Source organism: Capricornis sumatraensis, chromosome 7, assembly GCF_032405125.1.
Source record: "Capricornis sumatraensis isolate serow.1 chromosome 7, serow.2, whole genome shotgun sequence".
NCBI classification, from domain to species: domain Eukaryota; kingdom Metazoa; phylum Chordata; class Mammalia; order Artiodactyla; family Bovidae; genus Capricornis; species Capricornis sumatraensis.
In genome coordinates this window covers 13,954,938-14,243,295 of record NC_091075.1, presented here as the reverse complement: position 1 = coordinate 14,243,295, position 288,358 = coordinate 13,954,938, and the positions used below count along the sequence as shown (strand labels likewise).

Sequence of the window (288,358 nt, the reverse complement as noted above, 5' to 3'; positions counted from 1 at the left end):
TCTCTGTAAATGATGTGGTTTCCCCCTGCCCCCCAGCTGCTTTTAAGATTTATTTTTACATATATTTTTAAGCAATTTAATTTTGATATGCCTTGGTATAATTTTCTTCACTTTTGGTACTTGAGATTTATTGGGCTTCTTAAGAGCTGTGGTTTATGCTTTCATTTAATTTCAAAAAGTAATTTGGCCATTACTTTTTGTCCTATTTCCACCCTACCCCTTTCTTTTGGGTACTTGAATTACATGTATGTTAGGTCACTTTGGCCACCTGGTATGAAGAACTGACTCACTGGAAAAAGACCCTGATGCTGGGAAAGATTGAAGGCGGGAGGAGAAGGGGATAGCAGAGGATGAGATGGTTGGATGGCATCACTGACTCGATGGAGATGAGTTTGAGCAAGCTCTGGGAGTTGGTGAAGGACAAGGAGGCCTGGCGTGCTGCAGTCCATGGGGTTGCAAAGAGTCAGACACGACTGAGCGAATGAACTGATACTGATAGGTCACTTGAAGTTGGCCAGCAGGTCACTATTCTTTTCTTTTTTTTTCCAGTCTTTTTCTCTCTCAATTTCATCTTGGATAGTTTCTATTGCTATGTCTTAAAGTTTACTAGTCATTTCTTCTTTAGTGTCTCATCTGACATTAATCTCATGCAGGGTGCCTTGGGGTGCTAGGTGGGAGTGGATAGCAGAGAGGGGACCCAGAAGCTGGTGTAATCAAACATGGCTACCTGTGGGGTGAAAGCTAGTGAATCTGCAGAAGGTCCCTGGCAGCTTTGCTAGCCTTTTGTTGCTTCTTCAGTGGTGAAAACTGCTGGGTTTATCCATTCAAGCAGTTCACTGTCACTGGGTAGTGTGGCTGTTCTGCTGTGTGACTTTTACAGGTAGTCTCTGCTTTTCTTCCTTGTTTCTGTGAGTCCTGTATGTCTTGGCTTTGCTGGTCTGGATGAGGAAATAACCAAGTGGGAGCTTCCTGCCCTGGAAGACTGGGGAAGCTGATTAATTACCTGACTGATTCTCCCTTTTCAAGGAAGAATAACTCTTTCTAGCTGGGGATATCCCACTTGGCTCTGAGCAGTTTGGAAGATGGGATGATGCAGCTAGAAATGAAGCTGTCTTCTCTTTCTGTGGGTTTTTCTCAGGTTTTTGTTGTACTGTGTTGGTGAAGTTTTTGTTGATCTTCATGTGAAGATGGTGGGGGGATGTTTTGGTATCTTGGTTTCTTGGCCATCTTGGTCTAAAGTCTTCTAGAAAATAGGTGTTTATGAGAGGAAACTTATTGGATTAGATTGTTAATCAATTTAAATTATTTAACCATTTATTTTTAAATACTTCATCTGAGGAAACTACTAAACCATTTCTGGTTATTACTATTGACTGTAGTTCAAAGTTAGCATTAAAGACCAGTATGTAGCAATGTAAAACTCAGATTGTATGTTATTTTTAACTACACAGTCACATAAATTAGAATCATTAATTCCTAAATTTGAAACATATTCTTTTCTACCATATTCAGCATGAATATGTCTTTAATATAGCACTGAGATAACTTATTTATTGTTTATTGAATTTTTACCCTTTTTATTATCTTTAATTTAAAACCTCTTCCTATAATCTCCATGGCTGATAAAGAATATTTAGGAAGAATGCATTCTTTACTCAGAATAAGGCAGGAGACAAAATCTTACTGAATCTTAATGTATGTGAAGCATTTTACACAGGCTCCCACACTTAGTTCTCATGAACAAGTAAAATAGATATGACCACTTCCTGTTTACAGATAAGAAATTGGATTAAATGAGTCATACAGTATCATGCACTGGTTATAGCAAACACCTCTTCCAACAACATAAGATGACTCTACACATGGACATCACTAGATGGTGAATACCGAAATCAGATTGATTATATTCTTTGCAGCCAAAGACAGAGAAGCTCTATACAGTCAACAAAAACAAGACCAGGAGCTGACTGTGGCTCAGACCAGGAAGAACTCCTTATTGCAAAGTTCAGACTTAAATTGAAGAAAGCAGGGAGAACTACTAGACTATTCAGGTATGACCTAAATCAAATCCCTTATGATTGTACAGTGGAAGTGAGAGATAGATTCAAGGCATTAAATCTGATAGAGTGCCTGAAGAACTATGGATGGAGGTTCATGACATTGTACAGGAGCCTATGATCAAAACCATCTGCAAGAAAAGAAATGCAAAAAGGCAAAATGATTGTCCAAGGAGATCTTACAAATAGCTGAGAAAAGAAGAGAAGCAGAAGGCAAAGGAGAAAAGGAAAGATATATCCATCTGAATGCAGAATTCCAAAAAATAATAAGAAGAGATAAGAAAGCCTTCCTAAATGATCAGTGAAAATAAATAGAGGAAAATAATAGAATGGGAAAGACTAGAGTGCTCTTCAAGAAAATTAGAGATACCAAGAGAATATTTCATGCAAAGATGGGCACAATAAAAGAAACAGTATTGACCTAACAGAAACAGAAGATAATAAGAAGAGGTAGCAAGAATACACAGAAGAACTATACAAGAAAGATCTTCATGACCCAGATAACTACAATGGTGTGATCATTCTCCTAGAGCCAGACATTCTGAAGTGTGAGGTTAAGTGGGCCTTAGGAAGAATCACTATGAACAAAGCTAGTGGAGGTGATGGGATTCCAGATGTGCTATTTAAAATCCTAAAAGATGATGCTGTGAAAATGTTGTACTCAATATGCCAGCAAATTTAGAAAACTCAGCACTGGCCACAGGACTGGAAAAGGTCAGTTTTCATTCCAATCCCAAAGAAAGGCAATGTCAAAGAATGTTCATACTACTGCACAAATGCACTCATCTCACACATTAGCAAAGTAATGCTCAAAATTCTCCAAGTTAGGCTTCAATAGTATGTGAACCAAGAACTTCAGATGTTCAAGCTGGATTAAGAAAAGGCAGAAGAACCAGAGATCAAATTGCCAACATCTGTTGGATCATAGAATAGCAAGAGAATTCCAGAAAAACATCTACTTCTGCTTCATTGGCTACACTAAAGTCTTTGACTGTGTAGATCACAACAAACTATGGAAAATTCTTCAAGAGAATTCCAGACCACCTTACCTGCCTTCTGAGAAATCTGCATGCAGGTCAAGAAACAACAGTTAAAATCAGACATGAAACAATGAACTTGTTCCAAATTGGGAGAAGAATACGTCAAGGCTGTATATTGTCACCCTGCTTATTTAACTTCTATGCAGAGTACATCATGAGAAATGCTGGGCTCAATGAAGCACAAGCTGGAATCAAGATTGCCAGGAGAAATATCAATAACCTCAGATATGCAGATGACACCACCCTTATGGCAGAAAGTGAAGAATAACTAAAAAGCCTCTTGATGAAAGAGGAGAGTGAAAAAGTTGATTTAAAGCTCAACATTCAAAAAACTAAGATCATGGCATCTGATTCCATCACTTCATGGCAAATAGATGGGGAAACAATGGAAACAGTGTCAGACTTTATTTTTCTGGGCTCCAAAATAACTGAAGATGGTGACTGCAGCCATGAAATTAAAAGACACTTGCTCCTTGGAGGAAAAGCTGTGACCAACTCTAGACAGCATTTTTTTTCCCCCAACATTTTTTGAGGTTATTTTTTAAAATTAATTTATTTTTTATTGAAGGATAATTGAAAGCAGAGACATTATTTTGCTGACAAACGTCCGTCTAGTCAAAGCTGTGGTTTTTCCAGTAGTCATGTATGGATGTGACAGTTGAACCATGAAGAAAGCTGAGCACTGAAGAATTGATGCTTTTGAATTGTGGTATTGGAGAAGAGTATTGAGAGTCCCTTGGACTGCAAGGAACTCTAACCAGTCTATCCTAAAGGAGATCAGTTCTGAATATTCATTGGAGGGACCGTTGAAGGAGAAGCTCCAATACTTGGCCACCTGATATGAAGAACTGACTCATTGGAAAAGACCCCAATGCTGGGAAAGATTGAAGACAGGAGGAGAAGGGGACGACAGAAGATGAGATGGTTGGATGGCATCACCAACTCAATGGACATGAGTTTGAGCAAGCTCCAGGAGTTGGTGATGGACAGCGAAGCCTGGTATGCTGCAGTCCATGGGGTTGCAGAGTCAGACGCAACTGAGCCCTTAACTGAAAAAACTGTCAGTGTCATATAGGTAGAAAATACAAACTCTGTTTTTTTATACTTGACTCAATAAATATTTATTTCTTTTATTTAGAGAGGGTGTTATAAATTTTTTAAAATTGGTTCTCAAAAGACAGTCTTTACTCATGATGATGTACACTACTACAGTTTTTCAGAAATACTGCAAAAACCAATCTTTGTATAAAAATTGTTTTAAACTAGATGTGATATTTTTCATTAATATATTGCTACTGAATTTTTTTCCAAGAGTCTGAAAAGAATGGTAATTGTTAGGGTTCTCCTGTAAAGCATACTGAACAAAAAGCATAATCATTTAAATAATGGAAGAGGGAATTTTTCAGTGTATGATAGCATTTTAGAGTTGATATCATAAAATAGTTTTTTAGACCAAATGTAGACACTGACAGCTTCCTTATTAAATAATTTCTTTAAACTTAAAGGTTTTGGAGAAATGTTCTGAAAAGTCCCTCAGAAGTCATCTAATTTTTCCATACTTGACTTTGGGGAGTTGTAATTTGTTGTAAATTGCCACGTTGTCTTTGAGCCATTTTCATACATCTTATTTGCTGTCTTTCGCTGTAACTCTCTCAGTGGCTCTTCGTTAACAATTGTCTGTTGTCCCAGATCTCACACAAGCTCAACAGCTCCCCAGGTCATCTTGAATCACTATGCAATGCTTATGATGATTTCTTTTTGTTGCTTTATAAATGAAGGAACAATGAAAGTGTAAAAAAAAATCCTTTGTAACAAATACATTTCTTTGTTTGTGGCGGTCCAAATTCCACTGGATATTACTCAGTTTTGTCATAAACTTGTTTCATATTGTACTATGTAATATTTTATTCATATAATTCTCAGGAGTGCACTTACTTTCATATTTTCTCTATTCCTTTAGGCAAATCCTCCCAGTTTTTATTTTTCTTCTGTTTCCAAGGCTCTGCATTCATTTTCACATTTCATTAGTAGTTAATTTAAAAATGCAATTAGAAAGAATTCCTTTGAGGATAGCAGGCAAAAATTGGCTTCTTTCTGCTCAATTCTTGTTAAAGAGCATGGGAAGATTCTTTTCAACTAAGAACGTTTAGAACAGAGGCCAAAAAAAAAAAAATCTCTAGCAAATTATTGCTATTTTGGCATTAGTATAGTATGTGTATGGACCATTAAATAAATTTTGCCCCCTGCATTTGTCTTTTAGGAGGATTTAGCAGTAATTAACCCAGTTGAATGGTAAGCTTTTGATCCCAGGATTCTTTAAAAGTAAAAACAGCACAGTATGTTTCAGGTTCTCTTTAACAAAATATCAGGTTATTTTACCCTGTGTTTAATCCTCAGCTTTGAATACTGTACATGAAACATGACTCTTGAGTTAAGAGAGTCCAACGTATCCAGGAATGTTTTGTAAAATTATCCAGGAGACTTTCTTAAAATACTCCAAAATGCACCAGGGTCATTTGCACAACTTCAGAATGTCTGTAGGATATACCAATGTATCAGGGTATGGCAGCTTCTGATTACTGACTTTTTGCTTTAATAAGAGCAAATTATTCTGGGGAAAATGAAGTAGAAAGTTGTAAAAGCATGGAGGTCTTTATAAGCATGTAAAACAATATCCCAGGGAAGCTTAAAATCAGAAGGATCTTGACTGCTAGCAGCTGATTAGTTGTTTTGTCAAGATGGTAGATAGTCATTGTTAGCCAAAATTCTCTGGTCGATGATTCTGTGTTAAAAAGTTCTCCATATTTTTTAAGAGCTTTGTTTTATTTTCTTTATTTATTTTTGCTGGGCGGGTCTTCTCTGCTGTGTCAGCTACTCCCTAGTTGCGGTGCGCGGCTTCTCTTGCGGTGCGCGGGCTTCTCTTGCTGTGGAGCCCAGGAGCTAGGGCACACAGGCTTCCGTAGTCGCTGCTCGCGGGCTCCGTACTTGTGGCTCACGGGCTCTAGGGCACAGTTGCAATTGTTGTGGTGCACAGACTTAGTTGCTCCATGGCGTGTGGGATCCTCCCTGATCAGGGATCGAACACCTGTCTCCTGCGTTGGCAGGCAGACTCTCCAACACTGAGCCACGGGGAAGTAAATGTTCTCCATGCTAATGGCCTGGGATTGTGTAAGGAAAATTGAGAAGTCCAAGAAAGTCTTAGCCATTAACAGGGGCCAGAGAGCATAATTGTACCCCAGAGGGAAAGAAAGATTCAGAGATTATTTCGTATGAGGATGCTCCCAACTCCAACATTGATTTGATACATTGCTTCACCATTATGGACTACATATTAAAGAGTTGTGAGAGTGACTGAGTGTGTACTCTGGTGTAGACTTGCTTGCATTCAAACACTAGCTCTGCTACTTAGTGCATCATCTTTGTTCCAGTTTTCATATCTGTAAAATGGGGTCCTAAGAGTATCTGTTTTATAGTTAGCTATGAGCAGTAATGGATATGAACTTGGGCAGACTTTGAGAGATGGTGAGGGACAGGGAGGCTTGGCATGCTGCAGTCCGTGGGGTCACAGATTTGGACATGACTGGGCAAATGAACAAGAACAACATGAACAGTAAAGCATGCACTGATGCAAAGCACTTAAAGCAGTCTGGTGCGAAGGTACTTAATAATTTTTAGTGTAACTATTACACTTAAAGTTCTAAAATTCGATTCATTACTGCAGTTTCAATATATTTCTTCTTGAACATTTTTCTGTGTTGGTTGGGAACAATTAGTGTTCTTTGACTTGAAACCTTATATGCTTGACTTTCAACATTAGAAGAGTGAGGGTAGAACATGCCCTAGAATTATGCAGGAAGCTTAATATCCCCTGGAGACACTGATAAGATCTTTTGTTGGTAGGATCTGACAGGGTCATCGCTGAGGGCTTTGGATCAGTAGAGAAAAAACCTGAGTTCTAGTTCTAACTCTGTCAATGAGTATTTGACTTAGGATAAATAATAAAATTTAATGTGACAATCATTATGGCCATGACAAGCTATATAGCCTCTCATTCTAAAACTTCTGTGCAAACACATAGAAGTATTTATATACCTCAGTCCAGTAGTAAATGTATTAGACTATCATAAATATAATTTTCTTTTTTTTTTCTTTTATGGGTATGTATGCATCGTCTCCAAAAAGTATATTTAATTATTACATTTTTTCAAATTTTTTTAAGTATAGTTGATTTACAATATTATAGTTTCAGTTATATAACAGAACTTAAATATTTTTCCAGATTATACTCCATTTAAAATTATTGTAGAATATTGGCTATATTTCCTGTGCTGTAGCATATCCATTAAAAATTTTTTTTTATTAGAGCATAATTGCTTTACAATGCTGTGGTGGTTTCTGCTATACATCAGTGAAAATCAGTCATAATTATCTGTATGTCTCCTCCCTCTTGAGCCTCCCTCACCTCCCTGCCTATCCATTTTATACAGAGTAGTTTGTAGCTCTCAACTCCCTACCCCTGTTCAGCCTTTCTCTACCCCTTCTACAGATAGTAATTACCGGTCTGTTCTCTATACCTGTAAGGTTGTTTCTGTTTGGCCATATTCATGCATTTGTTTTATTTAAAAAATCTAAGCTCCATTTTTATTTTTCTTTCGTTGGAGTATAGTTACTGAACAATATTATATAAGTTGGTGTTTAGTTACTAAGTAGTGTCTAATTCTTTTGCCATCCCATGGATGGCAGCCCACCAGGCTTGTCTGTCCGTGGGATTTCCCAGGCAAGAATTCTGGAGTGGGTAGCCATTTCCTTCTTCAGGGGATCTTCCTGACCCAGGGATTGAACCCAGGTCTCCTGCATTACAGGCAGATTCTTTACCATTGAGCCACCTGGGAAATCCATGATATAAGTTACAGGTACAAAATGCTGCTGCTGGTGGTGAGAGTGGACTATAAAGAAAGCTGAGCACCGAAGAATTGATGCTTTTGCACTGTGGTGTTGGAGAAGACTCTTGAGAGTCCCTTGGACTGCAAGGAGATCCAACCAGTCCATCCTAAAGGAAATCAGTCCTGGGTGTTCACTGGAAGGACTGATGTTGAAGCTGAAACTCCAATACTTTGGCCACCTGATGTGAAGAGCTGAATCATTTGAAAAGACCTTGATGCTGGGAAAGATTTAGGGCAGGAGGAGAAGGGGATGACAGAGGATGAGATGGTTGGATGGCATCACTGACTCAATGGACAAGAGTTTGAGCAAACTCTGGGAGTTGGTAATGGACAGGGAGGCCTGGTGTGCTGCAGTCCATGGGGTCACAAAGAATCGGACATGACTGAGTGACTGAACTGAACTGAACTGATACTCCATGTATAGTTATAAAATATTGGTTATATTCCTCATGTTATACAGTATATCCTTGTCATTAGCTTTTCTTTTTTTGGTTCCACATATGAATGATAACAAACAGTATTTATCTTTCTCTAACTCATTTGTCTAAGCATAATACCCTCTAGGTACATCCATGTAGTTGCGAATGATAGAATTTTATTCTTTTTTTTTTTAATGACTAACAGTCCATACTATGTATATATGACATCTTTAACCACTAATCTTTTGATAGACATGTTGCTTTCACATTTTGACTGTTGTAAATAATGCTGCTATGAACACTGGGGTGCATGTGTCTTTTTGAATTTGTGTTATTTTGTTTGGATTTACATCCAGGAGTGGAATTTCTGGATCATATGGTAGTTCTAGTTTTAGTTTTGACGAATCTCAAATACTCTCTTTCACAGTGGCTACACCAGTTTATATTTCTACTAACAGTGTACCAGGATTCCCTTTTCCTACATCTTTGCCAGCATTTGTTATTTGTGGACTTTGTTTTGACAGCCATTCTGACAGGTATAAGGTGACATCTCATTGCGGTTTTGATTTGCATTTCCCTGATGATTAGTGATGTAGAGCATTCTTTCATGTGCTTATTGACCATCTGTATGTCTTCTCTAGAAAAAAATCTACTCCAATCCTCTGCCCATTTTCTCATCAAGCTGTTGTTTTCTTGATATTGGGTTGTATGAGCTGTTTATATATTTTGGATATTGGGCATATTATTTGCAAATAATCTCTCATTCAGTAGGTTTCAGGAAACCAGCCAGAAGCCTGGGCAGTTTCAATCTGTTTTCTCTGTCATGTTTTGGGAATAAACAAGTATGTGCATGCTCTTCACACACAGAGTCTAGGTTTTTTTTTTTCTTTATTATTATTATTATTTTTTAAAATTTATAATATAATATCGGTTTTGCCACACATCAACATGAATCCACCACGGGTGTATACATGTTCCCAATCCCGAACCCCCCTCCCACCTCCCCCTCAACACCATCCCTCTGGGTCATCCCAGTGCACCAGCCCCAAGCATCCTGCACCCTGCATCGAACCTAGACTGGCGATTCATTTCTTATATGATAGTATACGTGTTTCAATGCCATTCTCCGAAATCATCCCACCCTCTCCCTCTTCCACAGAGTCCAAAAGATGGTTCTATACATTTTTCTTACAGCCCTTCTATAGGCCCCATTGGTTTTCAAACCAGCTAAGGGGACATGTCCTTCTGGTGTTGGACCCCAGAGCTGGGGCACCCAACATGTGGATGGAACCATTCACTCCCTAGGGAGAATGTGTGGGTCCTGTAATCCCTCTCCTCTTCTGCGTCCTCTCCCAGAGGTACAGGTCCTGACCTGTTTGTTTCCCTTCCCTTCCTACCCAATTCAGCTTGGATTTTTCATACAGTCTCTGCTGTAGAAGGTTCTTTCATCCAGTCTCCAGTCAGTTTTCAGTGAGAACCGCTCCACATGTAGATGTGTTTTTGATATGTTCATGGAAGCAGATGAGCTCTGTGTCCTGCTCTGCCATCTTGACCACCTTCATCCATAAATAAAATTTTTAATGCTGATAGTGTTTAAGTTTTCAAAGTTCTTTTAAAAACATTTTAATAGTAACCACCTTAAACAATTACATTACATTAGTTTATGTATGGCAACTCTACTGTTAAAAATCTTTACACCTAAAAATTCCCTATTGTTTTTCGCTGCTGCGGCAGTGGTCACAAGTATACTCAGGCTTCAGAAGAGGCTTGTCCTCCAGGGTCCTTTGCTGAGGCAAAAAGAAGGTCTGGTTGGACCCCAATGAGACTAATGAAATCGCCAATGCCAACTCCCGCCAGCAGATCCGGAAGCTGATCAAAGATGGGCTGATCATCTGGAAGCCTGTGGCTGTCCATTCCTGGGCTCGATGCTGAGAAGGTAACCTGGATGAGGAGGATGAGAGTTCTGCGCCAGCTGCTCAGGCGATACTGTACATCTAAGAAGATTAACCTCCACATGTATCACAGCCTGTACCTGAAGGTGAAGGGTAACGTGTTCAAAAACAAGCGAAATCTCATGGAACATATCTACAGCTGAAGGCAGACCAGGCTCTCAAGAAGCTTCTGGTGGACCAGGCTGAGGCCTGCAGGTCTAAGACCAAGGAAGCCCGCAAGCCCCAGGAAGAGTGGCTCCAGGCCAAGAAGGAGGGAATCATCAAGACTGTCCAAGGAAAAAGAGACCAAGAAATAAAGTTCTCCCCCTCTTCTCTGTACATAGTGGCCTCAACAATTGCATAGGTCACTCATTCAATAAAAAACAAGCCTTTATCTGCCTAAAAAAAAAAAATCGCCATCATCATTTAGTTTTTAAGTAGAAGTAATCATTTTGCATCAGTTCATTCATTCAGTGCCATAGTTTTATATACCTTCCCTCTGTCCCCTCTTTTTCACATTTATTCAATGTTGAATGTATACTATGAGTTGAAAATTATGTTACACAAATTATTTTATTAAATTCTTTGAATTTTCACAATGATGTCTAATCTCCACAAGAATGTAAGAAGGAAACAAATTATCAAAGGCAACTTTAAAACAAAAAAGATGAGGACATCATATGCATTTTAAATAAGCTAAGTTTGACTGTGAACATGAAATAAACTTTGAATTTATGCAAGGAAAGAAGAAGATAATATTTTTACAGAAAGAAAAGTGGGGGCTAAGAATTCCTTGCACTCATAAATTCTAGACACATTGCTCTCGCCACAATTTTTAAGTTTAGTGCAAGAGTCCGTTAAATGTTGCCGACGAGACCTGATTAAAAATTGACACAGGCCATAGATGTTTAATGTCTGGCACTTACACTACTCTTAATTTTGTTTCTCTGTAAAGAATGTATGAGGAGGAAAGCCTTTTTGAGTGAAATCTAGGCCAAGCAAACATATGGTGGCGGGATTTCTTTTAGATGAAGTAATTTAAAACTGAGATTCTCAGAGAAGAATTTTTTTCCCTGAAGACTTTTATAACAGTATCCTTAAAATCTGGTCATGACAAACTGGAGAAAATGATCCTTTAAAACCTGAAAATATGCTCAGTTCACTTCTCTGAAATCAGTCCTGGGAAAATATCCATATCATTTTGGAATAGCAAACAGATTTGTCCAGTGGAATTTTGCCAGAGAAGAAGTAATGTAGACATTTTAGGCTTTACTGTGGAGACATGAAGCGTCCCTCTCTGCTAATGATTCACAAACAGGAAGATGAGGCATCCTTACAGCTATTACCTCCTCTCTTAAGCTGAAATACCATGCTGTTCACGTCATTGTATATATGTTCACATTGGTTTAAATGTGTTGTCACTGTATATTATTATACACAATCATTACACTCCTATTTGAAACAAGCAAAACAAAACAAAATACCATTACATCACAAAGCACTAAGTCTTTTAACTATTACTTTAACCTAGCTGAACTTCTACATTAATATCACCTTGGTTACTAAGATAAATTTTATTTTAAAAAAGCAAGCATTTGTAAGACTTGCTTAATTCTCTGCCACTTAATAGCTAGACATTATTATTACAATGGATAGCATTAGAATAACGATTATCATACAATTGCCCCTTATAGGAAGATAATCACTGTGTTCATCATATTAACACATAAATAAGGCACTTTGCTTCTATTATCTCATTTAATCTTTCAAACATTTCCAAAATGCTATTTTATGTATGAGGAAGTTGCACACAGAGAGGTTAAGCATGTGGCCAAAGTCGCATAACTAACAACATAGCTGTGATTCAAACACGGGTAAGCTTTAATACAGGTTAAAGCAATAGGAGAAAGCTTATCGGAGGAAGCATCTTTTAAACTGTTTTAAAAACTAGTCATGATTCGATGAGGAGAATACATTTCTGATGTGTGGAATAATGTGGCCATCAAAGGGGGCCACTAAGGCAGAAAATGTGTGGGAAATACGTGTGTATGAGCAAACGAGAGATGGATGGTAAAGAATACAGAGAAAAATCCTACATCACTCAAACAATACAGTGATTGTCTCTGAAAGAAAGAAAGTTAATTAGTATCAGGCTAATATAATTACTTGGAAAAAATCTCAAGTTTTGAGGGGAAAAATCTTTGAAAATTACCTATATTTCATGTATGAGGACAACTGAAAGATATTTGCAGAAATTTGTGAAATGAGAAAGAATACCACTCCCATAGTCACCCTGGAGAAAACAAAAAGAAAAGAGAATCCCTGAAAAAATTTGCTAACTGAGGAAACAACACTCTCAAGATTGGGTTGGGTGTGCTTAGTAGAAAGAAATCAGGGATGGGAGCAGTGAAACTTAAAGTTGTTGTGTAAAAGTTTTTAATATTATTTAAAATAATGCAGATGTCAAATAGTTCATAAAAGTAAAGACAAACAGTGTAAAGTAGTAATAAAATCCAAGCTAAGTTCTTGAATCATTCCAAGAAAACAACAACAAAAAGGAAATATTAAGGAGGTGATTAGGGATAAAGTAAAATTTTATTTCAAAATGAGGGAGTGTGTAGTTATTGCTTCTTTTTTGATAATATTAGAAAAATACATGTTCACATTTAAAAATATGAATATTATTATTAATAGAATTAAAAAGAAGATATACAACACCTAACTCATTAAAAAACAGCATGAGTTCAACAACCATGTATAATACATGAAAATAAAAATAAAAAAGAAGCATAAAAATTGCTGAGGAAGTATAAAATAAAATCACAAGTAAGTTAACTTATACAGTTTTACAATAAATATGATTGAGTATAGATTCTTATTAAGATAAATGTTATACAATAATTTAATGATAAGCTATCATGAAACAAAAATGAAATGTTACCCTAAAAGAAAATTAAAATGAATGTTGAAAGTATTACCCATTCATTGAAAGCAGAAAGAAATTAAGGGCAGCAATAATAATAACAGAACATATAATAATTCAAGGGAAATGGATTAAAAACATCAAGAGAATTATATATATTTGAAAATGTCCAATCTACAATAAAGATATAGTGATCACAGACATTCACGTTTCAGATAACATAGTTCCAAAATGTGTGAAGCAAAAACAATTAAAATACAAAAAAGTAAAAGGGAAGAAGTTACAGGCAAATAAAGTAGGAGGTTTTTTTCTCTGAGTCTTTTTCGGGTGAAGTAGATAAAAAAATATGTATGTATTTACACATATGTGGTACAGCCCTCGTGGCTCAGCAGTAAAGAATCTGCCTGCCAGTGTAGGGGAAAAAGGAGAGGTGGTTTTGATCCCTGGTCCAGGAAGATTCCCCAGGAGAAGAAAATAGCAACCCACTCTAATTTTCTTGCCTGGGAAATCCCTTGAACAGAGGAGCCTGGCGGGCTACAGTCCATGGCATTGCAAAGAGTCAGACGCCACTTAGTGACTCAACAACACAGCAACAATACACATGCATATTCACCCAGAGCCAGGCGTCCTGGAGTGTGAAGCCAAGTGGGCCTTAGGAAACATTACTATGAACAAAGGTAGTGGAGGTGATGGAATTCCAGCTAAGCTATTTCAAATCCTAAAACATGATGCTGTTACAGTACTGCACTCAATATATCAGCAAATTTGGAAAACTCAGCAGTGGCCACAGGACTGGGAAAGGTCAGTTTTCATAGAAGAAGGGCAAGACAAAGAAAGTTCAAACTATCATACAATTGTGGTCATTTCCCTCAAGCTAGGCTTCAGCAGTACGTGAAACAATAAAGTCCAGATATACAAGCTGGATTTAGAAAAGACAGAGGAACCAGAGATCATATTGCCAACATTTGTTGGATCACAGAGAAAGCTAGGGAGTTCCAGACAAACATCTACTTCTGCTTCATTGACTACACTTAAGCCTTTTGACTGTGTGGATCACAGCAAACTGGAAAATTCTTCAAGAGATGGGAATACCAGATCACATTAACCTGTCTCCTGAGAAACCTGTATGCAGGTCAGGAGGCAACAGTTAGAACTGAACATGGAATGATGGGCTAGTTTCAAATTGGAAAAGGAGTACATCAAGGCTGTATATTGTTACCCTGCTTATTTAGCTTCTATGCAGAGTACATCAAGTAAAGTGCTAGGCTGGATGACTCACAAGCTGGAATCAAGATTTCAGGGAGAAATATCAACTACCTCAGATATGCAGATGATGTGTCTAATGGCAGAAAGTGAAGAAAAACTAAAGAGCCTCTTAATGAGAGTAAAAGAGGAGAGTAAAAAAGCTGGCTTAAAACTCAGCATTCAAAAAACTAAGATCATGGCATCTGGTCCCATCACTTCATGGCAAATAAATGGGGGAAAAGTGGAAACACTGCCAGATTTTATTTTCTTGGGCTCCAAAATCACTGTGAACAGTGACTGCAGCCATGAAATTAAAAGACATTTTCTCCTTGGAAGGAAAACTATGACAATCCCAGACAGCATATTAAAAAGCAAAGACATAATTTTTCTAACAAAGATTTGTATGGTCAAAGCTATGGTTTTTCCAGTAGTCATGTACGGATATGAGAATTGGACCATAAAGAAGGCTAAGCACTGAAGAACTGATGCTTTCAAATTGTGGTATGGGAGGAGACTATTGAGAGTCCCTTGGACTTCAAGGAGATCAAACCATTAGATCCTAAAGGGTATCAACCCTGAATATTCATAGGAAGGACTGATGGTGAAGTTGAAGCTTCAATACTTTGGTCACCTGATGTGAAGCAGTAACTCGTTGGATAAGACCCTGTCTGGGAAAGACTGAGGGCAGGAGGAGAAGGGGTGACAGAGGATGAGATTGTTGGATAGCATCACTGACTCAATGAACATGAATTTGAGCAAACTCTGGGAGACAGTGAAGGACAGGGAAGCCTGATGTGCTGCAATTCATGGGGTCTGAAAGAATTGGACACGACTTAGAGACTAAACTACAGAGACAATGTAATATATACTTTATAATTCTGTTTTATATGGGCTTTTGTCCTTGTCCAGTATTTTTACATGCATTACATAAAACTATCTTTAAATATGTGAAAGACCAGTAAACAGAGATCCACTGGTTTATTACTAAGATCCTTGCTCCTGAAAGAGTGGAAGAGATAAGGTGGACTGGAGACAAATATAGGAAGTGTACCTATTTTCTAGTTTCAAAGGCTTTCAGTTGTAATTTCTAGCGAGTCTAAGGGCAGGATAAACCAATTGCAACTGGACATGAAGTAATTCACTTCTGTAATCTAAAACTTTTAGATGCTATCCTGGGTGTTGGTTAAGGACTATTATTGATATTTACTATAGCAAAAGAAATATACTTGTGTTCATGTTTAATCTAATATTTCATCTATTTTCAGTTTCCATTCCTACTGGGGGTAAATTCTCTTTTACAGTATTTAAACACCTGTTTCCCAAGATGTTTGGCTGTTGAATGCTGAACCAGTGTATTAATAAAAATATTGAGCACAGTCAGACCATAGACACAGAGGGCTCAGATTAAATTGTCTGACTAAGGAATCTAGAATAAGAAACATACTTGTCAGTACCAGCTGCATGGGATAGCCATATTATGAGATAAGCAGAAAAGGAACTAGAGCAGAATGGTCAAAGCTTAAAAATGCTGTGGGTCCTATGTGAGAAGAGGCTAAAGCCTAATATCAGAATTATATTTTGTTCATTCTTTATAGTCACTTTATATATAACCATAGAGTGTAGGTTCAGTGAAAATTAAAGCATTTTTGTTTTTAGGTGGCGAAATGAACAGGGAGGATCCTTCCTGACTAATAGGGAAGCAATTCTGCTGCCAAGAGTAAGGAAAATCTAGGTTAATGGCATTCCTTAAAGAACAATCTTAATGAGGCCATTTTGTTAAAAAGAGGCTTCCATTTTCTGCCTCATTTCATAAACAAAGACAATAAAGAAGTTTCCAAGATCAGTTATTTCATATTCAAGAAAAACTAAGCAGATAGCACTGTCTGTGGAGGAGCACAATCTCTCCTTATATGTAGAACCTGGTTGCTTTTGGGCTTGGCGCTGAAGTGAGTGGAATCTGTGTCTGAAAGCTTAGAGCTGCCACAGTGAGAATGTTCTAGAAAGGTATATTTTCTAAGGTCTTGACTGGAAACTCAGAGCAAAAGAAATCACAATAAAGTCTCAATGTCCAAGTTTAGTATTTCTCACTCTGTAGAAAAAGAACTGGTTTCAGAAAAAATTTAGGAAATGTTAAAGCAAATGGTTCATTTGCTGTATACTGGGATAGGCAGTGTATGCTTCTCCATAGCTCAAGACTCTCATTACACAGTCATACTCTTGGAGAATTTCAAGTTTATAGCATTTAAGTGGGGTAATTTCTATATTTTTAAAAGGTTGTTAGTTATTGTCAAATGAAGGAAAGTATGGGAATTGGAATAAAACAATTGTTTTTCATTCTGAAAAAAACATGATTTTCCTGATAGACCAGGTAAAATCCGTATACTTATCTGATGCCATTTGGTTTAAATATGGTCTGCCTATACTGTATGTTAGTAAAAGAATGACAAGGAAGGTGTGCTTATACAAAATATAAATTGCAACTTAATGTAAAATATTTGATTTTGTAAGAAAAGTGTGAAATGGATCTTATCAGTGCAATAAACTTTTATTGTAAAATCATTAGCTCCAATTTGTCTCCACAAGTGAAAGGAGAAAGCGATAAGTGAATTTGTAATTAAGAAGGTACATATTCAGAGATACTTTTTTCTTGAGTATGAATGTTTCACTACTCACAGAAAATGAAAAGTAATTGGCCGTATTTGGTTTTAGCTATTATACTGATGTTCTCTAGTTACTCTTTTCCAATTCCAAAATCAATTAAAAGAAAGCTTTGCATATATATATTTTTGTGATTCTTTCAAAGTTATCAGTTATTTTTCATGTTAATTTCTCTGTTATGTTAAAAGCATCTCAAATATAACTAGCTAAATCATACTTCCCTTACAGTTTAGTAAGCTGCATTTACACTGGCAAATCTCTCAGCTACCATTTATTAAGTTTAATGTGGCCACTAGTAACTGTTCAATAGTGTAACCATTTTCTAATGTGTTCTTTACAGCATACCATAATGTATAAAACCCAGAGGACTAAAAGGAATTTATAGTGGAATAGCATGACATTAACTTGATAAGGCTTGCCATTCATCTTCGAAAAATTTTTTTTTTAAATTTTAAACACTAGTGACTCTGTTTCAACAGTGTGGAATACGAGAAGTAGTTTTTCACTCTAGTTAAATAATGTCTTGATATTGTAGATTCTTCTAAGAAAGTGTACACATCTGTACCTGACTGTGTTTAATGTGTTCAGGAAATGTTGTGGGAAAAATGCCTTCCTTGTATTACTGGTTACAAGTTACATATTTCAAGTTAACTGTTACATAGGACTTTCAAATATTTATTATTTTTTTCCTTTAAAGAAGAATGCTGAGACAGAAATGTTTTTAAGAATTTTCTTCATTTGGTTTCAAAAAAAGCCTGAGAAATTTAATTCTAATGTTTTAAAAACTCTATCTTAAAGAAAATGATAAAGGAATAATTCCATTCTCAAAAAAACCCTCAAAAAATATTTGGGGAAAAGTTAATAGGATATATATAGCTTTATATAAAGGGCAGACAGTATGACACTACTTCTCCAAATAACGCACATTATTTCCTTCTATTTCCTTGATCATTTTAATAAAAAAAGAAAGAACTAGAGCTCAGAATCAGGATTTAATTCAGAGAGAAATAAAAAACTTATCAGGAGTAAGGTAATTTGTAGACACTCCCTAAATGCTGCATAATAAAAATGAAACTTAAAAATATAGAATTTAATTTTGTGAAATATTTTAATTGATAGCTTTCTTTATTCCCCTCCCTAACTCTGCAAAAACCTGAAAAGCAAATTATTAACAACTGCAAAAAGTATTGCAGTCTAAGAATGAACTGAGCAAACTGAGGGACATAGTAATTTTAATACCACATTTTAACAGGTTTTGGAAGGCAAGGAGAATGAAAAAAAAAATCCGCCAAAAATGTAATCTTGAAAGAAATAGAAAAGCACAAATTTTCTTTCATTTTAAAAATATGTTATTAATAATACTTTATTAATGCTATTCTTTTAGTTTTGCTGTATTTACTATGGTTATATCAGATGTCAGCATTAAGGGAAGCTTCCTGAAGGGTGTATGTAAACTGTTCATTCTATCTTAGCAAATTTTTTTTTTCTCTGTTACCAATAACCATCATTTCAACATTGGCCATAATGAAAAACAGTGCATGAGAGTCACATTAAATGTGTGGAAAGCATACATTTTCAAAGGCACAAGTTTTCCACAAAATATGGATTTTTTTCTAACATCAACAAATATTTTGATATTCTGTTTGTTTGTAATATTATAACAACATAATCCTTTAGTGCAAATATTTGAGTTGTTTTAGAATTGTAAACAGCTCCAACATAGATTTTGCCCGTTTTTCTGATCATTTCTGTTGGATTAAATTTCTGTAGGAATAAAATTAGTAAGTTAAAAGGTATAAATACTTTGGAATTAAAAAAAATTGTATCTATGTCATGTTGTTTAATGAAAATATGTAAACAATATCCTGTCCCACAATCCACCATAGTGCGTAAGGTACCATTTCCCTAAACTATTTGTTAGTTTGAAACATGAAAATTGTTATTGCATTTAATACATGTTTTTTCTTCTATTAGTGCATTTATCATTTTATATTGACTTATGATTGCTCATTTATAAAATATACTAAGGTTTATATCATTAATATTTTCAGTTTGTCTTTTACTTTTTATTTGTGGTCATTTTTAAGGTACTGATGTTTCCAATTTTAATGTTAAACCTGTAAAATTTGATTTTAATGATCTCTGACATATTTCATCTCAAAAAATCTTTCCCATTACCAATAATATATATGTTCCACTACATTTCTTTCAGTTCTATGATTTCTTTGTAATCCTTTTTACTGTACATATGTTTTAGGAAATAACTGATGGACCAATGTATAAATCTCTGTCCTTTAGGTTCTGAATCAGCCATACTCTTTAATTATATCTCATGATGACTAATTTGAGTTATCAAATTAGTGAAGGCTAACTTTATGTGGTTTTAATTCAGTTCAGTTCAGTCCCTCAGTCGTGTCCGACTCTTTGCGACCCCGTGAATTGCAGCATGCCAGGCCTCACTCTCTATCACCAACTCCCAGAGTCCGCACAAACCCATGTCCATCGAGTTGGTGATGCCATCCAACCATCTCATCCTCTGTCATCCCCTTCTCCTCCTGCTCTCAATCTTTCCCAGCATCAGGGTCTTTTCCAATGAGTCAGCTCTTCGCATTAGGTGGCCAAAGTACTGGAGTTTCAGCTTCAACATCAGTCCCTCCAATGAACACCCAGGACTGATCTCATTTAGAATGGACTGGTTGGATCTCCTTCCAGTCCAAGGGACTCTCGAGTCTTCTCCAACACCACAGTTCAAAAGCATCAATTCTTCGGCGCTCAGCTTTCTTCACAGTCCAACTCTCACATCCATACATGACCACAGGAAAAACCATAGCCTTGACTAGATGCACCTTTGTTGACAAAGTTATGTCTCTGCTTTTCAACATGCTATCTAGGTTGGTCATAACTTTCCTTCCAAGGAGTAAGCACCTTTTAACTTCATGGCTGCAGTCACCATCTGCAGTGATTTTGGTGCCCAGAAAAATAAAGTCTGACACTGTTTCCACTGTTTCCCCATCTATTTCCCATGAAGTGATGGGACCGGATGCCATGATCTTCGTTTTCTGAATGTTGAGCCTTAAGCCAACATTTTCACTCTCCTCTTTCACTTTCATCAAGAGGCTCTTTAGTTCTTCTTCACTTTCTGCCATAAGGGTGGTGTCATCTGCATACCTGAGGTTATTGATATTTCTCCCAGCAATCTTGATTCCAGCTTGTGCTTCCTCCAGCCCAGCATTTCTCATGATGTACTCTGCATGTAAGTTAAATAAGCAGAGTGACAATATACAGCCTTGACGTACTCCTTTTCCTATTTGAAACCAGTCTGTTGTTCTATGTCCAGTTCTAACTGTTTCTTCCTGACCTGCATACAGGTTTCTCAAGAGGTAGGTAAGGTGGTCTGATATTCCCATCTCTTTCAGAATTTTCCACAGTTGATTGTGATCCACACAGTCAAGGCTTTGGCATAGTCAATAAAGCAGAAATAGATGTTTTTTCTGGAACTCTCTTGCTTTTTCGATGATCCAGCAGATGTTGGCAATTTGATTTCTGGTTCCTCTGCCTTTTCTAAAACCAGCTTGGAAATCTGGAAGTTCACGGTTCACGTATTGCTGAAGCCTGACTTGGAGAATTTTGAGCATTACTTTACTAGCGTGTGAGATAACGTGCAATTATGCAGTAGTTTGAGCATTCTTTTGCATTGTCTTTCTTTGGGATTGAAATGAAAACTGACCTTTTCCAGTCCTGTGGCCACTGCTGAGTTTTCCAAATTTGCTTACACTCCCAGAATTTGTATTAATATTAGCATATTAATGGTAAGGCAATTAAGCCACCTTTCAGAAAAAGAATGGTAGCTGATTTAAAGAAATAAACTTAATAAAGAGATATATAACAAATATTCACTTTACTATGCCACATCATTAATGCTAAATAGCTCATGGAGTCTTTGTACTCTTGGTTTTTGCAGATCTTTCTGAAGGTCATAGTAGGGTTGGAACATAGGTGAGAGAGGAGGTTGGGTGAGCTCTGATGCACTAAAAGCCATAATTTTTGCTATCAACTCTCCTCAAGCTCAAGCTCATTTTAATTCTTGGTCCTTCACTGACTTATTATTTTTTTTAAGATTGTTCTGGCTTTTTATGGCAACACTTATCTTCCATGTGTTTTTACTGCCACTGTCTTGGGTCTTTTTTTCACCTTTTCATATTGGTAGGGTGAGTTTTACAATGGTCTAAGAACAATTCAATATCTAGGATCAGCCATGGTCCAGTGGGAAAACAAAAATAGCACTATGTATTTGAACAGAGAGAATTCTGTACCTATTGTTAAGGGAGTATAAAATTGTTAGTTAAATAATTGAGTGGATTAAAAGGAGCTAAAACCTCTAATGGAGGAAGCAGACCCAAGAAACACCTATCACCCTTCTGGAAGAGGCTGGAATTACTGAAACTTAATAACTTGGGAACCAGACTTTGTCAGCTAGCTGTCACTACTGTCTCTGAGGAGCAGAAGGTGCTGAAGCTTGTTCTGCAAGTTTTGGATATATGCATATATATAAGAATTGCTAGGATGATAGTCACAAAGCAAGAGGAAGGCAGGATATTCACAGAAAGCAATCAGGAAGATGTGAGTGCCTTCTCCCTCCTGCAGGCCCCCAATTTCCCTTAGTGCCCCCTATCAGTGAGGTCTAACATGGATATAACTAACCGTGTATATGTATGTCAAGACCAGGAGCTGACTGTGGCTCAGATCATGAACTCATTATTGCCAAATTCAGACTTAAATTGAAGAAAGTAGGGAAAACCTCTAGACCATTCAGGTATGACCTCAATCAAATTCCTTATGATTATAGTGTGGAAATGAGAGATAGATGTAAGGAACTAGATCTGATAGACAGAGTGCCTGATGAACTATGGACAGAGGTTTGTGACATTGTACAGGAGACAGGGATCAAGACCATCCCCATGGAAAAGAAATGCAAAAAAGCAAAATGGGTGTCTGGGGAGGCCTTACAAATAGCTGTGAAAAGAAGAGAAGTGAAAAACAAAGGAGAAAAGGAAAGATATTCCCATTTGAATGCAGAGTTCCAAAGAATAGCAAGGAGAGATTAAAAAAAGCCTTCCTCAGTGATCAATGCAAAGAAATAGAGGAAAGCAACAGAATAAGAAAGACTAGAGTCTCATCAAGAAAATTAGAGATACCAAGGGAACATGTCATGCAAAGATGGGCTCGATAAAGGACAGAAATGGTTGGTACCTAACAGAAGCAGAAGATATTAAGAAGAGGTGGCAAGAATACACAGAAGGCTGTACAAAAAAGATCTTCATGACCCAGATAATCATGATGGTATAATCACTCACCTAGAGCCAGACATCCTGGAATGTGAAGTCAAGTGGGTTTTAAAAAGCATCACTACAAACAAAGCTAGTGAAGGTGATGGAATTCCAGCTGAGCTATTTCAAATCCTGAAAGATGATGCTGTGAAAGTGCTGCACTTGATATGTTAGCAAACTTAGAAAATTCAGAAGTGGCCACAGGACTGGAAAAGGTCAGTTTTCATTCCAATCCCAAAGAAAGGCAATGCCAAAGAATGCTCAAACTACTGCACAATTACACTCATCTCACATGCTAGTAAAGTAATGCTCAAAATTCTCCAAGCCAGGCTTCAGCAATACATGAACCGTGAACTTCCTGATGTCCAAGCTGGTTTTAGAAAAGGCAGTGGAACCAGAGATCAAATTGCCAACATCCGCTGGATCATGGAAAAAGAAAGACAGTTCCAGAAAAACATCTATTTTTGCTTTATTGACTATGCCAAAGCCTTTGACTGTGTGAATCACAATAACCTGTGGGAAATTCTGAAAGAGATGGGACTACCAAACCACCTGACCTGCCTCTTGAGAAACCTGTATGCAGGTCAGGAAGCAACAGTTAGAACTGGACATGGAACAACAGACTGGTTCCAAATAAGAAAAGGAGTATATCAAGGCTGTATATTGTCACCCTGCTTATTTAACTTTAGTTTCTTTTTAAATGTAAATTTATTTATTTTAATTGCCCATTAATTACTTTACAATAGTATATTGGTTTTGCCATACACCAACATGAATCCGCCACACGTATACACGTGTCCCCATCCTGAACCCCCCTTCCTTCTCCCTTCCCGTACCATCCCTCTGGGTCATCTCAGTGCACCATCCCCAAGCATCCAGTATCATGCATCGAACCTGGACTGGCAATTCATTTCATATATGATATTACACATGTTTCAATGCCATTCTCCCAAATCATCCCACCCTCGCCCTCTCCCACAGAGTCCAAAGACTGTTCTATACATCTGTGTCTCTTTTGCTGTCTCGCATACAGGGTTATCGTTACCATCTTTCTAAATTCCATATGTATGCGTTAGAATACTGTATTGATGGAGAAGGCAATAGCACCCCACTCCAGTACTCTTGCCTGGAAAATCCCATGGATGGAGGAGCCTGGTAGGCTGCAGTCCATGGGGTCGCCAAGAGTCGGACACGACTGAGCGACTTCACTTTCACTTTTCACTTTCATACATTGGAGAAGAAATGGCAGCCCACTCCAGTGTTCTTGCTTGGAGAATCTCAGGGACAAGGGAGCCTGGTGGGCTGCCATCTATGGGGTCGCACAGAGCCAGACACGACTGAAATGACTTAGCAATAGCATACTGTATTGGTGTTTTGCTTTCTGGCTTACTTCACTTTGTATAAAAGGCTCCAGTTTCATCTACGTGATTAGAACTGATTCAAATGTATTCTTTTTAATGGCTGAGTAACACTCCATTGTGTATATGTACCACAGCTTTCTGATCCATTCATCTGCTGATGGACATCTAGGTTGCTTCCGTGTCCTGGCTATTATAAACATTGCTGTAATGAACATTGGGGTACACGTGTCTCTTTCAGTTCTGGTTTCCTCGGTGTGTATGTCCAGCAGTGGGATTGCTGGGTCATAAGACAGTTCTGTTTCCAGTTTTTTCAGGAATCTCCACACTGTTCTCCCTAGTGGCTGTACTAGTTTACATTCCCACCAACAGTGTTAGAGGGTTCCCTTTTCTCCACACCCTCTCCAGCATTTATTGCTTGTAGACTTTTGGATCACAGCCATTCTGACTGGTGTGAAGTGGTACCTCATTGTGGTTTTGATTTGCATTTCCCTGATAATGAGTGATGTTGAGCATCTTTTCATGTGTTTGTTAGCCATCTGTATGTCTTCTTTGGATAAATGTCTATTTAATTCTTTGACCCATTTTTTGATTGGGTTGTTTATTTTTCTGGAATTGAGCTGCAGGAGTTGCTTGTATATTTTTGAGATTAGTTGTTTGTCAGTTGCTTCATTTGCTATTATTTTCTCCCATTCAGAAGGCTGTCTTTTCACCTTGCTTATAGTTTCCCTTGTTGTGCAGAAGCTTTTAATTTTAATTAGGTCCCATTTGTTTATTTTTGCTTTTATTTCCAATATTCTGGGAGGTGGGTCATAGAGGATCCTGCTGTGATGTATGTCGGAGAGTGTTTTGCCTATGTTCTCCTCTAGGAGTTCTATAGTTTCTGGTCTTACATTTGGATCTTTAATCCATTTTGAGTTTATTTTTGTGTATGGTGTTAGAAAGTGATCTAGTTTCATTCTTTTACAAGTGGTTGACCAGTTTTCCCAGCACCACTTGTTAAAGAGATTGTCTTTACTCCATTGTATATCTTGCCTCCTTTGTCAAAGATAAGGTGTCCATAGGTTCATGGATTTATCTCTGAGTTTTCTATTTTGTTCCATTGATCTATATTTCTGTCTTTGTGCCAGTACCATACTGTCTTGATGACTGTGGCTTTGTAGTAGAGCCTGAAGTTAGGCAGGTTGATTCCTCCAGTTCCATTCTTCTTTCTCAAGATTGCTTTGGCTATTTGACGTTTTTTGTATTTCCATACAAATTGTGAAGTAAATGGACAAATTCTTAGAAAAGTACAACTTTCTTAAACTGAACCAGGAAGAAATAGAAAATCTTAACAGACCCATCACAAGCATGGAAATTGAAACTGTAATCAGAAGTCTTCCAGCAAACAAAAGCCCAGGTCCAGATGGCTTCACAGCTGAATTCCACCAAAAATTTAGAGAAGAGCTAACACCTATCCTACTCAAACTCTTCCAGAAAATTGCCGAGGAAGGTAAACTTCCAAACTCATTCTATGAGGCCACCATCACCCTAATACCAAAACCAGACAAAGATGCCACAAAAAAAGAAAACTACAGGCCAATATCACTGATGAACATAGATGCAAAAATCCTTAACAAAATTCTAGCAATCAGAATCCAACAACACATTAAAAAGACCATATACCATGACCAAGTGGACTTTATCCCAGGGATGCAAGGATTCTTCAATATCCACAAATCAGTCAATGGAATACACCACATTAACAAATTGAAAAATAAAAGCCATATGGTCATCTCAGTATATGCAGAGAAAGTCTTTGACAAAATTCAACATCCATTTATGATAAAAAACTCTCCAGAAAGCAGGAATAGAAGGAACATACCTCAACATAATAAAAGCCATGTATGATAAACCCACAGCAAATATTATCCTCAATGGTGAAAAATTGAAGGCATTTCCCCTAAAGTCAGGAACAAGACAAGGGTGCCCACTTTCACCATTACTATTCAACATAGTTTGGAAGTTTTGGCCACAGCAATCAGAGAAGTAAAAGAAATAAAAGGAATCCAAATCAGAAAAGAAGAAGTAAAACTCACCCTGTTTGCAGATGACATGATCCTCTACATAGAAAACCCTAAAGACACCACCAGAAAATTACTAGAGCTAATCAACCAATATAGTAAAGTTTCAGGATATAAAATCAACACACAGAAATCCCTTGCATTCCTATACACTAATAATGAGAAAAAGGAAAAATTAAGGAAACAATTCCATTCACCATTGCAACAAAAAGAATAAAATACTTAGCAATATATCTACCTACAGAAACTAAAGACCTATATATTGAAAACTATAAAACACTAGTGAAAAAAATCAAAGAGGACACTAATAAATGGAGAAATACACCATGTACAAAAAGAATAAAATACTTAGGAATATATCTACCTATAGAAACTAAAGACCTATATATTGAAAACTATAAAACACTGGTGAAAGAAATCAAAGAGGACACTAATAGATGGAGAAATGTACCATGTTCATGGATATGAAGAATCAATATAGTGAAAATTAGTATACTACCCAAGCAATTTATAGATTTGATGCTTATTTAACTTATATGCAGACTACATCATGAGAAACGCTGGGCTGGAGGAAGCCCAAGCTGGAATCAAGATTGCTGGGAGAAATATCAATAACCTCAGATATGCAGATGACACCACCCTTATGGCAGAAAGTGAAGACGAACTAAAAAGCCTCTTGATGAAAGTGAAAGGGGAGAGTGAAAAATTTGGCTTAAAGCTCAACATTCAGAAAACGAAGATCATGGCATCCGGTCCCATCACTTCATGGGAAATAGATGGGGAAACAGTGGAAACAGTGTCAGACTTTATTTTTCTGGGCACCAAAATAACTGCAGATGGTGACTGCAGCCATGAAGTTAAATGATGCTTCCTCCTTGGAAGGAAAGTTATGACCAATGTAGATAGCCTATTAAAAAGCAGAGACATTACTTTGCCAACAAAGGTGCATCTATCAAGGCTATGGTTTTTCCAGTGGTCATGTATGGATGTGAGAGTTGGACTGTGAAGAAAGCTGAGCGCCGAAGAATTGATGCTTTTGAACTGTGGTGTTGGAGAAGACTCTTGAGAGTCCCTTGAACTGCAAGGAGTTTCCAACCAGTTCATCCTAAAAGAGATCAGTTCTGGGTGTTCATTGGTAGGACTGATGCTGAAGCTGAAACTCTAATACTTTGGCCACCTCATGTGAAGATTTGACTCATTGGAAAAAGCCCTGATTCTGGGAGGGATTGGGGGCAGGTGGAGAAGGGGTGACAGAGGATGAGATGGTGAAAGAAAGCGGACTCATGTCTGACTCGATGGACGTGAGTCTGAGTGAACTCCAGGAGTTGGTGATGGACAGGGAGGTCTGGTGTGCTGCGATTAGTGGGGTCGCAAAGAGTTGGACATGACTGAGCAACTGAACTGAACTGATTGTCAGTGACCCAGTTTGTCAGTCACAGTCCGACTCTTTGAGACCCCATGGACTGTAGCCTACCAGGCTTTTTTCTCCATGAGATTTCCCAGGCAAGAATACTGGAGTGGGTTGTCATTTCCTTCTCCAGGGGATCTTCTTGACTGAGGGATCAAACCTGGTCTCCTTCATTGGAGGCAGTTTCTTTATTGTCTGAGCCACCAAGGAAGCCAAACTAGCAAAGCAGAAATGTGGGTTACCCTCTCAGATTCAGTATCAGAACACAGAGATGAAAAAGGTGGTTTGCAGTAAAAGGTAATTAGTTAGTAATTAGCACAGGGGGTTTCCCCTCTACCATGGACTGTGTCCTCATTCATTCTTTCCTACTTTTAGAGCTCTTAACACTGACCAGTCACACCTCCATCCATACAACTTCTATCCCTGCTTTGCGTAAACCATCCTCACAGAGGTTTGCTCATTATTTCGAGTTACTTCTTGGTGATTTTTGTGTTAAAATACTTCTCAATGACCTGTTTTACTATATAGAAAAGCAAATTTTACCCCGGCATGGGAATAAAATGTGGTAACCTAGGTTGGCTGCTTTCTTGAGAGTTCTATAGTGGATTACCAGGGGTATACAATTCATACAGAATAGCGTATTGAGTAACCCAGTAGAGCAGTGAGCAAAATAATTGCTGGAAATCTCCTGGTGTTAATTATCTAGACAAAGTTTATGCTTCTGCACAAGTGAAAAGTGGATCAAGCAAGGTATATACATTATTTTACTGTGTAATGGTGTTGATTCATTGTGTCTACAGAGTTCTAGCTAGAGAAAAAGACACAGGGCATGAAGAGGTTGATACCCCTGGAGGAGCATGATGTGTAGGTAAGCAGAGTGGAAAAACTTTAAGTCCTGTTCAAAGAAAATCTTCAAAGCCATTAGTAGCTGAACTCATAAACAGCAATAAAATGATAAACTGTAACAAAGCTGTAGCAATTATCATATCAATTTACCCATATATTTCTCTAATCCTTTCTGCATACATCATTATAGCAAAATATCCAGATGTAATAATAACAGGAAATTTCCAAGTCCTTTGGCGGAAACTCCAGAAGACTTTGGCCCATTCAGTGTCTTACTGCATTAGCAGAAGGCAAGACCTATTGGCTTTGATTCAGTTTTTAAGTGACTCTAAGGGAAATTTCTTACTGGTCTTAATTGCTATGAATTGCTATTTCTGTTTAACCAGAGCACATGATTTTGGTGATATACAGTGCTTAAAGTATATAACTAATCATTATCCAACTGTGAAGTGGAAACTGATACCCTTGCTTAATATGGCAATAAACTCTGTCACTTTTTCAATTGTGAATATTTCAGTTTTATGAAAAAATGAAATTTTTGCAGATTATATGAAAATATTTTAATGCTCAGAAAGTAACACCATATCACTTAATATTTTAAAATTATTTCAAATATAAGAATTCAACTGTTAGTTAATTGGCATGTCATTATCACATAAGAGTCTATAAATAACTAACTCAGGTCTGGATGCTTAGTTTCTTAGGTTTTGACACACAGATAAATAAAAGGAAATAGAAAGAAAACTGTGTACATGCGTGCTCAGTCATGTCTGACTCTTTGTGATCCCATGGACTATAGCCTGCCAGGCTCCTCCATCCATGGAATTTTCCAGGCAAAAATACTGGAATGGGTTGCCGTTCCCTTTTCCAGAGGATCTTCTTTACCCAGGGACTGAACCCATATCTTCTGTGTTGGCAGGTGGATTCTTTATCACTAAGCCACCAGGGAAGCCCAAACTAAAGTCAAGAAGTATTTTTTGACCTTGTATTGGTATTGTATTGATCTTTGAAATTCAAACTCGTATGTAGGTAAAACAACTTTTTTTTGGCTTTGAGGAATAATCTAGGAAAGGGAGTTAAAATATGTATTTTTTCAAACTATGATCAACACGGTCAATAGCATTAATGAACCACTGAAAACATAACACTAAAGCTAATCAACTTATAGTGGGTAAAAATTTGAGGTATTAATAGTTATATATATTAATGTAATGGCATGGGTATCAAGATATTAATTGGGAAACACTAAGTGAAGCAGAAGGGATTTAGTGAAGGTAATTGGTTACATATGTGACAAAAGAATTAAGAAGCCATCAGGTTGGCAAGGCAACTCAAATTTAACAGCTACAAGATGCCACCATTCCTAGGTTGGAGGGATACAGAACAGAGGTAGTTTTATCAAAGCTCAGGGCACAGGGTTACCTGTGATAAAATGCAATCACAATAGACCTATCAGAGTTGAAGAGACAGGAAAAAATTAATTGGAAATGCCACCTGTGGCGCAGAGGAAGGAATATGGCTGGCTGCCTCTCTGTTTCTTCCCTCTTTCAAGTGACCTGCTAGTGCTTTCCTGAATCACAATGAGCCAGGGCCAAGAGACATGGACGTCTGGAAATGAAGCTGGCAGGACTCAGTTCCCCGTACTCCTATATCCACCTCACCCCATGATACAGAGGCAGGCAAGGAAAGCAGCAGGAAAGGGTCTCAGTGCAAACAAAACCAGGAAGGACCAAGATGATAAGTAAAGTGTAGAACTTATGAGCCAAAGGCAAATGTTTCATGCATCCCTTATATATTCACTCTTTATTGGTACTTGGGGCTTCCTTGGTGGCTCAGACAGTAAAAAATCTGTCTGCAATGCCGGAGAGCCAGGTTGACCCCTGGGTTGGGAAGATCCCCTGAAGGAAATGGCAACCCATTTCAGTGTTCTTGCCTGGAGAATACCATGGACACAGGAGCTTGGTGGGCTACAGTTCATGGGGTCACAAAGAGTCAGACATGACTGCGTGATGGACATACACACTTCATTGGTACTTGAATATTTAGAATACTGTAATAAAATTTCTAGGCTATTTTTTTTTCCTACAGACTACTTAATTTTGGAAGGGGGTAAACATAAATTTAACAAAATATGTAGGGAAAAAATAAATTGTATCTTCTGTAAAATTTGATAATACTCTGTGAACTTTTTAATGGAAATGTGATTTATTTTTTCTTGTTTGAAAGAGAGAAAAATCTCTTAAAATAAAAGCACAAGGGAGGTCAAAGGATTGAGGATAGAACTATGTTTTTGGCACTTCATGAAAAAGAAGAGGTCAAAGGTCCACCACAGAGTCCAGCGGGGTGATGCAGCTCCATTTTGATCTGACTAATGTCATAACCAGAAAGGGGAACCTGTAGAGTCACACCTCAGAATTGACAGTAAATGCTGGACAGCAAAGAAGTTGGAAACCAAAGAAGTTGGAAACCAAAGTTAGAAAGTAGAGCTGCAGTTTCACTGAAGAGAGAGACAGGCTTGTAGAGACTAAGTTGCCCTTCAAAGGCTCTGATTTCTTTCTGAAGCTCCCAGTCTTGCTGACCTGAGGAAGTGAAATTTTATCAACCAGTCTCCAACTGAAACTTTATATCTGGAAATAGGGTTCTAATAGCAACCAGGTGGTCACTGTATGGTTCTACGAGCCCTCTGTCCTGTTTATGGCTGACATCTGGCCTGGATAAATCACTCTATATTCTAGGATGAGTCAACAGAGGAAAAAAACACCTCAACAAACTGAGGGTATGGAAATACTTTTCAACATTAAAAGGGAATATAATTTAGAAGAAGTGGAAAAAACATATACTTGGAAAAGATTTATTATAGGAAAAATTGAAATACATTTAAAAACTCTCTGCATTGAGTTAGTAAAAACTTTTTAAAGAATCAGACTTTATGAAAAGAGTGAGGAAGTATCCATTTAATATAAAAGGTGGAAGTTAAAAAGCAAGCTGGGGAGATGAGAAAACTTTGCAGTTTTTAGTAGGAAATTAAAAATAGAATTAAAATATGCATTAAACACTAAAGAAGAGAATAAATATTATGCAAAATTAAATCAGTTGTTAATAAACTTGGTAGATGTCCTGAAAATAGCATATGATAGAAGAAGAATAATGATAGGGAGATTATTCTGGATAGATAAGACTTAATTTAGTATTGTATTTCTGAATGAGAAAACAAAACAAGTGCACAAAATAAAAATGCACAATATGATAAGAGGAATACATTCTGAAATAAGGAATACCTGAATGTGATTTAAAATTTTTCCTGATTTACCAGGATAACTTAATGAAAAAATACCTTAGGCGTATTATGGTTAAATTTTTATTTCAAAAATATTTAATAATTAGTCATGCACCCAAAAAATTTAGATGGAAGAATTTAGCTTTGTGTGTCTTTGTATCTCCAGTTCCTCTTATTGAACCTGCCCTGTTATCCCCATTTATAGATGGAGACACCACCACCATTAGAAAGATTATTTTCTTAAAGTCTTGCAACATCTGCTCCACAAATATTACCTTGGTAAAGCCAGAAGGATTTATAATGTTAAACAAATTATAGGCAAGGTTCTTGAAGATTCTGAGCATATTAATTCCTCTAACATTAGAGCTAGATTCCCAAAATACATGAAGGAAAGTCATCATAAAGACAAATAAATGGGTCTCTGAGTTCAATTGAAGTGCCAGCCTGCTCCACCAAAGAGAGTGACTTTAAGAATCAATGGCAAGAAGGCTGAACTGCTGGAAACTATTCCTGATGAATTCATGGCATAATTGGGGTAAAGACATAAGAATGTGGATTGTGAAATGGTGCATTGAGTAGTACTCAAGGATTCACAATAAAAAGCCCTTCCCTTCTCACCTATAATTCTCTTACCCAGAGCAATGTTTTTAAGCATTTTGTTTCAGTTCTTTTGGCCCATGCTCTTTTCCTTCTCAAAAATAGGTACATTTAACAATCTTTTTATTATCTCTATTGGTTAAATTTATGTATATAATTATTTTGAAACCATTAAAATAATATCTTTTTATTCCCTTTTCCCCTCCTATAACAGTTCCATCATCATCAGTCAAGGGGTGAAAGCCAAATGGAATATGGAGAATATGTTGTAGACGAGAACATGCTAGACAAGAAGGGGAGTAAATGAAAGCCCTTTGTAGTCAGTGGACTGTGGGAAAGAGAAGAGGGAGAGAGGCAGTAGAAACACCTGTTTACATGAGTTCCCCTAGCTTCTGGCCCTGGGGATGGGGGGTGGAGACCTGTGTGGTTGAGGGAAAGCCAGAGAATGAGGTCTGCAGAAACGTATTGTGCACAAACCCTGAAGGATACATGTGGAGGCTTCGTGTGGTTACAGAGAGAAAGAATGTAATTTATGGCTTTGTGATATTGAATCGATTCATAAGTTCCTCTAATCTCCTGGGGACAGGGAAGTAGCTGAGATGGAAACCAGCTGGCCTGTTTTTGGGGCCACAGCAGGAAGATTTGAGTGTGAACTAAGGAAGGTGCTGAAGGGGGTCTTTGCTAAGACATGAAGGAGGGGGCATCCAGCGAGAGCCAAGGCCCAGTTAGGTCAAAAAGGCAAGCTCATCAGGCCTGACAGAGCCAAGAGAACAAAACACAGTTCTTCACTGCAGATGTTAACAGGGGAAGTCAATGAGTGTCCAGATGAGTAGGGGACAGCACTGGGGAGGCCCGGTGACCTAGGAGCTGACACCACCTTCTCCTACGAGATTCCATATCAAGTTAGGCTTGGAGGGAAGGAAAGTAAATGAGAGGGAAGAAATAAACTGAATTATTTAAAAGAAAGAAGTTTAAATTAGCACTGAGTTTAACAGGAGCTTTGTTAGAAATATTAGATCAATTTTAGAAAAAACTAAAATTTTTGTTTTTGATTTTGTACTTTGCACAAAATTTTTTTTGATTTTGTACTGCTGAGCAGTAGTGAGTCTATATTTCTACACAAATTATGTATTCTAACTTCTATTCATTATTCAGTGTCTTTTATTTTCTCAATTTTGACCATCATTTATCTTTTTGTCTTTCACTTTCCCTTTCCTCCACTTTCCATCTCTTAGCAGCTGTCCCTGTTTCTTTATGTACATATTGCCAATTAGGTAAAAATTGCAGTATATTTTGTAACCATAATTGAGTCTTTTTAGCTTTTAACTAAACATTGATTCCCAAGGTACAAAATGTGGGCATCATCTTCTTGCTTTGATGTATGTACTGCTTGGACTATGTTGTTATTTTTCTTCAGACGCCAAGTCATGTCTGACTCTTTGCAACCCCATGGACTGCAACACGCCAGGTATCCTAGTCCTTCACGATCTCCTGGAGTTCGTGTTTCATGCCCTTAATTGAAGGTCATTGTATTCCTTTATTGGTTTGAGTAGTTTCTTTTTTTTTAAATATAAATTTATTTATTTTAATTGGAGGCTAATTACTTTACACTATTGTATTGGTTTTGCCATACATCAACATGTATCCGCCAGGGGGTGTACATGTGTTCCCCATCCTGAACACCCCTCCCACCTCCTTCCCTGTACCATCACTCTGGGTCATCCCAGTGCACCAGACCCAAGCATCCTGTATCCTGCATCGAACCTGGACTGGTGATTCATTTCTTACATGATATTATACATGTTTCAATGCCACTCTCCCAAATCATCCCACCCTCTCCCTCTCCCACAGAGTCCAAAAGACTGTTCTATACATCTGTGTCTCTTTTGCTGTCTTGCATACAGGGTTATCATTACCATCTTTCTAAATTCCATATATATGCATTACTATACTGTATTGGTGCTTTTCTTTCTGGCTTACTTCACTCTGTATAATAGGCTACAGTTTCATTCACTTCATTAGAACTGATTCAAATGTATGCTTTTTAATGGCTGAGTAATACTCCATTGTGTATATGTACCCCAGCTTTCTTATCCATTCATCTGCTGATGGACATCTAGGTTGCTTCCATGTCCTGGCTATTATAAACAGTGCTGTGATGAACATTGGGGTACACGTGTCTCTTTCAGTTCTGGTTTCCTTGGTGTGTATGCCCAGCAGTGGGATTGCTGGGTCATAAGGCAGTTCTATTTCCAGTTTTTTAAGGAATCTCCACACTGTTCTCCATAGTGGCTGTACTAGTTTACATTCCCACCAACAGTGTAAGAGGGTTCCCTTTTCTCCACACCCTCTCCGGCATTTATTGCTTGTAGACTTTTGGATCACAGCCATTCTGACTGGCGTGAAATGGTACCTCATTGTGGTTTTGATTTGCATTTCTCTGATAATGAGTGATGTTGAGCATCTTTTCATGTGTTTGTTAGCCATCTGTATGTCTTCTTTGGATAAATGTCTATTTAGTTCTCTGGCCCATTTTTTGATTGGGTTGTTTATTTTTCTGGAGTTGAGCTGAAGGAGTTGCTTGTATATTTTTGAGATTAGTTGTTTTTCAGTTGCTTCATTTGCTATTATTTTCTCCCATTCTGAAGGCTGTCTTTTCACCTTGCTTATAGTTTCCTTTGTTGTGCAGAAGCTTTTAATTTTAATTAGGTCCCATTTGTTTATTTTTGCTTTTATTTCTAATATTCTGGGAGGTGGGTCAAAGAAGATCCTGATGTGATTTGTGTCAGAGAGTATTTTGCCTATGTTCTCCTCTAGGAGTTTTATAGTTTCTGTTCTGACGTTTAGATCTTTAATCCATTTTGAGTTTATTTTTGTGTATGGTGTTAGAAAGTGTTCTAGTTTCATTCTTTTACAAGTGGCTGACCAGTTTTTCCAGCACCACTTGTTAAAGAGATTGTCTTTTCTCCTTGTATATTCTTGCCTCCTTTGTCAAAGATAAGGTGTTCATAGGTGCATGGATTTATCTCTGGGCTTTCTATTTTGTTCCATTGATCTATATTTCTGTCTTTGTGCCAGTACCATACTGTCTTGATGACTGTGGCTTTGTAGTAGAGCCTGAAGTCAGGCAGGTTGGTTCCTCCAGTTCCATTCTTCTTTCTCAAGATTGCTTTGGTTATTCGAGGTTTTTTGTATTTCCATACAAATTGTGAAATTATTTGTTCTAGCTCTGTGAAAAATACCATTGATTGCTTGATAGGGATTGCATTGAATCTGTAGATTGCTTTGCGTAGTATACTCATTTTCACTATATTGATTCATCTGATCCATGAACATGGTATATTTCTCCATCTATTAATGTCCTCTTTGATTACTTTCACCGGTGTTTTATAGTTTTCTATATACAGGTCTTTAGTTTCTTTAGGTAGATATATTCCTAAATATTTTATTCTTTTCGTTGCAATGGTGAATGGAATTGTTTCCTTAATTTCTCTTTCCATTTTCTCATTATTAGTGTATAGGAATGCAAGGGATTTCTGTGTGTTGATTTTATATCCTGCAACTTTACTATATTCATTGATTAGCTCTAGTAATTTTCTGGTGGAGTCTTTAGGGTTTTCTATGTAGAGGATCATGCCATCTGCAAACAGTGAGAGTTTTACTTCTTCTTTTCCAATTTGGATTCCTTTTATTTCTTTTTCTGTTCTGATTGCTGTGGCCAAAACTCCCAGAACTATGTTGAATAGTAGTGGTGAAAGTGGGCACCCTTGTCTTGTTCCTGACTTTAGGGGAAATGCTTTCAATTTTTCACCATTGAGGATAATGTTTGCTGTGGGTTTGTCATATATAGCTTTTATTATGTTGAGGTATGTTCCTTCTTGGTGGCTCAGAGATGAAAGCATCTGCCTCCAATGCGGGAGACCTGGGTTCAATCCCTGGGTTGGGAAGATCCCCTGGAGAAGGAAATGGCAACCCACTCCAGTATTCTTGCCTGGAGAATCCCATTGACGGAGGAGCCTGGTAGGCTACAGTCCACAGAGTCACAAAGAGTTGGACACGACTCAGCAACCTCACCTTACCTTACCTTACCTTATGTTCCTTCTATTCCTGCTTTTTGGAGGGGTTTTTTTTTTTTTTATCATAATTGGATATTGGATTTTGTCAAAGGCTTTGTCTGCATCTATTGAGATGATCATATGGCTTTTATTTTTCAGTTTGTTAATGTGGTGTATTACATTGATTGATTTGTGGATATTGAAGAATCCTTGTATCCCTGGGATAAAGCCCACTTGGTCATTTTGTATGATCTTTTTAATGTGTTGTTGGATTCTGATTGCTAGAATTTTGTTAAGGATTTTTCATCTATGTTCATCCGTGATATTGGCCTGTAGTTTTCTTTTTTTGTGGCATCTTTGTCTGGTTTTGGTATTAGGGTGATGGTGGTCTCATAGAATGAGTTTGGAAGTTTACCTTCCTCTACAATTTTCTGGAAGAGTTTGAGTAGAATAGGTGTTAGCTCTTCTCTAAATTTTTGGTAGAATTCAGCTGTGAAGCCATCTGGTCCTTTTATTTGCTTTTGTTTGCTGAAAGATTTCTGATTACAGTTTCAATTTCTGTGCTTGTGATGGGTGTGTTAAGATTTTCTATTTCTTCCTGGTTCAGTTTTGGAAAGTTGTACTTTTCTAATTTGTCCATTTCTTCCAAGTTGTCCATTTTGTTGGCATATAATTGCTGATAGCAGTCTCTTATGATCCTTTGTATTTCTGCGTTGTCCATTGTGATCTCTCCAATTTCATTTCTAATTTTATTGATTTGATTTTTCTCCCGTTGTTTCTTGATGAGTCTGGCTAATGGTTTGTCAATTTTATTTATCCTATTAAAGAACCAGCTTTTGGCTTTGTTGATTTTTGCTATGGCCTCTTTTGTTTCTTTTCCATTTGTTTCTGCCCTAATTTTTAAGATTTCTTTCCTTCTACTAACCCTGGTGTTCTTCATTTCTTCCTTTTCTAGTTGCTTTAGGTGTAGAGTTAGGTTATTTATTTGACTTTTTTCTTGTTTTTGAGGTAAGCCTGTATTGCTATGAACCTTCCCCTTGGCACTGCTTTTACAGTGTCCCACAGGTTTTGGGTTGTTGTGTTTTCATTTTCATTTGTTTCTATGCATATTTTGATTTCTTCTGTGATTTGTTGCCTATTCAGCAGCGTGTTGTTCAGCCTCCATATGTTGGAATTTTTAATAGTTTTTCTTCTGTAATTCAGATCTAATCTTACTGCATTGTGGTCAGAAAAGATGCCGGAATGATTTCAATTTTTTTGAATTTACCAAGGCTAGATTTATGGCCCAGGATGTAATCTGTCCTGGAGAAGGTTCCGTGTGTGCTTGAGAAAAAGCTGAAATTCATTGTTTTGGGGTGAAATGTCCTATAGATATCAATTAGGTCTAACTGGTCTATTGTACCATTTAAAGTTTGTGTTCCCTTGTTAATTTTCTGTTTAGTTGATCTATCCTTAGGTGTGAGTGGGGTATTAAAGTCTCCCACAATTATTGTGTTATTGTTAATTTCCCCTTTCATACTAGTTAGCATTTGTCTTACGTATTGCAGTGCTCCTATGTTGGGTGCATATATATTTATAATAGTTATATCTTCTTGGATTGATCCCTTGATCATTGTGTGGTGTCCTTCTTTGTCTCTTTTCACAGCCTTTGTTTTAAAGTCTATTTTATCTGATATGAGTATTGCTGCTCCTGCTTTCTTTTGGTCTCTATTTACCTGGAATATCTTTTTCCAGCCCTTCACTTTCAGTCTGTATGTGTCCCCTGTTTTGAGGTGGGTCTCTTGTAGACAACATATATAGGGATCTTGTTTTTGTATCCATTTAGCCAGTCTTTGTCTTTTGGTTGGGGGCATTCAACCCATTTACATTTAAGGTAATTATTGATAAGTATGATCCTGTTTCCATTTACTTTATTATTTTGGGTTCGAATTTATACAGCCTTTCTGTGTTTCCTGTCTAGAGAAGATCCTTTAGCATTTGTTGGGAGAGCTGGTTTGGTGGTGCTGAATTCTCTCAGCTTTTGCTTGTCTGTAAAGCTTTTGATTTCTCCTTCATATTTGAATGAGATCCTTGCTGGGTACAGTAATCTGGGCTGTAGGTTATTTTCTTTCATCACTTTAAGTATGTCTTGCCATTCCCTCCTGGCCTGAAGAGTTTCTATTGAAAGATCAGCTGTTATCCTTATGGGAATCCCCTTGTGTGCTATTTGTTGTTTTTCCCTTGCTGCTTTTAATATTTGTTCTTTGTGTTTGATCTTTGTTAATTTGATTAGTATGTGTCTGGGGTGTTTCACCTTGGGATTATCCTATTTGGGACTCTCTGGGTTTCTTGGATTTGGGTGATTATTTCCTTCCCCATTTTAGGGAAGTTTTCAACTATTATCTCCTCAAGTATTTCCTCATGGTCTTTCTTTTTGTCTTCTTCTTCTGGGACTCCTATGATTCGAATGTTGGGGCATTTAACATTGTCCCAGAGGTCTCTGAGATTGTCCTCATTTGTTTTAATTCATTTTTCTTTTTTTCCTCTCTGATTCATTTATGTCTACCATTCTATATTCTAATTCACTAATCCTATCTTCTGCCTCCATTATTCTACTATTTGTTCCCTCCAGAGTGTTTTTGATCTCATTTATTGCATTATTCATTATATTAACTCTTTTTTATTTCTTCTAGGTCCTTGTTAAACCTTTCTTGCATCTTCTCAATCCTTGTCTCCAGGCTATTTATCTGTGATTCCATTTTGTTTTCAAGATTTTGGGTCATTTTCACTATCATTATTCGGAATTTTTTATCAGTTAGAGTCCCTGTCTTGCCAGGGTCCAGCCCCTGCAGGATCCAGGGGAACCCTCAGGAGAAATGGCATTGGCGAGGAAAATGATTTAGAGAGAGAGATAAAGAAAAAATGTTGCAGATAAGAAAATAGAGGAGAAAAAGAAAGAAAGAAAGAAAGACACTGGGAGACCAAGCTTCTTCGGTGAGCGAGGCTCGTAACTTTATTTTCAAAAGGAACTTTTATACCTTGACTTTTACATAGAGGGAAATGAAGGATGCAAGGTCATGTAGAATCAGCCCAAACACAGCAGTTTTGCCCTTATCGAAACCAGGATTTTTTCTGCATATCCTTCCCACAAATGATGTTGTGTACATTATCTTCTGGCCTTGGAGGCCTGTGGACATTTTATGAGCCTCTTTTGATAAAGGCTGCTCAACCAGAAAACTTATTTTCCCTTGAAGTGTTTTTTCTTTATATTTCTAATCTATGTCAGCCTCAGAAAATGCTAAGCAGTTATATTTCTCATGGAGCAAAGGTGCAGTGAGTTACAAGAAAGAACCAATTAGCTCAAAGTTCTGATGAGGTTAATTTCAAGGCTACACTTGTTTTTCTTACATTCCAACTATGTTAACTAATGCACTGCCAGGTGTACAGTGGATAAGATATATGGGAACTTAGCAGTAAGCATTGGCCCAATAATGAAATCCTACACCAGCACTAGTCTAATAACTTTTAACTCTTTGAAAGGCTCTATGTTTTAGGCTTCCCATGCCTCTAACAGTTGGGAGGCTGTGAACAGTCATATGCATAGCTGCAAGAGTCTGGATAAACCTGCCAAGCAAGCTAGAATGCCAACAGAGGGGGTTTGAATTGAAATATTCCTTTCATGTCCAAGAGACTTATTAGCTAGAGCCATAAGTTTGATTTTCTCCAGAGAAAGGTGGTCGGGGATAGCCCCCTTTTAATGTCAGAAGAGTTGGTGAAAGGCATAAAATAGTAAGACAGACAGATTCTGGTTTTGGGGTAGATGCTTGATCTGGTCCAGGGAGTCCCTCGAATTCTGATCCACCTTTGCCTGTCAGATCTTCTCCACATGACCTTTGTCATGGGTGGGAACTCCCATGGTGGCTCCCGGCACTATCTCTTCCTCTTTTGTTTGGTTCAATGGGCATTTATCCTGTTCCTTTACCTGCTAGGTATTCCTCTGTCTCTTCATCTTGTTTATATTGCTGTGTTTGGGGTGGCCTTTCTATATTCTGGCAGTTTGTGGAGTTCTCCTTATTGTGGAGTTTCCTCACTGTGGGTGGGGTAGTACGGGTGGCTTGTGAAGGTTTCCTGGTTAGGGAAGCTTGTGTCAATATTCTGGTCAGTGGAGCTGGATTTCTTCTCTCTGGAGTGAAATGAAGTGTCCAGTAGTGAGTTATGAGATGTCAGTGGGTTTGGAGTGACTTTGGCCTGTATATTGAAGCTCAGGGCTGTGTTCCTGTGTTGCTGGAGAATTTGTGTAGTATGTCTTGCTCTGGAACTTGTTGGCCCTGTGTTGGTGCTTGGTTTCAGTGTAGGTATGGAGGCATTTGATGAGCTCCTGTTGATTAATGTTCCCTGGAGTCAGGAGTTCTCTGGTGTTCTCAGGATTTGGATTTAAGCCTCCTGTTTTTGGTTTTCAGTCTTATTTTTACAGTAGCCTCAAGACTTCTCCATCTATACAGCATCATTGATAAAACATCTAGGTTAAAGGTGAAAAGTTTCTCCACAGTGAGGGACACCCAGAGAGGTTCACAGAGTTACATGGAGAAGAGAAGAGGGAGGAGGAGGGAGTTAGAGGTGACCCGAATGAGATGAAGTGGAATCAAAAGAGGAGAGAGCATGCTAGCCAGTAATCACTTCTTTATGTGTGCTCCACAGCCTGGACCACTCAGAGATGTTCACGGAGTTACACAGAGAAGAGAAGAGAGAGGAAGGAAACAGAGGTGGCCAGGAGGATAAAGGGGGGAATCAAAAGGAGAGAGACAGATCCAGCCCGTAATCAGTTCCCTAAGTGTTCTCCACTGTCTGGAACAAACACAGAGATTCACAGAGTTGGGTTGAGAAGAAAAGGGGGAGGGAGGAGACAGAGGCCACCTGACGGAGAAAAAGGAGAGTCCAAAGGGGGAGAGAGCAGTCAAGCCAGTAATCTCGCTCCCAAGTAAAAATGGGTACTGAGGATTGGGTTCTTAAAGGTACAAAATTGATAACAAATACCAAAAAGCAAAGATTAAAAATCTAGAGTAGAGGTTGGATTTTCAAAAATACAATATTAAAGAAAAGAAAGGAAAAAAATGTCACAAAATAGTCACAAAATAATAATAAAATATATATATATATATATGATGTTTGCTTTAAAAATAGGGTCTTTTTTTGCAAAGTAATAGTAGGTTATAAAAATGAAAATTAAAGGAGTAATAGAGGACTTAAAATTTTTTAAAAAATTAAAAAAAAAGAGTGATAGTAAAAATAGTAAAAACATATCTAGGACTTTCTCTGGTGTTGTGGGCAATGTGGCGTCAGTTCAGTTTTGGATAGTTCCTTGGTTCGGCTTATATTTCTCAAGATCTGTAGCCTGCTTCCTATGTAGTTGGTACTAACTACAGGGTTTTAATCTTTTGCACCTGTCACTTCCAAGGTGGTTCCCTCTGTTTTAGCTTCTTCTGTTTGCTGGTCTCTTCAGTGTCTGATTTCCGCCCTGACACACAGGGGCAGTGGTGGACACTTTTTTAGGCTCACTTGTTCAGTTGCACTGTGGGGAGGGAGGGATGCTCCTTTTGAAGACAATGGGCTGCTTTTCTGGGTGCCTGATGTCCTCTGCCGGCATTCAGAAGTTGTTTTGTGGAATTTACTCAGCGTTTAAATGTTCTTTTGATGAATTTGTGGGGGAGTAAGTGGTCTCCTCCTCCAATTCCTCGGCCATCTTAGGACCACCTCCTGAGTAGTTTCTTTATCTCTGGACTCTGATTATCTTGTATTGCTTTTTACTTTCCTGAAGTCTTACCTAGTTGCTCTTTAGACCTACTGAACACTTGAATGCTGAGACTTCCCTTTATTGAGTTCTTTGATTAGATACTTTGTATCTTATTATATGTTTATACTTCCACTTTTTTCCCCTAGAGTAAATCCTTCAGTAAATTATGGAAAGAATATATGTTGGGGATAAATATTCTAATGCTTTGAATGTCTAACAATATCTCTATTTTACCAACAGATTTAATAATGATGTAGATAGATAAAATTGTGGACTAATGTGGTTTTTTTCTACATTTTTGAAGGCGTTGGTTCATTATACTCTACCTATAGTATGTCAGTTGTAAACAGAGATACCAATAGGATTCTAATTAATTTGAACATAAAGCTTTTTACCCTCTCTTTCTGGATGATTTTATTCTTTTTAAAGGTTGAGATGTAATTTATGTACAACATTATATTATTTTCAGGTTATAACATGATTTGATATATTTACTGTAAAATGATCACCATGATAAATTTAGTTAACATCTATCACTACACATAGTTAAAATTTTTTTCTTGTGATAAGGACTTTCAAGATCTACTCTCAGAAATTTTCAAATATACAATACAATATTATTAATTATAGTCACTATGCTATATGCTTTGAGGAGGGCATGGCAGCCCACTCCAGTATTCTTGCCTGGAGAATCCCCATGGACAGAAGAGCCTGGAGGGATATAGTCCATGCCGTTGTAAAGAGTCAGACATGACTGAGTGATTAAGCACAGCATACACACAGCACATACAATGTGTTATATCCCCATAATTATTTATTTTATAATTGGAAGTTTGTACATTCTGATCCCCTCACGCATTTCTTCTATCCACCTACTCTGAGGGATAATATTATTCTTGATGTACTTAAGTTTCATGTTTCTCTGTCTACCTTTGGGTCGTCTTTCATTTGTCTTTCTTTTGAGAGCTAATCCCTTTTGATCTGAAAGCTTATTTCTTCTTGAACTCGGAAAGTTTTGCTTATTTTATTTTAAAAATAGCTTAATCTATTTTAATTTTCTGTTTTCTGTTTGTTGTATTTCCTAGATTTACCTTCCAAATTTCTTATTTTTGTCACATTTTTCATCACTTGATTTTGTTTTCACTTTCCTGAAGCTTTCCTAAAGTTTATATTTCAACTATTTATTTTTCATTGGCCATGATTTATTTAACATATAATGCTAGAAGTATTCTCAAATTGAAAACGACTCACATGCTATCACCAATGGGGTTAGTGCAATATAGTGGAATTCAAGACTTCCGGGAAAGACATCAGTAACCTCAGATACGCAGATGACACCACTCTTATGGCAGAGAGAAGAATGAAAGAGCCTCCTGATGAATGTGAAGGAGGAGAATGAAAAAGCTGTTTTGAGACTCAACATTCAAAAAATGAAAATCATGGCATCCGGTCCCATCACTTCATGGCAAATAGATGGGGAAACAAAGTAAACAGTGACAGACTTTATATTCTTGGTCTCCAAAATCACTGCAGATGGTGACTGCAGCCATGAAATTAAAAGATGTTTGCTCCTTGGAAGAAAAGCTATGACCAACCTAGACAGCATATTAAAAAGCAGAGACATTACTTTGCTGACAAATGTCCATCTAGTCAAAGCTATGGCTTTTCCAGTAGTCATGTATGGATGTGAGAGTTGGACTGTAAAGAAAGCTGAGAGCCAAAGAATTGATGCTTTTGAACTGTAGTGTTGAAGAAAACTCTCGAGAGTCCCTTGCACTGCAAGGAGATCCAACCAGTCCATTCTAAAGGAAATCAGTCCTAAATATTCATTGGAAGGACTGATGCTGAAGCTGAAACTCCAATACTTTGGCCACCTGGTTCGAAGAACTGACTCATTGGAAAAGACCCTGATGCTGGGAAAGATTGAAGGCAGGAGGAGAAGGGGAGGACAGAGGACGAGATTGTTGGGTGGCATCACTGACTTGATGGACCAAGTTTGAGCAAGCTCCAGGAGTTGGTTATGGACAGGGAAGCCTAGTGTGCTACAGTCCATGGGGTCACAAAGAGTCAGACATGACTGAGCCACTAACACAGCTTGCCATCTGCCTCTCTAAGGATTAAGTTATTTGCTGCAGATACTGATTTTCAGCATCACCTAAGAAGAGTTCAGGGCAGAGAGCAGAGATGAAGCACTGTGCTCAGGGAAAACTGGCAAGACAATAATAATTCAGATAATTAGATATTAATATTTTCAGGAGTTGATTTTATGAGCCATATTCTTGTGTGTGGTGTGCTAAGCTGCTTCAGTCTTGTCCAACTCTTTGCGACCCTATGGACTATAGCCCACCAGGCTCCTCTGTCCACAGGATTCTCTTGGCAAGAATACTGGAATGGGTTGCCATGCCCTTCTCCAATTCTTGTACCTCCCCATATCTAGAAATGCACTAATATCCTTCATGGCAATGACTGTTCCTTGCGACAAGCAAAAGCTTCATGAGACTAGTAGATCCTTTTGGAAAAATATGTGCTTGATTGCATGTATTCCCCCTCCACCAAAATCTCATATGTATTGACCTTCTCCACCTACCTCTGGAGCAGTTTCTCAGAGCTACCTGAAGTGTTGTTTCCCAGGCTGTGGTCTTCATTTCCCCCCAAATAACACTTAACTCTCAACTCTGACGTTGTTCCCTTTTTTTTAAGTCAACAGGAGGAAGAGGACTAGGGGCAGCAAAAAGGTCTCTCGGTGCCCCAGTGCTTTCTTTCCATATGTGGCTGCTAATTACACAGATGTGTACAGTTTGTAAAAATTCATCAAGCTGCGTGCACTTTTCTTCACCTATGCTATACTTGAATGGAAAGTTTAAAAGAATAGTGATAAATTGGGAAAAATAATATTGGCAGTGTATTTTACACAAAATGTTAATTCTTTACTATTTAAAAGAAGCTGTTCAAAATGAAAAAGAAGTGCCTATTTAAAATATAAAAAGAGCAAGAATTTTTAAAAAAAATCACAAATGAATATATGCAAGCAACTAATAAATATGTTGAAAAGGTTAAAATTCATTGGTAAATAAATGCAAAGTAAGATGGCTATGACATGTACCTTAAATTGGTAAGAATAAACTGAGAAAAATGCTCCATGTTGGTGAAGGTTTGGGGACACGATCCTTCTGAAGTATTGCAGAGGGTATGAATACTGGTAGAGAACTGTCATGAGCTGGCCATGACAACAAAAAGTCGATTAAAGAGAATACTCCATAGCCTGATATTAAGGTCTAGGAGTTTATCCTTAAGAATTAATTATGAATGTTTATAAATATTCCATATATCGGTTATTTATCAGAGCTTGATTTATCAGAGTTAAATTTTTTTTAACAACTAAGCCTATTAGAAAGGGGCTAGTCAATTTGTGTTAAAGTTTTTACAATAGAATTTTGTGCAGCCTTTAAAAATGATGCTGTGGATGATATAATTGCATTCAAAGATGTTAAGGATACGTTATTAAGAAAAAAGTTCAAAAACTATATAAATTTGTTCTTGTATACTTTTTCTTCTCTAAAAGGGAATGGAATGAAACTCATCAAAATATTGGGTTGTGTCTCTTATAGGTGAACTTCAAATCATTTTAGTTTTCTTAATTTGTTATATTTTCCTGATATTCAAATGTTTCTATAATCAACCAAAAAGCACTTGTCATTTTTATAAGATAAAAGATCTTCTAAAACTTCTTTGCATGATAAATTATTTACATTTATAGAACTCTCATATTTGCTTTTCTATGACAGAGTGCCTTGATTATTTTCATTCATATAGTTTCTGGTGCTACTAAGCACATCATTTAAATTTTCATGTGCCACAGGGTTATTTTATTTGATTCAAATTAAAATAATTATAATTTTAGAAGGAATAAAAAATCAAGAAAAATCTGTCTCATGTGCAGGGAGGAAGCCAAATTATATAGTTCTAGCACAGTAGCAATGAGCAGACATTAATTTTGGGTGTCTGTGCCATTTAAGCAGGAACTATAAATACTCCTTTCAGTTCCTGCGTTAGGTACAGAGGCCAGATATAACACCACAGGCTACAGAAAGACTTGACGAGGCTTTGGGCTCTGCATCTTTCTTTGGATAATTTAGGACTTAATCAATGGCATACATCAGGGCCTAAGAGGAATGGTATTCCTAACTAAAAGCTGAAGATTTAGTTATACAATCTTGGTAACAGTAGAAAGTGTGATTTTGAAAGTTAAATTTATAATTGCAAGTATGAGTTTCTTTAGACTTTATACAGCATCTACATTTCACCTAATTTTTTATTCATATGCAGTAAAACCAATGATGTAAAAAGTAGTGCTATTGCATGAATGATGTTAAAAGTGTATTCTACAGGCATAAAAAACAGGATAGTCTCTTGTAAGGGTAAGAGAGAAAGTGCAAGAAGTAACACCGATAAGAGCATTTCTTATAAGTGACCATATATTCCAAAATAGCAATTGATAATGCTAAATTAAGTCAGAAAACTATGATATTTCCTCTAAGTTGTCATTTTTTCCTTCTAAATCTGATAAATACAGTAATTATATAAATATAGTCTACCCTAAAGTTAACCTGACTTTAAATTCAATCTACATTTTGTTGCCGGTGTGAATTTTAGGCTGTGTAATGTTTTCTTTATTTGTATTACTTAAATAAGTTTTAATTTTCATTTCCCATTTTACCAGTTGATAGGAATTTAATTTTAGTTCAGTGTTCGCACACTCCCTGGCCTGGCTTCCAATTAAATTCCAGAGAACTCACAGAGTGCCAGGTCACAGGAGGGGAAGGACATCTGTTACTCAGTGTTCCCTGTACCTGACGGCAGCTGCTGGAGCATTGTCATTGCCATTTGGTCTTTAGTCACTGGTCTCTATAGCTAGCTGTGAAGTCATCCTTTGTCCTATGCACTGTGCCTTGCCAGTTTTCCAGTTACTTCCCAAACCTTTCTAAATTCCATTGCACTTTAGGAAACTGGGTCTCTCTAAGTTTCATCACTACTCTAGGGTGTGTAGAATCATTCTGCTCCTGAGGTTTGGAAAACCTGTCTCCCATATCTCCACATGTTTGTTTGTAGTTACCACTAATAGGTTTCATAAGTACTCATGAAGATTTTAAATAATCTTCTAAATTTCTCTAATTAACCTTCTAAAAAAACCTAGTACAGTATTTCTAAAAACAGATTGTTTTTCCTTTTTGCCTTCTCTGAAAGTAAACATTTTATAGATCCTTTGATGTGTGAGGTATTATGGTAGGTATTATATGATATAAAATCAGTATGGCATTTCTGAGAACGTAGAGTATTGAATATAAAGTTAGGGAAAGAATAACTGAATGTCTGTAGTATTTTAGACATAGTTCATTATATGTATTTTTCCCACCAAACTCATATAATAGATGTTATTATTTTTATTCTAAAGAAAATTCATGCCCTGAGAGGAGTCTTACAGCTGAAAGACACTGAGCCATAATTTCACACAAATGTATCTGATTCCAAAGTCAATGCTATTTCAAGTCAACAGCTCATACATTAGTGTATATGATACCATTAAGAAGCAGATTCTTCCATCCTATCCCTAGAGATAGAGACGTAGACAGTCAAAGGGGGCCCTAGAGTAACAAACAATCAACTAATTTGATGACCCAGTCTGTAGATCACAGTCTGAGCAATTGTATTAAAAGATATGTCCTCAGAAAGTAACAGTCTCACATGGGATCATCAGCCCGTGCACAATTCTAATAAAGGTCAACTAAGCTAACTGTATAGTGCAATTACAAAGGAAAAGTTACTTTGACAAAGGAAAAGTTTGGTTGAAGTGTAAATCTGGAAGGTGTGTAAACTGGGTATTAAAAGTTGGCTTCGAGTTGACAGGAGGATGTGATTATTAAAGGATCATGAACATATGTACAGAGACAGTAGCACATAAATGAAGTTCAGCATGGCTAGAGATTATAGTGCAGGGTAAGAAGCATAGGAGATGGTAACTTTTGCAGTTAGGCTCTGATTAGGTCACTCACCCAAGATAGATCTGCGAAAAACTTGCACTGTTTTCAGTAATGTGAAACTTTTTTTAAAGGACAGTAGTGATGTCAATCAGATCTTGTTTTGCTGCTGCTGCAGCTGCTGCTGCTAAGTCGCTTCAGTCGTGTCTGACTCTGTGCGACCCCATAGATGGCAGCCCTATCCCTGGGATTCTCTAGGCTAGAATACTGGAGTGGGTTGCCATTTTCTTCTCCAATGCATGAAAGTGAAAAGTCAAAGTGAAGTCGCTCAGTCATGTCCGACTCTTCCCAACCCCATGGATTGCAGCCCACCAGGCTCCTCCGTCCATGGGATTTTCCAGGCAACAGTGCTGGAGTGGGGTGCCATTGCCTTCTCCAGATCTTGTTTTAGATGATGATAATTAAGGAGCGAGAATAAATGAGGCTGGGGTTATAATTCACCTTAGGAAAAACTTGGTTTCAGACCAGTAAATATAGAAAAAGTATCTGGGAGAATGAATAATAGTGAGAGAAATGAAAGGAACAAATCTCAGAATGTTTTATGTTAAAATTGGCTGGATGTGTTAAATAACTGTAGTAGCTAAAGGAAACATTAAGTATTTCTTTAACACTAAATCAAGGTGTCTGGAAGTGTGGCAGTGCCATGAACTCTGAAACATACCTGAAAGAAGGAACAGTTTTGAATGGAGCATGTGAGTCTGGGCTTTGATTTAATGTGTTAGAGGTTCTAACAGAGTATCACTGTGGGGCTAGCATTGAAAGTTAGAAATAGAGACTTGGAACACAGTGAGGAGATCAAAACTGACACTTGGAAGTATACTTCATGGTGAGTTTGTAAAACTGTGACTGTGGTTAATATTAAATTTGGTATATCAACTAATTTTTTTGTCTCCTGAATTTGGGGAAATATGCTTTAAAGAGATAACTAAAGAAAAATTAGTGTAGAATTAGAGTCCCTCAGAAAGGCATGAGAAAAAATATGAAAAGAATACAGGATCACAAAATTACAAGAGAGGAGATATTAAAATGAGCAGAATGTTGCAGCATGGTCAGGATTTATGGGGTCATCTGATTTGACAATTAAATAATCAGTAAGCAGCTTTATGAAGGTTTAAAACTCAACATTCAAACAACTAAGATCATGGCAGCTGGTCCCATCACTTCATGGCAAATAGATGGGAAAAGAGGAAACAGTAACAGACTTAATTCTGGGGGGCTCCAAAATCACTGCAGATGGTGACTGCAGCCATGAAATTAAAAGACGCTTGCTCCTTGGAAGAAAAGCTATGACAAACCCAGGGAGCATATTAAAAAGCAGAGACCTTGCTATATGGACAAAGGTCCATATAGTCAAAGTGATGGTTCTTTCAGTAGTCACATATGGATGTGAGAGTTAGACCATAAAGGATGCTGAATGCTGAAGAATTGATGCTTTCAAACTATGGTGTTGGAGAAGACTTTTGAGAGTTCCTTGGACTGCAAGGAGATCCAACCAGTCAATCCTAAAGGAAATCAGTCCAGAATATTCATTGGAATCACTGATGATAAAGCTGAAGCTCCAATACTTTGGCCACCTGATGCGAAGAGCCAACTCATTGGAAAAGACCCTGATGCTGGAAAAGATTGAAGACAGGAGGATAAGGGGAAGACAGAGGATGAGATGGTTGGATGGCATCACCGACTCAATAGACATGAGTTTGAGCAGGCTCCAGGAGATGGTGAAGGGCAGGGAGGCCTGGCATGCTGCAGTCCATAGAGTTGCAAAAAGTCAGACACCACAGAGTGACTGAATGACTATGAAGCAGCTTTAATAATGAAAAATTTTAGCAAAGTGGACAAAAAATCCTGGTGTCAATGGGTTGGTGAGTCTAGGTTAAGAAAGGAAATGTAGTCTGCAAATCTAGAAGACATCTTAAGGAAAGCAGGGCTATGAGTTAGAGATAAGGAATAATGGTTTGAGGAAAACACAGGGTAAGGACAGGACGTGATTTATTTTAAGAACTGAATAAATTTATTATGTTTATAAACTGAGATGAAGATAATTAGTCAAGAAACATTGAATTAAAGGGATAGGAGAGGAAGCAGATGACTGGACGAATGAAGAAAGAATGAAATTAAGAGATTAAGTGAAGGGGAAAGGATAGAAGTTTTTGAGTACAGATAATCACCTATGGGGTTTCCCTAGTGACTCAGATGGTAAAGAATCCTCCTGCAATGCGGGAGACTGAGGCTTGATTCCTGGGTTGGGAAGATCACCGGAGCAGAGAATGGCTACCCACTCCAGTATTCTTGGCCTGGAGAATTCCACAGACAGAGGAACCTGGCGGGCTACAGTTCATGGGTTGCAGAGTCTGACAGGACTGAGTGATTAACACTATACTATACCAATTAGCTGTAGAGTGCTCTGTATCAGGTCTTTTAATATCTCTTTAAAATTTTTGCAATAACTTTAAGATGTATATTTAAGATGTATAAAACCTATTTCACAGATGAAGAAACTGAGGTGACAGACAATTGGCTTAAGGATACCCAGTAAGCAAATAGCAAATCATTATTATTATTTTGCTTTTTTTGTTGTCTCCTTTTGTGTCAGAAGGTAAATAGCAAAGAATGGGGAATTAAACATTTGAGAAAAAAAGAAAAAAATTTAAAGGAATTAGTTGCATACTTTTTAAATAAACAAGAAGGTGAAGTTATTTGATAATAGATTTGGCTGTATCTAAAGATGGGCAAAGGTTGAAGCTAGTGGAAGGGGTTATTGAAGAGATAATATATTTGAGACAAGTAAAATAATAATTAACAATATTTATTATTCAGTGCAACTAGATTTCATGGTTTATAGTGCCTTCAGCTGGCACAATAATGTGAATTTCCTCCTGTTCTGCTTAGTTATTTGAAATAGATATGGAGAAATAGCAGTACTAACACAGATTTGGGAACTGCTGAGGTATGTAAAGCAGAGATCAATTCTTGATGGCAAGGTTGACCATGGTCAGGAAGAAATGGTAAGAAATCGAGTGAGGTCAGGAGAGGAACTGGGAGATAGGACTAGACGAGAGGGACTGGACACACAGGAAAAGTCAAGCTTTGAAAGATACACACGTTGGAAGGTTTAATGCGGGCAGCTGAAATGGAGATCATGGTCCTTAGGGTCAAGATGTTTTGAAACTTAGCGGCTCTGGTGTCACAAATGTTATCAATGTGAGCATTCATATAAATTGTAGTAGAGTGAAGAGTGGACATTAATTATGAAATCCAGTTGCCAAAACTGAAGATTGTAGAGTACTGGATTGGTAAATAGATCTGTAGATGATGGTCAGAGAAAGTATTGTGACCATATCTTGTAGATTATGAAACAGAGGAAATGGAAAGAGAATAGAGAATAAAAGGATGTCAGCTTGCTATTCTTATGAGAAGAAAATTTATATGACATATTAAGCAATTTAAGCAACTGGTAAATTAATTTATTCTTAAAATAATTGTGAAGGCAGCAATTTCTGATGAATTAAAGAAGAACAGTTTATTTATAGAGTTACTTATGGCTAGATCCTAATATGTGAATCCAGGAGAATTAGATTAGTATTGAGGCATTTAAATTACTTCCATTAATATAGATCATTGCAAAAGTAACCTAGTGGAAATTTTGTGGCCTTCAACTTATAAGTAAATTTAGTAAGAGTGGTGAAACTGAATAGACAGTAATGGTAAACAGTGTGAGTTAAATATTGGCTCTGTTACCTTGGATCCTACTGAATGACTTAAATTATCTAAGAGCTTTGATACTGAGTATGTTTAGGGTAAAAAGTGTGACAAAGAACTAAGGTTTTTCTACTATAAAAAAGGAAAGCAAATTTCAGTTTATTTGGAGTTCAGATCACTTCTCAAGTCTATAAGGTTACTCATTGAAGTCTTATAGTTCAGTTCTGCCCACCTCCCCCAAATAATATTTAAAGTCTGGAGTTATTTGAGTTAAAATGTTTTTCAGTTTCAAATTTTCAGTTGCAAGAGTTTCTGTGGTATCTATTTTTTTTTTTCTTTAAGGAGGAAATCTCCACTTTTGATTTGTATAAAATAGGTTCCATTAAAGTTTGAACAAGAAGTTTTAGAGAGAACTTATTGACAGTGTGCCTGCAATAAAAATAATTGCAAGTTTTAGGTATTGTATCTTCTATCAAAATGAGATCTATCTGGAAAGAGCTTAATGAACACCTCATCATGTAAGCTTCTTGCTTGAGCTGTGTAGCTTGCTTTGATGATACAGACTGATTACAATAAGAAAAACCATACCTTATTTAAGTGTCTTTTCCATCACACTGCAGTATTTTGGGTTTGTAGTTCAGTCATAACAAATATGTGGCTGAATAAGAATTGAGATATAGCAGGCCTCAATCTAGGAGAACCAGGAGAGAAAGTTTCACTTGTTTGTTCCTTGTTACTCTAGAAGGAATAATAGCACAAGATATATTGTTGTTGAATTAGCAATTTGCTTTGGATTAAATACTCTACAATATAATACAGTATCCTTTTTTTTCCTTTTTCTTTTGAAACAATTTCAGACTTATAGAAAGCCATGAATATTTTATAGAGTTTATATATGCCCTTCCCCCTGAGCTTCCTCTGTTGTTGTTTGATCATTAAGTTGTGTCTGACTCTTTTGTGACACTATGGACCCAACCAGGCTTCTCTGTCCGTGGGACTTCCCAGGCAAGAAGAGTGGAGTGAGTTGCCATTTCCTTCTCCAGGAGATCTTCCCTCCCCAGGGAACAAACCTGGTTCTGCATTGGCAGGCAGATTCTTTACCACTGAGCCAGCAGGGAAGCCTGAGCTTCCTCTAGTGTTAACCGTTTATATAACCGTAGAACAGTTATTATTAAAATTAACATAATGCTATTATCTAAATTATAGACTTTATTCAAATTTAGTCTAAACTATAGATCTTATTCCAATTCACTATTTTTTTCTGCTAATATATTTGCTTCTGTACCAGAATCTGACCTAGAGTTTTACATTGCATTTAGTTTTTGTTTCCATATTCTTCTTCAATATGTGACAGTTCCTCAATTTTTTCTTGTGTTTCACTCTTTGACTATTTTGATGAGTACCTATCAGTTGTTTTGTAGAATGTCTCTGCATTTGACTTTTCTGATGTTTTCTTGTGTTAGGTTGTTAGCATAGGAAAAAGGAGTCCAGAATGGCTGGCTAAAAGACGAGGAAGGAAAAAGCCCATGAAAACAGAACAAAAGAAGTTCCAAGGACCGGAGTGAGGACCTCAGGTACTCTTGCCTAGCCCGATTTACATAGGGCAGGCCCAGGGGGAGGAAAAAAACATATAAAAAGAGGAGCCAAAGAGTCGAGGGTCTCTCTCCTGATCTCTCTCTCTTGTGCACATGCACTTTCTCTCACTCTTTCCCGCCCTCTTCTCTTTGTGTCTTTTGGGTCGGCATGCCCTCATGCCTTGAGGATATATTTTCCTTTATTTTCTAAATAAAACTGAGCTGTAACACGGAGTTGTAACACTGGTCCATCCGAGAGCTATGACACTGGCCTGTCCGAGGGCTGTTACGCTGGTCCGTTGCTTCAACTTTTTGTTGTGATGAAACAGAACCGAAGACACTACACAACCCCCTACATCTACGGTGCCGTGACTCTGATTTAACCCGGCTGAAACAACCTCAGCGTGGCCCCAGCAAGGAGGAGGACAAGCACAGCTGGAGCCCAACTCAGTGAAAGCCCCCATGGTGGAAGGTGAACGCGAAGAAAACCCAGCACAGGGTAAGTGACAGGAAGCCAGGTGTACTGGAAACCTGGACAGTGAAAAACGAACTGAGCAGAAAGCTCATGAAGCTCAGTCTCAGATTCCAGAAGACTTCTGGTTAAGGTAGGAGGTACTCGCTCCTATGGCTGGAAGGACATATGCCTAGGAAAATCTTAATTCCTTTACAGTCTCTCATTTCTTGTTTCCTTGAACTCCCCTGCAAACAGGCAAGTGGCAGTGGGTGCAGTTGAGGGACTCTGGAGAGGCTACTCCTCAGTGTGTCCTGAAGACCGCACTATCTGCTAAGCCCCAGTAGCTGTTACCAAGGCTGGTGAGGGTTCTTCTGTCCTTAATCTTCTTTGTGCCAAGGATCAGGCCAATGAAAACTGTAAGCACAGATCAGGTATTTAGCAGATTTTCCAGCAGGTTATGAAAGGGATTCCTTGGCATGTTTTTCCCACTGCATTTCCCCCCTCCCCGTCCTTCAGCTCATCTCTCCCGGGACTTGAGCGTGGCCAAAACCCATGATGCCTGGCTTCAGGACCTAATGAAGCTCAGGTTCTTGATGTCTCATTGCAAAAATTCAGTTGGAGACACAGTGATAGGTAAGAGGTGGATTTGTTCAGATTCGGAGAGAAGCACACTCTGCAGGGTGTGGGTCATTGCAGAGGCCAAGTGCTTTGGCCATGGAATATGGTGTGGCTAGTTTTTGTGATCTGGGTGAATTCATATGCTAATGAGTGGGAGGATCATTTCAACCATTGGGAAACCTCCCACTCCTCTGTCTCTTGACAGTGACTTGGAACTGTCCTGCCACCTCTGGGTGTGTCATTTAGCTTACAGATGGGGGAGTCAAGGTTTAGTTGAATCTGACTTGTCACCTTGGACTCATTTGATTTTAATCAGTTTATGTTATGCCCTTGGGCTCTGTCATTATTTCAAAAGTTGTGCCATGCCCCCTTCCCTCCTCCTTCATGCTCTTTTCCTGAGCCACATCTGGGCTACAATGTTGCCTCTACAATCCTGGATGGTCAACCAGAAAATAGCTGGCCCTTGGGAGGGAAATACTGTATAATATCCAATCCTTCCAGATATTCTAGCCTTCATCTTCCATATTTCCTACAACATGTGCAACAACAGCATCTCTCAGTGAACCCGCTAGAGTGGGCAACAGGCTCACAATGTCTGCTAGAAGTCCATCTATTGGTGGCATCATTTCAAGGGCAGTTGGGTTTCCAGGGATAATGCTTGCCATTTTGGGAGTTAGCCCTGCAGGGTGTTTGGGCCCAAACCCTTAACACCCTTCTCCTAAAGTTACAAACATCAGTTCAGTTCAATTGTGTCCAACTCTTTGTGACCCCATGAATTGCAGCACGCCAGGCCTCCCTGTTCATCACCAACTCCCAGAGTTCACTCACACTCATGTCCATCGAGTCAGTGATGCCATCCAGCCATCTCATCCTCTGTCGTCCCCTTCTCCTCCTGCCCCCAATCCCTCCCAGCATCAGAGTCTTTTCCAATGAGTCAACTCTTCTCATGAGGTGGCCAAAGTACTGGAGTTTCAGCGTTAGCATCATTCCTTCCAAAGAAATCCCAGGGCTGATCTCCTTCAGAATGGACTGGTTGGATCTCCTTGCAGTCCAAGGGACTCTCAAGAGTCTTCTCCAACACCGCACTTCAAAAGCATCAATTCTTTGGCACTCAGCCTTCTTCACAGTCCAACTCTCACATCCATACCTAACTACTGGAAAAACCATAGCCTTGACTAGACGGACCTTAGTTGGCAAAGTAATGTCTCTGCTTTTGAATATGCTGTCTAAGTTGGTCATAACTTTTCTTCCAAGTAGTAAGCGTCTTTTAATTTCATAGCTGCAGTCATACCCCCAGACCAAATCTCCGCTCCACTTTTAGGGGACGTCTGGTCTGTTGCCTCTTGTCAATACTCTTAATGCCCCAACAGGACCAGATCACCCACTCCTTTGTCACTACTTCTGCTATTACCTAAATATGACAATGAAATGTTTACTATTGGAAATATCCTAAACTGCTCTTATGAAGGACTAAGAGAGGAAATTACTGATTTACATTCCCTCAGAGCAATAAGAGGATAAGGCTTATGGCTGTTTCACCAGCTTCCCAATCTCAGAGCACAGGCTTGGATTGCTTTACATCATGATATCTATTCCCATCCACAGTAAACGAACCAGCAATGAGTTAAGATGACAACCACTTAATCCTACCCAGCACTGGTCATTCTGGAGAACTTGGGGTTGCCCAACTCCAGTCTGGGGGTCCCAGGAGGTCGACCTGCCTTGACCTGCCTAGGGATCTGTTCCTCAGAAAGGTGTCACACCTCAACCTGCTCAGGGATCAGCCAATCCAGGAGTCCAAGGAGGTCAACATGCCTCGATCTGCCCAGGGACCCAATTTTGGGGAGGCTGACCTGCCTCAGCCTGCCCAGGGATTTAATCTCCAGGAAGCTGTCATGCCTCAGCCTGCCTGAGGATCTGCACCCTGACTCGGGAATGCCTGGCCCTCAGGTTGCAACATTACTGGCTAGGATAAGCTTCACAAAGACTCACCCCTAAGGAAGTCCACCCATAAAATAGAAGGAGGCCTATTAGTGTGTGTGTGTGTGTGTCTGTGTGTGTGTGTGTGTGTCTGTGTGTGTGTGTGTGTGTGTTTCTTTTCCTCCCTGTCATCACTGTCTTTCAGATGGGAAATAACCAATCCACTTCCTGACTGATGCCTTTGAGATGCATCCTTGATAACTGGAAGATGTCTGATCCTCTAAGGAGAAGTCACTTGAAATTCTTTTGTGCCACTGCGTGGCCACAATATCCTCTGGGGGATGAGGAACACTGGCCTGAGGATGGGCGCTTAAATTACAATACCCTCCTGCAGCTAGAATTATTCTGCAAAAAACAAGGGAAATGGACAGAGATCCCCTATGTCCAAATTTTATTCTGACTAAGAGATAAGAAGGAACTCTGTCTTAAGTATGGGATTGTTGTATGCCTTAAAAGTGAGCCTACTAGGCAAATGGTGTTAGGCACAGATAACCAAGAGAAGAAAGGCCCCCATGAAGGCCCACCTCCTGTAACTCCCGAGTTGCCTGGTGCCCCTTCCTTGTATCCAAACATGCCCCCATATCTGGCAGCACCCCCTCCACAAAAGCCAACTCGAGTATGTGCCTTAGTTGAAACTGGAGAAAAATTCAGACAAACCTGGGTCCATAAGCCCTTCTCCCGCTTAGAACCAAGACAGATCAAACAAGACCTGGGAAGCTATATAGATAACCCAGGCAAATATATAGATACCGTCCGACACATTACATTGGTCTTTGACTTGATATGGAAGGACGTCACGGTCATATTTAGTCAAACTTTACCTGACCCTGAGCATGCTACGGTCTTAAAGGAAGCCTGAAGGTATGCTATGGGGCTTACCATATCAAATGATAAAATACCCAGTAGGGGAACCTGCTATCCCCTCTTCAGATCCTAATTGGAATTATAATGACCCTGAGCACATCTGGGAAATGGATCATTTTCTGATCTGTGTAAAGGCAGAACTAAAAGCAGCCCAGCAAAAAGTAACCAGGTCCCAGCAATAACTCAGGAACCCAGCGAAAACCCCATTACCTTTCTGGAAAGGCTAAAAGAGGCCCTCCAAAAGTTTACCAGTCTGGACTTAGACTATGATGAGGAAAAGGTGGTTTTAAAGGACAAATTCCTATCCCAGTGTGCATCAGACATCAGGATAAAGTTACGACATCTACAGCAGCAAGACCCTTCTGCCTCTTTAGATGAGATAGTCCAGACAGCCATGAATACCTTTTATAACAGAGAACAGGAGAAGGAGGCCAAGGGCCAAGAAAGGGAGAAAGGGAAAGAGACAAGGGATCCCAGATGCTGGCCGCCCTCCAGGGAAGCCCTATGGCAAACCCTGAGTCCTTGAAGGATTAGGCAGAAGGCAAATGCCTAACCTGTGGACAGGCAAGGCATTGGGCCAAAGAGTCTCCAAACCATGACAAGTCTCCTGAAATGGCTTGCTACAAATGCCATCAGCGGGGACAATGGGTGGCACTCTACCCTTGGGACTCAAGAACCTCAAGGTCAAGTGTCAAGCCTTCCCTCATGATGGTTCAGCAGGACTGAAGTGGCCTGCTCCAGCCAGCCTGCCTGTCACAGATAACCATCATGGGGCTGGAGCCAAGGGAGTAACTGGATGTGGCAGGTAAGTCCTAGAATTTCTTGGTTAACACAGGGGCTACCTACTCTGTCCTGACCTCCTACCCTGTAGCCTTCTCCTCCCAAACCTGTACCATTTTGGCTGCTACAGGAAAAAATTACTAAAAGATTCACCTGAGCACTTCTTGTTGCTGGGGTGGACAAATACTTTCCCGCCAGTTTCTTCTTGTCTCTGAGTGTCCTACTCCCTTATTGGGAAGAGATATACTCACTAAACTGGGGATCACCCTTGTGACGGAAAGCTTTTCAGCCCCTAGAGCCCTACAGCTTCTGGTTACTACTGAGGAACCCATTACATCCTCTCCAATAGGGAGGGATCAGAAACTATGGGAAGAGAAATTTACCCCCAGTGAAGAGGAACTAAAAAGCTTCATGATGAAAGTGAAAGAGGAGAGTGAAAAAGTTGGCTTAAAGCTCAACATTCAGAAAACAAAGATCATGGCATCCGGTCCCATCACTTTATGGGAAATAGATGGGGAAACAGTGGAAACAGTGTCAGACTTTATTTTGGGGGGGCTCCAAAATCACTGTAGATGGTGACTGCAGCCATGAAATTAAAAGATGCTTACTCCCTGGAAGAAAAGTTATGACCAACCTAGACAGCATATTCAAAAGCAGAGACATTACTTTGCCAACTAAGGTCCGTCTAATCAAGGCTATGGTTTTTCCAGTAGTCATGTATGGATGTGGGAGTTGGACTGTGAAGAAGGCTGAGCGCTGAAGAATTGATGCTTTTGAACTGTGGTGTTGGAGAAGACTCTTGAGAGTCCCTTGGACTGCAAGGAGATCCAACCAGTCCATTCTGAAGGAGATCAGCCCTGGGATTTCTTTGGAAGGAATGATGCTAAAGCTGAAACTCCAGTACTTTGGCCACCTCATGAGAAGGGTTGACTCATTGGAAAAGACTCTGACGCTGGGAGGGATTGGGGGCAGGAGGAGAAGGGGACAACCAAGGATGAGATGGCTGGATGGCATCACGGACTCGATGGACGTGGTCTGAGTGAACTCCGGGAGTTGGTGATGGACAGGGAGGCCTGGCGTGCTGTGATTCATGGGGTCTCAAAGAGTCAGACATAACTGAGTGACCGAACAGAACTGAACTGATGGGACCAGGGGACTCCTGGATGAGCCCACCAAGGTGAACTGGTTGTCACTGTTCTCTGAGATCCCACTCAAGTTTCCAAACCAGAAACAACACCCGCTCAGGAAGGACTGCAGCCTCTAATAAATAAAACCTTTCCTGTGGGCTATAGGTCCCCACCAATTCACTGTGGAACACCCCAATTCTCCTTGTAAAGGAAAAGGATGAACCTGGTGAATGGTTCAAGATCTCTGGATCATAAATGAAGCTGTAGTCCCCCTCCATGCCACAGTACCCAATCCCTATGTAATCTTGGGAGAAATCCTGCCCAGTGCCAAGTGGTTTACAGTCATGGATCTCAAAGATACATTCCTTTGCATACCACTGGCTAAAGAATCCCAATATCTTTTTGCCTTTGAGTGGGAGGCTCCAGGAGAAAAACACCAATAGATGATTTGGACAGTATTACCTCAGGGGTTCAGAGATAGCCCCCACCTGTTTGGACAGGCTCTCAGCTGTGATCTTCTAGGTCTGGACCTGGGACCTAATGGGAAAATATTACAATACATAGATGACCTACTATTCTGCTCTCCAGATGAGGAAAATGCCAAACAACATGAAATTCAGGTTCTAAACTTTTTGGCAGAAAGGGGATATAAAGTCTCTCATGCTAATGCACAGATGGTTGAGACAAAGGTCACTTACCTGGGAGTTCAGGTTACACAATGGATCCAGGAGGCTGTGCTTTGATCAAGTACAAGGAACCCTCCAGTTGCCCTCCCCCACAACTCGAAAACATTTGCTAGTTTTCCTGGTGCTAACTGGGTATTGCAGAATCTGAATACCCAACTATGGTCTAATTGCTGAGCCCTTATATGAAAGCTTGAAGGGATGGGATGATTCAGTCCCACTGATGTGGGGAACTCCTCAAACGAAGGCAGAGGCTATACTAAAACAAGCCTTAACTCAAGCACCTGCCTTGATACCAGACCCAGAAAAAACGTCCCAACTTTTGCCATGAAAAGGAAGGAATAGCCTTGGGAGTGCTCACTCAAAGGTTGGGATCTGAGATCCAACCTGTAGCTTACTTATCCAAGAGACTCAACCCAGCTGCCCAAGGCTGGCCTCCTTGCCTTTGATATCTTGAAATCCTAATAGAAGATGCTTATATCTCTCTCTTGGAAGCATACTATTTTTAGCAGCCACCAAGTGAAACAACTCCTGAATTGGAGAGGCCATTTATGGATATCTGACCAAAGGATCAGATATCAGATGTCTGATCCTCAGATATGAAGTTAGTGCAAATGGAAAATCCAGGCCTCACTACATCCCCTTGTGAGGTTCTTAACCCAGCCACCCTCCTGCCTATCCCCCAGGGCTCTCTCCCCTTTTGCTCTTGCCTAGAAACCTTGGACCACTGGACAAAACACCAAGAGGTACTGTCAGAAGATCCTCTGACCAATCCTGAGGAAATCTAGTATACTGATTGAAGCATCTTTACCTTGGATGGAAAAAGAAGAGCCAGATATGGATTAGTCTCCAATTTTGAGACCATAGGGGCTAAACCTTTGCCACCAGATACATCAGCCCAATTAGCTGAGCTCATAGCCCTGACTCAAGCTTTAGACCTGGGAAAAGGAAAAAGAGTAGCCATTGACACTGATTCCAAGTATGCCCTTCTGGTGTTACATGCACATGCTGCTATTTGGAAAGAAAGAGGCTACCTGAAGGTCCCCTATCAAATATGGTGATCAAATCCTTAGACTCCCGGAGGCAGTTCATCTGTCCGCTGATTCAGTCTCCCACTGTAAAGGGCACCAAAAAGGGAGGGTTCCATGGCAAATTGGTGGGGACCAATAGCCCACAGGCAAGGAATTTATTTATTAGAGGCTGTAGTCCCTCTATAGCCTCTTTTCTGAGGGGATATTGTTTCCAATTAGGAAACAGAGTTGAATCTTGGAGGACAATGATGACTGCTTCAGCTTAGTGGGCTTGTCCAGGAGTCCCCCGGTCACACACCTGGCGGTTAACTTTGTCCTCCCATAGTTTTTGGTCCTTCTCTATTGACGAGGGTGTAGTGGGTTCCTTAGTAGTAACCAGAAGCTGTAGGGCTCTAGGGGTTGAAAAGCTTCCCATCACAAGAGTGGACCCCAGTTTAGTGGGTATATCTCTTCCCCAAAAGGGAGTAAGACACTCAGGGTCCACAAGAAACTGGTGGGAAAATATTTGTCCATCCCAACGACAAAAAAGTGCCTGGGTGAATCTTTTAGTAATTGTTTTTCCTGTAGCAGCCAAAATGGTACAGGTTTGGGAGGAGAAGGCTACAGGGTAGGAGGTCAGGACAGAGTAGGTAGTCCCTGTGTCAACCAAGAAATTCTCAGACCTACCTGCCACATCCAGTTACTCCCTTGGCTCCAGCCCCGTGATGGTTATCTGTGACAGGTGGGCTGGCTGGAGCGGGCCGCTTCAGTCCTGTTGAACTATCATGAAATAAGTCTTGGCGCTTGACTCTGAGGCTCTTGGGTCCCCAGGGCAGAGTGCCGCCCAATGTCTCCGTTGATGGCATTTGTAGCAAGCTGTTTCAGGAGACTTGTCATGGTTTGGACACTCTTTGGCCCAACGCTCTGCCTGTCCACAGATTAGGCATCTGGCTCGTGCTTTGCCATTTAAGGACTCAGGGTTTGCCATTGGGTTTCCCTGGAGGGCAGCCAGCATCTGGGATGCCTTGTCTCTTTCCTTTTCTTCCTTTCCTGTTGCAACCTGAGAGCCAGGCATCCCTGACTCAGGGTGCAGATCCCCAGGAAAGCTGAAGTGTGACATCCTCCTGGAGATTGAATCCCTGGGCAGGTTGAGACAGGTCAGCCTTCTGAGAATTGGGTCCCTGGGCAGGTCGAGGCATGACGACCTCCTCAGACCCCTGGACTGGTGGATCCCTGAGCAGGTTGAGGCATGACAGCTTTTCAAGGACCAGATCCCTAGGTAGGTTGACCTCCTGGGACCCCTGGACAGGAGTTGGGCAACCCCAAGGTCTCTAGTGTTACCAGAGCTGGGTAGGATTAAGGGGTTGTAATTTTAACTCATTGCCAGTTTGTTCACTGCAGATGGGAATAGATATCATGATGTAAAGCAATCCAAGCCTATGCCCTGAGACTGGGAACCTGGTGAAATAGCCATAAGCCTTATCCTCTTACTGCTCTAAGGGAATGTAAGTCACTGATTTCCTCCCCTAGTCCTCCATAAGAACAGCTTAGGGTTTTCCAATGGTAAACATTTCATCATCATAGACCCACTTTAGGTAATAACATAAGTAATGACAAACGAATGGGTTATCTGGCCCTGTCAGGGACATTAAGAGTATTTTAATAGTAAGTGGGGTGGAGCAATGTTGTCTACAAGGGGGCAGGGTCCTGGTTGTAGGAGTTATAAGTGGCTTAAGAACAAATTGATAAGAGGCAACAGACCAGATGTCCCATGGGGATATGTTTGTAACTTTAGGAGAAGGGTGTTAAGGGTTTGGGCCCAAACAGCCTGCAGAGCTAACTCCCAAATTGGCAAACATTATCCTTGGAAGCCCAGGTGCCTTTGAAGGGATGTCAACTGATGGAATTGGAAGGGACGTCACACTAGCAGGCATTGTGAGCTTGTTGCCTGCCCTAGCAGGTTCACTGAGAGATGCTGTTGTTGCACATGTTGTAGGAAACATGGAAGATGAAAGCCTGAATCTCTAGAGGGATTGAATATTATACAGAATATCCCTCCCAAAGGCTAGCTATTTTCTGGTTGACCATCCAGAAGATTGTAGAGGCAACATTGTGGGCCCGGATGTGGCTCAGGAAAAAAGCGTGAAGGAGGAGGGAAGGGGGCATAGCACAACTTTTGAAATAATGACAGAGCCCAAGGGCATAACATAAACCAATTAAAATCAAATGGATCCAAGTTCAGTTCAGTTCAGTTGCTCAGTTGTGTCCGACTCTTTGCGACCCCGTGAATCGCAGCACGCCAGGCCTCCCTGTCCATCACCATCTCCTGGAGTTCAGTCAGACTCACGTCCATTGAGTCCGTAATGCCATCCAGCCATCTCATCCTCTGTCGTCCTTCTCCTCCTGCCCCCAATTCTTCCCAGCATCAGAGTCTTTTCCAATGAGTCAACTCTTCGCATGAGGTGGCCAAAGTACTGGAGTTTCAGCTTTAGCATCATTCCCTCCAAAGAAATCCCAGGGCTAATCTCCTTTAGAATGGACTGGTTGGATCTCCTTGCAGTCCAAGGGACTCTCAAGAGTCTTCTCCAACACCACAGTTCAAAAGCATCAATTCTTCGGTGCTCAGCCTTCTTGATAGTCCAACTCTCACATCCATACATGACCACAGGAAAAACCATAGCCTTGACTAGACGGACCTTAGTTGGCAAAGTAATGTCTCTGCTTTTGAATATGCTATCTAGGTTGGTCATAACTTTTCTTCCAAGGAGTAAGCATCTTTTAATTTCATGGCTGCAGTCACAATCTGCAGTGATTTTGGAGCCCCCCCAAAAAAAGTCTGACACTGTTTCTACTGTTTCTCCATCTATTTCCCATGAAGTGATGGGACCAGATGCCATGATCTTCGTTTTCTGAATGTTGAGCTTTAAGCCAACTTTTTCGCTCTCCTCTTTCACTTTCATCAAGAGGCTTTTTAGCTCCTCTTCACTTTCTGCCATAAGGGTGGTGTCATCTGCATATCTGAGGTTATTGATATTTCTCCCAGCAATCTTGATTCCAGCTTGTGTTTCTTCCAGTCCAGCGTTTCTCATGATGTACACTGCATATAAGTTAAATAAGCAGGATGACAATATACAGCCTTGACATACTCCTTTTCCTATTTGGATCCAGTCTGTTATTCCATGTCCAGTTCTAACTGCTGCTTCCTGACCTGCGTATAGGTTTCTCAAGAGGCTGGTCAGGTGGTCTGGTATTCCCATCTCTTTCGGAATTTTCCACAGTTGATTGTGATCCACACAGTCAAAGGCTTTGGCATAGTCAATAAAGCAGAAATAGATGTTTTTCTGGAACTCTCTTGCTTTTCCCATGATCCAGTGGATGTTGGCCATTTGTTCTCTGGTTCCTCTGCCTTTTCTAAAACCAGCTTGAACATCAGGGAGTTCATGGTTCACATATTGCTGAAGCCTGGCTTGGAGAATTTTGAGCATTACTTTACTAGCATGTGAGATGAGTGCAATTGTGCAGATCCAAGAGGACAACTCAAATTCAAGTAAACCTTGATCCTCAATCTTCAAGCTAAATGACAAACCCAGAGGTGACAGGACAGGTCCAAAAGACAGAAGAGTGGATGGTTCCCTGATTTTTGGAATGATCCTCGCACTGATTAGCATATGAAATCACCCAACTCGCAAAAACTAACCACACCACATCCTATGGCTGTTGCACTCCCTTCTGTTGAGTGTGCCTTTCTTCGAATCTGAACAAATCCACCTCTTACCTATCTCTGTGTCTCTCAGTGAAGTTTTGCAATGAGACATCAAGAGCCTGAGCTTCATTAGTTCCTGAAGCCAGGCAGCATGGGTTTTGGCCAGGCTCAAGCCTCAGGAGAGAAGATGAAGGCTGGGAGGAAAAAGCAGTGGGAAAAACATGTTGAGGAATCCCCTTCATAACCTGCTGGAAAATCTGCTAAATACCTGACCTGTGCTTACAGTTTTCATTGGCCTGATCCTTGGCACAAAGAAAATTAAGGACAGAAGAACCCCCACCCACTTGGGCAACAGCTACTAAGCAGCCCCTGCCACTTAGTGAGAAGTTCCTCAGTTGCACCCGCTGCTACTAGCCTGTTTGTCGTGGGTTGGAGGAAACAAGAAACAAGAGATTGTAAAGAAATTAAGATTTTTTTAGCCATATGTCCCTCCAGCCATAGGAGTGAGGACCTCCTTCCTTAACCAAAGGTCTTCTGGAATCTGAGACTGAGCCATGTGAGCTTTCTGCTAAGTCTGTTTTTGCTATCCCAGTTCCCACCATGCTGGGCTTCTTGTCTCTTCCACTGCACTGGGTTTTCTTTGTGTTTATCTTCCACTGTGGGAGCTTTCACCGAGTGGGCTTCTGCTGTGCTTGGCCTCCTGCTGTGCTTGGCCTCGGCCTTGCAAGGGCCTAGCCAAAGTTGTTTCAGCTAGGTTAAATCTGAGAAACAGCACCATATACACCAGGGAAGTTTGTAATTTCCTCGGTTCTGTCTCGCTGCAGCAAAAATTTGAAGCGATGGGTGGACCATTGTTACAGCTCAGTTTTATTTGGCAAGCAAAGGAAAATACATCCTCTAGGGTTGAGGGCAGGCTGAAACAAAAGATGTGAATAGAAGAGAGAGAAAGCTCAGTTTTGGCTCCTCTTTTTGTATGTTTTTTCCTCCTCTTCCTGAGCCTGCTCTGTGTAAATTGGGCTAGCCGGGAGGGCTGTTCACTTCACCTGAGGTTCTCACTCTGGTACTCTGACCTTCCTTTGTTCTGTTTTCATGGGCTTTCCCCTTCTTTGTCTTTTAGCCACTACCATTCTGGACTCCTTTTTCCTATTCTAACCACTTAACAACAGGAATTTAGGCCAATGCCTCATTAATGGAACCTCTAAAACTACTTAATACTATTTCAGCATGGATTACAAGAGTTGAAATAATAATTTAGTCTAGCCCTTTTATGATAAGTCTTGGCTCATTTCCTAGAACTCTAACTGAATGATTATTAGAAACTAAAAAGACTCAGATTGGCTATTTGAAAATTATAAATTTATATATATAAATATATATTTCATTAAATCTCTTGCCCACATGCCTATTTGCTTCATAAGTGCAAAATGCCAATATAAAGTGTCTGGTAATGTTATTGTTCAAAGATGGTCTCTTCAAAACAACCTTTCAAAAAATAAATTTAATAAAATAGTATTGAATGAGTTTGAATAATAGTATTAATAAAATCTAAAGATTTTTTTTTCTTTTCCACATTAACTCCAAACATTAGATGGTTTTAATTGACAAGCAGCTGTACACACATCAAATGTAATTCTCAATGCATGAAAATAAATATTATTTAATCCTATGCCAGTATCTCCACATAATGATACCTAGTTTGAGATTCTAAAAATTTTAAAGTGGATATTTAAATACTTCCTGGGCATGGAGCTTTGTCATTCTGGATAGCTTTATATCTCTTTTCCTGGCATTAATATCTTCAAATTCAGTGTCCCTAAATAAAAAATTTTAACAATACCTCAGTACTTGCTTAATTATAAAACACATACTCTTTAAATTTATCTTAAAATATAGATTTTTATATTATGGTTATGTTTCATAGTTGTGTAACATGGAGGCAATCTTCTGTTTATTTTATTTTGGATGAAAATATCAAATATTAGCAAATATAAATAGACATTTGCACCTATTTACATGCTTTTTTTTCCTTTCACTTTTTTGATGCCTCTGTAAACACTACATAGTACAAAAGAAATCACAAAATAGAGATATACCAGAAAGTTACCAGATTTAATGTTGTTGTTCTAATAACCAAAGCAATCTATTTAAAGATATTACAATTGATATGTATAGTTGCTAAGCAACAGAATAGAAAAACCTAGAGCAAGTTTAACTCGGAATGTGTGGCTTGGTCTTCATTAGCCTCTGGCGAGGTTATACTTTGGATGGCAATATCAAATTTTCAGGAATATATTTTGCATCATTAAAATATTGACATCCAGTTCTGGAATAAGATGCCATAGATTCATTCCCCACTGTTTCTCCCCTCTAAATATGGCTAAATACCCAGAAGATCATTCAATAGACAGTAATAAAATGATTCTGGAAACTTGAAAGAAGAACACGAACTGCTTAGGAAACTTAGGACTTGAAAATAGGAAAATGATAGAGGAATTCAATAAAATTAAAGGCCAATTCTTTAAAATAAAGGTCAATACAATTGACAAAACTCTACTAAGATTGGCAGAGATAAATGTTGAATTTTTAATATTCATCTTCATTCATTTTATCCTATGCACATTAGGAGTTTTGGATTATAAACAGATTTCTCATTAAATACCTTATAGCAAATAAATGCATCCTATTTACCCCCTTCCAACATTTCCCCTCATCCATATCCTTAGGGGAATGTGATAAATCAGGTAAATTGTCTTACATGAATAGATAGATACCCTGCAGGTGGGAGAAAAGGCAGAATTATTTTTCAGTGCTTAATAAAAGGAAAGGAGGCAGGTGCTCCCCTTAGTTTAGAGAATATCTTCTTACTGCGACTGTTTGGTATGTAAATGTCTTTCTAGAAGCCAGATAGCCCTATTTGCCTCATACCTATAGATGTCTCCAAGTTTCTAGCCTCATTTCTTATTGAAATATAAATATCTAAGGAAATAATGTTATAGAATTCCTGGACTTTTGGAGCTTAACCTCAGAACCTAGTTCAGGGCAATAGCCACCAGCTCTATCTAGAAAATAAAAGAAGTTTTTATCATTCTCCCTGATCACTATAATTAGCAAGGGCCAAAGGATATAGATATCATTGTTGTGATAGGCAAAATATTTCAGGAGGCTCAGGTTTTATGCAGGAAGTCTTATTTCACTATGTAAGATAAGAGGAGACACAAATAACCAATGTGAGGAATGAAACAGGGACTAACAGAAGAACCCTGCAGCCATTAAAAGGACTGTTACAAATACCGTTATGCTCATGAATTTGACAATTTAGAAGGAATAGACAAATTCCTCAAAACAGACAAACTACCACAACTCAGCCAAAATTGAACTGATATCTTGAATAGTTCTGTATTTATTAAGGACATTGAATTTTAAATCTACTGTAAAGACATATCTGGGCACAGGTGGTTTTAATGAAGAATTTTACCAAACATTTGATGAAAATTAAAAATATTATGCAATGTCTTCCAGTAAATATACATGTAGGGGATACTTCCTAACTTATTATAAGGCAGCATACACAAACAGAAAAAGAAAACCACAAAGCAATATCTCTCATGAAAATAGATGCAAAAATTCTTAATAAAATCTAACAAGCAGAGGTGATAAAAATAAAAATCTAGCAACCTCTCCCTGGTAAAAAAATCTCTCCCTGCAAAAAGTAGTGGAGTATAAAAATTATCTCCCCAATAAAAGTGGTAAGGACATTGGCAAAGCCCATCAAAACCAACTTTTCAGAAATTTAAAAATTAACTGGAGTTACCTGGTGGCTCAGTGTTAAAGAATCTGCCTGACTATGCAGGAGACATGAGTTCGATCCCTGGGTAAAGAAGTTCCCCTGGAGAAAGAAATGGCAACCCACTCTAGAATTCTTGCTTGGGAAATACCCATGGATGGAGGAGCCAGGTAGGCTACAGTCTGTAGGGTCACATAAGAGTCAGGCAAGACTTAACAACTGAACAAGAAAAATTAACTAGGCTTGCAACTATCTGTGGGCAATCTGTTCAAGAAAAAATATAACCAAATCTTGTGAAATTTATGGCATTTTATTTTCCCGTATTTTGATCCTTCCTTCTCCTCTCCAGTTCTGTGATAGCCTTGAAAGCTAATAGCCCAGAATCACAGTGAAAACTGTTAGCCTGATACACAATGGAGCACTCAAAAGAGCAGTTTCACCTCTTTCAAGAATAATTTTCAAGAAATTGTCTTTTTTTTTTTTAACCTGTCTGGCAGTATTCAAGAATCTCCACTTCTAAGGATTTTATTTATTTTACTTGACTCAGAAATCACTCCAGCACTCTTGCCTGGAAAATCCCATGGATGGAAGACCCTGGTGGGCTGCAGTCCATGGGGTTGCTAAGAGTCAGACACAACTGAGCGACTTCACTTTCACTTTTCACTTTAATGCATTGGAGAAGGAAATGGCAACCCACTCCCGTGTTCTTGCCTGGAGGATCCCAGGGATGGGGGAGCCTGGTGGGCTGCCGTCTATGGGGTCGCACAGAGTTGGACTCGACTGAGGCGACTTAGCAGCAGCAGCAGCAGAAATCACTTAGTGTGAACAGCCTTTTCCCCCAGGGGCGTTTGTTGAAAACAATCAGTGGCAATTATTTAACTTCACACCTTACTGCAGTGGTATTAAAAGTTGGGGCAAACAATTAGCTAAAAAACAAAAGGAAAAACTGAGTAGTGAAATTTCCAGAGGAGGCTTTGAAAAGTGTTGACATATTCTTGGATATCTAAAAGGCCACACATAAATTGGATTCTGCACATGCTCAGAGAAGACCCAATGAGACCCTATGCTCTCTCAACTTTGACTGATCTTGAAACACCATAGAAAATGAAGATTAAGTCAGAGGAGTGACCTGCCTAGCAAAAGTGTTGAGGGTTTGCTCTATCACATGAACAGAACCCCTTAATAAAGACTGGGAGACTTTTTAGCCCTTTACATTTAAGGAAATCTTTGTCAAATATAAGTAGCTGGCCACTTAGCTAACTAAACACTGACTTCAATGACTTTACACAACAGAGACTGGACTTTACAAAGTTAGTTCAGAAAGTGATTAAACAAACAGATGACAACAACAAGTCTTGGGGAGAGGAAAGAAAAAATTCCAGATTTGTCTCATATTTAAAATGTCTAGCTCTCCACAACAACAAAAAATACAAGACAGGCAAAGAAACAAGCATGTATGACCTAACAGAGGAAAAAAAAAGGGAACTATCCCTGGGGAAGTCTAAATATTCAACTTACTTTAACTATCAAAAAACTAAAGAAAAGTATGAGAACACATTTCCTTAAAAAGAGAATGTCAATTAAGAGGTAGAGCCATATTTAAAAACAATAGATTTTGTGGAGTCGAAAAGTATGTTAACTGGAATGAAAAATTCAGCAGGGGTCACAACAGCAGATATAAGCAGCCAGAAGGAGGAATTTGCAAACTGGAAGATAAGGCAAGGCATCTGAGATTATCTTCTGGGAACAGAAAGATAAAGAATAAGGAAAAAAAATAGACAGAGACTTAGAGACCTGCGGAATCCCATCAGACACACCAACATAAATACAACAGGAGCCCCAAAAGGAGAGGAAAAACAGAGGCAAAAGTAATATTTCAATATTATTTGAAAACTTCTCAAATTTGGTAAGCAAAATTAATCTGCACCTATAAGAAGCCCCATGATCTCCAAGTAGAATAACCTCAAAATGACCACCACCTACATATCATAATTAAAATGTTGAAAGCCAAAAACAAAAACAATCTTGAAAGAAGCCAGAGAAGTGACTCATCACATACAAACAACTCGATAAGATCAATAGCTGTTTTACAGTTAGAAACGATGGAGGCCACAAGGCAGTGGAATGACATAATAAAAGTGCTAAAATTTGTGATGGTTATATGAAGCTATATAACTGATAGAATTCCAGGGTGCTACCTACATAAATATACACACACGTAAGTGCACGTACAGCTGGTGAAATATGAAAAAGCTTCATGGTTTATACAAATGTCAAATTCCTGTTTTGGTACTGTGCTGTAGTTATACAAGATGTTGACACTGGGAAAGTCTAATGAAAAATGTAAGGACCTATTTATAAGTTTCTTTGTAATGTTCTATGAATCTATGCTTATTCCAAAGTGTATTTAAAATATGTACCAAACTTTAATTTTATGAGTACTCCATAAAATATTACTGTTAGAGAATTCTCAAAGTTCCTGAAATAATACTCAAATACAAAGCTGAGGCCAGTTGCTTTAATTTTACTTTTGTTTCTGTTCTCTGAAACTTTTAGAATGAGACAGTAAGTATACCGTCAACCCAATACCAAGATGCTACTGTTACATTCCTGAAGCTGTCCTTGAATTGTAGTGTGACCTTAAGCTAATCATTGAATTTATGTATCCCTAAGAATATTCAGCTGCTTCCTAACAAATGATTCTACGCATGATATTAGGCAACATGTATTTTAGTTTTTTGAAAAGAAATGGCATTTTATAAGAAGATTGATAATCAAAAAGATTTTTTGAATAAAATTGTTTGTACTTACAGTAGAAAATTATCCAATGATATGCATAGAAAGTAAAGGCTTTCATGAACAAATGTTGTGTCTCAGTGATACTGACCTATTTCATTTTATAAATTGCATGATATTCAAATCTGTGACTCACAGTAATCTTAATTATCTCTCTTTTGTTAATATTTTTCATAAGATCATGGAATCCACAGGCTTCTCTTTATCTTTAAAAATTATTTTCTGCTTAAAAAAATTCTATGGTATTTAATTTTGGACTATTCTGATGCAGCCTTCTCACTTTAGTACAAGTTAAGTATTACATTAAATTAAAATGCTTTTGATTTCATGAACTGAGCTCTTACCCATCAACAGCAAGGCCAGTCATAACAAAAACCACAGTTTTTGCCTTAAATCTTAGCAGTTCACTTACAGTGTTTTGGGAAAAGTTTTATTTATATAGTGACATGAAAAAATTTTGATTTCTTTTGGAGATTTTGAGAATTCTTTGATTGACTGTCATGATCGAACTAAGAATATCATGGAATGTTCTTGCTTACATGATTTTCTCTTTACCCAATAAAATAAAATATTCTCCAAGTTCTAGACTAAAAAACTGCACCTATGACACTACTCAAATCGTATTGAATGTGAAATGAAACAGGTTATCTTCAATAATGTTCAATTCATGAAACATTAAAAAAAATCTTTATAGTGCCTTCTCCCTTGTGATGTCAGAAATTCTTTTCCTTCCTTATGTAAATCTGAGCTTTATACTTTAAAAGTTTCAGGGTCAGAAAAAGAAAGTATAAAAATCTAGTGCGGTCACCTTTGGAATTTGAAGAAAATCCAAAGTATGCTAATATATTGGTCTTTATAGAAGAAATGTTTCTTTAGAACAAATGTTTTATTTCACATTTTAGAATTTTTCTCTGCTTCTAATTTAATTTGTCCTTCTGACCACTTCAGGATAATTAGCACAATAATATAGTCATTTTTGGTGAATATGTAACTCAGAATTAGTACAAGATCCGGGAACGTTAATAGATGGTTCTTACAGGAAGTCAATTCTGGAGAAATTTATGGTTGGAATCTAGTTTCAGTGAACACAAGAGTTTGTTTCAGGCTTAAAACAAAGATGTGCTTTTATGCACAGGAAAATCTTGAGAACTAAGGAGACTGAATTTTCTAAAAGATGTATGTAAAATATGACCTATAGGAAAGAAAAGAAAAAGACTGGTAATGTACTTTTCTCAACCAGGGTGACATTGTGTTACTGCTTGAGAATGTATGAGTTGCATTTACTGAAATTGCAAACACCAAAATATGTTTTAAGTGCCACTATGAGTGCTAAGTGCTAGGTTTTTTACAAAGTTTTAAACAGTGCAGAGGTTGTTTTTCATGAGAAGGTATCCAGTCACATCCAGTAGTGTAATCAACCCATTTTTTTCCTTTGTGGTTGACTGAATTCAGTAAAGACCTGACCTAGTAGAAAATTTAGATGTATTATTATTTATATTATATCTAGTGTTCATCCTGCTATATTAAAGGTATGGTATGAATAGACTTTGCAATTATAATCCAGTTTTCATGATTAAGAAGTTCCTTGTATTTACTTTTGTTTCTATTATCTGTTTTGTTCATTCCCTTTGAAAAAGTGGAGTGAAAAGTGCATTTGACCCATTCTCCCTCTCTTAAAAAAAATGCATACATCAGGTATTCAGAATTAGTTTAATAATAAGCCTTAATTCATGACACACTGTCAGTGAGCCCTGCATGGCCACATGAAAAATTTTATTTTTGTAGGACACAAATGAACCTATCTATGCAACGGAAATAGACTCACAGACATAGAGAAGTGACTTGTGGTTGCCAAGGGGGAGAGGGTGGTTGAAGGAAGAATTAGGAGTGTGGTATTAGCAGATGCAAAATAATATATATAGTATGGATAAGCAACCAGGTCCTACTGTACAGGACAGGGAACTATGTTCAATATCCTATGATAAACTGTATAAAAAAGAATATATATATGTATAACTGAGTCATTTTGCTCTATAGCAGAAATTAAACACATTGTAAATCAACTTTAATAAAATTTAAAATTTTAATAATATAATTATAATAATATTAGTGAATATACTACCAAATTGAAGATCTATAGGACTGACAATAACTTACACTTATTGAGATGTTCCTTCTGCTGAGTAAAGTTTACTTAAGAAGTTTTTTGTTGTTGTTGTTGTTACTGGTTGGTTCAACTTTTTATTGAAGTATAATTTATTTACAATATTACATTAATTTCAGATAACACAATAATGATTTGATATTTTTATACATTACAAGATGATCACCGCAGAAGTCCACATAGTTATTACAATGCCTCTGACCATATTTCCTGTTCTGTGCATTACATACCTGTGACTTACCTAACTGGAAGCTGGTACCTCTTAATTTCCCTCAGATATTTCACTCATCTTCCACCCCATTCCCCTCAAGAAACATCAGTTTATTCTCTGTATCTGTAGTCTGTTTCCATTTTCTTATGTTTGTCAATTTGTTTTGTTTTCAGATTTTGTGTATAAATGAAATTATACAGTATAGTCTTTAACTGTCTGATTTATTTCACTTAGCGTAATATGTTCTAGGTCCATTCCATGTTGTTGTAAATGGTAAGATTTCATTAAAAGTTTTTAAATTCCATATGTATACATGGAATCTTACTCAGCCATAGGAAGTATATATATTTATATATATGTGTGTGTATATTTGTGTGTGTATACACCACGTCTTCTTTTCATTCATCTATCAATGGACACATAGGTTGTTGCCATACAATGACTATTGTAAATAGTGCTGGCATTGGACACTGGGGTACACGGATCTTTCTAATTTATTTTTAGTTGAGGTATAATTGATTTAGAATGTTGTGTTATTTTCTGGTGTATAGCAAACTGATTCAGTTATACATATATATACATATACTTTTCCACTATGGTTTTTATAGAATATTGAATACAGGGCCTTATACTCTGAAGTAGGGCCTTATTGTTTATCTATTTTACACATGTATCTTTTTATTTGTATTTATTTTAAAATGTTGATTATTTATTTATTTTTGGGTGCTCTGGGACTTTGTTGCTGTGTGTAGCTTTCTCTGTTTGCAGCTAGTAGAACTGGGCTCTAGTTGCTGAGCTTGGGCTTCACACTGTGTTGGCTTCCGCTGTTGCAGAGCATGTGCTCTGTGACACGTGGGATTCAGTGGTTGTGGCTCATGGGCTCAGTCACTCTGTGGCATGTGAAATCTTCCCGGACCTGGGATCAAAACTGTGTCCTCTGCATTGGCAGGTGGATTCTTAACCACTGGACCACCAGGGAAGTCCCACATGGGTCTTTTTAAACTAGTTTTTTTTGTTTGTTTGTTTTCTTTGGCAAATACCCAGAAGTGGAGTTGCTAGATCATATATGGTAGTTCTGTTTTTAATTTTTTGAGGAACTTCCATTCTATTTTATCACGGTGGCTGCACCAATTTACATTCCCACAGTGCACGAGGGTTCTATTTTCTCCATATCCTCAAAAACACGTATTGTCTTTCTGATAATAGCCATTCTGACAAGTGTGAGGTGATAGGTCATTATGATTTTGATTTGCGTTTCACTGACGATTAACCATGCCAAATATCTTTTTACATGTCCGTTGGCCATCTGCATTTCTATTTAGGTTCTCTGCCCATTTTCAGATTGGGTTGTTTGTATTTTTGATGTGGATTTGTATGAGTTCTCTACATATTTGGGATATTAATCCTGTATCAGATAGAGCACTTGTATATGTTCTCTCATTCAGTAGGCTGTCTTTTCATTTGGTAATAACTTCTTTCACTGTCCTGTTTTGTATCTTTATGATCGTTACCTTGAACTTTTTAAAAAAAATAATTTGCATGCAACTTGTAATGGTTGCTTTCTGTATCCTTCATCTGTAATATATTCCTCATTCTTCCTAGTTCTCTGTGTTTATTTCTGTGTGTTAGGTATGTTGTTTGCCTTTCCTGATTTTGCTGTGGTGCCTTTATATAGGAGAAATCTTTATGGGGACTGACAGCACCTTTCCCTGTGGCCACCAGAGTTATGTACTCCAGGGGTGCCCCCTGTGTGGGCTGGGTGAGCCCTTTTGTTCATGATGAGGCCAGATTCTGTGGGCATGCCAGTAGGTGGAGCTGGTCTCTGGACCAGTTTGCTGCTAGGCCTTCCTCATGCAGTGGATGCTGGCAGCGGGGCTGGGTCTCCAAATGGCTGTCTGCTTGCCTTGGGGGGTCTTAGGACTGGTGCTGACCTGCTGTTGAGCTGGTAAGCCCTTGGCACTAATAGGCCAGAGAGAAGACTCCAAAATGGCCCTTGCCAAACGGTGTCCTCATGTTAGAATGAGCTCCTAAAAATGGCTGCTGCCAATGTCTGTTTTATCGGGGAAAGTCCTCAGCTCCCTCTCTGGAGGGGGCCCTCCAGGACTAGCAGTGGGTCTGACTGAGGCTCCTTTCAAATTGTTGCCTCTGTGCTGGGACTAAGAGCATGTGAGATTTTTGCATGCACCTCTTAAGAGATCTTGCATTATACAGTCTCATTGTCCTGGTTTCCAAACACAATTTTTGTTATAAAGAAGAGAGATTCCTTTAGAATCCTCTTTTTTTTTTTTTTTAAAATATCTGAGCGCTACAGAACACCACTTTGTTTCCAAGACAGTTTACTTTGTGTTAATACATGTTTCTCTTGTACAAGTACACATAAAGGAGCGCACGTGAATGTATAAATCCACATCTGTATATATCTGACTTAAAAACAGACTTTCATAATGCTATTTGCCCACAAGTTAAAAGCAAGGTGTGTTTCTCCTTACGTGTTTGTTGTTGCTTTTGCATCATCACCATTTCTTATTGATTGCCAATTTGTTTTCCTCTGCTTTTTCAGGCCTAAAGATTGATGCTGTTTTGGGGTCTAATTATCCAAGCTGTTCCCAATTACCTTTTCAGTGTATTTTTTCTAAAATGCCTGCAGCTTATGGCACTGCCCCAAATTGCCTGTTTAGCTGAGGTGCTTGCTCAGCATGTCTTCCTTCCACAAGCGTGTCACCTTCAATGAAGTCTCACTTCCCTACAGAACACTTTTTATTTGCATTTACATATGTCAGCCAAATCCTGTCCTTCTTTTGCACTTTGCATTTTAATTAGGCTTTTTCACCATGAAATAACCATAATTTACAGGGAATTGGTCAGAAAATGCAAAGAAGCAATTAATGGGAAGAAATATTTTAATGAACCAATATTTTTCCCTTTTTTTATTAAAACGTATAAGTAATGTTTTTCAATCTAAAAGTGTTATGTTATTTCATAGTAATTGCATTTTCCTAGAGAGTGTTTCTTAAGTAAATGATACATTTAAAAATTATTTTCTTAAGGAATGTCTGTAGCAATAGAATAGCTGAATTTGCATCTCCTCAAAGGGACAGTCGTGTCCGACTCTTTGTGACCCCATGGACGATACAGTTCATGGAATTCTCCAGGCCAGAATACTGGAGTGTTATCTGTTTCCTTCTCCAGGGATCTTCCCAAACCAGGGATCAAGTCTCCCGCATTGCAGGTGAATTCTTTACTAGTTGAGCCACCAGAAGTCCAAGAATATTGGAGTGGGTAGTCTATCTTTCTCTAGCGAATCTTCTTGACCCAGTCATTGAACCAGGGTCCCCTGCATTGAAGGCGGATTCTTTACCAGCTGAGCTATCAGAGAAGCCCTTTTCATTTAGGTATATATCATAAACTATATTTAAGAGTATTGAGGAAAAATTACAGACACAGGAAACACAACTTTGAGTATCAGTTTAGCTTCTAGATCCTGGAAAGTGATATTTATTCCCTTTGAGTGGTGGTGGGTGGGGATATGTTATGAAAAAGAACTGGAAATTTTAGAGGATTTGCTCAAAAATTGTTGTGTCCAACACATAAAATATATGTAAAAGTATAGAAAAATTCAATAGCAATGTTAAGTATATATATATAGTATACATATATATATATAACAATAGCAATTAAGTATATATATATAGTTTGTATATATATACACACATATATATGTGTATATATTGGTGTATATAATATATAGAATTTTTGTTCATTTCATGCACACATAAAATATTTACAATCATTGATAATATGCTTGTCCCTCATAAAAACCCCAACAATTTTGAAATGATTAATCATACAGGCTAGATTCCCTAATCAGAATCCACTAAGATTAAAAATCAGTAATAAATGGCCAGCTGTAAAATATACTATGTGACTAGAAACATTTTAAAAATACTAAATAACTAGTTGAAGAGGATGGCAATTGTTAGGTTACTAAAATTTTAGAACCAAATGGCAAGGAAAGCATTTCATGTCAAAATATATGAAATATATTTAATTTAGTACTTAGGAAAAGTGATACATTTCTATATATTTTTAGGTACAAAAATAACTGAAAAAAAATGAGATAAGTGCTCATTTCAAGAAGACTGAAAAGGAGTGACCAGAGTAAACTGAAAGAAGAATTTTAAAAAAAGTTGCAGATATAAATTTCTATTGACTAGGTTGACCAAAAAGTTATAAAATTAGTTAATATAAAGTACTGGCAAAAATGTTGGGAAGAGGGACCTTCATTCACCTGACAACAGGTGATAAGATTCTGTAAAACAGTTTGGTGGCTACTTAGTGAAGAGATGTCTATATATGTATATATATAAATATTTGGTTGTTATTTAGTTGCTAAGTTGCATCCAACTCTTCTGCAGCCTCATGGACTGTAGCCTGCCAGGCTCCTCTTTCCATGGGATTTCCCAGACAAGAATACTTGAGTGTATTGTCATTTTCTTCTCTAGGGTATCATCCCAGGGATTGAACCCATGTCTTCTGCTTGGCAGGCACATTCTTTAGCATTGAGAAACCTGGGAAGCTCATATATGTATAGATGCACACACACACACACACACACACACACACACACACACACACATATATCTTACATCTTTAGTGTAAACTGAGAAACTCAAAACTCTTGTAAAGGTACACACTGAAAATGTGCAGGGATGTTGATTGCAGTGCTGTTTAGGGTAAACAGATGGAAATTAAATGGCATTTAAGATATAATCATCTTTATGTATTTTTTTAAAAAACATGTAAGACTGTTATTTCTTTTTCAGAATACACACATTTCTTTTTATTTTTTGAATATAAATGTATTTATTTTAATTGGAGGTTAATTACTTTACAATATTGTATTGGTTTTGCCATACATCAACATGAATCCACCACAGGTATACACGTGTACACCCCTCCCTCCTCCCTCCACGTATCATCCCTCTGGGTCATCCCAGTGCACCAGCCCCAAGCATCCAGTATCATGCATCGAACCTGGACTGGCAATTCATTTCATATATGATATTATACATGTTTCAATGCCATTCTCCCAAATCATCCCACCCTCGCCCTCTCCCACAGAGTCCACAAGAGTGTTCTATACATTTGTGTCTCTTTTGCTGTCTCGCATACAGGGTTATCGTTACCATCTTTCTAAATTCCATATATATGCATTAGTATACTGTATTGATGTTTTTCTTTCTGGCTTACTTCACTCCGTATAATAGGCTCCAGTTTCATCCACCTCATTAGAACTGATTCAAATGTATTCTTTTTCATGGCTGAGTAATACTCCATTGTGTATATGTACCCCAGCTTTCTTATCCATTCATCTGCTGATGGACATCTAGGTTGCTTCCATGTCCTGGCTATTCTAAACAGTAATGTGATGAACATTGGGGTACACGTGTCTCTTTCAATTCTGGTTTCCTCCCTGTGTATGCGCAGCAGTGGGATTACTGGGTCATAAGGCAGTTCTATTTCCAGTTTTTTAAGGAATCTCCACACTGTTCTGCATAGTAGCTGTACTAGTTTGCATTCCCACCAAGAGTGTAAGAGGGCTCCCTTTACTCCACACCCTCTCCAGCATTTATTGCTTGTAGACGTTTGGATTGCAGCCATTCTGACTGGCAAGAAATGGTACCTCATTGTGGTTTTGATTTGCATTTCTCTGATAATGAGTGATGCTGAGCATCTTTTCATGTGTTTGTTAGCCATCTGTATGTCTTCTTTGGAGAAATGTCTATTTAGTTCTTCAGCCCGTTTTTTGATTGGGTTGTTTATTTTTCTGGAGTTGACCTGCAGGAGTTGCTTGTATGTTTTTGAGATTAGTTGTTTGTCAGTTTTGCTTCATTTGCTATTATTTTCTCTCATTCTGAAGGCTGTCTTTTCACCTTGCTTATAATTTCTTTTGTTGTGCAGAAGCTTTTAGTTTAATTATGTCCCATTTGTTTATTTTTGCTTTTATTTTCAATATTCTGGGGGGTAGGTCATAGAGGATCCTGCTGTGATGTATGTCAGAGAGTGTTTTGCCTATGTTCTCCTCTAGGAGTTTCATAGTTTCTGGTCTTACATTTGGATCTTTAATCCATTTTGAGTTTATTTTTGTGTATGGTGTTAGAAAGTGTTCTAGTTTCATTTTTTTATAAGTGGCTGACCAGTTTTTCCAGCACCACTTGTTAAAGAGATTGTCTTTTCTCCTTGTATATTCTTGCCTCCTTTGTCAAAGATAAGGTGTTCATAGGTGTGTGGATTTATCTCTGGGCTTTCTATTTTGTTCCATTGATCTATATTTCTGTCTTTGTGCCAGTACCATACTGTCTTGATGACTGTGGCTTTGTAGTAGAGCCTGAAGTCAGGCATGTTGGTTCCTCCAATTCTATTCTTCTTTCTCAAGATTGCTTTGGTTATTCGAGGTTTTTTGTATTTCCATACAAATTGTGAAATTATTTGTTCTAGCTCTGTGAAAAATGCCGTTGGTAGCTTGATAGGGATTGCATTGAATCTATAAATTGCTTTGGGTAGTATACTCATTTTCACTATATTGATTCTTCTAATCCATGAACATGGTATATTTCTCCATCTATTAATGTCCTCTTTGATTTCTTTCACCAGTGTTTTATAGTTTTATATACATAGGTCTTTATTTTCTTTAAGTAGATATATTCCTAAGTATTTTATTCTTTTCGTTGCAATGGTGAATGGAATTGTTTCCTTAATTTCTCTTTCTATTTTCTCATTATTAGTGTATAGGAATGCAAGGGATTTCTGAGTGTTGATTTTATATCCTGCAACTTTACTATATTCATTGATTAGCTCTAGTAATTTTCTGGTGGAGTCTTTAGGGTTTTCTATGTAGAGGATCGTGTCATCTGCAAACAGTGAGAGTTTTACTTCTTCTTTTCCAATTTGGATTCCTTTTATTTCTTTTTCTGCTCTGATTGCTGTTGCCAAAACATCCAAAACTATGTTGAATAGTAGTGGTGAAAGTGGGCACCCTTGTCTTGTTCCTGACTTTAGGGGAAATGCTTTCAATTTTTCACCATTGAGGATAATGTTTGCTGTGGGTTTGTCATATATAGCTTTTATTATGTTGAGCTATGTTCCTTCTATTCCTGCTTTCTGGAGAGTTTTTATCATAAATGGATGTTGAATTTTGTCAAAGGCTTTCTCTAAATATAGACAGTGTTTAGAAATTGTATTAGTGAAGGGACAGGATAGACCGCTACTAAAAAGGGACTGGAATGTACAGAGACACAAATTAAATCAAAGTTTATTTTTGTCCTCAGTAGAAATCCAGAGGTAAGTTGTCACATGCTGGTGGGGTGGCTCTGCTATTGATACCTGGCTCTCAAGGTTCCACTAGCACCACCATCCTCCCAGAGGTAAGAATGTATACTTTTGCAAATGGAAGACAACTAACTAAGCTTCTTCCTCTTCCAGCAGACCCTTAAGCATGTTTATTTTTATTAAACTGCTATAAGTCTGAGTGCCTATAATATGTTCTAATAATTGAATGACTATCAATAACAACCAATCAACTATAACTCAGTTCTTCTAAATTTTCTTTCCTTTGAAAACCAACATTGATAAAACACAAACATGTTTAATCTGCAAAGCTTTGGCATTTATGATATATTTGTGTACATTAACTTATTTCACTTATTTGAGAACATGAATAAAAAGCATTCATAATGCAGACATTTGCAGAAATCTGCTTTGAATGTCTACAGTTTAGTATATTTCTTATTTGAAGAGCATCTTGGAATGCTACTTATGCTTGGTCAATCAGTATGCCTCACCCTCCAGCTAAGATGGGTCCCCTTGCTGACTCTGACGTTTTGTTTTTATAGGGCAGAACACAATTTACATAAAATTAAAAATCTACCTGGCTATCATAGACATGTCAGAGAGAAGTAAGCATGGAAATCTTCCTTCTAATAGTGTCAAACTTCTGTCTAGCTGGTAACAAGTCCCTATTGTGTCACGGCATAAGCAGTTCACTGGTTGGTATCAAGTCCATACTGACTGCCAAGTCATTAGTAAATCAGTCAGTTGAGTGATAACTGTCACCCAGTAAAGGACAAATTAGTTTGGTGTTTTATGTTCTGCCTCTGTCTCATGTTTAAGCATCCTGTTACTATGTCGTAGGACATAAGGAAGCAGGTTAGAAAAAAAAAATACAGAAAATTAATACACTTGAGAAGCAGCTCAAGGAGAAGTGCTTACAAATATTTAAAATTTACTTATAAGACATGTAAAATATTTGCCTACATCACTTATGTTTAATATGATCAGTTTAGTCTGTTTATTTTACTTGACTTTTCCCTCTGAGGACAATATAAGAATAACAGGTGTTCACCCTGATTTTATTTATATTTGTGCCATGATTAATAGCACAAATAGTTCAGTTTATTTTCTTTGTCAGAGTAGCTTTGATAAATGGGTTGCCCCGATTGTATGATACGGCCCTTGCTTCTACTTTTCTCAGTCACAAGGCTACCTCTGAACAAAACAGATTTATTGGTGACTCTTCAATTAGGTGAATAGATCAATAAAATAAAGATGACTGATAGAGACCGAAAACCGTATAAGCTTTCCTTTGGTGCACTTCTTTCCAAATATGGGGGACATTTTCTGATATTCTGTTTATTCCTGGCTTTATCGTGAATTTTACTCTTAATATAAGACTTTATCATGAAACATGTTTGAATTATTATCCTTACGTAAGGACTGAAGTGTGCTATTTTGCACATTAGAATAGAGAGCAATGCAAAAGAACAGAACCACTGGCTTTTACCTCCTGTAGCTTTCTTGACACGGCAAATTTCTCTAATAGAAAGGTGCTTGGAATCTGAAGAAGCCTGTTATTTATGCAGGGCATGGACCCCTATGGGCAGCCACAGGGATAAAGTTAAGGGGTACAGAGGGGTTTTGTTAAATCCTTTAAAGCTGGGCACATCCTGAGCATATGACTGTTAGCAGCAAGACAACCTTATTTGTGAGGCTTCTGGAAAGGCTGTCTTTGCATCCACACCGAAAAGAGAACGTGCTTAATGTGGGAAAGGGTCTAGATTAGTATTTAGCTGTATAATATCTTTCTTTCAGAGAAATGTTGGATTAGGTGAAAAGACAATATGGACACTGAGACTTTTTGCTTCTGGCAGTATTACTTCTATTTCCGAAAGCAGAAACAACTCTGCCCTGTACTTCTCAGGCAAGAGTAGCATCTCTTGAGCAGCAGATGGGGCTTCAGTGTCTCCACACATTGCACTGCACTTATCTTTAAGGGGCATTTTAAATGCTTATCTTAAAATATATTTGTGTCAAATGGAATAATGAGAAAATGTGTACATTTACTTATACTTGCTGTTGTTGTAAAATGAAGCTTTCTACATGAGTGGTTTTTCCAGATCCCTCGTAATATACTCACTGAAGATTCCCATGTTTCCTCTAGCTTTTACTAATGACAGTTTATGACAATGCTTTCTATCATCCTTCTTTCTAAAACTGTGATGTGAACAGATCTTGAGCTCTTCCCAGTGTCTCAGTGTGTTATAATCCTGGCTTGGGTGGTGGCAGAAAGGGACCACCAGGGTTGTGGTCAGACAGAGTCCTGGCAGTAGAATGAGGGTTGCTGTCAGCAAGCAGTGTGGGAAGGTTGGGCAAGAGGAAAGTGGGGATCATTGATGAGCCTCCAAAAGTAGCTTTCTCACACTAGACCTGCCTGACAGGTGGCTGTAGTTTGAAATCCAGGTAGATGTGACTGCGGCCACAGGGAGTTCTGACCAGGAAGAATAGGGATTGGGCCACAGAGGAGCATCAAGCATCCAGGGAAACAGAAGAATGAGGTAAGGTCTCAGAGATTCTAGAGCCCTGAACACAGGCCAGGCCAGCCACTAACGTGGAGAATAAGAGCAAATCCTCAGTGAAAGGTGAGAAAGGAACTAGAACGTTAGTTTGGCTCCTTGAATCCCTATTACACTGGTGGTGGTGGTGGAGGTCACTATGTCATGTCCAGCTCTTTGCAACCCCCTGGTCTGTAGCCTGCCGGGCTCCTCTGGCCATGGGACTTCCCAGGCAAGAATACTGGAGTGGGTTGCCATGCCTTCCTCCAGGGGATCTTCCTGACCCAGGGATGGAACCCACATCTCCTGCACTGGCAGCCAGATTTTTACCTGAGCCAGCAGGGAAGCCCAAGATTAGGAATCACAAAAACCAAATTTTTCAGTTTAGAATTTGGAAAGTCTTGAAGCTACAGGCAGTAGTTTAAGGGGTTGAAGTAACAGAGGGTTGGCATTGATAAGCCGGTCACTCCATGGATGCTTTATGAACATCAGCTTCCTCATTCTACTGGGACAGAGCTATTTCCAGGGGTTCTAGCTACCTACCCACAGTCTATCAAGTATCACCTCTATCATCTAGCTATCTGTAAAGTACTGTTTCACTTCTCTCAAGGTTCTATACCCCACCTCTATTTTTTTTTTTAATTGAGCCCATTTTTTAGGTTCAGGTAGAGTCTCTCTTACTGTTGATATTGGAATAGTGGAGTAGGTAGCCATGTAGCCATTTTCTTCTCCAGGGGATCTTCCTGACCCAAGGATCAAACCCACATCTCCTGCATTGCAGGCCCTGACGTAATCCAGAACTGGCACAAGGAAAAAGAGGCAGTTACTCTAATCTAAATATTTTTTCAACAAAATTTCTTCTAGGCTAGTACTATTAGCCTATTCATTCATTATATCATTTATTTATCTTCAAAGTTTTGTTTGACAAATAATAGTGAATCTGCAATGGATGCTATTTTGAATTTTGGAACGATAACACAAACTTATCTAAGAGGTATACTTGATTATTTACATCCTGCAAGTCTTTATATTTCAGCCTAAAAGAAACAGACAAAAATAACACCAAAAATGATGATTAGCAGGAGTAGAAATGTCAGCACAGGGAAGTATGGAATCAAGCAGTTAAAACTGTATAATTAACAAGTTTAGATCTTTCCCTTCATTTTATTTACTTTCCCATACTTTCTAGTTTTTCTCCTGTATTCACTCTGCTCTTCATTTTTTGTTCCTCATTATATTATCTTCTTTATTTTCAAATTTCTCTTTCTTCTTTCTTTTAAGAAATGCATTTCCTTTAAACATGCTTTTTCATTATTTTCTCTTATCCTATTCTACTTCTTTTATATTAACTTTTAGTTGCTTTTTGATTCTATCTTTTCAAAAGCTGCATCAAGGATCAAATGAAACAAAACTCAGCAGTAGTTCAAAGCTGAAGACATTATTAAAACTGCTAGCCTCAAGGAGATATTTTACATAAACATGTCTTGCAACCTGACCTCAAAGTCGGCCAACTGGGCATTTTGCCTGGCTGAGGGAGGCAGAAACTTGAAGGATGGGAAAATTTTGTGGGTTTTTTTTCATCTGCAGGCATATGCTTCTTTTAGCCCCGAGGTAGCAATGGGAAAGGGTAGATATGAGACTATTAAGAGTGGATTGGTGAAATCGTTGGAAGTTTAAATATATATTTATCTGCAGCCATCAGTTCGGTTATCAGTGTGCTTAAATCCCCAGCATATCAGTCTTGGTTGCAGTTATATAAGTACCTTTAAGTCAAACCCAGGACTTCTTCAGTGGGTCAGAAATGATCTTTAGTACAAAATATTTTGAAACCACTAAGGAAATTTGGATTGGAAAAAAGTCGTGGGAGAGTATTTCAGATGACTAAAATTTGTGGCTAAGATCATTTCCTTCATGTCCTCAGTTGGTGGGGTTACTGCCTTGTCTGTCCGAAATAACCCTTTAAAAAACAGAAGACATGCTGCTGAGGAAGCTGTAGCAACAGTGGCCTCAACTCTCTCCTCTCATTCGCATTCTCATTCTGGACGTTACCTTGTTTTCCTATTTTCTTAGCAACTAGCACCTCATGCAAGTGAAGCAAAAGGTGTTGCACGTGATGAAGGTATGATACACACGTGAAGAAGGCAGTGATAATGGTGTTTCCCTCATCCCTGAGTTTAGAACACTGGCATAAAGTTTTCTTTCCCACGTTGGCATTAAAGCGTGAATGGCAATGGATTGTGTACTGGCTCTAGCACTGAGTAGCTGTGTGAACCTCAGCAAAAATCTTTATGTTATTAAAGGAGTAGTTTCCTCATGTATAAAATGAGATGATTGTCGCAGATGATTGCAAAAGTTCCTTCTAAATGTAACATAATGTGGTTCAGATGCAATACAGGTAGAATGGACAAATTAAAACTAAATTATTTTTAAATTATTAAAAAATTTTTAAATCCTTTTGAAGAGTAAATTAGTACAGTGTCACTTCCTGAATGGTGGCATTAAGAACCTTATGGATCTGTCCGCAGGAAGGCAACAATAATTGGTAGAAAATCTTAAAAACAGCACATTTTAAAATTGTTGGAAATTGTCCTGCACACACACAACAAATGAAGAAATATTTATTTGAAGAAAAAAACCAAAAACACATCTGTTTGACCAAATATTCTGAAGAAGAGTGAATGTCTGTGGCACCTGAGTCATAACCCTCTCCACTTCCCCCAGGTATGTGCGGCCAAAGAGAGGACACAATAGGTGTTCTCGGCTCTCTATCAAGGGATGCGGTATCTCACCTGAGAGGCAGGTCACCGGCATTTCTCATTCTCTCCAATTCCAAATTTAAGAGACAGAATTATTAAAAAATGAGGCTAAGAGGTTGTGGGATTCTTTGTCTCATTCCCTGTCCAAGCATAGATTGGAGGCTCTACTCCAAGTGAGGCAAGCTGAGAATATGCGAACTCAGATTGCCTCAGCCCAGGGCAGCCATAGAGTGGACATTCCATGCTGGAAAAAGGGAGTTTAGAAGGCCATATTCAAAGGAAACTATCAAGAAAGGGGAAAGACAACCCATAGAATGGGAGAAAATACTTGCACACCATATCTCTCTCTGTTTCATGAAATGGCAACCCACTCCAATATTCTTGCTTGGGAAATCCCGTGGACAGAGGAACCTGGCAGGCTACAGTTCATGGGGTTGCAAAGAGTTGGAATGACTGAGCACAACTTAATAAATAAAAAGACAATTCAAATTAAAAATGGGTGAAAATCTGGATATGTCTCCAAAGAAAATGTACAGATGATAAATAAGCACGTTTTCAGCATCATTAGCCTTTAGAGAAATGCAAATCAAAATCTTCACATAACACTTCACAAAGATTATAGCAAATGTTTTCAAGTATATAGAAAAAGTGGAGCCCCCCTGCACTTCTAATGTTCTGTAAAATGATGTAGTCACTTCAGAAAACAGTGCGATGGTTTCTCAAAAGTTAAAAAATAAAACTACATATGATCCAGATATATATATCTGTGTATATATATATGTTTCTAGATATATATCCAAGATGAATGAAAACATACATCTACACAAAACATTGTACAGAAATGTTTTTAAACTGCATTATTCATAATAGCCCCAAAGTGGAAACAACTCAAATGTCCATCAACAGATGAATGGATAAAATGTAGTATATTCATACAATGAAATATTATCAATAAAAAGTTTTTCAATTAAAAAAATGAATCTTTGATTGCATGCTATGCCACAGCATGGATGAACCTGGAAGGTGTTATACTAAGTGAAAGAAATCAGTCACGAAAGACTGTAATATACCATATTTATGGAATACTCACAATAGGCAAATCTATAGAGACGGAAAGAGGAGCTTCCTAGATGACTCAGTGGTAAAGAATCTACTTGCCAATGGAGGAGCCACCGGAGATTCAGATTTGCTCTCTGAGTCGGGAAGATCCCCCGGAGGAGGAAATGGCAACCCACTCCCGCATTCCTGCTGGGATAATCTCATGGACAGAGGAGCCTGGCAGGCTACGGTGGGGTTGCAAAGAGTCGGACTTGGCTTAGCGCTCACACTCACAGAGACAGAAGGTTGCCTGGGGTTAAGGGACCTGGGTTGGAATGAAATGAAGAGTAACTGCACATGGAGGCAGGGTTCCTTTTGGGGTGATGAAAATATTCCAATATTGATTATTGTGATGGTGCAATCCTATGACTACACTAAAAACCATTGAATTGTGCACTTTAAGTGAATAGTATGGCCTGTGAGTTATACTTTAATAAAACTTTTATAAAAAATGCAAATTAGTACCGTGACCAATGTGTTGTAATTATATACCTTTTCGTTTTACTATTTGTTTTTGTACTTAGTTTAATATGATTGCCATGCAAAATTCTGATTTAGTTGAAATTATAAATGTTTCTTCGTGGTTTTTATATGTTGTGTCTTACTTTAAAAAGGAGTTACCTAAAGCAAGATTGGAGTAAAGTTTCCATTTTTTGTTCTAGTACTGTGACTGGTTGTGCTTTTTTTTTTTTTAATTTAAACTTTTTATCTATCTGGAATTAGTTCTTAAAAATTCTTTTCTTTCTGATTGAACCACCTTTGCCACCATATACCACTTTTATCATATACTCTCTCCTGACACTTATTTAGGATGACATATTTCTGAAACTCTCCACCTAATCATGAAACTACAGCACATTTTTTAAATGACTATAGCTCTCAAATGAATTTTGAGTAACCATTATCATAAATTACATGATCTCTAACATTTCAGAATTTTTATGGCTTTTCTTGCATGCTTGTTTTCACTGTAACTTTGTAATTAGTTAATCTACTTTTAAAAAAGTAGATATTAAATATTCTCTTGGTATTTTTGTTGGAGTCATATAAACTATGTAGATTCATAGTTTAGACGTCTTTAAAATACTGAGTGTTCTTATGCAATAAGAAATTGCAATTCTGTTTATTCAAGCCTTGTTTTATGGCTTTTGGAAATTTAAAGTTATCTTCAGATGGAATTAACACATTGCTTAAGCTTATTTTTAGGTTCTGTTTATTTTCTCTTGGTTTTGGTGGCTTATAAATGGGGTTTCTCCCCACTTATTCTATACAGTTATTTGTAAATAGAGAAGCTTGACTCCTGTATATTAATTTAATAACTAGATAATTATTTTTTCTAAAAATCTTACTTGATCATCTTGGATTTTCTAGTTACAAAACTGGTAATTTTTTTCTTCTGTTCAATTCTTATGGTTGTTTTTCCTTTCACTTCTCTATATTGCCAGTTACATCCAGATAAAATTCAAAAAATACTGGTGAAGATGTAGGCAACCTTGCATTGTACACTAGTGGGGAATGCTTTTAGTGTCCATCTAGTAAGCATGATATCAACTTGTTTAAAAGGTATATATTTTATTTCATTAAGAAAGGATTCACCTATATCACAATTTCATTAAGAAAATCTAACAGGGATCAAGATAATTGCATTTTATTAAAATCTTTTTAATATCAAGGAAAATGGCTGTTTTTTCTCTTTTTTTTTTAACCTATTTATCAGTTATAGGCACCAAATATCACCCTAGCTAGTTTAAGCAGAAAATATTTCTGATTCCTTCTGATTCCTTCTTCTCTCACCTAATATTTCATGACTTTCAAAATCTTTTATAAAGAGCTGGAATAGCTGACTCCAGGTTGGGCTTCCAAGTACAGCCACCACTCTTCAGTATCATACTCCCTGCCCTCAATTGGGCAGTGACTGCCGTAATCCTTTAGCTGATGGCATTGAAACATGTATACTATCATGTAAGAATCGAATCACCAGTCTATGTCTGATGCAGGATACAGCACGCTTGGGGCTGGTGCACGGGGATGACCCAGAGGGATGTTGTGGGGAGGGAGGTGGGAGGGGGGTTCATGTTTGGGATCGCATGTACACCCGTGGTGGATTCATGTCAATGTATGGCAAAACCAATACAGTATTGTAAAGTAAAATAAAGTAAAAATTAAAAAATAAAATAAATAAATAAATAAATAAAATGAAAAAAAAAAAAAAAAAGGAAGCTGTCTCCAGGGGTCCACAAAGTACTACCTCGATCCTTGTTACAAAGTAGATTCTCACTCTTTGCCTCTCCTCCTGCTTAACTCAGTTCCAAATTTAAACTTCAAAGTCTGATTTGCATGTCTGATCGGCAGAACCTACATTGTCCCCACCTTGCTAGATTCATGTGCAACTGGAAAATGGAGATTTTAGACTTCCATCCTCTAAGGACAAGAAAAGTATTCCTGAAGGAGGCTTAAATGGTTATTGAGAAAGACAGTCTACAAAGCCGGCCACACAATTAATATCATGAATTATAATAAGAGAGTTTTATATTAAAACCTGGAGAGGGCAATGGCATCCCACTCCAGTACTCTTGCCTGGAAAATCCCATGGATGGAGGAGCCTGGCAGGCTACAGTTCATGGGGTTGCTACAAGTCAGATACCACTGAGTGACTTCACTTTCACTTTTCACTTTCATGCACTGGAGAAGGAAATGGCAACCCACTCCAGTGTTCTTGCCTGGAGAATCCCAGGGACGGGGGAGCCAGGTGGGCTGCCATCTCTGGGGTCACACAGAGTCAGACATGACTGAAGTGACCTAGCAGCAGCAGCAGTAGCAGCATATTAAAACAATTTGTCTTGTTTTTCATCTTTCAAAATTTTAATAATTTCTGAGGGGTACAGAAAATTATATTGACCAGTGTGAGACAGGAAAACTAATGGAACTATCTGGCATCCATCTCTGTCTGGAGTAACTTTTCCCACCTTTATTGCAAGGCCTGAAATTCACTAGGCCCAAATACCACTTCTTAGAGAAATCCTTCTTTGCTGACTTTTCTTGACACTCACTTTTCTGTCTGATCCTTCCAGGTAGCAGCTTGGGAACCCCTGGACTCACCGGGTGCCCTGTGCTGTGCAGCTCAGGGGCAGGAGCCAGCCTGCTACCCTGAGCCAGTCTTCCTGTGTTGAGAGGACCATGATGTCCTCTCTCATCTTTTTGAGAATAGCCATTCTAACAGATGAAAGGTGAGATCTCTTTGCGCTTTTGATTTGCATTTCCCTAGTAATTAATGATGCTGAACATCTTTTCAGGTGCCTGTTGACCATTTCTTTGTCCTTTTGGAAAAAATACCTGTTCAGATCTTCTGCCTGTTTTAAAATCAGGTTTGTTTTTTGCTGTTGAGTTGGTTGAGTTCTTTTGTATATTTTGTATGTTAACCCCTCATTGGATATATGATTTGCAAATATCTTCTTTCGTTCAGTAGTTTGCCTTTTCATCTTGATGATGGTTTCTATTGCTCTTCAGAAGCTTTTTAGTTTGACATTGTCCCATTTGTTTATGTTTGCTTCTGTTTCCTTTGTCTCTGGAGTCAGATCCATAAACACATTGGTAAAACTGATGTCAATAAGTTTACCATCTGTGCTTTCTTCTTAGAATTTTATGGTTTCAAGTCTTATATTCAAGTCATTTTCTCTTTTCAGTTAATTTTTATGATATAAGATAGTGGTCTAATTTCCTTTTTTAACATGTGACTGCTCAGTTTTCCCAACACCATTATTGAAGAGACTTTCCTTTCTTTATTGTATATTCTTTCCTCCTTTGTTGTAAATTAATTGTTTATAAGTCTGTGGGTTTATTTTGGGGCTCTTGAATTGTATACCTGTTTTTGTGCCACTTCCATACTGTTTTGATTGTTGTAGCTTTCTCTGTACAGCTTGAAATCGGGGAGTATGATTCTTCCAGCTCTGTTTTTCTTCTCATGATTGTTTTGGCTATTCCAGGTCTTTTGTGGTTCTACATAAATTTTTAAATTACTTGCTCTAATTCTGTGAAAAATACCATTGGAATTTTGATAGAGAATGCATTGAATCTCTAGATTGCTTTCACTAGTATGGACATTTTGATAATATGTATTAATCCAATCCATGAACACAGAATATCCTCTTGTTTGCTGTGTCTTCTTCACTTTCTTTATTGATGTAGTTTTCAGTCTACAGTTTTTTCACCTCCTTGGTTATGTTTATTTCTTGGTATTTTTTGATGCAAGTGTAAATGGAGTTTTTCCTTAATTTCTTTAATACTTTATTATTAGTGTATAGAAACACCACAGATTTCTCTATATTGAATTTCATATTCTATGACTTTTATATAGTAGCATTTCATCTGCAAATAATGACAATTTTACTTCTTCCTTTCTTATCTGAATGCCTTTTATTTCTTTTTCTTGCCTAATGGCCATAGCTGGAACTTCCAATACTATGTTGAATGACAATGATGAGAGTGCATATCATCTTGAGTACCTCATCTTAGGTAACTTTCAGCTTTTCTCCACTGAGTATGATGTTGGCTGTGCCTTTGTCGTACATGGCCTTTGTTATGTTGAGGTATATTCCCCCTATACCCACTTTGTTAAGAGTTTCTTTTTCATAGGTGGATGTTGAATCTCATCAAAAGCTTTTACTGCATCTGATGAGATTGTCATGTGATTTAATCTTTCATTTTGTTAATGTGATGTGTCATCAGCCTGATGACATTTGCAGATTTTGAACCATCTTTGCATCCCTGGAATAAATCTCACTTGATTTTAGTATATGATCCTTTTTGTGTATAATTGAATTCAGTTCTGTCATATTTATTGAGAATTTTTGCATCTGTATTTGTCAGGAATGTTAGCCTTTAATTTACTGTTTTTTTTTTTTTTTTTTTTACTAACAGTATATAAAGAAGGTTGTTTTCATGTGGTCTAATCAACAGTGAATATTTTCAGTATTTTAAATTATACTTTATTACTTTGACAGGTGTAAAATGATATTTTGTTTCTATCTTTCGATTGTGTGTGTATGTTTGTGTAGTAATGGTGTCAGTTTTTATTTTCCTGTGAATTTTTCTTTCCCTTATTAATATGTAGAAATATTTTACATATTCTGGCCATTCCTTCTCTGCTGTATAATTTTAATTGGATATTATCAAGCTTTTTGTTGTTGTTGTTAGTGATTTTCTTGATAACATGATTATTGTCAAGAGCTACCAGATATCCAGTTGGTCAACTAGAATAATGAGCCAAACTGAAACTAGCAATTAAACCTTTATTCACTTACTAAAAGTGCTGACTCACTCAGTATCCCATTTTCTTCCCCCATTGGTTGGCTCCAGGTGAGAGCCAGTCAGATGAGTTGCAGTGCAGGTGGAGGAACTTGTGTCTTTACGGAGGGAGCCCTGTACTAAAGTCTCCTGCTATTTTATGAACCTGAGTCTTAAAGGAGGGGCCAGGAATGGAAATATTGAGTCATAATGGAAAAAAGTGTTTCAGGGACATTTCCCATCCCTTGAATGGGAAGTCTCAGTGGAGGCACCTAAAAAACGTCTGACCAAAGACACTCTCCCTCTCTCACTCTTCAGTAAGGCTAGGAATGCAGATCTGTGTGTGAGCACGTCTAAGAGGGTGATCCAGGGGCTGGGAGACTGAGTTTTTGACTCCTCCCTCTGAGAGAGAGTCTTCAAACTCCCTCTGAATGCACTGCTCTGCACCAAATTTGAACTAGAGAGGACAGTTTTCCACTCATAAGAATCGCTAGGTAAAGGTCTTAATTACCGATGCTTGGGCTTGAAAGATCACACATAGGATTTTGGCTTCAAGCCAAATTATAAATAAAAATTACTAATCTTTTCTTTTAGCTAGTGTGTGTGTGTGTGTGTGTGTGTGTGTGTGTGTGTGTGTAAACATTTAGTTCTTCACATTTTCTGGAATGAATCTTCCCATGTTGCAGTAAGTAGGGATCTACTTTATATTGTTAAGTCTAACACTCTAAGATTATTTTAATGTACATATCTGTAAGAAAGAAAAAATACTTCCAATTAACCTATGACCCTTCATTAACTCTAAGATGCAGACTGATTTCAGAAATAATAAAATATAAAAAGGTGTGAGTCTTAGAATCAATGAAATATAGTAGCATTTTTTTTACTGGGCTTCCCTGGTGGCTCAGACGGTAAAGTATCTGCCTGCAATGCGGGAGACCTGGGTTTGATTCCTGGGTCGGGAAGATTCCCTGGAGAAGGATATGGCAATCCACTCCAGCACTCTTGCCTGGAAAATCCCATGGATGGAGGAGCCTGATAGGCTACAGTTCATGGGGTCGCAAAGAGTCGGACTTTTTTTACTAGTCTATTATTAGTGGTCTCTCTAAATACCAATTGTTAAATACATGCTTTTATCACTAATGTGAAATATTTAACAATAAATATGTCCACATAAACATAGATTATTCTGAACTCTCCTATCTTTTCTCTTACTCTTCCATTTATTACTATGTTAACCAATTAAATTTTAATTTTGTATTTAATTTATTTTTAAAATGCTGGATAGTATCTTTTCTCGTTATTGTTTCCTCAAATTCTACTAAATTTCTTGCATTTTTTGCATAATTTTCTCCTACATATAAAGGTCAAAGTTTTATAAAAATAATTTATTCAAGCTTTATAAAAAGAATTATTAACTATGATTATTATTTCTCTGGATTAACACATAATTTTGGATAGAATTGACATCACCAAGCTTTCCAATAGATATTTAAATTGTTCCATTTTTTGAACTTATATTGCATATTTACATTTGTGTAAGCTAAAATTTCGTATTTATGGTAAAGTTCTGAAAGTGAAATTGTTGAGTCAAAGAATATGTAATATTTTTCTTTTTCATTTAAATATTTTTATAATTTAAAAATTTTATATATATTGCTAAATGTTTACTCTCCATCAGTAGTGTACAGAGGTATTTGTTTTCCCACACCCTCATTAGCACTGAATATAATAAAATTTAGAAACACTTTATATATATATCTCATAGTTTTAAAATAATATCTTATTGTAGTTTTATTTGGATTTCCTAAATAATGCATGGAACTGAGAAGCTTTTCATATTCATATTCTTACAGTAAAATATCTACTTTACCAGTTGGAGTATTTATTACTAATTCTGTTTGTTCCCAAGCTGATCAAAATGTTATTAATAAGCAACTTTATTTTCACTTAGTAGGAAAACCCTTACTGTCTCCTTCATTATTCTACATATCAAATTTGTTACTCTACCTTCAATTTCATATTCTGGTAGCTGGTATCTTTTTCCCTTTGAAAGTTTTAATCTCATTATCACAGATGGAAAAATAAAACTTTTTGAAATCAATGATTAAACCATTCCTTTGGGCCAAGTTTGCCTCAATCATGACTGCTCAATATTCCTGAGGCAGTTGCTGAACTCCTAGTTTATAAATATACACTTGGCTGGTCACGTAATAGTATACCAGGTCCATCTGGAAATGATTTTCTCTTTTTATATATTCCACCAAAGTTTTCCAAAGCACAACTTGTTAGCATGCATACCAGTCCACTACACTTCCCATTACAGCATTTGACCTTGAATTCACATGTCTTGGATTTTGTTTGTTCATGTTGTTGGAATCCATCCTAATCACTTTTCAATGTATCAGTCTTTCCCCCACTACAACAAGGTTTATTTAAGGCCTTTTTCAGAATAGTCACTAAGATAGCCTTCAGACTGTTTATGCCCCAGGGGCTGAACTCCTGGAAAACCCCTGAGAAAAGGAGGTATTAATCCATGCCACAGCCATCTCACGTTGCTCTATGTCAGTTGGTGCTCACTAACCCAAGTCTTACCCACATTCAACTGGAAGTCTGTGGTGATAGAAGGGGACATAGTCGCTTCAGTGGTGTCGGACTCTTTGCGAAACCCTATGGACTGTAGACTGCCAGGCTCCTCTGTCCATGGGATTCTCCAGTCAAGAGTACTGGAGTGGGTTGCCATTTCCTCCTCCAGGGGATCTTCCAAACCCAGGGATCAAACCCAGGTCTCCTGTGTCTCCAGGACTGCAGGCGGATTCTTTACCCACTGAGCTACCTGGAGCAGATAAAAATGGAAAAGAAAATGACTGAATGAAGTCATGGAGACACTAGTATCATAACAAAGGTATAATCCTGGAGTGCAACAAGATCATGTAGGAGTTTTGCTTGAAGAGCCAGCCTGTACTGGCCCCGAGGGCATTGCTGTAGCATTTCAAGTAGCTCATCACCTTGCACCTACCTCACAGCAGTCACTGATGGACAAGACAAAATTACCATGGTAGAGTAAAGGCACTAAAATTCATCTCCAGTTTCTTAGAGAATATCAAGTTCTTAAAATCCCTCAACACGACAGGACTTCAATCCAGAGGAGCTGAGCAGTCCTCTAATAACGTTCTGGTGCCATGGATTATGGTCACACCCTGCATGTTATGTCCCTCCTTACCCAAGAGTGCGTGGACCTTGACAGATTACACTATTCTGTTGAGTTTTACTTAAGTCTGTGGAAATACTCAAACAGATGAAGAATGTTAAGAAAGGTTTTTCTTTTAATTCAGGATATCTGCCCACCATAGGGTCTAAGATAAAGCCTATACTTAATGCTGTATTAAACTTTTGGTTTCTAGTAGGTATTCATTCTCTGCAATCTAAACAGAAAACAGAACCCTTGAGATTGTTTTAATGTACATTAAAAATACCAACTAGAAGTAGAAAATTAGAATGGTTTAGTGAATACTTCAGAAAGGAGATATCTTGGGGCAATGAATAGAATGATACCAGCAAGGAATACCATCTGCTTTTTCACATCATTCCAGCAGCCTGCCAATATTTTGGAAGAGTTGTAAACCATGGTAGAAGGATCCTACTGTTTCAACAATTATCTGCTGTTCCAGGCTTCCTCAGAGGCTCAGTGCTAAAGAATCTGCCTGCCAATGCAGGTGATGATTTTGCCTGATTAAATATATAAGTACCATTGATGATTCTGCAATCAAATGCTTGAACAGCCACACTTAGTGTTCTTTTTAGGACATATCTTCTAATGTTTTTGTGATATAGGTAAGCTGAGAATTTACCAAACCTCAAGTTCTGGTTCCTTTTTGCTTAACGATTCCTTCTTCAATTCATTTCTCTCTTTACACCTTTTACTATTAGCAGTCAGAAAGGATCAAGGCACTTTTCCAACACTTTGCTTAGAAATTTCCTCAGTTAAAAATCCAGGTTTATCACTTGCAAGTTTTGCTTTCCACAAAACACTAGAACACGGTTCAGCCAGGTTGTTTGCCACTTTATAACAAGGATCATGTTTCCTCCAGTTTCCAATAACATGTTCCTCATTTATGCCTGAAACCTCACCAGAATCATCCTTAATATACATCCTTCTAGCATGCACTCAACACTCTTTCAGCCTCTACCAATTACCCATTTCCAAAACCATGTCTACATTTTTTCTGTATTTCCTTCAGCAGCACCCTATTCTCAGTACCAAGAGCTGTCTTAGTCTGCCATAACAAAATACCACCAATTGAGTGGCTTAAACTGCAAAGATTAATTTTCTCACAGTTTTTGAGGCTGGAAGGCCTAGATCAGTGTTAAAGTTTCCAGAGTGGTTGGTTTCTGGTGCTAGAACTCTTTTCCTGGCTTGTGGGTGGTTACTTCTTGCTCCCTCCTTGCCAGGTGAGAACACAGGGAAAATGCAGCAATCGCCAAGCTGGGGAGAAAGCCATCACAAGGAAGAATCATGTTGCCACCCTGATCTCAGATGTCCAACCTCCTGAACTGTGAGAAGATAGACTGCTTTTTAAGTCCCTGGTGTGTGGTATTTTGTTACGGCGGCCCAAGCAGTTAAAGAGACTCCGATTGATGTTTGGTTTGCCTTAATTTTCATTCTGTTGAACTTCCTCAACTACGTAAAATTATAAAAGTGGTGAATTTTAGCTTCCTTGCATGTCCCTACATGTGTGTCTTTTGTCTTGTATAGGAATGAAAAGTTGTGATGAAATATTCTGGACTATAGTTCTTTCCTCTAGAAATCTATTTTCTTAGCTTCCATGAGAAACTTGTTGCTGTTTTGATTTTCTTTCTTCTGTAAGTAATCTATTATTTCCATCTGTAGGCTTATAAAATTTTCTCTTTATCTCTTTCAGAAAATTCTTTACCTACCTCCTTTGAAATTAATCTTGTTTTAAACTCAGTGAGCCTTGATATTGAAAATTTAAACTTTCTATTACTCAGGGAAATTTTCTTCCATTATCTATTTGATTATTTCTTCTTGCCCAGTTATCCCTTTCTCTTTTTAGAAAGCCCTGAATCCGTTCCATATCTCTTATCTTTTGACTTGTGATTTATGTTATTTTTGTTTTGTTTCCTTTGACCTCCCACAAAATAATACGATTTCCAGCATTTTTAAGCTTCATTATTGAAACTAAAAATTTTGAAATCATACTTATCTTTCCTTAAACTATTTATTTTGTAGTCTTCTGATTATTCCACTGTGCTATGTTGTAAAACTTTAAGAATTTACATTATAGCTCATTCAAGATTGTCTTTTATTTTTCCAGCTAAATATATCATCAATGGTAACCACTGCTCTGAACACTTGGCTGGATCTAACTCCTTAAAATTAGTGTGTTCTTATGATATGTAATCTTTCTCTGTCTACTCATGTGTTTGGGTGAGGGTTTCCTCAAACAAACTCTTAGTAATCATTTCAGGTTCTCCAGGAAACTCAGTTGAAATGATTAGGGATACAGAATGTGCTTCTTTGCTATTAGACAAGCAAAAACTCTAACAGCTCCTAGCTACACTGAAGGAGAACGGTTGATTCCAACAGTCACTTTCCACTAAAATATGCTTAACTACATCTCCTTGGACTGCAAGGAGATCCAACCAGTCCATTCTGAAGGAGATCAACCCTGGGATTTCTTTGGAAGGAATGATGCTAAAGCTGAAGCTCCAGTACTTCGGCCACCTCATGCGAAGAGTTGACTCATTGGAAAAGACTCTGATGCTGGGAGGGATTGGGGGCAGGAGGAGAAGGGGACGACCGAGGATGAGATGGCTGGATGGCATCACGGACTCGATGGATGTGAGTCTGAGTGAACTCTGGGAGATGCTGATGGACAGGGAGGCCTGGTATGCGGCGATTCATGGGGTCGAAGAGTCGGACATGACTGAGCGACTGAACTGAACTGAACATCCCGATTATTGAAGTTCTATCACGACTATACATATAGTGCATGACAAAATCCTTTAGAGGACCTACTCCCTGAAAAGAAAACAGCATATCTCTTCTCCTCCCCTCCACTGTATGTAACCCACAACAAAAATAATAAGTGTAAGAAAATCCAACCATGTTTTGATCCTCATGTGACACTTTAAAATCAATCAGCAAATACTATTAATGTTTAAATTTTCACATAATCCCTGATTTACTATTTCACTCAGCACTTGCTTGTTCGATCAAGAAATTAACCCAACAGCATACATATTGTGAGCAGGCTGGTGGTTCATCTATGTCTATTGAGGGAATCCACCCAGTTTTCTGAGCTGGAATGCACTAGCAGCTGTGAGGTCAAAGTTGTGTTCAGATCCTAGCAGGAAGGAAGATCTCCCAGGCCTCAAGACATGAGTCCTCCTGTGAGGCTGTAGGCTGGGGCATTCTAATGCTAACTTCTCCCTGCATTGATTGCCCTGTTCTCTCTGGAGGAGAAGCTTCAGATATGTTTGAGAGCCCTGTTACTTTCCAGGAATAAGTTTCACTTGAAATACAAGCTGAGCTGTCTCTAACAGAATAGGGAAAGAAAGGGAGTCATAGATGTCATAGATATGTGCTTAGGCAGCTATTTTTTAAGGATTTCTGAAAACATGCTTTCAATGTAATTTTTAGGAGAGAACATCATTCAATTTCCATAAAATGAAATGAACAAGGCTCATTTCTAGTTCGACAATTTTCTGTCCACAGAATATTTCAACATTACTTGAATTCTTTCCTTTATTGAAAAAAATTTATCTCAAGAACTAGAGCTGGAATGATGCATAAAATGATGTAGCCTCAAGTGCTTTTTAGAAGAGTAAGTGTTCTTCCAGGACTAGATTCAATTAACTACATTAGTTTAAAGAGAAGTCCAATTTCCTATCTACCATCTTTGATGTTCAGAATTATACTAAAGTTATCTGTGTGAAAACTGGTGATTAGTACAGGAAATTGACTTTACAGTTGTTCAACATTTTGAAATTCTAAATTGTGAGTTTCCTTGGAGATATGTGTTGATTGCATCTTTGGTATTTTGGAATGATAATTACCTTTTCATCAAAACTATCAAAATGGACATATACTTGAGCCTCTATTCATTCCACCTATGCCTGTTTCTCTCTGACTTACTCAGATTCCTATTGGAGAAGAAAGTATAGTCAGCGATATTGGCTTCTTCCCAGGTTGATTTAAGGATGTAACTTATCCACATCTGACTCTTCCCAGAGTCAGAGAATTCTGAGTCATTTTTCTGCACTCCCTTTCCCCTCACTTTTCAGTTACACTCAAAACGGTGAAAAATAACTTCTCCTCATACAAAGAATGTGGGCAACTGATAACATCAGGATAGGACTGTTGGATAGCTTTTTGCTAAAATTTCATTCTCTATGTAGAGAATTAGTCACATGTTTATTTAGTACAATTGAGTAATGCAAATGGGTGAACAATGGTCACAGAAAAGACAGTAGAAATGATTCTTTTATTACAGAGAGGTTTTACTCATACTGACTTAGAATAAAGATGTCAATTCTTTTATAATATCTGAATAAGATATATAATATAAAATAATATTAAAATAGAAGGAAGACAGTTTTTATTCATTCCCCACCTGCAGAGGGAAAGTAAATCACATTCAATTAATCAGTTAAGGAGGCACTTATGATTCCTTTCTTATCTCTGTTTTTGTCCTGTCCCAGTGGGAGGAGAGATATCTTTTTGTACTTGATGAGACCGGAGAAAAAGACATTCTTCCATTGTGTCTCTGTTATATCAGAATACAAGTAAAACATACGCTTTCTCTGCTCTTGTTCCTGTTCGTGCTCCAGAATGAAACAAGATTGAGTGGTTGAGTGGGAGGGTCAGGAGTTGTGATGCTGCTCTGTGCTCCTTTGGAGTAGGCTGTGATTCCCCAGCTATAGGTAAAGGCATTCAGTTCAGGAAGATAGAGGTCAAAAACCAGATATGTGTCAACTTAGAGCCTTTGCATTCATTGTCTCCTCTACCTGGAATGCTATTCTCTCAAATATGTTGGCACTGTTCTTGTCTTTGCTTAAATGCTCCTTTTTTAGTGAGGTCTTTCCAGATCTCCCTACTTAAAATAGTAATCCTTACCACTCCTTAATACCTATTCCTTGATATGGCACCTGTGTGCTTAGTCGCTCAGTTGTGTCCAACTCTTGTAACCCCATAGACTGTAGCCCGCCAGGCTTCTCTGTCCATGGGATTCTCCAGGCAAGAATACTGGAGTGGGTTGCCATTTCCTTCTCCAGGGGATATTGCTGACCCAGGAGTCAAAGCCAGGTCTCCTGCATTGCAGATGGACTCTTTACCGACTGAGCTACGAGGGAAGTCCTGATATGGCGTATAACTTGTTATTTCATCGTTGCATTTCCATAGAATGTAAACTCCATAAGAATGTAAGTTAACTGCTCGGTTCCCAGTGCTTAGTTTTCTTAGTTCCTGGCATGCCTCTTTCTAAAGAAAATTTATTTTATTGATGTATAGTTGAATGTTGTGTTGCTTTCATTTCTACTTTACAGCAAAGTGATTCAGTTTTATATATATATACCCATTCTTTTTCATGTTCTTTTCATTGTGGTTTATCACAGGATATTGAATATATTTTCCTGTGCTATACAGTAGGCCCTTGTTCTTTGTGTGTTCTCTATATAATAGTTTGAATTTGTTAATCCTGAACTCCCAATCCACTCCTCCCTGTCCCTTAAATGCTTTTTGAATAAATAAATCAAAGTGTTCTATTTTGGCCTTTCAGTCAAGATGTGTTCTTAAAGTTAGTCTCACCGCAAAAACTTGAACTTTGGAAAATAAAGTTAGTACTACATTCTAGTTTCTATGTATGTTTCTCAAATTCGTTAGCCCCTTTGGTGAAAAGGATTGTGATTGATGAATATCCCTAGACCCCAAGAATAATATGTGAACATTGTAGACTGTATCAGCCAAAGTTGGCAAGTTTTATTGGGAATAGATTGGGTAGAAGACTGTATATAGGGATTTGGTAGATTCACTTTCATATTTTGGATTTGATAATTATATATATATATAATTATGTACATGGCATAATTATATATATGGCAGCTATCAGAGTTAAAGGATTATGAGTTTCCATTTTCATTGAATTCTTGAGTAGTTTATGTCAAATTTTCTAAATGAGTATACAGGGTCTATGGATTTCACAGGAGATGGTAAGCTCTAGTCTAGAATAATTCTAAAACAAAGGGGAGGAGCTTCCTTTGGTAATAATGTATTCACTTGGCATGTTGAAAAGAACTTTCTGTCTTCTGTTTGCTTGATAGCAGCCCTTCCTGCTGGAATGCTGATACATGCAGAACAACTGAACTTCTAGACTTGAAACTAGGCCCAACCGTTCCCATGTTCACACAGTACATTTTCTCAGAATAATGCTTCCTTCATAGCATTAATTTACTATTTTCCAGCATAGGGTAGCCTTCTAATGGGAGTAGTTTGTCATCTAATTAAGGTGACTGGCAGGTTGCAGACACATAGTCCATTTTAAAAAGGATTTGATTTGAATTTAAACTCTAACCATACTCTGCAAAAGATTTCAGTAGCTCAATATTATCCAGTGCCAAGATGTTTGTACTTGCTCGTAAGAAAATAGATTTATTAATTCATTAAAAAATGTACTTATTACCTGCTATGTTTCAGACACTAGCTTAAGCACCAGCAACATGGTGTTGACTTCAAACAGACATGGTCCCTGACAGATTTTACTGTTCTCAAGGGAGCCTGCTTAGTTCTCAGGTAGCCCTCTCTTCCACTCATATAGTTTCAATAGCATTTCTTTAGTCTCAAAAGTCCCTTTAGAATTCCAATAACTTTTCATATTCCTCATGTATTTTTTTTTGTTCTACAAATTTTGTTTCAGAGCCAGATATGGCAATGTTAGCTGATTTCTATGATTTTTTAAAACAGTGTTCTTTATAATGTGAAGAATACACATGTTCCTTGAATTATGTAAGAAAAAGCCAGTTACTCTTCTGCTGTTATTTTATGCTGGAGCCATGTGCCAGCGTAGTTAAAACACAGGCGCACATACATATATCACTTTCAGACTGAGGTCTTATATTAAACATTTATTCATGTATCTATGCTTTACTCTCTATCTGAAATTTTCTCCTCCTCATTCCATTTGCTTTTCCTCAATCTTCTCTCAGGTATGCCCTGTTCAGTCCGTTTCAAGCAGGTTTGTCTCCCTTCTGAGGCCCTAAAGCACTTATATTGTGCACCATATGGTCATTTGGAACTCGCATTGGGAAGAAACCATTGTCTATCACTGTTATTCACAGTTGCCTTCTGTTTGGTGTGCAGCTATGCAAGATATTTTTAATATGTTCAGCAAGAAAAGTATCTGGTGTTTTTAAAAGTAGAAACCAACTTACATGAATCTATACAATTTGGTACAGAAGTTAAATATATTTAATTTTAAATCCTTGGAATGTGAACAGTCTGTTGCTGATTAGAAAAAGATAGTCATGGAGAAATATGCAAGCATAGCCATCATTTTTTGCTGTTCCTTTTTGTCCCCAATTATAAGAGTGGGTGGTTGCAAATGGTGTTTCTTCCTTTTGCAGAACTATAGCTAAAGCATTTGTAAAAGCAAAACTTGGTATAAATGCTCAAATCAGTGCTGTAAGAAACCTGTTTCAGGGGAATAGGCTTAGGTGGCCCTGTCAGTTGAGGCTGTTCCAAAGGAAGCTTTAGGCACCAGATGAGTTTTATGTGTTTTCTCTCAATATGGTTAAAATAACCTGTTGAGAATGGTTTAAGTGTTGATGATGGTAAATTTAATGTGATGAAGCCTCACCATACATAGTATAATAAAGAGTGACTCCGCTTTTTTGATGTGTGACAGTTGACAGTTTCTAAGCCCACCTTTCACTGTCTCTTTGCTCAGCTCTGGACAAGCTGACAAGAAAGCCTAAGTGCTCCCTCCTTTGGTCCTGGTGATTCAAACCATGGAAACTCCTGCCTATGCATAGGAACCTTCTCTCAGCCCTACCCACTAACTACATTAAAAACCCCAGTCCTCTTCCTTTCCTTGATGTCTGAAACCATTTCAGACTTTCTTGGGAGGCCTCCCTGCTCTGCTTAGAAAAGCTTCAATTATGTAAGAAATAAACCATTTTCACCCTCCTGGTGTGTGTAATGTCATTAACCTTGACATGAACCAAATGGAGGGGTGATGACATCTGCTTTTAGCAAGGTACCCACATGGCTAGTGTTTGAACTATAAAATTTTGCCATAGATTGCATTTGTTTAAAACAATTGACTTTAATGTGTTTCTTTTTTTTATAGTAAAAGCATAGATTATTAGTTTACAATGGCTCTTATGTATCTAAACATACGAGGAGAATGAGATGCATGGGTCATAAAACACAGTATAAAGCCATAAGAGTGCTCACCTGGTAACTGATTCTCAAATTACAATTCTGGGCCTTAAAGAAATCAGATCTATTTATCCATGTCATCTTAGACACTTAAACCAAAATAGGGCTTAATGTGCTATTCTTAGAAACCTGTAAATATTATGATGGGAATGTAGAGGACCTGCCATAGGGCTTGTTAATGGCTTTGTTAAGTTTACATATAGCCTGATCAACCAAGTGACTCTTGAAGTCAGGGAATCCTGCCAGTATAATTTCCAAACAACCTAGTAATAGTAATTCTGCTCCTCTACTAGATAGCATTATCTATTTACCACTACGTTCTAAGCATGTTGTTGAACTCTTTTCATCTATCAGCTTGTGTAGTTCTCCAGGAATCTTTATAAGGCAGGTTTCAGAGACATCACTTATGAGCAGATGACTCTTGTGTCAGATATTCTCCAGGCCAGAGCTGCACAGGTATGGCAGGCCTGCCTGCCTCTAGAAACTGCTTTCTATTAGCCTCCCTCTGCTTCAGACCAGTCTCTTGTGTGTACTCTACTCTTGGTACAGCTGGAACTTACTGGATAATTATGATTACTTTTGTATGGATCATGCTCACAGAGAATCAAAGTGGCATTGTAGGAGTAACGAATAGGTATTTGCACCCAGAGCTTTGAGTTTCCACCATGCTCTATACAATTGGTTATCTGGAAAATGTACCCTCCTAGTGACTTTATTCATTTATTTATAAAATTACAGAGTTCGATTAGGTCAATGGTTTCTTTTCCTGGGATTCCGAGAACCCTGAAGTAATAGGAAAATGTTATTTTCATATGTGCATATGCGTTTTTCTAGAGACAGTATTCATAACATATCTCTTTCTCAAAGGGCTTCATAAAAAATTATAAGAATGCTCAACTGAATCATTAAATTCTCTTGCAGTTATAAAAATATTATGACTCCTTACAGCTTGAGGATGATAGAGAGAATAGAAAGGATCAGGAAATGATAAAGAAAGAATTAGATTCCATATTTTTTTAAACAATAATATTTGGCTAACATTTTTTCTAAGCCTGGAATTTAAAATAAATTACAAAAAACTGTAGGACTTTCTTTTCAACATAGCCCAAATCTACATCTTTATATATAAAAGTGGGAAAAATAATAAATCTGGTTTGACCAAGATCTAAACAAAGAGAACTTAATGGTTGTGTTATAAAGTATAATCCATTTCAGTGGAAAAATATTAAATTCCATAACCATTCCCTGCTTGAGTAAATCAGTAGTGTCTTTAGTTTGCAAAATAAAAGTGGAGAATTATCTATTACATTGCATTAGCTGAACTTGAATCTTGTGTCCACTTGACTTTAGAGTTTATATATCCAATTATTAAGAAGTCGTTTCCTTTTCTCTTTCAAATAAATAACTGAAAATGCTGAACTCTCTGATTATGTGGAGCTGTGGACTTTCAGGGGAAATAAAGAGCTTATTATCATTCAATTCCTCATATTTAAAAATAATGACATCCTGGGGGTGGGTAATAACAGAGTACATGTATCCTGATCATATAACAAAATGACCACCGGAGTGAGTACAACAGGGAAGAGGCTATTTAATATTCTTGATTGCTTTCCACAGGTGCAGAAAGTTTCAATGAGAAAGCATTAGCTTCTTGCTAGAAATTTTTCGACAGTCAGAAGTTTATGGGAAAAAAATCTTAAGGATCATAGATAACACATAATGTCATTGTCTGGATTTATTAATTGTGCATGTCATCTGCCCATGAAATACACTATTGCCATTAGACTGTAGTCATATTTGTAAGAAAAGAAAGTTTTTCAAAAGGATTATGATCATTATTCCAATTGATTTAAATAAATTTAACCAAATTTTCTTCTCTTGTGTTGTTGGAAGAGGGTGTTTGCTATGACCAGTGTGTTCTCTTGGCAAAACTCTATTAGCCTTTGCCCTGCTTCATTCTGTACTCCAAGGCCAAATTTGCCTGTTACTCCAGGTGTTTCTTGACTTCCTACTTTTGCATTCCAGTCCATTATAATGAAAAGGACATCTTTTTTGAGTGTTAGTTCTAGAACGTCTTGTAGGTCTTCATAGAACCGTTCAACTTCAGCTTCTTTAGCGTGACTGATTGGGGCATAGACTTAGATTACTGTGATACTGAATGATTTGCCTTGGAAACAAACAGATCATTTTGTTGTTTTTGAGACTGCATCCAAGTACTACATTTCAGACTCTTTCGTTGACTATAATGGCTACTCCATTTCTTCTAAGGGATTCTTGCCCACAATAGTAGATATAATGGTCATCTGAGTTAAATTCACCGATTCCAGTCCATCCTAAAGGAAAGCAGTCCGGTTGAATAGTCATTGGAAGGACTGATGTTGAAGCTGAAACTCCAGTATTTGGCCACCTGATATGAAGAGCTGATTCATTTGAAAAGACCCTGATGCTGGGAAAGATAGAAAGCAGGAGAAGGAGATGACAAAGGATGAGATGGTTGGATGGCATCACTGACTCACTGGACATGAGTTTTAGCAAGCTCTGGGAGTTGGTGATGGACAGGGAAGCCTGGAGTGCTGTAGTCCATGGGGTCCCAAAGAGTTGGACATGGCTGAGCGACTAAACTCAACTGAACTGAACCAAATTTTCAAAAAAGTAATGAGTGTTCATTTCTGTGGTTGTCACCCATTCGTTTTAAAATTTGTTGTAATTTGGCTCTTACATCTCAAGCACCCAGTCTTTATTCCCTCCTTCATTCTTTCCAACTTGTTTTTCCTACTTGTTCATCAACAAATCTTGTCATCAATTTTAATAGTTATTTTTGAGTGTTTGACCTCTGTATGTATTCAGAAGACACTACTGATCTCTCATTTCAGGTCAGTTGCTCAGTCGTGTCCAACTCTTTGCGACCCCATGCCAGGCCTCCCTGTCCATCACCAACTCCCGGAGTTCACTCAGATTCATGTCCATCGAGTCAGTGATGCCATCCAGCCATCTCATCCTCTGTCGTCCCCTTCTCCTCCTGCCCTCAATCCCTCCCAGCATCAAAGTCTTTTCCAATGAGTCAACTCTTCGCATGAGGTGGCCAAAGTACTGGAGTTTCAGCTTTAGCATCAGGTTCCTTCCAGAGAAATCCCAGGGTTGATCTCCTTTAGGATGGACTGGTTGGATCTCCTTGCAGTCCAAGGGACCCTCAAGAGTCTTCTCCAACACCACAGTTCAAAAGCATCAATTCTTTGGCACTCTGCCTTCTTCACAGTCCAACTCTCACATCCATACATGACTACTGGAAAAACCATAGCCTTGACTAGGCGGACCTTAGTCAGCAAAGTAATGTCTCTGCTTTTGAATATGCTATCTAGCTTGGTCATAACTTTTCTTCCAAGGAGTAAGTGTTTAATTTCATGGCTGCAGTCACCATCTGCAGTGATTTTGGAGCCCAAAATATAAAGTTTGACACTGTTTCCCCATCTATTTGCCATGAAGTGATGGGACCAGATGCCATGATCTTCGTTTTCTGAATGTTGAGCTTTAAGCCAACTTTTCCACTCTCCTCTTTCACTTTCATCAAGAGGCTTTTAGTTCGTCTTCACTTTCTGCCATAAGGGTGGTGTCATCTGCATATCTGAGGTTATTGATATTTCTCCCGGCAATCTTGATTCCAGCTTGTGCTTCTTCCAGTCCAGCATTTCTCATGATGTACACTGCATATAAGTTAAATAAGCAGGGTGACAATATACAGCCTTGACGTACTCCTTTTCCTATTTGGAACCAGTCTGTTGTTCCATGTCCAGTTCTAACTGTTGCTTCCTGGCCTGCATACAGATTTCTCAAGAGGCAGGTCAGGTGGTCGGGTATTCCCATCTTTTTCAGAATTTTCCACAGTTGATTGAGATCCACACAGTCAAAGGCTTTGGCATAGTCAATAAAGCAGATATAGATGTTTTTCTGGAACTCTCTTGCTTTTTCAATGACCCAGCAGATATTGGCAATTTGATCTCTGGTTCCTCTGCCTTTTCTAAAACCAGATTGAACATCAGGTAGTTCATGGTTCACGTATTGCTGAAACCTAGCTTGGAGAATTTTGAGCATTACTTTACTAGCATGTGAGATGAGTGCAATTATGCGATAGTTTGAGCATTCTTTGGCATTGCCTTTCTTTAGGATTGGAATGAAAACTGACCTTTTCCAGTTCTGTGGCCACTGCTGTGTTTTCCAAATTATGCTGACATATTGAGTGCAGCACTTTGACAGCATCATCTTTCAGGATTTCAAATAGCTCAACTGGAATTCCATCACCTCCACTAGCTTTGTTCATAGTGATGCTTTCTACGGCCCACTTGACTTCACATTCCAGGATGTCTGGCTCTAGATGAGTGATCACACCATCATGATTATCCAGGTCATGAAGATCTTTTTTGTACAGTTCTTCTGTGTATTCTTGCCACCTCTTCTTAATATCTTCTGCTTCTGTTACTGATCTCTAACTCTTTTTAAATAACTGTCTTCTATTACTTTCTGTGATTATTTTTACTCCTCTGGTTCTTCTCTGCCCTCCTCATTTATTTTTCTTCCACTATCTAAAAATAGATTTTTCACTAAGATATTTTCAGTCCTTTCATTCTCTCCAAACTTCTTTCTTGAGTGATCTGATTTTAAGGGCAAATTCCAAGTGAAACACAATCAATGAGCTCCTATATATTTACTAAAATCATAAAATATTGTAATTTAAGTGAACTATGTTGGTTATTGAATAAGTAGACTTAAGGTTGAAGTAACTTGTCCAAAATGCACTAGTGAAAAGGAGATATGAGACTCAGATGTTCTGCTTCTAAATGTGATAGCTGTTTCATTTACCAGGACCCAGAGGTCACAGCTCAGAGAGGTAGAGATGGAGCCAAACACAGTCATAGGTAAGGCTGCTCACTATACTTTAATTGTTTTAGGTTAGATATAAAAGAGATTGCTTTAGGTGACAGTTTGTTGAGATGATGATTTATTTTATGTAATTAATGTTCCATGTCTCTGGTTGGTTGTTTTCCCTTCTATATTGGCATTTGCTATGGCCCCTTTTCTCTTGGTTTCTTGAAATACTCTACAGGTCTTCCAAAACATTTTCTTTCTTTTTTTTTTAATTAAACTTGTTTAAAATTCTAAATTACTTGTAGCAAAGGAAACTTATACAAGATATCCTTGAGTATTTCAAATTTAATAGAATATATAGCCTCTCCTCACTAGTGTAACTTTTACTGAACCAGGTTCATTTTGCCCAACATACAGAAAGCCAAAACTCTGAGACACTGAAATTTACAGCAAAGAGAGGGCTTATGCACAAGGCAGCCAAATGAGGAGATGGTAAATTTCAGATCTGTCTCCCTGAAGGCAAGGGGCTGGAGGTATTTATGGGGTAAAGAATAAAGAAGCAGGGTGATCTGAGGAGTGGGGAGCATGGAGAAAGATGATTGGACAAGTGTTCTGTGCAGGGGTAACTAAGTTATGGACCTCTGCAATTTTAAAGATGGAAGCACTTAGCATAATCTGAGGGTGGAGTTTTCAGCTGTCTGCTGACCACGTGGACATCCACACATGCCTGGTTGGAGGCTCGGCGGTCCTATCTAATCTAAACTGGCTCATCTGGAATTGGATACAGCTCACTCTAAATTCTCAGAAAACAACTTAGACAAATATCTTTTTAATTAAGCTATGTGCCACTCAAAGGACATTCAAACCTTTTGCAGCAGCAATTAAAACAACTTTGATTAGTGAAGGCAGGTTACTAGTGAAATGGCTTTTACTAATGATTATGCTAGGTTTCATAACTTAAATTCCTTTGAATGGGACTACTAAAATAAGTATTATACAATCCATTACCTGTCTACTTGGGTGCTTCACAGGTTTCCATTTATAGTTGTTGTTACATTACCTAAGATTTTCTTTCCATAATATTCACATTCTCACTTTCTTTATTAAAGAGTCACTTTCTCAGTGAAGCTGATACCATCTTTTCTAAAATTTCAACCCCCACCCTTCATATCCTTTTCTTTGTGTTTTCTTTCTTTGCAGAATACATACTGCTATCTAACATACATCAGCTCTCCCCTTTAGACTGTAAGCTCCCTGGGGGAAGGGTCACTGTCAATTTGGCTCACTCTTCTATCACTGGCACTAGGAGAAGTGCTGGATCCTGGCAGGTGCTTGTCACAGGCATCACTGTGTTCCACACAGAAACCTTGTTCACTTCAGTAAGATCAAATGAAGAAATTGTGCTTCTAGAACAGGATAAAAGAAACTCAATTTCTTAATCAAAAACGGAAATAAGATGTCAATGTTGGAAGAGAGGACATCTACATAGTATGAAATACTGAAGTCCTATCTTCCACATCAAAAATCAGTCTCTTTTACTGACAGTCTTTGCTCTTGAGATCCTGATTAGCAATTCTATCCTTACTTTCGATTGTCATTTCAAAACACTGAATACCTGAGATTGTGTATGTTTTTTGTTAGGAAACAAATGCTTCTGTCAGTGCTGCCAAATTCCAGGATAAAATCAAGGAAACAGTGTTTTTCTATTCCTTTTCATGTTTTCTTTTCTTAAAAAAAAAGTACGAGTAACAAAGGAAGTGTGGGTTGTTATCAGAATTTGTTAGCCAGGCATAGAGAAATTCAGATGTCAGGAAGCCGGCATGAATCCTCTCCATTCTTGCTCTTGAACCGAGTTGGAGGACAAGGTCAGCTGGCAACTTTACTTCCTTTTTCTCATGAATTTTCTGATGCCTTTTCAGAGAAAATTTTTTAAAATGACTCTCTTCACTGCAGTGTATTGCAGTGTATAAAGTAAAAATTTTCAAAAGAAAAAAGACCATTAAGATGGACTCAATTCACCTAATATTACACCAGAATTCATAAAAGTAGATTTTGATCTCAGAAAAGGCAGAAAGTCTCATGGTGTTTGTATGATTCTGAACCACATACCTTCTTCTCTTTGCTTAGTGTAGCAAAAAAGAGCATAAACTTTGAAGGTAGACAGACTGAGATTTCAGTCTCAACCTCAGAGTGAAATAGCTTTGTTACCAAGGACAAATTATTTTACTTGTTTAAGTCTTAGTTTCCTACCAGGGAATTTTGCTTAGCAGATCTATTAGGACTGTTGTAACTATTAAATGAGATCACTTGTATGATATATATGATATAAAGTAGGCAAATAGATACATAAAATTATTTCCTCCTTCTAACACACATAGGGACACACATTAATGTATTGGGATGGCCAAAAAATTTGTTTAGGTTTCTCATCTTATGGAAAGACACAAACAGATTTTTTTGGCCAACCCTATGTTTCATTCCATTACTAATTTAAAGAAAATGGTGTCAGAGAATTTAATTTTTGACTATGTTCTAGTCCTGTCCTACTTATTTGGCTAAGTATTTTAACAACTTGCTGACAATAGCATAAAACAACTCAGACATTTTTAAAAGGGGTAAGTAAATTTGTAGGAACTGTGATCAGAAAACTAGGTCAGAATTCCTAGATTTATTTTCAGTGGCTGTTGAGGTTTTGTGGTGAATTTCTATAACATTGTTGCTTTCCCAAGACATTACTGTCTCAGCAAGTCAGATTTAATATGCTTGAAAATATTATCCTTAACATTAATACTATACTTTTTTAGAGTAAATTACTTAGTTGCCATTTTTCATTTTGGGTGAAAATGTGTTTCATTTATTATAGTTTTCCTCAGCAAAAGGATTTAAACTTCCTGAAAATCTGTTCTTGCTCTCTGTTCTCTTAGTGCTCAACAAGTGGGAAAATAATTCTGTAAGCCTAAATCGTCTGAACATAAGTTTTACATAGCCCTTTATGGGATTTCTAATTAAAACAGATGACAGAGGCTAAATTAGAAATAGATCTTTTGCTTAATGCATTCATTGTTTTACATATTAATATAATTATTTAAATAAATATTTGACAAATATAAAAATATAATATCTCTTCTTTGGTCATGTTACATGACTCCAAATTTGATTACAAATGCGCTACATTAAGACTGAACAAGTACCGTGGTAAAGAATGTTTTATTTATTAATGTTCTGAAGGGCCTCCTTGACTGTTCTAGAAAGAACTGAGTCATAGATGTTAATTTGTATCCTTGTCAAACTATCAAGCAGTTACCAAAATAAGAATAAAAGGATTACTGAGGCAGAGAGAAAGCAGAATCTTTAAATGTATATTAGTTAGAAAATGAAGACTCAAAAGGGCTTGTTTCAAACAGCAGTTTGTAGCTTTATTTTCTTTAACCTAAAAAAGATCTTAAAAATCTTCTAGTTCAACACCAACACGTCCCTCACTCCCCCTCTGCAGGAGTGCAGTGTCTCACAGCAGTCCCCCTAGGATTCCCTATTCTAGCTCCCCCTGCTCATTCCCCAGCTACTGGCTGCTTTCCTGCAATCTTTAGAGGATTGCAATGGAACTTGGGAGAAGGCAAAGGCACCCCACTCCAGTACTCTTGCCTGGAAAATCCCGTGGACGGAGGAGCCTGGTGGGCTGCAGTCCATGGGATCTCGAAGAGTCGGACACGACTGAGCAACTTCACTTTCATTTTTCACTTTCATGCACTGCAGAAGGAAATGGCAACCCACTCCAGTGTTCTTGCCTGGAGAATCCCAGGGACGGGGGAGCCTGGCTGGCTGCCGTCTACGGGGTCGCACAGAGTCGGACACGACTGAAGCGACTTAGCAGCAGCAGCAGCAATGGAACTTTTCACAGGTAGAGATTGCTGGAAGTACAGAGAGGTCTTAGAACATTCTCTACACCCCCAACCCACATGGTCTATGATTGGTAGAGGAGTACAAAAGCCCAGGTTCTTTGCAGAAGTGTGTGATCACCTTGAGATAACTCTCCAGAGAGGCTCATGGTTTCAGGCCGTCTAGGAATTTCTCTGAAAACTGTGCGCGGTTTGTCTCTCTTCCCTGGTTCCACTGTCCTCGCAGTCTTTCTGATTATTCCTGCAAGCGCGTGTTACATTCTTTCACTGGAATCCTTGTCTTAGGTTAGCTTACAGAAGAACTCACCCTATGTCATGTTCTATAACATTTTATGAAGAACTATATTAGATGTAGGAGAAGGCAATGGCACCCCACTCCAGCACTCTTGCCTGGAAAATCCCACGGATGGAGGAGCCTGGTAGGCTGAAGTCCATGCTAAGTGTTGGACATGACTGAACGACTTCCCTTTCACTTTTCACTTTCATGCATTGGAGAAGGAAATGGCAATCCACTCCAGTGGTCTTGCCTGGAGAATCCCAGGGATGGGGGAGCCTGGTGGGCTGCCATCTATGGAGTCGCACAGAGTCGGACACGACTGAAGTGACTCAGCAGCAGCATATTAGATGTAAGCAGGTTAAGTGCCTAGATACAATCATGAAATTCGCAAAATGAGAGTGGGCAGAAGGTGCATATACTCCGTGTTTAAAAGGCAGCAAAATCCTTAGAGCAGTGATTTTAGTTGTGGATGCCCATTAGAATCACATAGAGAGTTTTAAAAAACAAAAAACTAATGCAAAAACCATATTCTATACATACTAAATAAGAACCTCTAGAAGTGAAGGTATGGCAGTGGCATTTTACGTGCCCGGGGTGATTCTAGTGTGTAGCAAATACTGAAAACCACTGCCAGAGTTAAAACACATGGTAACACATTTAACAGATGTAGTGAAATTAGAGGTAGGGTTGGGTAAGATGAAAAGCAAGGGGAATTTGAACTTGGCAGTGTTAGATATTCTGTTTATTCTTTCTGATTTGATAGGGAACCAGGAACAGATACATTTTTTAAAGCAAAGTTTACAGTTTTGCCTGGCATGGATAAATGAATAGAGCAGACACGACTACTCTTACAAAACCTTTCTTGTTTGATATTGAACCTGTAGAAACAGTCTATACTTCCACCATATGCCCTTCCCCTCCCTCACCCACTGTATTTTGAAGTACATGGTCCTCTCTGCTGACCTTTTGTTTTCTTATTTTTGGCAGAATATGGATGCTGGAAGTGTTTCTTTTTGTTTATTCTCTACTCTAAAAGCGTTAGGCCACTGACACTTGTCCTCCAGCCAGCAGAAACCATAGGAAGATGGGGATGCCCTAAAAATCATGGGGACACGGTGTAGCATCACTCCAGGGCATCATTGTCTTTGGGGAGCTCAGAGCCAGTGACTTTGACTGTTTTAAGAGACCAAGTATCTAGGTTTTATGAAAATCCACATATATTTAAATATTTACAGATGTGTGATTATATATATATATAATTTAAGAAACTGTGATGACTGACATGGTTATCAGAACCTCTGAGATAAATCTGTGTGATGAATTTTTCCTGCAGGTTACCAGTTTTCCACCTCTGAGTTAAGGTATATCTGTGTGTGTACGCATGCTCAGTTGCTTCAGTCCTGTGCAACTCTTTGTTACTCCTTGGACTGTAGCTTGCCAGGTTCCTCATCCATGGAATTCTCCAGCCAACAATATTGGAGTGGGTGGCCATTCCCTCCTCCAGGGGATCTTCCCAACCCAATGATTGAGCCTGCGTCTCCTGCATAGCAGGCAGATTCTTTACTCACTGAGCCACCTGGGAAGCCCTAAGGTATATTTATAAATATATAAAATTTGTGAAAACAGTTAATTTATTTCACAATTTTATTTTCACATTACTTTTATCACCTTTCAGTAAATTTTTCTAGCTTCATATGAGTCAGTCTTGCTTCCCTGTACACTATACATTTATTTATGTATGCTTATGGACACAACATATAATATATGCGCATAGAAGTAAGCACGCACATATATCATTACTTTACATACTTTCAAAGATTAAAATTTCCACTATAGCCTTCTGGATAGAGATATTCTAATAATGCTTAAGTAGGCTCTACGTAGGGCCAAACTATAAGATCTTTCAGTGAAATTTTTATATTGCAGCCACATTTCTTATGTACTTTTTCCTTCCTATTTCACAAAGCTTCTGGCTAATCAGTAATCTGTAGCTGTTCAATATATATATATTTGCAGAAGTGCTGTGTTTATGTGAGTTGGAGGTCAGAACATCAAAGAGAAAGGAAAATAAGCATCTAAAAATGTAGACAACTGTAGTCCCTATAAATCAAAATGTAAACCAGGGAGAGAGGTTTGCATTTCTGAAACAACTTATTAAAGGACAAATTTTATGAAAAAATGCAAAAAAAAACCGCTTTCTTGATTTTAAATGTAATCAGGTCCCAGAGGAAAGGTACATAGGAAGAATCTTTGTAGCTATAGAAGAAAAATGAGACAATAGCTTCTCACATCTGCTTATTTATCATTGCAATTAAATATCACAGTATTGGAAAATTGAGATCCGTGTAGAAGCAAGATACAGGTGACATAAATTCTTTTAAGTCTGTCACATGAATAAATGGCTTATTTTTCAAGGAAAAGCTTAATGTTTGTAAAGAAAAAGAATAAGAAAGGGAAGGGAAGGGAGGGAAGGCTGGCTAAAGAGCAGCTTTTGCTCAGTTAGCAGTCAGGGATGGAACAACAAATAGGAGAGCCCGAACAGTCTTTCATGTCCATTAATAAGTGTCCGAGTGGGATAGGAGTGCAGAGGGAACCACAGCAGGAAGTGTACATTGTTACATTAGGTGTGTTTCCAGATGCCAAGAAAGGCCCTAGGTAGAGATGCTTGTAAAATAGGTGTGATAGCATTTTGAATTCACACCAATATTAAATAATAATCTAAGCTATGAGAGGACATACAGCTGTAAAATATATTACCAATAGATTAAATTTATGTTTAGAGTGTTACATATATTTGTATAAGACAGTTTGGTTTCTTTTTTTTTTAATGAGGAAGAGTAATGCTTGATCCCTATTTTTTGTTTTTTTGGTTTTGATTCATATGAAAACATATTAACTGCAAAAGATCTTCAATTGCTGTTGCCATCTTCTTTTCCATGTTTTTCTTTTACTTGTTCTCATCCTCATCCTCTTTCTTCTATTTTTCTTTCTTCATCATTTCATTTTCATAGTAAGTGAGATAGTGTGTGGTCTACTTCCAACAATAAAAACAGTGTGCATTTGTCTGGAATATCATCTGTGAAAAGACAATATTTTACATAAAATATTGTGTGCATTAAAAATGTGTAATAGGTATGCAATGGAATATTCATCATAAAAAATGAGGAAATTTCGCCATTTGTGACAACATGGATGAAACTTTGTTATGCTAAGTGAAATAAGTCAGGCAAAGACAAATATTGCATGATGTTACTTACATGTAGATGCTCAAAAACATGTAAACAGAGAGTAGGTTAGTGGTTTCCAGGGACTGAGGATGGGGAAAGTGTGTTGCTGATCAAGGTTATAAGATGAATAAGTTATAAGATGAATGAGTTCTGAGGATCCATTATACAGCATGGTGACTATAATTAACAATATTAGATTGCATACCAGAAAGTTGCTGCTAAGAGAATAGATCTTAAATATACCCCCCTCCCAACCTAAAGGTAATTATGTGCAGTGATGGAGGTGTTAACTAACCTTATTATTGTGGTAATAATTTCACAATATATTTGTGTACCAAATTATCACATTATACACCTTAAATTTACACAATGTTATATGTCAATTATATCAATTATATCAGTAAAGCTGGAAGAAAAACTAAAAAATTGTGTCTCTTAATAATAGTCATAATTTGCAGGAGAAAATAAGAGTAAGATATGGCAGACTAATTCAAACCGGTAAGCAGAAATAAGGAAGAAATGGTAGCAACAGGCTTCCTACTGTGAATAAAAAGAAAACCATGCATATTAAAAAACATACATGTGATTAATAGATCAGTTCAGTTCAGTTATCAGTCGTGTCCGACTCTGTGACCCCATGAATCGCAGCATGCCAGGCCTCCATGTCCATCACCAACTCCCTGAGTCTACCCAAACCCATGACCATGGAGTTGGTGATGCCATCCAGCCATCTCATCCTCTGTCGTCCCCTTCTCCTCCTGCCCCCAATCCTTCCCAGCATTAGGGTCTTTTCCAATGAGTCAACTCTTCGCATGAAGTGGCCAAATTATTGGAGTTTCAGCTTCAACATCAGTCTCTCCAAGGAACACCCAGGACTGATCTCCTTTAGAATGGACTGGTTGGATCTCCCTGCAGTCCAAGGGACTCTCAAGAGTCTTCTCCAACACTACAGTTCAAAAGCATCAATTCTTCAGCTCTCAGCTTTTTCATCGTCCAACTCTCACATCCATCAAGTAAAGAATTAATTAGAGTGGCAGAAACCTATTAACACCCATAAAAACAAAATGATTTTAGGAGATAAATAAAATGATGTTAAATATCATACTATTAAGATTCAGGATTTGGCTTATTTGATAAAATTAATTATATTGAATATGTTGATAAATATGCATATATATATTTCATGTATCATTTAGGTAAAAACAATTCCTATGCATTAATAAAATAAAAACACACTTTGTTGTTGTTCAGTCACTACTACTAAACATAAAAATTACATTTTAAAATTATGAATACCATATTCACCACCTTTAACCAGTAGGAAGAATAATTGTGGTCATGTATTTTAGACACCTCTTCATGGGTTTCTTTATTCTGCATCATAATGGCTGCATTTCCATGGTGTTGGCACTAGGATGGTACATTCTGTTTATCCAGCCTCACCTGTGGGGAGTAAGGTGTAATGGAGAATGTCTGCCCTGCGTGGAGTTCCCTCCGTCAGTCAGTTCAGTCAGTTCAGTCGCTCAGTCATGTCCGACTCTTTGCGACCCCATGAATTGCAGCACGCCAGGCCTCCCTGTCCATCACCAACACCCGGAGTTCACTCAAACTCATGTCTACCGAGTCAGTGATGCCTTCCAGCCATCTCATCCTCGGTCGTCCCCTTCTCCTCCTGCCCCCAATCCCTCCTGTGGTTAAACATTGTGGAAATGCAGCTGGTTTCCCCCTTGAGTTTCCTTGAGAAAACTAGAACATTTTCTTCCTTTTGGAGAATAAGTACAGTAATACTACGTCGCTTTCAAATTTTAATAATCATTTGGAACATTGCTTAATATGGAAAGAGAAGAATAATACTCAGTAATCTCATGCATGTACCTCAGGCTTACAATTTTATTCTTTTAATAAATTAATTTACTCATTTATTACTTATGTTATATCTGCTGCTGCTAAGTTGCTTCAGCCGTGTCTGACTCTGTGCGACCCCATAGACGGCAGCCCACCAGGCTCTCCCGTCCCTGGGATTCTCCAGGCAAGAACACTGGAGTGAGTTGCCATTTCCTTCTCCAATGCATGAAAGTGAAAAGTGAAAGTGAAGTCCCTCAGTTGTGTTCGACTCTTAGCGACCCCATGGACTGCAGCCCACCAGGCTCCTCCATCCACGGGATTTTCCAGGCAAGAGCACTGGAGTGGGGTGCCATTGCTTTCTCCGATGTTATATCTATTCTGGAATAAATAAGAAATAAATTTTAATAAATTTTTAAATTAATTAAAAATTCAAATTATTTTAATGGAATCATTATTGGTAGAATGCAGACAGAAGTAGGAGATTTCAATATTTTATTTTCAATTAAGGATAGATCAACCGGACAGAAAATCAACAGGGAAACAACTTGGGGACTGGAACAACATCACAAACCACAAAATTCCTAACAGACATACACAGCACACTCTACACAAAAACAGCAGAACTAACATTCTTCTCAAACTTTATATGGAGCATTCTTCAGGATAGATTATATGTTAGGTCACAAAATTTATCTTAACACATTTACAGATACTACCATGTTGTCTTTTCTGAAACTAGTGGCATAAAACTAAAAATTAATAACAAAATAGAACTGGAAAATTGATAAATATATGACAATTAAACATACACTTTGAAAAATCAGTGTGTAAAAGAAATCTCAAGGGACATTTAAGAATATTGAAAATGAATGAAAATGAAAACACAGCAAATCAAAGCATGGGATACCACAGAAGAAGTACTAGGAAGTTTATAGTGGTAAGTACATCAAAAAAGAAGAGCGATCTTAAATAAATAACTGAATTCTACACCTTAGGCAGCTAGAAAATGAAGAGCAAACTAAGGCCAAAGTTAGCAGAAAAATGAAATAATAAAGATTAGAGTAGATAAAGTAATAAGAAAACAAACAAAAAAATCAATGGAAAAATGAACAAAACTGAGTTTCTCTGAAAAAAGTCAAAACTGGCAAATCATTAAACTAAGAAAACCAGTATACTACTGGCATGAGATGGTTAGACAGCATCACCGACTCAATGGATATGAATTTGAGCAAACTCTGGGAGATAGTGAAGGACAGGGGAGCCTGGCATGCTGCAGCCCATGGGGTCTCCAAGAATCAGACACGACTTAGGAACTGAACAACAACTGGCATAAGGCAAATATATAGACAGATGAACAATGTGGAGAACCTAGAAATAAATGCTCATATTTATGGTTGAATGATGTTTGGCAAAATTGCTGATGCTACACAGTGGAGAAAAAAGTAATTTCTTCAGCAAAAATAGTAGTGAGAAAACTGGATATCTATATGTAAACAATAAAATTGAGCCCTTGCCTTATACCACATACAAAAATTAACTTACAATTGATTAGAGACTTAAATAAGACCTGAACTCCTACATCAAAATAGGGGAAAAGCTTCATGACACTAAAATTGGCAATGATTTCTTGGATATGACACCAAAAACACAGACTGCAAAAGCAAACACAGACAAATGGGACTACATCACACTTAAAAACAGGGCAAAAACGCAACCTTTGGAATGGGAGAAAGTTTTTACAAACCATATATCTGATGAGGAGTCATACATAAAGAACTGTATAAATGAGGAGACTATATAAAGAACTCCTCCAACTCAAAACCAAAAAAAAAAAAAAAAATTCCTTTAAAAATGGGCAAAGGACTTGAAGAAGGACTCCAAAGAAGAAACACAAATGTCCAACAGGCATATATAAATATGTTCAACATCACTGATCATTAAGGAAATTAAAGGAAAAACTGTAGTTCGATTTCACCTCACACCAAGTAGGATGACTGTTAGTAAAATACAGACAGCAACATGTGTTTGTGAGGATGTGGAGAAATTATAACAATTATACAGTGTTTGTGGGAATGTGAAATAGTGCAGTCATTATGGAAAGCATGGAGTTTCCTCAAAAATTACAAATAAAACTACCATATGATCCAGAAATCCCACTTCTGGGTAATCATCAAGAAAATCAAGATCTTGAAGAGATATTAGTACCCATTACAGCATTATTCACAGTAGCCAAGATGTGGAAACAAATATTCATAGATAGATGAATGGATGAAGAAAAGATATTATATACAATGGAATGGAATATTTGGTCTTAAGAATATGGAAATTCTGCCACATATGACAACATGAATAAACTTTGAAGATATTATGCTAATTGAAATAAACCAGTCACAAAAAAGGCAAATACTAGATGAATAGTTATACTTCCACTTATATGAGGTATCTTGAATACACAAACTCTTGGAAATAGAAAGTAAAATGGTGGTTGCCAGGGGCTTGGAGGAAGGAAAAAAGTAAGACTATTGTTCAATGGATATAGTGTTTTATTTTTACAGGATGAAAAAGTTGTTATCTGTACAACAATGTACATATAGTTTACATTTTGGAATGGTTAAAAGGTGAAATGTTTTATGTTATGTGGTTTTTAATCACAATAAAAATGTTAAGTGTTATCAAATGAAGAGCACACACACACACCCCTCAAAGAAAATGCAAATCAAATGAGAAAATAATGAAATGAATAGAGCATTTAACACAAAATATATTATATGAAGTAAGATAAAATTAAGTTAAGAGTATTTATTAAATTTCATAATGGGATAAACATACTCTTTAAAAGAATAATTCCCTGGGTCAAAACCAATATCCAATTGCCAGAAAAAAGAAGTACATCTACAAATGCTAAAGCCATTAAAAATGAAAAGAACTCAGGATGGTTATAATCACCATCTAAAATGGCAACCCACTCCAGTGTTCTTGCCTGGAGAATCCCAGGGAAGAGGGAGCCTGGTGGGCTGCTGTCTATGGGGTCGCACAGAGTCGGACACGACTGAAGCGACTTAGCAGCAGCAGCAGCGTATTCAACATCTTTAGGATGTTCCAGCAAATTTAATAGATCAAGTAAAAATTATATTTATACATATTGGCTAAGAGTAGATAAAATTAATTCTATTGACAACCTGTAAAGTTTTTAAGCTGCTTGTGCTGTGTTGTGCTGTACTCAGTCGCTCAGCCATGTGCACCCTTTACCATCCTATGAACTGTAGCCTGCCAGGCTCCTCTGTCCCTGGGGATTCTCTAGGCAAGAATACTGGAATGGGTTGCCATGCCCTCCTTCAAGGGGTCTTTCCAACCCAGGGATCAAACCCAGGTCTCCCGCATTGCAGGCGGATTCTTTACCATCTGAGCCACCAGGGAAGTCCTGTTAGCTGCCTATCCAAAGGCCATTTCTACCATTCTTTTTTACTACAAAACTGCAATCTTATTTGGTAGGCTCCCATTTCCTTGTTACTTATGATTATGGATTGTATTAATAAAGTTTTTGAATACATTAATGATTCATGACATAATATATATCTCAGAGGATAGGTTTTAGAAGCCTCCATAGCCAAATGCAGGTCAGGAAGTAACAGTTAGGACTGGACATGGAACAACGGACTGGTTCCAAATTGGGAAAGGAGTACGTCAAGGCTGTATATTGTCACCCTGCTTATTTGACTTATATGCAGAGTACATCATGAGAAATGCTGGGCTGGATGAAGCACAATCTGGAACCAAGATTTCCAGGAGAAATATCAATAACCTCAGATATGCAGATGACACCACCCTTATGGCAGAAAGTGAAGAAGAACTAAAGAGGCTGTTGATGAAAGTGAAAGAGAAGAGTGAAAAAGTTGTCTTGAAACTGAACATTCAGAAAACAAAGATCATGGCATCTGGTCCCATCAATTCATGGATAATAGATGGGGAAACAGTGGAAACAGTGACAGACTTTATTTTTGGGGTCTCCAAAATCACTGCAGATGGTGACTGCAGCCATGAAATTAAAAGACGCTTGCTCCTTGGAAGCAAAGTTATGACCAACCTAGACAGCATATTAAAAAGCAGAGATATTACTTTGTCAACAAATGTCTGTCTAGTCAAGGCTATAGTTTTTCCAGTAGTCATTTATGGATGTGAGAGTTAGACTATAAAGAAAGCTGAGCACCGAAAAATTGATGCTTTTGAACTGTGATGTTTGAGAAGACTCTTGAGAGTCCCTTGGACTGGAAGGAGATCCATCCAGTCCATCCTAAAGGAGATCAGTCCTGGGTGTTCACTGGAAGGACTGATGTTGAAGCTGAAACTCCACTACTTTGGCCACCTGATGTGAAGAACTGACTCACTGGAAAAGACCCTGATGCTGGGAAAGATAGAGGGTGGGAGGAGCAGGGGACAAAAGAGGATGAGATTATTGGATGGCATCACTGACTCGATGGACATGAGTTTGAGTAAACTCTGGGAGTTGGTGATGAACAGGGAGGCCTGGTGTGCTGCAGTCCATGGGTTGCAAAGAGTCAGACATGACTGAATGACTGAACTGAACTAATAGCCAAATAAAGCCATATCACTCCAAGTTCCTTTACGATGGAATTTCCCAAACTGTGCTTCATTGAGAGCTAATGTTTTGTTCGATATTTTGTGTGCTCAGTCATTCAGTCATGTCTGACTCTTTGTGACCCCATGCATGGACTGTAGCGTGCCTGGCTCTTCATCCATGGCATTTTGCAGACAAGAATACCAGAGTGGGCTACCATTTCCTGCTCCAGGGGATCTTCCCAACCCAAGGATCGAACCCAAGTCTGCCACCTTGAAGGTGGATTCTTTATCAGATCTTCTCAATCCAGGAGTCAAACCAGGGTCTCTTGCATTGCAGCTGGATTCTTTACCAGCTGAGGTACCAGGGAAGTCTTTGTTAGATATTAATGTGTTACAAAATATTTTTCTTTGATTTCTAGAAATGCTTGGTTGAATGAGATTTTTTACTGCAGGACTCCAGATTCTTTAACAGCTTACTATACTATATAATGTGAATCTTCTGGAGGAGATCATACTATTTAACATAGCCTCTGGATCACAAAGCTCTCTTTATGGAAAACCCCTTACCATCCTGAGTGACACCTGTGTTCCAAATGCATACTTTGGCAAACAAGCTTAGGGCGTTTGGCTATACCTTCAGGAAGACAATTAAAAGAAATGCCAATTAATAGTTATCAGAATCATTAATCTTTATCAAGTTATATTAAAATTTCCTTTTCCTTCTCTGAGATCCTTTGTTCACAAGGTAGCTTTGTTTTCTCCTTTTGTTGGCTTCTAAATTGGAAAATAAATTACACAGTCTGTAGAATATCTTCACATTGTTTTTATTTTAAAACAAAGATCAAGGTAATAGAAGCAGGATGTCGTCATTTCTTCCTAAGTACATTCATTTGGCAAATACTAATTGAGAATTGTTTGCGTAAAATCTTGGCACTGTGGGAGATATTAATTAGTATTCTGCATGGCCTTTATGCACAAGAGATCTGTAATATAAAAGCAGGCATAAACATGTATGCAATAATTGTAGCACAACAAGCAGGAAATAAGTACCGTATCAATGGAACAAAATGCCATAGGAATTAATTGGAAAAGCAGATCACTTTTTCCTTTGATCCATAAGCATAGAATACTTAATAAAGAGATAAAATATAATAAGTGAAGAGAGAACTTCAGCTTGACAGTCTTAATTATTAATGTCATAAATAAACAAGAGGGCAAGACTACCTGAGGACCTAGAGTGTGTGGGAACGTCAGGCAAGAGAATTTAAGAAGATGAGAGAAGATTTGGAATTTGAGTTGTAAGGGATAGACTAATTTGTCATCTAGAGATGAGTAATAAGATTGTCAAGTAACTTTGAGAGCCAATTGAACATGGTCAGCCTGAATTTATGGTAGGTCAGTCAGCATGGTTCTATGATTAGCAAAGTCGAATGAGAGGAATGCTTCTCTTAACTATCTCTGGCAGACAGTGTGGGCAAATTTAACTCTTTATTTGAGCACAAAGTCTATTTTGAACTATAATAGGCCATTTATCTTCATTGTTAATTCCTCAGGTCATTGGACTTTTACAGAGAGCCTGGCATCAATATCAAAGAACCATGCGCTTCAGTGTATGTTTCAGAGTGCCTTCAGGGTGCTGAAATATAAATTAATAAGAGGACTTAGACTTTATCTCATGCTCCAGGTGCTTTTGGTTTTCTGTAAATATTTTACAGTGAGAGGGTAATGTCCTGTAGAGTTGTATTTCACTCAGAATATGGTGTGTTATGTTCCAAGTGGTTCCACATAATTTATAACTGTTGGTGAGATGTCTGTCAGGCAAATGGTGTTATGGCTTATTTTCACTTATCACATTCAATAAATCACTTAACAAACAGGGAACAACATAAATGAAGCACTACAAAACAGCACTTAAAAATTCATTTGCTCTAATGTCGTATCATGCAGAGCTTCAATTTGTTAGGAAAACTAAATGGATTTTTCCCTCTAAATATCAGGTATACATCCTCAATATTTCTTGGCCTATTTCCATTAAAGGGCCAAGAGAGCTGGGATTGTATTGCATTATTTTATACTTTTGTACTTTCTATTCTTGTTGGATGTTTCCAACTCTGTAACCAGATAAACTCTGAATGCACACTGTAACTCCAAAATGGCCTCAAAAATGAAAATCTTCAATAAGAAATTTCACATTTTCTTAATATTGCAGTTTGCCATTTCTCTTCCATTTACCATCTGTGCATAAATAAGAGAAAAGAGAAGGAAGAAAATCTTAAGAGGGAAAGAAAGAATGTGTTTGTTCCTGCATCTTGACCTGAAAAAGGAGCCATGCCCTATGTGAAAGTGATCATTTTTTTAAGAGAAGTAAAACCATTTTCTCTTGTTGGGGATTGCTAGTACAGAAGCCAAGAAGCAGTCCTTACTTTGATCTAGCAGCCTCCAAGAACATGGACTGCTCGATGGACCACTGACCCTGTGTAATGCATGGATAGCACTGCATAGCGTGATGCACACAGACCTGGGGGGCTGCCCTGCAAACACACCAAGCCCGAGACACAATTCCCAGGGGTGTGGCAGCTGCTGTTGTGTCACCTTATTCTGCTTGCAGCCTGATACCCGGTGCTACTTCTGTTCCCCTCCATGGACAGAAGACTTGGTGACTTACACAGCCAAGCCCTGGTCTTAGAGATGGTTCAGACCAAGAGATAATCAACATATCAGATAGTAATAAATGCCTTCAAAACCTATAATATCCAGACTTTTTTTCTTTCCTAGTTCTAACTTCGTGACAATTGCCTCTACATGTTCTCTAGATTCCATCTCTGCTCATCTCCTCAAACATCTTGTCTACATTGAGTGTCCCCTCTCAGTTCTGAATTATCAGTATTACCTCTCTGCTGAATTATTCTCTTCAGCATACCAACATGAACTAGTTTCTCCCATATTTAGAATAGAAAAAAAAAAATCCTGGCGTCTTATCTTTTTAAGCTAGCAATACCTTTTACTTCCTTATGATATAGACAAACTTTTGTCTATAGTCTGCTGTTTCAAGATCACAAAGGACAAGCATATTCCTTGCTTTCTGGCTTGCCTTGCTGCTTTGTCTCTTCCCATTCTAGGTGGCTTGGCAGAGAGTTGTCTCCACAGCACTCGGCTAGCTCATCAAAAGAACACAAAATATCTCCAGTTCATAACGATCACATTAGTAAGTGACCGCTCCTAAATTACTTACTTACAAGGCCATATCCCAAGCTAAGGAACTTTCATTATTACATGGTTGACCAGAGTCCCTTGAGTTCTGTCGATTGTCCAGTAAATGTTTGTCCCACCACAGGGAGAGAGACCTTCTCATGCAACTCTTTCCAAGTTTTGTCCAGCAGGCTCATGGTATGATGAACAGAAAGGGAACTTGTGCAGCCGCTGACTCCATTGCCTCTGCACTTTCCCTAATGCATGCGGTCATATCTGTGCATCTGTGGCCTTTGGGTGATGATCTCCAGTGACTTCCACGCTCAGCTACAATGGACACACTCATGTCTTCATGTTACTCAAGCTCTCAGTAGCATTCAACATGTGAACTATTCCTCTTTCTTTTTTCCCTCTTTTAGTTTTCGTCACTCCAGAGCAAATGGGTCTCAAACTTGAGAGCGCCTCAGAATCACCAGACATTGGCTGGCTCCTACTCCTGAGTTCTGTTTCAGTGGGTCTGAGGTCAGTCAGTCAGTTCAGTCGCTCAGTCGTGTCTGACTCTTTGCGACCGCATGAGCCAGGCCTCCCTGTCCATCACCAACTCCCGGAGTTTACCCAAACTCATGTTCATTGAGTCAGTGTGGGGCCTGTGAACTTGCATTTTGTGCATGTTCTTAGGTGGTCCTGATGCCATTGCTCTGGGAACCACACTGTGAAAACCATTCTACATTCCCATGGAAACTTCATTAGTCTTTACAAGGTTCCCATTAAATTATCCCACTATTATATTTGCATCATCTGCTATGTCAGATTAGCCTTCTTCAGATGACCTCTAATTTCTCCTCATAGTTCAGTCCCTTCCTTCAGTCTTCCTGTCTTATATAATTTTAGCCTTTTTTTTTTTTTTCTAAATCTCTGACCTACACATTTTGAATAAAGTTGTTTAGACTTTAAGCCTCAGTCATCATGTGGTGTTGTGGTGAGGATTAGGTTGTAAACTTCAATGAATTTGGCCAAGACAAAAAAAGGTGCCATGATAATAAACTGGAACACAACTATGGTAATCAGCCATAGACTGTTATTTACAAGTAGATCTTTAAAAGGTAAATACAGAACCTAAAGTATTCTTAGAAATATTAATTTCTATATAAGCAATTTCTGTAAGTTACATTTCCATAGTATTAATTATTTTGACATTCCTGTTTAATATCTATAGCATCATTCATGGCTTAAAGTTTTAATATAATTAATCTGACTAGACTATTTTAAGTTCTGTTTTCAGTCATTGCCAGAACAGGTTTATATAAGGCAGGCATTCTATCAAGTTTTATAATTATTTATTACATAACTTTATCCAATGCTAGAAATTTTATTAGTAATATGTCTGAAGAGAAGCAGTTACTTAGCAAAGTGAAGATGTAATTATTCAAACAAATGGCTTTTTGACAGCATAATTCTTTCATGTTGGACAGAAACATCACATTTTTGTGAGAGGAAAGTGATATTTATTTCTAGAAACTCCTTATAATTGCATTATTTTTTGAAGTTACATAATCATATTTTTCACATTGAAAAAAATCTGGCATGGCCATCCAGCTCTCATTATTGCATACAGGCATGAAGGAGTATAAATTACCAAGAATTCCTCATTCCTTACCTTGTCTACCTTTCTTTTTCTTTTTAATAGTTAATTAATTAATTTGATATCTGTCTTCATGTTCTTCAGATTTTCATGACAATTTTGGTTAACAAAATGCTACTGTTTATAATGTACTGGAGTAATTTTATGCACCAGGCAGGTTCCTCAAAGTTACTTGTAAAATGATTCATTTGGAAAATGTGAAGTGAGATTTATTTTTCAATAAAATTATTAAAAAATAAATTACCTTTCTGAAAGATTATTTTTAAAACCATATGTCTGAAAATTAGGCATGTATAGTGTATATTGTGTGTATATAGTGTATATTTTGTGTAACCTAACAGAGGTTAACTCCAATTAGTTTCCTAATTGACCTGTGATGAACACTAGGTATAAGTAAAAAATAAATATTTCTGTTTTAAGCCACTGATATTTTGAAAATTGTTAGTCACCATGGTATAATTTATTCTATCCCAGCTATGTCAACAGGCTGTTTGAGGGGTTTGATTGTGGACCGTTTTGTTTAAATTTTTCATTTCCCTGCATTAAAAACACTACAACATGCTACTAACCAACAAAATATATCAAAGGTGACAGGAGATACTTGATTGTCTTCCATGATATTGAAATATTTATCTTGCTAAGAGACTTTCTCCTTTACTGGCTTTGAAAAAAAAAAAAATCACTGTGTTGTAAGATGCCATATGAACAGGACCAGACGGCAAGGAGCTAAGGACAGCCTTAGGCTGACAGTCAGCAAAAACTTGAGACCTTCCTTCTGGTAGCCTGCAAGCAACTAGAAGTTGCCAGTAACTGTGAAGTTACAAGTAGATTCTTTACCAGGTGGCTCCAGATGAGAACCTAGTTCTGTCTGAGACTTTGTGGCCTTCCACGGGACCCAGCTAAACCATGCCTGGATCCTTGACCCCTGGTGGTGGTGGTTTAGTTGCTAAGTCATGTCCAGCTCTTGTGACTCCATAAACTAGCTTGCCAGACTCCTCTGTCCATGGGATTTCTAGGCAAGAGTAATGGAGTGGGTTGTCATTTGCTTCTTCAGGGGGTCTTTCTGACACAGGAATCAAACCCACGTCTCCTGCGCCTCCTGCATTGCAGGTGGATTCTTTACAGCTGAGCTACCGGGGAAGCCTATGTATGTATAGATTTCACCTGCTAAGCTCATGGTACCATTGTTATATAGAAATATATAACTAAGCCAATTGAGGATCTAGTTCTGTGATATTTTTCTAATTCAACAACAAGGAGAGATTTCATTGCTTTTGTTGAAATGACTTCCAAGAATAATAAATTTAATGGAGGCAATTAGAAGATAAATTATTCCAAAGGTTCAATTTAAATAGGTTTGTGAGTCTTATGTAGCATTTACTATCATAAATGATTTAGAAGATTCGATGTTTGATCTTTTGAAGAGTTAATGTTCACTGAAGAATATTTTGAACTGTTTCACTGTTTATGTCCCGGTTCATTGTCTGGCTATGAGTACTTTATGAAATAAACACTTTTCTGTATGTGTATTGTTCTTCAGTGAAATGTGGAAAAGTGTAGTCATAGTGGTTTGAAATACAGATAGTCTATATTTGTTTTTTTTACTGAGATCTAGAGAGAATGTAAAATAGAACTACTAAGCCAATTTTAATATCACAATTAATAATTTTACTCTAGGATTTCTAAAGGCTGGCATCTTTGAAAAATAAAGCAATGTCAGAAAGCAATAAGTTAAAATTAAAGCTTCGACAGATAAATTGATCAATGGATGGATGGATGATAGATAATTTGTTCTAGAACAGTATATGTTTTTCTCTTTTGACAGTAAAAGCTACAGATGTTTGGTTTTACAGGTCTTCTAATTAATTGTATCTTCAAGTTCATACCTATTGCTCTAGTCTAGTCTCTTAATTTCTTAGGTTGTCATTTTAATCTAAGGTACTTAAAAAGATATTTTTACTGTTATTTTCCACACCCTGTGCTTTAGAGTAATGGCTTGCTGGTTAATTCTGTTATATATAGTCTCCTTTCATTCACCTAGCTTTCGAAATAGGGAATGCTGCTAAAGAATCACTGAATCACTTTTTATTGCAGAAAATGGCTTATGATTTCATGTTTAGTAAAAGTCTTGTTCCTCTGCTTAGTCTTATGTATGGTGCAATATATCTTCCCACAGCTCACAACTGAAGAATAACTGCATAGTGATTATTGCGGGATGCTGGAAAAATGCACACAAATCGACATCTATAAATCATTGTTCAAAAGTCTTTATCTCTGGATCTATGAGGCATATTATCAATCTCAGCTGAACCATAAAATGGTTATTGTATCATTGTCCTTGAGGAAAGTAATTGATGACACTGTTGGCAGGTTTGTGGCAGAGGAAAATGTACATAATTCTCAAGCCTTTGAATTCATGAATTTGTGGAGAACAGTGGAATGGACTAATCTCCCAAGATTGGTGGGTTTCATATCGTGCAGCAGGTTACTTGGGATCCTTTCAGTAAGCTCTCTGTATATTTTTGCTCCCGGGCTTTTATTCACAGAAAGGTTCTAACTTTCCTTTTCCCCAGGCATGCATTTATCTCTAGAATGTGTGTGTGTGCTAAGTTGCTTCAGTTGTGTCCAACTCTTGGTGACCCCATGGACTGTAGTCCACCAGGCGCCTGTGTCCATGGGGATTCTCCAGGCAAGAATACTCGAGTAGGTTGGCATGCCCTTCCTCAAAGCCATGTCTCCTGCATTAGCAGGTGGGTTCTTTACCACTAGCACCACCTCTCTACAATACAGAGAGTGATTAAAAAATCACTGCAAAACCCATACAGTATTATAAAGCAAAATAAAGTAAAAATAAAAAAAATAAAAACAATCGAAAAAAAATAGATCAAATCAGAATAAAAGGAAAAGCAAAACAAACAAACAAACAATCACTGCTTACCTGTCCTTTAGGATACAATTTATGTTTCAACTTCTTCATGCACTTTCTTGGACTTCATTGTCTCCCCTTTATTAAGTTTTTAAACTACTCATCTCAAACGTGTGACTTGGAATGTATTAATTCCTGCACATATACTGGCCTCATTCTTTTTCAGTGATTTAATCTCAAGATAACTTAGAGTTTTTTAATGGGATGAACTTTGTATATACTTAATCATTTCTGTTCATGCTAAGTCGCTTCAGTCATGTCTGACTCTTTGTGACCACATGAACTGTAGCCCGCCAGCTCCTCTGTCTGTAGGATTCTCCAGGCAAGAATGCTGGAGTGGGTTGCCGTGCCCTTCTCCAGGGGATCTTCCCAACCCAAGGATCAAGCCCATGTCTCTTACGTCTCCTGCATCAGCAGACAGGCTTTTTATCGCTAGCACCATATATTGAGTGCTTTAGTAAGCGCCAGGCCAGATTGGTCGATTTCTCCCCCCTTTTCTTTTCTAGTTAATGCTTACTAAATGTATGAGGCACAAAGAGGAGTGTATAAAGTAGTTATAATGGACTGCCTACCTAAGGAATTCCCGTATAAGAAATGCATGTGTGCTAAGTTGCTTCAGTCATGTTTGACTATGCACGACCCTATGGACTGTATCAAGGAGACTACATCAAATTTCATTTTCACAAGCATCCCTCGGCTCTCTGGGAGAAATCATCAAGGGGATTGTAAGATTGAAATCAGCCTTTCAACCCTGTATCATATATCCTGCAGTTTTTTTTTTTTTTGTGGGGGGGTGTGGCAGAAAGGTGACCTGCTCTCTGTGTTTTCTAGGGAGATGGAGAGCTCTGGACACATTCAGTGTCTGACTTGTTGTGACCCCACGGACTGTAGCCCACCAGGCTCCTCTGTCCATGGAATTTTCCAGGCAAGAATACTGGAGTGGGTAGCCATTCCTTGCTCCAGGAGATCTTCCTGACCCAGGGCTTGGACTTGAGTGTCTCTCATTGCAGGCTGATTCGTTACTCTCTTAGCTACCAAGGGAGCCCCCTGGAAACTTAGGGAAGTTTTAAATTAGGGGGAAAAATCCAAACACTCATGCTCAGTAATAGAGTGGATAGAACAGTTTTGTATCACTTATATGAAATCACTTATATGGCATCACGGACTCGATGGACGTGAGTCTGAGTGAACTCTGGGAGATGGTGATGGACAAGGAGGCCTGGCATGCTGCGATTCATGGGGTCGCAAAGAGTCAGACACGACTGAGCGACTGAACTGAACTGAATATGAATTCTAGCTCAGAATTAAAAAAAAAATGTAAATGGGAAAGACCTTAAAACTGGCACAGTAATACAATCTGTTGAGGAGTAAGGTATCCACATTCTGTCCTAAAAAGTCACTTATCCTCACATAAAGATCTAAAGACTTTTGAAGGAAAGTTGCTTCTCCCAAATCCCGAGGAGGCAGTCTCCACGGCAGAGGGGGGCCCAGAGAGAACTGAGGGTCAAGAATACTCGGAAGAATCTAAGAACCAGTGAGAGCATCAGTGAAGAAGGCATGGTCTTAGGGTCAGTACCACTGAAACTGCTCCCAGACTAAAATAAAGGAAATGGAAGTAGCTAACACTTTCAGATACTTACTTTCTGAGTAGCATCTGTTAATAGCTCTTTGCATATTTTATAGTACTTATTTTCTTACAAAGCATCTGATCCAGGCACTATCTCCACTTTACAGATTCAGAAACAGAGGCCACAAACCATTACCCAAGCCCATACAAAGTTTGGGAAAAATCCGGAATTCTGAAGCTAGTCTAGTACACAGAGGACTCCAGCATCTGGTTCCTGCCCACCTCTCCACGCTTATCTTCTTATACTTTCGCCTCAGTGGTAAGCTTCCTGCCTCCCTGCCTCCCTACTTTTACTAGTGTTGTTTCCCATTCATTACAGGAGCACCTACCCTGCTTCTTGTCCTCCTTCTCCTTGCTTGAAACTCACAGTAGTTACCTCTTGCATAAATATTTACTAGCAGACAGGGTTAGCTGCTTGTAAGATCATGTGACACCCGTGACTATCTCAAGCACAGCCTTTGTCTTCACTGAACTGGAATACCAAACTGAGCTGAAAGCAAAAACTCTGTTTTAGTCTTTTGTGTAACATGTGCTTGACATGAACCAGGAGGGTTAAAATTGGGATTTAAATCAATGGCTCTGTGATTCCAGTGTTTATTCCAAAGAAAATATACTCGTCATAATAATTATGGCACAATGCAGTGAAATTATTGCACAAAGTTAGTGAAAAGCTCCATCAATAAAGTTTAGATAAAATGCTGTGGGAATTCCTAAGTGTAGAATTCTCTAGACTAGAAGGAATTTGACCTGTCTTCCTAGAATCCTTCTTTTTCTACAGCTAAATATTTCTTATCCCAAATTGTAGAATTTCCTCCTATGAAAGAATTCATAGGAGCTAGCCAACACCTGCTTTTTAATTGAAGTGCATTTCTTAATTTAGTGGTGGAGTCAAAATAATTCATATTTTCTTACACAACTTTTTTCCTTTGTTACTTTGTTACTAGAGGCACAAAAATAGATTTGAAATTGGAGGATAATTCTTTACAATGTTATGTTGATTTCTGCTCTACAACAACACAAGTAAGTCATAGTTATATATGTATATATATTATATATATAACATTATATATATTATATATATAACATTATATATAATATATATTATATATATAACATTATATATATATTATATATATAACATTATATATAATATATATTATAACATATATATATATATAATATATATATTCCCTCCCTCTTGAGCCTTTTGCTGATCTCCCATCCCACTCCTCTAGGTCATCACAGGCACCAGGCTGGTTCCTTGTGTTATACAGGAACTTCCCACTAGTTCTCTATTTTACACACAATAGTGTATATGTGCCAAGGCTATTTCTCAACTCATCGTACCGTCTCCTTCCCCTACTGTGTCAGCAAGTCCATTCTCTATGTGTAGTTTTGCATTCTTTAATTGAAGTTTTATGTCAACATTTTGACCAAGTTCCACTTTTATGAAGATTCTGTTCATTAATAATTCATCATGATACTTTTGACAAATGTATTTGGGTATTGTTAAATGATATTTAATAATAGCCATTTCCAATGGATGTTATTTTGATTTTACTGAAACTTCTTGGGTTTAAAAAGACTTTTTTTTAGAAAGAAGAGCTAGGAAGAATGATTCAATTCCATGAACACTTTAAGGAATAGATCCACTACTTTTCAAAAGAGGAAGTGGAAAAAGCTTTAAATTAGATCAGGAAATCTTTGGGTTAAAAAAAAAATCCTGACAGTAAAGTATGTTATGCATGAGAAAAAAAATGATAGACTGGAACTTTCGAGCCTCATTGTCAATAAATGAGCATACAGATTCCTGTCTGCTTAGGATAGCTAAATTTAGATAATGTCTGCCAAGAAGTAGATGAGGTGAGACAAAAAGGATGGCATTAGCTGATGACTTCTAGAAGAACCTTTCAAAATTGTTGGAAGGGTTTTTGAATGCTTTAAATGAATACAGTAAAGTAATAAGCTACAAATGTCAAACAATTCTTTTTTTTTATCCTCTGAGAAATTTCAGGGACTGAAACAAAGGTTACAGAAATTTAACTCCTTACTAGATAGAAAAAAACCAATAACAAGTATTTTATAGGAAAAGAAGTCAAAAGAAAGAGTTTAGTATTATGTACCTATCACTGATTAGGGTTATTTTAAGTAGTAATTCATAAAAAGAGTCTTTATGTAACTAAATATTTTAAAGAGATTTTTGTAAGAACAAATAATGACCCTCAATGAAGTATCTATCAGTAAGGAATCTGCCTGCAATGCAGAAGACCCAGGTTCCATCCCTTGGTCGGGAAGATCCCCTGGAGAAGTAAATGGCAACTCACTCCAGTATTCTTGCCTGGAGAATGCCATGGACAGAGGAATCTGGTTGGATACAGTCCATGGGGTTGCAAAGAGTCAGACATGACTGAGCTACTAACACTTAACACTTAATGATGCCTATATCCTAGTCCCCAGAACCTTTGAGGATAGAAAAAGGATACTGGAGTGGGTAGCCTATCCCTTCTCCAGAGGATCTTCCTGACCCAGGAATCGAACAGGGGTCTCCTGCATTGCAGACGGATTCTTTACCAACTGAGCTATCAAGGAAGCCCTAATGTAACACTTAATGATGTCTATATCCTAGTCCCCAGAACCTTTGAGGATAGTACCTTACATAACGAATGGGATTTTGCAGAGAGAACTAAGGTTACTAATTAACTGACCTTACAAAGGAGGGGCTATCTTGATTGCTTGATTGGTTCCAATGTAGTCATAGGGTCACAAAGAGCTGAACATGACTGAAGTGATTTAGCACGCACATGAAAGAGGAGGAGAGAAAACTCAGTACGAAATATAGCCAGGAAAGGAGAAGCAGGAAAATAATCAGTGTGAGAAGACTTTGGCTCACAGTTGCTGGCTTTGAAGATGGAAGAAGGAGGCCATGAGTCAAAAAATTCAAGTGGCTTTAAACAGCCACCAATGAAATGGGGATGCTGTTGTTGTTCAGTTGCTCAGCCTTGTCTAACTCTTTGCGACCCCATGGACTGCAACACACCAGGCTTCCCTGTCCTTCACCATCTCCTGGAGCTTGCTCAAATTCATTTCCATTGAGTTGGTGATGCCATTGAACGATCGCATCCTCTGTTGGCCCCTTCTCCTGCTTTCAAGCTTTCCCAACATCAGGTTTCTTCTCCAGTGAGTCAGCTCTTCACATCAGGTAGCCAAAGTATTGAAGTTTCAGCTTCAGCATCGGTCCTTCCAAAGACTATTCAGGATTGACTTCCTTTAGGATTGACTGGTTTGATCTTCTTGCTGTGCAAGGAATGCTCAGAATCTTCTCCAGGACCACAGTTCAAAAGCATTAATTCTTTGGTGCTAGCCTTCTTTATGGTCCAACTCTCACATTGAAATATGACTACTGGAAAAATCATAGGTTTAACCATATGGACCTTTGTTAGCAAAGTAATCTCTCTTCTTCTTAATACACTGTCTAGGTTTCTCATACATTTAGATTTGTCATAGATGTTCTTCAAAGGAGCAAACATCTTTTAATTTCATGGCTGTAGTAACTGTCTGCAGATTTTGAAGCCCAGGAATATAAAATCTTTCGCTGTTTCTGTTGTTTCTCCATCTCTTTGGCATGCAGTGATGCCATGATCTTAGATTTTGAATGTTGAGTTTTAAGCCAGCTTTTTCATTCTCCTCTTTCATGTTCATCAAGAGACTTTAGTTGCTCTTCATTTTCTGGATAAGTGTGGTGTCATCTGCATTACTGAGGCTATTGATATTTCTCTCAGCAATCTTGATTGCAGCTCATGCTTCATCCAGCCTGGCATTTTGCATGATGTACTCTGCATATGAGTTAAATAAGCATGGTGACAATATACAGCTTTGATGTACTCCTTTCCCAATTTGAGACCAGTCCATTTTTCCATGTCTGATTCCAACTGTCACTTCTTGACCTGCGTATAGATTTCTCAGGAGGCTGGTAAGATGGTCTGCTATTCCCATCTCCTGAAGAATTTTCCACAGTTTGTTGTGATCCACACATTAAAAGTAGCCCTCATAGTCAACAAAAAAATCTGAAATGCAGTACTTGAATGCTATCTCAAAAAAGACAGAATGATGCCTGACCATTTCCAAGGCAAACAATTCAATATCACAGTAATTCAAGTCTATGCCCCAACTACTAATGCCAAAGAAAGTGAAGTTGAATGGTTCTATGATGACAAAACATACAAGACTTTCTAGAACTAGCATTAAAAAGTGTCCTTTTCACCGTAGAGGACTATAATACAAAAGTAGAGAATCAAGGGATACCTGGTGTAACAGGCAAGTTTGGCTTTGGAGTACAAAATGAAGAATGGCAAACGCTAACAGAGTTTTGCCAAGAGGATGGTCATAACAAACACCCATTTCCAACAACACAAGAGACAACTCTACACATGGACATCACTAGATGGTCACTACTGAAATAAGATAGATTATTTTCATTGAAGCTGAAGATGGAGAATTTGTACACAGTCAGCAAAAACATGACTGGGAGCAGACTGTGGCTCAGATCCTGAACTCTGTATGGCAAAGTACAAACTTAAAATGAAGAAAGTAGGGAAAACCAACCAGTAGACCATTCAGGTATGACCTAAATCGAATCCCTTACAATTATACAGTGGAAGTCACAAATAGATTCAAGGGATTGGATATGATAGGCAGAGTGCCTGAAGAATTATGGATGGTGATTCATAACATTGTTCATGTTGTGGTGATGAAAAACATCCCCAAGAAGAAGAAATGCAAAAAGGCAAAATGGCTGTCTGAAGAGGCCTTACAAATAGCTGAGAAAAGAAGACGAGCTAAAGGCAAAGGAGAAAAGGAAAGATATATCCATCTGAATGCAGAGTTCCAAAGAAAAACAAGGAGAGAAAAGAAAGCCTTCCTATGTGTTCAATGCAAAGAAATAGAAGAAAACAATAGAATGGGAAAGACTAGAGTTCTCTTCAAGAAGATTAGAGATACCGAGGGAACTTTTCATTCAAAGATGGGCTCAATAAAGGACAGAAATGGTATGGACCTAACAGAAGCAGAAGATATTAAGGAGAGGTGGCAAAAAAAAAAAAAACGGAACTATGCAAAAAAATTTTTAAAGACCAGGATAACCATGATGGTGTGATCCCTCACCTAGAGCCAGACATCCTGGAATGTGAAGTCAAGTGGGCCTTAGGAAGCATCACTACGAACAGAGCTCGTGGAGGTGATGGAATTCCAATTGAGCTATTTCAAATACTAAAATATGATGCTGTGAAAGTACTGCACTCGATATGCCAGTAAATTTGGAAAACTCAGCAGTGGCCACAGGACTGGAAATGGTCAGTTTTCACTCCAACCCCAAAGAAAGGCAATGCCAAAGAATGCTCACACTACCACACAATTGCACTCATCTCACATGGTAGCAAAATAATGCTCAAAATTCTCCAAGTGAGGGTTCAACAATACGTGAACTGAGAACTTCCAGATGTTGAATCTGGATTTAGAAAAGGCAGCAGAACCAGAGATCAAATTGCCAACATCCATTGGTTCATGGAAAAAGAAAAAAATTCCAGGAACCCATCTACTTCTGATATATTGACTATCCTAAAGACTTTGACTGTGTGGATTATAAAAAACTGTGGAAAATTCTGAGAGAGATGGGAATAACAGACCACCCTACCTGCCTCCTGAGAAATCTGTATGCAGGTCAAGAAGCAACAGTTAGAACTGGACATGGAAGAACAGACTGGTTCCAAATTGGGAAAGGAGTACATCAAGGCTGTATATTGTCACCCTGCTTATTTAACTTATATGCAGTGTATATCATGCGAAATACTGGACTGGATGAAGCACAAGCTGAAATGAAGATTGCAGGGAGAAATATCAATAACCTCAGATATGCAAATGACACCACCGTTATGGCAGAAAATCAAGAGGAACTAAAGAGCCTCTTGATAAAAGTGAAAGAGGAGAGTGAAAAAGCTGGCTTAGAACTCAACATTCACATAACTAAGAATATGGCATCTGGTCCCATCACTTCATGGCAAATAGGTGGAGAAACAATGGAAGCAGTGACAGGCTGTATTTTCCTGGTGTCCAAAATCACTGCAGATGGTGACTGCAAGCCATGAAATTTAAAGATGCTTGCTTCTTGGAAGGAAATCAAGGCAAACCTAGATGGCATATTAAAAGGCAGAGATATTACTTTACTGAGAAAAGTCTATATAGTCAAAGCTATGTTGTTTCCAGTAGTCATGATGGATGTGAGAGTTGAACCAATAAGAAAGCTGAGTGCCAAAGAATTGATGCTTTTGAACTGCATTGTTGGAGAAGACTCTTGAGAGTCCCTTGGACTGCAAGGAGAGCAAACCAGTCGATCCTAAAGGAGATCAATCCTGAATATTCATTGGAAGGACCAATGCTGAAGCTGAAACTCCAATACTTTGGCCACCTGATGCAAAGAACTGACTCATTTGAGAAGACCTTGATGGTAGGAAAGATTGAAGGCAGGAGAAGTGGACGACGTAGGATGAGATTATTTGATGGTATCACCAACTCAATGAACATGAGTCTGAACAAGCTCCAAGGGCTGGTAATGGACAGGGAAGCCTGGCATGCTGCAGTCCATGAGGTCGCAAACAGTCAGACATGACTGAGCAACTGAACTGAACACAGATAAGGCTTTTGCATAGTTAGTAAGCAGAAGTAGATGTTTTCCTGGAATTCTCTTGCTTTCTCTATGGTCCAACGGATGTTGGCAATTTGATCTCTGGTTCCTCTGCCTTTTCTAAATCCAGTTTGTTCATCTGGAAGTTCTCAGTTCACGTACTATTGAAGCCTAGCCTTGGAGGATTTGAAGCATGACCTTGCTAGCATGTGAAATGAGTTCAACTGTGCCATAGTTTGACAATTCTTTAGCACTGCCCTTCTTTGGGATTGAAATGAAAACTGACCTGTTCCAGTTCTGTGGCCATTGCTGGCGTATTGAGTACAATACTTTAACTTCATTATCTTTTAAGATTTGAAATAGTTCAACTGAATTCCATCACCTCCACTCATTTTGTTCGTAGTGATGCTTCCTAAGGCCAACTTGACTTCACACTCCAAGGTATCTAGCTCTAGGTGAGTGATAACACCATCGTGATTATATGGGTTGTAAAGATCTTTTTTTGTATAGTTCTTCTGTGTATTCTTGTCACTTTTTATTAACATCTTCTGCTTCTGTTAGATCCCTACCATTTTTGTCCTTTATTGTGCCCATCTTTGCATGAAATGTTCCCTTGGTATCTCTAATTTTCTTGAAGAGCTCTGTATTTTATTCTATTATTTTCAAAACATTCTATTGTTTTCCTCTATTTTTTTTGCATTGTTCACTTAGGAAGCCTTTTTAAAAAATCTCTCCTTTGGAACTCTGCATTCAGGTGGGTATACTTTCCTTTTCTACTTTGCCTTTTGCTTCTGTTCTTTTCTCTCTCTTTATAATGCCTCTTCAGACAATCATTTTTCTTTTTTACATTTCTTTTTCCTGAGAATGATTTTGATCACTGCCACCTGTACAGTGTTATGAACCTCCATCCATAGTTTTTCATGCACTCTGCCTATCACATCTAATCCTTTGAATCTATTTGTCTTTTCCACTGTATATCATAAGGTATATGATTTAGGTCATACCTGTCTGGCCTAGTGGTTTTCCCTACTTTCTTCAATGTAAATCTGAATTTTGCAATAAAGATTTTATATCTGAGCCACAGTCGGCTCTTGGTCTTGTTGTTGTTGACTCTATAGAGCTTCTCCATCTTCAGCTGCAGAGAATATAACCAGTCTGAGTTTGGTATTGATCATCTGGTGATGCCCATCAGTAGAGTCATCTTTGTGTTGCTGGAAAAGGGTGTTTGTTATGAGCAGTGCATTCTCTTTGAAAAACTCAGTCCTGAGTTGAAATAGAATGAAATAGAAATGAAATAGAATTCTGCCAACAACCTGAATGAGCAAGGAAATGGATTCTCTCTAGAGATTCAAGATAGAAATGTGACTCTGCCACACCTTGAGGAGATCCCTTGAGCCTTCTGACCTACAGACGATAAGGTCATTACCATGGGGATTTTTTTAGGTGCTAAATTTGTGCAATTTTGTTGGGCAGCATTGAGAGCTAATATAGCGTTCAACCTGTTATACAACATGTAAGTATTTGTAATTCAGGACACAATGAATATTCTCATGAGAGTACCATGCTGTTAGTTTTATGATTTATAAAAGATGGCTCAAAATATTAAGTGAAAATATAAATTTTCTCCTTCTGCCCAAGAGAATGCAGCCTCTGAAGAATCACAGAGCCATGGAAATGGCATAAGTGCTGCCAATTGTTCCAAAGTCAGGAGGCAGTTGTCTGAATTCAGGATCCCATATGGTGACAAAGAGTCATCTGGGCTGATGAATGTCAGGATTCTAGGTGTTAGCAGAATAGAATGGAGAGGAGGGAAAATGATGATGCCCTTCTGGGATGGTGCAGCATAATTTGAAATAGAAATTTGCTATGTGCACCACTTACCAAAACAAAGAGAGCTTGTACAAATACCCACCTTTCAGGCATGTTTCTGATCTCCAAGAGCTGCTGAGAGTATTTGGCCAGAAATGATATCAGGGCAGCTTTTCTCACATACTTTCCACTTAGACTTGGGCTGCCTTTAACCCTGGTCTGGCTGCCCTTATTGCCTTCATCATTTTGAGATGTCACTTATTCTCCTGTCATGCCACTTCCATTCTGACTCATTCACTGGGAAGAATAAAGACAGTGCTAGACAGTGTAGCATATAGGAGATGCCAGATGCACACGTTAACCGGTTTTAGCCGGAAGATGTGCGTTACTCTTTGGGTTCAGGTCTGCTATCTGTGCACTTATCAGGATGGCAAATGCCAGAGATGCTTTCTGTGCTTTCGTGTTGATATAAATGCTGCATTTGCCATCTGGCTCTATACTTTCCATACTTCATCACTAAGACATTTCTCCAAAGGGAAGCAGCAGCTGAAAAACACAAGACACCAACTCGTAAGCTTTACAAAAACAGCTAAGTTGCAGAATTAATAACCTAAGTTATTTGCTGTAGAAATTTCATCTGAACATAAAAAACAAGGAAGAGTTTCTTATGGTTGCTGATATTACTACTTTCCTTTCTAATCACCTCAGGAATCCATGTTTCCAAAAAGATGCAGCACAGAGAAGCACTCCACTTGAAACAAACCTCACATCATTATTTCTAAGCACAAAAGGGTGCATATTGATCAGGAAAGAAAGTGAATAAATTGGTCTTCACTGTAGCATAATTTGCATGTGGTGAAACTGGTTTCATTTACCGTGCTGCTGCTGCTGCTAAGTCGCTTCAGTCGTGTCCAACTCTGTGCTACCCCACAGAAGGCAGCCCACCAAGCTCCTCCGTCCCCGGGATTCTCCAGGCAAGAACCCTGGAGTGGGTTGCCATTTCCTTCTCCAATGCATGAAAGTGAAAAGTGATAGTGAAGTCGCTCAGTCATGTCTAACGATTAGCGACCCCATGGACTGCAGCCCACCAGGCTCCTCTGCCCATGAGATTCTCCAGGCAAGAATACTGGAGTGGATTGCCATTTCCTCCCCCAGGGGAGCTTCCCAACCCAGGGGTCAAACCCGCGTCTCTTACATCTCCTGCATTGGCAGGCGGGTTCTTTACCACTAGTGCCACATAAATGTTATATACCCATTTAAAAGAGAGGGTAGAAGTCAGGGTTTATTGAACTCATTTTGGCCATCATATTGAGACAATTAAGAATAAAATCAAAAAGATGAGGATTGGACAGAAGGAAAAGTAAGCATTTTTGGACAATGATGAAAAATCCCTGGATCCAATCGTTCTTGGACACAGGCCTTCTTGACTTAAAATAGTTGGTACCCCCACTACAAAAATCACAGCACTGAGTGCTTAGGAGTTTGCAGCAAGATGTTCATTAGCCCCAGAGTTTAGGGATGAGAACATGGATGTGTAAAACATGACCATTTCATGTGTCAGGATGCCTCATCACACACAGACTTATGTAAACAAAGTGTGTTAAAATGATTTCAGGAAAAGGGAGTACATCTGTAGTTGGAGATGTGAATAAAAGGTGAATGATCAGCATTGCATGTTCCCTACAGTGGTTGGTATGATGCAAGTGAATAGAGGGAAAATATTTTTTAAATTTATACTTCTGTTGGATCTTAAGTAGGATGGCATCATATCTTATAACAGTTTTTTTTTACTAAAATCATTACCAAAAACACATCTAATAAAAATGTCTCTTTTCAAAACATTATTATTTTCAAAAAAGTTACTCATACATGTGATTAATGGTTTTTAGAAAGATTAAGACTTCCCACATTTTTCTTGTGCTGTTAAATTGCATGCCCTCATTCTTCCATTTATAAAGCTGTCTGCTCTGCAAGACTTTTCTCTGCATATTCAGCTTCTCACAAAAGGTCCAAAGCAGGACCCAAGCCCAGTGATCTCTCCCTTGTTCTCCCTTCAAGGAGGGAATTCATCTCGGGTCTTCCAGTGAACCCTTGCTCTAAAGGAGCTGAACTCAGCGTTCAGTTATGTTGAAAGACCTTTTATGACATTGCTATTAGTTTAGGGCCTGTGCCTCTCTCTTGCCATGAAGTGTACAAGCATGTTAAGCTTCTCGATTCACTGTAGCTCTTGGGTACATGCAAGGCACACTCCTGCACCCTGAAATACCTGACCTAGTCTTGTCTAGTGAAAGTACAGACAGTATGCAAGAAAAGAACACATCATTGAGAATGGTATCACTGAGATGTTTGGGAACATGTAAACCCAGCCTGATTAAGAAAGAAAAAGAAGAACTAGAAAGCTGTAGTCATGGAGTTTTAGCAGGATCCAGAGGATTCCAAAAATAAAATTCGTATAAATCCTTGATTGTCCTTGGGATAAAAAGATACATAAATTGTGCTAAAAATGTTATAGTATGTGCCTATGCTCATGAATTCCCAAATAAAAAATAAGAAGCAAAAATAGGTGATACTGACTCGCCCTAATTAACTAATCCAGTAAGTTTAATTGATTTGATAGTCTACTAATCATTAATTTTACCTGTGATTTTAAATCAGAAAATAAAAAAGCAGTTTTTATTATTGTGCTTCTATTCATTGGAAAATAATTGGTATTATAAGTAGCGCTATATACATTTAAATTAAAAATACCAGTTTCTAAACAAATTCATTAATCATAAATATAAATTTAATAAGATTGAGAAATTAAGTGCTCTGAAGAAAATTATGCCTCAGAGGTTCTACGAACCTTTATCACTTCAAATAAGGACTCTTTTATATAAGTGCCTAGATTGTCATTTCTGATTTTTTGGCCCAGTTTCACATTAGTACCTAATTTCGACAAGTGAAAGACTGCATATGGCATCCATGTAAGTGGCTTCTCCACTGCCTCCTCCTCCTATACCCCTCACCCTAACTGGAAGATAACCAGTCTCCTGATGTTTGTGTTTGTCGCATTCTTTCTGCTTGCTAAACCCATTTCATCATGCGTCTCTTAACAATGCATTGTTTAGTTTTGCTTGTGTTTGAGCTTTGTAAAAATACTGTCATATAATATATGTAATTTTAATGACTGTCTATTCAAAAATGTGTTTCTGGGATCCATTTCATTGCATATGGCTCTTTTTCATTGCTGTGTAACATTCAACTGTGTGAACACGGCTTGGCAAAAAAGTTCGTTCGAGTTCTTCTGTACTATCTGACAAAAAAAAAAAAAAGAATGAATTTTTTGGCCAACTCAGTATCACAATTGATCAGTTATTCTCCTATTTTAGATGCTAATGCTGCTTTCAATATTTTTCTGTAACGACTAGTTATGAATGAGTGATAATAAGTCGTACTAAGATTTTTATGTGTGCTTTTGTCTTTTGATGCACACTTCCAGGAATTTCTCTAGTGTGTATTGAGGAGCTGAATTGATGGGTTACAGGTGTGTGAATATTCATTAGAAAATAGTGTTAAATTGTCTTCCAAAGTGTCTGCATCATTTTATATTCCACCTCAGTGCATTAGAGTTCTTGTTCATCTACAAACTCTCCCAACTTCAGTGTTGTCAAAGTATTTTTTTTCCCCATAGTCTGGCATACATAAATCATTTTGGTTCCTGGTGGCTCAGATGGTAAAAAATCTGCCTGCAATGCAGGAGACTCATGTTAGATCCCTCCATCGAGAAGATCCCCTGGAGGAAGACATGGTAACCCACTCCAGTATTCTTGACTGGAGAATCCCCTGGACAGAGGATCCTGGTGGGCTACAGTCCATGGGGTCACAAAGAGTCAGACATGCATGACTGAGTTCACTTATGTTTCTATGATTACTGAGATTGAACATATTTTTATATCTCTATTGTTTATTTATTTTTTCTTCTGTGGAATAGCCATTCTCTTACTCCTTCTTTTATTAGATATTTATATTTATTTAAAACTTAGTTGAACATTTTCTTTATGTGCTCTGGTTTATGAATCATTGGCCAGATATATATATTAAATACCTGACTCCAGTTAGTAGTTTAAAATTTCTTTTTTTTGGGGGGGTGTAGGGGGAGAGAGATATCTTTTATTGAAGAGAATTTTAATTTTAATATAAGCACATTTATTAAAATGTTAATAGACAGTATTTTTTGTGTTCCCTTGGGAAAAGGTTTTTATGTGGAGAAAATGACAAAAGAATTTTTTTCTTATATTTTCTTCTAGAAAGTTTAAAGTTTTGCCTTTTATATTTAAGCCTTTAATCTATCTGAAACTGATTTTTATATTGTTGATGTTTAACTTCTTCTTCCTTCTTGTGAACTACTCCTCTCCGCATAATTTATTGACTATTCTCTCCTTTCCCTGCAGTGTATCTTTTGTCATATGGTATATCCATATATCTTCTGGAATTTTTCCTGAGCTCTTCTCTTGGTCTAGAAAGAATTTTGATCTGTTAAAGGCTACACAGCCATACTTGGCTTCACTTTATTGTACTGCAGATATATTGGGTTTCCTACAAACTGAAGGTCTGTGGCAACCCTATATCAAGCAAGTCTGTTGGCACTATTTTTTCAGTAATGTTTGTTCATTTCCTATGTCTGTGTCACATGTTAGTAATCATGGTCATATTAAACCCTTGACCAGCAAAAAGATTACAACTCTTTCAATACTCAGATGATAACTAGTGTTTTTAATTAAAATGTGTACATTGTTTTTTCAGACATAATGGTATTGCACATATACTGTGGTACAGTATAGTGTAAACATAACTGAGACACCAAAAAGTTTTGTGTACCTTGCTTTGTAGGATCTCCAAGGTATGCCTGTTCTTCATTCCTGGTCTTCATCTGAGCATATCTATGTCTCTCTTTTAACTCTGCATTCTTGACTATCTAGTCCAGGATTTAACTTGTCAGAATGCTAGTGTTTTCAACATTTTCTTAATTAAGAGGAGAAAACTCACGTGGGCTATTATTCTGCTGCTATACTATTTTTGTTTCTATGTTCTTTTGCATACTCTTCAACAAATGTTGAAAACCCAGGAGCAAATTCTTCCTATGAAAACATGTTCCACTAACACCTGCAAAAACTAAAGCCAAAACAAAAATATACACATTCCTCAGTTAGCACTGTTGATAAATGCCTCATCCTTCATAAGCAGGAGGAATTTTAGACCTTTCTTTCAGTTCAGTTCAGTTCAGTTGCTCAGTCATGTCCAACTCTTTGCAACTTCATGAACTGCAGCACACCAGGCTCCCTGTCCATCACCAACTCCCAGAGCTTGCACAGACTCATGTCCATTGAGTCACTGATACCATCCAACTATCTCATTCTCTATTGAAACCTTCTTCTCTCTCCTTTTGTTTTTCCCAGCATCAGCATATTTTCCAATAAGTCAGCTCTTCCACATCAGGTGGCCAAAGTATTAAGTTTCAGCTTCAGCATCAGTCTTTCCAATGAATATTCAGGATTGATTTCCTTCAGGATTAACTGGTTTGATCTCCTTGCTGTCCAAGGGACTCTCAAGAGTCTTCTCCAACATCACAGTTCAAAAGCATCAGTTCTTCAAGGGTCACCTTTCTTTATGGTCCAACTCTCACATCCATAAATGACTATTGGAAGAACCATAGCTTTGACTAGTCGGACCTTTGTTGGTCAAGTAACACCTCTGCTTTTCAATATGCTGTCTAGGTTTTTTGTAGCTTTTCTTCCAAGGAGCAAGTGTCTTTTTATTTCATGGCTGCAGTCATCATCTGCAGTGATTTTGGAGCCCAAGAATAAAGTCACTCACTGTTTCCACTGTTCCCCCATCTATTTGCCATGAAGTGATGGGACTGGATGCCATGCTCTTAGTTTTTAGAATGTTGAGTTTTAAGCCAGCTTTTTTACTTTCCTCACTTTCGAGAGACTCTTTAGTTCCTCTTCACTTTCTGCTATAGGGTGGTGTCATCAGCATATCTGAGGTTATTGATATTTCTCCCTGCAATCTTGATTCCAGCTTGCACTTCATCCAGTCCAGCGTTTCTCATGATGTACTCTGCATATGCCGGAAGACACTTCAGTGTCTCTTGAACTGCAAGGAGATCCAACCAGTCAACTCTAAAGGAAATCAGTCCTGAATATTCATTGGAAGGACTGATGCTGAAGCTGAAACTCCAATAATATGGCCATTTTATGCGAAGAACTGACTCATTGGAAAATATCCTGATGCTGGAAAAGATTGAAGGTGGGAGGAGGAGGAGGTGACAGAGGATGAGATGGCTGGATGGCATCACTGACTTGATGGACATGAGTTTGAGGAAGCTCCAGGAGTTGGTGATGGACAGGGAAGCCTGGCATGCTGCAGTCCATGGGGTCACAAGGAATCGGACACAACTGAGTGATTGAACTGAATGTGGAATATAAGTTAAATAGAAAGGTGACTCTATACAGCCTTTTGTACTCCTTTCCCAATTTGGACCAGTCTGTTGTTCAATGTCTGGTTCTAACTGTTGCTTCCTGACCTGCATACAGATTTCTCAGGAGGCAAGTAAGGTGGTCTGGTATTCCCATCTCTCGAAGAATTTTCCAGTTTGTTGTGTTCCATGCAACCAAAGGTATTCACATAGTCAATGAAGCAGAAGTAGATATTTTTCTGGAATTATCTTGCTCTTTCTATAATCCAATGAATCTTGGCTCCTTAAGAAGCTCATTATATCATCGTTTTCTATCTTCTAACATAAATATATCCTTGGGTGTGGCAGTGGGACCCAAAAGTAGGTTGTGAAGATTTAATTGGTTTTCAAAAACATTGGTGCAGCTTAACTATTGACTAATAAGGTCCTCCCAGCTTAAATATACATTAATTTGAACCTGTGTGCTGTGCTTAGTCACTCACTGGGGTCCAACTCTTTGTGACCCCATGGACTGTAGCCTGCCAGGCTCCTCTGTCCATGGAATTCTCCAGGCAAGAACACTGGAGTCGGTTGCCTTTCCCTTCTCCAGGGGATGTTCTTGACCCAGAGATCAAACACAGATCCCCTCCTTTGCAGGCAGATTCTTTACCTTCTAAGCCACCTCTAGTCTGGCAAAATGTTAAGGTTATAGTTTAGTAAGGAACATAGTTTGGCAAATAGTTTTCATTTAAAAGCTGTGTGTTGTTTGCCTTCTTAACCTCTTTGAAAACTGTAGGAAAAAAACACTAAGTATGTAATACAAATAAGTTATAAACAAACATTGAAACTAAATGCTAGATTCAAGTGTGATCTGGTAGAAGAATGTGTTGTGGTTGGCATCATCATGGGTCCTCTGAGGTTTGGTACCTTAAGGATTGCTAATCAATATTTTCCCTATCTCTAAATAAGATAGGAAAATTTTCTTGGGCAAAACTAAGAATGATTCAAAATATGGGTCCATAAAGAAAGTTTAACTCTAATGGCTCACAAACTGGACTTTGTCTAAACAAGTCTATATATCAAAACTACTGTATCTTTTCTGGCTTTCTGCATGCCATTCCCCTCATTTCACTGTAGTTCAAGGTGAGTCTCGAGAGTTTTCTGAATTAACTCACTCCCTTCACTACCACCTCTCAGTGTTTACTTGGTTGTACAGTTGAAATTGCTTTTGGAAAGTGTTCAATGATTACAATGTTATTTGACTATATAATTATCAGTTTTACTTAAAATGGCTAATGTCAGAAATGTCTCGAATTGTGCTACACATAATTGCAAATTGCGCACGTGTTACCTGTGAATCTTCTAGTCATTTCATGCTGAATATCATGATCCATTTCCAAGGTTTTATCTTCACTACAACAACATCTCAGTGCACCAAGTGCATTAAAAATAAAACTTCATTTCTGCTAAAATGATTTTTTAATCTGACAAATGAATAGATTATTTTACAAAAAAATTCAAAATTAAAGTTATGTAAAGTAGAATTTTACTTAGGTAACCAGGAGGCTAAATATCTTACAAAGTCAAAAGTCAGAAAATCTAGTTAAAATAAAGGACTAGCTTGTAAAAGATGAAAAGTTTGCCAGCCTTTTATTCACACTTATTATTGATTGATTAATACTAATCTTGACTCACCCACTCATTATGAATGTTTACAGGGATTAAATTATGACATTGCCTCTAAAATTTATGTTTAAGAAAAAATGTGCAAATCAAATAGCATAAGTATAATATAAAAATTATGATATACAGCTGTATTATGTCTATAGACTGATTTAAATTATATTGACAAAAAAATACCCTGTGTATAAACAAATAACTGGAAGAAAATAATAAGAAGTAATGAGTGATTCTTTATGATTGGTGTGTCTATATTTATTATTATTCATTTTACTTTCGTTTATATTTTAAATTTTTAAAATACATAATATAGGTTATCAATCATATAGCATGCTGAAATACATAAATATTCCAGCATTTATGATATATACAGTCACAAATGTGTACAAATTATGTATTGATATTTATATCTTTATACAGTCAAACAGAAGTAATTTCTCAGTGTAACAAAGATTTCTAAAATATTTCTAAAATATTCTGAATTATCAAATGCAACTTTTCTGTCATTCAAAGTGGTATTACAGTTATTCATTAAATGTAAATGGAAATTGTTATTGTACAAAAGTCACTTAGATTTCCCATAGCTGCACATAAGGAATAATTAGATGAGTCTGGTATGAAGTAATAATTTTATTAATACTTATGAATAAATAATATTAATTTTAATTTGATTACAAATTTATGAAAATGTTTCAACATATCGGAAAATATTTTGCATGAGTAATATTAATATACATGCATAATTGTTAAAAAACACATTAAACTGAATAATATTTGTGTTAATGTAGAATCAGGCTGAGTTACTTTATGCAAATTGAGTAAGAAATTTTGAAAGATGCAGAAGCATGTGAAGTAAAAATACATAGGCAAAAATTCTCAAAGGGAAACATTTTTGACATAGAAAATGTTATATATTTTACCAAAAAGAATTTTTCAAATACTTTGTTAGGTGAATTAAACATGAGATGAGTTGCATTTAATTTAAAAACTTTACGGAAACCTCGAATAGCCAAAGCTATCTTGAGAAAGAAGAATGGAACTGGAGGAATCAACCTGCCTTGCTTCAGGCTCTACTACAAAGCCACAGTCATCAAGACAGTATGGTACTGACACAAAGACAGAAATATAGATCAATGGAACAAAATAAAGCCCGAGATAAATCCATGCACCTATGGACTCCTTATCTTTGACAAAGGAGGCAAGAATATACAATGGAGAAAAGACAATCTCTTTAACAAGTGGTGCTGGAAAAAGTGGTCAACCACTTGTAAAAGAATGAAACTAGAACACTTTCTAACACCATACTCAAAAATAAACTCAAAACGGATTAAAATCTAAATGTAAGACCAGAAACTATAAAACTCCTAGAGGAGAACATAGGCAAAACACTCTCTGACATAAATCACAGCAGGATCCTCTATGACCCACCTCCCAGAATACTGGAAATAAAAGCAAAAATAAACAAATGGGATCTAATCAAAATTAAATTCTTCTGCACAACAAAGGCAACTATAATCAAGGTGAAGAGACAGCCTTCAGAATGAGAGAAAATAATAGCAAATGAAGCAATGGACAAAGAATTAATCTCAAAAATATACAAGCAACTCTTGCAGCTCAATTCCAGAAAAATAAATGACCCAATAAAAAAGTGGACCAAAGAACTAAACAGACATTTCTCCAAAGAAGACTTACAGAGGGCTAACACATGAAAAGATGCTCAACATCACTCATTAAAAGAGAAATGCAAATCAAAACCACAATGAGATACTATTTCACGCCAGTCAGAATAGCTGCTATCCAAAAGTCTACAAGCAATAAATGCTGGAGAGGGTGTGGAGAAAAGGGAACCCTCTTACACTGTTGGTGGGAATGCAAACTAGTACAGCCACTATGGAGAACAGTGTGGAGATTCCTTAAAAAACTGGAAATAGAGCTGTCATACGACCTAGCAATCCCACTTCTGGGCATACACAGCGAGGAAACCAGAATTGAAAGAGACACGTGTACCCCAATGTTCATCACAGCACTGTGTATAATAGCCAGGACATGGAAGCAACCTAGATGTCCATTAGCAGATGAATGGATAAGAAAGCCATGGTACATATACACAATGGAGTATTACTCAGCCATGAAAAAGAATACATTTGAATCAGTTCTAATGAGGTGGATGAAAGTGGAGCCTATTATACAGAGTGAAGTAAGCCAGAAAGAAAAACACCAATACAATATACTAAGGTATATATATGGAATTTAGAAAGAAGGTGACGATAACCCTGTATGTGAGATAGCAAAAGAGACACAGATGTATAGAACACTCTTCTGGACTCTGTGGGAGAGAGAGAGGGTGGGATGGTTTGGGAGAATGGCATTGAATATCATAATATCATATATGAAACAAATAATATCATAATATCATATATGAAACGAATCGCCAGTCCAGGTTCAATGCATGATACAGGATGCTCGGGGGTGGTGCACTGGGATGACCCAGAGGGATGGTACGGGGAGGGAGGTGGGAGTGGTGTTCAGGATGGGGAACACATGTACACGTACAATGGCAGATTCATGTCAATGTATGGCAAAACCAATACAATATTGTAAAATAAAGAAATTAATTAATTTTTAAAAAACCTTTAAGTGTATTCCTAGAGCCTGATTTGAGCAAGATCTTAAAGAACTGATAGGGTTTTAGGTAGATTAGTGGGAAGAATTCAGTAGAAGAGAAACATTGTATGTATCAGGTAGTTGGGACATTGCTAACAAGCTGTATTATCTAGTAAGTTAATGAGAAGACATACATGTGGAACCCAAACAGTGAGGAGCTGGAAATATCACTGTACAAACCTCCAAAATTGATTTTCTGCTATGGAGAGTAATGTGTTCAATATTCATCCATTTATGCCATATGGATCTTACAACCCATTGGGAAAAACACACTTTGATTATTGAGAAATTACTACCTATTGGGCTTGTCTTTATACCCTCAACAGTGAGCGAAACAGAAAAAAAAAGTGCCTGTTTCATAGATCTTATATTCTATGTTAAACATAACATTTCAATTGGGACAAAAGTTTTGGGGGAAGGGTAGTGATGGGAAAGTAGGATTTAATTTATAAGATAGACCAGGAAGTGGTGTAAAGACAAAGGCTTTTATTATTTTATGATCATCTGAAGGACTGAGACCAGATGGATAAACAGGTAACCTTGTGTGATACCTGGACATTATTATATATCTCTGAGCAATGTACGGTCCCATCACTTCATGGGAAATAGATGGAGAAACAGTGGGAACAGTGTCAGACTTTCTTTTTTGGGGCTCCAAAATCACTGCAGATGGTAATTGCAGCCATGAAATTAAAAGACGTTTACTCTTTGGAAGGAAAGTTATGACCAACCTAGATAGCATATTAGAAAGCAGAGACATTACTTTGTCAACAAAGGTCTGTCTAGTCAAGGCTATGGTTTTTCCAATAGTCATGTATGGATGTGACAGCTGGACTATAAAGACAGCTGAGCACCAAAGAATTGATGCTTTTGAACTGTGGTGTTGGAGAAGACTCCTGAGAGTCCCTTGGACTGCAAGGAGATCCAGCCAGTCCATCCTGAAGGAAATCAGTCCTGAATATTCACTGGAAGGACTGATGCTAAAGCTGAAACGCCAATACTTTGATCACCTGACGCTGGGAAAGACTCTTACTAACTCTACTGGATGGCATCTTCTCCTAAATCTTTTCATCTTACATCTGGTGGTAATACTTTTCAACATACACACATTTGGGAGCAAGAACAACTTCATATCTTTCAGTTCAAATGAGAATTGACAAAATGTTACCATGATCCTCTAGCCAAGCCTCTGTCTTCTTTATTATTTTTCTTTTTATGCCAAACTGGGGAAAAAAAAAGAGCATGGCATCCTCAGTGTCTTGTCTCCCCTACCATTCTTACCATCTACTGTCAAAGGCGTCATTGTGATGCTGACCGTGACAGGTCAGGTCATTTCATCATCCTAAAGCATTACAGACTTCCCATTGCTCACAGAACAGTGCTTAGCCTCATCGTTTAAAAATTCAAAATCCTAAATGATCTGACCCAAGTTTGACTTCCCAACTCTACATTCCATCACTCTAATTTTTGCACTCTTGGCAAATTTGAATTCCTTAATATTTTCATATATGTTATTTTTACATCCATTCCTTCATGCCTTATTAAATATAGGAGTCTCTTTATGGTACTATTTTAGCATGTTTGAATTCTAGTGAATTTTCAGAGTTAAAATAAAAATTTTCTCCAAATTGCCAACACACACACACACACACACACAGAGGGAAACTTTTTATCCAAACTGTCAAAATCCTTTCCTTATACTTCTCTAAGGTACTTATTCCATTTCTCATATTACACCTATTTAAGACCAAGTCAACTCTTTTTTTTTTTTTTTCCACCTGCAAGGTTTACTTTTATTGGGTTTGGAACTTTTGATTCCATAGTCTCTCATATTTCATCTGCTCTCTGTATTGTTCTATGCAAGAGTCTGGGAACTGATGACAAAATTGCCTGGTTATGTCTTCTTCTTTTTTTAACCTGACACCTCATTTTTTATTTTAAAAAGAATAATTGACACATAAATGCTAATAGAATTACTCTTTTTGACCCCATGGACTTCAGCATGCCAGGCCTCCTTGTCCATCACCAACTCCCAGAGTCTACTCAAACTCATGTCCATTGAGTTGGTGATGCCCTCCAACCATCTCATCCTCTGTTGTCCCCTTCTCCTCCTACCATCATTCTTTCCCGGCATCAGGGTCTTTTCCAATGAGTCAGTTCTTTGCATCAAATGGCCAAAGTATTGGAGTTTCAGCTTCAACATTAGTCCTTCCAATAAATTTTCAGGATTGATTTCCTTTGGGATGGACTGGTTGGATCTCCTTGCAGTCCAAGGGACTCGCAAAAGTCTTCTTCAATGCCACAGTTCAAAAGCATCAGTTCTTCTGTACTCAGCTTTCTTTATGGTCCAGCTCTTACATCCATACATGACCACTGGAAAAACCATAGCCTTGACTAGATGGACATTTGTTGGCAAAGTAGTAAGACCAAGCCAACTCTTATACTAGACTACATTTAAGTTTGTTAAATTCAAACAATTTTTCATTAATGCATCCCTAGAAAAATGAGTAATACTGTGTAAAATGTAAAATAGTCAATACATGTTTATAAAAAATGATTAGTATTATATTTGAATTATTTTCTTAGCATTATTTTGGTATTGCATCACAGAGAGATTTTGGTAAGGTTTTATTTTGCCTAAATCAGTTATCACATATCATTCTCTGTGTGTGTACACAGACACCATTGTAAAACATTTGAATGATTTTGGCTCCAAATAATAACAAGCTAGGAAGTCATGTTCTAGTTTTTGGAGACTTTAGACAGTAATAGGAAAAATAAAAGGCTACTTTTTATTTTAGTAGTTAATTTACTTTGGCTTTTAGAAGCAAAAACAAAGTTCACCTTTTTATCTCCATCAATCTTTTTTGACCAGCCTCACCATATGCTGCATTCATTTAATTTTATTACCTAGCAAGAGTGTTCAGCATTGTCAATCAGCCCATCAGTATGATATGAAATAAGCATGCATGTCATCTTTAGGACATCTTTCTACTATGGTTTCAGTTTATTAAAGCCATTTATTCACTCATGAAATTGTAATGAACCAGATTTTCACACTCTTTACTAGAATTGGCACATGGAGCTTAAAAAATTCAGTTGAGCAAGGTGAAAATAAAATTTAGTATTATGTATATATTAAGTCCTTAAGTTCTGTTCAGTTGCGCAGTCGTGTCCAACTCTTTGTGGCCCCATGTATTGCAGCATGCCAGGCCTCCCTTTCCATCACCAACTCCCGGAGTTCACCCAAACTCATGTCCATAGAGTCGATAATGCCATCCAGCCATCTCATCCTCTGTCGTCCCCTTCTCCTCCTGCCCCCAGTACCTCCCAGCATCAGAGTCTTTTCCAATGAGTCAACTCTTTGCATGAGGTGGTCAAAGTACTGGAGTTTCAGCTTAGCATCAGGTTCCTTCCAAAGAAATCCCAGGGTTGATCTCCTTCAGAATGGACTGGTTGGATCTCCTTGCAGTCCAAGGGACTCCCAAGAGTCTTCCCAAACACCACAGTTCAACAGCATCAATTTTTCAGCACTCAGCTTTCTTCATTCACAGTCCAACTCTCGCAGCCATACATGACCAGTGGAAAAACCATAGCCTTGACTAGACAGACCTTGTTGGCAAAGTAATGTCTCTGCTTTTTAATATGCTATCTAGGTTGGTCATAACTTTCCTTCCAAGAAGTAAGCATCTTTTAATTTCATGGTTGCAATCACCATCTACAATGATTTTGGAGCCCCCCAAAATAAAGTCAGCCACTGTTTCCACTGTTTCCCCATCTATTTCCCATGAAGTGATGGGACCAGATGCCAAACTGAATGTGTAATATGAACTCCATGAAATTAAAGGGTGATTTTCAGAATTACAGAAGTGAGGGGAAAAGGTCCTGGTATGTAAAAGGAATAAAGTCTACATAGAAGGGATTGAGTAGATTAAACTGTGAAGAGAGGGAAAGTAATAGAATTGGTTTGTTGTTAGTAAAATAACTTAAAAGGTAACATAATAATGAAGACTCCTAGGAGACAGTGAAAGAAAGCAAACAAATCAATGAACAGTGAACAGAAAGACCTCTCATGGGAAAAAGAAAGAAAAATGCAATATTTTACAGTGTTCATACAGATCAGAAAAAATACTGAAGGTTTAGAACTCTGAGGTTTAATTTCCTAACTTTTGTTTTTGTTTTTTTTTTTAGTAAGTATTAGAATTGCTGTTTACCTGAGTCATCTAGAAATATAATTTTATCACCAAAGAAGGGGATATAATGAACCTTAGTGTTTTTCTTAAAGATCTTTTTACCAGATCTAAGCTCTCAAAAATCTATATCATGAAACAATGATAAGAAAAGCAGAAGCTGAAGGAGCCATCCAACTTATGCTTCTCTTTGAAGGCTTTAAAAATAACAGCTTTGTTTTAATTTTATAACTGTTGTTTGCCTCACAGTACTCTATCTGTGTTTAGATTCAAAATACAGAAACATTTTTTAAGGACTGTTAATGAAGTTTAATGATAATCTACTTCCTTTATTATTTATCTTTGTGAGACCTGCCGAATTTTTCTCTACATTTTTTTTTTCATGGAAAGGATGACAAGGAAGGTCACTTTACCATATTGAACAGATGGATGCAAATAATTGAGCAATATTGAATGCTTTAGCTACTGGCTAACCTAGCAAAATAGATTTAATATTTCTCTAGGGCTTAAAGGGCATCATGTTGTTTCATTACTTTTTTTTTTCTGCAAATTAAACTTTTCAAATTTTTAAAGGAAGAAATCAGAGTAAACATTGGGGAAAAAATGTATTGAAAGAAGGATAGAGCATGTTCACTGCTCTACTGTGAGGCCCTCAGTGAAGATCTCCTGATTCTTGGGTTTGATTATACCCAACTTTATTTAATGCTATCAAATTATGTTTCAGTAATTTGGTATTGGCCTTCCCCAGTGACTCAGTGGGGAAGAATCTGCCTACAATTCAAGAGACCCAGTTTTAACCGTGGGTCGGGAAGATCTCCTGAAGGAGGAAAGGGCAACCCACTCCACTATTCTTACTGGGAAAGCCCCAAGGACAAAGAAGCCTGAAGGGCTAGATTCTATAGGGTCACAAAGAGTTAAACATGACTAAGCTATTGAGCAACAACAAGGAATTCACATAACTCCTCTACGTCATAATTTCCTAGGACAATTATAAAAGCACAGTATTTTTAAAGTATTCATACCTTTTCTTTAGTCAGAAGTCTTTTCTTAAAATTAGACTTATCTTGCAAAGTTACACCCAAAGCAGACTGACTGAGAAGGCAGCATGATTTACAGTACCATTACTCTGAATAAATAGTTCTGTCTTATCTGTAATACTAAGGTCACAATTTTTAAGCACTTACGGCTTTCCTTGAAATCAGATTGAATATATTCTTTGCAGCCAAAGAAGGATAAGCTCTATTCAGTCAGCAAAAACAAGACCTGGAGCTGACTGTGGCTCCAATCATGAACTCCGTATTGCAAAATTCAGACTTACATTGAAGAAAGTAGGAAAAAACCTCTAGACCATTCAGGAACGACCTACGTCAAATCCCTTACAATTATACAGTGGAAGTGACTGTAGAATAGATTCAAGGAATTAGATGTGATTGACAGAGTGCCTGAAGAACTATGGATGGAAGATCGTGACATTGTACAGGAGGCAGTGATCAAGACTATACCCTAGAAAAAGAAATACAACAAGGAAAAATGGCTGTCTGAGGAGGCCTTACAAATAGCTGAGAAAAGAAGAGAAGCTAAAGGCAAAGGAGAAAAGGAAAGATATACCCATTTGAATGCAGAGTTCCAAAGAATAACAAGGATAAGAAAGCCTTCCTCAGCGATCAATGCAAAGAAGCAGAGGAAAACAATAGAATGGGAAAGACTAGAGATCTCTTCAAGAAAATTAGAGATACCAAGGGAACATTTCATGCAAAGATGAGCACAGTAAAGGACAGACATGCTTTGGACTTAACAGAAGCAGAAGAGATTAAGAATAGGTGGCAAGAATACACAGAAGAACTATACAAAAAAGATCTTAATGACCCAGATAACCACAATGGTGTGGTCACTCACCTAGAGCCAGACATCCTGGAATGCGAAGTCAAGTGGGCCTTAGAAACCATCACTACAAACAAAGCTAGTGGAGGTGATGGAATTCCAGTTGAGCTATTTCAAATCCTAAAAGATGATGCTGTGAAAGTGCTGCACTCAATACGCCAGCAAATTTGGAAAACTCAGCAGTGGCCACAGGACTGGAAGCAGTCAGCTTTCATTCCAATCCCAAAGAAAGGCAATGCCAAAGAATGTTCAAACTACTGCACAATTGCACTCATCTCACACACTAGCAAAGCAATGCTCAAAATTTTCCAAGCAAGGGTTCAACAGTACATGAACTGAGAACTTCTAGATGTTGAAGCTGGATTTACAAAAGGCAGAGGAACCAGAGATCAAATTGCCAACATCTGTTGGATCATCGAAAAAGCAAGAGTGCTCCAGAAAAACATCTACTTGTGTTTATTGACTACACCAAAGCCTTTAACTCTGAGGATCACAGCAAACTGGAAAATTCTTCAAGAAATGGGGATACCAGACCACATTACCTGCCTCCTGAGAAATCTGTATGCAAGTCAAGAAGCAACAGTTAGAACCAGACATGGAACAATGGACTGGTACCAAATCGGGAAAGGAGTATGTCAAGGCTGTATATTGTCATCGTGCTTATATAACATATGCAGAGTATATGATGCAAAATGCCAGGCTGGATGAAACACAAGCTGGAATCAAGATTGCCGGGAGAAATAACAATAATCTCAGATATGCAGATAGCACCACCCTTATGGTAGAAAGTGAAAAGATCTAAACAGCCTCGTGATGAAAGTGAAAGAGGAGAGTGAAAAAGTTGGCTTACAACTCAACATTCAAAAAACTAAGATCATGGCATCTTGTCCCATCGCTTCACGGGAAATAGATGGGGAAACAATGGAAACCATGACAGATTTTATTTTTTCAGGCTCCAAAATCACTGCAGATGGTGATTGCAGCCATGAAATTAAAAGATGCTTGCTCCTTGGAAGAAAAGATATGACCAAAATAGTCAGCATATTAAAAAGCTGAGACATTACTTTGCAGACAAATGTCCATCTAGTCAAAGCTATAGTTTTTAGTAGTCATGTATGAATGTGAGAGTTGGACCGTAAAGAAGGTTGAGTGCTGAACAATTGATGCTTTTGGACTGTGGTGTTGGAGAAGACTCTTGAGAGTCCCTTGGACAGCAAGAAAATCAAACCAGTCAATCCTAAAGGAAATCAGTTGAATGTTCATTGGAAGGACTGATGCTGAAGCTGAAACTCCAATATTCTGGCCACATGATGTGAAAAGCTGACTCATTTGAAAAGACCCTCAGGCTGGAAAAGGTTGAAGGCAAGGAGGAGAAGGGTGCAACAGAGGATGGGGTTGATGGATGGCATCACCTACTCGATGGACATGAGTTTGGGCAAGCTCTGGGTGTTGGTGATTGACAGGGAAGCCTGGTGTGTTGCAGTTCATGAAGTTGCAGAGAGTTGGACACAACTGAGTGACTGAACTGAACTGAACTGAATGTGTTTGGTGAAACATACTTAATGAAGAATTCAAATTGATGTTATGCCAAAAGGAGTTATGAAATATTTTATAAACATCTTGCATATCAATATTAATGTTTCTGCACTTTGAATTTTGAAGAAACTTGAAAATTTTCTCAATTTTAACAGGCAATTCTAAAGCTCAGTAGTATAAACAAGGGTTCTAGACTTGTGCAATCTTGGTTTAATCATTTCCTCTGCAGGTCATTTTACTGTGTTGTAAAATGAGAAAATTGAAGTAGTTGATATGTAAGGTTTCTTACAGATCTGTACACTTTAAATTCTTGTTGTTTTATCTAAAATTTTAAGAATTGTAATGAACTTTTATTTCAGAGTATATTTATAGTTAAAGAATAGTGTAACATTGTACATTAGTATGGTATATTTGTCACAATTAATGAACCAATTGATACATAATTATTAACTAAAGTTCTAACTGTAGTGTCTCATCTAGGATACCAATATCTCATCTAGGATAACATATTACATTTAGACATCAAATCTCCTTAGGCTTTTCTAGGCTGTGACAGATTCCCAGACTTCCCTTATTTTTGATGACATTGATGGTTTCGTGGAGGATTGGTTACATCTATTTTCCTCTGTTGGGATTTGTCTGATGTTTCTCTTATGATTCAGGTACATTCTAGGTTTTTGTAGGAAGACCAAGAGGTAAAGGTCCATTTTCATCACATCATATCAAGGGTACATATTATCAACAAGATATGTCACTGTTGATATTGACTTTGATGACCTGAGAAAGTGTTCCATCTTCTTGAGGGTAGATTTTCTACAATAATTGTTTGCAATGATATTGCATGGGAGATTCAATTATGTATTTCATCAATTATTTATATCAATATGGACTCAGGAACATTTATTTTATAATTTATGTTTCGATATAATATTATTTATTGTTCAAATTGTTCTGGCTTTGGTCATTAGAAATTCTTTCAGTTGGCTGCTATATCTTTTTGATATACCCCCATCATTGTGTGTGTGTGTTTAAGTACTTTCTGGCAGTACAAGATATTTGAAGTTCATCTTACATATTTCCTGCCCCAGGTTTACACAAAAAACAATTTATCCAAGAAACTTTGGTTCCTTTTTTTAGAAAATGATACCAGAAACCAAAATCTGGGGCTAGTATGATTTGTTGCTACTGGTTGTTATTGCTTCTAGATACTTTCTGCCTATATATACACACGTGTATGTATGTATGTGTATATATATATATATATATATATATGTATATATATGAAAGTGAAAGTGAAGTCACTCAGTCATGTCTGACTCTTTGCGACCCCATGGACTAACCTACCGGGCTCCTCTGTCCATGAGATTTTCCAGGCAAGAATACTGGAGTGGGTTGCCATTTCCTTCTCCAGGGGATCTTCCTGACCCAGGGATCAAACCCAGGTCTCCCACATTGCAGACCCTTTACCATCTGAGCCACCAGGGAAGCCATATGATACATCTGTATCTACATTAAGCTAAACCATGAGTTCTTATAGTCTTTCACTATAACCAATTACCGCATGTATTACTCAAGCCTTCTCCCCTTGTTTCTCTACACTCTCCAATTTGAGTGGTGAGAAACCTGGCTCCTACCATCTGCCATCCATCTACTTGCTCAGTTGCAGTACACATATTCAGTGATGTCAGATTTGTTAACCTACACCCCTGTAGGGAATAACTTTATCAACTAGAATTTTATATTTACGTCAAGTTCCTTTTCCTTTTAGTCTTATAGATTCCAGTCATTTTCAGAGTTACTTTGGTCAACAACTTTTTTATCTGCTCCTTCAGTGAGGCTGTTTCATACATTTGTAATACAGTTAGATAATTTTTTTGGTCACATCATGTGATGCTGGAATCCTCTGACATATACATAATTTTTTAAAAATCTGCATACATTGTTTTACACATTCTGCTGTAAAACACTAAGAGTTTTAAAAATACAGTGTGGCTCATACAGCCCGCCCTTAAAAACCCCATGTTCTACCTATTCAGCACCTTAACCCCAGGCAACCACTGATCTGTTTGCTGTTTTGATATATAGTTCTGTCTTTTACAGAAAGTCATATAAATGTAATTATAAAGTTGGTAGCAATAGCACTTAACAATATGCATTTGAAGTTCATACATGTCTTTTTGTGACTTGACAACACATTCCTGTGTGGATATATCCACTGTGTGGATATATCAGTTTGTTTATCCATTAACCTATTGCAGGACATCTTGTTTGCTTACAGTTTAGGGCAGTTAGGAATTAGATTGTTGGAAACATTTGTGTACAACTTTTATGTAGATATAAGTTTTAAAATCAGTTGGATACTTAGCAGAATGATTTCTGATCATGTGGTAATAGTGTATTCAGCTTTGTAAACTAACTGTCTTGTAAAGTGGCTGTACTATTTGTATGGCTTGTATTGTATTTCCACCACCAGTGGATGAGAGTTCCTATTGCTCTGTGACCTAGTCAGCAGTTGGTATCAATTTTTTAGCTCTTTAAATAGGTTTGTAATGGTATATGATATATCTCATTATTACTGTAATGTGCATTTCCCTATTGATAAATTATTTAGCACTTTCCCACATGCTTATTTCTGTCTCTATAGTTTCTTTGATGTGGTCTCTGTTCAGATCTTTTGCCTATTTTTTAATTTATTTTTTAAATTGAAGTATAGTTGATTTACCATGTTATATGGTTTCAGATGGAGAAGGGCATGGCTACCCACTCCAGTATTCTTGCCTGGAGAATCCCATGGATGGAGGAGCCTGGCAGGCTACAGTCCATGGGGTGGCAGAGTCGGACACGACTGAGTGACTAAGCACATACAACAGTCAGTATTGTTATAGATTATATTCCATTTAAAGTTACTATAAAACATTGACTATATTACCTGTGCCATATGTTACATCCTGTATCTTAGTTATTTTATACCTTGTAGTTCATGCTTCTTAATCCCCTTCTCTCAACTTTCACCTCTCCCACCCCACTCTCCAGTGGTAAACGCTAGTTTGTTTTCTGTATCTGTAATATTCCATTGTATATATGTGCTGCCACTTCAGTATCCATCTGTTGATGGACATCTAGGTTGCTTCCACATTTTGACTATTGTAAAGAATGCTGCTATGAATATTGAGTTTGTGTATCTTTTTAAATTAGTGTTTTCATTTTCTTCAGATATATACCCATGAGTAGAGTTACTGGATCATATCGCTAAGAGTTGGACACGACTGAGCGACTTCACTTTCACTTTTCACTTTCATGCATTGAAGAAGGAAACGGCAACCCACTCCTATGTTCTTGCCTGGAGAATCCCAGGGACCAGGGAGCCTCATGGGCTGCCGTCTATGCGGTTGCACAGAGTCGGACACGAGTGAAGAGACTTAGCAGCAGCAGCATGACAGTTCTATTTTTAAATCTGAGGGATCTCCACACTGTATTGCATAGTGACTGTACCAATTTACATTTCCACCAGCAGTGTACAGGGTTTCCTTTTCTCCACATACTTGCCAGCATTTATTATTTGTTGTCTTTTGGAAGGTAGCCATTCCGACAGATGTGGTGTGTTATCTCCTTGTGGTTTTCATCATTAATCAATTTTGAATACACTAAACCTATCTATCAGAGAAGGCAATGGCACCCCACTCCAGTACTCTTGCCTGGAAAATCCCATGGATGGAGGAGCATGGTGGGCTGCAGTCCATGGGGTCGTTAAGAGTCGGACACGACTGAGCGACTTCACTTTCACTTTTCACTTTTATGCATTGGAGAAGGAAATGGCAACCCACTACAGTGTTCTTGCCTGGAGAATCCCAGGGACGGGGGAGCCTGGCGGGCTGCCATCTATGGGGTCGCACAGAGTCGGACACGACTGAAGTGACTTAGCAGCAGCAGCAGCAAGCCTATCTATTCCCAATAAAATAAGAGCCCCAGATATTTTTTTAAAATCCAAATTAATACCTCAAGGGATCTAATGATGTACATGGAGTCATAAAACAATTATAACAAAACAAGCAAATTTTTTATTAGTGCAGCAAATTATTCCATATACATTGAATAAAATGAATGCATGGTTCAACCTTTCAACAATCTGTATGATTTCATCTCTATATAATTATGATTTTCATATTATATACTCGGTGAATCTCCAAAATCATGGTTAATTGTTATAATGTTTATGCCTATGTGCCTGTGTTATAATATTTATGATGCTATGCTGTATTTTCAGGAGTCTGAAATGATTTCAAGCTTGTGAAAGCAGCATAACATTTCTCTGAGTTGGGCTTCCTTGATAGCTCAGTTGGTAAAGAATCGGCCTGCAATGCAGGAGACCCCAGTTCAGGAAGATCACTGGAGGAGGGAAAGGCTACCCACTACAGTGTTCTTGGGCTTCTCTGGTGGCTCAGCTGGTAAAGAATCTGCCTGCAATGCGGGAGACCTGGGTTGGATCCCTGGGTTGGGAGGATCCCCTGGGGAAGGGAAAGGCTATCCGCTCCAGTATTCTGGCCTGGAGAATTCCATGGACTATGTAGTCCATGGAGTCGCAAAGAGTCAGACACGATTGAATGATTTTCACTTTATGCTAACATTTCTCAGATTCTTATTTCATGTTACAGTAATTGCAAATTCTATTTGCATACAGTTTCAGCCAGCCTGCTTTTTTTACTTTATCTTAACAGAGTTGAAAGAAGATTTTGACTGTTGCTTTAATGTCTCACTAAAAACAGTTAGTGTTAGTGAAATGTGTCTAAGTAGAGAACTCATATAATCTAAGTCCAGAAAAAAGATATTGCATAGTTTCAAAAGTAGAACAGGAGCTGGTTTTAAAGATATTTTCTTTTAAGATAGAAGCCACTGTACAACCTGTACTGACAACATCAGCATGCCCTTGGGAACCAGTTATAGAAATGCAAATTCAGAGGCCTCACTCCAAACGCTGTAGGTGAGGCCTAGTAATATGTACTTTAACAAATCCTCCAGGGATTCTGCTTCTCTAAAATTTGAGAACTCTCTGAAACTGTTGTTGCTGTTTTCGGTCACTAAGTCATGTTGACTCTTCGTGACCCATGGACAGAAGCCTGCTAGGCTTTTCTGTCCATGGAATTTTCCAGGCAAGAATACTGAAATAGTTTTCCATTTCCTTCTCCAGGGGATCTTCTAGATCCAGGGATTGAACCTGTGTCTCCTGCATTGACAGGTAACTTCTTTACCACTGAGCCACTTGGGAAGTCCCTCTCTTAAAAAATAGGGACCCTAAAAAGATAGTCAGCAAGTACTCAAAAGAACTAAGACATATTAGTGTAATGTCAAACTGTGTCTTAACCTCCTGAATCTTGTTTCTTTCTTCCCTTTTATATCTTCACTATTCTCTATTTCAATAATATATGTTTCTTATTCCATTACACGTGGCCACTGCTAAAAGTTGAGTACAACTAATTTAAGCACTCAGCTTGAATTCTTACCTTAAAAGATTGTGTTTAATTGCAGAGCAGATCCATAATTAGCATTCAATTTCTTTTAAAAAAATCTCACTTCAGCCCTGATTGAATGACTCCAAGTAGAATTTTACAGTTGGCAGAGGAAAAAGAAGGGGAAAAGATTTATGTATTTTTGTTTAGTTTAAGGCCTATTAAATTTAACTTATATGCAGAGAACATCATGAGAAACGATGGACTGGAAGAAGCACAAGCTGGAATCAAGATTGCCGGGAGAAATATCAATAACCTCAGATATGCAGATGACACCACCCTTATGGCAGAAAGTGAAGAGGAACTAAAAAGCCTCTTGATGAAAAAGTGAAAGAGGAGAGTGAAAAAGTTTGCTTAAAGCTCAACATTCAGAAAATGAAGATCATGGCATCCAGTCTCATCACTTCATGGGAAATAGATGGGGAAACAGTGGAAACATTGTCAAACTTTATTTTTGGAGGCTCCAAAATCACTGCAGATGGTGACTGCAGCCATGAAATTAAAAGACGCTTACTCCTTGGAAGAAAAGTTATGACCAAGCTAGATAGCATATTCAAAAGCAGAGACATTACTTTGCCGACTAAGGTCCGTCTAGTCAAGGCTATGGTTCTTCCAGTGGTCATGTATGGATGTGAGAGTTGGACTGTGAGGAAGGCTGAGCGCCGAAGAATTGATGCTTTTGAACTGTCGTGTTGGAGAAGACTCTTGAGAGTCCCTTGGACTGCAAGGAGATCCAACCAGTCCATTCTGAGGGAGATCAACCCTGGGATTTCTTTGGAAGGAATGATGCTAAAGCTGAAACTCCAGTACTTTGGCCACCTCATGTGAGGAGTTGACTCATTGGAAAAGACTCTGATGCTGGGAGGGATTGTGGGCAGGAGGAGAAGGGGACGACAGAGGATGAGATGGCTGGATGGCATCACTGACTCAATGGACGTGAGTCTGAGTGAACTCTGAGAGTTGGTGATGGACAGGGAGGGCTGGTGTGCTGTGATTCATGGGGTCGCAAAGAGTTGGACACGACTGAGTGACTGAACTGAACTGAAAATGTAGAACTTTATACATGCTGTTAAATATGGCATCAAATGTGTATTTGTTTTAGCTTTTACTGCTACAATATTGTTAAAAAGAGAAAAAAATTAGTTGTTTCTAGGTTTCTCTCATGAGAAGAAAGAAATGGAAATTTTTGAAAAATATGAAGGAGTCTAAAGGGAGGAAAAGGGAACGAAAGAAAATAAGAAGAAAAATATTATGAATAAAATGGTAAAATAGATCATATGGAATGTTGAAACAATCTATCAAATACTACTACTACTACTGCTAAGTCGCTTCAGTCATGTCCGACTCTGTGCAACCACATAGATGGCAGCCCACCAGGCTCCCCCGTCCCTGGGATTCTCCAGGCAAGAACACTGGAGTGGGTTGCCATTTCCTTAATCTATCAAATAGAGTAATGAGAATAGACAATGATGGTATTTGTGAAAGTAAGTCATGTCTCAAATTAAGGACTTGGGCTCAGCAGACCTGATCTAATCCTTTTTACCATTGATTAAAAGAGCTTGTTTAAATCTGTGTTTCCACTTGTCTCCTTGAAGAAGAGGGATCTTAGCATCATATGCCTGCACCTAATGCCTATTAAAGTAAAATGGTAAATAACTACTAATGGAGAAAAGACAATCTCTTTAACAAGTGGTGCTGGGAAAACTGGTCAACCACTTGTAAAAGAAGGAAACTAGAACACTTTCTAACACCATACACAAAAGTAAACTCAAAATGGATTAAAGATCTAACTGCTACTGCTAAGTCACTTCAGTCGTGTCCGACTCTGTGCGACCCCATAGACGACAGCCCACCGGACTCCCCCATCTCTGGGATTCTCCAGGCAAGAATACTGGAGTGGGTTGCCGTTTTCTTCTCCAATGGATGAAAGTGAAAAGTCAAAGTGAAGTCATTCAGTTGTGTCTGACTCTTAGTGACCCCATGGACTGCAGCCTACCAGTCTCCTCCGTCCATGAGATTTTCCAGGCAAGAGTACTGGAGTGGGGTGCCACTGCCTTCTCTGAAAGATCTAAACATAAGACCAGAAACTATAAAACTCCTGGAGGAGAACATAGGCAAAACACTCTCCGACATAAATCACAGCATGATCTTCTTTGACCCACCTCCCAGAATATTGTAAATAAAAGCAAAAATAAACAAATGGGACCTAATCAAAATTAAAACTTTCTGCACAACAAAGGAAACTATAAGCAAGGTGAAAAGACAGCCTTCAGAATGGCAGAAAATAATAGCAAATGAAGCAACTGACAAACAACTAATCTCAAAAATATACAAGCAACTCCTGCAACTCAATTCCAGAAAAATAAACGACCCAGTAAAAAAGTGGGCCAAAGAACTAAACAGACATTTCTCCAAAGAAGACATACAGATGGCTAAACATGAAAAGATGCTCAACATCACTCATTATCAGAGAAATGCAAATCAACACCACAATGAAGTATCATTTCACGCCAGTCAGAATGGCTGCTATCCAAAAGTCTACAAGCAATTGCTGGGGTCCAGCCCCGGTGGATCCAGGCTGGTTCAAAGGTGGGGACGGAGTTGGTGTCCTTGGAAATAACTTATTTAATTACAGATAGAGAGGGATTAGAAAATTAGCAGAGAAAAAGAGGCTGAATAACTTGATTTACATGGAATACCAATCACCACCTACATAGGCCGCAGGCGTCTTCCCGTTGTCCCGAAGGAGAGGAGGCACTGAGGCCCCCCCAGTCTGATCTTAGAAGCCCAGGCAAAATTAGCAGGCTTGGTGAGTACCCATGCACCAGATGGGAATTTGGCCAGAAAATAGTAGGAGAGAAAAAGAGGCTGAATAACTTGGTTTATGTGGGATACCAATAAAATTCCAAGACAAGGAATTTGCACCATCTACGTTGGGCCACCGGTGCCACTTGAATATTGGAAGGTGCCCCTCCTTGAGCTCCTTCTCGTGTGGTGCATGGGTACTCACTGTCAGGCAGGCCGGACGGCTCAGTAAGGTGCATAGCACCAGGGACCTGAGTCATGTTTCCTGTTAGCTGGGAAGAAAAAACAGCATTCCTAGACCAAATTAGGAAGACTTCCCATACACACCAACCAGAAAGACACAGGACATGCGCTCATCCTGTCTAGCCAATCATGTAACACCAGCTACTCCTGTAACTGAGACAAAGAACTGACTGTATATAAACCGTCATATCCCTTTGTTCAGGGTCCCTGTCGGATTCCGCTGTGTCAGATAAGACTCGGACCCTAGCGCACTAGAAATAAACTCCCTTCCTGCCTTTTTGCATTACTGTGGAGGACTTGCTTTCTCTCGGTCGGTTCGGAGATACGGGCTCGGTGCATAACATCTGGGGGCTCGTCGGGGATCTCCATCCCACCGGGGGGGAACAACTCTCCTGGTAGAAGGGGGCCACCTCGTTAGGAGGTAAGAGCTCTGAGCACCGGTGCTAACGTAGCAGAGGCCTAGATTAAGTCCGGGGCCCAGTATCGTGCTGGGGAGGCATCTAGGTGTACAGTGAAGAGGCAAGTCCAGTGTAAGGCCGGGTCCCTGGTAGCATACCGGGAGGGCAGCTGGCGCGCAGGACGTCCTGACGGTAAGATGCTTGCAAGCAGAGAAGGGGTTACAAGTGCTGTAGAGAGGACTGAAAGTAATATTGGAGTTGGAGTCTGTTTGTAGTGTTGTTTTCGTGTCTCAGTGTGCCGGCACTGTCTGTCTGTGTGAGTCTCGCTGTTGCTGTTAGTGTTCTCTGTACCCATGGCGCAATCTACTTCTACTCCGCTGTCTCTGATGACCGACCATTTTTCTGATTTCAAGTCTAGAGCTCAGAATCTTTCGTTACTGGTGAAGAAGAGCAAATTGGTGACTTTCTGTTCCGCCAAGTGGCCCACCTTTGACGTTGGATGGCCACCAGAGGGAACCTTCAATCCCCAGATTGTCCAAGCAGTTAAAGAGCGGGTATTTGCTTCTAGTCCTGCCGGACACCCTGCTCAGACTCCCTGCATCCTAGTCTGGCAGGATCTAGTGAGGAATCCGCCGGAATGGCTTAAACCTTTTGTTCTTGCTCCTCCTAAACCCCCTAAACCTCCCCGTCCCTCTTCCCCAACCCCAACCTTGCCAAACCCGCAGGTATTAGTCATGAAGGCTTCCGAAGAAAAAGAAGGAAAAAAGGACGACAATCAACCAAAGCCAATCTTCCAGGAATCTTCTCTGTATCCTAATCTGATAGATCTGGAGACCGAATTGTTCCCACCCCCGTATGTGGATCCACATCCGCCCTTGCTTCCACAGGTTCCACAAGTTTCATCGGGAGAAGCCCAGAGGAGGGCGGAGCCCTCAGCTCCTCCTAGGGAAGGGCGGAGCCCTCAGCTCCTCCTAGGGAAGGGGGCCCCGCCCAGGGAACTCGGGGAAGAGCAAGGGAAATGGCCAGCGCAGCGGAAGAAGAAGGCCCGGAAATTCCCTCCTCCACTGTTCACGCGTTTCCGGTCCGGGCGGGGCCAGCCAGAGAGGGCGGGGAACAGACATATCAGTATTGGCCCTTTTCCACTAGTGATTTGTACAATTGGAAAACCCAGACTCCCTCTTTCTCTGAGAAACCGCAGGGTCTTATTGATCTTTTAGAATCTATCCTCTTTACTCACAACCCCACTTGGGATGATTGTCAGCAACTGTTACAGGTGCTTTTCACTACAGAGGAGCCCAAGCAAATCCTGTTAGAACCTTGGAAGAACGTGCTGGGGGTAGATGGGAGGCCCACAATACAGCCTAACCTCATTGAGGAGGGGTTCCCCTTGGTGCGACCCAACTGGGACTTCGAACGCACTGAAGGTAGGGAGCGTCTCCGAACGTACCGCCAGATCCTTATGGCTGGCCTTAGAGTGGCTGCCAGAAAGCCAACTAATTTGGCCAAGGTAAATTCAGTGAGGCAAGAGCCAAATGAGAGCCCGGCAGCCTTCCTTGAAAGGATAATGGAAGCTTTTAGACAGTATACCCCTATGGACCCACAGGCAGATGAGTCTCGAGCAGCAGTTATGCTAGCATTTGTGAATCAGGCAGCCCCCGATAGTAGGAGAAAGTTGCAAAAGATAGAGAGGCTGGGTGACCGGTCCCTGCAAGATCTAGGGAGGGCAGCAGAGAGAGTTTTCAATCAGAGAGAGACCCCAGAGGAGAGAGAGGACCGCATTAGAAGGGAAGAAAGAGAATTTAGAGCTGAAGAAAACCGTAAGAACCAACAAGAGCTGGCTCAGATATTTTTCGCTGGAATTGAAAACAAAAATAGGTTCCAAAAAGGGAAAAAGCTAGACTCAAAGACTGAGGAAAAACCTGCAAGGCGCAAGCTTGAAAAAAAAACCAATGTGTGTTTTGTAAGGAGATTGGACATTGGAAAGATAAATGCCCCAAGAAAAACCTAAAAGAGGGGCCCGAAAACCCCAAGAACGAGACTCCCTCTCCAGACAGTCATATCCTCTATGCGGGTGAGGATAGTGACTAGGGGGGTCAGGGCTCGACGCCCCTCCCCGAGTCCTGGGTAACTATAAATGTGGAGGGGAAACCGGTTGGCTTCATGGTGGATACGGGAGCTCAATACTCAGTCTTAAACCAAAGAGATGGACCCATGTCTAAGAAAAGTAGCTGGGTGCAGGGAGCAACTGGGACTAAGCAATATGGATGGACTACAAAATGGCATGTGAACTTGGGGGCCCAAGTGACCCATTCCTTTCTGGTGATACCTGAGTGTCCAGCACCCTTGCTGGGAAGAGATTTACTGTCTAAAGTAAATGCCCAAATTCATTTCGACCACCGGCAAGTGTCAGTTTTAGATGGAACCGGGCATCCTCTTCAGGTCTTGTCTCTGGCATTAAAGGATGAATACAGACTGTACTTGCCAGAGGCCCCAGCGACAATAAGTCCCGAAGTACAGCCATGGGTTCAGAGATACCCTCAGGCCTGGGCTGAAACAGCAGGAATGGGACTGGCCAAACAGAGGCCCCCTATTATTGTGGAACTGAAAGCCAGTGCCACACCGGTGAGAGTGCAGCAGTATCCCATGAGTCAAGAGGCTCGGCAAGGAATTAGTCCTCACATACAACACCTCATAGACGCTGGGGTCTTGAGAAAGTGCTGGTCCCCATGGAACACTCCCCTGCTTCCCATAAAGAAGCCTGGGGGAACTGATTTTACACCGGTTCAAGACCTGCGAGAAGTCAACAAACAGGTGAGTGATATTCATCCTACGGTTCCTAACCCTTATACATTGCTAAGCAGCTTGCCACCAAGCTATGTTTTGTATGCTGTTTTAGATTTAAAAGATGCCTTTTTCAGTCTGCCTCTTGCCCTTGCAAGCCAAGAGATCTTTGCCTTCGAATGGCAGGAAGACGGTGGTCAGACTCCTGTGCAGCTGACGTGGACTCGCTTACCACAGGGTTTCAAAAACTCACCCACGTTGTTTAACGAGGCCTTGGATGAAGACCTCTGTGATTGTTTTATTACAATATGTTGATGAGCTTATGCTGGCAGCGACTATGGAAAAAGAGTGCCAAGAGGCAACAGGTGACCTTCTCCAAACCTTGGGGACTTCAGGTTACAGGGCCAGTGCCAAAAAGGCCCAGATTGCCAAGCAAGAGGTTACATACCTTGGTTATAAGATAAAACAGGGCCAGAGGTGGCTAACACAGGCTATGAAAGAAACCATCCTCCAGATTCCTGAGCTGGCCAACCCTAGACAAGTGAGAGAATTTCTGGGAACTGTGGGATATTGCCGATTATGGATCTTGGGGTTTGCAGAAAAGGCCAGGCCCCTGTATGAAGGGACCAAATAAAACAAAGACTGGAAATGGACTGAGTCAATGAAAATGGCCTTTCAGGAGCTCAGGCGTGCCTTGCTAGAAGCTCCTGCCCTTGCCCTTCCTGACCCATCTAAGCCTTTCCAATTATTTATAGATGAAAGGCGAGGGATAGGAAAAGGGGTACTAACACAGAAGTGGGGAACTTGGAAGCATACCATAGCTTACCTTTCCAAGAAATTGGACCCAGTGGCAGCCGGATGGCCACCTTGCCTCTGAATCATCACGGCCACCATGCTCCTAGTCCATGATGCTGATAAACTGACTTATGGACAGAGACTCTTGATCTACACTCCTCATGCTATAGAGAGAGTTCTGAAACAACCCCCGGGTAAATGGATTTCCAATGCCCACTTGACACACTACCAGGCCCTGCTACTTGACACCTCATGGATTCATTTTCAAACGCCCTGCACTCTAAACCCGGTTACTCTTTTGCCCAATCCGGAGGGGGATAGCCCCCTCCACGATTGCGATGAGATACTGGCCGGGGTAACGGCAATATGGAAGGACTTAACAGATACGCCACTGGATAACAGTGAGCTAATATGGTTTACAGATGGAAGCAGCTATGTAAAAGATGGACAGAGACGGGCGGGGGCCACAGTGGTAGATGATTCTGAACGGACGATATGGGCGGAGACTCTTTCCCCAGGCACCTCAGCACAAAGAGCAGAGTTAATTGCCCTGATTCAAGCATTAGAGAGAGCTAAAGGAAAAAGAATAACTATTTTTACTGACAGTCGCTATGCTTTTGGCACGGTACACATCCAGGGCCCGATATATCGGGAACGGGGGTTTTTGACAGCTGAAGGAAAAGAGATTAAAAACTTGCCAGAAATCCGTCGACTTCTGGAGGCTGTGCAGTTGCCTCAGGCTGTGTCAATAGTACATGTACCTGGACATCAAAAAGGGGACAGCCCCACAGCACGAGGAAATCGTGCCGCAGATCTGGCAGCTCAAAAAGCGGCTAATGAAGATTTTATCGCTCCGGTGTTGGCAATGGGACTTCCACCCCCAGGTATGGGAACTTTGCCCCCAACCTGAGTATTCATCCACAGACCTTGCCTGGATCCAGGAACGTCCCAACCTCCAACAAGGAGAGGATGGATGGTACCGAGACTCTGATGGTTACTTGATACTCCCTGCTCAGTTGGGATGGCAACTGTGTGAGCATCTACACTCGTCTACTCACCTGGGAGAGAAAAAGACTCTGATGCTTTTTCAAACTGCACGCCTGTGATTCCTCTGGCACCAAACAACTGTGAAGAACATAGTACATGCTTGTAAGGCATGTCAACAGATGAGGCCAGGAAAGAGGCAACACGCAGGACTGAGGTATCAGGGAGAAGGGCCAGGGCAGCACTGGGAAATAGATTTCACCAAGGTAAGGCCAGGCAAGTATGGTTACCGGTACTTGTTAGTGTTGGTAGATACCTTCTCAGGGTGGGTAGAAGCTTTTCCTACTAAGGGAGAAACTGCAATGGTAGTGGCTAAAAAGATTTTAGAAGAAATAGTTCCCAGGTTTGGTCTGCCGGTGACTGTTGGCTCTGATAATGGACCTGCTTTTGTGAGCCAAATAGTTCAGAGCCTTGCCCTAGTTCTGGGGACCAAATGGAAATTACATTGTGAATACAGCCCACAGAGCTCGGGGCAAGCTGAAAGAATGAATCGGATCCTAAAGGAAACTTTAACTAAATTGGCTATAGAGACTGGCGGGGACTGGGTGACTCTCCTTCCCTTCGCCCTCTTTCGCACATGTAATACTCCTTATCAGCTTAATCTGACCCCATTTGAAATTCTGTATGGGCGACCTCCCCCTGTATGTCCAATATTTGAAGGAAAGAAACTTCCACCTCCTACTTTGGGACAATTCCAGGAGGCTTTGATGGCTTTGGGCAAAGTGCATTCTCGTGTCTGGAAACTGCTCCGGGAAATACATGAGGGTCAAAACAAGGGGACTATCCCCTCACATAACATCGGCCCCGGAGATTGGGTGTGGGTCAAAAGGCACCACACCAAGGCACTGGAACCTAAATGGAAGGGTCCTTATGTTGTTCTTCTTACCACCCCAACTGCCCTAAAGGTCGACGGTATCGGGCCTTGAGTGCATTGCAACCACGTACGCCCAGCTACTTCAGCAGAGCAGGAAGACGCTAAAAAAGAATGGGAAGCGTCTCTGCACCCGTCCAACCCCCTGAGGCTGAAGCTCCGGCGTCATCGACAGGACCAAGACAACTCGTCTGGACCATCTTATAGATGACCATGTTACTCTGCTCCGAAGCTGCCAGCGTGAACCCGCACCGACCCGTCAAAATCACCTGGAAACTGCAAAATGGACTAACACGTGAGATGCTTAACTCCACCACCACAATACATCCACCAAATACTTGGTGGCCAGACTTATACTTTGACCTTAAGCCGCTGGTAAATGTACCTTGGAAGAGGGGCTACCTCCGGAATCATGCATTCTGGGCATGTCCAGGTGCACCCAGGCACAACTGGAAGATCTGTGGGGGGATACAGGACTCTTATTGTAAATCTTGGGACTGCGTAACTTCTAATGATGGGTCGGAGACTCCAGGGTATAGACGGTGGGATGTAGGAAATCGGGACTTGCTTAACTTCTCATTTGTAGGACCCGTACCTCCGTACTCTGATTGGGAAAAGGATCATAACTTTGCCCAGGTAAAAATAAGGTTTAACATTGACAAAGCAAAAAAAGAGAAGGCCTGGGTCAATGGGATATCATGGGGACTTCAGACTAGAAATGACCTGACTACTTATAATGGGATCATTGTTGTGAGTCAAGTTTTAGAACCGGTACAAATGTATAGTATCAGTCCAAACCCCGTTGAACAGGTCCATGCAACTCTCTACCCGACAACCTCCCTACCTACATCTCAGGGACCAACAAAAGACCCAGAGGTGGGCCCCCTTGCTAAACTTGGACAAACAGATCCACTATGGAAATTAGTAAAGGCAGCTTATGCTACCTTAAATCAAACCCATCCTGAGGCAACAAAATCCTGTTGGTTATGTTACAACTTAATTCCCCCTTATTACGAGGCAGTAGGCCTCAACGCCTCTTACGACCTGGCCAACGGCACTGATCCTCCCCAGTGTCGATGGGGAGAATGAAAAGTAGGCCTTACAATGAGAGAGGTATGGGGAAAAGGGTTATGTATGGGCAAGATATTATCAGAGAGGTCTCCACTGTGTGTGCATGTCATTGAGCCTACGGACTTGCCCATAGCCAGGTGGCTAATACCACGAATGGGAGGATGGTGGGTCTGTTCACACACGGGGCTGACTCCATGCTTACACAGCTCAATCTTTGACCCTAAAAAAGAATTCTGTGTTATGGTGGCTGTGATACCAAAGATACTATATCGACCAGAAGAAGCTGTATATGATTATTGAGCCCACAAATTGACTCTTAATCAACAAGAAAGAGCTTATAAAGTCAAGATAGAGCCCATTACTGCCATAACCATAGCAACTATGTTCAGTCTGGGAATAGCCAGGGCCGGAACTGGAATAGCAGCTCTGTCCATGCAAAGTCAAGGATTTAACTCTTTAAGAGCGGCCATAGATGAAGACATTACCCGTATAGTACAATCTATTAGTCATCATCTTTAACTTCACTATCTGAAGTGGTCCTGCAAAACAGGAGAGGTTTAGATCTGCTTTTTCTGCAACAAGAAGGACTTTGTGCAGCCCTAGGAGAAGAGTGCTGTTTTTATGCTGATCACACTGGAATAGTCAGGGAATCTATGGCCAAATTGAGAGAAGGATTAGCCCAACGTAAAAGAGAACGTGAGGCTCAACAAGGGTGGTTTGAGTCTTGGTTTCAACAGTCCCCTTGGTTGACCACCCTAATCTCCACATTGCTGGGACCCCTATTAGTACTTCTGTTAATGCTTACCTTTGGCCCATGCATTATCAATAGACTTGTAGCCCTTGTAAAGGAACGCATAAATACAGTACAGCTGTTCATGCTTCGGCAACAATATCAGACTGTGTCTCAGGAACCAGAGGATGAGTCCTCTGTATGATCTAAGAACAGGGGGGAATGTCAGGCAGGCCAGACAGCTCAGTGAGGTGCATAGCACCAGGGACCTGAGTCATGTTTCCTGTTAGCTGGGAAGAAAAAACAGCATTCCTAGACCAAATTAGGAAGACTTCCCGTACACACCAACCAGAAAGAGACAGGACATGCACTCATCCTGTCTAGCCAATCATGTAACGCCAGCTACTCCTGTAACTGAGACAAAGAACTGACTGTATATAAACCGCCATATCCCTTTGTTCGGGGTCCCTGTCGGATTCCGCTGTGTCGGATGAGACTCGGACCCTAGCGCACTAGAAATAAACTCCCTTCCTGCCTTTTTGCATTACTGTGGAAGACTTGCTTTCTCTCGGTCGGTTCGGAGATACGGGCTTGGTGCATAACACTCTTTACTTGCTTCTCATATTTAGGTCTGCCAAAAATTTTAAAAACTGATAATGCCCCATTGAATCTGCGGAGAGGTTGTTTACTAACTTTAAATGATTTCCAGAAGTTATTAGGAGATATTAATTGGATACACCCACATTTAAAACTGACTACTGCAGATTTAAAGCCTTTGGTTTGATTGCTTAAAAAGCGATCCTAATCCCAGTTCTAAGAGAAAGTTGACTAGTGAGACAGATTCAGCTCTTGTTAAAGTGGATGAGGCTTTAAATGATCAGTTAATTAGGATTAATATTACCAAAAGATGAGATTAAATTATTCTTGCCACCAAGCATACTCCTACAGGATGCTTGTGACAAGAAGGCCCATTGGTTCCATCTACCAGTGACTCCAAGAAAAATAGTTTTATCCTATCCCAGTTTAGTGGAACAATTAATTATTAAAAAAAAAAAAAAGGTGTGGAACTTTTTAGAAAAAGAAGTAACAAATATAGTAATTCCACTCAATAAAGATCAACTACAAGTCTTTTACAAAATGGTGATGATTGAAAGTTTCCCTGATAGATTTCAGGGGTTAAATTTTGTTTCATTTGCCCTCAGGCCCCTATTGCATTTTTTTGAAAAAATTTTCTATTCAGCCTTTGAATAGGGCTACGACTCAGCCTCCGGTTAAGTGAAAAACTCTCCTTACAAGAGAGTGGAAAGGGCCAGTTATACTGCTAACTTATGGGAGAGGATGAGTTTGTGTTTTTCCATAGGACGCAAATTCGCCAATTTGGATTCCGGACAGACTGATCCCGCATTGCTTCGAAGGGCACTCCTCTGCCCCTGCCGCTGCCGCTGCACGGAACAGCCATGCGCCGGGAACTGTGGGCGGGGCCAGCCTGGCTGACCAGACCCAGTGCGCCGCGCCCTCCGGCAGGAGAGGCAAAATAAACATCGAGATCCCAGCGGGACTGACAGAGCTGCTGCAGTGCAAACTCTGACCAGAAAATGATTCTATTTGCTCTATTTTAGCTTGTCTACCCTCTCCTTATGTTTTTCTCTTTGTTAATGATTCTGGGAAACTTAATGTTCATATGAATTACACAGGTGGACTTAATCTAGTGTCTTGTAAACAATGATGCTCTCATCTTGTTAAGATTTAATGTGATCAAGACGGTTTGTGGGCTTACTAATTTTAGGGAATTCAGCTTTAATAACTCAGCAATATCATTGACTCAACAAGTCCAAATGTCCAATATGTTGAAAAATCATATTTTAGATGTTTGGAATAGCTCAGATATTAGTTTAGACTTAGGGAAACTTCATAATCAGATACAGACCTTGGAACACTCTCGTTTGGATTTTACTGCCGCTGGAGCAGCTAATGACTTTTTCCACACCTTCTCTAACTTTATTTCTGGAAAAAACATTCTGTCTAATATCTTCAGTTATGCTGCTGTTGGTGCTTTAATTTTACTTCTTAAAATCATTCTTCCCTGTATTGTCAGGATTCTTCAGCAGACCATTCAGAAGCTCTCAACTGAGCTGCACCTGATTATTTTACAAAACAAAAAAGGGGGAGATGCTGGGAGCCACCGTGAGGAACTCCGCCCATGGCAAAGGTCATGAGGAAGGAGGCTTGGCATATGCAAAGGTGTGATCAAGCCTCAGGAAACCCCCTGTTCCCAAGCATCTACCCCCAAAACCAGAGTCTTTCTACTTTACTGTTTTATGCTCTCACCTACACCTCTGACTTCACAGAGGGTTCTCCCCCATCACCATTTCTCTTGGAGAAGGAGTTAACTTGCAGCTCCAAGTCAATAAAAATTCCTGGGCATGACAAGAGTGTTTCAACTTACGAACTCCTCTGAAGGTTATCTAGCCCACCTGTATAGTTTTGTCCGGCCACATGTGATTGTTTAGAGCCTCCCAACCTGAGAGGCACGACATGTTTTAGACTTACTAAAGGCAAATTCTTTTGGGAAGTTAGAAATTATAAGTATAGTGGGTTGGTTAGGAATTATATTGGTGAAGGATTTTTCATTTGTTGTACCAATAATTGCTGCTAATTCCCTCCCCTGGGTGTGACAAGGGTGTCTCAGGTCAAACCTCTCTGCTGACAGACTAGCTTGTGTGACAGGATTATCCATACTCCTGCCACTAAGCACATGATTGTTTACTACCTCTCAACCATAAACAACACAGAGAGTTTGGAGTATTTTGAAAGTCTTAATTAGCATAGGGCTTTTCTCATTGTTGAGTCAATGATTGCCACCAGGCCTCCATATCCTTAGGCACCTGGGAATATATTAATCAATGTATTTGGATTATAGAAAAGGAAATATAGTAGTTTTTAAGGTTAGCAATACTAGACTTTTTGAGTTAATGAATTTTCTCTTTTGTAATAGATCACTGTACTTTGTTATAAGTCACTGTGTCCTTGCTATGTAAAAATGTAACTTTATCACTATCTTAAGACTAAATAGATCTTAAGGGGAACATTGGTGAAGGGTTTTCATTTGTTGGGCTGATGTTTGCTGCTAATCTCCATGTTCCCTGCCCTTATAATAAATATAACTAGCATATATGAGAAATAAGTATTAACCTTTAAGCATATAGGAGAAATAAGTATTAACCTTTAAGATTAATCATGTTAACCTTGGGTTAAATAAATTCCTTTCTTGATTGTAACTCACTACACCCTCACCCTATAGGAATGCAACTTTATTTGGAGGGTGGTGCCTGGTTTAAGAAAAAACACCCTTGGAAAAAATAAGTTTTTTGGTTATCAGAAAGAAAGGGTCATAAAATGTCAGCAGGCCTCATGGCCAGAAGATGATGTAAAACCCCTAAGATCTTTTTTTTATGTAAAGCACCTGATTTTGATAAAGGTCAGGACTGCTGACCCCCGCGTGACTCTGTATTCATCCCTATGTGTAACAAAAGGTATATAAGCAAACCCAAAAATAAGGAAATCAGATCAGTTTCTGGAAAGACTAATTCCCCCATGTCGTTCTTTCTTGCTCCCTGTTTTTCTGGCTGAATTCCCATCTGGAGAGTGGGTGCTCGCCATGTCTACTTACTTGTCCCAGCTTTCAAGCCCATGTGAGAAGGAGCCCAAGAGCAATAAATGCTGGAGAGGGTGCAGACAAAAGAGAACCCTCTTACCCTGTTGGTGGGAATGCAAACGAATACAGCCACTATGGAGAACAGTGTGGAGATTCCTTAAAAAACTGGAACTAGAACTGCCATACAACCCAGCAATCCCACTTCTGGGCATACACGCCGAGGAAACCAGTATTGAAAGAGACACGTGTTCCCCAATGTTCATTGCAGCACTGTGTATAATAGCCAGGACATGGAAGCAACCTAGATGTCCATCAGCAAATGAATGGACAAGAAAGCTGTGGTACATATACACAATGGAGTATTCAGTTAAGTTCAGTTGTTCAGTCGTGTCCAACTCTTTGCGACCCCATGAATCGCAGCATGCCAGGCCTCCCTATTCACCACCATCTCGGAGTTCACTCACATTCACGTTCATCGAGTCAGTGATGCCATCCAGCCATCTCATCCTCTGTCGTCCCCTTTTTCTCCTGCCCCCAATCCCTCCCAGCATCAAAGTCTTTTCCAATGAGTCAACTCTTCGCATGAGGTGGCCAAAGTATTGGAGTTTCAGCTTTAGCATCATTCCTTCCAAAGAACACCCAGGGCTGATCTCCTTTAGAATGGACTGGTTGGATCTCCTTGCAGTCCAAGGGACTCTCAAGAGTCTTCTCCAGCACCACAGTTCAAAAGCATCAAATCTTCAGCGCTCAGCCTTCTTCACAGTCCAAGTCTCACATCCATACATGACCACTGGAAAAACCATAGCCTTGACTAGATGGACCTTAGTCTGCAAAGTATTGTCTCTGCTTTTGAATATGCTATCTAGTTTGGTCATAACTTTTCTTCCAAGGAGTAAGCGTCTTTTAATTTCATGGCTGCAATCACCATCTGCAGTGATTTTGGAGCCCAAAAAGAATAAAGTCTGACACTGTTTCCACTGTTTCTCCATCTATTTCCCATGGAGTGATGGGACCGGATGCATGATCTTCGTTTTCTGAATGTTGAGCTTTAAGCCAACTTACTCAGCCATTAAAAAGGAATACATTTGAATCAATTCTAATGAGGTGGATGAAACTGGAGCCTGTTATACAAAGTGAAGTAAGTCAGAAAGAAAAACACCAATACAGTATACTAATGTATATATATGGAATTTAGAAAGAAGGTAACAATAACCCTGTATGTGAGACAGCAAAAGAAACACAGATGTATAGAACAGTCTTTTGGACTCTGTGGGAATGGATGAGGGAGAGGGTTGGATAATTTGGGAGAATGGCATTGAAGCATGTAAAATATCATATGTGAAACGAATCGCCAGTCCAGGTTTGATGCATGATACAGGATACTCGGGACTGGTGTGCTGGGATAACCCGGAGGGATGGTTTGGGGAGGAAGGTGGGAGGGGTGTTCAGAATGGGGAACAATTGTACACCCATGGTGGATTCATGTCAATGTATGGCAAAACCAATACAATACTATAAAGTTAAAAAAAAAGACATTAGAAAAGAACTTTAGACATAGAAGAGACACTAGCCATTACCTAGAGCAATTTTCCCATCTTAAAAATTCAGTGTGATTTTAAGCCTAAAGAAGTTAGCTTAATGTCAAATATTAATTAGCAAAAAATACTAGGCTGAAATCCTGGTGATTTAATACTATCTGTGTTTGGGGGAACAATTTTGAGATTTGAAAAGAAAGTGACATTGTTGTTGTTCAGTCGCTCAGTCATGTTCCACTCTTTGTGATCCCATGGACTTCAGCTCCAGGTTTGCCTGTCCTTCACCATCTCCGAGCTTGCTTAAACTCATGTCTATTGAGTCAGTGATGCCATCCAACCAACTTGTCCTCTGTCGTCTCCTTATCCTCCTGTCTTCAATCTTTCCCAGCATCATGGTCTTTTCCAATGAGTCAGCTCTTCACATCAGGTGGCCAAAGTATTGGAGCTTCAGCTTCAGCATCAGTCTTTCTGATGACTATTCAGGATTGATTTCCTTTAGGATTGACTGGTTTGATCTCCTTGCAGTCCAAGGAACTCTCAAGAGTCTTTTCTAACACCACAGTTCAAAAGCATCAATTCTTTGGTGCTCAGCCTTCTTTATGGTCCAACTTTCCCATCCATACATGACTATTGGAAAACCCATAGCTTTGACTATATAGACATTTGTTGGCACAGTAATATATATGCTTAGGTATGAATATTTTTCTTATTTAAGATTATGAATAACATTGTGATAACAAAATATGGAAAGCAATGAAAATATCTCTGAAAATGCATTTTGATTTGCCTAGAATTTATTAAAAAATCAATTAAAAACTCTTATACTCAACTATTCTACCCTACTTAGGCAATACAAGGCATCATCCAAGCAGAATATTGTCCCCATAATATCTTTAAAATAAAGCTTTGAGAGTGAAATTTAGTTCAACTCAACTGGAAAAAAGAAAGTGTCTTGAATGCCTACTCTCTTTTTCCAAGAATAACTCTATATTCTTGGTAAATAAAAGTTGATACACCGTAAGAAGCCCCGTGTTATATTCAAAATATTCTTATATACAACTAATTATAATACAAGTCAAAGTATGATTGATGCTAGTATTGAAATTCACAATTATATGTATGGTTGTTATATATTCATTTATGATTCATATGTAAGTTTAACATATTTCCAAGCCCAAAAGTATTTCTGTAAGAAGTAGTAAGTGAAATTCCTGGTCTAGATTTAGCAACAGTGCAAGTCACATATCATTAATGGTAGAATGTAATTGAGTAATAAAATTCTGGATCATTCTAATTTTTGTTATTTTGATGAATGTTTCCTCAAAACTGAGCATGGCCTATATAATAGGTCCTAGACTTATTCCACTGGTTTATTGCCCAGAATGTTCAAATGTGACAGGTAAGATAGAAAATCTGAATGATGACCCAGTAGACATATGGAATAGGGAAATTTTGCACAGGTTTGAGAAACATAAAAGGAATATTATAAAGTGAAGTAGACTCTAGCATCTTGTCCATTTTTTAGAGAGAGTGTCAAGTTTTGTCTAGTTCAGCAAGTCAACAATGACCTCATAGATAAAAGCACAGATGAGAACAGCAGCTGTACCTGGATCTGGTGCAGTTCCCTTATTTAATTGTTTTTCTGTGGTCACGACTGAAATATATTCACACATTCTCCCAGCATGACTTCTAATGGAAGTGGATTTTTAAAACTATGTTATGAAAGATAATTCTAAATGTCTATTCTCTATTCACCACATGTTGCTATTGTGTCTAGCAACCACAACAAATTCATATGTTTGTAAGAAACTCTGGATTCCTTCCATATATGGTAGTAACAAAAAAGACATTCCATTCTCATTGCTTTGTACATGGAAAATGCCATTTTTAGAATTTTTCTAAGTATGCCAAGAAACTGTACTATTTGGCCTGAGAAAGCTCAATGGCATGTATCTGCCAGCTCCAGTGACTATTGTGAGGTCACTGCTAAGCATTTTATAAAGTGCTTATTCCAAGAGCCTTTTCATGCTTTTTAATCATACTGATGATTAATAGGCTTTTCCTGAGAAGTAAGTTTAATACAGTACTTTTCTATTTGATTCCAAACAAATGATATCTAGAAACATAAGTCTGTATTTTCTTTTAGCCAAGTATATAAATTGTTTTAGGCATTGCACAAAGATAGAATTCAAACAGATCTGAATATATCTAGTATATCATCCTACCATCATTCAATAGGTAACAACCAGCATGACCACTGGACCATATATTAGATAGAAAGGGAAGGTGCAGGGCTCTGGTGTAGAAGCCAAGTAACCATGGTAACAGTGGAGCATTCAGGAATTAGGGAGCCACTTTTGTTCATCCTGAAAATTGATGTAGGTCAGTATACCCTTGATGGCTCAAACAGTAATGAATCCATCTGCAATGCGGGAGAGCTGGACTCAATCCCCAGGTCAGGAAGATCCCCTGAAGAAGAGAATGACTTCCTATTCCAATTTTCTTGCCTGGAGAATTCCATGGACAGAGGATCATGGTGGACTAAGCAATCTAAGCATGGAAAGACTCCCTGTTTCCTGTGAACTTATTTTTTTAGTCGTGCAGTCGTTTCCAACTTTTTGTGACCCAATGGACCACAGCCTGCCATGAGATTTTCCAGGCAAGAATACTGGAGTGGGTAGCCATTTCCTTCTCCAAGGGACCTTCCTGATCCAGGGATCAAACCTGGGTCTCTTGCAATGAAGATGGACTCTTTACCTCTGATCCACTGGGGAACCCCCTGATACACATCTCTAATTCATCATGGGACCATTCCTACTCAGTTCAAACATGCTCTCAGAATGTATCTCAAATGTCCTTCAGGGCCTCATTATCAGTCAAACCAAGTTGACTGTTTTAAGAGGAGGGGGAAAAAAAACAAAACCAACTGCTGTTTTGGAAAAAAAAACTATTCTGATCTGAAAGAATTGTAAAGAAATAAGAATTCAAAGGTTTCTTTTAATGTCAGGAATTTTTCATGATCCATGTTATCAAGGAAATCTTTCTCACGTCTTCCTTGTAACACTCTTATTTCCTAATCAAAGAGAAGCTTCATCCAGATTTAAGGGCTCACTTTGATGTTCAAACAAATTTTTTTTTTTGAAATTTTAAATGTTTTTTTTTTTTTCCGGAATCAAACCAGTTAGCATTGTATACACAATAATTTGTATTATCTTTTAATTGTTTCATGTTTGGAAGGCTTACTCCTTTTAGCAAGATAAACTATGGATTAATGGTTATATTTTGTATTTACTATAGATTTGTCACTGCATTGTGCAAGATATACAGTCAATATTGTTACTATTTCTATTGCTTTTATTTACCATATATATAATATTGTGCTTCCGAGGTGGCACTAGTAGTAAAGAACCCACCTACCTATGCAGGAGACATAAGAGATATGGGTTCGATCCCTGGGTCGGGAAGATACCTTGGAGGAGGAAATAGCAACACACTTCAACACTCTTGCCTGGAGAATCACATGGACAGAGGAGTCAGGCAGGCTACAGTCCATAAAGTCACAAAGAGTCGGACAAGACTGAAGCAACTTAGCATGCACGCATGCATGTACTGTATATATAATATACATTATGTATTGCTTATATTCACTCTTATTTATGTGCCTATTGCTTTTTCAACAAATTATCACTGACAATAGCTTAAAGCAACACAAATATATTATTTACAGTTATGTAGTTTAAAGTACAACATGGATCTTAGTAGGCTAAATTAAAGGTGTCAACAAGGCTAATTTCTTTCTGAAAACTATAGGGGAGGTCAGTTTCTTTGACTTTTCTAGCTCCTAGGGCCACCTGCATTCTCTTGCTCCTGGCCTCCTCCTGCCATCTTCAAAGTCAGCAGTAGTGGATCAAGCCCTTCTGATGTGTGTTTTCTCTCTGAGTTAGTAGAACTCATGTTATTAGATTGAGTTAAGCCAGTTAATCCAAAATAATCTCCCACACTTGCTTGGAAGAGTTGCTATGACAAACCTAGACACTATTTAAAAGCAGAGACATCACTTTACTGACAAAGGTCCATATAGTGAAAGCTATGGTTTTTCCATTAGTCATGTATGGGTGTGAGGAGCTGGACCATAAAGAAGCCTGAGCACCAAAGAATTGATGCTTTCACACTGTGGAGCTGGAGAAGACTTTTGAGAGTCCCTGGACAGCAAGAGATCAAACTAGTCAATCCTAAAGGAAATCAGTTCTGAATATTCATTGGAAGGACTGATGCTGAAGCTCCAATATTTTGGCTACCTGATGCAAACAGCTGACTCATTGAAAAAGACCTTGGTGCTGGGAAGGACTGAGGGCAAGAGGAGAAGAGGGTGACAGAGGATGAGATAGTTGGATGGCATCATTGACTCAATGCCCATGAATTTGAGCAAACTCAAGGAGATAGTGAAGGACAGGGAAGCCTGGTGTGCTGCAGTTCACGGGGTCACAAAGATTCAGACACGACTTAGTGACTGAACAACAAAAACAACAATCTCCCACCTCAAAGTATTTATCTTTAATCATATCTCCAAAGACTCCTTTGCCATATATGGTAACATATTCACAAGTTTTGAACATCTCGGCTGTGTGTATGCTCAATCATGATGACTCTTTGTGACCCCATATACTATAGCCCACCAGGTTCTTCTGTCTATGGGATTTCCCAGGCAGGGATGATGGAATGGGTTGCCATTTCCTTCTCCAGGGGATCTTTCTGACCCAGGGATCAAACCCAACTCTCTTGTACCTCCTGCATTGACAGACAGATTCTTTACCACTGAGCCATCTGGGAAGTCCTGAACATCTTTGGGGAGACATTATTCCACTTCAAAAACTTATTTATTCATCCTGGTTCATTTTGTTGTATGCTCAGTGAAAATGAATAGATGGCCAATATCAGATGTAACTGAAAACTCTTGAACGATTTTACAGATGAGGGTAAAAGGGGTCAGTCTTTCTAGTCAGTAAGAGTATTTATTTTCTTCATTTAAATATATTCCAGGTCAATTTAAAGTCAAAGTTAAGGATCCAGTTGAATGTTGAAATCCCTTGATGTTAAAAGCACCCATTTCTTTTCCCCACTTGTCCTGTCCCTCACATGTCCAATTCCATAGTAAAAATCTGTAATCACTTTGGTTGGCAGTTGTTTTCCATGCCTTGCCAGTGCTGGGAAAGTTGTCAAGGCTATCTAAGGCTCTTCTCCAGTCTACTGATCACCCCAGTATGTGCTATGTGACTGGCTGTCTTTGTGTACAAAGACAGTATGGAAGAGGACACAGGGTATTAGTATGTGAAGAGCCCAGGAGAGTTTGATCAGACTGAGCTTTGGAGAATTATATTCTGTTTCAGTTTTGACATTCCAGTATATAAATTTTGATCCCTGCTTCATTGTCTATTATCTTTTCACTTAGCCTTTCTTTGATTTAGTTTTCTCATCTATAAAATAATTAAATGAGATAATGCAATAATTAGCATTCAGGAAATGTTTCTTTTTTCCTTTCTCTCATTTTAAAATATTTTTAGTGGAAATGACTAACTTTGGCATGGTGGTGGTGGTTTAGTCACTACGTCCATTTTGCCTGTTGTGACTTCATAGATTGTAGCCTGCCAAGCTCCTCTGTCCCATGGGATTTCCCAGGATTTTCCTGGAGTAGGTTGCCATTTCCTTCTCCAGGGGATATGTCTGACCCAGAGATTTAACTCATGTCTCCTCATTTCAGGCAGATTCTTTACCTCTAAGTCACCAAGGAAGTCCAAATTTGGCATATCTTATAAATTAGTATATTTCTTACCATTCACTTACCACATTTTACAAAAACACTTGAAATTTTATGAACCCAACCTTTCTTCCTGTCTCCTCGTAATTATTTGCGTCAATGAATAGACACAAAAACAAACTGTTCAGAAATTTTTGTATATGTTATCTTTATATTTTTTCCTATTTTATTAAACAGAGACCATGTCTAAGTTGTCATGTTTTTCTCAGATACATCTAGTCATTTCTGTGCATACAGTAGATATTTGTCAGATGAACACACAGGGCTTCAAGTCACAGCATATATTTGATTTCCATATATTTTGTGAATTTAAGTTGTAGTAGATTTATTTATGCATGATGAATCTACCTCATGTATACCTTCCTCAGTAGTATAACTTAATATAAAAATTCTCCCCCAACATCTACAAATATCCAGGAATTCAGCATCAATATTTAGCCAATCTCTAGTTTGAAATATTTATTTTATGGTCTTAATTTAAATTGCCTTTGTTGCTTTTAAAAGAAGAATACACGTGAAAGTACAAATTTTTCTTGCAGTTTTCCTTGGTATATTTAGAATGATGTGATTTGTTTCCTTGGAAACAGATTGGTAAGGTGCTGACAAAAGAGTAGATAAGGTCCAGGCTTAAAGGATCGGACCCATGTGAACAGCCCATGAAGAAGGAGATGGTTTCCTCTGGGCTCATGAATCATACATTCTCATTCCTTCACTCACTCCACTTTGTAACTGCTCTTGACATTTATTTTCTATTTCTTCATCATTTCTTTTATGTAAGCATACACAATCGCAGGAGAAGTAACAGTAGAAATAGAAAATCTGTGAGATGATGTGCCTTGGTCACCAATAGTTATTTCAATGACATCAATTTCTAAATTACTTCATCTTCCAGCTATAAATTATTCTCTTTAATTCACAGCATAAATCTACTTGCTCTTATTAAAGTATAGTCAGCAAATAAACCACTCTGCCATTTTAAAAAAAGGTTTCATTTCGATTTCAAAGGCATTGGGCTTGTGTGAGACTGGGAGGGCTTGCTCTGAACATGCTGACTCCATGATGCTTTAGCTGATGATAGAAAGTAGCAAAAGAGGTAAACAAAACCAAGCCCATAAGGAGCTGGCACTGGCAAACTTGTGTAAAATCTCTGAGCATTTCATATGAAAGCTACATTGAAGGATAATTCTTCAAATATACTTTTGAAATTTTACTAAATATAGAAATCATTTATAAAATAACACAATAACATGCATATGCAGGCAAAAAGTAACATATAACCAAAAGATCAGACTTTGGAGCCTTTGTATTTCTCATTCTTTATCAGCCTCGACTTGGTGGTAACATCACACAGTTCTTGCATTGTGATTTTTATGTAGTAAATTGCATGAGAGTACTGTCAGTCTTAGAAAGTACTATCAGTTAACCATGACAAAATGTTTTAGGAATTGTTAACAATAATTGTAATTTCCTTAAATATTTGTTAACTATAAATAGATGTGATTCAGTCACTTTAATTCAACTGTGATTGTGTGCACAGGAGGCTTTTATTGGGAGTTTTGAATGTCCTAAACAGTTCATGTAATAAAACTGTGGTCTTTGTATGACGATTAGGAATCATTGGCCATTGGCTATTACTGGCCAACTGGACTGATTCATCCTCAGTGAGATAGAGTATCATCTACAGCCATGAATTAAGTACCGTGAATATGACTGGCTGAATTTCTGCTGGGTAATAAGTAAGACCAGCATGACACTGTCTTACTATGATGTTCACTGAGACCCAACTAATTAATGTTCTTTTTGTTCTTCTTCCTTTTCTGAATTCCGTTCATTTTAAGGTTGAAAAAAATGAATTTTTATGATTAAGCAAATATGCATTAGCAAGCATAATAGACTTAGCATTATACATGTGGTTGATGGTATTTTGGTTTTCCTATGGCATCAGAAACCAAACCTCTAGAACTTAGACTTTATATTGATCGTTCCGGGTATTCTAAACTAAGGGTTAACTTATGAGCGCCTATTTTTCTCCTGCACTTTGTTGAGGATTTAATAATAAATTTATTAATTTAATCAATTCCAGAATTTGTGCCCTTCATTCTTAGTCCATTCTGTCTCCTCATTGCATTATACCGCATATTTCATTTTTTTAAAAAAATTACGAAGTAAGTGAGGTTTTCTGTATATTGCTTGCAAAATAGCCAACGGCCATGTTTCCCCTCTTCCTTATTCTCTTGAATGTATTCTCACACCATGTTTCACATTGGATAAGGATTGTGTATTTTCTCTCTATGAAGCCAGGAAATATCGGAGTTTTGCTGCATGCTGGTCTTCTGATCATCACCTATATGAACAAAATCACGTGGTGCCATGCTGTTCATGCAAGGACTAGGCATGTGCGAGAAAGTTTTATTCTGGAAACATATCTATATTATGATTTCCATAGCAAAATAGCCAAAGTTTTTCCTAGCTAAAACCCACACATCAGGAAAGTTTTGGTGTGTTCCAGGCCTTCTTGGGATTGAGGCACATCGAACAAAGGCTGTTCAAGAGCCTTACTCAAAAGCACTATCACCCTGCATTTGTTCCTTACCATTATGCCAGCACCTTGAAATCACAGCTTCTCCTAAAACTGTTTGTTTAAGATTCCAGTATGTTATTCTCACTCACAGATGCTGTTGTTCCTGAATATTAAAAATTTCCAGATTTCCTCATCACAAGCCTGTTTGCCTTTCTTGCTTTCTTTCTGCTTTCTAATACTTTAGCAATAGTAACAGTTGCTTTTTATTCAGCAATCCCCAAGCATTAAACTCCAAGTTAAGCACTTTATATGCATGATGATACTAAAGCAGTGTCTTAACCTTAAAATATAGGTCCAATGATCAAATCTCTGTTTTAAATAAAGAAACAGTGGCTAAATCACTTCCTCCAGGTCTCAGATAGTAAGTGACAGAGCAAGCACTCTGTATTATAAGGAATAATTATGTCACTCAAAATGGAATTTTTTGATGGTCAGTCTGGTGTAGACATGGGATAACATCATGGAGAGGCATATCAAGGTGAAAGTGATTTATGATGCCCATGAGTCCCAGGACAGAAAGACACACTGTTTTATGCCATGTTGTGCAAAGCACAGAGGATCACACTGGAAGAGGGCCATGGGAGTGAGCTCAGCAAAGCAGGTAGGGAGGAGAGAGAGAGAGGATCTGTGGGCAAGTGCCTTTATTGGGAGTCAGGCTGAGAAGACACCCAAAGAGGTGAGGGACTTTCACTGGTGTGTTTTAATGTCACTAGGTCAGTCAGAGGAGGGTAATGAGGGGAACTTGTGGAAGAGACCAGCTTTACTGTACTGGTGCACCTGGTCACCTGGGAGGGGGACCCAGAGCCTGTTTATGAGGATGTTGAGGCATCAGGAAAATCTGAGGTTTTAAAAATGTAGAGCGTAGACTCTTACCCAAATGTGTCCAATTCCCAAGTGTCTCCTCAGAAGTACTAAACTTTCCTGCTATTGATAAAATCCCTTTGGTCTTTACATATAATAAAATGTATTTATGTATACATATATGTTTACTTCCATGCTTTGTATTCAGTTACTTCAGATTAAATAATTACAAAATTTTATAGCCTTTTAAAAAAGTCTGAAGTATAGAGAATTTACAATATTATATTAATTTCAGTGCAAAACACTGTGATCCAGTATTATTGTAGTTTATGCTCCACTTAATGTTATGATAAAATATTGACTGTATTCCATGTGCTGTACAATATATTTTTGTAACTAGTATATTTTATGTTATAGATAGTGGCTTATAACTCTTTATCCCCTACCCCTGTCTTTCCCCTCACCTATTCCCTTACTCCTTGGAAGGAAAGTTATGACCAACCTAGATAGCATATTGAAAAGCGGAGACATTACTTTGTCAACAAAGGTCCGTCTAGTCAAGGCTGTGGTTTTTCCAGTGGTCATGTATGGATGTGAGAGTTGGACTATAAAGAAAGCTGAGTGCTAAAGAATTGATGCTTTTGAACTGTGGTGTTTGAGAAGATTCTTGAGAATCCCTTGGACTCCAAGGAGATCCAATCAGTCCATCCTAAAGGAGATCAGTCCTGAGTGTTGATTGGAGGGACTGATGCTGAAGCTGAGGCTCCAGTACTTTGACCACCTCATGCGAAGAGTTGACTCATTGGAAAAGACTTTGATGCTGGGAGGGATCGTGGGCAGGAGCAGAAGGGGAAAACAGAGGATGAGATGGCTGGATGGCATCACCTACTCAATGGACATGGGTTTGGGTAAACTCCTGGAGTTGGTGATGTACAGGGAGGCCTGGCATGCTGAGATTCATGGGGTCGCAAAGAGCTGGATACGACTGAGCAACTGAATTGAACTGAACTGATTCCCTCTGGTAACCGTGAGTTTGTACTCTATATCTATGAGTATTTTTTTTTTTTTATTCATTAGTTGTTGTTATTGTTTTTAGATTCAACATATAAGGGATAAAATATAGTCTTTGGTATTTCAGTAAGCATAATACCTTCCAGGTGCATATTGTTGTCAATAGCAGAATTCATTATATTTTATAGCTGAGGGATATTCCATTCTATATAAATACCACACTCATTAAACTGTTAATGGATGCATAGTTTGTGTCTTTTGTATCTTTCATATCTTGACTACTATAAATAATACTGCAATAAATATTGTGGTGCACATATCTTTTCAAATTAGTGTTTTTGTTTTCTCCAGATATATACCCAGCAGTGGTACTGCTAGATCACATGGCAGTCCTGTCTCTAGTTTTTCCCATAGTATTTTCCATAATGGCTGCATCAATTTGACAGGTGTGAGGTAATGGACAGGGAGGCCTGGCATGCTGTGGTCCATGGGGTCACAAAGAGTTGGACACGACTGAGCTACTGAACTGAACTGAACTGAACTGAGGTAATGCCTTATTGTGGTTTTGATTTGCATTTCTCTGATGATTACTGGTATTGAGCATTTTTTCAGTTGCCTGCTGGCTGTCTGTATTTCTTCTTTGGAAAAATGTCTGTTCAGGTTTTTTGCCTATTGTTTAATTGATTTGCGTTTTTTAATATTGAGTTGTATGAGCTGTTTATATATTTTGGGTGTTTACTACATACTGGTCATATCATTTGAAAATATTTTCTCCCATTCATAGACTATCTTTTCATTTTGTTGATTACCTTTGCTGTCCACAAGTTTTTAGTTTAATTATTTCCCATTTGTTTATTTTTGATTCTGCTTCCCTTTCCATAGGAGACAGATCCAAAAAGATAAAAATAATGCTACAGTGTAGGTCAAAGGCTGTTTGAGCCTGTTTTCTTCTAGGAATTTTATGTTTTCTGATCTTACATTTAAGTATTCAATTCATTTTGAATTTGTTTTTGTATATGATGTGAGAAAATGTTCTAATTTCATTCTTTTACATGTAGCTGTCCAATTTTCCCAGCCCTACTTACAGAAGACACAATCTTCATTCTATAGTCTTGCTTTCTGTATTGTAAATTAATTGACCGTAAGTGCATGGATTTATTTCTGCATTCTCTATTTTTCTCTTCCATTAATTTATGTGTCTGTTTTTGTTCCAGTAAAATACTGTTTTGATTACAGAAACTTTGTAGAATAGTCTAAAGTCAGCGAGTTGTGATATCTCCAGCTGTGTCCTTTTTCCCAAGATTGCTCTGGCTATTAGGAGTCTTTTGTGATTCCAAATAAATTTTAGAATTGTTTCTTCTAGTTTTGTGGAAAATGTCATGGATATTTTGATAAGGACTGCATTAAATCTGTAGATTGCTCTGGGTACTATGGACACTGTAATGTTCTTCCAGTCCATGAACTCAGAATACCTTTGTGTCCTCCAGGCACACCAGAGTTCCAGACCACTGCCAATCTGCTGCTTCCAAGAGTACCAGCAGTAGCTACCAAGACCCATTCAGATGTAGTGCTTCACCTGGGCTGATTATGTTCCCCACAACTGCACACTCTCCTCATCAGTGGCAGCTTTCATCCAAGTCTGTGGTCGTGCTGTAGATCAATTATTACCAGAGCATGTGGCCTGGGTTGGGGCAGAAGTAGGGGCAGCTGGAGGAAACCATCCGGAATCTCAGGCAGTCTCAGTCTTCTTCCTCTCCTTTGTTTTGAGAACAAGCAAGGCTGTGTGTGCCCTTTTCATGAGTGAAGTTCACATTTCTCATAGCCCCCCTGCCAGTCCCACTGATCTTCAAACCAGCCAAGGGGACTTATCCTCCCAGTGTCCAAACTGAGGGCTGAGGTGCCCAATATGTGGCTTGAGCCACTCATTCTCCAGGGAGGATTCTAAGTCTGTGTTACAGGTCCTGAACCGATTGTTTCTCTTTCCTTCCTGGCCAGCTGAATGTGGATCTTTCTTACAGTCTTCGTTGTATAATAGTCTTCCTTCCAATCTCCAGTTTGTTTTCAAAGAGAACTGCTCCACCTTGTAGATGCATTTTTGATGTGTTCCTGGGGGGAGGTGAGCAGACCTCCCTCCTACTCCACCATTTTGATCTCCCTAGTTATCTCCTTAAATAATGATTGTTGTCTTACAATATGACATTTGAGCAGATTAGTCATTGTCACAAAAAGTTTTCCAGACACAAAAAAAGCCAGATTGAATGTACAGATTTTAGTCAGCTTGAAAGAGTTTGTAATCAGGAGAGAAAGAACAGAAAAGTATGACTTTGTTCATGGGAGAAATAAACAGGTTTTCAAATGTAAATGACAAGATTTATTAAAATAGCTCCTTCAGATTTTACATACAGTTTACAACTGGAACTTAAGGCAAACATTTTAACTATCCAGTGTAACTATTTCTCTGAAATATATGTTCTTGTGCATTATTGGACTCAAAGCAGAGGGTTCATTTTTAGCCACATTTAATTTTGTTATCAGTCCAAAGAAATGGAGGAAAACAATAGAATGGTAAAGACTAGAGATCTCTTCAAGAAAACTAGAGATAGTAAGAGAATATTTCATGCAAAGATGGGCTCAATAAAGGACAAAAATGATATGGATGTGACAGAAGCAGAAGATAATAAGAAGAGGTGGCAAGCATACATAGAAGAACTGTACAAAAAAGATCTTCACAACCCTATAACCACGATTGTGTGATCACTCACCTAGGGCCAGACATCCTGGAATGTGAAGTCAAGTGGGCCTTATGAAGCATCACTACGAACAAAGTTAGTGGAGGTGATGGAATTCCACTTGAGCTGTTTCACATCCTAATAGATGATGATGTGAAAGGGCTGTACTCAATATGCCAGAAACATGGGGAAAACTCAGCAGTGGCCACAGGACTGGAAAAGGTCAGTTTTCATTCCAATCACAAAGAAAGGCAATGCCAAAGAATGCTCCAACTACCACACAATCGCACTCATCTCACATGCTAATAAAGTAATGCTCAAAATTCCCCAAGCCAGGCTTCAACAATATGTGAACTGTGAACTTCCAGATGTTCAAGCTGGTTTTAGAAAAGACAGAGGAACCAGAGATCAAATTGCCAACATCCACTGGATCATGGAAAAAGCAAGAGAGTTCCAGAAAAACATCTACTTCTGCTTTATTGACTATGTCAAAGCCTTTGACTGTATGGATCACAACACACTGTGGAAAATTCTGAAAGAGATGGGAATACCAGACCACCTGACCTGCCTCTTGAGAAATCTGTATGCAGGTCAGGCAGCAACAGTTAGAACTGGACATGGAACAACAGACTGGTTCCAAATAGGAGAAGGAGTACGTCAAGGCTGTATACTGTCACCCTGCTTATTTAACTTATATGCAGAGTACATCATGAGAAACGCTGGACTGGAAGAAGCACAAGCTGGAATCAAGATTTCCAGGAGAAATATCAATAACCTCAGATATGCAGATGACACCACCTTTATGGCAGAAAGTGAAGAGGAACTGAAGAGCCTCTTGATCAAAGTGAAAGGGAAGAGTGAAAAAGTTGGCTTAAAGCTCAACATTCAGAAAACGAAGATCATGGCATCTGGTCCCATCATTTCATGGCAAATAGATGGGGAAATAGTGGAAACAGTGAAAGACTTTATTTTGGGGGGCTCTAAAATCACTCCAGATGGTGACTGCAGCCAAGAAATTAAAATACACTTACTCCTTGGAAGAAAAGTTATGACCAACCTAGACAGCATATTAAAAAGTAGAGACACATTAATTTGCCAACAAAGGTCCATCTAGTCAAGGCTATGTTTTTTCTAGTAGTCATGTATGGATGTGAGAGTTGGACTATAAAGAAAGTTGAGCGCCGATTAATTGGTATTTTTGAACTGTGGTGTTGGAGCAGACTTTGAAAGTCCCTTGGACTGCAACAGGATCCAACCAGTCCATCCTAAAGGATATCAGTCCTGAGTGTTCATTGGAAGAACTGATGTTGAAGCTGAAAGTCCAATACTTTGGTCACCTAATGTGAAGACCTGGCTCATTTGAAAAGGCCTTGATACTGAGAAAGATTGAGGGCAGAAAGAGAAGGGGACAACAGAGGATGAGATGGTTGGATGGCATCACCGACTCAATGCACATGAGTTTTGGTTAACTCCAGTAGTTGGTGATGGACAGGGAGGCCTGGTGTGCTGCTGTCCATGGGATTGCAAAGAGTCGGACATGACTGAGCAACTGAACTGAATTGAACTGAAGTTTGTTACTATCACTGCATTTTACTCCCAGTGGCCCCCCAGATTAGGTCCACTATTGGTTTTGATTAAAGATTCAGTTCAGTTCAGTTCAGTTGCTCAGTCGTGTCCAACTCTTTGCAACCTCATGAATTGCAGCACGCCAGGCCTCCCTGTCTATCACCAACTCTCAGAGTTCACTCAGACTCATGTCCATCGAGTCCGTGATGCCATCCAGCCATCTCAGCCTCAGTCGTCCCCTTCTCCTCCTGTCCCCAATCCCTCCCAGCATCAGTCTTTTCCAATGAGTCAACTCTTCGCATGAGGTGGCCAAAGTACTGGAGTTTCAGCTTTAGCATCATTCCTTCCAAAGAACACCGAGGGCTGACCTTCAGAATGGACTGATTGGATCTCCTGCAGTCCAAGGGACTCTGAAGAGTCTTCTCCAACACTACAGTTCAAAAACATCAATTCTTCAGCACTCAGCTTTCTTCACAGTCCAACTCTCACATCCATACATGACTACTGGAAAAACCATAGCCTTGATTAGACGGACCTTAGTCAGCAAAGTAATGTCTCTGCTTTTCAATATGCTATCCAGGTTGGTCATAACTTTTCTTCCAAGGAGAAAGCATCTTTTAATTTCATGGCTGCAATCACCATCTGCAGTGATTTTGAAGCCCCCAAAAATAAAGTCTGACACTGTTTCCACTGTTTCCCCATCTATTTCCCATGAAGTGATGGGACCAGATGCCATGATCTTCGTTTTCTGAATGTTGAGCTTTAAGCCAACTTTTTCACTCTCCTCTTTCACTTTCAGTAAGAGGCTTTTTAGTTCCTCTTCACTTTCTGCCATAAGGCTGGTGTCATCTGCACATCTGAGGTTATTGATATTTCTTCTGGAAATCTTGATTCCAGCTTGTGCTTCTTCCAGTCCAGCGTTTCTCATGATGTACTCTGCATTTAAGTTAAATAAGCACGGTGACAATATACAGCCTTGACGTACTCCTTCTCCTATTTGGAACCAGTCTGTTGTTCCATGTCCAGTTCTAACTGTTGCTTCCTGACCTGCATACAGGTTTCAGAAGAAGCCAGTCAGGTGGTCTGGTCTGGTATTCCCATCTCCTTCAGAATTTTCCACAGTGTGTTGTGATCCATACAGTCAAAGGCTTTGGCATAGTCAACAAAGCAGAAGTAGATGTTTTTCTGGAACTCTCTTGCTTTTTCCATGATCCAGTGGATGTTGGGAATTTGATCCTCTGGTTCTTCTGCCTTTCTAAAACCAACTTGAACATCTGGAAGTTCATGATTCACATATTGCTGAAGCCTGGCTTGGAGAATTTTGAGCATTACTTTACTAGCATGTGAGATGAGTGCAATTGCGTCGTAGTTTAAGCTTTCTTTGGCATTGCCTTTCTTTGTGATTGGAATGAAAACTGACCTTTCCCAGTCCTGTGGCCACTGCTGAGTTTTCCAAATTTGCTGGCATATTGAGTGCAGCACTTTCACAGCATCATCTTTCAGGATGTGAAATAGCTCAACTGGAATTCCATCACCACCACTAGCTTTGTTCGTAGTGATGCTTTCTAATGCCCACTTGACTTTGCATTCCAGGATGTTTGGCTCTAGATGAGTGATCACACCATGGTGATTATCTTGATCATGAAGATCTTTTAATGCAGAATATTAAATACCAAGAAAACATCAAGGTCATGAAGTAAATCCCCCTCTTTGAGAAATGAAGAAACTAAGTCCTAATTCCACGATGATAAAGAGTTTACATGTGCATATGTCTGCCCAGAATAATTTCTGAGTCTCTTTGAAGCTAAGCTCCATGCATTTAAGTTATGTGAATGGAATGAAAACAGAACTATATTTTGGTAGCCTCTAGAAATCGTCCCAAACGGACAGCTGGAATGTTTCTTTTACCTTTGCCCTCTTCTTAATTTTTTCCTTTTTTGCAGTAGGAACTTGAAGGTCACCCATTTAGGCAAAAAGAATGAACGTTGTAGCCCAGAAAGAGAAAACAAAGGGAAATAAATTTTGCTTAAACTGGTGCTATTTTTCTTTCACTCACAGATAAACCTAATTCAACTAGCACACAAGAACATTGTCAGGAAATAAACATAAATCTCTTCTCCTTGTACCCTACCACAATCTACATTTTTACAGTCGAGAACACAGACATAAAATAGAGAAATTTTCTGCAAAGGCAAACTGTGGGAAGCTCAGCTGGCTCAGTGGTAAAGAATCCACCTGCAATGCAGGAGATGCAGGTTCAATCCGTGGGTCAGAAAGATCCCCTGGAGAAGGAAATGGCAACCTACTCCAGCATTCTTGCCTGGGAAATCCCATGGACAGAGGAGTCTGGCGGGTTCCACGGGGCTCCAAAGGAGTCCATGGGGTCACAAAAGAGTCAGACATGACTGAGTGACTAAACAACAACAACAAATACCAGCCAGTAAAATGTGTGCCCTGTGAATAGTTTAGTGAGTTGTGAGAGTAAAAGTAAATAAGAGTATCTATAGCTTTCTACCTGAAGATTTTTTTCATTTTAATTTTTACCAACTTCATTGAGATTCAATTCATGTAAAGTCAATTGAAGATTTTTAAAGTATGCAGTTTAATATGGTTTGATATATGTGTACACCAGGGTGGAAACCAGAGTGAGCTGAGTGTGGCAACCAGAGTGAGCTGAGTGTGGCACTCATCTCAGGTGCATTATTTAAGGGAGAACAAAAACCACAGTTATTAAGATAAATATTTTTTAAAAGTTAAAAATCGACATGCTATACGTGTGTGCAATCCACATCCTTTTGTAAATAAAGTTTTATTGGGACCAGAGCTTGGAGTAGAGTGTGGTGAGTGAGATAGGGTCCTATAAATGTGGTTAGATGTTTTCTTCATTTAAAATTTTGATGTTTTGATCATTGTGTTTTAAAAAATAATTTGAATGTTTAAAAATATCGCACTGAATATTTTTTATCTTGATTACTGAGTGTTTACCTTCTCCCTACACCCCCTTCTGACATTTTACCAAGTATTGAGTGCAATCTAAGGAGAATTTACACTGCCTTAAAAGAAGGCTTGTACTGGGAATCATCATAGCCAGCTTTGTTTCTGACTAACCTTAGGGGAAGTTGTTTCCATAACATTGTGCAAAAAGTTTTCCTGGGATTACATGCTATTTATCACTGGAAGAAATTGTTTTGTAGTAAGATCTGTCAGAAAATGATTTCACTGTTAAATTGATATTTATTAGAAGAACTTAGGCAGGAAATAGACTGGAATTTGTACCAAACCACATGTAGCCAAAGCATTAATTAGAATTGCATTTTGGAGTTTTAGAAAGTATTAATTTTAAAATGTGCTTGCATAACCAGCATAAAACCAAGCTATGTAAGGCAAGAACAATGTAATCAGGAAATATCTGACTTAAGCTATATATGTAAATAGTTATGAATATATATTAAAATTGCACAGATTTAGAGGTTCTCCCTGACTCAGAATCATGAAGAATCATGTTTCCAAAATTCTTGGGCTGTTACTCATTTTCAAAAAGGTGCATGCAAAAAATAAGAAATGTTAAGTTTGAATTATACTTTTCTAATAAATGTATATTTACTTTAAACATCATCATCTTGAGTGTTAAATATTGGTTCAAAGAAGCTTAGCACTATGGGGATTTCTGTTTCTGGAATAAATAAGAATGTGTTGAGAAGACTATAAAGATGAGAATATATTCCTTTAATGTCTTATTTCCTTGAATACAACACATTGTTTTAACTTTGTATCTGTAACCTGTGTATTGAACTCTTTATTCATTTGTTCATGTATTTAATTTATTCACTAGTGTTGTTTAAATGAAATTGAGTAATAGTGGGGTAGATAGTCGGGGATGTCAGTTCCAGGATTTTGCCACTGATTTGGTCTTGGTTCACTCTTTCCTTCTCTTTTTCCCTACCTCTCCCCCTTTCCTTTTGTATTATTTGGTAGAGGAAAGCATTCACAAGTGAGAACAGAAAATAGGACAGAGGAACTATGTTGTCTTGATGTTGGCTGTCATCTCATTTACTTTTCCAAGAGTTAGTCTCCTGCCAGTAGTCATCACTGAACCTATATCAGTAGTAAGTATGTCACATGTGATTTGCTGTTATTCTACCTGCTAACCAATGAAAAGTGGAAACAAATACTGTCCTACCAGCCAGAATGAATCATCACTCACTGGCAGGTGGAGTCGATTGCTTGCCCAGTTCTATGCATGCTCTGAAGATAACTACCCCCAAGGGATCATATTCTCTCAGCTGCAGTTTAGAGACCCAATAGTCAGAGGGTGGAGAGGTACCTGGAACAACACAATTGTCTTGCACTGAAATAAGCCTTTTCCATTGAACTTAGATGCTAAAAAAAAGAAAAGATATTCCTTCCTTGACCACCCCCACCCCTACCCTCCACACACACACTAAACTGAACTGAAGTGTGGTTGCCGTGAAGCATTGTCCTGGAAGCATTTCTTATCTTTTGGCTACCAATTTTTGATTCATTGCTTACCTGATCATGTTGCATATATTAATATTTACCTGCATCTTCCTTAGAGTTATTTGCATTTCTAGACAAAGGCTCTATCCAAGGTGTCCTCATTCTCTGAAGACTGGAATGAGTACATATGAGTTCTCATTAGAATTTTGGTGAGTACTAGAGAACTCCTGGATCTTTAGAAAGGTAATGACCCTGACAAGGTAAGACAATATGACTACTTCCAGAAATGTCCCTCATTGTAGCCAGAGAATATTTGACATTTTGGAAGAGAGAGGCATAATAACTGTCAATAATGGAAATAAAGTTAACATAGAAAATCAGTAATCTATAATTACACAAACAATAGTGAGATGATATAATGGAAAAGAAAACCACACTTACAATGGCTGTGCATGCATGCATGCTAAGTTGCTTCAGTCATGTCCAACTCTTGGCTACCCTATGGACTGTAGCGCCAGGCTCCTCTGTCCATGGGATTCTCCAGGTCAGAATACTGGAATGGGGTGCCTTTTCCTTCTCTAAGGGATCCTCCCGAACTAAGGATTAAACTTGCATCTCTTATATCTCCTGCATTGGCAGACAGGGTCTTTACCACTAGTGCCACCATAATATGAAATAAATTACTTTTGAATAAACTTAAGAAATATGCAAAACCCACAAGAGGAAAACTTTAAAACACTCATGAAAACCACAAAAGTAAGGTTAATCAAGTGAAGACATCTGTTTTAACATTATAAAGTTGTCATGCATAATTTTACCTTTTTAGATAATATATGAATTTAATTTAATTTAATTGTATTTAAAATACCACTAAGTTATTTTTTTCTGGATTAGACAACTTGACTCTAAAGTTTGTATTGAATAATAAAGATACAATATGTGCTTTTAAAAATTTTGAAGCAGACGATTAATTGCAAGTGGCTGGTTTAATAGTTATTAAAATATTCTCCAAAGCTTCTGTACTTACAGTGATTCAGAAATAGCCCCACATCCACATGGAAATTTAGTACATGATAAATGCAGAATGTTTAGGCAATCACAAAAAGGTAGAATTTTATTTTTCTGGCTGCCCTGCAAAGCATGTGGGATTTTAGTTCCCCAAACCACTGCTCCTGTAGTGGAAGCACAGACTCTGACCACTGGATCACCAGGGAAGTCCCACAAAAATGTAAAATTTTAATAAAAGATGTTGGAACAAACAATAGTGGAAAAAAAATTAAACTTGAAATCATAGTTCAAAAAAATTAAACATTAAGATAAACTACAAAAAAACTAGAAAACAACATGCAAATTACTTTATATTCTGGAGATAGGGAATGTCTTTCTAACTATTATCCAACCTCAGAATCAGAAAAAAGAAAGTGGGGTAAATTCAATTACCTTTAAAATACACTTCTGCAGGCCTCTCCAAACTACAAATGAAAGCTACACCAAATAAATTCTGAAGATGAAAGATAAACTGGAAGGAAATAAGTGCAATATATATCATAGAAAAATAACTAATAATGTTAGCAAATAAGCTTTTAAAAATTGATGCTAAAAAGGCTAAATAGAAACATTGGAAAAGGGAGCATAAAACTCAAAGAGATAGTTTACAGAAATTCTGTACAAAAGAATATGTATAAATAAATATCCAGAAGTAAAGAGAGGACCTAAAATACATTTAAAGAAAATTTTTACTGGATTTAGTAGAAATTATTAAGCCACAGATGCAAGAAACACAATAAAGCTCAAGTAGGATAAACACCAAGAAAACCACACTAAAGTCCATCATGCAAAATTCTGAAAACAAGTGACAAGTAGACAATATAAAAGCAGTCAGAGTGTGGAGCGGGGCAAGGAGCATATTCCATATTGCTATGGCCTGAGTATGTCCTCTTTAAATTCATATTATAGTTCTAACATCCAGTGCCTTAAAATGTGATTGTATAAGAAGTTAGGGCATTTAAGGGAGTAATTAAAGTTAAATGAGGTCAAACTGATGGGCCCTAACGCAATTTGGTTGGTGTCTTTACAAAGAGGAAACTTGGACACACAAACAGACATCAGGAATGGGAATACACAGAGGAAAGACCAGGCAAGGACACGGTGGTTATCTGCAAACCAAGAAAGAGTCCTGAGAAGGAATCAACCTGCCTACACATTGATTGTGGATGTCTAATTGCCAGAACTGTGAAAAATAAATTACTTGTATTTAAATGATCCAATCTGTGGTATTTTGTTATGGCCACTCTAGCAAAATAATATAGGCATGAACAGAGAAATAAAGAATGACCCCAGATCAGCTCTAAATATCTATTAACATAGAAAGGCACATCTCCTATGTTGCTACTAATGTAGAGCATTCTAAGAGCATGGAAAGAGATGGAGATATGTCATTGGTGCATCTCGTGTACTGTATTAAAGATCTTATAATCTTGTAACTTATTCAGCACCTGCCAAAGTATGATCCTAAAAACTGAATTCTATAGAATGTGACAAACTTTTATCTTGAAAATAGGAGCTTTGGAAAATACTGTGATTGCTATAAACCACAGTGGATTGTTACTTCTATTGTTTTTATTTATTTTTATTGAAATATGGTTGATGTACCATATTATGTTAGTATCAGGTGTACTATATAATGATTTGACATTTGCATACATTATGAGATGATCACCATGATAAGTCTAGTAACCATCTGTCCCCATACAAAGTTATTATGATATTATTGAACATATTTTCTTAGGCTATATATTACATCCTCATTGTTTATTTATTTTATACCTGGAGGTTTATGCCCATTAATCCCCTTCACCTATTTCCCCCACCCTAACTGCCCTCCCCCGACCTGTGGCAACTACTCATTTGTTCTCTGTACCTATGAGTCTGTTTTTGTTTTGGGTAAACCAAATACTTTTCTTGTTTCAGGAAAAATGTATCTACCAAACACCATAAGTAATGTGCAATGAATTTTCACCAAATTACCTAAAATCAAACAATTGAATTAATCCGTTTGGACCTGACATGTTCACTGATAATATCTGAAAAATGCAGGAAGGTTGACCAAAAAGTTAGTTCAGGCCAAAAGTTAGTTCAAACTTTTTGGCTAACACAATATTTTCCTCCAAAACATGTTTGAATTACACTGATCTAATCAAAGGATAGAGTTAAACATTTCATGTTTAAGCAAATTAATCATTTGAAATATCAGTAATTTTTAAAGTTATTTTTTATTGAAGCATAATTGCTTTACAGAATTTTGTTGTTTTCTGTCAAACCTCAACATGAATCAGCCATGGGGATACATAAATCCCCTCCCCTTTGAACCTGCCTCCCATCTCCCTCCTCATCCCATCCCTCCAGGTTGATACAGAGCCTCTGTTTGAGTTTCCGGAGCCATACAGTAAATTCCCATTGGCTATCTATTTTACATATGGTAATGGAAGTTTCTATGTTACTCTCTCCACATATCTCACCCTCACTTCCCCTCTCCCCATGTCCATAAGTCTATTCTCTATGTCTGTTTCTCCATTGTTGGCCTGTAAGTAAATTCTTCAGTATCATTTTTCTAGATTCCATATATATGTGTTAGAATACGATATTGATCTTTCATTTTCTGAATAATAGGTTCTAGGTTCATCCACCTCATTAGAACTGACTTAAATGCATTCATTTTTATGGCTGAGTAATATTCCATTGTGTATATGTACCACAAATTCTTTATCCATTCAGCTGTTGATGGACATCTAGTTTGCTTCCATATTCTAGCTATTGTAAATAGTACTGAAATGAAAAGTGGGATACATGTGTCTTTTTCAATTTTGGTTTTCTCAGGGTATATGCCTAGAAGTGGGATTGCTGGGTCATATGGTGGTTTAATGCCTAGTTTTTAAAGGAATCTCCATACCATCTTCCATACTGGCTGTATCAATTTACATTCCCAGGTAGCAGTGCAAGAGCACTCCCTTTTCTCCACACCCTCTCTAGCGTTTATTCTTTGTAGAGTTTGTGATGATACCCATTCTGACTGGTGTGAAGTGATATCTCATTGTAGTTTTGATTTGTATTTCTCAAATAATGAGTGATGTTGAGAATCTTTTCATGAGTTTGTTAGCCATCTGTGTATCTTCTTTGGAGAAATGTCTGTTTAGGTCTTTTTCCCACATTTTGATTGGGGTGATTGTTTTTCTGATATTGAGTTGTATGAGCTGCTTGTATATTTGGGAAATTAATCCTTTGTCAGTTGTTTCATTTGCTATTATTTTCTGCCATTCTGGGGGTTGTCTTTTCATCATGTTTAGCTATGCAAAACAAAAGCTTTTAAGTTTAATCAGGTCTCACTTGCTTACTTTTGTTTTTATTTCCATTACTCTAGGAGGTGGCTCATAGAGGATCTTGTTTTGATTTATGTCATCAAGTGTTCTGCCTGTGTTTTCCTCTAAGAGTTTTATAGTTTCTGGTCTTACAGTTAGGTCTTTAATCCATTTAGAGTTTATCTTTGTGTGTGGTGTTATGAAGTGTTCTAATTTCATTATTTTACATGTAGCTGTACAGTTTTCCCAGCACCATTAACTGAAGAGGCTATCTTTACCCCATTGTATATTCTTGCCTCCTTAGTGAAAAATAAGGTACCTATAGGTGCATGGGTTTATTTCTTGGCTTTCTATCTTGTTCCATTGTTCTATATTTCTGTTTTTGTGCCAGGAGCATACTGTCTTGATGACTGCAGTTTTGTAGTATAATCTGAAGTCAGGAAGGTTGATTCCTCCCGCTCCATTCTTCTTCCTCAAGACTGCTTTGGCTATTCGGGGTCTTTTGTGTTTCCATATGAATTGTGAAATTTTTTGTTCTAGTTCTGTGAAAAATTACATTCATAATTTGATAGGGATCACATTGAATCTGTAGATTGCATTTGCTGGTATAGTCATTTTCACAATATTGATTCTTTCTACCCAGGAGCATGGAATAGCTCTCCATCAATTATGTGATCTTTGATTTCTTTCATCATGGTCTTATTAATTTCTGTATACAGTTCTTTTGTCTCCTTAGGTAAGTTTATTCCTAGATGTTTAATTCTTTTTGTTGCAATGGTGAATGTGATTGATTCCTTAGTTTCTCTTCCTGATTTTTCATTGTTAGTAGATAGAAATGAAAGTGATTTCTGTGTATTGATTTTGTATCCTGCAACTTTGCTAAATTCGTTAATTAGCTCTAGCAATGTTCTGATGTGGGCTTCCCTGGTGGCTCAGAGGGTAAAGCGTCTGCCTGCAATGCAGGAGAACTGGGTTCGATCCCTTGGTCAGGAAGATCCCTTGGAGAAGGATTTTTAGAGTTTTCTATATACAATATCATGTCATCTGCAAACATTGAGAGCTTTAATTCTTCCCTTCTGATCTGGATTCCTTTTATTTCTTTTTCTTCTCTGATTGCTGTAGCTAAGACTCCCAGAACTATGTTGAATAACAGTGGGGAAAGTGGACACCCTTGTCTTGTTCCTGATCTTAAGAGGAACGGTTTCAGTTGTTCACCATTGAGAATAATGTTTGCTGTAGGCTTATCATATATGGCCTTTACTATGTTGAGGTAGGTTCCTTCTAAGCCCATTTTTTTGAAGTGTTTTCATCATAAATGGGAGCTGAATTTTTTTCAAAGGTTTTTTCTGCATCTATTGAGATTATCATATGGTTTTTAACCTTTCAATTAGTTAATATGGTGTATCACATTGATTGACTTGTGTGTATTGAAGAATCCTTGCATCCCTGGAATAGACCCAACTTGATCATGGTGTATGAGCTTTTTGATATGTTGCTGAATTCTGTTTGCTAAAAATTTTGTTGAGGATTTTTGCATCTATGTTCATCAGTGATATTGGCCTTTAATTTGTGTGTGTGTGTGTGTGTGTGTGTGTGTGTGTGTGTGTGTGTGTGTTGTCTTTGACTGGTTTTGGTATCAGAGTGATGATGGTGGCCTTATAGAATGAGTTTGGAAGTATTCCTTCCTCTGGAATTTTTTTGAAAGAGTTTTAGAAGGATAGGCATTAGCTCTTCTCTAAATGTTTGATAGAATTCTCCTGAGAAGCCATCTGGTGCTGGGCTTTTGTTTTGGGGGAGATTTTTGATCACAGCTTCAATTTCAGTGCTTGTAATTGGGATGTTCATAATTTCTATTTCTTCCTGGTTCAGTCTTGGAAGAGTGAAGTTTCTAAGAGTCTGTCCATTTCTTCCAGGTTATCCCTTTTATTGCTATATAGTTGTTCATAATAGTCTCTCATAATCTTTTGTATTTCTGCATTGAGTGTGTTTTGTCTCTGCATTGTCTCCTTTTTCATTTCTAATTTTGTTGATTTGTTTCTTCTCTCTTTTTTTCTTGATCAGTCTGCCTAAACATTTGTTAATTTTGTTTATCTTCTTGAAGAACCAGCTTTTAGTTTTATTAATCTTTACTATCATTTCTTTCATTTCTTTTACATTTATTTCTGCTGAGATCTTTATGATTTCTTTCCTTCTACTAATTTTGTTTTTTTTTTTTTTGTACTTCTTTTTCCAGTTGTTTAAGTGTAAAGTTAGGCTGTCTATTTGATGTTTTTCTTGCTTCTTGAGGTAGGATTGTATTGCTATAATCTTCCCTCTTAGAACTGCTTTTGCTGCATCCCACAGGTTTTCAGTTGTCCTGTTTTCACTGTTATTTGTTTCTAGGAATTTTTTTATTTCCTTTTTGATTTCTTCCATAACATATTGTTTAATCTCCATGTGTTTGTGTTTCTTACAGTTTTATTCTTGTAGTTGATATCTCATTTTGTAGCACTGTGGTTGGAGAAGATACAATTGATTGATATGATTTCAATTTTCCTAAATTTACTGAGGTTTGATTTGTGACATAATATGTGGTCTATCCTGGAGACTGTTTCTTGTGCACTTCAGAAGAAGGTGTATTCTGCATTTGAATGGAATGTCCTGAAGATATCAATAAGATCTATCTCATCTCATGCATCATATGAGACTTGTGTTTCCTTATTAATTTTCTTTTTTGATGATCTGTGTATTGGTGTGATTGGGGTGCTAAAGTTTCCTACTATTTTGTGTTACTGTCAATATCACCTTTTATGTCTGTTAGTGTTTGTCTTATGTATTGAGGTGCTCCTTTGTTTGGTGCATAGATATTTACAGTTGTTATGTCTTCCTCTTGGATTCATCCCTTGATCATTATGTAGTGTCCTTCCTTATTTCTTGTAACCTTCCTTATTTTAAGGTCTATTTTGTCTGATATAAGGATTGCTACTCCAGCTTTATTTTGCTTCCCACTTGCATGGAATATATTTTTCCATCCTCTCACTTTCAGTCTATATGTATCTTTAGGTCTGAAGTGGGTTTCTTGAAGACAGCATATATATGGGTCTTGTTTTTGTATCCATTCAGCCAGTCTGCATCTTTTGGTTGGAGCATTTAATCCATTTACATTTAAGGTAATTATGATATATATGTTCCTCTTTCCGTTTTCTTAATTGTTTGGGGTTGATTTTTTAGACCTTTTTTTCTTCTTTTGTATTTCTTGACTATACAAGTCCCTTTAACATTTTTTGTAAATCTGCTTTGGTGGTACTGAATTCTCTTACCTCTCGCTTGCAATGAAAATCTTTTCATTTCTCTACCAACTTTGAATGAGATCCTTGCTGGGTATTGTAATCTTGGTTATAGATTTTTCCCTTTCAGTACTTTAAATATATCTTGCCATTTCTTCTGGCCTGCAGAGTTTCTGCTGAAAGATCAGCTGTTAAGTGTATGGGGTTTCCCTTCTATGTTACTTGTTGCTTCTCCCTGGCTGTTTTAATACTCTTTCTTTGTGTTTAGTCTTTTATAGTGATTAGCATGTGTCTTGGTGTATCTCCTTAGGTCTTGGTGTCTCCTTAGTTTCATCCTGTAAGGGACGCTTTGTGCCTCTTGGACTTGATTGACTATTTCCTTTTCCATGTAGGGGAAATTTTCAACTATAGTTTCTTCAAAATTTTTCTCATACCCTTTCTTGTTATCTTATTTTTCTTCTGGGTCCCCTATAATTCAAATGTTGGTGCATTTTATTTTGTCCCAGAGGTCTCTGAGAGTCTCCTCACTTCTTTATATTCTTTTTACTTTATTGTGCTCTTCAAAAGTTATTTCCACCATTTTATCTTCTAGCTCACTGATTCCTTTATCTGCTTCAGATGTTCTGCTATTGATTCCTTCTAGAGTATTTTTTATTCCAGTAATTATGTTGTTTGTCTCTGTATATTTATTCTTTAATTCTTTTAGGTCTTTGCTAATTGATTCCTGCAGTTTTCTCCATTTTGTTTTCAAGGTTTTTGATCATCTCTACTATCATTATTCTGAATTCTTTTCCAGGAAGTCTGCCTATATCCTCTTCATTTATTTGGACTTCTATGTTTCTAGTTTGTCCCTCATTTGTGTGGTATTTCTCTGCCTTTTCATTAATTTTTAACTTATTATGTCCTTTTCCCAGGCTTCAAGGAAATTTGCATTCTTTCCTTGAAGAAAGTTGAATTTTTTCTTCATTTTGGTTTCTGCCCTCCTAAAGTTGGTCCAGTGATTTGTGTAAGCATCTTATCAGGTGAGATTTATACTGAGTTTTTGTTTGTTTGTTTTTCCTCTGATGGGCAAGGCTGAGTGAAGTGGTAATCCTGTCTGCTGATGACTGAGTTTGTGTTTTTGTTTTGTTTGTTGTTTAGATGAGGCTTCCTGCACAGGGTACTACTGGTGGTTGGGTGATGCCGGGTCTTATGTTCAAGTGGTTTCCTTTGTGTGAGTTCTCACTATTTGATACTCCCCAGGATTATTTCTCTGGTAGTTTAGGGTCCTGGAGTCAGTGCTCCCACTCCAAAGGCTTGATCTCTGGTCAGGAATGAAGATTCCACAAGTGGTTTGTTATGGCATTAAGTGAGATTAAAACAAACATCCAAAAATGAGAAACCAAAGATGAACCCCAGACAAATGGCAGTTACAAAATCAGGCAAATAATAATTAAAATAATGGAATATACACATATACATCTACACCCATGAGCAAAGTCAAAATGGTTCAACAAAAATAAAGTCAGCAGACTGACCCAGTGAACAACGGAAATCAAAAATTATGTTTACCAGTTAAGAACAGAACTAACTAAAGCACAAACTGGAAGGCAAAACTAAAGCAAGATGCCAAGTGGGAAATAAAGCCATGAAAACAAAGCTAGCAAATATGTTGAGAGGAAAGAAAAGAAAAAGATAGGTATGCAAATTTTAATAGAGGTAAATGAAGAAGATTTATATACATTAAAGATTAACTGCAAGGAGAGAATAGCAGTAAGAAAGGCAAACAAAGTAATAAATGTAGAAAAAATATAATAGCTTTAAAAAATTAAAAATTATAAAAAATAGAAAAAAAATGGAAGAAGAAAGAAAAAAGGAAATCTCCACAGAACTGCAAAAGCCCAACATAGAGATAGAGGTTTATAACAACAATAAAAAAGTGTGACTGAATGTACACATAGACATATACTCCCATAAGCAAAATTCAAACATTCCCACAAAAAATAAAGTACAATTATTTGACTCAGCAAACAAAGGAAAGCAAAAATTATATCTACCAGAGCAAAACTAACTAAAGCATAAACTGGAAAACAAATCTAAAGCAAAGTACCACTTGGGGAATAAAACAATGAAAATAAAACTAACAGATATGTTGAGAGGGAAGGAGAGAAAGAAAAGAAAGAAATAGATATGTAAAGTTAGATAGAAATAGATAAAGAAGATTTGTATATGTAAAAGATTAACTGCAAGGGGAAAAGAACAGTAGGAAAAGCAAACCAAGGAATAAATGTAGAAAAAATAATAATAGGTTTAAAAATTTTTTTTAAAAAAAGAGAAAAGAAAAAAGCAAAAAAAGGAAAACTCCACAGAACTTCAAAAGCCCAATATAGAGGCAAAGGGTTATAACAACAATAAAAAATGTGACTGAGAAAAAAAAAAAAAAAAAAGCTCAAAAGCTTAATTGGATTTCATAGTGCCAATAAAATTGGCAAGTACAACTGGGGGAGGTGGTGGTGGGGGAATGAAAAAGAAAAAATCCAAAAGAATCTATGCTGCTGCTGCTGCTAAGTTGTGGCAGTCATGTCCAACTCTGCTATAGAATTAGTCAAAATATAAGAATAATAAACATTTTTCTTGATCACTGCTGTCAGATTCCTTTCCCTCACTGGGTATCACATTCCACCTTACCTCCCTAGGAGGCCCTCCGACCCTGTGCTGATCTCTGGACCTGCTGTGGGGGCAGCTCAGATTCTGATCTGGTCTGACACCTCTGTGCTCTTGACTCCAATATGCACAGCTATCAGAACTAGTGTGTTTTCTTTTGTGGGAGCTCGCAATGACCTTTTATATATTCCATAGACACAGAGTCTGCCTAGTTGATCGTGTGGACTCAATATGCAGCTTTATGGTGGATGGTAAGGTTTTGGTTCTTCTTCTTTAGCCACACTGCCCCTGGGTTTCAATTGTGGTTTTATTTCCACCTCTGCATGTGGGTTGTTCACTGGGGTTTGCTCCTGAGGCTGCTGTGGAGGACTTGGGATTTCCCGTGTGAGGGCCAGGTGTGGAGGTGGTGCAGGTTTGGGTTGAAGGGGTTCTAGCAGCACCAGGTACTCAGGGGAGTTGGCGGCTAGGGCAGCACGAAATATAGTGCTCTACAAAGGTATGGCAGCCAGTGCTGGCCAATGCGCTCCAGTATTCTTTCTTGGATAATGCCCCTCCCTGACAGAGAAGCCTGGCAGGCAACAGTCTTCAATTCAGTTCAGTTGCTCAGTCGTGTCCGACTCTTTGCGACCCCATGAATTACAGCACGCCAGGCCTATCTGTACATCACCAACTCCCAGAGTTCACTCAGATTCACTTTGATCGAGTCAGTGATGCCATCCAGCCATCTCATCCTCTGTCATGCCCTTCTCCTCCTGCCACCAATCCCTCCCAGCATCAGAGTCTTTTCGAATGAGGTGGTCAAAGTACTGGAGTTTCAGCTTTAGCATCATTCCTTCCAAAGAAATCCCAGTGCTGATCTCCTTCAGAATGGACTGGTTGGATCTCCTTGCAGTCCAAGGGACTCTCAAGAGTCTTCTCCAAAACCACAGTTCAAAAGCATCAACTATTCAGCGCTCAGCCTTCTTCACAGTCCAACTCTCACATCCATACATGACCGCTGGAAAAACCATAGCCTTGACTAGACGGACATTAGTTGGCAAAGTAATGTCTCTGCTTTTCAATATGCTATCTACGTTGGTCATAACTTTTCTTCCAAGGTGTAAGCGTCTTTTAATTTCATGGCTGCAATCACCATCTGCAGTGATTTGGAGCCCAAAAAAATAAAGTTAGGCACTGTTTCCACTGTTTCCCCATCCATTTCCCATGAAGTGATGGGACCAGATGCCATGATCTTCAGTTTCTGAATGTTGAGCTTTAAGCCAACTTTTTCACTTTCCACTTTCACTTTCATCAAGAGGCTTTTGAGTTCCTCTTGACTTTCTGCCATAAGGGTGGTGTCATCTGCATATCTGAGGTTATTGATATTTCTCCCAGCAATCTTGATTCCAGCTTGTGTTTCTTCCAGCCCAGCGTTTCTCATGATGTACTCTGCATATAAGTTAAATAAGCAGGGTGACAATATACAGCCTTGATGTACTCCTTTTCCTATTTGGAACCAGTCTGTTGTTCCATGTCCAGTTCTAACTGTTGCTTCCTGACCTGCATACAGATTTCTCAAGAGGCAGGTCAGGTGGTCTGGTATTCCCATCTCCTTCAGAATTTTCCACAGTTGACTGTGATTCACACAGTTAAAGGCTTTGGCATAGTCAATAAAGCAGAAATAGATGTATTTCTGGAACTCTCTTCCCTTTTCCATGATTCAGCAGATGTTGGCAATTTGAGCTCTGGTTCCTCTGCCTTTTCTAAAACCAGCTTGAACATCAGGAAGTTCACAGTTCATGTATTGCTGAAGCCTGGCTTGGAGAATTTTGAGCATTACTTTACTAGCATGTGAGATGAGTGCAATTGTGTGGTAGTTTGAGCATTCTTTGGCATTGCCTTTCTTTGTGACTGGAATGAAAACTGACCTTTTCCAGTCCTGTGGCCACTGCTGAGTTTCCCAAATTTGCTGGCATATTGAGTGCAGCACTTTGACAGCATCATCTTTCAGGATTTGAAATAGCTCAACAAGAATTCCATAACCTCCACTACCTTTGTTCATAGTGATGCTTTCTAAGGCCCACTTGACTTCACATTCCAGGATGTTTGGCTCTAGATGAGTGATCACACCATCGTGATTATCTGGGTGGTGAAGATCTTTTTTGTACATTTCTTCCGTGTATTCTTGCCACCTCTTCTTGATATCTTCTGCTTCTGTTAGATCCATACCATTTCTGTCCTTTATCGTGCCAATCTTTGCATGAAATGTTCCCTTGGTATCTCTAATTTTCTTGAAGAGATCTCTAGTCTTTCCCATTCTGTTTTCCTCCTCTATTTCTTTGCATTGATCGCTGAGGAAGGCTTTCTTATCTCTTCTTGCTATTCTTTGGAACTCTGCATTCAGATGCCTATATCTTTCCTTTTCTCCTTTATTTTTCACCTGTCTTCTTTTCACAGCTATTTGTAAGGCCTCCCCAGACAACCATTTTTCTTTTTTGCATTTCTTTTCCATGAGGATGGTCTTGATCCCTGTCTCCTGTACAATGTCACGAACCTCATTCCATAGTTCATCAGGCACTCTGTCTATCAGATCTATGCCCTTAAATCTATTTCTCACTTCCACTGTATAATCATAGGGGATTGGATTTAGGTCATACCTGAATGGTCTAGCAGTTTTCCCTGCTTTCTTCAATTTAAGTCTGAATTTTGCAATAAGGAGTTTATGATCTGAGCCACAGTCAGCTCTTGGTCTTGTTTTTGCTGACTGTATAGAGCTTCTCCATCTTTGGCTGCAAAGAATATAATCAATCTGATTTCGGTGTTGACCATCTGGTGATGTCCATGTGTAGAGTCTTCTCTTGTGTTGTTGGAAGAGGGTGTTTGCTATGACCAGTGCATTTTCTAGGCAAAACTCTATTAGTCTTTGCCCTGCTTCATGCTGCATTCCAAGGCCAAATTTGCCTGTTACTCCAGGTGTTTCTTGACTTCCTACTTTTGCATTCCAGTCCCCTATAATGAAAAGAACATCTTTTTGGGGTGTTAGTTCTGAAAGGTCTTGTAGGTCTTCATAGAACCATTCAACTTCAGCTTCTTCAGCGTTACTGGTTGGGGCATAGACTTGGATTACTGTGGTATTGAATGGTTTGCCTTGGAGATGAACAGAGATCATTCTGTCATTTTTGAGATTGCATCCAAGTACTGCATTTCAGACTCTTTTGCTGACCATGATGGCTACTCCATTTCTTCTGAGGGATTCCTCCCCACAGTAGTAGATATAATGGTCATCTGAGTTAAATTCACCCCTTCCAGTCCATTTTAGTTCGCTGATTCCTAGAATGTCGGCGTTCACTCTTGCCATCTCTTATTTGACTACTTCCAATTTGTCTTGATTCATGGACCTGACATTCCAGGTTCCTGTGCAATATTGCTCTTTACAGCATCGGACCTTGCTTCTATCACCAGTCACATCCAGAGCTGGGTATTGTTTTTGCTTTGGCTCCATCCCTTCATTCTTTCTGGAGTTATTTCTCCACTGATCTCCAGTAGTGTGTTGGGCACCTACTGACCTGGGGAGTTCCTCTTTCAGTATCCTATGATTTTGCCTTTTCATACTGTTCATGGAGTTCTCAAGGCAAGAATACTGAAGTGGTTTGCCATTCCCTTCTCCAGTGCACAACATTCTGTCAGATCTCTCCACCATGACCTGCCCATCTTGGATTGCCCCATGGGCATGGCTTGGTTTCATTGAGTTAGACAGGGTGTGGTCCTAGTATGATTAGGTTGAGTAGTTTTCTGTGAGTATGGTTTCAGTGTGTCTGCCCTCTGATGCCTTCTTGCAACACCTACCATTTTACTTGGGTTTCTCTTACCTTGGGCTTGGGGTATCTCTTCACGGCTGCTCCAGCAAAGCGCAGCTGCTGCTCCTTACCTTGGACTAAGGGTATCTCCTCACTGCCACCCTTCCTGACCTTCAACGTGGGATAGCTCCTCTAGGCCCTCCTGCGCCCGCTCAGCCACTGCTCCTTGGAAGTGGGGTTGCTCCTCGGACGTGGGGTTGCTCCTCCCAGCCACCGCCCCGGCCTTGGGCACGGGGTGGCCCCTCTGGGCCACCGCCCCTGACCTCGGATGTGGGGTGGCTCCTCCCAGCCACCCCTGACCTAGGACGCAGGAGTCAAACATGACCAAAGCAACCCTGTGTGCATAGACACAAACTTGTTTTTGCCTGTGGCAGATCTGCCCCAATGAGAGTTGAGTGTGAAGGTAGTGCAGCTGCTTGGCTTGTGGGGACCCTGGTTGCACCAAGTGTGCAGGGACATGGACTGCCTCTGTCATAGGAATTATGACCATATCAGAGTCTTTTTTCTGAGCCTCTTGTAGCTGGTGATCAGAAGGCCTCTTTGGCCAGTCTTTCTCTGTAGCTCTGCCTGTTCAGGCACTTAGAGTGCTCCCTTGCCTGGGATCCTTCTCTGTTGTTTAGCACTCAAGCACATAGAGTGGCCACCCTGGCTGGGGTCCTACTCTGTAGCTCAGCGTGCCAGGCACTTAAAAGGGCACCCTGGGTGGAGTCCTACTCTGTAGTTAAGGGCGTCAGGCATTTGATGGGGCAGCCTCTCTTTTGTTCAGCTGCGGATGCTGGCTTGTGGGGAGAGAGAGGCTATGGTGATGGCCTTTGCATGACTCAGCAGTTTTTACCTTGCTTCCATGGCTGCCTGGCTTTCCTTCCCTGGCATTTCCTACATCGCCTAGATCCGTTTCTCCACAGTCAACAGCAGCCCTCGCCCTGGGATTGCCCCACAGTCCCTAAACTCCAGCTCCCAGCCGCTGCACCTTCCAGGGGACCTGCGTCCCTGTCTGGGGTATGTATGGCTGTAGTAAGAACTGTCTGATTCTCGTTCCATTTGCGCTGTCATAGATCAGCTATTTCACTCTCAGCCTTAAATGCTTCCCCTCTGACTCAGACAATTGCCCCGCTGTGGGGATCGGCCCCTACTTCAGCTCCCCCACCCGCTGAGGGCAGGCCCAGTCCTACCAACACACCTGCTTTTCCCCCTAGTGCCTTCATCCTACCCAGTTTTGCTTGGTTCTATATATTATTTTCTGCTGGCCAGGTACTCCTGTGTGCTCTCAGCTGGTGTTCTGCGTGCACTTCTGGGTCTGAAGATGTGTTCCTGATGTATCCATGGAGAGAGATGCACTCCACATCCACTTACTTCTTTGCCATCTTTGATAACCCAAAATATCTTAGTAATTTTTGACTGGTTGTAGGTTTTTGCTTAATTGTGACTAAGAGTATAAAATATCAGGGAGACAATAGTAGCATTTCTTCTTTAGTTAGATCTGCTAACTCAGTCACTTCAGTCTTATCGAATTAAATTAATTAGCTACATTTTAGGACAAGGGAAAACCAACTCTAGGAGGATCTTCTACTTCCAGTCTGAACTTCTACAACAAATTAAGGTTTTACCAGTAAGTATTTTGTAGATCGTCTCTACAAAAGCCTGTCATGACTAAAGTCACAATGATGGTGGTTTTATGGTAAATGGAGATGCTATATATATATATAATATTTATTTATTTAATATATTTTATTTAAATATATTTATATATTTAAATATATATTTTATATATATATATATATTGCACAATCAAAACCAACAACCTGTGAGACAGTATTCTAGTATACCTTCATTATGACTAGGAACAGCAAGCTGCATTCCCATTTTCTTAGGTCATTATTTAGTGAGCTATTTATGAAGATCTGTGGTAATTCAAATCCTGTGGATTTTGCTCTTGTTGTATTTGTTTCCTCAACCTTTTAAATTTAAACTGCCTCAAATTTACTGCTGTTGTAAAGACTCAGAATACTTCCACCTGCCAGAGAGTATCATTTGTTTGTTCAAAGTGACCTTGATTTTCTTGGGAAAGAATACTATACTGATGAAATGTTTTTTCTAGGTTTCCACAGCTGCTTATGAGAGCCTGTGGTAAAAGAAAAAAATTTAGATTGAGGTATTTACTTTTTAAGGTAGAGAAAATGTAAATAGTGTTGCATGAGTTTTAGTTTCATAACACTTGCACTCTTCAACTCAGTTATTTAAATATGAATAAAAGTGAATTCCTTCAATATTGGTACAAAGCTAAATGCTTGATTGAATAAACAGACATGAAAAGACTTCTTAGGAAAATAAATGAGATGAAATGGCATTGAGGCAAACCAACAAATCCCCACAAAATTATAGACTGTTCGAGCTTGTATTTACCTTTAAAAACTAGCTTTCAGATAAATAAACTGATAACTAGATAGTATAAGTGATTTGCCCAAAATTATACAAGTAGAAGATTCTAAGGGATTGTTTTGAGGCTTCAACAATTTGTGTGCCAATAAACAACTACATAACTGAAGTGTATTTCAACATTTAGGAGGCTGAGTGGTAAACTTTGTTATTAACACTTCCTATAGGTTGTTACTCCAGACTAAGTGTAGGCAATCTCTACTGTGCCAATACTTGACTTAAGAAGACCACTTATTTACAAATGGTCACCTAGCCAAGGATTTACTATTTCTGTGCAGCCAGTGACTTCAGAATGGTCTTCTCTCTGCCCCCTTGACACTATTCTTCATTCTTCATTCCCTTTTCCAGGTTCCACAATTTATTATTTGCTAATTCATCTCTATGGGCCTCAGTTTCCTCATTTGTAGAATGTGAGATGAATACGAGAACAACTCCCAAAGGGTTGTTCTTAAAATGAACCATGAGCACGGATGTAAAGTATTTGGCATCTTGTCTGGAACAACATGGAGCAAAATTCTAGGAGTGATCTTATTTAAAAGGCAACCTAACTCTGTTAAGAATTTCTCATTTATATTTTTCCATGTTTACTTTTTCCCTATGAGGGGAAAAAGAAATAGTTGTCAATAAAGCATGCAGAATCTTGTTATTTTCCTTTATTATGACAGTGTTTTCCTTCTTCACCTATTCAATTAGTTAAATGAACATGAATCAAAGGAGAGAAAGGAGAGAAAAATATTTTGTGTGTGACTATTGTGTTGGGTTTTTCCTTTTAGTGGCTTTGAACACAACTGGAGTTACTTCTCTTATTCAAAACATGAATCTTTCCCACAGTTCAGTTCAGTCGCTCAGTCGTGTCCAACTCTTTGCGACCCCATAAATCACAGCACGCCAGGCCTCTCTATCCATCACCATTCCTAGTCCCTCCAAAATTAATATGTTGAAATCCTACCCCCACCCCCACCATGGTGATAGTATTAGGAAACAGAGCTTTTGAGGGTGATTAGGTCATGAGGGCAGAGCCCTCTTGAATGGAATTGGTGCCCTTATATAAGAGGTTCCAGAAAGATCCCTGCTCCCCTTTTGCCATCTAAGGATACAACAACAAGAAGAAGCCTTAGACTCAGATGAGGTCCCTCACTCTGCTAGCACCCTGGTCTTGGATTTCCATCCTCCAGGATATTGAGAAATAACTTTCTGTTGTTTACTAGCCACTAGGCTGTGGGATTTTTTAAATAGAAGCCCAAGTGGATCAGGACATTGTTCATGTCTATGAATTTCTCTTTCTTACCTTCAAAGAAGCTTCTGCTACTGCTCTTGGTGATACACTTTGCAAAGTGATGTAGTAAATAGCCTGTGAATGCAGGGTCATTTCAAAAAGACACTCTGGGTCTGTGTTGGCACAGTGATTTAAATGTCCTACTCAGTGGTTTTAATCACACAGTTTAATTGCTTGAATATCAGCAAAGTTTGATGATACTTTCTCAGGGATTGACTCTTAGAGTTAAGTAATAGTCTCAGGGTTTTTTTTTGCAAATATTACCAATATAGTATTGAGAGACTTGCATCATATAACAGAGTGGCCCAAAATGAGAGTAATTTCCTATCTACACTTGGCTTTGGTATTAAATACAAAAAGCTAACTCTGAAAGAATGTACTTCTATTACTCAGACATTCTTTTAAACTGATTACAATGCCAAATCAGAGACATAAATGTTTAATAAATTTAAAATATATTTCTTCTTAGTGCTGAATTTGATACAAGTATCACATCTTTCACTTCTGGACTCTCCCCATTGCCTACAGGGTAAAATCTAGATAGCATGGTACAGGTACCATAAATACATCCTTAACATACATTTTCAGACTCCGCACTCTCACCCTGGTCACTCTCTAAGCTACAATCACAAAGAAGAACTTGCTACTTGAACAAAACCCCATGCTTGTGATTTGAATGTTCTAATACTATCAAACTAAACATCTAGGCAAATCATATTTCCTACCTTCTCAGTCTCAAGCATGGAGATACACAGAGGCCAGCATTTGGGAGTGAAATAAAATACAAGGAGATCAAAGACTTCAGAGAAATATAACATCTGGTGTTTGTGGTTTGCAAGAAGAGTGATTCACTTGGGCTGCACAGCAAGGTTACTGGAGACCTGAAAGGAAGAAAAGGGATGGCAGGCTGAACAGACACAAATATTTTCCTGCTCTTCTTTAAAGACTCTCAGTTCAGTTCAGTTCAGTTGCTCAGTCATGTCCAGATCTTTGCGACGCCATGGACTGCAGCACGCCAGGCCTCCCTGTCCATCACCTCCCAGAGTCTACTCAAACTCATGTCCATTGAGTCAGTGATGCCATACAACCATCTCATCCCCTGTTATCCCCTTCTCCTCCCAACTTCAATCCCTCCCAGCATCAGGGTCTTTTCAAATGAGTCAGCTCTTCGCATCAGATGGCCAAAGTATTGGAGTTTCGGGTTCAACATCAGTCATTCTAATGAATATTCAGGACTGATTTCCTTTAGGATGGACTGGTTGGGTCTTCTTGAAGTCCAAGGGACTCTCAAGAATCTTATCCAACACCACAGTTCGAAAGCATCAATTCTTTCGCACTCAGTTTTGTTTATAGTCCTACTCTCACATCCATACGTCACCACTGGAAAAACCATAGCCTTGATTAGATGGACCTTTGTTGGCAAAGTAATGTCTCTGCTTTTCAATATGCTGTCTAGGTTGGTCATATCTTTTCTTCCCGGAGCAAGTGTCTTTTAATTTCATGGCTGCAGTCACCACCTCCAGTGATTTTGGAGCCCCCCAAAATAAAGTCTGTCACTGTTTCCATTGTTTCCCCATCTATTTGCCATGAAGTGACGGGACTGGATGCCATGATCTTAGTTTTCTGAATGTTGAGTTTTAAGCCAGCTTTTCACTCTCCTCTTTCACTTTCATCAAGAGGCTCTTTAGTTCTTCCTTGCTTTCTGCCATAAGGGTGGTGTCATCTGCATATCTGAGATTATTGATATTTCTCCCAGCAATTTTGATTCCAGCTTGTGCTTCATGCATTCCAATGGTTCTCATGATGTACTCTGCATATAAGTTAAATTAGCAGGGTGACAATATACAGTCTTGACGTACTCCTTTTCCTATTTGGAACCAGTCTATTATTCCATGTCCATTTCTAATTGTTAGAGACATGAAAAGGAAAGGTTCTTGCTAGTGAGTGACTAAACTCACCTAAAACACTTTTAAAAAATCTCGTTTCTTTTGTCTGATACAGAGAAATCTCTAACAAAATTTGAGGATAAATTTTTTTTTTTGGTATCAGTATTGTTAATTCCTGGAATTGATATGTGGCATGAGATTGGAAGTCTCAGAGTCTGTAGCTTTTTCTTTTCAATGATTATATGTGGGTTTCTTTTTCATTTTCTTATCTTTTCTCCTCCCTTTCAGTTCTGGGGGCTAAGAGCACGATTTCATTCTTTGCTGAAAAATCAGGTCTCACTATAGCCAGAAATACAGAAGGAAAAAGCATTTTACGATTCTTCCAGGATAAGTTTATGAAAAGAGGAGAGGCAACGTTTGAGGACTAATGTAGGATAGAGGTCATAACTTCAGATTTCGCTTCTAACATGGAAAACAGAAATGCCAAGAGCTAAGCAAAAGGCTTTGGCTACCATGAGATTTGAGAACGAAGTCCATGGCAGAGGCCGTATTAATTTTCATTGGCCACTAGAGGTAGAGAGTATGAAGGTTCAACAGCAAAAGCAGAGAGTTTTGGATTACACATGATGAAAACATATAGCAGTAAATTCATTTTTTAATAGAATTTTCCCTTTATATGTATTTTTTATTAATTTTTGGCAACTAATATTCACAAATTGAGACCCTGGATAATGTTAAACTGAGAAGATCTTTTTTATCTTTTCTTTATCCCCTATCTTGCTAGAAAACATCACATTTCTGGTCTTTGATGAGCATGTGATGTATCAGTGCAACAAGGCTAAATCTTAAGATTTTTATTTTTGTAAGATCTGAAGAACAAATCTCTTCCTGCTGGAAATACTACCTTGAAGAATTTTGTAAACTTGAAGATTCTGAGGACCATGTTGATGGTGTCCATCAACACATGGGCTGCTTGTGAATTGTGACTTAAAACTAATAGACTGACAGATATTTCACCAGCAAAGACAGATTCATATGGGATCATAAGAGAATTGCAATTCAGGGTGTGTAACTGTGGGTAACCTTGTGCAAGTCCTCTGGCAAGGGAAGAAGAATGCTTTTATAGAGGGAGAAAAAGAAGTTTGGAGAACTATGGTTAACAAAGTGTCCATGCTTTCCATTGGTTGTGAGCCCTTAAGAAGAAACATATTTTTCTTCATGTTGGACTCCACAACCCTCCTTGGATATGAGAGCTTCCCTTACTGACTCCCAATTCTAACTGAGGTTTCTGATTATCGATTTCTTACATAATGAATCCTGCTTGGAAGAATAGAGAGCCCAGGAGATGAAAAAAGGGAGAGCGAGGCTTGATGACAAGGCTTAGATCCAGAAGCATTATAGATCTTTCTGCTATGAGGGATAGCACATTTTGTATTTTGATATAAGCCAATAGAGTTTAATTCCTGGCTGATGCCATCATTTTGTTTGAAATAATTGAGAACTTGCAATTTTTTATCATGAGTGTTTTTGGTAGAGGACTAGTTTTCTGATAGTCTTTTAGTTTCTGTTAAATATTCAGATAATCAAAAATGGAATAATGTGAAGTTTGGGGTTGAATTCATCCAACCTTGGAAATATTGCAGATGCTGGTTGATGACTTTGGAGTTGTTGAAAAACAAATTAACATTCTACTAAGTTCCTAAAGTAGAACATTTTTGCTGAGCTTTCTTGGTGGCTTAGATAATAAAGAATCTGCCTTCAATGTAAGAGACCTGGATTCGATCCCTGGGTTGCAGAAGGGAATGGTTACCCATTCTAGTATTCTTGCCTGGAGAATTCCATCGACAGAGGAACCTGGTAGGCCATAGTCCATAGAATCACAAAGAGTCAGACACAACTGAGTGACTAACCCTTTCACTTTGCTGAGAATGAGAAAAATTGAAGGGAAGATAATTTTAGAATTTAGATTATAATATCTTTTTATTAATTTAAAAGATGAATTAGCTTTAAATTTAGTTTTGTTCTGTGAAATCTTAATAAAAAGGACTCTAGCTTGTGGCACTTTTATTTGTCTGGCATTACATTTAAACTAAGCCACCATTTGGTACACATGGAAAAACCTTCCCTAGAGAATGGGGTAGAACAATGTGACTAGGAACATTTTGAAATTTATAACACATTAGGGAATGATTTTTCAGTCTAGTATATGCTGAAACCTTAGAGATAACCTGAGTAATGTCTGTTCAGACACATTTCTGAGGCAAAAACAGAACTTTCTATCTCTCTTTTCCTGGGAATATCTACAAAAGAGGCTGTTGTAGATTTTAGGGGAGTGGATTTAAGAGGACTAGAACAGAATCACCTTGATATACTTGGTATCTTAACCCAGTGAGGGAATCATAGGCTGGATTCTAAAACCTGGTGAGTGTAGGAGAGATGGGAGTTGTCAGCCTTTCTTCTCATACCTGGCTCACATTCTAGATTTCTGTTACTAATAATAGAAGTAAAATCTAATACGTGGGCCTTACTATATATCAGGCATCATTATAAGTAAACTTTATACATGCTCATTGATTTAATCCTCACAAAAGCCTGATGAGGTGGATAATTTTTCTTATCCAAAATCATGCATGAGGAAAGAGTTTAGAAAGGCTAAGCAACTTATCCAAAGATCTACAGCTCATAAAAGGTAGAGTTGGGAACTGAATACAGGTGATCTGATTTTTAAAGTTCTTGTATGTCTAAGGGTAAAAGGAGGTGCTAACCAAACTGGGGTACTGTGCCTCTTGAGCTTTCTCTGGCACAGTGTAGTTTTATCCAGAAATAGGCACAAGGTCTTTCACATATCCTTGGGATCTCTCTCTTTCTAACTATCTATCTTGTCTCGCTCTCTCTCTCCCTCCCTGCCCCCACCTCTCTTCTCCCCAACCTCATTCCTTTTTTTTTTCAATTTTTTTCTACCACTGAGACACTGGTCCCATTGTTAATATTTAATAGTAATGCAGAAATCCCCTCAGGCTTTAAGCTTAGACTCTCTGTGTATATTCTATGTGTCCATTAATCCTTTACCAGAAATGTACATTGATATCTTTTCAGATATGAGTTAAAAGGCCATTTGATCTCTATTCTGCTTGTGTTCTTTGTAACTATTTGGAGATCAGGTGAGATTGAATTATGAGTGATTGGCAGGGCAGGATTTAGGCTCTTTATGTTGTTCAGAGTTAACACCATCAAGTGGTATAAAAACATCACTTGATTTCTGTGTTATTAACTCACCTAACATTAATCAAGACTGTTAAAGGTTTACAACATGTGAAAAGTTACATTCATTGAGCATCAGACTGTGGGCCCTAGTTGAGTATGTAAAATACCCTAAAGTATTTCTTGCACTTGAGTATATGAATATTTTTAAATGGCACAGTGAGGGGTTCCTTGATTATTTTCATTTATTTTGGGGCTATGCCTTACTTGTTAATTAATGAAATTCCAAATGCATCTTTTTAAGAAGTTTTTTTTTTTTCTTTAATTTCATTGTCTAATACTTAGAAAGGAGACTGTCCATTAGTGGCTCAGAGAGAACAACTTACATGTAACAGGCCAGAGATATAGAAATGCTAGCTGGAAAAGCAAACCAGATGATTACAGCCTCTGAGGTTTGGACTTCTTGAATCTGAAAGTAGTACATGGGTTTCAAACCATTTAGATTGTATATAGTTAGTTAAAGATAATGATGTCCTGAAAAATGAAATACACTTACTATGTTACTAAGACTAACTGGATAATATTGGTGCCCATTAGTCAGAGACCCGGAGAAGGCAATGGCAACCCACTCCAGTACTCTTGCCTGGGAGATCCCATGGGTGGAGGAGCCTGCCAGGCTGCAGTCCATGGGGTCGCTGAGTCAGACATGACTGAGCGACTTCACTTTCACTTTTCACTTTCATGCATTGGAGAAGGAAATGGCAACCCACTCCAGTGTTCTTGCCTGGAGAATCCCAGGGACGGGAGAGCCTGGTGGGCTGCTGTCTATGGAGTCTCACAGAGTCGGACACGACTGAAGTGACTTAGCAGCAGAAGCAGTCAGAGACCACCAAGAACACATCTGTAGTTAAATAAACTTGGTTTATTGATATTTGTTGCAGCAGAGAAGACCTTATACCAAGGAAACCATGGGGTTCCTCAGTAAGAAGTGGTAGAAGGAACTTATTGCAGGATTTAGGTAGGTGATTTGGGGGCAGGTTCAAGGAAAATGTCAGAAAGAAAGAGTTATTCTGTGAGTGGATATCTTATCTCAAAAGCCCGATGGCTAGGCTAAAGCTGTAACTAGTTTAACATTTTAAAACTCACAGTCACTCTTGTCAACTGGGAGAGAGAAAAAATTGATCATCTTGTAATTTTTTTAGAGAAGTGTGTATCTGTGCTCAAATATGATTATGAACTGGTTTTGGTTTTATCTTACTTTCACCATTGTCACAATTCTCTGATGTTGGTTGATGTTTATATTTAACAGAAGACCGTGGGCTCCATGTGAGTAACAGGCCATCTCTGAGGACCCTATGTTTTAGTCAGCTCGGGTTCTTATAACAAAATCCCATAAGCTGGTGACTTATAAACAAGAAAAGAGGCTCCATCTCTATAGCCTAATTACCTCTCACTTTCAAACACTACTATATGGGGTGTAGGGTTTCAATGTGTAAATTTTGGAGGCACACATTCAGTTTGTTGTATCATCCTTCAAAGGATGAAGTATAACAAAAACAGAAACAGTGATAATTGATAGTTCCTTTTAAGAAAAAATATTGGAGTTTGCTGTTTCTTTAGCTAAATGTATGGGGAAGTAAATGTTTTGCTTCAATGTGGGGAAAGAGCTACCATACTGAAGTTAGTTACTTCAAGTTAACCAAGTAGCCCTTTCCTTTAGAAAGCAGAATTTCTCCAGTTCTGAACAAATATTCTTACATTCATCCTTTTCTATTCTTTAAACTAGGTGATGTTCACAAGCAGTAAGGCCACCGTTTAAGCAAAATAATGGATAATAGAACTCTTCAGCAAATTGTAAAATAGTCTATCTCATTAAGGAAATCTGAACTCAGCAATGTAATATACTGATATTCCAAAAACTTAGTGAGCTTAATTGTTTGCAGTTTATTTCTTAAATCTCTAACTTTTCCATTTATGCAAGGAAAAATTGAAAAACTGCAATATTGAAATCAATTTGATCACATATGATATGATTTACAATGCTCTTTATACTAGTTGAAGACATGAGTCAATGTAGACCAAGGTTCTCATTTAGTTTAAAGATCAAGTTTTTGCTGTCAAAATTCCATGTATCAGACAAGTATTTGGAATGTCTTCTAAAAACATTTATTTCAGTATTTAGGATCTTTACCTGGGAATTCAAAAATAATACAAAATAGAATAGGATTTTCCTTTAATTTGTTGAGCTGAATAATGAACTGCTTTTTGCTACGTAAGACTAAGTTTAAGATTTCTTCCACCACAGCTCTTTTATTTTAATAGCTTTTAGCCAAGGTCATAGTCAGGTCGTATTCAAATACATTATAGAACAACAGAATATATTGTTCTACTGAAAATCTATTTAGACATCTATCTGGGATTTTAGTCGTTCAATATAAAAAGGACTTTCTTTACTATTATATACAAAAGCAATATAAAGATGTGTTTAAACAATTGTCTATTCAGTAAAATGATCTAGAAAACTACCTACTATCATGTAATCATTTCACTGTGTGGAAATTTTTCTTTTGATTATAGTTAAGCTCATTGCATTGGTAGGATGTAGAATGGTACCTGACTCATGGTAGCTTGCTGAACTCACAGTGTCCAGATTCTGCAAGTACAGAAAAATATATCATCCTAATAAGAAAAATGAGCCCCTCAGTTTCCTGGAGAGTCTATGCTTTATCTAAAATGCTTCATTTCTTTTACGATTGTTGTAATTTTTCATTTGATTATATTGTGGGTTTTTCCCAGTAGGAGCACTATATCTTTAATAAAGCTATTGTGTTATAAGCTGCCTGAAGGGAGAGATTGCATCTAATATCTGCCAGTTTACTAGGGGTCCAAGAAAAAAACTAGTTACAGGTAGATCCTCAAAAGATATTGCTTCACTTACTGAAAGGTAGCCTGGGCTATTGTTTGAATTCTATTTCTATTTCTATACTTGCATTCAGCAAATTCAGATGACTGTGTGAAATCCTGCTTTACTGAGCTTCAGATAGTCCTGGTTGGAGAGTGATTTTATCTCTTCATTCTCTTCATGATTAATTGTAAAATAGTTTAAATTTGGATCCTTTCCAGTCCTTCCTTAGGACCACAGTAAGGGCTATTATCTTGATTACTTGCAGTTGCAATTATAAAGACATGCTGAGCTACTAGAATCACAGATAACACAAACAAAATAAATTTAAGAACCCTAAAATTTATCATGATTTACAGATAAAACAATAGACCCAAGGAGAAGATAAACCATTTCTGCTAGGTTTTAGAATAGGCTTTAAAATGTGATCTAATTCTCTCAGATGAATTACACTGTTTAGATACAAATATTTCACTACTGTTGACCCATTCTCCTTGAATATGCACTATCCTTAGGGATTACCTGAAATAGGCAAGATTTTTTCACTATTAATGAAAGATACTAGTATAATATTAACATGACATTTTTAATAATACAAAGCATGTATCAAAAGGACATAGTTTCTCACAACTAGTATCGTGTTGTGTTCTGTGTGTGCTCTCTGCTCAGTCGCTCAGTGTTGTACAACTCTTTGCGACCCTATAGACTGTAACCTACCAGGCTCCTCTGTCCACAAGATTTTGCAGGAAAGAATACTGGAGTGGGTTACCATTTCTTCCTTCAGTGAATCTTTCTGACCCAGGGTTAGAGCCTGTATCTCCTATATCTCCTGCATGGGCAGGAGGATTCTTTACCACTGAGCTACCAGGAAGGCCTATAGGTAGTATTACTAGAGGCCAAGGTGATACAGGAAGCAGAGATATGCATACCAGTATATAGGATGACATTTATATATTAAAAAATAGACTATATTAATGAAAAAATCAAATGCATACTAATGAAAAAATCAAATGTATCAGAAAATGTATACAGAATATCAGAGAGATAGAGTAAAATAGTCACAATTACCAATATAGGAAAGAATCTATAAAGGATAAATATAAGAGACTAAGAGGGAGGCCTGGCAGAGATCTGCAGTTTAGCTCTTCACTAGCATGAGAGCATGCCTGCTTGCATAGTGCAGGGCAAACGTTATAAAGGATGTTCTATCCTTATCAGCTACTTGAAGTAGACTTCTATTAGCTGCAGGCCAGCCAGTTCCTGACTTATGTGTCTGGTATAATGGGAAGCTGGTTTCCTGCTTACAAACTTCCCTATACCTGGAGCTACTTAACCTTCACCTATAGGCTCAGCTCTAGCCCAATCTATTGGATGACTTTGGCCCAAGGGCAAAAAGTAGTAAAAAGGTCCACAGATTCATAGCTTGGCAGTTCTGCATCGAATTGGCTATATTACAGTGCTTCATTGCTAGAACCCTGCTCATGTTACATTCTATTATAATTCTGTCCAGTATATCTCTTTGCCTTATTCTTTGTGGCTCTGCTTAGTCTTGTAACCTGTGTCCATGGATTGGTTTTTGTCTTATTCTCATGAAATTAATTTTCAGTTAAAAGTAACTGAAAACTGAACATACACATTTGTTCCCATTACTGGAAGATTCAGGATAATTTGAGTTTTAGGGATTGTTAGCTTTAACGGCTCAAAGATATTATCAAGGACCTAATTGCTTTTCCATTGCCTCTCTGTCAGCTTGCATCAGCTTAAGTCTAAGGCAAATAATTTAGTTCAGTGTTGCAATAAGTTCTGAGTTCTTAGTCACTTTACAGAGTAAAGATTCAATTCCTGCTTACATCATCATCTAATGTGAATGTTTCTGATTGAACATCCTTCTATGTTGTCATTGAGGGGCCAAGGGTCTTCCCAAAGTGTGGTTCCACTCTCTTCTGAGTCCTCAGAGTTTTCTGCTGCTGCTGCTGCTGCTAAGTTGCTTCAGTCGTGTCCGACTCTGTGCGACCCTGTAGATGGCAGCCCACCAGGCTCCCCTGTCCCTGGGATTCTCCAGGCAAGAACACTGGAGTGGGTTGCCATTTCCTTCTCCAATGCATGAAAGTGAAAAGTGAAAGTGAAGTTGCTCAGTCGTGTCCGACTCCTAGCGACCCCATGGACTGCAGCCTACCAGGCTCCTCCGTCTGTGGGATTTTCCAGGCAAGAGTACTGGAGTGGGGTGCCATTGCCTTCTCCACAGTTAGGCAAAGGAGAGCACGGTGAAGGATACCTACTTAATATCATTTTCCTCAGAAGTGACACAAACACCTCAGTTTACGTTGGAGTCACTGTAGTTTAGTCACATGGATATATGCTATCCCTAAGGACAGAGGATGTATAGTCCCCTCAGAGGAACAGGAAACTGATTTTGGTGATCATTCTCTGCTATAGTTGACTTCTCAATAGAAAAGTAAAATGGCTGTAGCACCTCTTGGATTCACGTCCCGCAAAACCTCATCTACTGTAGAGTGGACTGGTTTCTGGCACCAAATCAAAAAAAGAATGAGAAAGCCTCTTCTCCTCAAACCCACAGCAGGGTATCACTTGCCTCTTATTAGCACAGAGGAAGACTTAGGTTAATACTGAGCCAGACCCTTATGCTAGGCCAGGAAAATACCATGCATTGCTTCATATTCACACTAGAAACATAAAAAGGAATGGGATTACTTTTACCCCAGTCAACCCTTCCCCTGGAACTAGGAGTAAGTCAACTTCACCTGAAAGACACTGACTTCATTTGAAAAGATTTGTCCTTATATTATGTCATTGGTAAAAAAGCAGAAGGAAGAATCTATATTGTTGTGTTCCCTTACAATGCATATACCTCAGTCTCTCTCTAGGATGGATTTGTCCCAATCCTGCACCCTTGTGCATATCCAATCATCATGGGACTTTAAATCAATCCTCAAGATTCCAGTTGAGAAATGGAGTATTTCCACTACACAAGGATGTCATAGTCATCAGCGATTGCATCCCTCCAGTATAAGCTCCTGAGCCCTAAAGGCACTCAGGAAGGAGAGGAGTACCTGTGATCAGGCAGCCCCCAGACTGCAGCCACTCCCTACCGTGAGCCTCAAGGGAGCTCGGGAGCGAGCCGCACAGAATACTGGCCCCAGACAGCTGAGATACGTATGAAAGGAATGATTGCAGTAAGCCCAGATTCTTGCATCTTCCCACACATAGAAAAGCGCTAAATTCCTTAACTTGAGATATCTAGTTTCCTTTAATTCACAATGATCTTTTGATGTTCAAACTACCTGCCTTTTGTTGCAAAACTTCTATATGGCCTGGTTTCTCCCCTCACCTCATCAGAGCAGTTCTCCCAGGGTTCCTTCAGATACTGTCTCCCAGGCTTCAAGTCCTAGAAAGTCCCACTGAATAAAGCATAACTCTCAACTTTTAGACTGTGACTATTTAAGTCGACACAGCGTAAATGAACACTGTGTCTAAACTTCAGTGAACCTTGTATTTTATATTCTTTCAATGCCATGCTCTACTTCCTGGGAAAACACCTGCTTGTTTTCTACCAAAAGCATCTTCACCCCAAGTGCTCACCCTTCTAACTCTGTAAAGAGAGTTTACTGACTGCCTTGGTAGATCTTTTCTGGTTCTAATCCTTGCTTTCCCCAGTCTGGTCTGTCAGTTCACAATCTAGATGCCAGTACTGACATTCCAAGGAAGCTGGGATGAAGATCGATATCCTTGTCTCATGATTGAATTAACTGCAATGTGATAATCTCCAATTTTGATGGGGAGGAAGTAGAAAACAAGAAGAAAGAAGGTAGGAAGAGGACTTGAGGAACTGCTATGTATTTATTTAATAATGGTACTTGCAGTTATTTTTGTGCTGTCACAGATGATGGGCCAGATAACTACATAAAACTATTATTTTATCAATTTTTCATAACAGCCCTATGTGATAGATACTCTGCATTTTTTTTATTTTATAGATGAGGAAATGGAAGCTTGGCATTGCTAAATATCTTCCTCAATGTTCAACATATGTAGGCCATGAGGGATGAAGCCAGCATATAAACCCAGATGCTGTAACTAGACAAAAGACAAAAATAAGGTAAAGTGAAACTCTAAAACTCAAGTGTACCAACTTCTCCATTTTGTCTGAAACTGAACCTTTTAAGATTTATTAAGTTAAAATTCTTTTTATTCATTTACTATTTTGACTTAGTTAATATTTGAAGTTAATATTTGCACACAGTTAAACTGTGCTAAGATATGTAGATAGTTGAAAAGATGAATTATACGTAGGTGTCCTTAAGAAACTTCTTATCTGATACAAGAAAAGAATATATGAAATGTGATGTTAAAATATTTAAAACACAGTAAATTAAATAAAATATGCTAGTGAGTTACAAAGAGTAAATAAGAGGTGTGGAAAGAGCACTGGACAAAAGCTGCTTTTCTAAGACTCTTTGAGAAGAGAACAGCCTTGGGGTAGCACGGGGTCAAAGAATTGTTGTTACCTTTTTAATTTTAGGATTTAAGAAAGTTGAATAAATATAATTTCAGGTAAAAGAGCAAACAAAGGGAGAGCCTGAGGATTAAACAGAAAAGGCAGGGGAAAATTCAGTCACTTTTTGTTCCATGGTTTTATATAGACTGTTAATGATCTCTAGAGATTGGTTCCTTCATGTGTTTTTCTTTGGCTGTTGATTTTAATCTCCTTTGGATCTCAGGCTCAGAAAGTCAGGTGAATTAAACTCCTCAGTTCATGCTACAGCAGCGTCACCCCTGGGTCTACACAATGTCCTGCTCTTCCTTCAGTTACATTTTTATTTCCTCTTATCTCCCCTCCAAGTCCCTCCTCTCCAGTACTGCAAAGCCAACCATTTACATCAATTTAACATACTTCATTGTGTTGAAGCAAGATTTATCTATATGTTGAAATTATGAAAATGATGTTGTTTTACATATTTCACTTCTTCTGTTGTTGTCTTTATCATTTGTTTTCCCCTCAGCGCTGCATCTGTACAGTCAGTCTTGCATGGTGCTATGCGTTCTCCATTGCTTATATCTCCTGCATCAGACTCCTTGGTGTGTATTCCTCCCATTTTACCTTCAACTTCCCTAGTGGTGGGACCAGAGCGACTCCAGGCCTTCAGCTCCACAAATGTTACTGCAAAGAACATCCTGTAATGTATCATCTATAACTCAATGTGAGAATTTTCTCGGGAAAATAAATTCAGAGAAAAGTTATTGAATTCCTCAAAAAAAAAAAAATACTAGGATTTAGACTTAGAAAACATTGACTATATACATTAATTTATGGATAATTGATATTTTATAATATTATCTCATCCAAGAGCATAAAATCTCCAAATTAATTTTTTTTCTATAAATGTTTACATATGTTTGATTCAGATCGTGTTTAGGATCTTAGTTTTTCTATTCCATCTTATTTTTGCACATAGTACCTTAGTTTTTATTATTGTTTAGGGATTATTCTGTTGTCAAAAAGTTCAGTGTGACTGATTTATATCCAGAAAATTTATTGAGCTCTCACTTCTTCAAATTAACTATTCTACTGATTTTTTTCCTGGTAGATAATCATATAATCTATAAATAAGAAATATTATCTTCCTTTTTAATACTTAAATGTCTTTTCTTTCATTATGGCTTGGACCTGGAATTCCAGTATTACAGTAAATCAGTGATAATAAACATTTTCTCTAGTCCTTGAATTTAAAAAGAATGAGTACATCATTATTTCCTCCATTATATTCAATATTTGTCATAGATTTTTTTTAATATAAAAAATTTAACAAGTTAAAAAGGTCTCCTTTTCTTCCTGGATTGCCAAAAATTTTCATCTTAAATATCAAATTTTTAATATTCATAATTTTATTATTTATTATTTCATTATTAATATAATATAAATATATTTATAATTTATATTAATATATTTATTATTATTATTATTTATTTTATTATTTAGACAAAGGTTTGGCAAACTTTCAGCAAAGGACCTGACAGTAAATATTTTAGGCTGCAGACTACATACAATTTCTGTCACATATTAATTGTTTTTTGCTTGTTTCACTATTTAGAACCCTTAAAAAATGTTGAAGGACCATATAAAAAAGCTACAGGCTGGGTTTAGCCTATGGACTGTAGTTTATCAATTCCTACTTTAGATTTTTAATGTGATAAATTATAAGAACAAACTGATGCCAAAAATCCTTGAATACTGAAATTAACACTACTTGATTATGTCATACTATTTTTAAATGACATTTTGAATTTAATGACCTATTATTATGTTTTGTTTCTAGGTTCATAAATGTAATAGACCTAAAATTATATTTTCTCATATAATATTTATGACTTTGAATCAGTATTCATAAGTCTAATATGAAATCTCACAGGACCATATGAAATCTCTACAAATAAGATGAACTATATAGCTTTCATACTTTTTTATAAAACAGTGTTAACTAGTTATTTACATCTCGGCTATATTAAACTATAAACCAAATGGGTGCAAAGTTTAATAAAAGGGGAATATTCTCATTAACATTGCAATCATTTAATACTTTTTGGTCTATTTGAGTTCCATATTTTTCTTAATCCAATTTTTGGTATTTTTAATTTTTCTAAAACTTTATTCATGTGATCCAGTTTTCAGATTGGTTGGTGAATTTGAATGGTTTCTTGCTTTTCTTTTAATCTTTCTGTTTCAGTGGTGATTTCCTATTTCCACCCTGTAGTTTGTTTATTTGCATCTTTTCCCTTTTTGCCCCCCCCTTCTCTCTCTTAATCACATTTACCAGCCATCTTATTAATCTTTTTGATGAATATGATTTTGAATTTGTTAATATTCTCTATTCATTCTTTATTTTATTTGTTCCTATTCTTGCCTTTATTTCCCACCTTCTTCTTTGAGTTCAGTTTCTTCTTCTATTTCTAGCTTCTTGATTTGAATATTTAGCTTATGAATTGTACATAACACCTGGTAAAAATATTTAAAAATATCAATATTCTCTAAGTATGGCTTTAATAGTTTGCTGATATATATATATATATAATGCTGATATATAAGCTATATAATGCACAATATGAATATATATAACTATTATGTATCTATACCAATTTGCAATTACTTATTACTTTTCATCACTAAATTGTGACTACCTTTATATTTCATTTATATTTTTCTAGCTTTGCCAAAGATTACTTAGGAATATGTTATTTAGTTTAAAAACATATGAGTTTTTCTTAGCTGCCTTTTTATTTATCTCTAATTTCACTTCATTTTGACAGAAGTAAATAGGACTGGTCCTCTGGAATGTAGTCTCTTGTGGCCTAACACATAATCTATTTTTTTTAATGTTAGATGTGTTATGGAAAAAAGTCTGTATTTAATGTTCATTGAGTAAAGCAGAATAAATAGAGAGAGAGATAGATATACATACTAGTTTAAGCTCATTAACTAGTTATTTACCTTTCACTATATTCTTTAAGTCTTCAACATTAACGTTTATTTTTGGTCTACTTGTTCTATCACTTTCTTAAAGGCAAAATGGCTGTATGAGGAGGCCTTACAAATAGCTGTGAAAAGAAGAGAAGCAAAAAGCAAAGGAGAAAAGGAAAGATATACCCATTTGAATGCAAGTTCTAAAGAACAGCAAGGAGAGATAAGAAAGCCTTCCTCAGTGATCAATGCAAAGAAATAGAAGAAAACAACAGAATGGGAAAGACTAGAGATCTCTTCAAGATTATTAGAGATACCAAGGGAACATTTCATGCAAAGATGGGCTCAATAAAGGACAGAAATGGTATGGAACTAGCAGAGACAGAAGACATTAAGAAGAGGTGGCAAGAATGCACAGAAAAACTGTACAAAACTATACAAAAAGATCTTCATGACCCAGATAATCACGATGGTGAGCCAGACATCCTGGAATGTGAAGTCAAATGGGTCTTAGGAAGCATCACTATGAACAAAGCTAGTGGAGGTGATGGAATTCCAGTTGAGCTATTTGAAATCCTAAAAGATGATGCTCTGAAAGTGCTGCACTCAATATGCCAGCAAATTTGGAAAACTCAGCAGTGGCCACAGGACTGGAAAAGGTCAGTTTTCATTCCAATCCCAAAGAAAGGCAATGCCAAAGAATGCTCCAACTACCACACAATTGCACTCATCTCACACACTAGTAAAGTAATGCTCAAAATTCTCCAAGCCAGGCTTCAGCAATATGTGAACCATGAACATCTATTTCTGCTTTATTGACTATGTCAAAGCCTTTGACTCTGTGGATCACAATAAACTGTGGAAAATTCTGAAGGAGATGGGAATACCAGACCACCTGACCTGCCTCTTGAGAAATCTATATGCAGGTCAGGAAGCAGCAGTTAGAACTGGACATGGAACAACAGGCTGGTTCCAAATAGGAAAAGGAGTACGTCAAGGCTGTATATATGTCACCCTGCTTATTTAACTTATATGCAGAGTACATCATGAGAAACGCTGGACTGGAAGAAACACAAGCTGGAATCAAGATTGCTGGGAGAAACATCAATAACCTCAGATATGCAGATGACACCACCCTTATGGCAGAAAGTGAAGAGGAGCTAAAAAGCCTCTTGATGAAAGTGAAAGAGGAGAGTGAAAAAGTTGGCTTAAAGCTCAACATTCAGAAAATGAAGATCATGGCATCTGGTCTCATCACTTCATGGGAAATAGATGGGGAAACAGTGGAAACAGTGGCTGACATTATTTTGGGGGGCTCCAAAATCACTGCAGATGGTGACTGCAGCCATGAAATTAAAAGACGCTTACTCCTTGAAAGGAAAGTTATGATCAACCTAGACAGCATATTAAAAAGCAGAGACATTACTTTGTCAACAAAGGTCCATCTAGTGAAAGCTATGGTTTTTCCAGTGGTCATGTATGGATGTGAGAGTTGGACTGTGAAGAAGGCTGAGTGCCGAAGTATTGATGCTTTTGAACTGTGGCATTTAAGAAGACTCCCGAGAGTCCCTTGGACTGCAAGGAGACCCAACCAGTCCATCGTAAAGGTAAATCAGTCCTGAATGGTCATTGGAAAGACTGATGCTGAAGCTGAAACTTCAATACTTTGGCCACCTGATGCAAAGAGCTGACTCATTTGAAAAGATCCTGATGCTGGGAATGATTGAGGGAAGGAGGAGATGGGGACAGCAGAGGGTGAGATTGTTGGATGGCATCACCGACTCAATGGACATGAGTTTGAGTAAACTCCAGAAGTTGGTAATGAACAGGAAGTCTGGTGTACTGTAGTTCACAGGGTCGCAGAGTCAGACACGACTGAGCAACTGAACTGAACTGAAGAAAGTTATTTTAGAAACCAAAAGCTAAAATTGCTCATTTATATTTGTCTTTCTGCATTTAGCTGTAGCTTTTATGTATTTAGAGTCAATAGGATTAGATAGACATATGTTTATGATAGGTATATCATCTTGCCCTATTGTATTTTTATAGAAATAATCCCCTTATCATATCTTTTTACATTAAACTCTATTTGATCAGGTTTCTCCAGTTTTCTTTCAGTTTTATTTACCAAGTCTAGTCAAGGCTATGGTTTTTCCAGTGGTCATGTATGGATGTGAGAGTTGGACTATAAAGAAAGCTGAGCACTGAAGAATTGATGCTTTTGAACTGTGATGCTGGAGAAGACTCTTGAGAGTCCCTTGGACTGCAAGGAGATCCAACCAGTCCATCCTAAAGGAGATCAGTCCTAGGTCTTCATTGGAAGGACTGATGTTGAAGCTGAAACTCCTTCCACCTAATGCAAAGAGCTGAGTCATTGGAAAAGACCCCGATGCTGGGAAAGATTGAGGGCAGGAGGAGAAGGGGATAACAGAGGATGAGATGGTTGGATGGCATCACCGACTCAATGGACATGGGTTTGGGTGGACTCCAGAAGTTGGTGATGGACAGGGAGGCCTGGCGTGCTGCAGTTCATGGGGTCGCAATGAGTTGAACATGACTGAGCGACTGAACTGAACAATTTCCAGTAATAAAGAGCAAGCAACAATTATCCAAAGGCAACAGGGGGAGAATCAAAAGGAAAATTTTAAAAATATTTTCCTTAACCACCATAGTCAGTGATCTCAGCCATTTCCAGCAAATTTTCAGCCATTCACCATCCAAACAAGTATTTATCTCTGCATCCTTTAATCTCACCCTGTTTGATGTTTTTAAGCTGATCTCTTATAAATAATACATTAGTGAATTCTGTTTCTGAATGTCACAATTGCTATATATTATTTTTCCCATTATCAGGCAAATTTTCTGACCAGTTTCATCTGTAAATCCTTAGGGACAAGTGAATTCCAGCTCTAGGTGTAGAAAGGGAAGTAGTAAAGGAACAATAACATAGACAATCCACATCTTTCCATCACCTTAGCGGGGGTTTTATCCTCTCTAGCTATTAATCCATCAGAATCAACGTCAGCAGTCAGGGATGTTGCTGCCAATTTCCAGTAATAAAGAGCAAGCAACAATTATCCAAAGGCAACAGGGGGAGAATCAAAGCAAAATTTTATAAATATTTTCCTTAACCACCACAGTCACTGATCTCAGCCATTTCCAGCAAATTTTCAGCCATTCACCATCCAAACACATACCAATATGAGAATTATTCTTTGACTGGTGGACCTAAAAGAAATTGCCTAGGCCCCATTCGCAAATGGGCTTCCTAGGTGGCACTAGTGGTAAAGAACCACCTGCCAGTGCAGGAGACATAGAGACCCAGGATTGATCCCTGGGTTGGGAGGATCTTGGCATAGCATGGCATGGCAAACCCCTCCAGTACTCTTGTCTGGAAAACCCCGTGGACATGGACTTCATGTCCCTGGTGGGCTTCAGTGCATTGGGTAGCAAACAGTTGGACATGACTGAGTGGCTAACACACACACACACACACACACACACACACACATATACATATTCTTGTTGTTGCCTATTGCACTGAATAGAATCTCCAGTACAATGTTGAATAGAAATAATAAGAGTGGACATTTTTGCCTTCTTCCTGATGTTGGGGTAGAGCATTCAGCCTTTCCTCATTAAAGCCAAAGAAGTTTCCTGTTTTTTTTTTGGTGATATATTTGTCAAATGCTTTTTTCTGCATCTAATAAGATGATCATACATATATAAATATCTGTGGACATGTAAATTACATTCATTCTTAAATATGAAATAAAATCTGTATTTCTATAATAACACCCATTTGACAATCATGTTTATTTTTCGTATAAACCATTGGAATAGATTGCTAAAAACTTATGAGATTTTGCATCTATTTTTGGCAGGTATGTGGGTTTATGGTTTCCTATTCTTGCATTTTCTTGGATATCAGAAAAATACTGAGTTCATGGGATGAATTGTGCAGTATTCTCTCTGCCTAAGTTTTCTGGAAGAAGTCATGTAAAATTGTTATTATTTCTTCCATAAATATTTGGTCAAATTCATCAGTGAAACTGTTCAGGCCCCAGATTTCCTTTGTGGGAAAGATTTATACTACAAATCCAACATATTTAATAAATGTAGAGCTGTTCTGTTTAACCATTTCTTCCTGTGTGAGGAGAGATAAATTAGTAGTTTCGCTGTGGCCAAAATCTTGGTTTTCTCTGCCCACCGAAGCTGAAAAAAAAATATGGAGTCAGAGTTTGGAGGAAATAGAAAGGTGGCTTTAATCTTCAGCTGGCAGAGGGGAGAACACAGTAGGCTCCTGCCTCAAGAACTATGTCCCTTTCCATGAGAAATCTGGGAGATTATATAGTTGAGGGCTCGCCCGTACAGGTAGGTGATGAGGAACAAAGGTGTAAAGCTCTTGTATGCTTCTTCCTCTTGCATTGCTTCAAAACCAGTCATAGGCTGGTGTCAGGTGGCCCAGTAACTGGGTCTGGCAGTCCTGTAGCCTGGCTGGTTGCTGTTCAGTCACTTAGTCTTGTCCGACTATTTGCCACCTAATGGACTGAACTGAACTGAACTGGACTGCAGCACGCCAGACTTCCCTGTCCATCACCATCTCCTGGAGCTTGCTCAAACTCATGTCCACTGAGTCAGTGATGCCATCTAGCCATCTCATCCTCTGTTGTCCCCTTCTCCTCCTGCCTTCAATCTTTTCCAGCATCAGGGTCTTTTCTAATGAGTTAGGTTTTTGCATCAGGTGACCAAATTATTGAAGCTTCAGCTTCATCATCAGTCCTTCCAATGAATATTCAGGATTGATTTCCTTTAGGATTGATTGGTTTGAACTCCTTGCTGTCCAAGGGACTCTGAAGAGTCTTCTCCAACACCACAGTTCCAAAACATCAAGTAGCCTGGTAATTGGGTCCATTGTATTTTGTGTATTGTACTGTGGCTTTCTTTCTATAATGCAAACAGAGAAAAAGTAGGAGTGGTCTGCAAAGAGAGTGCTAAGAAAGTGAGCACCAAATAGAGGAAGTAATTAGCAGAGAGTACCTAAGGATAATAGGTGCAAAATGTAGCACTTGCAGAGTTAGGGGGCAGAAAAGCAAATTTAGTTACAGATTAGGAACAGCTGAAGTAAAAACTAGGCATGATCAGGCCTATTCGCTGTATTGTTTATCTTCTGTATTCTCAGGAAAGAAAAGAAAAACTCATTCCTCTTTTTTTTTCCTTTTCACAGCAACAGTTTGGGATGAACAAGTACACACTACTATATATAAAGGAGAAAATCAACAAGAACCTAATGTATAGCTAGGGGACTCTACTCAATATTTTTTAATATCCTATTGGAAAAGAATCTGCAAAAGAATAGATATTAATATATGTATATGTATAACTGAATACTTGAAGTTAACATAAATATAAATCAGCTATACTCCAATATTCAACATAAACGTTTGCTTTTATTGTATTTTTTAATATAAATTTATTTACTTTAATTGGAGGTTATTACAATATTTACAATTATTTACAATATTGTATTGGTTTTGCCATACATCAACATGTATCCACCACAGGTATACACGTGTTCCCTATCCTGAACCCCCCTCCCACCTCCCTCCATGTACCATCCCTCTGGGTCGTCCCAGTGCACCAGCCCCAAGCATCCAGTATCATGCATTGAACCTGGGCTGGTGACTCATTTCATATATGATATTATACATGTTTCAATGCCATTCTCCCAAATCATCCCACCCTCCCTCTCTCCCTCAGAGTCCAAAAGACTGTTCTATACATCTGTGTCTCTTTTGCTGTCTCGCATACAGGGTTATCATTACCATCTTTCTAAATTCCATATATATGCATTAGTATACTGTATTGATGTTTTTCTTTCTGGCTTACTTCACTCTGTATAATCAGCTCCAGTTTCATCCACCTCAACATTTGCTTTTAAATTAAAAAAAAAAAAAAAAGAAACCATTTCTTCCTGATGAGGCATGATTGTTCATTCATGTCAATGAATTTCATCTGGATAGCCAAATTTATTATCATTAAGTTGATCACAATGTTCCTTTATTATTATTTGAACATCTATAAGGTCTTTAGTTACATCCTCTGATATTCCTGATATTGGGAATTTGTGTCTTCTTTCCTTTTTCTGTTGATCAGTCTGGCTAGACATTTATCAATTTTGCTGAACTTCTCAAAGAACTAGCTTTTTCTTTCATTGATTTTTTTTTCTTTTTGTATGTGTTTTATTTTATTGATTTATGTTCTTAACATTTTATTTACTCTCCTGCTTATTTTGAATTTAATGTGCTCTTCTTTTTCTAATATTTTAAGACAGAAGCTGAAGTTGTTGATTTCAAATATTCCTTCTCTTCTAACATAGGCACTTAGCACTATGAATTCCTCTCTAAGCAGTGCTTTATCAGTATCTCAGAAATTTGGCAGTTTTGACAAAGAAGTGTTCTCATTTTCATTTAGATAAAAATATTATCTAGTTCCTGTTTCAATTTCTTCTATGACTCATTGATTGTTTAAAAGTCTTTTGATTTTCAAATGTTTGGAAATTTTTCTAGATATCTTTTTAATTGATTTCTAGTTTAACTTCTAGTTGTTGCTTTAAGCCACTGAGTTTGGGGTGATGTGTTATACAGAAAATAGGTAATTGATAAAGAACTCATGACACCAGGCAAATGAGATACTTTATCAGTCGGGGTTCTGTAAAGAAAACAGAAAGATATTTAATACAATAAATTATGTACATGCAAAAGCCTTAGAAAAGCATAGGTCATAAAAGGCACCACTGACTTTCAGGAAACCTGAAGTCGTAGACAAGGGCAAAGAGGGTGATCGGACCTATCATCTGCCTGCTGTTTGTTGTTCAGTCACCAAGTTCTGTAGGCTCTTGGTGACACATGGACTGCAGCACACCAGGCTTCCCTGTCCTTCACCATCTCCTGGAGCCTGTGGCAGATGTATTAGCATAGAGATTATGAGCATAGATGTAGAGATGATTAGTATAGCTGACTACTCCTTTAAAGTGAATTTAAGCAAGACTTTATATCTGATAAAGGGCTTCCCTGATAGCTCAGTTGGTAAAGAATCCATCTGCCACACAGGAGACCCTGGTTCAATGCTTGGGTTGGGAAGATCCCCTGGGAAGGGAAAGGCTACCCACTCCAGTATTATGGCCTGGAGAATTCCATGAACTATATAGTCCATAGGGTCCCAAAGAGTCAGACACAACTGAGTGACTTTCACTTATATCTGATAAAGTAACAACAACAACAAACAAACAAACAAGGGAAATAACATAAATTTAAGAGGTTTAAAGCAGTTCTGCTGTTTTGGGGAACTAAATTCATTTAAGAAGTTATTATCTTTAAAAAGTCTTTAAATACCCTAAATTACTAAGAAAAGAATAGGACTATAAGATTGAGTTAGGCTGGAAATGCCTTTTGAGGGTTCTTTTTTTAAAAATCAAATAGAATGCATCTACTGTATTACAGATGAAAATGAAATTTGATTCATGAAATAAACAAAATGACATCTGTAAATGAGTCTAGGTTTCAGTAATAAAAGGCATAAGCAAAATGACAATTTCCATAATAATTAGACTTTTTATATAGACACACACTTTTTAAATGGAAGAATAATTGATCTATTACAATATTGTGCTAGTTTCCAGTGATTAATTCTATATATATGTATTTTTTCAGATTATTTTCCCTTATAAGTATCTATAAAATATTAAGTGTAGTTAATATTAAGTGTAGTTCCCTGTGCTACACTTAATATACACTTAATAATCTGTGCTATACAGCAGATTCTTTTTAGTTACATACCAGATGGTCAACACCGAAATCAGATGGACTATATTCTTTGCAGCCAAAGATGGAGAAGCTCTATACAGTCAGCAAAAACAAGACCGGGAAATGACTGTGGCTCAGATCATGAACTCCTTATTGCCAAATTCAGACTTAAATTGAAGAAAGTAGGGAAAACCACTAGACCATTCAGGTATGACATCAATCAAATCCCTTATGATTATACAGTGGAAGTGAGAAATAGATTTAAGGGCCTAGATCTGATAGATAGAGTGCCTGATGAACTATGGAATGAGGTTCGTGACATTGTACAGGAGACAGGGATCAAGACAATCCCTATGGAAAAGAAATGCAAAAAAGCTAAATGGCTATCTGGGAGGTCTTACAAATGGCTGTGAAAAGAAGAGAGGCAAAAAGCCAAGGAGAAAAGGAAAGATATAAGCATCTGAATGCAGAGTTTCAAAGAATAGCAAGAAGAGATAAGAAAGCTTTCTTCAGCGACCAATGCAAAGAAATAGAGGAAAATAACAAAATGGGAAAGACTAGAGGTCTCTTCAAGAAAGTTAGAGATACCAAGGCAACATTTCATGCAAAGATGGGCTCGATAAAGGACAGAAATGGTATGGACCTAACAGAAGCAGAAGATATTAAGAAGAGGTGGCAAGAATACACAGAACTGTACAAAAAAGATGTTCATGACCTGGACAATCACGATGGTGTGATCACTCATCTAGAGCCAAACATCCTGGAATGTGAAGTCAAGTGGGCCTTAGAAAGCATCACTACGAACAAAGCTAGTGGAGGTGATGGAATTCCAGTTCAGCTGTTTCAAATCCTGAAAGATGATGCTGTGAAAGTGCTGCACTCAATATGCCAGCAAATTTGGAAAACTCAGCAGTGGCCACAGGACTGGAAAAGGTCAGTTTTCATTCCAATTCCAAAGAAAGGCAATGCCAAAGAATGCTCCAACTACCACACAATTGCACTCATCTCACATGCTAGCAAAGTAATGCTCAAAATTCTCCAAGTCAGGCTTCAACAATATCTGAACTATGAATTCCTGATGTTCAAGCTGGTTTTAGAAAAGGCAGAGGAACCAGAGATCAAATTGCCAACATCTGCTGGATCATCAAAAAAGCAAGAGAGTTCCAGAAAAACATCTCTATCTGCTTTATTGACTATGCCAAAGCCTTTGACTGTGTGGATCACAATCAACTGTGGAAAATTCTGAAAGAGATGGGAATACCAGACCACCTAACCTGCCTCTTGAGAAATCTGTATGCAGGTCAGGAAGCAAGAGTTAGAACTGGACTTGGAACAACAGACTGGATCCAAATAGGAAAAGGAGTGAGTCAAGGCTGTATATTGTCACCCTGCTTATTTAACTTATATGCAGAGTACATCATGAGAAACGCTGGACTGGAAGAAGCACAAGCTGGAATCAAGATTGCCGGGAGAAATATCCATAACCTCATATATGCAGATGACACCACCCTTATGGCAGAAAATGAAGAGGAACTAAAAAGCCTCTTGATGAAGGTGAAAGAGGAGAGTGAAAAAGTTGGCTTAAAGCTCAACATTCAGAAAACGAAGATCATGGCATCTGGGCCCATCACTTCATGGGAAATAGATGGGGAAACAGTGGAAACAGTGTCAGACTTTATTTTTGGGGGCTCCAAAATCACTGCAGATGGTGATTGCAGCCATGAAATTAAAAGACGCTTACTCCTTGGAAGAAAAGTTATGACCAACCTAGACAGCATATTCAAAAGCAGAGACATTACTTTGCTGACTAAGGTCCGTCTAGTCAAGGCTATGGTTTTTCCAGTGGTCATGTATGGATGTGAGAGTTGGACTGTGAAGAAGGCTGAGCACCGAAGAATTGATGCTTTTGAACTGTGGTATTGGAGAAGACTCTTGAGAGTCCCTTGGATGCAAGGATATCCAACCAGTCCATTCTGAAGGAGATCAACCCTGGGATTTCTTTGGAAGGAATGATGCTAAAGCTGAAACTCCAGTACTTTGGCCACCTCATGAGAAGAGCTAACTCATTGGAAAAGACTCTGATGCTGGGAGGGATTGGGGGCAGGAGGAGAAGGGGACGATAGAGGATGAGATGGCTGGATGGCATCACGGACTCGATGGACGTGAGTCTGAGTGAACTCTGGGAGATGGTGATGGACAGGGAGGCCTGGCATGCTGCGATTCATGGGGTCACAGAGTCAGACACGACTGAGCGACTGAACTGGACTGAACTGAACTGAGTGTGTGTATGTTAACTACAGCCTCCTAATTTACCCCGTCTCCACTTTCCTCTTCAGTAATCACAAGTTTGTTTTCTATGGCTTCGAGTCTGTTTATCTTTTGTAGATAAGTTCTATTTTTATCTTATGTGTACTATGTATGTACATTATACACACATGTGTGTATGCTTATAAGAGAACATTACTTAGCCACAAAAAAGAATGAAATAGTGCCATTTGCAACAACATGGATGAACCTAGTGAAAATCATACCAAGTTAAGTAAGCCAGACAGAAAAAGTGAAATCTATACTTGCACATTTTAAAGCTTTTGCTATTCAAAACTTTTTTAAGATTTAAGGTAGTTTTATAAGACAAAACAGTTTTTTCAAAAGATTCCTCCTATAAAATATAAAAATGAGAATAATGGCAAACAATTGTTGAAGGCTTCTTATCCTTTTCCTGCAGTTAGGTTTGTGGTGCAAACTACTTTTGGCAAAGTTTCTGGCCCTGAACCTTGGATCTGTGTCCTCAAAAATATGACAGATAATGATCAAATTAGTGTTCATAAAAATAGGTTTTAGAGATGATACCAGTTCCTGTCATTATATTTATTCAAATTCTGATAGTTTTAGTTACATTTACTTGAAACTGCCATGAGGTCATCATAGCCCCAGTCCTGCTGACTGTTCAGTCACAAAGGTCTGTATTTAATTCACAACCAAAGAAGAAAAGTTCTCTATTTTTCAAAATTGTCCTCTCAAAGTCAGTGCTACACAATATCTAAACTGGGATGAGAAAAGGGAGATTTTATAGGAAAATTTCTCATAGAATATGCACCTGATGCTATGGAGAAAAAGGATTATTATGAAATTTTTGCTAGTTTTGTTTTCATTTTAATTTTCTGATGAAAGCATGTTGAATACCAAGGATATTTTACATATGCATTCACATAAAAATATTGTACATAATTTCAGGGGTTCATTAGCTTGGTTTGAAACCTAAGTTTGGTTCAGGGATTTTAGGTAAGGATTCTTCCTATTTCAGGCACTTTTAAATACACTTAGCAGAGCTGCGCATGAACATTTTTGGCTTCCCATAATTTCCATTTGGTATAAGGTCATTAACCTATATTGAGAGATTCTGTTTATTTCTGTAAGAATGCATCCAGGCACATAGTAATCTTTTGTTCAGCATCCTTTTCATAAATGCCCTTAAGGGAGGTATTTTCTGATCTAAGGAACAATCCAGTATTGTGCTCCCCCTAAATAATTGATGTTTATCTTCAGATTCTGAATTTTGATTTTCTCTGGGAGTTTTCTCAGCAACGCACCATTATGAAGTAGACAGACATTTTCATAGCATTTATCTTATGTATTTGACTTATTGCTGACTCCATTTTACATTATTATTTATCCTTTTTCAGATTTTCCTCACGGCTTCTCATTTGTGTTACAATAGACACGTTTGTAAGATATCCTAAATCCTTAGAAATTAAAAAATATTCACTTTAAACTATAAGTTGCTTTTGTATATTTAAGAAAAATGACTTGACAGATTAATTTTTCTTACTAGAATAAACACCAAATATAGTACACGTGGCATGTAGTAATGGAGACTACATAAACCTCAGCATCCCTGGTGGGTCAGATGGTGAGAGACTCCACCTGCAATGCAGGAGACCTGGGTTCAATCCCTGGGTTGGGAAGATCCCCTGGAGGAGAGCATGGCAACCCACTCCAGTGTTCTTGCCTGGAGAATCCCCATGGACAGAGGAGCCTGATGGGCTACAGTCCAAGGAGTTGCAAAGAGTCAGATATGACTGAGTAACTAAGCACAGCAGCATCAGATGGATCTGAGTTCAAATACTGTCTCTGCTACTTTTAATAATCTTGACAAAGCTATGTAACCTCAAGGGAGCATTGGTTTCCTAACCCCTAAATGGAGAAAATAACTTTATTGAATGTCTCTTATTTGCCACACATCATCCTAAGTTGTTTATATAAGACATGCATTGTCTAATTATTTTGACGACCTATGAGGAAATTATTATTCATCTTACAACTGTGGTAATTAAAGCTCAAGATGATTAATAATGTTGCCCAAGATGAATACAGCTAATAGGTGGTAGACATTGAAATTCAATTACAATTTAACTACAAAATCATACACACACACACACACACACACACACACACACATAAGTATATATATATTCTTTTAAAACATGCTGAATTGTGAATACTAAACTTGCAAAAAATCTGTCTAGGGTAATAGAATATGCATCAGGGTTAATGAGTAGGACCTACAACTCAGAAATTTATGCTCTAAATTCAGAGAATCTTCAACAGTTAGGGCCAGCCCCTTTCAGATACTGTCACTACTTTAACTCCCTATTGATATAAGATGAAGACTAAACACAGAAAATTGTGGAAAATTTTATGAAAAGAAGATGTTCCAACTACCCATCTCCCATTTGAGTGGGTGGCATGCTTTTCCTTTTGAAAACCGATGAAGGAGACACAAAGAGTCTCTTATAAATTGGGGATACCTGTAAAATGGGGCTTGTACATTTTGTTTTCTGGTGTGGTATCTGTTTAGCTACCAGACTTCCTGTTCTTTGTGTTACCAGACCATGGGTTAAAAAAAAAAAGAGAGAGATGAAGACTTGCTAGCAAATCTGAGAGAAGTTGGAGAGAAAACAGTGTCATCTCAATGTTTGATCTCACAAGTGTCTCTGGTCTGAGAACTCACCAGGAGACATGGGGTCATGGTTGAATAGGAGACCATAGGAGTATGTGTCAAAAGCATATACTTTCCAAAGAATGAAATATGAGGCTTCCAGGAGGATGAAAATATATGGTTTAATGTTAGAAGCGACTGCTTGTGCCCAAGCAAGCTGCATGCACGTATAGGGCCCTGCATGCCAACATCAAGCCCACCTGCAGTGAGGAAGTTGAGGAGTTTGCAGTAATTAAAAAGGAAGACCATAGTTTTGTCATGGGTGGTTAACCAAGGAAACTGGGTAACATCCACTCCCTTCCACTTAACCAACTTTTCCAGAAAGGGACACATTTTGGGGAGTGCAGGGTACAGATCTGGGAACCAGAATATCTTCCCTATACATACACACACTTCTAAACCTCCAAACCACTAAAGTATAACCCCCCAGGCATGGGGCGAGTAGGAAAACAATAGTGATTATTTAATAACAGAAACTGATAGAAAATAAAGTGTACAAGTGGATTGAGATAAAGTCATGAGAGAGAACTCCAAGGTGAATATGTTCCCTAGAGGTGTTCAATGATCAACCTGTCAACTCTGGATGGACCACTCCATGCTGCAGACTCAGTGCAAGCTGTTAAAAAAAAAAAAAAGCCATTGTATATTTATGTATTAGTCTTGATGTGACTTGAATATTTAGTTGGCTGCCTGTGGCATAAAACAAAAAATAAACAATATTTTTTCTTTCTCAAACTTGCTCCATTTTTCTAGAAGATTTTACAAATCAAAGTTTCAGGTGCAATTTGCGAATTCAATATGCTCATTAAAAAATAGATATCAAATTTTTTGAAGAAGCCACATGCTTTTTCCACAGTGACTATACCAATTTATATCTACGCGATAGTGCATAAGGGTTCCCTTTTCTCCATAGCCTCACTGAGATGTATTATGGAATCTTACTCAGTCATAAGAATAAAACTTTGCTGTTCATAACAACATGAATGGATCTGGAGGGCATAATCCTAAGTGAAATGTCAGACAGAGTAGGACAAATACTGTATATTTTCACCTATATGTGGAATCTAAAAAAATAAAACAAATGGACAGTTATAACAAAAATAAAAACATATTCATAGATACAGAGAACAAACTAGTGGTTACCGGAAGGAAGGGTGAGAGAGACAAAATAGGTGAAGGGAATTAAGATGTAAAAACCACTAGGTATAAAACAAGTTACAAGGAAGTAATGTATAGCACAGGGAATATAGTCAATATTTATAACAATTTTGTATGGAGTATAATCTATAAAAATATCAAATTACTATGTTTTACTCCTGAAACTAATATAGTAAGTCAACTATACTTAAGTTAAAAAAATAGGTATAAATGTCTTCAGTATTTTTTACTTATATGTATGGAGTCAATAAATTCTTTTCAACAAATAAATATTGGAAGTCAAGTATGTACATATGGCTCCATTTGATAATCTTTAGGAAACTAGATTATAATCAGAAGTCATCTTAAACTCCAGCTGTTTAGAGTTCAGAAAATTTTAGGATTGTGTAAAAAACAATTCTTGCTGTCTGCCACTATTACAGCTAAATGTGGGCTAAATTCAGTAAGTTTAGATTTAAGAATTACCCATAAATGTCACAATAATAACCATTGACAGTAGAAGAATACTCAATTTTTGACATCCTACTAAATATCAACATCCTTATAGAAATTAATTCTAATTCTATAATAATCTAAAAGGTTAGCTTTCAGTTGGAAAAATGATAAAAGCAAGCAAAAATCCTGAAACATAGAATCATAAAAAAAGTTTTTTAAAAAATCTCTGTGATTGCCAAGTTATTTGAAGTATAGCTGTCCTAGTAGTGATAGTAATATAGTAATGATAATATGTGGCTTATTCAAGCTGCTAAATATTCAAGGTTAGACACTTCCTGTCTGTCTCTAAAGATCCTGGGTTTTCACATCGCACTGTTTCTCACAGAAACTGAAATGTTCAGTTGGTTCACTTTTCTTCATATTATTCTCAAGCTTCTACAACTAAATCTGAATTTCACAGGTGGTCACAAATATTCTTATTTAATTCTAAATTTTAATTAGGTCTTAAAGCACCATTTAAAAAATAAAAAGCAAGTTATTTTTCATCTACAGAAAGTGAAACATAATGGCATTGACCCATATGCTAAGGTCCTAACTTGCTGAAAATTCATCCCAAGTGGCTTGCTGATGTGAACAAATGTCCTAACGCCCAGGCTTATGTTCTCTAGCAGTGTCTGACTACTTTCAAAGGCAGAGGTTTAGTAAAATATTCGTCTCCAGCCTAGGCTGATCTCAAAAGAACATTAAAAAAAAAAACAAAAAAACAGTCATTCACCCATTGATGAATCGATACACAGTTGGGCCAGAGGAATAAAGTTGTTAGTATTTGATGATCTGAGGGGAGCCTAAGGGTGGAAAACTATTTCTAGTCTGCAGTATTAGAAAGCACTCAGTCATTTTAAAAGTATTACTGTCTCTTCTTCAATCAATTTTAGACTGTAAAATGCATCATAAATGCATTTGTTTCTTGATTTTGAACAGATCATGCAATACCAGTAAAAACAAAATACAGTGTAAAATATTGCTGGATATTGACAAATCACTTTGTAGATGGACCAGAAAAATTATTTATAAATAGAAACCCAGTTAGAGTCTTCTGGTAAAAAAAAAAAAAAAAATTATACCTAAAGAAAGGTATCTACTCTTTAACATGTCAAATTTCAATCTTATGTCATAATCTTATTTCCATCTATAGGTAATAGATGTAGTAAAAATACAGTCCTCTGTATTTGGAAATTAAAGCTCTGTAGTATGGTTGAAATTCATACAGTACAAAAAGTAGTTATTATATATTTGTTTACCAATTGAGAAAAGTCTTACTTCAGGTAATGGAATATTTTGCTTGTGATGGCATATTATTTCATGTGTGCATTTTTACTGAAGAAATTTTATAGAGACCTAAAGCTGTAAAGACCTAAAAATTATTATGGTTAATATAAACACATTCCTAGATAAGATATTAAAATGTAAATGCTGAAGAGGCAGTTTTGAGGCAAGATACAAAGAGACAATTAAATAAGCCTATTTAGTTGCTTTACTGTAAATAACACATATGGCTATTGCTAGCAGACTCTCCGGCTCTTTATTTTACCTTTGGTATTGTTACGGTGAGCCCGTCTCTCAAGCATAGCTTTTTTAGATTGAGAGGACACCAGGAACTTGTGGGCACAGTGTTAAGTACACAAACACTTTGCTTAATTTGGACAACCTGGGAAATGAAAACCAGAAAAGATACTGTTCTTTTGTGAGTCTTCAAGTAAGTCTCTGAATTTTATATGATTATCATAAAATTAAATATTTGAGTGGTCAAAATGCTGGGGATTAAAAAGGATTAAGTATGAGGTGACTAGTAACTAGAATATACTCCCAGCAGAAGCCAAGGGAAAAATAAAAACAATAAAACAGTGCTTTCACTAACAAAAATAAAGCAGAGGATTCTTTCATGGATTCCTTATATTTTGTGAGCTGACACTGTCAACAAGAGGATTGATTAAATGTTCAACATATTTCTTAACTTATAATCCTACCACTTGGAAATTAATAAGAAATGAACAAAGTAAATTTTTGAGATGGAGAACTAATAAGAGTATAAGGAATGACGTGCTGGGAGGTGATACAGATGCCCAGAAATATTTCAGAGTCTGTTCTGAACCAATAAAACTACAGAATTTGGCAATAATTCTGATCATTACCTGTGTTGTGTATATATTTTCTTTATCTTCTAATCTTCCTGTTCTATCCTTTTCTATTCTCTAGAGACAAAGTGCAAGCTGCTCATGTAATAATACTGACAAGCTAAGGTTGAAACACAGGAGGTGAACAAAAAATATTAGTTGAAAGTAATGCCTGATAGGAAACATAAAGACATTTTTTAGGGGAATAATGATCAACATAAGTTTTTTTGTTTTAGAAGTTAAAGTAAGAACTGTTTAGCCAAGAGTTTAATGATTCTACACATGTCCGAGTTTTATGGAAGCGTTCTATGAAAATGGGGTTATTCTAAAGACAGACTAGGCTTTGGTCAGTACATTTTATACTATTTCAACCCAGAACATGTGTTGTAATGCTCAGGAGGTGTTAACTGAGCAGAACACTGTGCAGTTCATAGGCACACCCTTTCAATTAATGCTTGTCGAGACCCGATTCCAGGTACCAGGACACAGAGTAAACAAAGCTCCTTTTTCATGGAGTTCATAACTCAAATTTTAAGAAATACTCAACAGTTCAGATGGCAATAAGTGCAACCCAAGAAAAGAAAAAAGAAAGAAAGAAAGAAAGGATAAGGGCTTAGAGATTGGTGGTGGTGGTAAGGGTGTCCTCGTTTATACAGGGTGGTCACGGTAGACTTCCCCAGTAAGATGACTTTTGGGAAGAGAAAAGAAATTACGAAGTAAGGCAGTGGCTAATTATGGTAGAACATTAGAGCCAGAGGAGAAGAGAAAATACAGATGCTGAGATAAAGCATTTTCGCCTGTTGGAGAAGCAGCGAGGAGTTCCCAGTGGGAGGAGTGAAGCTAGTGGTGGGGCGGATAGAAAGTGAGTTTTTAGTGGCGTGGAGGGCTGGAAAGATCTAGAAGGAATGTGCAGGCCTTTGTGGGGACCCCAGGAGTTGGTGATGGACAGGGAGGCCTGGCGTGCTGCAATTCATGGGGTCGCAAAGAGTCGGACATGACTGAGCGACTGAACTGAACTGAACTGAACTGGCTTTAATTGCACATGAAATGATAAGCATTGGATGGTTTTGCACAGGAGATTGACAATATCTACTATTTCTGAAAAGAATTACTATAGTTCTGTGCTGAGAAGAGAACTTCCCTGGTAGCTCAATTAGTAAAGAACCCGCCTTCAATTAGGGAGACTTGGGTTCAACCTCTGGATTGGGAACATCCCCTGGAGAAGGGTTAGGCTACCCACTCCAGTATTCTGGCCTGGAGAATTCCATGGACTGCCTAGTCCATGGGGTCACAAAGAGTTGGAAACTATAGTTGTACAAAGATGAAAGTGAAAAGATAGCGGAGGAGACAGGCAAGAATCCAGGTAAGGGAAAACGGTCATTCATTCCTGGTGGGTAAATTGCAGCAGTGGAGGTGGTGAGAGGTGGTGCAGTTTTGAAAGGTGAGCTGATGGGGTACACTGAGAGATTAAATCTGGGATGTGAAAGACAGAGAGAGTTAAGGGTGAGACTAAGATTTTTTGCCAAAAAACTGGAAGAAGAAAGTAGCCTTTCACTGAAATGTAAAAGGAGAATAGGACTTGAGGCGTAGAACTGGGGACCAGAGAGTTTGGATTTGAAATTATCAGATTTAAAATGCTTATTAAACATCCAAGAAGAAACATTGACAAGACAGTGAGATACTCTTTGTGACCCCATGGACTAGAGCAAGAATTAAATGCAATAATGTAGAAGACACTGTCAGATATTTGCTACATGTTGGGAAGACAAAAGAAAAAAATACACAATAATAGTTCAAAATATTACAATGCAATTAAAATATATAATAAAATCAAATAATCATTCAATTCCCTCAATTCATGATATCAAAATATTCAAATAAATACTGTTGTTTTCTTTATGAAAAGAACTTTCATGACTTATAAGAGTACTTTGTACTGTATCCAAAATGTAAGTGTCAACCTCCCCAAATTAAGAAGGTTAAGAATCTCTACTTAAAAAAGTAAAAATAAAAAATTCTTAATCTTGAAATGATCAGGTCACTAACTTTTCTAACTCCTTAGTTTAAAATATTATATAAATGAATATGCTGCTTTATGAGTTGATAGTGCATAAACCAAATTAAACCTCCAGGTCAAAAATTGTTCCCCCTTTTGGGAACATGTATAGGATTTTACCTGAAATAATTCAGAAAGTCAGGTAGCTCCACAAATCAACTGAGGGCAATTAAAGGAAAATGTTTCTGTTATACTTGAAAGAAACTAATATTAGAACTACTATGAAAGCCTCTCCAAAGTTCTATTGAATAATATTTATAGAAAAGGGATACCAATTTTTTCCTTAAAAGAAACATGCTAAAATAATTATGGGGATATCCCTGAGATTTCTTTGCTACTGAAAAGGAAGAGAAAATTTAAGAAAGAAATATCAAGTTGCTGGCCCTCTGCACAAACAATCAAGTATGTTAGAAAGGGCCAAGAACATGGAAACAGGATCATTTAAAAATGAACGATTCTTTTCGAAGATAGGGTTAGAAAATAGATTTAAATAGATTAAGGATGAAAGTTTAAAAAAACTTTAGCATGTAGAATAAACAATGTGAATTTCCTGTTAAAGTTATGAGCAAGCCCTTAGCAACCACTGAAATCAACACAGAGAGAAATGACCCATCTCTGTTTCCTGATATAAATATATTCCCCTAAATAATCCAATGCAATTGCCAATACTTGTTTAGCTACAGACACTAACATAAGTTAATTGGCTGTTAATGTGTCTCTCGTTCATGCTTGCATATATAGATAGGTTCTTTCCTTAGAACTGTCTATACTTTATCTTCAGGAAAAGGTTTAGAAAGCAACTATACTCCAATAACAATTCGTTTTAAAAAATATAGAGTAAGAAAATAAAGAAAACAACTTAGCACTAACTAGGAACAAATCTATACTTATGGATAAAATGTGTAACTCATTCTCTACCCAAAGAAGCAAGCATCCCAACATGTTATATATGACTAATTTTAGGGCTCACTTTACATAAATCTCACCATGTGCTCCTATAATATAAATACAGGCTTCTATTGAATCCGATGGACACAAATTTTAACATAATTTTGAGTAGCCCAGTGAAATTCCATTGTTTCCTAAAGGTGATGAATGCAGTGCTGTGCTAAGTCGATTCAGTCCTGTCTATTTGTGACCTATGGACTGCAGCCCACCAAGCTCCTCTGTCCATGGGATCCTCCAGGCAAGAATACTGGAGTGAGTTGCCATGCCCTCCTCTAAAGGGTCTTCCCAATCCAGGAATCGAACCCATACCTCCGGCATCTCCTGCATTGCAGGCAGGTTCTTTACCCACTGAGCCACCTGGGAAGCCCAACGGCAATGAATACCCCATTATTTATCACACAGGAATAGATGGTGGTGGTTTAGTTGCCAAGTCGTGTCTGACCACCCTTTGCGACTTCTTGGACTGTAGCCTGCCAGGCTCCTCTGGCCATAGGATTTTCCAGGTAAGAATACTGGAGTGGGTTGCCATTTCCTTCTCCAGGGTATCTTCTTGACCCAGCTATGGAACCCAGGTCTCCTGAACTGCAGGCAGATTCTTTACCCACTAGGCTACCAGGGAATCACACAGGAATAGATACATATTTGTGTATCTAGTGGATGAACATACTTCACAAATTCTTTTGAAACCCACAAGAAAGTGCTCTTGGAAAAATCTCTGAAAGTCACAATTATGAAGGAAATGCCTATATCCTTTCCACCTCATCTTTATCAGGAGTTAATTTAAGCAGAGCTCTACAAGATTTCAGTTGGAAATAGGAATGCTGTATTGTTTTCTATAATTATATCATTACTTGGCCTAGATATTTGAAAAAATTTTGCTAACTCGGCACACTCTGAATTCACTTTTCTGATCTTCGCTTTAACTGAGCAGCATCATAGAATCACTCTAGATGGAAGTGGTATTTTGTAGTTGCAAGAGGTTAGATAGAGTATCATTTTCGCATGTATAATCATTTAGGAGAATTCTCACACTGTCTTGTAATCTGCAGATTGACATATGATAGATGTATGATGTATGGAGCATAACTACTAGTTAGTAAATAGCAACAGTGTTGAATTTTTCAAAATGACTGGACTTGAAGAGTTGGCTTCAAATTGAGGGAAATGCTTATCATTGCCAAACAATTTGATGAAAAAAAAAACTGAAAGGACGGTGGGTAGAGTGCAGAAAACAGGTGTTTACTCCCCCATTTGATGCCCCAATAAACATTTTGTTGTAAGTATAATGATGAACTCAGCAAACTTTCAATATTTAGTCACTGATCCAACCAATTTAAGTAATGGTTCTGAGTTATTTTAAGATATAAGGAAGTGTTCATCTGATTATGATAAATTGTTCTTCTTGGAAGAGTTGACTTCATTAATAATCATTTTGGAAACAAACATCTTGGCTTCAAAGGCATTTAAAAAACATCTTTTAACACATTTGAAAAGGCTTTTCCTTGCAACCATAGATGGCTGGTGTAAGGATGAGAAATCACTCTCAGCATACCATATTCTGTCATCTGATGCCAACCACACAGCCTCTGTTTTCATTCTTTTTTATTGCTTACTTTATCTCTGTAGTCTTTCAGTTCAGTTCAGTTCAGTTCAGTTGCTCAGTCGTGTCCAACTCTTTGCGACCCCATGAACCGCAGCACGCCAGGGCTCCCTGTCCATCACCAGCTCCCAGAGTCCACCCAAACCCATGTCCGTCGAGTCGGTGATACCATCCAACCATCTTATCCTCAGTCATCCCCTTCTCCTCCTAGTCTTTAAACCCTGCTAATTTTGAAAACCAATGAGCATCAGGAGGTCAAGGACTCTCTTGCTGATTTAAGTAAGAGAGAGCATGGAGAGGTGTGATGTTAGGTGGTTTCAGTGACCAGGATAAACTTGGAAGAGGGTGCAGAGATGAGTGAACATCCGACAGGGAGACCTGAGTGGTCCAGAAGAATAGAAATACAAGGGTATTCAGATGTGATATAAACTCCTAGTCCCAAGAAAACAATCAGTATTTTTGAAGTTAAAACCATCACTCCTGGCACTGTTTGAAAACCTGAACTTACTCTCTGCCAGTTGTCATCTGCTTTTTAAATACAGGATATGGTTGTCCCTCTATCTCATCTCGGTCCTTTTCATTTCTCTTCTCCCTCAGTTCTCATCCATATGTTGAACTAAAGCAAAAATCGTTTCCTTTCCTCCCCATTTTTTCTCTGAGGTCTATTAATAGTGCAGATTTTAATGTGTATATTTTACATATCTCAGAGAGATCAACAAAAGCGAAAGAAGCAACATCAATGGCTTCTCCTTATGAGCCATTGTAACTAGTTGTAATAATTTCTTTTAAAGAGATGGTAAAGCTGATTTTTCCAGGATACGTTTCGCCATGTCATCTGCATGGATGATAGAATTGAGAACTGTCTTGTGATTTTTTCATTTCACTTTCTTTTCTTTGTCTTGAAAATATTTTAAATTTTCCTGTAGTGAATTTTTTTTTCATGGACTCTACTTTTAGGTTGTATTGGAAAGTCTTTTCCCACTTTGAGATTATACAAAACTTCTTCCACAGTGGATCCTAGTACTAATGTGGTTTCCTTTTTTATTTTTTAAATTATTGACCCATCATGATTTTTTATGATGTGCTATAAGGATCCAACATAACAATTTTTCTCCAGGTGGCTATTCAGTTGTCTTATTGAATAAGGCATTCACTTCCACAATTTTCTGAATGATGTTTTACATTGTGCTTGTATGGAGGATTCTAATTTTCCTATTTTAAATATCAGTAAGTGAAACATATGATCCAAGGTTAGCCTTTTATGTTCCTCTTACTACAAACAAAAGTGACAGATTAAACCCATATTAATATGAAGATCTATGGAGAACACTTTTTATTGAACATTTCCCATATACCAGATACTGCGCCATGTGCTCTGCTATGTCATATATTTCTGATGGCCATGAGGGAGATTCAGTGCACAGGTCAGAAGACTGACACCTAGGGAAGTCAAGAATTTATCAAAAGTCAACCACTGGTAAGTAATAAAATTAAGATTTGAATAAAAGTCTAAGTTTAAAAACTTTGCTTTAAACAACTGCAGTAAGTTATTTTCAATAAAGAAATGCAGGAGATTTTAAATGTCAAAGAATCCTACTAAATTACATAAAATAAAACGTTAAGAAGGAAGAATGCTATCTGTCTGGCTTGAATCTAGCTGTTGTTTTAAAAAGGATGCTTTTCATTCACTTTGCTATTTCACTGAGTCTAAGTACTCTCCAACTATAACAATAAAGATTTACTTATAATCTTGCATTAAATTTATATTATCCTTGAATTGGGAAAAATTGTCAACTTTAGTCTACCATTTTTTTAATGTGATATATATATATGTATATAAAATGGACTTCAAGTTGGAATGGAAATAACAAACAGTCTGCTCTCTATGTCTGTGAGTCTGCTTCTGTTTTATAAATAAGTTCATTTGTATCATATTTTAGATTCCCCACACAAGCGATATCATATGGTATTTGTCTCCGTCTTTCTGACTTACTTCACTTAGTAGGATAATCTCTAGGTCCATGTTACTGCAAATGGCACTATTTCATTCATTTTTATGACTGAATAGTATTCCATTGTATGTATGTATGTATGTATGTATATATATACTCTGCTACTGCTCCTGCTCCTGCTGCTGCTAAGTCGCTTCAGTTGTGTCCGACTCTGTGCGACCCCATACACGGCAGCCCACCAAGCTCCTCTGTTCCTGGGATTCTCCAGGCAAGAACACTGGAGTGGGTTGCCATTTCCTTCTCTGATGCATGAAAGTGAAAAGTGAAAGTGAAGTCACTCAGTTGTGTCCGACTCTTCACGACCCCATGGACTGCAGCCTTCCAGGCTCCTCCGTCCATGGGATTTTCCAGGCAAGAGTACTGGAGTGGGGTGCCATTGCCTTCTCCATATATATACTCACATACCAAATATTCTTTATCCCAAAATAGTATGTAAAGTAAGAAATAAATCTTAATAGATAAATACAAAATCATTTTAAGTTATTAATGTTCCATTTATTATTCAAACTTTGTCAGCCCATCAATGGAACATCAAAAGGTTGGCAATAACAGATGTAGTTGTCTTTCATTTTCTCTTATTAATTGTCAAAAATATAAAAACAATGATCTTATTTTCATTTAAAAGTTTTTAATTATGAAAATATATTTATCTATAGGGAACTATTTGATGTAATAATTTGTTATTTTAATCTATAAATATTCCTATTTGAATATATGGTATATGGACTGGTCTTATACGTATGGTATATGATGTATAAGGATGGGGTTTTTTCTTTTCCCACTAAATAGGTCTCTTTCTCTTTCTCAGAGGCTGAGTGACTAACATGCTTGCTGGCATCAGCATATGTGGGGCTGTTGTGGAGGATCAAGACAATCTGTTTCTCACTGTCCCTTGATTCCCTGAGCTAACTCACAGGGTCTCTGGAGCTGTCAAATCACAGATACGGTATATACAGAGCAATCCTACAGCAACTCCCCACCACTGTCCTGTTACATCTCAGAACCTCCCTATTCTTAACTAAAGAATAAATAAAATGCTCCTGCTACAGATTAGTTTTCCAATCAATTTCCCACCCATGGTTTAGATGATATGGGCAAGGTTTTCATACAGAACAATCTAGTTGGAGTAATTTTTACTAGCTTATCGTATTGGTCATTTTACCCTTCTGAGAAGATATCCTGTTATAAAAAAGAAAAGATTTTGGGGCCTGGTAAAGTTCTACTTGGTAACATTTCAAGTGTCATCATGAATTGATATTGATACATTAGGTAATCTAAGAGAGAGGTCATATGAGGCAGGGACTCTGCCACACATTTACCGGAGGTGGCTTCCCCAAAATAGCCTTTAATTTTCACCGAAATAATCTATCAGCAGGAGCTGTAACTGTGATTTGTGTGGATGGATGCCTTGTATGCTCTTGACCATATTCAAGTAACTCATTCAAACAAATCATATTAACCGTATGTCACATCCTAACTGTGTAGTGTTCAGGTTGGGTCCAACATGGCATTATTCAATGACAGTCCAATGTTCTTTACTTGAGACATTATAGAGTTGTATGGTTGGGACAACCAGACTTCTGAAACCAGTTATGGTAACATAACTGATTAGGGAGAAAGTGCATATGATGGTAGAGGACCAGATAAAGGATTCATAGACACCAGAAAGTTCAGTAACTTCTAAGACATGCTGATAATTCGAGTTAATGACTATCAGACGACAACTGTTTTCAAATCTTGACAAAAATCCTGATTGCTGACTGTTCAGAGCACAACTAATTCACAGCTAAACTTCTGGTGCGTTTCTTTTCTTCAGCAGCTCCCTAGATACTTGCTAAGTCTTGGTGACTTTTTGCTTACTCTGGGACTCCAAAAAATCTCAGCATCTCTGTGGCTGGTGCCCAAACTAGAACCTCACTGTCTACTATCCATTACATTAATGTGATGCCTCAGACCAGTTAATAGATTTCTGATCTTCAAATACATGGAGCATGTCTTTAGTGTTTATACTAACAGTTCCCTTTTTAAACTAAATCATGTCTCAGTCCAAATGAAGGCAATCCTAATCTTCATTACTATTTCAAGACCCAATTACCTGGGGAAAGAGAAAGGAAATTATACCAACAAAGAACTTATGTTTGTCCTAATGGCCTTATGGTGAGAAGCCATTGAGAATTTTCAGTAGAGATCTGAATTTACTGCAAGGATCTTTAATTCATGGAGTTATTCAATGGTTCCATAAACAGGTATATGTCTCCAGGCTCTCTTGTCACCTGGTAGAGGAAAGGATTGCACTTTTCTTTAACTGTGTGTTATTTCCCAAATTATGTGTTATCATTCTCCAGGGCTGAATTCAAGAAACAAAACAGAATAAGCAACTGGATTTCTTTTATTCAGGGACATAGTCATAACCCACCTAAACATGAAACTGAATGAACTCTGCAAGTATTTAAACCTTATTGTATCTTCGGTCCAAGAAAGAAAAGGTGGAGGGGGGTGTGTTTATATCATTAGACTGTCTTCCATTTTAGCTAGCCCGAGTACTGGGATAATCCATTCTCAAATGTTGCCATAATGGCTTACATTTTAATGTGTACCCAGGCAATGTAGGAGGAAAATAGGAAAGTCATCCCATATACCAGCACTGTTCAATACAACAGTACTGAGATGATGGACATGTTCTATATCTGTATTCAATATGGTAGCCACTAGCCAAATGTGGCTATTGGGCATTTGAAATATAGCTAGTGTAACTGAGGAACGAATGTTTAATTTTATTTAATTGCAATTAGGTTTGTATTCAACTGGCCACATGTAGTTAGTGGTTACCGTATTAGACAGCACAGCTATTGACACAGAAACAGCAATACTCCATTCTGAAGTTTGGTTCAGGAAGATACATATCAGAGATACCAAAGATTTGAGTTTGAAGAATTTCAAACTCTTACTCTATCTTTTAATTTCCAGTAGAGAACTCATCCTCATGTTGCAATTTCAGCATTGCTCTTCATTCTAGTTAATGATTTTTAGCACCCAGACTGTACTTCCCCAGTGGAGTGTAAAATTTCCAGAGAAAAATAACATGATATTAAGATGTACCTCTAATGTACTATAATCCACCTTAGACATTTATAATAATTTGCTTGAGAAGAACATGGTGTATGCTTTTAACAGATAAGGATAATTTAGACCAGTAAAATGTCTAAAGGTGCACATTATTAAAATAGAGAAATGATTTCTAGTGCAGACTGCATGCTCTTTATTTTTTTCTGAAGTCTGTGTATGTGTGTGTGCGTGGTTATTAACTGTGGATTCAGGGCAGAAGACATGCACTTTCCAGAGCATCCCAGATTTTTATCTTTTACTTAGTTTTGGCAAACCTACATGACTATATTTGTGCTTAAGTGACCACTAAACAGATCAGAGGTTTAACAGCAACTTCAGACTTCTGAAATGATCTTGAACAAATCAGGAAAGCAACATAAGTGAAATTAATGAAATAAATGGTAGCTGTAAAATCTATCATAATTCAAATAGTAACTTGTGACCTCTCCTAGTCATTTATCTATGACAAACAGTAAAAAAAAAAAAAAAAGGTATCGCCACACATTGTTTTCAAACCACATAACAGTTGATTCTCCACACTGCTATGCTCTCCCTACCACTCTCAGGACTGTCTGGAGTGCTTCACTGTGATTAACCTCTCAAAACACCAGTGCCACTGTCCTCCCATCCATTATCATTGTGATTGTCATACAGACAAAGTCCTACTTCTCTTTACTGCCCTCTGCCATGATTTCTCGTAACTGCACCAAAAACAAAAGTTACAGACTCAGCAAAGGTTTCATGTGAACCAGAGGGAATTTTAATATGAAATAGTGATATGGGAGATGAACAGGAAACCCAAGGCCAGATACTAATGTTCAAGAAAATGTGTTCCAGCCTTTAAAAGGTCCTGTATGGGCTAACTCTCTTGTCAGCCTTGTTTTCATCTAAAATATATTCCTTATCTTTCCAGAGATAATGGTTCTTTTAAAAATTCATCCCTATACTCAGGGTTGGTCTCATATTCTAAAGTCTGTTTTCTTTCTTTGATAGGGCAACCCTCAGGTCTCAAAAATCTACAAGGTTACACTTATTTTCTCATGTCCAAGATGCTTGGAATAGTCCAGGAGGGCTTTTTGTTTTCCAAATCAGGGTCCCTCTGACTCTACCTTGAGCCTGACTGGCCTTCCTTGTTTTACTGGGACAGATCTCATTCTTTTATGGGGCATTTTCCCCCACCCTTGTTTCCTGAGTGAAAGTAAAAAGAACACATCTCTATACTTGATAGCAATTTGGTGGTTTTTTTTTTTTTTCAATAGTTTTATGGTTTGGTTTTCTGGAATTTCCTGCTAATCCTCAAATCCATCCTAATTTACAACTAGAGAAAAGAAATGAACCATGGGATACTAAAGAAACAAACACACAAAAATCTGATAGCAATAACAAGTGACAGATCTTAGAGAAAAAGAGGAGCAATGAGAAACACGTAGATGTCTGCCAGGATTTTTGGCAAAAACCAAGAGACAGCTTACACATAATATCAAGTTGTTAGGTAGTTGTTAGAATAGGAAAAAGGAGTCCAAAATCCAGGTGGCTAAAAGTCAAAGGGAAAAGCCCAGGAAAATGGAACAAAGGAAAATCCGCTGACTCCAGAAAGTGCCTCAGGTGAAATAAACACGCCCCCTTCCTGGCTAGCCCTAATTTGCATGGGGCAGGCTCAAGGGAGAGGAGACAAAATATATAAAAAGTGGAAGCCAAGACAGATTGAGGCCTTTTCTTTGGGGTCAGCCCACCCTCATGCTTGAGGGTATACAGTACTTTGTTTACTGAATAAAATTCTGAGCTGTAACTGAGCTGTAACACTGGTCCTCTGTTTCAAATCTTCGTTGTGGTGAGACAGAACTGAGGAAATTACACACTCTCCTGACAAAGTCAAAGGAAGAGGGAGAAAGAATGTTTTCTCACAGTAGCACAGAATTGATATAAAATAATTACCCTGAGTCATCAAGTCAATGCTTAGCTACATTTAATCAACTGTCTATATTAAGGCAGGGAAGAATATAATAAAATTTATAAAATTATATATATTTTATGTTCTTATGTCTCAACTAAATTCTGAATAATTTGGTTGCTTCTGAATTAATTCATGTGATTATATCACAATACTAGCTGGGTAACTTCTGAACTAGTTAAATGTTGTCATTTCCTACTCTGACTCGTGCTGACATTCAGTTATGGAGTATAACAAATGATCCTTTTAAGAAGTAGGGTTCACTTATTTTTCTTGAAATGTATTTGTCTGCTAAATTACTATTTAGCAGACAATTGCTAAACACAATTCAATTCCAAAATCTGATTAGTAATTTGTAAATTTAGAATTGGCAAATTTTTGCTACTTTAATATCTTTCTATCAAGTTGGTTTTAGTTTAATTCTGTAGTTGAGTCCTCCAGTTCTGGACTTCAGTAATATAACAAACATCATATCATTTATCATACTGTCAGTCTGCTCTATACCGTACACATAACTGAAGTGAAAAGCAGCTATTGGCAATAATGGCTTCTGGTGTGTTAAAAAACAGACTGCTAGCTATATCTTAATCCTGTCACTAATCATCTGACCTGGAAAATATTTAGTTACCCTGTGTCTCTGCTTGCTTAACTGCTTTGCTTAATAGCAAATTTACTCTCAGTCTTTATGTTGATATTAAAATATATACTAAAGAGCTGCATTTAAAATTGACAGAAAATAGATGATCATTTTTATTATTTTTTGCAGTCACAGGATTATAGCTGTTATCTAATGAGAAGAAATGTTCCCCTATCATTTTCCTACCACAATTATTTTCTCATTATAGGAATGTTTTAAAATGTTCAGTTCAGTTCAGTCGCTCAGTCGTGTCCGACTCTTTGCAACCCCATGAATCACAGCACGCCAGGCCTACCTGTCCATCACCATCTCCCAAAGTTCACCCAGACTCACGTCCATCAAGTCAGTGATGCCATCCAGCCCTCTCATCCTCGGTCCTCCCCTTCTCCTCCTGCCCCCAATCCCTCCCAGGATCAAAGTCTTTTCCAATGAGACAGCTCTTCACATAAGGTGGCCAAAGTACTGGAGTTTCAGCTTTAGCATCATTCCTTCCAAAGAAATCCCAGGGTTGATCTCCTTCAGAATGGACTGGTTGGATCTCCTTGCAGTCCAAGGGACTCTCAAGAGTCTTCTCCAACACCACAGTTCAAAAGCATCAATTCTTCGGTGCTCAGCCTTCTTCACAGTCCAACTCTCACATCCATACATGACCAATGGAAAAACCATAGCCTTGACTAGACGGACCTTAGTCGGCAAAGTAAAGTCTATGCTTTTGAATATGCTATCTAGGTTGGTCATAACTTTTCTTCCAAGGAGTAAGCGTCTTTTAATTTCATGGCTGCAGTCACCATCTGCAGTGATTTTGGAGCCCAAAAAATAAAGTCTGACACTGTTTCCACTGTTTCCCCATCTATTTCCCATGGAGTGATGGGACTGGATGCCATGATCTTCGTTTTCTGAATGTTGAGCTTTAAGTCAACTTTTTCTCTCTCCACTTTCACTTTTCATCAAGAGGCTTTTTAGTTCCTCTTCACTTTCTGCCATAAGGGTGGTGTCATCTGCATATCTGAGGTTATTGATATTTCTCCCGGCAATCTTGATTCCAGCTTGTGTTTCTTCCAGTCTAGCATTTCTTATGATGTACTCTGCATATAAGTGAAATAAGCAGGGTGACAATATACAGCCTTGACGTACTCCTTTTCCTATTTGGAACCAGTCTGTTGTTCCATGTCCAGTTCTAAGTGTTGCTTCCTGACCTGCATACAGATTTCTCAAGAGGCAGGTCAGGTGGTCTGGTATTCCCATCTCTTTCAGAATTTTCCACAGTTTATTGTGATCCACACAGTCTGGCTTTGGAAACCTGATTGATGATTCTGAACTTATTCTTTTCGAGAAGTACTACAGTAACTGCTGATAGCATTATTAAGATTGTCTAATCTGTATGAAAGTCTTTCCTGATAGCTCAGTTGGTAAAGAATCTGCCTGCAAACAGGAGACCCTGGTTTGATTCCTGGGTCAGGAAGATCCGCTGGAGAAGGGATAGGCTAACCACTCCAGCATTCTTGGACTTCCTTTGTGGCTCAGCTGGTAAAGAAGCTGCCTGCAATGCCAGAGACCTGTGTTCAATCCCTGGGTTGGGAAGATTCCCTGGGGAAGGGAACGGTTACCCACTCCCATATTCTGGCCTGGAAAATTCCATGGACTGTATAGTCCATGGGATCACAAAGAGTCAGAAACAACTGAGTGACTTTCACTTTCTTCTTTTAATCTGTACGAACTAAAAGAATACCCCATTTACACTAAAGAGAGAATTCTCCCTGAGTCTATTTCATTTTTTGTATATGTATGAAGAGGGGCATAGTACCAATACTGAAGGACAGAGAATTACTATTTGGCTATAATTCTGCAGTTTATGTAATAAAAAGTGCAACATCGTTATTTCTCATTAGCAAAACATCAAGGGCTCTGGATGTTGTGAAAGCTTCCCTTTAAGCTATGACAGAAGCCCAGAACAATGCTGTATGGACTCCTCTCTGGTTAGCACAGAAAGGTGAGTTGTATTTGATTTGCAGTTTTATTATTATCAACTCATGCATTTTTTTTCCTGTGCATTGTTCGCTTTTAATCTATTCATTAATTCTGCTCAAAGGTATTGAGAAAGACTTTGAATTTGAGGGAATATAATATCTGAGTCTTAGAGACTAAATTGTATTTTAAAAGAAGAGTGAAGAGATAGTATCTAGTTATATACTTTAGAATTATATAAAACTACATAGAATACATATTATATATTCTAGTTGATATATAAGAGAGAAGAAATAAATAGCATGTTTATGGAATCATGAGAGAATCAGTGGGTCTGGAAATTCAGCAGGCTTAACAATTTTTCTTAAAATTGTGAGAGATGATAGATTGTAAAGGTGTACTGAGGGAGAAGATAAGATTGTGGAAGTATTCTGAATGCTCTATTTATTTTGGATTTTACTTTATGTGTAATGGGGAAATATTGGCACTTTTTAATTGTGGAAGCAAGATTTGCATGTGACAAGCAGTTTGTATTTTAATAATTTAATCCATGCCGGACTGGATGAAGATATGGGAGAGACACAACTGACGAAACAGAGACTCAGTTGGTTGCTCTTGGTTAATGGAGAAAGAATAGATAATTAAGGGTCTTAAACTAGTCAATCTAATCACACTAGGACCACAGCCTTGTCTAACTCAATGAAACCAAGCCATGCCTGCTGGGCAACCCAAGATGGGTGGGTCATGGTGGAGAGCTCTGACAGAATGTGGTCCACTGGAGAAGGGAATGTCAAGCCACATCAGTATTCTTGCCTTGAGAACCCCATGAGCAGTACTAAAAGGCAAAATGATAGGATACCTAAAGAGGAACTCCCCAGGTCAATAGGTGCCCAATATGCTACTGGAGATCAGTGGAGAAAAAAACTCCAGAAAGAATGAAGGGATGGAGCCAAAACAAAAACAATACACAGTTGTGGATGTGACTGGTGATAGAAGCAAGGTCTGATGCTGTAAAGAGCAATATTGCATAGGAACCTGGAATGTCAGGTCCATGAATCAAGGCAAATTGGAAGTGGTCAAACAAGAGATGGCAAGGGTGAACGTCCACATTCTAGGAATCAGCGAACTAAAATGGACTGGAATGGGTGAATTTAACTCAGATGACCATTACGTCTGTTACTGCAGACAAGAATCCCTCAGAAGAAATGGAGTAGCCATCATGGTCAACAAAAGAGTCCGAAATGCAGTACTTGCATGCAATCTCAAAAATGACAGAATGATCTCTATTCATCTCTAAGGCAAACCATTCGATATCACAGTTATCCAGGTCTATGCTCCAACCAGTAACGCTGAAGAAACTGAAGTTGAACTGTTTTATGAAGACCTACAAGACCTTTCAGGACTAACACCCAAAAAAGATGTTCTTTTCATTATAGGGGACTGGAACGCAAAAGTAGGAAGTCAAGAAGCACCTGGAGTAACAGGCAAATTTGGCCTTGGAAAGCAGAATGAAGCAGGGCAAAGACCAATAGAGTTTTGCCAAGAAAATGCACTGGTCATAGCAAACACCCTCTTCCTACAACACAAGAGAAGACTCTACACGTGGACATCACCAGATGGTTAACACTGAAATCAAATTTACTATATTCTTTGCAGCCAAAGGTGGAGAAGCTCTATACAGTCAACAAAAACAAGACCAGGAGCTGAATGTGGCTCAGATCATGAACTCCTTATTACCAAATTCAGACTTAAATTGAAGAAAGTAGGGAAAACTGCTAGACCATTCAGGTATGACCTAAATCAAATCCCTTATGATTATACAGGGGAAGTGAGAAATAGATTTAAGGGCCTAGATCTGATGGATAGAGTGCCTGATGAACTATGGAATGAGGTTCGTGACATTGTACAGGAGACAGGGATCAAGACCATCCCCATGGAAAAGAAATGCAAAAAAGAAAAATGGCTGTCTGGGGAGGCCTTACAAATAGCTGTGAAAAGAAGAGAGGTGAAAAGCCAAGGAGAAAAGGAAAGATTTAGGCATCTAAATGCAGAGTTCCAAAGAATAGCAAAAGATACGAAAGCCTTCTTTGGCGATCAGTGCAAATAAATAGAGGAAAACAACAGAATGGGAAAGACTAGAGATCTCTTCAAGAGAGTTGGAGATACCAAGGGAACATTTCATGGAAAGATGGGCTCGATAAAGGACAGAAATGGTATGGACCTAACAGAAGCAGAGTATATTAAGAAGAGGTGGCAAGAATACATGGAAGAACTGTATAAAAAAGATCTTCACGACCCAGATAATCACAATGGTGTGATCACTCATCTAGAGCCAGACATCTTGGAATGTGAAGTCAAGTGGGCCTTAGAAAGCATCACTATGAACAAAGCTAGTGGAGGTGATGGAATTCCAGTTCAGCTGTTTCAAATCCTGAAAGATGATGCTGTTGAAAGTGCTGCACTCAATATGCCAGCAAATTTGGAAAACTCAGCAGTGGCCACAGGACTGGAAAAGGTTAGTTTTCATTCCAATCCCAAAGAAAGGCAATGCCAAAGAATGCTCAAACTACCACACAATTGCACTCATCTCACATGCTAGTAAAGTAATGCTCAAAATTCTCCAGACAAGGCTTCAGCAATATGTGAACCATGAACTCCCTGATGTTCAAGCTGGTTTTAGAAAAGGCAGAGGAACCAGAGATCAAATTGCCAACATCTGCTGGATCATGGAAAAAGCAAGAGAGTTCCAGAAAAACATCTATATCTGCTTTATTGACTATGCCAAAGCCTTTGAATGTGTGAATCACAATCAACTGTGGAAAATTCTGAAAGAGATGGGAATACCAGACCACCTGACCTGCCTCTTGAGAAATCTATATGCAGGTCAGGAAGCAACACTTAGAACTGGACATGGAACAACAGACTGGTTCCAAATAGGAAAAGGAGTACGTCAAGGCTGTATATTGTCACCCTGCTTATTTAACTTCTATGCAGAGTACATCATGAGAAAAGCTGGACTGGAAGAAGCACAAGCTGGAATCAAGATTGCTGGGAGAAATATCAATAACCTCAGATATGCAGATGACACCACCCTTATGGCAGAAAGTGAAGAGGAGCTAAAAAGCCTCTTGATGAAAGTGAAAGTGGAGAGAGAAAAAGTTGACTTAAAGCTCAACATTCAGAAAAACGAAGATCATGGCATCTGGTCCCATCACTTCATGGGAAATAGATGGGGAAACAGTAGAAACAGTGTCAGACTTTATTTTTTGGGCTCCAAAATCACTGCAGATGGTGATTGCCACCATGAAATTAAAAGACGCTTACTCCTTGGAAGAAAAGTTATAATCAACCTAGATAGCATGTTCAAAAGCAGAGACATTACTTTGCCGACTAAGGTCCATCTAGTCAAGGCTATGGTTTTTCCTGTGGTCATGTTTGGATGTTAGAGTTGGACTGTGAAGAAGGCTGAGTGCCAAAGAAGTGATGCTTTTGAACTGTGATGTTGGAGAAGATTCTTGAGAGTCCCTTGGACTACAAGGAGATCCAACCAGTCCATTCTAAAGGAGATCAGTCCTGGGTGTTCATTGGAAGGACTGATCCTGAAGCTGAAACTCCAATACTTTGGCCACCTCATGTGAAGAGTTGACTCATTGGAAAAGACTCTGATGCTGGGAGGGATTGGGGGCAGGAGGAGAAGGGGACGATAGAGGATGAGATGGCTGGATGGCATCACTGACTTGATGGACGTGAGTCTGGGTGAACTCTGGGATATGGTGATGGACAGGGAGGCCTGGCTTGCTGCAATTCATGGGGTCGCAAAGAGTCAGACATGACTGAGCGACTGAACTGAACTGAACTGAACTGAGGGGGAAATGGGGCTTCCCTGGTGGCTCAGAGGTTAAAGCATCTGCCTCCAATGTGGGAGAACTCGGTTTGATCCCTGAGTTGGGAAGATCCCCTGGACAAGGAAATGGTAACCCACTCCAGTGTTCTTGCCTAGAGAATCCCGTGGACAGAGAAGCCTGGTAGACTACAGTCCATGGGGTCGCAGAGTCAGACACGACTAAGTGACTTCACTTTCTTTCTTTCTTTAGGGGGAAATGATCCATAGAACTTGTTGACATGCTAAACATAAGGTAAAAGAGAAAAGAGAATAAAAAATGACTCTGGAACATAATAGGTCACATAGCTGAGAAAAATGGTGATATCATTTATTGGGATGAAAAATCCAGAAACAAGAGTATTTTGTCAGTGGTTCTTGGGTTGTGTTCAAGTGAATCCATTTAGTATGAAGTCTGACTTTTTAAAAAAGTGGAACTGTCCTGGATGCTGAAAACAATAACCATAGTGCTACTGAAGATGAAACCATGAACAGTAGAGACACTGCTTTCAGAGTAAAGAAGTTCAGGGTGTCAGAAGTCTCATAAATATTAAATTCATCAATTTATTTATAGGTAATTAGCATGAGATAGGCTGGGGATAGAGTAATCCTTTTTCCTAGGCAACAGTTTTTGAAATTCCCCCCTTTGAGTCACTTCCTCAAGGCATGGCCACTAGTGCAGTGGCAAGAGCAATTTGGAACTTGCTCAAGGTACATCTTTAGATCCCACCCATTACCTACTAAATCAGGAATTCTGGCATTTGGGGGCCAGAATCTATGGTTTCAGAATATCATCAGGTGATTCTGATTCACTCCAAAGGGACTCAATCTTGATTGCACATCAGAATCACTTGGGGATTATTAAAATATACTGTCTCCTGGACCACACCCAGTGATTTGACTGTAGACAAGTGTGTGACCTGGGCACCAAGCCCAGGAAATTTGAAAGTTCCCCAGGTGATACTAATGTGCAGCCAAGGGCTGAGAACTGCAGTTCTGAAGAGTAATGACAAAGAAATCCTAAGAGGAGTGTAACTCGAACTTTAAAGTGCAAACCAACCACCTAAGTTATGCAGGTCTGGGTGCAGCCTGAGAGTCTGCATTGCTAGTCCGCTCCTCTTTGAGCAGTGTGTGACCACAGACCACGCTTCAAGAAGCAAAGCTTTAGAGCAGATTTGCCTGACATATATGATACGTTTTCCACAGTTTGAAGAAACAACAGATTAGCTGGGGGTGACTAGTCTTGCATAAGAATTGGTTGCTCAGGAAAAGATACCAGAAGTGGGAGTAGAAGCCAGTAAAGTTTACAAATATGTTCAGTTTTTACGGTGTTTTTAGATCAATGCCAAAACACAGCTACTTTTAAAAAAATTGTTGTTTTTGTTGTTTAGTCATTAAGTCATGTCTGACTCTGCGACCCCATGGACTGCAGCATGCCAGGCTTCTCTGCCCTTCACTATCTCCAAGTTTGCTCAAATTCACGTCCATTGAGTCAGTGATGCTATCTAATCATCTCTTCTTTTATTGTCCCTTTCTCCTCCTTCCCTCAATCTTTCCCAGAACCAGTCTTTTCCAAAGAGTGATCTCTTTATATCAGGTTACCAAAGTATTGGAGCTTCAGCATCAGTCCTTCCAGTGAATATTCAGGGTTGATTTCCTTTAGGATTGACTGGTTTGATCTCCTTGCAGTCCAAGGGATTCTTAAGAGTCTTCAGCACTTTTCAAAAAAGACTAGTCTTTAAATAAAAATACTGGACCAAGTGAAAGAGGTCAAAATCAAATTTTTGCAAGTAGGCACCAAGAGAATCATTGGGTTATCATATTTTTGCCATGTTTTCCTGGACAGGATGTGAGTTTAAGTTTCTAGTATAACTTTGATTGTCCTACTAAATGTTATTCTGGAAGGATTAACCCATATGGGCTCATACTAATCCACTCACAGGTCAATTGGAAAGTATTTCTATTTGTGTGTTTTCACTTTACTAAAAGTCAACCTATAATTTTGGAACTTCAGAACTATGGGGGAAAAGATCCCTAAAGTGGACTATATAGTATTTTTTGCCAGTTTTGAAGATATGTGCCTTGGTAGTTTTAATGAAGTTTTGATTTAAACTTCATTGGTGATTGAAGGAAACCAATTTAGCTGCCTCCCTTTATGGATGACAGTAGTCGAATCATCACTTGTCTATTGGGCCCAGCCCCAGCAATATCTTAATTAGCAAAGGGTTGATCTGAGTCTGATGTGACAACTTAACCTTTGGCTCTTGAATTCTATTTGCTTCTTCATTAATCAAAAGAAAAATAAATATGTTAGAGTGATTAAATAAGAGCTCTGCCTTTCCGTCAAATGTTTAGGCTTCTGGAGTTAGGAGACATGGGTATTTCCTATTGTAAATTACATTCTACTGGTTAACTTATTAGTAAATGGGTGAACTGATCTTGCATGGAAAAAGGATGAGAGATTAACTAATAGTGTTTAGTAAACATTAAAATGAATTGGTCCAAAATTGAGTTAGATATCACTCATTCCTAATATGAATTAACTCCAAAATATAAAGCCATCTCCCATTTTCCCAAGGAGAAGGTCCAAAAGGTTTGTGACTTTTTTATTAACTATGCCATAATTGTAAAATATTAACCTTTAATATTTAATTTATTAAATGTTATAAGATATTCAAAATAACTTATACAATTATCTTATTTAGATAGAAGTGTGCTTTTTCACATTTCTTGTGAACACTTTATTTGCTTTTCATTATGTCTCTTACAAAGTAGTCTCATCATTTTCAGAGTTTCTTGTTGAATTGTCTTCACTGAGAGAACTTAATTTGGTCTGATCACATTTTTTTTAGATAGAACACATTTTGGATGAGTATTAATATAAGTTATTCTCACTGGAAAATTTATCCTGAGAGTATACAATTACAAAACTTTAATACATTTTTATATTGTCCTGTGTACATTCATTTATGATCTCCAAAACATAACCATACTTTCTGCTTTTTAAGTAAACTTTACAAGCCTTGTTTACAACAACACTTGCAGTTGTGAAATCATCCCAGTGAGAGTAATGAAGAAATCTGTATTAAAGTTTTTTCTTGTTTCGTTCATCATTTATTCAGTTAATCATTTAATGCTAGTATTGACATTTGTGATTTCAGACTAACATGTTTTCTTTCCCAAGCAGTATTTGATTAGTCAAAATTTAGTAAATTGAAAGAGGATGAGTTATAACTAGACTTTGTAAGAACTTGGATATAAAATAACTAACTATGTCCTCTTATCTGAGGGTTAATATTTTAGGAGGAAAAAAACCTTTGGCTTATATTTGTGTAAGGCCAGCAGTAATAATAAAGGTATAATTCATAGAATTTTTATCATTGTTCTAAAGCAAATTCATACTAATTATCATGACTTCTGAATTCTACATTCAATTTTATTTTGTATTTGTATCTGAAACTGATTACAATGAATAAAAATTATAACAAGCAGCAGGAGATTCTCAAAAGGTTTTATATATTATGTAAAAGAGATATACATACTTTCTTTCATTAGACTGAGTCCCCTGTGGAATATACTCTAGTGATGATATGTGGGAGCAAATTTAATTCAACCTTAATCTTAGGACTTTTTTCCTTTAAATGTAGTAATGTCTAAGTTTGACCCTATGGTAAAAAGTTATTTTGATCTGTATATTATCAACTTTTGCTAGTACAAAAACAAACTCAAAATTGCAACAGCTTTCCACAATATACATTTTTTTAAAAATTGTTCTGCATGTGACTTGAAAGCTGTTCTTTGCTGGGCTTCCCTGAGCTCAGCCCCGCTCTGAGTCCTCTCATGCCTCTAACCGTTGTAAAGGAAGAGCCACCATCTGAGAGGTGATGTTCTCGTGGCAGAAGGCAGCCGCTTAGATAAGACAGAGCCAACCCAGACAAAGCATTAAAGCTTCTATTTGTATGTCACATCTACTCATACTCTATTGACTAAAGAAGTCTCATGGCTAAGCCAGTGTCAGTGGAGCAAGAGGATATACTCCCTACCAATGGGAAGCACGACAAGGGTCAGGAGGAGGCATATAAGTGTGAGCACATCATAAATCTACTCTAGCCTGTTAGCTGATAACTAAATTGTTTTGCTGAGTGCCTTGCAACTTCCCTGGTGGCTCAGCTGGTAAAACGTCTGTCTACAATGAGGGAGATCCCGGTTCGATCTTTGGGTGGGGAAGATATCCTGGAGAAGGAAATGGCAACCCACTCCAGTACTATTGCCTGGAAAATCCCATGGACGGAGGAGCCTGATAGACTATAGTCCATGGGGTTGCAAAGAGTCGGACACGAAAAGAGTGACTTCACTTTCACTTTCCTCCTTTTGCAATTTGCAAAATTTTCTTAAAAATCACTAGAATCAAAGTTAATGTAATTGCGTATGTAGGACACACTCTGTTTTTGAGTATCTGTAATGGCCATGAAATCAGATGAAGGTCAATCATATGAAATATGAAGATCATATGAGATTTGAGAGAAGATATTGAATATATTTTCTGACATACTTATATTTCCTCATGATGTCATCAGAAATAGTTTCCTTTATGGTTTTTAACTTTTCAGAATAATTTTTGTGTCTGAAGCCTATTTGGGAGTTTTTGCTTCCTGTACTATTCTTGTCACTGCAGTATCCAAGTCTGATTCTCTTCCAGGTCTCCTGGAGATTCTAGGAGGTATTTAATTTCCTTTAGTATTTCTGCTAAAGTAGTTAGGCTAAGCTCTTTTCCATATATATCCTATGGAGTGGATAGGAGTCTTCACAGAGTTAATGTATATGAAGGTACCTAGCATATGGAATGCATTTTAAAAGTCATATCCTTTTCTAGTCCTAGGATTTCCTCATGAAAATGTTGATATATTTGCTAAAGAAATGCTTTATTGTTAATTTTTTGGCATGATGTCCTCAAACTCTTAAGAACAGCTTACCCTGTTTTAGTGTCAATGATTTTTCTCATTGATACTGAAAGCCTGGGAGTGATAATGAACATAACTAGAAAAAAAATTTTCCCGCCACTGTCTGATGATGTCTGTTAGCCAGTCATATGTCCTAGATTATCAGAGGGCAATTCCATCTTACAATATGCTGCTTCGTGTCCCCATAAATATAATTTTATATATAGCATCTATGTTTTATGTTTTGCTTCATGAAATGTATGCTATCCTTGGAGCTTCCAGCTTGGTGAATATGAAGATTCAGGGAAAGACGTGCCCTAGAAGAGGGCATGAAAGCTCCTGCCCTTTCCTATAACCTCAACATATGCATCTCTTCCATCTGGTTGTTCCTGAGTCATACCCCTTTGTAACAAACCAGTCATCTAGTTTAGGGTTCAGCTCTCAGGTGATGTGTTCCTTCTTAGACAACTTGATAGAAGAATTAGGAGAGGACACAGAGAGCAAAATTTATGATGATTATAAGTTTGTGACCAAGAAGCCCTTCAAATTATAGGGCTCACATATCCTGTTGGATCACTTTTTCTCTGGGCTTATATGCATGGATTTTTCATGGATATAACTCTATAATAAGACTAATGAAATGCACAATAATCCATGTGCTTATGAAGCATATGGGAAAGATAAGATCCACAAAAGGCAAAAGAGGCACGTGCAAGAAGAATCCAGTTAAAGAAATTGCCAAAAGTTGACAAAGAGCTAGCACTTAATTGAGTAAAACGAGGAGAAGCAAAAATCTGCATAGAAGAAGAAAGTTCAGAGCCTTCCTAATATTCTTTCTTATGAGTGATGGTTTAAAAGTTACATTTCAGAGAACTGACTTCCAAGGAGACAAACAAAAGTGAAGAATTTAGACTTTTGAATTCACCTGCTTAAAAATTATTGGAAAAAGGAAGAAGAAACTAAGATTTTAGAGCAACAAGAACTTCATGAAAAAGAAGAGAAAGAACTGGGAGGAAAAAAAAGTGATGCAGAAACTTTTGAGTTCAGATGTTGAAACAAACTGGGTGGAAGAGATCAGGAAACAACACAGATTTCTCCACCAAGCAGAAGCAATAGGAAAGACTCATGGAGGACCATCAGATGGTCCACAAATTCCAGGTTTATGTGATTGAAGCTGGAGAAGAACTTGGAAGCTTCAAAGATCCTGCCACAAAGCAGAAGTTGATGAATATAACTCTTGAAGATTGAAACTTGAAGTGAAAAATGGAACATTGAGTGTTTTGGACACCACAATTGGCAGTAAACAATTGACAGTCACATTAAAGAGTTTTGAACCATAGAAGCGATGGGTGGCTGAGAAGCTCTACCGACAAGAAAGGAAAACACCTCCTGGTTCAGCCAGTCACCAAAGTTAAGACACAAAAGAGGCTGGCTGCTTCTTTGAGCAGCCAGTGATTTGGAAGGAGCATTTCTTCTTCAAATTGATCATCATCAGAATACATCAAGTGCTTCCCTGGTGGCTCAGCAGAAAAGAATCTGCCTGCAATGCAGGACCCAAAGGAGATGTGAATTCACCCCCTGGGTCGGGAAGATTCCCCTGGAGGAGGGCATGACGATCCACTCCAGTATTCTTGCCTGGAGGATCCCATGGACAGAAGAGCCTGGCTGGCTACAGTCCACGGGGTCGCAGAGAGTCAGACATGACTTAGCAAATACGCACAGAGTACATTAAACACAAATTGGGGGAATGTCCACTTTTAATGTTTCATGTAAATTCCACCTACAACTAAAAAGTTAAGATTTGACCATTTGTCCCTATAGCTTATAGGTAAGACTTTGAAACTGAACCCCTTCCCCCACCAAATGGTCAGTGCAACACCCCCAGGGTGCTTCCTATGAGTTGTTGCTCCCCATAGACATTGTTATTTTCTCATGGTTTTCATCAAGTAATCCAGGTTGTTATTTTTTAATATTGTAGTATATTTTTTAACGTGATATGAGTGTCATGAAAGGTTATCGTGTGCTAAAATGAAAATTGATCAGGCCCTGGGGACTTCTTTTCTTCCAGTGCCTGCCTCCATTCACTATCCAGTCAGCAGCCCAAGCAGTGGGAACTGCAGACCAGTCTCCCAGCAGCGAGTGTGCTCTCCATTCTTCAGTAGGAAACTGTTGCATGGGCACCAAGGACACCTGCCCACCTTCAGACCAGCCTGGGACTTGGGATTGAGTAGCAGTAAATTTGGGAACTGCCTGTTCATTCATCCTGAAATCTCTCCTTTGTAACAGCCTTTAATGCAACAGCCTGAGCTTCCTTTTCAGTCCCTTTAGGGCCTCTGAAGAAGTACAGATTCCATGTGACCTTCCATGGGTGTTCACAGGAGAAGGTGCCATGCTTGTGCCGAACTTTTTGGGTCAGCATCCGCCACATCAGGCTCACCAAGTGAGCCCCCTTGCTGTAGAGGGTGGTCTCTGTCTTCCCCACTAGAGCCTTCACACGGTGCAGAGGAGCATCTGTATTCTGCTGAGTGACTGTAGGCAGGTTAACATACAGTGTCACTGTGAGAGGCTAGTGACCAACCCTGGGTCAGTCACCACCAGAAATCACGGCTCACAGAAGGCTGCCTGGATCTGGCTGGTGAAGATTCCAGGAGTTAAGTGGCCAGCAATCGGAGTGGCTCCATGGCAGCTGCAAACTTTATTTAGCACAGCTCAATCGCCAGTATTCGTGGATTATATGATACTGGTATCAGCTGAGTTTGCCAGCAAAAGCTTTCCCAGTTTCTCTACAGATATATGAATTAGATTCCACTTTTTTTTTTTTTTTTTGGTAGATATGCTGTTCCATTTGGAAGTCAAGGTCAATGTCACCTAGTGGGTTACTGCTGCAAGGAATCTGTGGACATCCTTATCTCTCATTAGCAAAACATCAAGGTCTCTGGATGTCATTAAAGTTTCCCATTACATTACAATAGGAGCCTAGAACAATGCTATATGGACTCCTCTCTGGGCTGGGAGGGATTGGGGGCAGGAGAAGAAGGGGCCGACAGAGGATGAGATGGCTAGATGGCATCACTGGATGGATGGACATGGGTCTGGGTAAATTCCAGGAGTTGGTGATGGACAGGGAGGCCTGGCATGCTGAGATTCATGGGGTCTCAAAGAGTCAGACATGACTGAGCAACTGAACTTAACTGAACTGGTTAGCCCAGAAAGGTGAGTTGTATTTTTATTTGCACTTTTATTATTATCAACTCGCACATTTTTTCAGGTGTACTGTTGGTTTATACGTCTTCATTAGTGAATGATCATGATGTTTTCCAGTTTTTCTTTAGAGACTGATTTTTGCAATGTTGGAAACATCTTTTATGTAACAGCTGGCTTCAACACTAATTCCTCAAATGGGTTGCTAAAATACTGTCTCAGTTTAGACTTTCTTTTTTAAATTGTTTAACAAAGATCTTGTTAAAATTGTTTTAACAAGCAACTTTTATTTATATTTTTTATAGTTTTTGGTAAAAAAAAAAAAGTGAGGTACTGAAAATAGTTTTTCAGGGAAACTAATCTAGCAGTGATAGGAAGGATTGATTAGCCAAGGAAAGCTCAATTAGTATATCAGTTCAGAATTGAAAAATGAGTCAAGGTTCTGCAGTCAAAAGCCAGAAATGGAAACAAAATTTATTGAATAAGCATCAGATGCCTTTTAAAGGATGTGGTGCTAGTGGTAAAGAACCCACCTTCCAGCACACGAGATGGAAAGAGATGTGGGTTTGATCCCTGGGTCGGGAAAATCCCCAGAGGAGGGCATGGCAGCCCACTCCAGTATTCTTGCCTGCAGAATCCCTTGGACAGAGGAGCCTGGTGGGCTACAGTCCATGGGATCACAGAGTGGGACACGACTGAACTACTTAGCATGCACACAAACCTTTTAAGGGAAGAATGATAGGAATTGGTTCAATGTATGTTCTAAAGAGATATGTCACAAATGATTCCAAAATTTGAGAAAGAAGAAATGTACCAGTGCTAGTAACATAAAATGTTGGTATGCTGCCCCATTGTTTTTGTCAAAGTTTGTTTTATTCAATTTTAAGTTAACAGTTTATGGTGACAACAGTCTACATATATGAACACTGAGGAGTCTTGGGAATTTTTTTTTCTGTCTTTGATATACATTCTTTTTTTTTTTTTTTTTTGATTAAATATCTTTTTTTTTTAATTAAATTTTAAAATCTTTAATTCTTACATGTGTTCCCAAACATGAAACCCCCTCCCACCTCCCTCCCCATAACATCTCTGTGGGTGATCCCCATGCACCAGCCCCAAGCATGCTGTATCCTGCGTCAGACATAGACTGGCGATTCAATTCTTACATGATAGTATACATTATAGAATGCCATTCTCCCAAATCATCCCGCCCTCTCCCTCTCTCTCTGAGTCCAAAAGTCTGTTATACACAGCTGTGTCTTTTTTCCTGTCTTGCATACAGGGTCATCATTGCCATCTTTCTAAATTCCATATATATGTGTTAGTATACTGTATTGGTGTTTTTCTTTCTGGCTGACTTCACTCTGTATAATCGGCTCCAGTTTCATCCATCTCATCAGAACTGATTCAAATGAATTCTTTTTAACGGCTGAGTAATACTCCATTGTGTACATGTACCACAGCTTTCTTATCCATTCATCTGCTGATGGACATCTAGGTTGTTTCCATGTCCTGGCTATTATAAACAGTGCTGCGATGAACATTGGGGTACATGTGTCTCTTTCAATTCTGGTTTCCTCGGTGTGTATGCCCAGCAGTGGGATTGCTGGGTCATAAGGTAGTTCTATTTGCAATTTTTTAAGGAATCTCCACACTGTTCTCCATAGTGGCTGTACTAGTTTGCATTCCCACCAACAGTGTAGGAGGGTTCCCTTTTCTCCACACCCTCTCCAGCATTTATTGCTTGCAGATTTTTGGATCGCAGCCATTCTGACTGGTGTGAAGTGGTACCTCATTGTGGTTTTGATTTGCATTTCTCTGATAATGAGTGATGTTGAGCATCTTTTCATGTGTTTGTTAGCCATCCGTATGTCTTCTTTGGAGAAATGTCTATTTAGTTCTTTGGCCCATTTTTTGATTGGGTCGTTTATTTTTATGGAATTGAGCTGCATAAGTTGCTTGTATATTTTTGAGATTAGTTGTTTGTCAGTTGCTTCATTTGCTATTATTTTCTCCCATTCAGAAGGCTGTCTTTTCACCTTGTGTATATTTTCCTTTGTTGTGCAGAAGCTTTTAATTTTACATTCTTAAATAACCAAACTCATGTTTTGTTATATTTCTTTATAACCACTGATTGTGTTGTGAGCAGTAGATAAACAGGATTTTCTTCCCTCTCACTTCCTGCTGTAGCTGTGCTACCCCTCCTGTCCCACACTGGTACCAAGTCATAGGTGACTGGTTGCAACGATCTGCTGTGACATGAGACCCCAGTCCCCCGATCTACTTTCCTTCCTGCCCCTATATGAAAGAATTACCTCCCGCTACATATCTAAGCCTAAGCACACTGCTGCTGCTGCTGCTAAGTCGCTTCAGTCGTGTCCGACTCTGTGCGACCCCGTAGGCGGCAGCCCACCAGGCTCCCCCGTCCCTGGGATTCTCCAGGAAAGAACCCTGGAGTGGGTTGCCATTTCCTTCTCCAAAGCATGAAAGTGAAAAGCAAAAGTGAAGTCGCTCAGTTGTGCCCGACTCTTTGCGACCCCATGGACTGCAGCCTACCAGTCTCCTCTGCCCATGGGATTTTCCAGGCAAGAGTACTGGAGTGGGGTGCCATCGCCTTCTCTGCCCAAGCATACTACATATATGGAATCATGTGCAACGGCAAATGTTCTGGCCGATCGGGAGCCTGGAAGGAAAATGGTTAAAAGACCAAGTTCAAGGAGGTCTGGTGTAGAGGCGTGTGGATCGACATAGGAGAATGAGCACATGTGGAGAACAGAAAGTAGCACTGATGCCTTGCTGTCTCTGGGCATAGGACCATGGCACCTCGTTCATAAAAGGTTGTCACAGGAATCCCATAGAGCGTATTCGTTCCCACTTTCTCTGTCCATCTGACAATGCCTTATCTACAATTCTAAAGTCCAAATGTCTCTGACATCCAACAGTTATTTTTCTTTTTGCGAACTCATTTGGCCGCAGCAAATTAGTTGAAGTGACATGATGACATTTATAGTTGTAATTACTATTAATAAAGGCAATAAATCAAAGAACCCAGATGTCACATGATTTTCCAATACAGTAAGAATTACAATGGGGAGAAGAGCACCAACATTACTAAGAATTCAGGTGGTGACTCTCTCTTGCAGCCTAGAGCAGGAGAATGTGTTATAAGGCTAAACTCACTAGTAACAGTAGAAATGAATAAAATCCCCAAACAACAAAGGCTGGTAGTATTGCTAAACCATCAGAAGCCTGGTGGGTGCGACTGATGATAATGACCCTCATGCCATCTATCACTTTTGCACCAGCTCCCGTCCCTCAGCTCACATCTATGGTTGCAACAAAGATCATTTACAACCAGCTGATGGAGGGGTTAGGTCCATGAATGGGTAAGCTGGGGATATGAGTACAAGACAGAATTAGATGACAACTCTACTATAGCTTCATTCAAGGTAAGACAGTGATGATAGGAAACTATCTCCATGATCAGAGGTTTCAGGCAGTGCCCTACTCATCCATTCTGTGGGGACACAGAAGTGGTTCAAGCTTAGAAGATATATGGAATTCTGGGCAATGGGAAGTGGCTTGGCTGACCAGGGTCCTGGAAAGAGAAAGACCTCTACTCAACTATCAGCTAAGGGTTGCCTCCTGGATGCCTCATGTTCCTCTTGCAAATGACCAGAACATGAATGCAGTTAGTATGTTGATAGGAGTAATTGACCATTTTCACCAGCAGAAGTAATACAAAGTGGGCAGGGAGCAATATGTCTGATACTCAGATGATCATTGGGGTACCTCTTGGTGCCCCCTTCCCAAGTTTGGTGGTCAATGGAAAAGTTTGGTGGAAAAAACTTAGTAATACTTTTCTGAATAAAGCTAGGTTATCTGGGACTCAGAAACCTCAGGAATGTTGGTCTGGATCATGCCACAGGAATGATAAATGTCCTTCCATGAACCTCTGTCTTAGAATCAGATCCTGTGGAACCTAGTCTGAGATTCATGTTTATTTAAAGGGGACTCCTCCAAAAGGCTGGCAATGTCATGTACTAAAAGACTCAGATGCTGGGAGGGATTAGGAGCAGGAGGAGAAGGGGATGACAGAGGATGGCTGGATGGTATCACGGGCTCGATGGATGTGAGTCTGAGTGAACTCCGGGAGTTGGTGATGGACAGGGAGGCCTGGCGTGCTGCGATTCATGGGGTCACAAAGAGTCGGACACGACTGAGCGACTGAACTGAACTGAACTGATTGTGGTATAATGGGCTTTCCCAGTGGCTCAGATGGTAAAGAATCCACCTGCAATGCAGGAGACCTGGGTTCAATCCCTGGGTTGGGAAGATCCCCTGGAAGAGGGCATGGCAACCACTCCAGTATTCTTGCCTGGAGAATTCCCATGCACAGAGGAGCCTGGCGGGCTACAGTCGATAGGGTTGCAAAGAGTCAGACACAACTGAGCGACTAAGCACACACACACATATGGTATAAATATTGTCTTCCTTTTTTTTAAATCTGAAAAGCTTGTAATTTTAAAGTGTTGTTGGCCCCAATGTTTTCAGAAAAGGGATTTCAGACTTGTGTTTATTGAATAAAATAGAACAGGGGAAAGACGCCATAAGGATTATATTATAGATCTTTTAGGCATCTTTTATATTTGCTTGTAACCAACACTTGCACCTTTTGTCTTCTTTCTTCTTTGCAAAAATCAGTCTTCCTCTACTACTGCCTGATTCAGGAAACTTTCATAGGCTTTGCTCTCCAAGGTGTCGACTAAAAAGATGCAAAAAGTGAGAGTAGTGAGTTAAGCTTTATTTGGGTCAAAATGAGAACTGCAGTCCAGGAGACAGCACCTCAGGTAGCTCTGAGAGACTCCTCCAAAGAGGTACTAGGGGAAGGTCAATGTGTAAGATTTTGGTGAAGGGGAAATTCAATGCAATGAAGTGCTTACTTCACAAGTTTTCTGCTGGTCAGGAGGAGTTGGTGTCACCATGAATGGATTTAGTGCTTTCCTAGATATGAGGAGATGTAAGGATTCAGTTCAGTCACTCAGTTGTGTCTGACTCTTTGCGACTGCATGAGTCACAGCACGCCAGGCCTCCCTGTCCATCACCAACTCCCGGAGTTCACCCAAACTCATGTCCATCGAATTGGTGTTACCATCCAGCCATCTCATGCTCTGTCGTCCCTTTCTCCTCCTGCCCCCAATCCCTTCCAGCATCAAAGTCTTTTCCAATGAGTCAACTCTTCACATGAGGTGGCCCAAGTACTGGAGTTTCAGCTTCAGGATCAGTCCTTCCAATGAACACCCAGGGTTGATCTCCTTCAGAATGGACTGGTTGGATCTCCTTGCAGTCGAAGGGACTCTCAAGAGTCTTCTCCAACACCACAGTTCAAAAGCATCAATTCTTTGGCGCTCTGCTTTCTTGACAGTCCAACTCTCACATCCATACATGACCACTGGAAATTGGGATCATGAAATCAGTCCTGAAAATAACTAACCGTCTAAAGACCTGTTCCGCCAGCTTCCCTGGAGCACAGACTGCCCCACTCGCCACCCTGAACTCCCCTCAGGGGTTGTTGAAGGTCCGCAGTTGCAGCAGCTCAGGGTTCAGTCTCTGCAGGTAAATGCCCTTGTTGTTGTTGTTCAGTTGCTGGCAAATGCTTTTGGCAATTGCTAATTTGTGGTTGACAAACGTTCACTTTTCCTTCTCATAATCTTCAGACAGTGACATCTTAGAAGACCTACTGTTCATTTTTAAATGTTTACTAGATTATATCTTTCCCAGTACAAATATATTATTTTCTAAGAAATATTCTCCTCATATCTTCTGAATTAAAAATAAGCAAATTATCCTCCACTAATAGTTTATGATTATATAAAGTTTTCTCTTTGACATGTTTTAAAAATTACTTTGCAAAGATGAGTAATCACTGGAGCGAGCACTTATATCTAATAATTAGGAATATACATTCTAACTACATTTCTCAAAGAGATTGCTTCCATGTAAACACTATGGTTTTTACATGGAAGCGTACAAAAGTGTTATCTGGCATTATAGCTCCACCAAGTGGCAAAACTGACATGAAACTGTAGGATTATATTCTTAATCTCAAAAGAGTTTAACTTCCATACTAGAATTCCTACTAAGGCTGTGTTTATAAATATCTCCTCATTTCAAAGCACAACCTGAGCTATTTTTAATTTGGTAATTCTGATGATTTTATTTATGGACCTGATATGGAGCATTTAGATTTGGGGGGCGGGGAGGAGGAGGCAGGTATAGATATTGAAGAAAGCACACCTTCCTACTATTTATTTTGATTCTTTACCATCTGTGAATTACCATTTGCTACTGCAAATGGCTATTGTCAGGCCTAAGGCCCTCTCTGACTTTTGGCCAGAGGCAGTTCCTTACCGTGTGGGCCTCTGTTTACCGGCGCTCACAAACCCCCGTCTTGCTTGTCACTCAGAGCAACAGATCCAAAAAAGGAGAAACAGCGAGGCAGGAAGAGCAAAAGTCAAGCCACGGTCTTTCTCCGACCTAATCACAGGAGTGACATCCCACCACCAGCATCGTTTTTTCTGTTGATTAGAGATGGGTCCAGCGCATGATCAAGGAGAGGGGATTACAGACAGCAGAAACACCAGGAGGCAGGGCTCTCTGGGGGGGGGTCATCTTAGAGGCTGCCTACCACAGTGCTTCCCTGAAATAAGTGCATAACCCCCGAAATGCTCATACTTTATAAAAATTCAAATACCGTATCGTTCACTCGCAGACACTAATAATTTTATTATCCATACTAGGGTTTACTATTATGCTCTGGGCTTCCCAGATGGCACAATGCTGGAGACACAAGTTTGATCCTTAGGTCGGGAAGACTCCCTGGAAGAGGAAATGGCAACCCACTCCAGTATTCTTGCCTGAGAAATCCCAGGGACAGAGGAGCCTGGAGAAATACAGAACACGTGGTCTCAGAGTTGGACAGGACTGAGCAACGAGCACACACAGTACTGTGCTCGAGGTATACTATTCTAAATGTTTTAACACATATTTACTCATTAATTCGGAGAAGGCAATGGCACCCCACTCCAGTACTCTTGCCTGGAAAATCCCATGGACGGAGGAGCCTGGTTGGCTGCAGTCCATGGGGTCGCTAAGTCGGACATGACTGAGCAACTTCACTTTCACTTTTCACTTTCATGCACTGGAGAAGGAAATGGCAACCCACTCCAGTGTTCTTGCCTGGAGAATCCCAGGGACGAGGGAGCCTGGTGGGCTGCCGTCTATGGGGTCGCACAGAGTCGGACACGACTGAAGAGACTTAGCAGCAGCAGCACTCATTAATTGTCAACTCTAATCCTTGTAACAACTCTATAACACTATTACTAATTCCATCACACAGATAAGGAAAAGGGGGGCCCAGAAAAATTAAGCACGTTGTCAAGATTTGAAACTGGGCCATCTGGCTCCAAGGAGAATACAGTGTTCAAGATGATTTCTATTTGCCATACAACAGAAATTGTAAATTGAAGATAAGGAACATCATTGAAAATAAAGATAAAAGCAGATTTTCCCCAGTGATTCTAGCTTCCTACTATTCCAGCTGATACATTTTAAAATATAAAGGCAGTGCTTTTCCTTCACCTTCAATAGCCCTAGTTTAGGCCAATATCCTGGCATTATTGTTAATTCTTTCACCCTCAAAAGTGTTGCAATTTGGATAATAATTTATTATTTGTTTTAATATATAGGTTCCTAGGTGGTACTAGTGGTAAAGAATCCAACTGCCAATGCAAGAGATAAAAGAGACTTGGGTTCCATCTCTGGATCAGGAAGATCCCCTGGAAGAAGGCATGGCAACACACCCCAATATTCTTGCCTGGAGAATCCCACGGACAGAGGACCCCAGTGGGCTATAGTCGGACATGACTGAAGTGACTCAGCATATATATACACACATATTCAAAGTGTCCCAACACATCTGAAGAATACCATACATTTCATCACTGGAGAAAATTTAGTCTTCCCACCATACCTCCAAATGATTCTGATGTGGTGCTAACAGTTGATAGCCACTTTTTTAGATGTAAAAGAAGTAATGATAAAATAGTGTCATAGTGATTATGCCTTGATTAGGGAGCAGCACAAATCATTTAGCTGCTGCTGCTGCTGCTAAGTTGCTTCAGTCGTGTCCGACTCTGTGCGACTCTATGGACGGCAGCCCACCAGGCTCCTCTGTCCCTGGGATTCTCCAGGCAAGAATACTGGAGTGGGTTGCCATTTCCTTCTCCAAATCATTAGCTAGCTCCCACATAAATCTAGCGGCAGAAACTAGAACGTATGGGAAAAAGTAAGAAAAGTTGTCTTTAGAGTTTGTCTATCACTTTGTCCTTCATAAATACAATGTAAAATGTGGGTCTAGTTAACTTGATCAATTTTACCAGCAGAATTATCCCAACTAGACAGATTACAGTCCAAGATTTTTAAGAAATTATTTTAGTTTGCCTATACTTATTACATTGAGTTGTTAGGCAAGTGAATGCTTCCATCATTAATAAAATGCATTTGTTTTTAGAGTTAGTAAGAGATAAACAGACTAAAAATTGTTGAAAAAAATTGCAAGTTTATATATAGAAAATAACTAAGAACATGCAAATTTTCAGATACTAACATTAGCAGAAAAAAGGCTGCATTTTGACCTTTAGCCAGAAGAGGGCATTACATGACTACCATTTGATTGGAGAAGGAACCGGCACCCCACTCCAGTACTCTTGCCTAGAAAATCCCATGGACGAGGAGCCTGGTGTCCATGGGGTCGCAAAGAGTTGGACACGACTGAGCGACTTCACTTTCACACTTTCACTACTATAAATATACATTTTTTAAATCTAGAAAGACTAGATAAACGGAGAAAACAAACAAACAAACAAACATGAATGATAGCATCCAAAACCTATACTAGCATCCAAATCCTTACAGACAAGAATTTAAGATGGCGGGGTATCATTCATTGTTAACATTTAAAGGACCCTAGGACCGCCACCCCCCATTCGAATTTCTTCATTTTACAAATGATACAGCTGAAGTTCATGCCTGAGATCCCCAGGGCCAGCACTGTCATCTGAGAGTGAATTCTTCTCTAACAACCCCTCAACCGAGACCCACCCTTCTATGTGTGTCCAGCTCACCACCACATCAAAGCACTATCTTGAAAGCTGACATGGGGGCTGACCGATTCATGTTAGAACTTCAGCAGCATTGGCAACACCAAGAAAAGAAGCAGCAGCTCATTCTTAAATACTGAAGGTAATGCAATTTAAACATAGACATTTTCATTATGACCATACCTAGGAAATGTTTCTTAGTAGAATTTAATTCTCTTTAAAGTGAAATCAACATGCTCCTTCATGAAAAGGACACAAGAGAAAGCAGCAAACCCTACACTCATTTTCCTGTGGCCCAAATAATGTTGGTCTTTGGTCACAAGATAATAGCAGTGTAGAACTAGAACATCGGCAACCAGATTGTCTCTCTTATTTACGAACATTTTATAATGGGTTGGGGAGATCTGCTGGAGAAGAGATAGGTTACCCACTCCAATATTCTTGGGCTTCCCTTGTGGCTCAAGGCGTAAGGAATCCACCTGCAATGTGGAAGACCTGGGTTCCATCCCTGGGTTGGGAAGGTCCCCTGGAGAAGGGAAAGGTTACCCACTCCAGTATTCTGGCCTGGAGAATTCCACTGACTGTATAGTCCCTGGTGTAGCAGAGTTGGACGTGCCTGAGCGACTCTGACTTTCACTGTGCTAGATTATATATGTGTTATCTCTCTTAGTTCTTACTTGGTATGAATATCTTTTTTTTTGTTTTTCTGTTTTACTGACTCAGAAATTGAGGTCCAGGGAGGTTAGAAATTTTCCCCAAATTATATTGCCTTAAATAATAGACATGATTTTTAAGTGCAGGTTATGTAACAATGACAAACCAGCTTGCAGGAGTCACCATAAAGCCCTCTAAATATTTACAGTTTGAAGCTGTATGAAAATATGAATGAGGCAGAGAAATTACATGCAATTTTGTCTTTTACTTCCCTAAATACCTTTCATTTTTACTGAAAAGGAAATACACTTCATACCATTATTTTCAATAGTTCCACAGTTCAATAGATTTTGTGTTCACCTATTGGGGTTAAGTTCATGATTCCTCCAGCTATAGTATAAGATGTTTCCACTTTTAATCACAGAATTAAATGTATATGAAGCCTCATAAGATGAACTTGTATGCACATTTCCAAAGTTATTTCCTGATTTACATTCTGAAGACCTATGTTGCAGTGATATTATTTCCTATGGAATAATAACCAGCTTCTTTTTATAGTTAATTTAATATATGAAGAATCCCACGGGCAGAGGATCCTTGGGAGCTATAGTCCATGAGGTCACAAAGAGTTGGCTATCTGATAATATATCTTCTTATTTTCAAGTGGACCTTTTGTGTAGAGAACGTGTGAGCTTGTTAGAGGTAACTTCCTTTCTTCGTACATGTATGAAATGCTTCACAGTATATAATGCATTCATTCATTCACTCACTGATTCATTTTCACACACTTAACCAGTATTACTGAATAATATCTAAGTGCCCAGCACTTTTATAGGTGTAGGTAGGATAGCAGTAATCAAAATAAAGTCCGTGGGCTCAAGTAACTTACTTTCTTATATTATACACGGTCTTAGTCCCTTTGGGCTGCTTTAGAAATACCATAGACTGAGTGACTTATACGACAAACACTTATTTCCGTTAGTTTTGGAGACTTGGGTAGTCCAGGAGCAAAGCACTCGCAGATTCGGTGTCTGGAGTCTCCTAACTCGCTTCCCGGTTCATAGACCAAAGTCTTCCAGTGGTGCCCTTATATGACTGAGGAAAAAATGAGAGACCTTTCTGGGTGTTCCTTTTTATAAGGATGCTAACCCCATCCATGAGGGCTCCACCTTCATAACCTAATCACCACCCAAAGCCTCCATCCCCTAAAATCATCACATTGGGGATTGGGATTTCAACATAAGAATTGTGCAGGAATACAAATATTCAGTCCACAATGGATACCAATAGTTACTATGGTAGGCATGGGAAGAAGAAGTAAGCTAAATATAAATACAGATTTTTCCCTTCTTTAATTCTTTCCATTTACACACTATGATTGACCTCACAGAAAGAAACCATTAGCAAAGATGCAAAAGGAGAGCTATTTTTCATCAATTCTGTTCACTTTCCCTTTGCAAACTGTCTTCTTTCTCATTTGTCACAATCCCCATTCAACCCAGACCCTTCTGCCTTTGGTCTGAGGGGCAACCAGGGGCACCCATTATATCACTCCATTCTAGATCTTTTTCCTTGGTAGTGCCAAATATTCCCTGTGATTTGTGATTCTTTTCTGGCTATACATGTAACTGTCTGTCCTATCTTCTTAAGATGATTTTAGATAGGTTTCTATCTTGACATGCTGTTTTGATAAGAATGTTATTAATAACTATTCACTAAAGAGCATAGAATCATCATTCTACTAAATAAATGTCTTTGAAGAATTTTCACGTACACTAGATTGAGTATAATGCTAAACTCTATTCATATGCCAGTTATTATTTACAGCCTTCTCTATGTACAACAAATCTGTCCCAGCATCTTCAAGGTGATCAATCTCCTAGAAACCAAAAATGGACTCACCTGACAAGGAGTAGATTGAATAGGTAGGAGTTTGTCATTCACTGTCTGTGACAGAGTCACTGGAGAAGGACTGCTCTTGATTGCCAGATCAAGGATGCACTTCCATCATTTCAGCAGGCAGTGGTCAATGTAGTGTGAAACACTATCTCAAAGTAAGCCTAGGAACCAGAATGGGTTTTCATATTGCAACACAGTATGGAAATGTTATTTTAGTATAAATATATACTAGAAATGATCTAAGATTATTAAAGCAGGATTAATAATGCAGGATTTAATCTTGCCAGTGCTTAATACCTTTTGCACAGTGTCCGACTCTTTTTGTGACCCTATGGACTATAGCCCTCCAGGCTCCTCTGTCCATGGGATTCTTCAGGCAAGAATACTGAAGTGGGTTGCCATTCCCTTCTCTAGGGGATCTTCCGCACCCAGGGATCGAACCCATGTCTCTTACATCTCCTGCACTGGCAGGCAGGTTCTTTACAACTAGCACCACCTAGGAAGCCCATATAGACCCTAAGAATAAGTCACCACAAGATCACCATAAGACTCTATCTTCCCTGTTCCATCACAAAGTATAACTGCCCCTCCACCCCCATTGCCTCCCCAACTTTGTCCTAATACACACACATACACACACATATTTTGGATCCTATCCAATAACAAAACAGTACAAAGATTACTAGTCAACAATCCAAAACACAAACCAAGTACAAGACCTCATGGGAAGAAGTGGTTAAAAGGATGAAGACTTGTTGGAGAAATACTGAGATAAAAGTGACCACAATCAGTGGATAACTGTATACAGTGGTCCAAGTATTAAAAACTAAAACTCTATACATTTTGGATAAAAGTTAATGAAAGAGAAAACCACTTTCATATATCTATCCTGCAGTGACACAAACAGGAAAGTAAAAGTTTATCTGCTTATGTCCATTTTCCTGGCTGGTTTAATCATGTGATTATGGACTTTAATTCTCTTCTTTCTTTGGTGGAGGTAAAAATGCTGCAATAATCTGTAACAAAAAAGCAGATGCTACTTCCTGAGATTGTTCAGCATAACATATATATATTATATATATATATATATACCATATATATGTCTAAATCTATTTCTATATCAAAATATTCATTATTTATGATAGAAGGATTATTCCATCATATCATTTAAATTGTTAATGAAATGTGCCAATTAGGAAAAATGGTTTTAGTGCAAATTATAAATCAGTTTAGAAATACTTTCAGAAACTAGCATAATATTGTACATCAGTTTTATTTCAACTAAAAAAA

General features: G+C 38.4%; 2 pseudogenes; one reads left to right on the top strand and one right to left on the bottom strand.

The window, feature by feature from the left end:
• The first annotated feature begins 4,049 nt into the window (after positions 1 to 4,049).
• On the top strand, positions 4,050 to 10,707 carry LOC138082375 (large ribosomal subunit protein eL19-like; annotated as a pseudogene).
• Positions 10,708 to 274,166: 263,459 nt separating this feature from the next.
• LOC138082259 (small ribosomal subunit protein uS2 pseudogene) lies at positions 274,167 to 275,099 on the bottom strand (annotated as a pseudogene).
• Between the last annotated feature and the right edge of the window lie 13,259 nt (positions 275,100 to 288,358).